Raw genomic sequence first — 288,358 nt, 5'->3', positions numbered from 1 at the left:
CTAGCATCACCATGATCACCTCCCAGTCAGTGTCCAACCCAGAATTGAAAATCGAGGGGGGACTTGTCCCCCCATCATGTACAAAATAGGGGGGATTTTGAAAAAGTAGGTGGGATAAATGCTTTCTTCAAAAATGTCTTATTTTGTATTATGTACTGGAACATCATCATATAAAAGTGTAACAGATCAGAATAAAGAACTGCATTTATTTTTAGTCACTAGGACGGGGATTGATTTCCCCTTCAGTTTGAGAAGTAATTACAGTGACTGTGGTTTCATCACTGTCTTTTTTAGAACATCTATTTTGATTAAAAAAGTCGGGATTTTTTTTTTTTTGTGCGACATTTTCCCTATTCAAAAGATCATCTGCAATGACAGTCGGCGATTCATATTGTGTGATTTCAGAAACGAAACTAAAACGAACTAAAATGCTAAAAAATATTTTCAGAACTATTCAAGATAGAATATTTATTGTCTTTTAACATCTTGTCAAAGGTTTTTGATTACTAAACAACAAAATACAACATAACTTTGATCAAAGTTTTGATACGCTTTCTACTAAAGTAAATTAAATTTCGTTTCCTATGCAAATCCTGTCGATAATTTATTCAGCAACCCAAGGGACGTAACCTGTGTTCAAACTTCCGGTTATTATCGATCGGTCTTCGACAGTTGTTTACAATGTTTGCTGTGCTCTGTCTTTCTTCGTTAATTGATTAAAAGATTGAGTGAGTATTGAATCTAAAGGTAGGGATAAACAGCTGATAAAGTAAGTGACTGTACAAGAAATTACTGTGCGCGACAGATCTCGCTTTGAGTTTTTTATGAGGGGCGATTAGATTTTTTTTTAGCGTGAATTGCGCAATCGCGCTGTCTGGGTTGGACACTGCTCCCAGTACTCTTCATACAGATGAATCTTTAAAACATTCAAGGAGGCAGTCATTGGACCTGTGAGTCGATGAATCAGGGACGAAGTATAGTTTCATCACAGTCTTCTCGACGAAGAAAGTGATGGATGTAGATGCATATACCGTAGTCAACGTAATAAGTGCCCTGCTCTAATAAGCGATATTTGTTAATATATTGGCTAGTGAACAATCCCAATTAGCACCCCTTCCGATTGATCAATTTACACTTATATATTCGTGTATAATACGTACTGGTGTGTTATATGCACCCTTAATTATGGGGAAAATATATCTGTCATGTATAATACACAGAGACTTTTCTTTTGTATCATTTCAGGCTGTCAGCATAAACCCCGAAATTTACAATCTTTCAACTCTGTTTTTTTCTCACCAAAATTATATTCTATTAAGAGCCCCTATTTCTAATTTTGAGAGCGCCCTGGGTGCTTATTATGTTGAATACGCTAGATAGCTTTTTATGTCAAATGTTATCCATTATCAAAACAGTCTACAATTAAAAAAATATGGATCTGCATTGATCAGTGACTGCTATTTTTACCAAACAGTGATATGCAGTGAGTGAGTGAGTGAGTGAGTATGGTTTTACGCCGCTTTTAGCACTATTCCAGCAATATCACGGCGGGGGATACCAGAAATGGGCTTCACACATTGATATGCAGGAAAACGCAATACTGATAGGTTCTGTCCGTTGCCATGGCTGCCCATTAATCTCCACATGTCGGCTTCAAAAACAAGTGTCCACAGGATACAAATTCACATTTCACCAAAGTTTGTTTTAAATGAATTATTTAAACTGAATCGAAGGCAAACATTTAAATTTAACATTAACTGAAAAACAAACAACTACATCATGCCATAGAAGACAGGGTCTGTACAAAACTAAAATCTGAATTGATCGCTTTTACAAAATATGTAATTATTGGTGATGTATCTTAGGACATTGATACATTAGCAAATTAGTTTCTTTGCAAATAATCAGCCATAAATGAACCAGCTTGTTTGCAGTTGGCCGATGGCGTTGTTGAGTTGTGGTTCCATCAGTCATAATTTCGCTGTTCACTTGGTGTAAGATTGTGACGACATGCAAAAGAAATCCCAACGTTTCTACAGCCCAACAAGTGAGGTTGCACATGTATAACCATCTTCCTGAGGCAAGAGAGTTAATTCACTTTAAAAGTGCAGTTTCCACCCTTGCCGAACTAGGCTGGAATTCCTGGGCTCGATCGTAGCGCCACCAGTGGCTAGTACGAGTTATGTCCTTTGTATGCCTCTCCTATTGACCAATCAGATTCAACCTCTCGTATCACTTGCATTTGCTTCAAACAAAACAGTGGCGCCCAGTCAAGACGATCTGATTGATAATCAAGAGCTATATTGTCTTACATCGCGAAGTGCATCAAATCACGTAAGCACCTTGATTAAAAGCATGAAAAGATTTAGAAAATATCTGTTGACAACGAGTTAGCGGTGCACATGCTTTGCAGATCCTGCAGTCGACCGAAATCTGCATGACACTTTACGACACTAGAGCATTCCGTGGTAAACTTGCTTCGGTGTCATGTTTTTATTAGAGGTAAATTGAAGAGGAGGCCTGTGTATTTATCTTACCGATGAGTTACAAAATTCTATTTGCCAGCTTGATTGGATTACAAGCCAGTGTTTATCAAAGCCTAAGTTACATGCCATGGTTGTATGAAACCAATCACGTTGTGGAAACAAGACAGAGGTATATATTCCCCAGAAAGAATCACTTCCTGACCTGCTAATGAGCCTCCTCCCACAGTGTGGTCACTGAAGCAGAAACTTCTCTTGTGTAATAAGCTAATAATTGTTTGCAAACAATGCTTCAGAAAAATCTACATAATGGCCCAATTAGACAGTATAAGTTAAAGATCCATGCTGAACATTATTTGATTATCTGTCAGATATTGACACTCCACAAAACTTTTCAATTTTGAAAGATCTCTAAAAATGGCTCCTCTGCGTCAATAATATATTTATTACATCTGTGTTTAAATGTGTGTTCACCATGCAAAGTTTGAACATGATAAAGGCTCCTGCTGATGAGACCCATCAATTCAGACGAATGTTTCGGCAACTGCTTATTTGTCAAGTAAGATGAAAGGATCACACAAAGATGTCACTATTAACGTGGTAGTTTGGTTGCATGTAGTCGTGGGTACAGACATGTAATCGAATGTATCTGTTCCTGCCATAGAACACGATGTGTTCCAGTGGCCCTGTCTGTGATGGATGGAGAGATGTAACTATGGTGTGGAGTCTGGTACAACCGGATGTTTGTTATAATGAGCAAAAGTAGTTGTGGAGAAAATAGACTAGGAGTCGGTGGTTGGGGTTATTTGGGTTGAGTAAATCTGTTTGGGATTTAGATGATTTGTTTTATGTCATTGGTTCATGTGTGGTTTCCTTGTACAGTGTGTGGGGACCATTCATTTCTACCCTTCACACCACATGCAACCACCGCACATAACACGACACACATCACCACTCCACTCCCGCCCCGCCCAGTCCCACCCTGCCCCGCCCTGTCCCGCCCAGCCCCACACCACCCTGTTAATCCTTGGAAACCTCATCATGGAATTGTTTATATTCAAGTGGTTATTAGTGCTATTTCCACTGTATGTGCTTACAAGAGTGAGTGAGTGAGTGAGTGAGTGAGTGAGTGAGTGAGTGAGTATGGTTTTACGCCGCTTTTAGCAATATTCCAGCAATATCACGGTGGGGGACACCAGAAATGGGCTTCACATATTGTACCCATGTTGGGAATCGAACCCGGGTCTTCGGCGTGACGAGCGAACGCTTTAACCACTAGGCTACCTGACCGCCCCTGTGCTTACAAGAAAATATAAACAAGAAGTATATCACATGTTTCACTTTCGGTTTCTAAATCTGGCAATTTCCACTCCTCTCCACTCCCACTTCAACACCAAAGTCCCTGGTCCTGTTCCTGTTCCTGCCCCGTCCCGTCCCGTCCCGCCTCGCCCCACCCCGCCCCGCCCCGCCCCATCCCATCCCGGACCATCCCTTCCCTTCCCTTCCCATCCCGTCCGTCCCCGTCCCATCCCATCCCATCTCATCCCGTCCCGCCCGTCCCGTCCCGCCCGTCCCATCCCATCCCACCCTGTCCCAGCCCGTCCCGTCCCATCCCATCCCATCCCATCCCATCCCATCCCGTCCCATCCCGCCCATCCCGTTCTGATGCGAGTGTGGAACAAACTCTAATAATTTTATCCCCTTCCTTGAACCTAGTACAGGACATTCCACTGTCCGGCAGACTCGCATGACAAACGCCAACCACTCTTTGTATTTGTGCCTCTAATCATGACCTGACAAGATTAATTTGTTTCCAAATATATGAATAGAAAATCAGGAGTATTTCTGTAAAATCATTTGCAATCAGCAATGTGTTTTCATTGTATTTGTCTCCATAAATCCCCATTATCGGGCTTCATCTATGACAAGATAACATTTATTAACCACAAAGCAATGGTTGATATTAATCTCCAGCAGTCAGGCCCCATTCACAATATAGTTCATACGATCAAAAGAGAATCTCACCCGAGTGTCTTTTGAGAAAAAATATATCAACACAAATCAATAAATGTTTACTTTTATTGACTAGTGTTGATATATTTCATGTCAAAAGACACAAGGCTGAGATTACATTTATAAATACACAACATTTAAATTCACTTTACACAAAGTTTCAACTCTAAGGCTAATATGCCTTCTAAGGAAATTAAGGGCCTTTGGGTAGCATAGTGGTTAAAGCGTTCGCTCGTCACGCGGAAGACCCCGGTTCAATTCCCAACATTGGAACAATGTATGAAGACCATTTCTGGTGTCCCCTGCCATGCTATTGCTGGAATATTGCTAAAAGCAGCATAAAACAACAGTCACTCACTCACTCTAAAGAAAATAATTTGTCAAATTGTTTCACAAAAGACTGAAATCTGTTCACAGAGCCTAAAATGCTCTTGGGGATAATTTAAGAGCATTATTGTGTGTATTGAGTTGTGGTCATAAATACCATCACAATTACCATCTTGCTCAATATTCAGATCTGAGCTACCAAGAGGGTTAATACAATCAAAAATATCAGGGAGGCATTAATGTTATAATAGCTGTGCCCTACTGATTGGCCCGCTGTGAGTAGTTTTCAGACAGGAAATGACCTTATATTGACCAATTACCATTTTATAGCCTGGCTGTCTCTTTCTTATCTCAGTCGACCGTATCTCTGGTCTAGTGGTAGAGCATCCGCTCGGAGAACAGAAGGTCCGAGTTCGATCCCTGCCATGTCATACCAAAAGAGGCTAAAAGATGGTACTTGTTGTTACCCTGTCTGGCACCCAGCATTAAGGGACTAAAACAAGGACTGGTCGGCTCGGAGTCAGTATACTGTGTCTGAGTGGGGTATTCATGTTAAACTGCGGCATGGTATTTCAGTGAGCTAGCACTATAAATCGGCACCAGTCCGGACTAGTACAAGCGCGCACGCACGCACGCATGCACGGGGTTTAACGTCGTGTCCAAGATTATTGCACTTATATAGCAACGTGCATGCACGCACACACACACACGTGCATGCACATTGCTATATAAGTGCAATAATCTTGGACACGACATTAAACCCCATTGTACTTCACCTATTTTCTCAGTCAGGTCAGGTAGTACTTGTGTACAACTACTTTCATAGAGCAAGTAGCACAGATCAATCACCTGGAGTTAAAAAGTACCAACAACAAAAATTAAACAGATTTAAATTAAATTCAGTTTTGTCCATTTGTCAACTCAGTCTTACTAAAATCTGATCTCAGTGCTTGATCCTGCAACACAAGGGTGGAAACTGGACTTTTATAGTCAGTTAACTCACTTGCCTCGAGAAGATGATGCATGACATGTTGCTGTGTCTCAGCACCAGGCTCTCATATGGTTGTGTTTTTGCATTACACACTTTAGATTGGACAATGCATAGACTTGTTAGTCCAGCCAAAAGATATCTCCATAATTCCAGCCTTGATCGGCAAACTGGACATTCATAGTCAGATAAGACCCTTGTATCAGGAAGATGCTCCACTGCCAACTATACCAAATTTCATGAGATTTTTAACAAAGATAGCTGAGTAATTGCAATATAATATTTCCATTTTCAGTATGGTTGAAGTGCTTAGGTCACATCAAGGTCAATATTTGAAATATCTAAAAAACTAACATGAAAGTTGAGCCCCATTGTTATCTACACATATACCAAATTTCATCACATCTTGAGCATAAATTACTGAGTCATGGCCACAAGTAGCTTTTTCAATATGGCTGTCAAGTCGGCCATATTGAAAATGAGATGCGAACCTCTTGAACAAATTCAGAAGTCATGAGTGAGTGAATGAACATGGTTTCACGCCGCCTTTAGCAATATTCCAGCAATATAGGCTTCACACATTGTACCCATGTGGAATTCGAACCCGGATCATTGGTGTGACAAGCGAACACTTCGACCACTAGGCTACCCCACTGCCCCCAGCATCTCATGACATAAGCTCCAGTAATTTTAAGACAGGTGGACTAAAACAAAATTCCTCTCATCTTCCATTTTTTGGTGAAAATCCTATGAATAGTTTTATTTATTGTGGCTTAATTTAATTTTTACAATTTTTACTGGAAGCAGATCCATCCATAAACGAAATAAATAAATCCATAAATAAAATGGTTCTGACAAAATAATCATTTTTAAACATTGGAAATTTGATCATTCCCCTTGAAAATCTGCCATAAAGATTGATGTCAACTTTCATCTGCCTGTATTTGTACTTAACCTACAGACTTATATTCCTTTCAAGTCCGCAGCATACATATTGATGGTGGGAAGCACATCATCTTCTGACACAAAGCAGTCAGGCAGTCTCAGCCTCCATCTAACCACGAACATTTCCATGGTAAACCCATCCTGTCACTCTACCAAAACAGAAGCCATCTCTCGAATGTTACCGTCACAATTACCGTGTTGCTCTATATTCAGATCTGAGCTACCAAGAGGGTTAATACAATCGAAAATATCAGGAAGGCATTAATGTTATTATAGCTGTGCCCTACTGATTGGCCCACTGTGAGTTGTTTGCAGACAGAAAATTACCTTATATTGACCAATTACCATTTTAAAGCCTAGCTTAGTCTGTTTCTTGTCTCAATCTAGTCAGGTAGTACTTGTGTACAACTACTTTCATACAGCTATTACCACAGATCAATTTCCTGGAATAGAAAAGTACCAACAACAAAAAACGACAAAATTAAAACTCATTCTCACTAAAATCTGATCTTGTGGATATTTGTTGCTATTGTCGCCACAAATATCATCACTGTATCATCATCCCGAGGCAATGGAAGATAAAAAAATGAAAAAACAAAAACTTGCATGTTGAACACCACTACCGTCCTCCTGAGGCAAGGGAGTTAACAGACTGTAAAAGTCCATATTCCACCCTTGCCGAACTAGGATGAAATTTCTGGGCATAATCATAGCGCCACCAGTGGCTATAACAAGCTATGTCCCTTCTATGTCCATCCTACTGACCAATCAGATTCCACCTCTGATATCACGTGCATTTGCTTCAAACAAAATTGCGGGCACGCTGTGCAGAGTTGCGTACCTTGGACATGCCAGAAACATATGATTGTTGGGTTCGAATCCTGGATCGCCCCAATTATGTTTCTAGGTTTGTCAGCACCATACCCCTGCTCGTGGGTTTCACCGAAGTGGTAAACGTCTGAGACCTGCATCACTTCGAGCTTCCCGCCCACATTAAGCTGACATGCCGTGATATAACTTGAATAACGTAAAAAGCAGCGTTAAACCCAAATCACTCACACACTCAAATAAAATGGCGCTGCACAGTTAAGACAATCAGATCGATAATCAAAATCTATTTAGCGATAAAACAGGTCTTACTTCATGAAGTGCATCAAATCACATGAAAACCTTTATTATAAACATCAAAAGATTTGGGAAATATCTGTTGATGCCGAATTGGCGTTACAAATCCTGCAATCAACCGATATCTACAAGGCAGGTGACAAACCGGATGCCGATAGATTTCGTTATGAGATTTTGATTTGACTATGCATAGACTTGTTAGTGCAGCCAAAAAATAACTCTGGAATTCCAGCCTAGTTTGGCAAGGGTGGAAACTGGACTTTTATTGTGAGATAACTCCCTTGCTTCAAGAAGATGCCACTGTATGTGTTTACATGAAGTAAATTATGTGTTTCAGTTTCTGTTTCTAAATCTGCAAATCCCATGGAACAGAAACATGTCGGTGCATATTTGTTAAATATAAACCGTCAACGTCAAAGCCAGAGAACAACCATGTCGATTTTTCGGTGGGGCATAAAAGGCAAAATATTGGAAAAAGTTATATGAATGGATCACTGAAATTCAGTTAGGCGCCAGAGGTTCACCAAAACGGTCAGCATGTCCTGCCCTACCGGAAACACACCATATCCATGAAGAAGTATGTGTGTATTGTCAGGCTTACTGATCTTAGTTGATGCATGTCATCGTATCCCGATTGCATGGATTGATGCTCATGATGTCAATCACTGGTTTGTCTGGTCGAGACTCGATAATTTACAGACAGATGTAATATAGCTGGAATATTGCTGAGTGCAGCATTAAACAACAAACAAACAAACAAACAAACAACCATTCTGACATAGAGGTATGGTAATACTTTTTTGCTCCTTGAAACCTATTTTAGCAGATATTTGAGAATTGGTTTCAGAAGGCCTCTAGGACCAGGGCTGCTCTGTGGTAAAAACACAGGCGCCTTGTAAATAGAACTGATTACATGCGAGCAAATGCCTATTCCCCCATGACCAGGAACTGTCTAATTGTCTTCTCTGGATGTGGGGCCAGGTGCGGGTCATTAACCAAACTCACATGTCACATGGCTTCCTTGATTGGAGCCTGCACTGCGAACCCTGGACAGTCAGCGCCATACCCACTGCCATCAATGTCACCCAGATGGGAAACTTCTACTGCCAGAGGCAGTTACCGTAGAAACATATGGTATCGGGTTTCACTGTACACATCAGTCATCAGTGTCAATGGGTTTCATACTACACATCAGTAATCAATGGTACACTGGTTCCATTGTATGTGTCAGTAATCAATGGTTCAGGGTTTCAGAGTATGAACCAGTAATTAATGGTACATGGTTCTATTGTATGTGTCAGTAATCAATGGTAAATGGTTCTGTTGTATGTACCAGTAATCAATGGTTCAGGGTTTCACAGTATGTACCAGTAATCAATGGTACATGGTTCCATTGTATGTGTCAGTAATCAATGGTACATGGTTCTGTTGTATGTGTCAGTAATCAATGGTTCAGGGTTTCACAGTATGTACCAGTAATCAATGGTACATGGTTCCATTGTATGTACCAGTAATCAATGGTTCAGGGTTTTACAGTATGTACCAGTAATCAGTGGTACATGGTTCCATTGTATGTATCAGTAATCAATGGTACATGGTTCCATTGTATGTACCAGTAATCAGTGGTACATGGTTCCATTGTATGTACCAGTAATCAATGGTACATGGTTCCATTGTATGTACCAGTAATCAATGGTACATGGTTCCATTGTATGTATCAGTAATCAATGGTACATGGTTCCATTGTATGTATCAGTAATCAATGGTACATGGTTCCATTGTATGTACCAGTAATCAATGGTACATGGTTCCATTGTATGTATCAGTAATCAATGGTACATGGTTCCATTGTATGTATCAGTAATCAATGGTACATGGTTCCATTGTATGTACCAGTAATCAGTGGTTCAGGGTTCCACTGTACAGATTCCTAGCGGGCTATGACAATATCAACAGTTAATCATTATTCCAAGCAATGGTAATCTTGGGATCTCAGAATAGTGGCAACAAAATGTTTTAGCTGAAATCAAATGAAGAATTCCCACCGACTTCATCCCATCCTACTTACCAAGGGACAATGGAGGCAAAAGCCAATCTACCAGGCTTGATGAACAATTTACGAAGGATTTAGGCGATCTCTGAGGTAATGTTTGCTGATAAATAATTACTGCACCTGCTATCAAATTTGACCACAATAAAATGCTCCCCTTTGAAACATTTATTTATTGATTTATTTAATTGGTGGTTCAAAACAGAGGTCTTGTATTTTTGGCAGCAGTCTGAACTGGGAATCATTGCTAATGTTTCCTTAATGCAGCAAGCTGGTACAGTGAAGTTCGCTGGATATTTTACAAAATATAAATACCAGAGAATAAACAGTCGTGATTATCCACTGAAACAGCCCAAATATTATATGAATGGATCACTGAAAATGGTTGGTTTGTTTGTTGTTTAACGCCGCACTCAGCAATATTCCAGCTATATGACAGCAGTCTGTAAATAATCGAGTCTGGACCAGACAATCCAGACAATATCATGAGCATCAATCCTCGCAATTGGGATCGATGACATGTATCAACCAAGTCAGCGAGCCTGACCACCCGATCCCTTTAGTCGTCTCTTACGACAAGCATAGTCACCTTTTATGGCAAGCATGGGTTGCTGAAGACCTATTCTAACCCGGAATCTTCACAGCTCCACTGAAAATGATGACACCAGGTGTTCGCAGAAAGGGTAGGCATGTCCTGCCCTATAGGCAGCACCTGCCATTCACACAATTTGCATTAAGAAGGCAACTTCCCCATGCCTGGAGAAAATTAATTTAAAACATGTACGGGAATTATTCTGGCGAGTTTCTTACCCTTGAAGGTTTGCCTATACATTCCCAGGGCAAGTGGTGGAGAAAAAGGGGAAATTTACTCTACAGGGGGGCGGTCGGGTAGCCTAGTGGTTAAAGCTTTTGCTTGTCACGCGGAAGACCCGGTTTGATTCCCGACTTGGGTACAATGTGTGAAGCCAATTTCTGGTGTCCCCCGCCGTGATATTGCTGGAATATTGCTAAAAGCGGCGTAAAACCATACTCACTCACTCACTCTACAGAGGCCTAGAGCATCAGGAGAAACTTAACCACTCTGTGAATGTAGATGACGGTTGAACACTGTTTCTGCCTCTATTGAAATTTAACACTTATTCTTTAAGAATTAACCATTTAGAGTTGGCAGACTGTACATCAATGTGATTTGTAATTATAACTTAATACCATGCAAACGTTGAAGAGTTTTGCCCAAACTTTTATGCATTATCTTCTAAAAATAGATCTTACCATTTTTTCTTTAGACAGATTGAGAGTGTACTTATAACAAATACATATATATTACCCATGAGGGTAGAAAAAGCAAGTGTTATAACTTTATGATATTTGATCTGTGTAGATCACTAAGAACTAGCCCTGTGTAGATTACACTAGACCTGTGTAGATCACTGAGAACTAGACCTGTGTAGATCACTGAGAACTAGATCTGTGTAGATCACTGAGAACTAGATCTGTGTAGATCACTGAGAACTAGGCCTGTGAAGATCACACTAAACCTGTGTAGATCACACAATACCTGTGTAGATCACTGAGAACTAAACCTGTGTAGATCACACTAGACCTGTGTAGATCATTGAGAACTAGCCCTGTGTAGATCACTGAGAACTAGGCCTGTGTAGATCACACTAAACCTGTGTAGATCACACTAGACCTGTGTAGATCACTGAGAACTAAGCCTGTGTAGATCACTGAGAACTAAACCTGTGTAGATCACTGAGAACTAGACCTGTGTAGATCACTGAGAACTAGGCCTGTGTAGATCACACTAAACCTGTGTAGATCACACTAGACCTGTGTAGATCACTGAGAACTAAACCTGTGTAGATCACACTAAACCTGTGTAGATCACACTAGACCTGTGTAGATCACTGAGAACTAGGCCTGTGTAGATCACTGAGAACTAAACCTGTGTAGATCACTGAGAACTAAACCTGTGTAGATCACTGAGAACTAGGCCTGTGTAGATCACACTAGACCTGTGTAGATCACTGAGAACTAAACCTGTGTAGATCACACTAGACCTGTGTAGATCACTGAGAACTAAACCTGTGTAGATCACTGAGAACTAAACCTGTGTAGATCACACTAGACCTGTGTAGATCACTGAGAACTAGGCCTGTGTAGATCACACTAGACCTGTGTAGATCACAGAGGACTAGACCTGTGTAGATCACACTAGACCTGTGCAGATCACTCAGAACTAGAATCACAGAGACTAATCACCAGTAAACTACTTGCAAGGCATACGTCACCAAACATGCACATGCCAAGACATTTGTCTCAGAGGCACTTAGCCACAGTTTCATGGTTGACAGTTCAATAACCCTTTTCTCACACTTTAATCTCTAAACATTTCAATGTTCAGACAATAGACCAATTACTGCCAATCCCTGTCAATGCCAACATCTCTCTAAAATGTACAATATTAAAGATTAAAGATCATCTAGAACATCTCACCTTCCACAGTCTGAAAATCACATCCCACTGACCAAATCCATAAATCAGACAGCCAGAGAGTATTAGTGTATCTCTTCATGTAAATAGTGAATATTGGTCGGATTGCTTCCTGATAAGTCTTGCACTGAGAGCGTCACAAGCTCTCGATACACATCACCGTGTGATTCATTTAGCGTGAACCACATAGGACTGCATGAACATCCTGGCTCACAAATCACCGTCATAGGTCCCTTGGGAAGCAGATAAGCGACCCCTCTGGCTTCAGATAATTATCGGTAAGGTCTGCAATTAGGCTATGTGGGTATGTGAAAGTCATACAGAATATGGTCTTTTTGTTTCTCATTGCAGACTAATCATTGTACATGAGGGCAGGAACCTAATCAGTCAATATCAAACATTCATTTTTTCACACCTTGGGGAACAGGTTGAGAGGGGTTCAGCAGGAGCAGGGGACTTGGGCAGGACCTTAGGAAAAGGGTCAACAATTAGAATGAGTTCTATTGATGGTCAACAGGACTGGTCAACAATTAGAATGTGTTCTACTGAGGGTCAATTGGAGTGGTCGACAATTAGAATGTGTTCTGTTGAGGGTCTAAGGAGTGGTCAACAATTAGAATGTGTTCTATTGAGGGTCAATTGGAGTGGTCGACAATTACAATGTGTTCTATTGAGGGTCTAAGGAGTAGTCGACAATTACAATGTGTTCTATTGAGGGTCTAAGGAGTAGTCAACAATTAGAATGTGTTCTATTGAGGGTCAATTGGAGTGGTCGACAATTAGAATGTGTTCTATTGAGGGTCTAAGGAGAGGTTGATAATTAGGAGAATGTGTTCTATTGAGGGTCTACAGGAGTGGTTGATAATTACAAGAATGTGATCTGTTGAGGGTCTACAGGAGTGCAGGTAGAAAATGAGGAGAATGTGTTCTATGAAGGGTACAGAATAGCATTCTGGAGAAAGAGGTCAGTGTGGAATGAGGGAGGAGGGATTATTATTCCTAACATCCATATTCAAAATGGGCTTTCAGTCCCTTTTTGTTGCTAATGCTACGTGATGTCACACATTTCCTTATTGGGTAGAGACTCATGACTCAATTATTTACAGACCGCTGTCAGGTAGATGGATTATTACTAGGGTGGCAATAAACAAACAACAACAAAACGTGTGTAGTTGAGACATTGTTTCTTTGTAATTAGGGAGGGGAGTCTGTCCACCCAAAAGTTAAATCAAACAAAACACTTTTTTATCAATCTTTAGGCCCTCTTGACCATGAAGCTTCATAATCGTGGAAAAAGAATTAAACAATTCTTGTTTTCTAAAAAGAATTCTGCCCATCCAAGAAACAAAACCATTCCCAATGCAAGGAGTGATATATTCATGTAATACAACTGACCAGTAATTTGAGAAGTGGACACTGGACTTACTCATTCTTGATTGGATTGCCTAACATATGCTAATGAGAGAAGGTTGGATGTTAGTGTGAATCTTCTGGAACCTTCAGTCAATTTCATGTTTCATGTCATTTGTCATCTGGACATGTGCACATTAAAGGTGCAGTGTCAGAATTTGAGGGAAAATAATCCCATTATTTGTTTTTAAACCTGATCAAGGAGAGGTAGTTCCACTGGAGATGTTTCAGTGTAACCTTCACTAAGGGGAGCTAACTCAAGTTGGACTAGCCCATCTATTGTGTGCATGCTATAAGGGACATTGTCATTTTTTTTATATTTGTTTTAGGTGGCACTGTATTGATAACTGCCATGTTTGCAGTTGTGAAGGTTACAGAATGCGCTTGAACTAGTTTTATATATATATATATTTGTGTTATTTTACATTGGAAATAAAAAATTCCCAATATGAGTATAAACTAAAATAGGCCAGAATACATCTACACATGATAATGGTGATGCAGAGCACATACAACCATGAACCAGTCTATATGAGAGGGTATTGCTGCAGCAACTGACAACCATTACACTCTCTGTAAGGTACATGAAAACCGTAGTGTTGGTGGCACGTTGTGATGAACTGGAGTTAAATCAGGAATTAAACTGAACACACTTTGTGATGAATAAAATCTAGATAAAATCCACTGCTGAGAAAACATATTCAGAGTTTCACACCAGCAGAAACGTGTGTCCAGTATGCACAGATGTATTTAATGGAAACAGAGCAAAAAAGATATTTTATCCCGTGGGACGCACAAAGAGAGGTTATCACGCGAGTGTGTTTGGGGATGGTAAATATATCCTATATTAGGAATAAACATTGTATCTAGCAAGCCTTGGGGAGCTAAATACATAATGTTTATTCATAATACAGGATATTTACCATCCCCAAACACACAAGCATGATAACAGCTTTATCATATATTGTCATTCTTCAATTTTTTTGAAAAATCTCTTCCCATCTCTCACAAACATTTCCAAAACAGTTTTCCCGGAATGTGCACATTAATATATATTAAAGCAGAGGGTAAGTGACGTGTCAGTCAGACAGTGACAACAGTCAATATGGTTGCAACTGGAACCTGTTTCTTATACAGTGGTCGTAACTACAGAGAGGCCATCCAACAGTTGCCTCCACATATTGTTTCTACTTTCCTTTCGGTGTAATCCATCACTCAGCCTGCTAGAGTTACTGCCCTTTATCAAAGGGATGCTACTCTAACCCTAGACTATGAGACGTCACGTTTGTTTAGAGTCTGCCTGTCATGTCAACATTACGAGTGAGTGAGTATTGTTTTACGCCGTTTTAGCAATATTCCAGCTATATCACGGCGGGGGGACACCAGAAATGGGCTTCACACATTGTACCCATGTCGGGAATCGAACCCGGGTCTTCGGCGTGACGAGCGAACGCTTTAACCACTAGGCTACCCGACCACCCCATCAACATTACGAAGTGCAGTAAGATGTTCACACAGCGACAAAACGAAACAAGGTAACAATTCGGACATATTTCGTCCAAAATACAACTGTTTTATTTTCGGGAAAAGTTTCAAAGCCCCAGAGTGAGTGAGTGAGTGAGTGAGTGAGTGAGTTTGGTTTTACACCGCTTTTAGCAATATTCCAGCTATATCACGGCGGGGGACACCAGAAATGGGCTTCACACATTGTACCCATGTCGGGAATCGAACCCGGGTCTTCGGCGTGACGAGCGAACGCTTTAACCACTAGGCTACCCGACCACCCCATCAACATTACGAAGTGCAGTAAGATGTTCACACAGCGACAAAACGAAACAAGGTAACAATTCGGACATATTTCGTCCAAAATACAACTGTTTTATTTTCGGGAAAAGTTTCAAAGCCCCAGAGTGAGTGAGTGAGTGAGTGAGTTTGGTTTTACACCACTTTTAGCAATATTCCAGCTATATCACGGCGGGGGACACCAGAAATGGGCTTCACACATTGTACCAATGTTGGGAATCGAACCCGGATCTTCGGCGTGATGAGCGAACGCTTTAACCACTAGGCTACTAGACCTGTGGTTAGTCATGTGATATATTGTTTAATAACAAAAATTATCTAGAACTCTATGGTTATAGTAACTAACGTTTGTTTTTCTTTCTGGTTATGCGCCCATTCCTTTTGACTTTTCATATAGTTGAATAAAGATATAACATGAGTCAACTTCAGTGTATGCATGAGCAGATTGTTTAATACATGTATCTAAATATGTTTTGCCAGGGCTATGCTAAAAATGTTCCCAATCAGACATTTTGAGACATCTCCTGAGACCTAGGCACCGGGGAAATAAATTTGGACTCTCCCTGCCCTAGAGGCTTAAAACTTATCTATCACCCCTCATGGCTTCTTTTTTCAGACCTTAATTTGTTTGTTTGTTTGTTTGTTTGTTTGTTTGTTTGTTTGTTGTTTGATGCCACACTCAGAAATATTCCAGCTATATGACGGCAGTCTGTAAATAATCGAGTCTGGAGCAGACAATCCAGTAACTGACATCATGAGCATTGATCCACACAATTGGAATACGATGACATGCATCAACCAAGTCAGCGAGCCTGACTACCCGATCCTGTTCGTCACCTCTTACGACAAGCATAGTCGCCTTTAACAACAAGCATGGGTTGCTGAAGATCTATTCTACCCGGATCTTCACGGGGCTGATGTCATTGAGGTATATCCACAGAAACTTTGGTCAATTGAGCAAATTGTTTTGCTGTGGAAAGTTATTAAAATAATCAAGGGCCCCCTTTGTAAAATGGGCAAGGAATGTACGGGACCATGCAGTTATCAAGTATGATGTATTTTGCCATAAAAATCAATACATAACCTGTCAAAAAGGTGGAATTATTTCACTTTGTATTTGATGTGCTATTGCATATCTCTGACAATATGACATTTGAGATGTTTGTTGGTTTGAAGAAAATATCTTGTTAAGAAATTCTCAGACACAACAGTTTGACATACAAACATTCATGCCAAGGTCTTCAATACTGACCCACAATGAGCATCCAGACCTGGCCTTTCGTGCTGCACTCACTGGTCAGACGGTCAGTACTGCCTGGCCCCATGGGTCAAACTGGGATTGTAATGGCAGGATACAACTTGTCCCAATCTAGCACAACTAATTGTATCCTGAATATTGCTCTTTGGGGATTGCAGATTGGGACAATTAAATTGAAACAAGATAGACTCTGGCAGAGTTTGTAAGTTTAAATCAGGTCATTCAACACATCTGCAGACTGTGATCCAGACATTCCTGTCCATTACATATTAGGTCATCCATATTGTATTTGTGTTTTTCATTTCTATCCTCAAGAAAGTTTTAAAGGGACTGGGGTTGGTCCGGGGTATGGTGGGGGGAGAACATAGTAAACTAGATCTATCTATATGCCAGAAATATTGTACGGTTTTCAAGATCTGCTTCGGAATGAGACTACTGCCATTTTCAGTCAAAGTCAAAGTCATTGCCATGGAAACTTGAAAAATAATGTTTTCAAAAGGCACCACTTCACGACTAGACCGATCTATGTGCCAAGTTTGGTTAAGATATCGCTCACGGAAAGGAGCACTACTGCCATTTTTAGTCCATGTCAAAGTCAATGCCATGGAAATTCAAAAAATAATTTTTTCAAAAGGCACCACTTCACGACTAGACCGATCTATGTGCCAAGTTTGGTTAAGATATCGCTCACAGAAAGGAGCACGACTGCCATTTTCAGTCCATGTCAAAGTCAATGCCATGGAAATTCAAAAATTATTTTTTTCAAAAGGCATCACTTCATGACTAGACCGATCTATGTGCCAAGTTTGGTTAAGATATATATATATATATCTCATGGTTTTGGAGTTCTCCCTCGGAAACGAAATGTGATGGAGAGACAGACAGACAGCATCTTTTATGAACCCTGAATACAGGGCTGTGTGTCATCACTGTATACATTATTAAGTTATATCATTGGCCACTTCTTAGCTGAATTACCCACAGATAGGGAGAAAATGTGGCACAGCTGATTGCTATTTCCGGCTTAGTTTACGAGAAAATACACACTGTAATCTTAATCCCTGTATATAGAACAATGCCTTGTAGAGTAGGAAATTTAATTTAAATGTTAAATCATTATGTCTAGTGATGTTTTTTTCAAATTTTTAATAATTGTATTGACCAAGTTTGTTAAACAAGTTCATTCACCTGAATTCGCTGAATGGATACGATGGGCTTTTAAAAACGCATAACACTCGATAAATCTTTTTTCACACTATGAATCATAAACAACTACAACTGTATTATTCTAATCTTTTTTTCTCAAACGTGCATCACAGACCCTGTTAGGAAGGCAGAGCAAGCATGTACTGCTGTGTTGGTCATCTACCCCCTACTGCTCCACCTCAGTTAAACTGCTGATTGTCTATAACGCTCATCAATTATTTGGACCCCCAAAGGTAGCGTTATAGCAAGGTATCTCTGTAGTTGCCATTGGCCAGGAGGGCATTTTAACCAAAAATGATGCACGCCCTCATCACATTTTACCAGCCCATGTTTATGGCTTTAGTAGACTCATTTTGTGATAACCTAAATGTTTCTAACATGTTTTGAGAACTTACCAACGAGGCAGCATGGCTGTTTGGTACTACATATATGTATATGGTACTGTGTAAGTTTGTCAGATGTTTATGGACATTCTTAGACTTTCACACTTATAGTTTGTAACGTGTGTGTGTACTTGTCGTAAGAGGCGACTAACGGGATCTGGTGGTCAGGCATGCTGACTTGGTTGATGCATGTCACCAGTTGCGTGGATCGATGCTCATGATGTGAATCACTGGATTGTCTGGTCCAGACTTGATTATTTACAGGTTGCCATCATATAGCTGGAATATTGCATAAAACAACAAACAAACAGTCATAATCAGTGTACAGCAAAAACCCAGTTTACTACTTCGCGTTGGTTTCCTGATAAATACAAAATCAAAACAAAATTACAACAGACATGGACATTAAATGACACATTAGCTGAGAGGGCGATTCGTAGAAATAAATATGTATTGACTAGAATTTCCAACTAGACAATTGGGCCAGCTTTACCGAAATGTTACTTGCCCTATTTTAAAGTCACTGGCATTTGGCTTGATGACAAGCAGCTATTTCCAACACTGTGTCACACATCAATGTTGCTCTGCTGTGACCACAAAACATGATGACTTACATAACAACACCCCCAACAGACCTGACATTTACCCTATTTTCTTGAGTATAGTGCGCACTTTTTTTCGAAAAAACACAGTTGTGTAGAAGGGGGTGCGCATTATACACGAATTAAGAGTTTGGATGATTTTTTCCCCCATGGAAAGACATTACCGTGAGCACGAAACACCGGATATACCATGTCAACAAATCCATACTGAAGTATGCAAAATAATCATGTAATTACACTGTCGGGCTATAAAAAGTGTTCTCTGTATATCTGGACTTATGTTTGTAACTTATTTCATTAATTTTATTCAAAATTCCTTTTAATATTGTTTTTATTAATTTCGGCGAAATCGTGTGTGAAGCGATCAGAAGATCGCACAACTCACCGTTATTAACAGCAACCACGGTCAGAATACCGCTATTGACACCTTGAAATGAACTTTAGTTGACAGAGAATGGATACATATATCATAAATGACACACTTTGACTTGCGCACTATACTCAAGAAAATACGGTACTTATACCCACGAGATACCTTTAACATAAGATAAACTAAATTCAGTGGTTACTTTCATTCAATGGTTTCTATCAGGATTTCTGCAACTAAATGTCAGTCTTGGGTAATTGGCAGTCTCAAATAGGATTAAAGTCATTCAAAATCACCTTTTTTTGTCATTAAGCTCAAATTATATACATATATATCTCGCAGCTGATAATTACCCTCAAAACACAGAGACACTACTTTACATGAGAGACACAAAGCCTCTTAACAATGTCTAGACATAGACCGAAAATAGACACCAAAACATGGCACACGGTGCCATTCGATGACTGTTGTTGTGATTTTGTGATCACAGCATAACTCAAACTGTCACGTATGGAGTGTTATACTGTTTAATATAAGTCAATCTGACGCCGGTGAAGGACTTTTATTTGTATTTTACGACATGCTGGGTATTGCTTATGACGAAGGCTATATGAAAGTAGTGTTGTAACATTCATTTAACAACGTCCATTAAACAAGTCATCCCTCATCTTAACGAGGCAAGTACATTAACTGACAGTAAATGTCCAGTTTCAAAGCTTGCTGAACTAGATTAGAATTTACAGGCTCAATCGTATTGCCACCAGAGGCTATTATGAGTTATGTCCCTTCTATGTTCCTTCTGTTGACCAATCAGATTCCACTTTTCATATCACTTGCATTTGCTTCAAACAAAATGGCCAGTCAAGACAATCTGATTGATAATCAAAATCTATGTTGAAATAAAACTTTTTTACTTAACTTGGCGAAGCACCTTGATTAAAAACATGAAAAGATTTGGAAAATATCTGTAAATTCGAGGTGGCGGAACACTTGGCTTGCAAATCCTGCAATCAACCAAAATTATGAAACGGATGTTGATTGGACTATGCATAGACTCGTTAGTCTGCAGATATAATGGCTGCCAGCAGCCATATTTGATTCCTGTCAAGATGCCTCAAACTTTAAAAGGAACTACATATGATTGACATCTAACCAAGCAAGTTTCAGGCCTGTGGCTCTTTAACTGACCTGGTGACCTGATGACCTGGTAGCATATGGTGATCTGTTTGTGGTATGATGGTATAGTTCTCACAATGTTAAAACTATGCTTACCCAGTAGTCTCAAAAACTGTTTGTTAGTGGTATTATTGTTAGTGTAAAATATTCAAGAATGAAAATGTTCTTTTAGGAAAATAGAACAAATAACATTTCCATCACCTAACAAGTCCTAAGTTGCAACATGAATTCTGTCAAAAATCGCCCTTTGATATTTTTTTCAACCTTCTCTCCCAAAAAATAAATTGATTTGACCTTACATCAGAAACATTCACTTTTTATATCTTTTGTTCCATCAAAGGGCATCTTCTGCTGTCAGTGGTGGATGGTCATAGCATGGTATACTAAATGGGAGATATGGAGAGGCTGAACATTTCTTACTGCTGGGATAAAACAAATAAGCTGCTTTTCTAACTTCCACGGCCTTGATCTGCTAAACCAATCCTCCTCACCAGCTAAATTTGCCCCAGTGTAAAATGTAAGGCCTTTCATAACAGCCAAGGGGGCACAGGTAGCCCAGTCGTCTAAGGCGCTGCGATTCGCTGTGCAGAGTTGCATCCCTTGGGCATGCCAGAAACCTATGATTGTGGGTTCGAATCCCGGTTCACCCCGATTATGTTTCTAGGTTTGTCAGCACTATACCCATGCTCGTGGGTTTCACCGAAGTGGTAAACGTCTGAGACCTGCATGACTTCGGGCTTTCCTCCCACATTAAGCTGACACGCCCAATATAACTGGAATACTGTTAAAAGCGGCGTTAAACCAAACTCACTCACTCATAGCATCCCTTTTATTGGTTATGGTTTAAATCTAACATAGTATATCACATGAGTTTATTGCAACCAAGTCTTTGGAAGGTATTTGGAACTGATACACATAAGTAAGAGTAGTGATGGATGTCAACTTCTTTATTATAAGGAACACAACATTTCGGAGTATATGCTTACTCCTTGATCAGGTGATTGTAATGTTTTAAGCAGCTGACGGGGTGTGTCACACTTGATGATAAATGATGGAGGACAAAGCTGTGTGGACAATACTTGTTTTTATATTCCTCCCCCCATGATCTAAGGGGCATAACTCATGCCTCATTAGACAAAGCATACCACTAAAATACATATCATGGCCTTTGTTACAATATATTATATAAGAGGGTCTATATTTATAGCAGGAGACATAATAAAAATACATACTTTTATGTTTAATTTATTTCTTTTCCAGCTGCTTTTCAGCAGGAGCAGTGGGCTCGTGAAACGAAACATAAAAAATGTGTGGCCTAAGGAACAGTGATGCTTTCTGTCAACACAATCATATTATTTGACAAAAAAATGTCTCAATTAAAACTCAAGGTAAATATATCAACACTGAAGACATAGTCAGGCATTTCCTTCTTTCCATGGAACCATTACAGTCAAAATGCCAGGGGACAATCAAAGTGAGTGAGGTGTATTAAACTATTCTACTGCAGAAATATGCAGTAAAATAAAATCCACGCATATCAAATATGCAACGAACATTACAGATACGCTACAAAAATATAACTTGTGCATATCATCAAAATATTGTGAAGTAACCCTACGTATTCGATTAGCAAATCAGCAACTTATTTTGAAATTATAAACGTGCATTCCGTCAACAACCTTGCCAAACTCCATGCTGACAGTTACATCATGATCATTTGCCATCACACTTTCTTGTGGAATTATCGTGGTATTTTTTAGTCCTATGAAGCTCTCGGACCCACACGACACCAGTTTGCAGGGACTAGATGAATAGTGTTTTTAAATATTTAACTTAAATACCCACATGGGTAAAAACTAGTGGGTAAGAGAAATTTAAATACCCAGATAGAATTACAGATACCCAATGATTTTAAAATGCATGGGTAAAATACCAACAACACCAAAAGCTTATCTGGAGCTCTGATAAACATTTCCTATTTTGCCAAAATACATAAGACTGTCAAGTCTTTGACAGACTGAGGCTTATTATAAATTAATAAATAACAACACACAAACATATGTGCAACAATACAATATTTAAGGCACTGAAATTATCCAGAATATGTCCTTAAAAAGTGCCAACTTTGAGCTACAGAACTCTGATCATGTTTTCAGTATGGATGGGAATATAGATCACGGACATTCTTCCCTATTCTGGGGCGGTGGAGTAGCCTTGTGGTAAAAGTGTTCACACATCACGCCAAAGACCTGGGTTCGATTCCCCACACGGGTGCAATGTGTAAAGTAGGGCTGGGATGGGTAACTCGGGTCGGGTGGGTCCTGATTAGAACCCAGCCACCCACATGACTACCGAGACCTATGGCTGGTCACGTGATATATTGTTAAATGACAAAAAATGGTTAAGCTACAAGATGTTGGCATTTCTTTCTGACTTCGAAGCATTCCTTCTGATTTCTATTTGTTTAAATAAAGATAAAACATGATCAGTCACCTTCAGTGCATACATGACCAGATCATTTTATACATGTATCTAAATACTAATAGCCAGGGCTCCGTTTAAACCATTCTCAATCGGACACTTTCTCACCATCTCTTGAGACATACATGGGGTACCAAGGTAGGGTTGGGTAATAGTGGGTTGGGTACCCAGGTAGAAAATTGGACTCGTCCTAGTGTGAAGTCTATTTCTGATGTCCCCACTATGATATTGCTGGAATATTGCTGGAATATTGCTGGAATATTGCTAGAATATTGCTAGAATATTGCTGGAATATTGCTGAAATATTGCTGGGATATTGCTGGGATGTTGCTGAAATATTGCTGGAATATTGCTGGAAAATTGCTGGGCTATGCTGAAATATAGCTTGAAAATTGCTGGAATATTGCTGAAATATTGCTGAAATATTGCTGGAATATTGCTAGAATATTGCTGGAATATTGCTGAAATATTGCTGGAATATTGCTGGAATATTGCTGGGATATTGCCAGAATATTGCTGGGATATTGCTAGAATATTGCTGGGATATTGCTAAAATATTGCTGGAATATTGCTGGGATATTGCTAGAATATTGCTGGGATAATGCTGAAATATTGCTGGAATATTGCTGGGATATTGCTGGAATATTGCTGGGATAATGCTGAAATATTGCTGGAATATTGCTGGGATATTGCTGGAATATTGCTGGGATATTGCTGAAATATTGCTTGAATATTGCAGGGATATTGCTGGAATATTGCTGGAATATTGCTGGAATATTGCTAAAAGCAGTGCAAAACCATACTCACTGTCTCCTTCCACCCAATTTATTATGTTAGAAGTTGTATCTTAAACTATTTCTATCCTCAAAAAGGATGATGAAATAAACTGTTTATACCTTTTTCAGCAATATTTGACCAAGATGAAAATTCATAAATCAAAATATACAAAAGTGTGTCCTAAACATCAAGGCAGCTCATCTACAAATGTCCAACCTGAAACAGACTGTAACCTTGTCATCCCTGAACAAAAGCCACAGTGCTATTAACAAGGCTGGCAGGAAATGGAGTTTCCAGCATCAGCAGCAGCTTTGTCTTCATCGACACGGCCATGACAGTGCCGGTGCTCATTTACAGCCATCAGGAGGTCTAATGAGATGGTTTCAGTGCAGGCATCGACTGCTTTCCAAACAATGTCTTGGTTAAGGAAGAAAAGAGGTTCTACAAGTGATTGTATTTTATTGTGTGAAAACACATTTTAAAAACATTCTATTTTAATCCTGCTTAATGTGAAATATTGGTAATTTAACAATTGACATGATATATGGTAAAAATAAGTGAATCAAATAGATATGTAACAATATGTTTCTCTATACCATAAAGATGATGCTGTGCAAAACCAGCCGGGAACCAGTCTGTAGAAGAGAGGCTTCATTGCAGTGCATGGATTCTGTTACTTGATCAGCGTAAGGAAACATGTCACTGTGTGGGGATTGTGGTAATCTGTATTTACCCTAAATAGTGTATTTAACAGTGAACATCAGTGAGTGAGCGAGTTTGGTTTAATGTCGCTTTTAACATTATTCCAGTTATATCACAGCGTGTCAGCTTAATGTGGGAGGAAAGCCCAAAGTGATGCAGGTCCCAGACGTTTACCACTTCGGTGAAACCCACAAGCACGGGTATGGTGCTGACAAACCTAGAAACATGATCGGGGGAACCGGGATTCGAACCCACAATCATAGGTTTCTGGCATGCCCAAGGGACGCTACTCTGCACAGCGAATCGCGGCGCCTTAGACGACTGGGCCACCCATGCCTCCAACAGTTAACATGACCAAATGAAGGCAGGTGTCTTGAGAATTAAGTTGCTTATAACAAATACATCTTAGAAATGTGTATACAATTGTTCATTAAGTATACAAGAAACAGAAACAGATATGTGCCAGATATAGTCATTTACAAATCATCTTCCTGAGGGAAGGGAGTTAACTGACTGTAAAAGTCCAGTTTCGACCCTTGCTGAACTAGGCTGGAATAATGGCTGGACTATTGAGTCTATGCATAGTCAAATCAAATTCGCGAAACGAAATCAACATCCAGTTTCTAAACTGCCGTGTGATTTCGGTCAAATGCAGGATTTGCAAGGATGTACCGTCAGCTTATCAAAAGATATTTTCAAAATCTTTTCATGTTTTTTATCAAGGTGCTCACATGATTTGATGCACTTCAAGAAGTAAGACTCGTTTTATCACAATATAGATCTTGATTATAGATCAGATCGTCTTGACTGGGTGACGCCATTTTGTTTGAAGTAAATGCAAGTGATATGAGAGGTAGAATCTGATTTGTCAATAGGAGATAGAAGGGACTTTACACGTAATAGCCACTGGTGACGCTAAAATCGAACCCAGAAATTCCAATCTAGTTCGGCAAGGGTGGAAACTGGACCTTAACAGTCAGTGAACTCATTTGCCTTGGGAAGATGTTTGCAAATGTGATCACCATCTTTTCTCTGGTGGTCATTCTGGAACACTGTTCTATAAATTGATTAAGGGTGGTGGGGTGGTTGACACACTAAAGACCCAGGTTCAATTCCCCAAACAGGTACATTGTGTGAAGCTCATTTAACCATCATGATATTGATCTAAAAGTGGCATAAAAAAAACCCAGAAAACTCAGTATTTCCGATTTAATCCGATGATCTTCTTTTGAAAGACCTGGAGACAAGTCAATGGTGTACACACAAGAAGAGTGTCGTTTGAAGGAGTAGAATAGAAAAAACAGGGCATGTTAGAATCGTTGATTGTAAGACCAAACAGAAAACAAAACATGCAAGCACCATTGATTCCAAGCTCAAAACAGAAAACAACGCATGCAAGCACCATTGATTCCAAGATGAAAACAGAAAACAACGCATGCAAGCACCATTGATTCCAAGATCAAAACAAAAAACAATGCATGCAAGCACCATTGATTCCAAGATCAAAACAGAAAACAATGCATGCAAGCACCATTGATTCCAAGATCAAAACAAAAAACAATGCATGCAAGCACCATTGATTCCAAGATCAAAACAAAAAACAACGCATGCAAGCACCATTGATTCCAAGATCAAAACAAAAAACAATGCATGCAAGCACCATTGATTCCAAGATCAAAACAGAAAACAATGCATGCAAGCACCATTGATTCCAAGATCAAAACAGAAAACAAAACATGCAAGCACCATTGATTCCAAGATCAAAACAGAAAACAACGCATGCAAGCACCATTGATTCCAAGCTCAAAACAGAAAACAACGCATGCAAGCACCATTGATTCCAAGATGAAAACAGAAAACAACGCATGCAAGCACCATTGATTCCAAGATCAAAACAAAAAACAATGCATGCAAGCACCATTGATTCCAAGATCAAAACAGAAAACAATGCATGCAAGCACCATTGATTCCAAGATCAAAACAGAAAACAGAACATGCAAACACCATTGATTCTGAGGCCTAAACAGAAAACAGAGAATGTTGGCATCATTTATTCCAAAGTTGTAGTTACAAAAATAAATGAAAGTCAGACAGAATATTACCCAGACAACAGCTGGATGCCCATCAGCTTCAGGCCGACCAATGAAAACCGACAGACAGCAACAGAAAACTGGCATATGTCGACAATACACAGGGAATCGGCAACAAGAAAACATTTCGCATATTGTTTTCTCAGTGAACGTCAGATGTCATTATCTTTAATTTTTGACAAATTAAACCTGAATCAAATTGACTTAAACTAAGTTCTTTTCTTAAAATCTACAAAAATGCTACAAAACCATATATATTTTTATTCAAAACTATGAGACTGAAGTTTTTTAAAGAAAAACATCTTACAACAATGTAATTTTTGTGGTAGGCAATTTCTGGGGTTTTTTTCAAGAATTTTAAGAACAAATTAACATGTATGTGTAATTATTTCTCTCAGGGAGGGTCTTTATAAACTAGGTATTTGCTATAACCACAGTGAGAGACAATGCAATTGAGCATTTATTTTATTGACATGTTATCATGTTAATGTTATGTTTCATAATTACAGTTCGGTCTTTTTCATTTTTCTAATCTATCAAAGTTTCAGCCATTGGATGACAAAGAGAAAATTCAAATATCTTTATTTTAGTCTTAGAGTGAGTGAGTGAGTGAGTGATTTGGGTTTAACGCTGCTTTTAACACTATTCCAGTCATATCACGACGCGTCAGCTTAATGTGGGAGGAAAGCCCAAAGTGATGCAGGTCTCAGACGTTTACCACTTCGGTGAAACCCACGAGCAGGGGTATGGTGCTGACAAACCTAGAAATATGATCGGGGCGAACCGGGATTCAAACCCACAATCATATGTTTCTGGCGTGCCCAAGGGACGCAACACTGCAAAGGGAATCGTGGCGCCTTAGATTACTTGGCCACCAGCGCCCCCTATTTTAGTCTCAGATTATCACTTGTTTGAAAATGCATCTGTAAAGAAAACATAAGAAACGTGTCCCCTAATGCTAGTATTTGTGCTTATGGCCTTGACTATGGGTTCACTCTGCTAAAATCTCTCATCATACAGGCAATATTGTTACGACGGGAAAGCAATTTGTAGCAAAGCGAGTCACATAACAGATGTTACACACTTTACATTGGTGCTGTTATTGCCTATTTCACATTGATTTCGGGGAAGTCACATATTAAGGCTCCTGAAATGTTCCTGACAGCTATTTTACGATAACTGTTATTAACAGCCTGAAAATTTGTGAGAGGGAAGGAGGTTGTTTACAGTAAGTGACACAATGATTCCTTTGCCAAATGTTCCATGATATGGAGCAACTTGGTCCAGATGCAGGATGATGAGGAAATTGGAATATTCAGGATTATCCAAAACAAGATTACAAACAATAGGATTACAAACAAAAGCATTACTAACAACAGGATTATTACAACAGGATTACAAAATACAGGATTACTAACAACAGGATTACTACAACAGGATTACAAAACAGGATTACTACAACAGGATTACTAACAACAGGATTACAAACAACAGGATTACAAACAACAGGATTACAAACAACAGGATTACTACAACAGGATTACTAACAACAGGATTACAAACAACAGGATTACAAACAACAGGATTACAAACAACAGGATTACTACAACAGGATTACTAACAACAGGATTACAAACAACAGGATAACAAACAACAGGATTACAAACAACAGGATTTCAAACAACAGGGTTACTAACAACAGGATTACTACAACAGGATTACAAACAACAGGATTACTAACAACAGGATTCCTAACAACAGGATTACAAACAACAGGATAACAAACAACAGGATTACAAACAACAGGATTACAAACAACAGGATTACAAACAACAGGATAACAAACAACAGGATTACTAACAACAGGATTTCAAACAACAGGATTACAAACAACAGGATAACAAACAACAGGATTACAAACAACAGGATTAATAACAACCGGATTACAAACAACAGGATTACAAACAACAGGATTACAAACAACAGGATTACAAACAACAGGGTTACTAACAACCAGATTACAAACAACAGGATTACAAACAACAGGATTACAAACAACAGGATTACAAACAACAGGGTTACTAACAACAGGATTACTACAACAGGATTACAAACAACAGGATTCCAAACAACAGGATTACAAACAAAAGCATTACTAACAACAGGATTACAAACAACAGGATTACAAACAACAGGATTACTACAACAGGATTACAAACAAAAGCATTACTAACAACAGGATTACTACAACAGGATTACTAACAACAGGATTACAAACAACAGGATTACAAACAACAGGATTACAAACAACAGGATTACTACAACAGGATTACAAACAAAAGCATTACTAACAACAGGATTATTACAACAGGATTACTAACAACAGGATTACAAACAACAGGATTACAAACAACAGGATTACAAACAACAGGATTACTAACAACAGGATTACTAACAACAGGATTTCAAACAACAGGACTACTAACAACAGTATTACTAACAACAGGATTACTACAATAGGATTACAAACAACAGGACTACTAACAACAGTATTACTAACAACAGGATTACAAACAACAGGATTTCAAACAACAGGGTTACTAACAACAGGATTACTACAACAGGATTACAAACAACAGGATTACTAACAACAGGATTCCTAACAACAGGATTACAAACAACAGGATAACAAACAACAGGATTACAAACAACAGGATTACAAACAACAGGATAACAAACAACAGGATAACAAACAACAGGATTACTAACAACAGGATTTCAAACAACAGGATTACAAACAACAGGATAACAAACAACAGGATTACAAACAACAGGATTAATAACAACAGGATTACTAACAACAGTATTACTAACAACAGGATTACTACAACAGGATTTCAAACAACAGGACTACTAACAACAGTATTACTAACAACAGGATTACAAACAACAGTATTACTAACAACAGTATTACTAACAACAGGATTTCAAACAACAGGATTACAAACAACAGGATTACTAACAACAGGATTACAAACAACAGGATAACAAACAACAGGATTACAAACAACAGGATTACTAACAACCGGATTACAAACAACAGGATTACAAACAACAGGATTACAAACAACAGGATTACAAACAACAGGGTTACTAACAACCGGATTACAAACAACAGGATTACAAACAACAGGATTACAAACAACAGGATTACAAACAACAGGGTTACTAACAACAGGATTACTACAACAGGATTACAAACAACAGGATTACAAACAACAGGATTACAAACAAAAGCATTACTAACAACAGGATTACAAACAACAGGATTACAAACAACAGGATTACTACAACAGGATTACAAACAAAAGCATTACTAACAACAGGATTACTACAACAGGATTACTAACAACAGGATTACAAACAACAGGATTACAAACAACAGGATTACAAACAACAGGATTACTACAACAGGATTACAAACAAAAGCATTACTAACAACAGGATTACTAACAACAGGATTACAAACAACAGGATTACAAACAACAGGATTACTAACAACAGGATTACTAACAACAGGATTTCAAACAACAGGACTACTAACAACAGTATTACTAACAACAGGATTACTACAATAGGATTACAAACAACAGGACTACTAACAACAGTATTACTAACAACAGGATTACAAACAACAGGATTACTAACAACAGTATTACTAACAACAGGATTACTACAACAGGATTTCAAACAACAGGACTACTAACAACAGTATTACTAACAACAGGATTACAAACAACAGTATTACTAACAACAGTATTACTAACAACAGGACTACTAACAACAGTATTACTAACAACAGGATTACAAACAACAGTATTACTAACAACAGGATTACAAACAACAGGATTACTGTTGGTGCCACAGACAACTTCTGGCACTTTGAAAAATAACAAAATGTTGATAAACACATCTCCTTGTGTCAACACCAGCGTGAGTTTTCAAGAAAGAGGTCAACACTATTCAACTCAAATGAGTAGTCTTACATGTCCAATCAGCATGTACCATCACCATTAACACATGCTTACATGACCAAACATCAGTGCAGGCCAAGATTCCAGGACTAATCAACAGGGAAAACATCGGCATAAAAAACAGAAACTTCTACCATGAAATGGTTCCTGGGAAATGAATATGGAGTCAAGAGATACGTTATTCCAGCAAATGAACAGATTCTCTGTGTCCTGGTGATGGAGAATCTAAAAGAAGCTGTCTGTGACACAGTCGGTGACACATCCCAACATGCCGTGCACAGATATGCTGGCTTCCTGTACAAACTGTCAGCACTGATTGCATCAACTGGAGACGTATAAACATCAAGATTGTTTTCATTTTAGTTTGAAGCAGCAAGATAAAACATGAATAAATCTAAGACTTCAAAGTCATAACACTTCAAGCGATGCAATGGAAAACATGCACATTTATCTCATGCAAACCTTTCATTTAGGAATCACTAATTTGAAACTCAGGATCTTCTTGTTTATGATTGACTTGGAGACAATTTATCAAATTAAACAGAAAACACATTTTGAAAGTAAGGTATTAGGTCTGTAGCATAAAATCTAAGACGATGAAAAAGGTGATAAAAATGTTTCTGCTTTTCTTTCAATGAGACGTCCCAGCAATAACTTCTCTTTCCCAATTGATACTTTTCAGACTTCGGTTTTATTTCTGAAACTTGATAATAGACACAGTAAGAAAAAAATAAATGTTCAACTTTCAATTTTGTTAAATGTTTGTCATACTCAGGGTTGGCAGAATTGTAACAATCAATAAACAAAATACGCCTCATTGATTGATTTTTTCTAGCCTCATAAGTGGTAAAAGTGTTCACTCGTCCTCGTCCACCCACATCCACATTCACCTGGGTTTGATTCCCAACATGGGTACAATACGTGAAGCCCATTTCTGGTGTCCCCTGCTGTGATATTGATGGAATATTGCTGAAAATTGAAGCCAACCATACTCACTTACTCTGTGTTTGGTGTCTGAATGAGTGAGTGAATATTGTTGCTAGGCTGCACTATCAGCTGGAGAAGGTTGACAACAAGTACCATCTACAAAGAACCGCCTCCGTGGTCTAGTGGTAGAGCGTCCTCACGGAAAGCGGAAGGTCGGGGGTTCGATCCCAGGGACGGCTGCGCCATACCAAAAGACGTTAAAAGATGGTACTTGTTGTTACCCTGTCTGGCGCTCGGCATTAGGGGGCTAAAACAAGGACTGGTCAGCTCGGAGTCAGTATATGGTGTCTCAGTGGGGTGTTCATGTTAAACTGTGGCATGGTATCTCAGTGTGCTAGCACTATAAATCAGCATCAGTCCGGACTAGTTCAAGCAGCCAAACACACTCGTGTATGCACGTCGCTATATAAGTGCAATAATCTTGGACGCGATGTTAAACCCCATTTCACCTCCTCTCAGCTAACAGTCACATCTGTAGGCCTTACACCAGAAAACACAGACCAATGAGGCCCTGTAGCTCACCGGTAGATTCCAAGAAAATGTGTGTACAGCTGATTGCTGTGTCCGGCTTAGTTTACGAGAAAATGCACAAGGTAATCTTAATCCCTGGATATAAAACGATGCCTAGCTGAACAAAAAATACAATTTAAACGGTAAATCAACATGTCTGGTGATTTTTTAATCTCAAATTTCGAATCTGTATACTGACGAAGTTTCTCATCACCCGTTCGTTTGCCGGACTTCGCTGAAGGGGTACGGTGTGCATAATATTCAAAGTCACAAATATCTAAAATAAACAGAATACAGTCATGCCCTGCTTATACGGACTTCAAATATCCGGAAACTACGGTTCCCGCACGATTTTCATTTAAAACGAAATAATTACTATATAAATTTTCGGAAACTGGGAAGGGGTGGGGGGGCTTATTGGGGGAGGGGCGCTTAATGGGTCGAATACAGTACGCGTTTGATAAACATGCATCATGAAATGTTTATCTTTCGTTGAGAAAATATCCCAAAACGTGACAAACTATTTCCATTTTCGTATCTATCCTCCACATCCAGTTATCGAAGCCCTCGGAGAGCTAGTGTTGCAGTCACATTAAGGGGCTAAAAACAAGGACTGGTTGGCTTGGAGTCAGTATACTGTGTATACAGAGAGTCGGTACAACCCTCTGGGCTGTGGGAGAGAGGTCTGCTTGGTATGGGAGTCAAACCCCTTCTCTCCCACAGCCCAGAGGGTTGTACCGACTCTCTATGGCACCCTCAGCTATTTTCTAAGATATTGAAAATTGTTAATTATTCTTGTAAATAAAATTGTGATTAGTCTCCTGTGACTCCGGCTCTTTGCTGACTAATTCCCCCAAGAAAACCAGCACGCCATTTGGAAGATATTTTTCACCCATAACAGTCCATGATAATTTGATAACTGTGCCACTTAACTGAGATGTTTGAAACTTTGCCAAATATTACATCTGCCTGTCTACAACAGAAGTAGCACATACCGTGTGAAGTGAGTCCCACTTGTCTGAAGAAATTACACTGCACCAGTCAACGCTAATTATCCCAAATGAAAACCGTTTAGTCACACATGTACTGTTTAACATGATCAAGGGTTAAGATAATTAAAATATGTCTGAGTTCAAACACAGTTAATTGTGAGAGCTCACCTGGTACATATTTCCACTTAACATGTTTGCAGTGAGTTTAAACTGTATGCCGCGTTGGTTTAATGTTGATGTTGATGTTGTTCAATGTCGCACTCTGCACTATTCCAGCTATATGATGGCAGTCTGTAAATAATCGAATCTGGACATGACAATCCAGGGATTGATATCATGAGCATCAATCCACTTAACTGGCTTACGATGACATGCATTAACCAAGTCAGTGAGCCTGACCACCCGATCCTGTTAGTCGCCTCTTACGACAAGCATAGTCACCTTTTACGGCAAGCATGGGTTGCTGAAGATCTATTCTACCCCGGATCATCATTAAGCCAAGTGCATGTTCTTTAAAGTCAGCAGATATTCCAGCCATTTCATGGCAGCCTGTAAGTAATTGTGTCTGGAGCAAGCAAGCCAGTGACTGACAGAATCTGCCAGAAGGATACAATGACATACAATCAACCATGTCAGCGAGCCTGACCACCCGATCAATATGATTTACTTTTACAACTGGCACTGGTTCCTGGGGACCAATTCTAACCTGGAATTCCAACAGTGTGTGTGTGTGGGGGGGGGGGGGGGGGGGGGGAATGGGAACAAGGAGGTACTGATGACTAATCTGACCCACAATCTGCATATGGCAGGCCAATAGCCAAAGGAATTTAAACACCTTCTTCAATGCGGACCAATAGGAAAGGGGGTTAACCCTTGGACTTTTCATTAATTAAAACACATTTCCTTCAACTTCACGTTTTTCTTTCTTTAACCACATTAACACTACTTTTAAGAGTCCCTTTTCAAGAATACTTGTTTAAAAACTGTTTTGGAAAACAGATAACAATTACTGACTAAAAACGTCCTGGTGACCAATATGGCACCAATTGATTGAAGAGCTTTTCGAGTTCCAGGTGCCAAGGCTCTTCTGCACAAACAGAGTCGGATCTTTTTATGGATAAACTATTGATCCTACATATTTATATATGGAACCAACAAGGAAAAAATATTCTGTTTACGGAGGTGTCTGTGATCTTTCCTACAGCATACCTAAACCAGAAGCCTCACATCTACACCAAGTCCAGCTCTGTTTCCTCAAATCTATGGTCAGTCTAGCTGTTTCCTCAAACCTAGAGTCACTCAAGCTCTGTTTCCTCAAACCTAGAGTCACTCAAGCTCTGTTTCCTCAAATCTATAGTCAGTCTAGCTGTTTCCTCAAACCTAGATTCAGTCAAGCTCTGGTTCCTCCAATCTAGAATTGGTCCAACTGTTCCATCAAACCTACAGTCGGTCTAGCTGTTTCCTCACATCTACAGTTAGTACAACTCTACAAATTTCTTCAAATATAGACTCTGTCCAGCTGTTTCTTCAAATACAGACTCTGTCCAGCTGTTTCTTCAAATATAGACTCAATCCAGCTGTTTCTTCAAATATAGACTCAATCCAGCTGTTTCTTCAAATATAGACTCAGTCCAGCTGTTTCTTCAAATATAGACTATGTCCAGCTGTTTCTTCAAATATAGACTCAATCCAGCTGTTTCTTCAAATATAGACTCAGTCCAGCTGTTTCTTCAAATATAGACTCAGTCCAGCTGTTTCTTCAAATATATAGACTCTGTCCAGCTCTGTGTTTCCTCAAATCTACACTCAGTCTAGCTCTGTTTCCTCAAACCTAGAAACAGTCCAACTCTGTTTCTTCAGATATAGGCTCAGTCCAGCTCTGTTTCCAAACATCTGTTGCAGGAATAACTTTGTCCTCGTTGCTTAAAGATCAACTCCACAGATTTCCATTGTGTTTCTCACAATTCATTAAGAGACCAGTCAATGCATAGCCGAAATACTGCCTATATTACTTTAAATCATAACTCAATCCCTCATTACGACACTAGGTCTACACAGACTAATTATATCATGGGGAAGATGGATGAGACAGTTTATCTCTTCTATCTGCCCACAGCCTTGTCAGAAGATGAGGACAAATTAGAGGCGGACCTCACAGCATCTGCGTGTCTCACACCAGCCGATCTGATTGGTGCACATGTGTGTCAGGATAACGCAACACAAGGCATATTTCTAAATAATTAGACTTTTACAAATTAAGGGCATATTTAAACTGTAAAAAGTTAGCAATGTGAATGATTTATGCAAACTTCTGTCAGGATAACGCAACACAAGGCATATTTCTAAATAATTAGACTTTTACAAATTAAGGGCGTATTTAAACTGTAAAATGTTAGCAATGTGAATGATTTATGCAAACTTAAATCAAGACAAGATAAAATGCCCAACTCTGCATATACCATTTGGAGGGCATCAGACTCGAGCTGTAGGAAAACATTTCCTTCCACTTTACTAACACTCCTTAAACCAAACACCTTTCACTTGAGACCACCTTAGTGGTCTAGTTGATAATGAATCTGCCAGGAGAGTGAAAGGTCGGGTTTCGATCCACGTCATAGAAAAAGATGTTAAAAGACAGTACTTGTTGTTAACCTGCCTGGTACGCAGCATGAAGGGGACAAAACAAGGACTGGTCAGCTTATCGTGTCTGAGTGGGGTATTCATGTTAAACCGAGGCATGGTATCTCAGTGGGCTAGAACTAGGAAAGGTGAGAATTAATGGAGATATAGATACTTTAAAGAACTTTCATGTAGTCCGCAATAGATTCAGAGAAATATGCCGGCAAAAAAAGGATGTATTTGAAGAATCTGCTATTGTAAATATTTTCAACTCCTGTAATGATAAGAGAAATTCAAAAAAATTTTGGTCCGAACTGAAATTTCAACTACGGAAGCCATCCGTAACAGTACCCAGTATTGGTGTTTCTCAGTGGATTGATTACTTTAAAACTGTTTTGAATATTACTGATAATGTAACTGATGTGGATTTTGTTGCGTTCTGCAAAGCTGTTATTACAGAGCATCCAGTAAATAGCATGAATTGTCATGTGTGTAACGATGAGGGTGTTGACAGTTTGTTAAATCAAGATATAACGGCTAAAGAGGTTTCAGAAGCCATAGATTCCCTCAAATATGGTAGAGCAGATGGTCCTGATGGTATTTTACCAGAGATGATAAAGTATGGCAGTGATGTTTTAATTCCACATCTTCTAGTTCTTTTTAACAACATTCTATGCAGAGGTAGTTTTCCAGATCAATGTTCTAAAAGTATTATCTTCCCTCTCCATAAGAAAGGTAATGTTCATGTTGTTAACAATTATAGAGGCATTTCCTTGATGGATATTTGTGGTAAGCTTTTTACCCAGGTTTTGAAAAATAGATTAAAGCATTTTGTTAAGTTATATGATAAGCTACTGGAATGTCAGGCTGGCTTCCGAAAAGGATATTCCACAGTGGATAACATGTTTATTCTTCAATCATTAGTGCAGAAATATTTGTCTAAGTCAAAAGGAAGATTTTACTGTATGTTCATAGACTTTCAAAAAGCTTTCGACTCTATTAACAGAGATATTCTTTGGTTTGTTCTGCATTCAAAAGGAATTCATGGGACACTATTTACTATCATAGAGGACATTTACTCTAAAACTCTCGCTTGTGTTAAAATTTCAAAGAGTAGCATCTCAGATTATTTTAACAGTCTCAGTGGTGTACGACAAGGGTGCATTTTAAGTCCTCTTTTGTTTTCGTTATTCATAAACCAGTTGGAAGAGGACATCCAGCAGTGTGGTGGTAGGGGGATATTTGTACACAAGGATTTACTGGAATTGGTTTTTCTTTTATATGCGGATGACTTGTGTATTTTTGCAGATTCAGTTCTTGAACTACAGAAGAAGATTGATGTTTTACACAAATTTTGTAACAAATGGGGTCTAAAAGTTGACATGGATAAAACTGATATCTTAGTTTTTCGTAATGGTGGTAAGTTAAGGAACTACGAGAAATGGAAACTGGGGCGTATGCCTGTCAAGGTTTCTAAATATTACAGTTATTTGGGTATTATATTTTCAAACAGGCTGTGTTGGTCGAAAACAGTTCAGACATTAGTTTTGAAAGCAAGTAAAGCTTTAATTCCTATAAAACAGCTCAGTTATAAACTTCGAAATATCGCTCCCAAAGTGTGGTTTAAAATGTTCGACTCTCAGATTAAACCTATTATTTTATATGGTTCATAGATTTGGGGGGTTCATAAATGGTTGTTTCTCAAACATTTCCAAGCAAAGTTTAGTAAATTTGTTTTGGATATCGGTTCCAAATCTACAAATGTTGCAGTGCTCGGAAAAAGTGGTCGATATGGTATTTATATTGATTCTAACACAAGATGTTTAAGATACTGGTTTAAGCTTCTTAATATGTCTCAAGAGAGATTTCCAGAACGGGTTTACGATATGTTAGTTAGGTTTGATGCCGTTGGTAGGAATACATGGGTTTCGGCTATTAAGAATATGTTATATTTTCATGGCTTCGGACATGTGTGGGAATTTCAAGGTGCTGGTGATCCTGAATATTTTATAAGTGAGTTTATACTAAGGATTAAGGACTGTCATGCACAAACATGGTATTCTGAATTGTCTGGATGCTCGAAATTAGAACTGTATTCATTATTTAAGACATCATTATCACTTGAACCGTATCTGTTAAATGTATTATCAAAAGAAAAGTGACGTATGCATACCCTTTTACGTATTGGAGAACTGGGAATTATGCATAACACAGGAAGGAGGGATGGCATCGATAAGACACTCCGGTTTTGTCCATTGTGCAAGTTAAGAGCAGTTGAAAAAGAAATTCATTTCATTCTTGTTTGCCCTATTTATGAAGATATTCGCTCAAAATATTTCCCATATTTAGACTTCATTACTGGTAATATTCGTAAAGACACACTGGTTACAATGTTAAACTATTCTGATGTAAACCGCCTTTAGAACTTAGCCAATTATGTTAAAAATGCTATCTGTCTTCGTTCTTCTTACCTGTAAATATTATTTCATGCAGCACTTGATGTGAAACTAATCTGTATATATATGTACGTGGGCCTGAGGCCTTATTACCGAATAAACTGATTGATTGATTGACTATGAAAGTTGTATAAGTTAGGACTAGTGCACACGCAGGCACGCAGACACACACAAGCGCGCACACACACAGGCATGCACACCACTAAATAAGGGATCAAGTGATATCTACATTGTAGAAATTGCTGCAATGGAATTGCATCACAATGCTTTGCAGACTATTGTGACATCATTGGTTACCATGACGTCACAATCAAATGCAATCACTAATGGCAGCTACTAAAGCTGTTTGCAGTACTGCTTATTACTGTGTATAAACTGAAAAAGTTGGAAAAATGATTTTGGAAGATAAATAAAATCTCACCCTCGTGTCTTTTGACATCAAATATTTCAACAGTTGTTGATAAAATTGGAAAAATTCCTCAGCAAGACTTGGAGGTTTCTGGCACGCCCAAGGGCCTCAACTCTGCACAGAGAATTGCGCCTTAGACGACTGAGCCACCCATGCCCCCTCTTTGAAGAGAGGATTATGTCAATACCCACTTGGATTTTCACTGCCAAAATGTGCCAAGCATTTTTTCATATGGAAATGGCACAAGTGGTTCTCAGACCCGAATGTTATATGTGTTTCTGTTTACAAACAATGCTCTGATAATTAGTTTGATTGCACAGAAATAGACTGCCTCCGTGGTCTAAAACAAGGGCTGGTCGGCTCGGAGTCAGTATACTTTGTCTGAGTGGGGTATTCATGTTAAACTGTGGCATGGTATCTCAGTGTGCTAGCACTATGAATCGGCATCAGTCCGGACTAGTACAAGCAGCCACACACACGTGCATGGACGTCGCTATATAAGTGCAATAATCTTGGATGCGACGTTAAACCCCATTTCACCTCACCTCACCTCACCTCACCTCACCTCACCTCTCCTCTCCTCTCCTCTCCTCACCTCACCGCACAGAAATAACATTGGAGCCAATGGAATAATGGTAATTCTTTACAAAAGAAGTGATAAATTTAGTAATTTAGTAATGGAGGTATCATGAATGAGATGTATCTGACTTGAACCATATTATGGTTGATATATAATTTCTCTATAATTTTTCACAAAGACCTATAGTTGCGTCAGTTTTACTTGTTAAAATGATTGTTCAGAATGGCCACGGAATCCTGGCTCAGAATCCTCAGTAACAACAATAGCATGGTATCATCATAATGGTTTAAGGTGAATCTCTTGGGTTGTCAGTTCATGAAGTTATAAACTTTTTTAAAGTACCGTATTCAACGTAATAAGCGGCAGGGCTGTCTCAAAATTAGAAATAGGGGGCTCTCATTAGATAATAATTTTGGTGGAAAAAAACAGAGTTGAAAGATCGTTAATTTCATGATTTATGCTGACAGCCTGAAATGTTTATATACGACAGATATATTTTTCCAGTATTTAATTGTGCATAATTAAGGGTGCATATAACACACGAGTGCGTATTATACACGAATAAATAAGTCTTGTGTTCATTGATCAATTGGAAGGGGTGCTAATTGGGATTGTTCACTAGCAAATATATCAGTAAATATTGCTGTTGGCGGTTATTAGAGCAGGGCTCATATTACGTCGAATACGGTATTTGTATTATCTTGTTTTCACCAGTTTCAAACAGTTTCTATTTTAAATAACATTTCAGCTTAATTAATGGGGGAGAGTGATGTAAATTTTAGACAAGAACCCCCACCAGCATAATGGATACTGATGGACAAAGGATATAAATAGGATGAATCTGAGATTTCAACCAATCAACAGTGGATCCTGGTTCTACAAAGGGATGCAACTTCACAAGAACATTAATCCCTTAAAACACTAGTCAACAAATTTCCCTCTTCCGTCATTATTAAAAAAATTATTTGTATTACTAATCATACACACTTCTAGACACACTACAGTATAAATATATTAGCCAAATGTCAATAAAATTGCAAACTCAGCACCTAAGAATTAGATTATTAAAATCACAAAATCTTAAGCATATTTCCTACATTGATAGATCATAGTTGAAATACAGAAAGGCAAGCTGTGGCCTTTGTTTATCAGCTAACACCTTTTTATCAATAAATGCTTATTCTGTGACCAGAGGCCATGACCTTTGCAAACGAAAAGAATGTGTTGAAAATCTGTTATCAAAATCACCAACGGTTATGTCTCTGTCTTTCTCCATTACGCACACACAGTCATTTTATCTGATAATTGATTTCAATTAAGATGAGATTGTATACACGGCAGTATGTATGTAAGTAAGTAAAAGCAATTTTAAAATAATCAATAACTGGATTGTTTTGACCTGTACACAAGATTGTGTATGTGTTTAATAAGTGCTTGTAATTCCATAAAACTTATCATAGATGCATGAAAAAAGGCTTCTTACCTTAAACTTGCTGTCTTCAATGGACTCGGTTCTGATTCTGCCCATTGAAACAGTATCCGTCAATGTGTTTCCTCATGATACAGCTATTTTCTTTTGAGTGATTCATTTGTTTGCAATCAAGCTGGCTCACATGGCCAACATCAGTGTGTCTTGGTAGTAGTCAGTTTCTTTTGAGTGTTTGAATGAGTTGGGTTTCACTTCTTTGTATAGATTGTCAGTTATGTCTTGTTGTGTCGGCTTCACGTGGGATTAAGGCACCAGTGTGGCAGGGTGTAGAGACCATGAGATGGTCTGGTGCTGTGATCATAATTGGGTTGAATCTGAGATTCATAAACATGATTAGCAGATCCTGGTGCAGCTGTCTCCTACACCACTGGATGTTTCTGTCAGGAATCAAACCTAGGACTTTGGTGTGGTGGATGAACATGGAACACCCCCAACAATGTTTATCTTGTAAGTATACATTAATGTCCATTAGTCAATCACTGGATTGTCTGGTCCAGACTTGATTACTTACAAACTGTCATCATATAGCTGATAAATTGCTGAGTGTGGCGTTAAACAACAAACAAACAACTTGTCCATTTATAGCATCTCCAATAAAATCATTTTCCCACAACCACATTTGTCATGCTTCAGCATCAGTTAAAATCTGTCAGGATTCAAGAATAGAGGGACAATGATGTATCTGATTTCATACAGTGAGTGAGTGAGTTGGGTTTTATGCCGCGGGGGACACCAGAAATTGACTACATACCCTTGTACCTATGTTGGGATTCAAACCAGCCTTGGGCTTGACAAGCAAACGCTTTAACCACTAGGCTACCCCTCCACCCCTTAATTTCAAACAACCTAAAACTGGACACTATTTGTCAATTTCTCCTGAAATATATGTATATTAGGTCTGGCCTATACGGTTTCAACTTTTCTTTTAAATTCCATCTTAAAATACATTTGGATAATACAGCCATTTCAAAATGACCAGAAAATATTTGAGTTCCACATAATACAAACACTTACCACAACTCGTAAGGTGACAAGTTTTTTATATTACTTTTTGTAGTCAAAACTCACCACAAAGCCATAAAAACATATTCTTTTATATGATGCAACTTTTTACAGATGACCAATTCTCTCTCATCTTCCTGAGGCAAGGGAGTTTACTGACGGTGAAAGTCCATTTTCCACCCTTGCTGAACTAGGCTGGAATTTCATGGCTCGATCCTGCAATCAGCTGAAATCTGCATGGCAGTTTACGTTCGGATGTTGATTCCATTATGAAAATTTGATTGGAATATGCATAGACTCGTTAGTCCAGCCAAAATACAACTCCTAAATTCCAGCCTAGTTCAGCAAGGGTGGAGACTGGACTTTTATAGTCAGTTAACTCCCTTACCTCAGAAAGATGATTCTCTCTATTTTAAGTTAAAAATCATCAAAAAGAGGAAATTGCTAATTAAAAAAATATCCACACTGCATAGTACTGCAAAAAGGAAACAACCTTTCCATGACAAAAGTAAAGTCTTAATGCAAAATGGACACATGGGTAAACATTGATAGACAGAATATCTTGCAGACACCACCAAGAATATAAAATGGTCGGTGCATATGGACTGTAAGTTAAAAAAACATCTTACATATTACAGTGTCAACATGTGCCTCACTTATACTGCTGAATTAACAAAAAAACTTTCCTTTCAATGATTATTTTAACTCATGCATTTTGTTCTTCTTGAAACATAATTACCAAAACTTGCAAATTACAAGCAGAAGCTGTTCAAATAATTTCATTCACCAGAGCTAAATGAAAAATAAAATAAAAGAAAGTTTTCTATACCATCATCCTAAAATTAACACATTCCACTGTAAGAATTAGCCTGTAGAAGTACCTTTATGATTATTGATTCAATAACACATCAATTCCTGTAACTTTCCATTACTTGCAACCGCTATCAATAGCCATGCATCCAAAAAAATGGTTAAATGCCATTATTCACAGAATTCAGTCTGATTGGCATCAGAGCTGTCCAAACCTCAATGGCGCTACCAGCATTCCATTACAGCAGTGGAGGTCGATCAATGAACCTAAAACGAGATTGATGTTTTTCAAGATTTTTATTAAATACTCTTTTGTCAGGGATCCAACTTGAAAGGTTAGAATGTGTTTGAGAAATAAGTGCTTTTTATGAATAAATTGTATTGAATATACTGATCAAGACAGATGAAGGCCAATCAACCAACTTCTGTTTTAAAACTTTTATTTCGCAAAATGCCTTGTTAATTCTGTCGTTACAAGCTGGTCTCACACTATGCCAAGAACACTTGTTTGTTTGTTTGTTCTGTTTGTTGTTTAATGCTGCACTCAGCAAAATTCCAGCTGCATAACGGGGGGTTGTAAATTATCGAGTCTGGACCAGACAATCCAGTGATTGACATCATGAGCATCTATCCATGCAGTTGGGATACAACGACATACATCAACCAAGTCAGTGAGTCTGACCACCCAATCCTGTTAGTCACCTCTTACGACAAGCATGGGTTGCTGAAGACCTATTCCACCCGTATGTTAACGGGTCCAGTTTTGTCAAATTTATCATTTTCATATGTGAGTGAGTGAGTGAGTGAGTGAGTATGGTTTTATGCCGCTTTTAGCAATATTCCAGCAATATCACAGCAGGGGACACAAGAAATGGGCTTCACACCTTGTACCCCATTTTCATATGTAAACTAACTACTAACTAACTAAAAATACCTTTCTCATAGATTTAAAAAAAGTGCTATATTAGAACTGCCAGAATATTGGTGCATGCATTAATGTGTGATAATACTTATAACAAACAGATAAAGTTGTTTGTAAATTTGTTTTTTGTTGTTAAACGTTACACTCAGCAATATTCCAGCTGTATGAAGGCAGTCTGTAAATAATCGAGTCTGGACCAGACAATCCAGTGATTGACATCATGAGGGATACAAAGCCATGCATTAACCAAGTCAGCCAGAGTGACCCTCCATCCTGTTAGTAGCCTCCTATGACAAGCATGGGTTGCTGAAGATCAAATCCAACATGGATTTTCACAAGGTCTATTTGATGCAAGTAGCAATCTTGTACTATTTTATCAATACACAGTTCTTTCATACTTTGTTCAATACTGGTCATTCATCATTCACCATTAACCATTCAAACAAACACACCACCATGTTGGATATGCTTAAATAATCTTAGCACACCTTGAAATTACTTCCTCATCTTGTAAATCTCTTTGGCGTCCCAGAATGAAATAGAATTACCCTTCCTGTCTCACTCCTGATAAATTCTTTTTTTCAAAATACCAATCCCCAAGAGAAGCTAGAATGGTCAATCCTAGTTGATCGACCAAATGACCAACGTGAATCTCCAGTTCAGTCAGTGCCATCTCAAACACTCATCGACCACGGGCTGTTAAGGGCAACGCACACAGAAGCATGGCCAATCTCTGATTCTCAAAGCAGCATCTTTCTTCTTCATAACTTGACAGATGGTTCCCAAGAACTAATTTCCTGTCACTATGAATCAGCGTCCAAGACACAGATATGCTTCTACCAATACGACAAAGACGACAGTCTCTGCCCCGTCGAGATTGTAAACATGTACTCCGCGTGTAGAGATAGTCAGGGCAGCTTGAATCTTATCACTCCCTGCGCCAGATTCGTCCGCCAGAAATAACCCGGATTTGAGGACATGTAACTGTTATATATATATTCATCACTTGTCTATCTGTGCATCTAACTTGATCCACAATCTCTCGCACCCTAGAAAGTAACATCTAGCATTTCGACTCGTGCGGTATTTAAAATATGTCGTAAATAATTATGAACGTATACATATTCCTACTACCAAACACGACATACCACGCTTATCCCATACTACAGCACTTAATACACTTGCAGCGAAAGATAAGCATTTTCTGCGTGTTAAGCGTGTATCGGCAGTTTCCCACACATGCAGTACTTTGTGACTTGGTGGGAACAGCTGCGTTATTATCAGTGCACGGTAACGATGTAATACCTCGAAACTGAGGGCTTAGCGTGCTGGCTTCGCTGTAACTCGTGGTGACGGACATGCGAAGTGTAAAAGGTATCTGCGTTTAGTTGGATGCATAAATATTGTTATCTTATTATTTGTGTGACAGAAGTTCCAATTACGAATATGTTCTTTATCAAAATTGCTTAAAATAATAATGTGTGATTTTCCTGATAACATATAATTAGGCCTGGAATTTATGTCTCCGAAAATTCTTGAAAAAAATAATTATGTTTGAAAGTGTTCAGAGAAAACAATTGCCTGTCTACGAGGTGTTTTTCATAAAAATAAATTCAGGATCATAGTTTTTAGTAAAAAATATCTGGTTTTGTAGCTGTAACTGAAAAAAAATCCAATCTCGATACAAAATTCCAGGCTCCCACACCAGAAAAATCAAATGGTCGGCCCCTCAAGCCGACTATTTTAGAGATTAAATTGAATCAGTTAATGTGTAAAACATAGTACGTTTAATAACACTTTCTCAGATTGCGTCCCTTGGGCACGCCAGAAACCTATGATTGTGGGTTCGAATCCCGGTTTGCCCCGATTATGTTTCTAGGTTTGTCAGCATCATACCCGTGCTCGTGGGTTTCACCGAAGTGGTAAACGTCTGAGACTGCATCACTTCGGGCTTTCCTCCCACATTAAGCTGACACGCCGATATAACTGGAATACTGTTAAAGCGGCGTTAAATCCAACTCACTCACTCACGCAAAGGCAAGAGAGAAGAAAATTAGTCACTAACATGTTTGGTGGTTTGTAAGTTTTTAAAGCATTTGTAAATCAAATATAGATATAAGATTAAAAATGTACATGTACGATGTTGGCGCCATGTTGGCTCCATGTTGGCCCAATATAGGCATGCCAACATTCAATCAACATTATCCCAATATCTGGATCTTGGATTCTGTTTTATTCGCAGAAACAACCACCATCGCCGGTGCACGAGCATAAATTACAACACAGTTCATATATAACATTCAAGGCAGTTCAAGCCGTTCTGACATGAGGTCGTATTGGCCTGCTCCCGGGGGACGGTTGTTATTTCTTTGTTTGCTAGTTGTGTAACGTCGCACTCGGCAATATTTCAGCTATATGGTGGTCTGTAAATAATCGAGTCTGGACCAGACATAGCTGTGATTGACATCTTGAGGATCGATCTGCGCAATTGGGATGTGATGGCATTAACCAAGACCATACGATCCCGTTAGTTGCCTCTTGCGAGAAGCATAGGCGCCTTTCACGGCAAGAATGGCTCGGTGAAGACCTATTCTCTACCCGGAACTTCACGGTACTTAAACTTTACAGATTGTATAAAGAACTGAGCGAGAAGCATAGGCGCCTTTCACGGCAAGAATGGCTCGGTGAAGACCTATTCTCTACCCGGAACTTCACGGTACTTAAACTTTACAGATTGTATAAAGAACTGAGAGAGTGAGTGAGTGAGTTTAATTTTACGCCGCTTTTAGCAATATTCCAGCAATATCACGGCATGGACACCAGAAATGGGCTTCACACATTGTACCCATGTCGGGCATCGAACACGGGTCTTCGGCGTGACGAGCGAACGCTTTAACCACTAGGCTACCCGACCGCCCCGTATAAAGAACTGAGGTGAGAGACTAGGTATATGAGTGAGTAAGTTGGGTTTAACGCCGCTTTTAACAGTATTCCAGTTATATCACGGCGTGTCAGCTTAATGTGGGAGGAAAGCAGGTCTTGGACGTTTACCACTTCGGTGAAACCCACGAGCACGGGTATGGTGCTGACAAACCTAGAAACATAATCAGGGCGACCCGGGATTCGAACCCACAATCACAGGTTTCTGGCGTGCCCAAGGGGCGTAACTCTGCACAGCGAATCGCTACGCCTTAGACGACTGGGATACCCGCTATCATGATATATCTTCTCACCTATATGGACCCGTGAAGATCCGGTGTAGAATTGGTCTTCAGCAACCCATGCTTGTCGTAAGAAGCGATTAACGGATCAGGGGCTCAGGCTCACTGACTTGGTTGATGCATGTCAGACAATCCAGTGATTGACATCATGAGCATCGATCCACGCAATAGGGATACGATGACATGCATCAACCAAGTCAGCCAGTCTGCCCAACCGATCCCATTAGCCACCTCTTACGACATAGCATAGTTGCCTTTCATAGCAAGCATGGGTTGCTGAAGACCTATTCTACCCCAGATCTTCACGGGTCGTGCAGAGTTGCATCCCCTGGGCACTCCAGAAACCTATGATTGTGGGTTTTCGAATCCTTTTAAGAATCCTTTAAAGACAAGCACGTATAACCCGGAGGGTATACTACTACATGAAGTACTTACAGTTGTGAGGTAAATTCAGACCGTATCAAGAAAAACTATAGCACAGGTTTCTTTCAATATTCCAGGATAGCGTTGCCGCTATGTATCTACGGTTATAAACGCAAGGAGAAAAAGAAACCAAGATTAACTTTAAGGTTAAATGAAGCTGGAAAGGGAAGTAACAACGGCGCGTGGCTTAAAATGTTGCGCGTCAGTCATTTGTAATGCCAATTTGTTTTAACAAACTTTCCGCGTCATATGAGCTGGGGTGAGGTGAAATGGGGTTTAACGTCGCGTTCGAGATAGTTGCACTTATAGTTGCAGGTGTGTGTGTGTGTGTGTGTGTGTGTGTGTGTGTGTGTGTGTGTGTGTGTGTGTGTGTGTGTGTGTGTGTGTTTGTACTAGTCCGGACTGATGCCGATTTTATAATGCAGGCCCACTGAGATACCATGCCGCAGTTTAACATGAATACCCCACTAACGCACAGTATACTGACTCCGAGCCGACCAGTCCGTGTTTTCTCACCTTAGTGCCGAGCGCCACGCAGGGTAACAACAAGTACCATCTTTTAACGTCTTTTAATATGACGCGGCTGGGAATCGAACCCCGGACCTTCAGCTCTCCGGCAGACGCTCTACCAGTAGACCACGGTCCCGCACCATACGAAGCAGACATTGTTATCCATGCTAAAAACTGACATTGTATTAAAACAGTCGAATTAAATGTGGTTGTTGTTCTTCGCGGTGAGAAAAAATAAAAAAATGTTCCTAAAAAAGTTTTTATCAATACAAAATATTTAAAATTCCTGCCCCCGCCCTCACTTTTGAGAAAAATATGACCGAGAAATATTTCAGTACTTTTCGTATGCAGCCCAAGCCAAGGCATATGCATTCATACCCTTTCACAGCCCTTGAATCGTAGCCTACATCAGACACATCAAATAGCACGTCATGCGCACTGGGAACATCCGTTCCATGGGCTCGATTCCTTTGCCGACGGCGGCAGGCGGCGACAACGTCGACAACGTCCGGCGCCGAGCACGACAGCCACACGTTTATGGCATTAACAAGCAATTGACGTACGTTGAGACACATACATTCTACAGAGCTGTAAGTAAATAGCAACTGTCCTTCGCGATGCTTGTGGTTTTGACACAGTGGTCCACCCATGGTGCGACCCAGAATATGTAGAGGGCGTCATGGAAAATGATCAATACATTTGTTTACAATAGGCCTGTATACAGCCTCAAACCTATCCAGGCCAACAAACCTGACCTTGTCCATTTTGAAAAAATCATTGTAATCATTTATATCATTGAATTTTCTTGACACTAATGTGATTGACAAGAATCAGGAAAAACATGACAAATATGCAAACCTCGCTTTGGAAATGTCACGCTTGCATCCCAAGTACCCATTGTTCTACTCCCCATTGTTCTCGGTGCTGTAGGTTTGGTACCTCCCAATCTTTTGACTGACATTGGGAGTGTACCCGGGTTTGCCACCAGGAATAGGAATACAGCCCTTCTGACAATCTGGGTAATGCAGAAGGCTGCCGTGTTGGAGAGTCTTCACATTCTCCGAAAAGTTCTGGGAGATTGCGACTAGGCAGCGCTTCCTGGGAGAAGTCCCATTCGCTGTCTGGGCTGCGTGTAGAGGGGGCAAGGGCCCTGAGCTGATGGTGAGCCTAACCAGCCTGACTGTGCTCGGATCACCCAAACCCTCTTTGATGGATTTTTTTTATTTTAATCTGTAAATAATACATTACTTTTCACTGTGGTTACGAAATGAGTTACCGAAATCGTCAATTGACAATAGATATAAAAGAAACCTGTCCACAAAGATGGGAAACGAACTCACAAGGATAATATTCCAAGACAAACAATACTTACTTCTTAACAGGACTGCGGTTACCTACTGGACGATGGATGCTTTTACCCCGGCTTCCATTTTGTTTTCTACGTATTTCCGTTGTGATAGCCACACTGGTTTTATCGGGGACACAGGCTGCCCAGCCATTGCACAAGGGGCCGCAACTTGTGCACAGTTTGTTCTATCTTGATCTCTTGGTCGTGGATGAGATTGATTGATTGATTGATTGATTGATTGATTGATTGATTGACTGATTTTTCGTCCAACATTTTAGGTCCGGAGGTGATTTTTTTATTTTTAAATTTGTAACATGTTTGGGGTTTTGCTCAAGATGGTTATGAGGTCGTATAAAAATAGATAAAGTTGGCGATTGCGTCTGTAAGATAAATGTTCAACGAGGTTATTAAAATTAATTTAAATAATTTACTCATATATAGTGACAGCGAAAAAAAAGGTTTTTTTTAACATTTATATTGATAGCGTATATAAGTGTTTTTTAACATTTTACTTATTTCCTGTTGGCGGAATACCCTGCGTTTGAATTTGTTTCCACCTTTTAAATTTGGGGAGCTTTGAATCAAAAAGTCTGGCCTAAAGCTTGCTCTACATTGCCGTACCTCCTAATTACGCTAACGTACCGTGATATGTCTGAAATACTGTTTAAACATAAGTCACTCACTCACTCTGGGGGACAGGGCGCATGTTGTCCACCACTCAGTCACTGTTGAATGTGACCAAGATTAGACTATTTACAAACCGTCTTCAAACAGACAGGACGTTGCTCACTTTGACGTAAAACAATATTCACTTATCACCACATGGGTCTTCTTCACCGAACAGAGGTGTTCAGTGTCATGCCACCTTCCCGAGGCAAGGGAGTTAACAGCTTATAAAAGTTGAAACTGGACTTTTACAGTCAGTTAAGTCCCTTGTCTCTGGAAGATGGTGTCGTGGAGACTGAGAGAGCTGTTGGTGGCCATTTCGACAATTGTCACTGAGGAGAAATTGTTAAGAACACTTGAGAAAATTAGTCAAAGATAGAGTTGGGGGAAGATCTGACTATGTACTAATGCAAGGTTGACACACACAAAACACACCAAACCACATAGAAGGCACAACATGATTCGTGATAATCTAGCTCTGTTTGAAGCTGACCCAGAAAGGTTCTTGCAACGATTTGTGACAATGGATGAAACCTGGGGCCGCCCAACAACAATCAAAACAGTGGAAGCATTTGACAGCATTTTATGCCACACCTTTGAAACAGTTACGGGATAAAATTAAGACAACGAGACGCGGGAATCTGAGAAAAGCGTGCTCTCCCATTAGGACAAGACCCGTGAAGATCCGGGGTAGAAAAGGTCTTCAGCAACCCGTGCTTGCCTTAAAAGGCGACTATGCTTGTCGTAAGAGGCGACTAACGGGATCGGGTGGTCAGGTTCGCAGACTTGGTTGATGCATGTCATCGTATCCCAATTACGTGGATCGATGCTCATGATGTCAATCACTGGATTGTCTGGTCCAGACTCGATTATTTACAGACCGCCGTCACATAGCTGGAATACTGCTGAGTGCGGCGTTAAACAACAAACCAACCAACATAAACTTAGTGAAATTGACTGAGAATCGTAGAAAGTGTGGAGTGTAATGTTTGTACTTTGTTGCCTGGGCACTGCGACACTGTATGAAATCAAACATAGGATTCAGAAGTGAAGGGGGGAGGGTACAAATGAATCATTTTGTAGGCCGTAAAATTACCCGAGAGAGGATTTTGATATTTTAGTCCCCTCCCTTTTAAAAATGCTGGTTCCGCCCTTGTCAAAACCAAATGTTGAATGTTGTAGGCAGTAAAATTATCTGAGAAAAGCTTTGATATTTTTGACCCCTCCCTTTTATCGTGAATCCGCCCTTGTCAAACATGCAGAGGTTTGTCCAGACATAGTACTTGCGTGTGGACCAGCTGTTTCTCACACCGACTCATCCGTCTTCTAATTTCCCTTTTCGTTAGTTGGATTTGCAAATTGTATGTTTTCCACTTTGACGATAAGGGCTTTAACATCGCGTGTATCGATAAGTACTTTACAACCTGTCCTGTCCTGTCCTGCTCAGTATGTATGGAGACGAGCTCGTCCGTCTCTCCGACCCTAGAGAAATATATTAAAAAATGAATCCATCTCAAGTCTAGAATGATTTGTAAAGTCTAGATTGCATCAGCTCTAGCAATTAAGACCCTTAATAAATCTATACATCCTGAAATTAAGAATTGTTCATGGCTCCATCTGGATTTTTTTATTGTGTAGATATATACTTCAATTGGGATAGCTTTATTTCTGAGACGAAATGTTAGTCCAGGCTCATTAAAATCCGAACTTAGTGCTTGCTGCTTAGTCCTGCACCATGACCGTGGAATATATATATTTTATGAAAAAATAATAATCTAGAAATGCATACAAAAGAAAGTCTAGCCAGCTCAAGCTAGCTCTATTCCACAGTCACATAGGGAATTTTTATTATTTTTAGAGTCAAGAAGGATCTTGTGTAATATAAGATTTCGGAGACTAAATGTTAGTCTACTTGCTACTGTGAGACCTAAGATCTGATTTTAATGAGATTGAAAGTTAGTCTCGGAGAAAAATTACACATGTAGAGGTATCCTACCAATGTTTGGTGAACCCCATCATGGCGCTGACGAATGTTACGATAATCCTTGAAAAAAGGGCCGTAATCCATAAAATGGCTGGCCCTTGGGCGGGTAGAGAATGCAATGGTAATGAACCATAGTATCTTGTTCATGATCTGACAAATATCATGATGCATTTTTAAAACTAATTAAATTCATTTTTAATTTTGATATAACAGAATCGAACAAGCCTTATTTTGTCATACGCATATGGTGCTGACAAACCAAGAATCATGGGGCGAATCTGGGATTTGAACCCAGGACACAGGAAACCTGCGGCAATAGGAGGCCCTCCATCCACTGAACCACCCGTGTCCTTGTTTCAGTAATACTCCAAACTTGGTCACAGCGAGTTCTGGAAACCCTGGAACTATTCACATGAATACATTGAGTCTGTCTCTCGAGGAAACCAGAAATATCAAGTCTAGAACGAAATTATCATCATATGATAGCCACCTCAAGAGCCTCGTTTTGATTCTGTTCGCCTGCTCAATACATGATCTTGTAACTTATTGGCTGTTAACAGCGTCTGTCGATTCACCGGGGAATATAGACACATTTCGATGTCTGTCTTATAGTTATTATCACAATGTATTCCGACGTTTGAGAAAAAAAGGAAATGAATTGATTGTCACCAAATTCCCGACTTGCAGGGACAGGCACGTTACGACCAATGCATTGACCAATGCATCTCATTGGCCCTGGGTGGACGATCTATCAACATGTGTTCAGGGGACAGAGGGATAAATAGTCAATAAAAACCGCAGATAGATAGGCAGATGTTAAGCCGTTAGGCCGCAGACACACATTCAGGATTTCTACTGCCGTCCTTGATTGATTCCCGATTAAAATTCGTCAAAAATTTTATCAAGATCCTGTGATTCGTGGCGGGAAATTCACAAATTTGTAAGAACGTTTATTTAATCACGACAACAATCAGATATTGTTCAGGAAGGTCCCGAGTCAGCCGTTTCCAGCCGAATTCGTCCCGATTCTCCCTTTCTCAATCCGAATCTGATCCGATTTGTATCTTCCGCATGGTAAAAAACGACCCAATCTGTCCCGACAGCATCCCGAATGCGATCCGACAGAGATCCGGACAGTGAACCGACAAAGACGGTTCGCATTCGGCAAGATCTTGACGCAATGTGGACTCAATAGACCAAGAAATGAACAATTTCTCCAATCCATGCCCGTTCAACGGTCCCGATCCACAGGACACCGTCCAGATGCATTAATGGCCGCCGCCATATTACTCCTACTGTAAAGATTGAAAATTACTGAGTGCGGCGTTACACAACACACACATAAATTACTGGCTGCCATTACTGGGTTCGAATCCTAGATTCCTTCCTTTGGTTTGACAGCACCATACCCTCGCTTGGCTTTCACCAAAGTAGTGGCGTCCACGGTTAAACTAAAGGCTTTCCATACACGTAAGCTGACACGATATTTACTCTGATATTTAATGTTCAAAACTACGAAAGCCTAATGGTGCCATATTGGAAGTATACTTATATTTTTTTAATGGTTTTTCTCTTTATTTCAATTATTTGATTATTTTTTCTCGTTACTTCGATTATATTTTCGTAGTTTTGATTATTTTCTCGTTCTTTTAATCATTTCTTCAAAATTTCGATTTTTTTTCTCTTTTTACTTTCGATTATTTTCTCGTCATTTCAATCATTTTCTCGTTATTTCAAGTTTATTTAAAAACTCGAAATTTAGAATGTTTTCTCATAACTTCGAGTGTTTTTCTCGTTACTTCGATTATTTTTTCGTTGTTTCAATCTATTCAGAAAAAAATCGAAATTTCGATTTTTTTTAGATTAAATTGAAATAGCGAGAAAATAATCGAAATTACGTGAAAATAATTGAAATTACAAAACATAGTCGAAGTAACGAGAAAAAATCGAAAGTTCGACAAAATTCACAAATAATTGAAAGAACGGGATATTTCGATTTAAAATGAATAAAATTATGCTACAAAAGTGGCACCATTAGGCTTTCGTACAAACCGCTCTAAACTCACCGTACTGGTTCTTTTTCGTTCTTGATTCCGATCCGAACATGTTCCCTGCGTCAGCTTTTTTTTTTCTTAACGGTGAAAGTATCTTGACATTTGAAGTAATCAAATAAATATTTGTGCTGTCAAAATTATGGGCGTATGCCTTGGCAATTTTATCCGAATCCGACGGTAATAGCAAGAACATGTAAACGTCGTGATTAGACAGGAGAGGAGATTAGACGCAGGGTTTAATTTCCTTGAATGTTTTTTTTCTCTCAGCAATTATATTGCAGGAGTCAATTACACTTGATTAACAATGTATCTTGCTTGTATTCGGAAACTATATAGCATCCAAGTACCTTCTTCATCAAAATCCGCCAAAATCTTATGCATGAAGATTAGAAAAATTCATAAAATACATTCATAAAATGTTTAAAATATATAAAGAATCTTATCCGAGTGTCTTTTGATGTCAAATATATCCCTACGTGTGGATAAAGGTATTTTGAGTTTAAATAGTACGGCTAAGCAGCTTCAGTGGCAAAGAAATAAGTGATGCCATTTGACCGTAGCGATATCACCCAAGCGATATTTCCAGTGGATGCCAGTTTGGAATGATAAATAAATTATTTTCAATAATTTATGATAAGGGCCTCTTTTATATCATATTTATCTACATTATTAAAGAAAGGTCAAACACTATTTTTTAAATCGTGATAAGTTATTATATGTGTTCATATGAATTTCATTTTGGACTTAAAAAACACACAAAATGTAGAGATAACGTACGTGTCAGAAGGGCCCTCTTTAGAGGTTTTCTTGAACGTCTGACTGATATTTGGACATGAGCTAGTCTTTAACCCATGCGAGGCGGTCGGGTAGCCGCATGGTTAAAGCGTTCGCTCGTCAGGCCGAAGACCCGGGTTCGAATCCCGACATGGATACAATGTGTGAAGCCCATTTCCGGTGTCGTATTTTCCAGACCATCGTATAATTCTCAGTATTGAGATATCATACACTGGATAATCGGGGATGTTTGATGGCTTGTTAAATAACGTTTTTGTAAAGTCGCACTAAAAAACAATGATGGGTTTGTAATGGGTTTTACATACATTTTACGTAACTTTCGTGAAAACGTATATTTAGTATTAATACAATTCATCGATTACTTTTTGCTTTGACTGTGGTCCGTCTCTTACCCGTAAAGGGGCGGTTGGGTAGCCAGGTGGTCAAAGCGTTCGCTCGTCACGCCGAAGACCCGGTTCGATTGCCACATGGGTACAATGGGTGAAGCCCGCTAAAAGTGGCGTAAAACCGTAACTTAACCGTAATTTAACCGTAGAATGTCCCGTTGCTGTATCTGCTCAATAGAGATGCTGAATGTTAATCCATTCCTGTATGCCAGTCGCCTGTTTTAGGACCCACCCCGAAACGTGTTCCACATTGACAACAAGAACGGTAAAATATAGTTATCAAGGTTGTTGACGGATTTTTTTCCACGTGACTTCTGACACCAGGACAGCGGGAGATTTAACAGACGCTTCAAGTACCTGCCTCGACTATTTGTCTTTTCTAAAAATAGTAACAAACGGGCAGCTCCTCAACTCAACTCGGGTTTTCCTTAGGATCATAACTTTTAAAAATGCACTAATAGTCCAAATAATGGGTGTTCTTAAAATAAAAGAAGGTTTGTGAAAATATTAAAGATATTCATTACTGTGCTTTTTTACGTAGTTTGTGAAGTCTAGTGCATAGTCCGCTGTTGGAGGGATTGTTAGATATATGTATCAGCGGTAGTTGTTTGTTTATTGTTTAACGCCACACTAAGCAATATTCCAGCTATATGACGGCGGTCTGTAAATGATCGAATCTGGACCAGTCAATCCAGTGATTGACATCATGAGCATCGATCCACGCAATTGGGATACAATGGCAGACATCAACCAAGTCAGCGAGCCAGACCACCTGATACCGTAAGTCGTATCTTACGACAAGCGTAGTCGCCTCTTGCGACAAGCATGGGTTGCTGAAGACCCAGATCTTCACGGATGAATTATAAAATGAAATACAAGTAAAGAATTGCCTGTAGGGTCTATGAACTTACATGATCTGTTTGATCATGTCAGCTCTGCTACCTAAACTTCTAAATTTGCTGATGACGGAGCAGTATGTGTACATATGAGATGTTTCACAAAACGAAAAACTCCAGTCAGTCCGGGGCCTTCTTGCACAAAACGATTTTAGCACTACAACTATTGTAAGCCTATGTTAGTATGGGAGTTCTATTCAAACGCAACGCAGGGGGGGGGGGGGGGGGGGGGGAGGGGTGCTAAGATACCCCATCTCTCCATAAAAGGCAAACCAGAAAATATCTGCAAAAATTCTAGGCGTGATCTTCACTAGAAGAACCTCGTGTAGAAACAGGAGAACTCCCATTGAGACTTAGCAGGGAGCAGGCAATGTTATCGTTCTGGGGACGAACATCAAACCCTTTTGTGTAAAAGGTATGGCAAGACAAAAACACCCGAGATAAAGTCCTAGCTCGGAAAAATCCCTCATTAAAGCCATCTCGGATATTAGGACGTGTACTCATCCGAAGTCACAATTGGGATGACATTCAGAAACCAGAAAGTCACTACAAAGGGTTACACCCTCCCTGGACTTTAAAAACACCGAAAGTTGACACTGTTTTTACATCAGAAGTCAATTAAAAAGAAAAGTCGACCTTAAAACGATCAGTAGCTATCACTAAAATTCAAACTATCCCTCGGACAACTGGACCAATTTATACACTGATTGATCCAGGCATCCTTGCAACAACACTACTGGTACATTCATTGGTCAAAACCCCAAGCACATTCGGACCACTTGCCTGACGGTCAGTCAGTATTCACTGATGAATCACGTCGCTATATAAGTGCTATAATCTTGGACGCGACGTTAAAGCCAATTTCACCTCACCATCAACACTGCTGAATCGGAAGCCATTCAATATGCACTCAAACTCGTACCGGAACTACCGGAAGCAAAGGCAGTCATCCTATCAATCTCGCTAAGTGCACTACATGCCATCAGTGGCAGAAACAGAAACTCTTGACCAAACACAGTCAATAATATTCTGTACGAATATACAAAATTGTCGGACCAAGGGCAACAGGCGGAGCTTTGTTGACTGAACCAAATTCAACCCAAGATCCACCAAAAGCCAAACTCATACTCAAATGAAAGGAAAACTGATGTAGCTATCTCACGCCTCAGACTCCAGTCACGAAAAGCCCTATGACAAGGTTTGCTCATCTTGCAAACAACCTGAATCCATTGCTCACTTGCTGTTGACTATATCAATTCAACCCAAGATCCACCAAAAGCCATACTCATACTAAAATGAAAGGAAAGTTGGGGCAGCCATCTCAGGCCTCAGACACGGTAACAAAAAGCACAATGACAAGGTATGCCCATCTTGCAAAAAACCTGAATCCATTGCTCACGTGTTACTAGAATGTCAAGACCTCGCCCCTGCCCGGGCTCGGTTAAAACAAGAATTGCAGTTAGACCCGCTACTGTCGTATAGCTCTTAAAGCCAAGAGATGCAATAGCGAGGGCCAAACTAACTCTACTTCTCAGAGATGGTCAGATACACGTATTTAAACAGAGCAGCCAAAGAAATTCTATCAATATCTAAAAATCCAAAATGAAATCATATCAAAACGAAAAAATAATAGTACAACTCACAATAGAATTGTGTACCCTACACTCACACACTTGACTTCCAAAGAGGGGCGGTGCGGTAGCATAGTGGTTAAAGCGTTCGCTCGTCACGCCGAAAACCCGGGTTCGAATCCCCACATGGATACATTGTGTGAAGCCCATTTCTGGTGTCCCCCGCCGTGATATTGCTGGAATTTTGCTTAAAGCGGCGTACGTAAAACTGGTGTCATCCCACTTGATCTAAGTTATAAACCCAAGGCACCAAAAATCAATTCGGTCATACGGGATTGCACGCATGTGATCAGGTTCAAAATCAATTCAAAGAGTAAACTTACATGTTTGAAGACAATAGCAAACTTTGATAGTTTATCACATCATACATACATGTACAACAATAACAATATCAATGCAAAGACATGCATATGTACATATCAATGACATATATCAATTTGACCGCAAACATGACTGACCCGTGAAGATCCGGGGTAGAGTAGGTCTTCAGCAACCCATGCTTGCCTTAAAAGCCCAACGGGATTGGGTGGTCAGGCTCGCTGACTTGGTTGATGCATGTCATCGATCTCAATTACTGGATTGTCTCGTCCAGACTCGATTATTTACAGACCGCCGTCATATAGCTGGAATATTGCTGAGTGCGGCTGTTCACTTAAAAAATCACATTGGTACTTTTCAAATGAAAACAATTCCATCTTTGGATTTGTGTCTATTTTATTCTGCTTCTTGAGTATTTCATGTCAATTCATGACATTTCATCTCATTTCATGTAATGTTATTTCATGTCATTTCATTGCACTTCATGATTGACTGCAAATAAAGCAAAACTACCATTACTCTAGTTTGTAAATAGAAATAAATTATGCTCAAAAACATTTCTTTGCAAAAGAACATTGATTTTAGGACACATTAGGAAATTTATGGTAATTACAAAATGTTATTTACCAGAAGCAATGTAATTAATTCAAATATATAATATCACAATTATACATAAAAAAAAGAAGATATTAGTAAAAATGCTGTTGTATTTACCTAGTTGTTGACCACTGTTATCACATCATGTGGCTACCTAGCCAGCTGCCATGTGGCTCTGTGCATGCCTTACATGCCTTGATTACATGCATCTATAAATAAACTAGTGCACAGCGCACCCTATTGGGGTAAGACAATGAAAATAGTCTACCTTGATACCCAACTGAAGCATCATAAAATGAAGACATCTTTAAGTGTATGACCATTACAGCGGCCTTAAAAAACAAACCAACCAACAACAAACATGACTTACGACCAAAAGTTTATCCTACATGTAGATCATCATCTTCCCGAGGCAAGGGAGTTAACTGACTATAAAAGTCCATCTTCCCGAAGCAAGGGAGTTAACTGTTTATAAAAGTCCAGTTTTTCACCCTTGCCAAACTAGGCTGGAATTCCTGGGCTCGATCGTAGCGCCACCAGTGGTTATTACGAGTTATGTCCTTTTATGCCTCTCCTATTGACCAATCAGATTCAACCTCTCATACCACTTGCATTTGCTTCAAACAAAACGGTGGCGCCCATCAAAACGATCTGATCGATAATCAAGATCTATATTGTGATAAAACGAGTCTTACATCGCAAAGTGCATCAAATCACGTGAGCACCTTGATTAAAAACATGAAAAGATTTAGAAAATATCTGTTGACAACGAGTTAGCAGAGCACATGCTTTGCAAATCCTGCAGTCGACCAAAATCTGCATGACACTTTACGAACCGGATTTCGATTTCGGTACGCGATTTTGATTGGACTATGCATAGACTCGTTAGCCCAGCCAAAATGTAACTCCATAATATCAGCCTAGTTCGGCAAGGGTGGAAACTGAACTTTTATAGTCAGTTAACTCCCTTGCCTCGGGAAGATGGTAGATCATAGTCTCCCAGTCTCTCACATTCAAGGGTTAATCTCCTTCCTAAGCACCTGACAGCCGAGCCGAGCCGTCAGTACACTCCATAATCAAACGTGACAAATCCAATTGGCGCAACGACGTGGTCACAGACGGGAGTCTGCCAGGAGGCGACGACCGCCTCCGTGGTCTAATGGTAGAGCGTCCGCCCGAAGACCGGAAGGTCCAGGGTTCGATCCCCAGCCGCGTCATAACAAAAGACGTTAAAAGATGGTACTTGTTGTTACCCTGTCTGGCGCTCGACATTAAGGGGCTAAAACAAGGACTTGTCGGCTCGGAGTCAGTATACTGTGTCTGAGTGGGGTATTCATGTTAAACTGTGGCATGGTATCTCAGTGTGCTAGCACTATTAATCGGCATCAGTCGTTGTTGTCTTTTCGTTGTTGTCACCATCAGCAGCATTCCGAAAGTCATCACTGGCATCAGTTGTTGTCCACTCGCCCTCCAGTTGTATAGACTGTCCTGTCTTGGGTAGCTCTGCACGAGTCTTCTGCCTCTCTCTGTGTGTACATCAGGGGCACGGGTGGCCCAGTCGTCTAAGGCGCGGCGATTCGCTGTGCAGAGTTGCGTCCCTTGCGCACGCCAGAAACCTATGTTTGTGGGTTCGAATCCTGGTTCGCCCCGATTATGTCTAAAACGTAAAACAAAGAAGGGCAGGTCAACCGAAATTGCCAAGGAAGAAGGCGACTAAATCGCGACTAAATGTCATCACCATATCGGTGCTCATGGGTTTCACCGAAGTGGTAAACGTCTGAGACCTGCATCATTTCGGGCTTTTTAGCTGACATGCCGCGATATAACTGGAATACTGTTAAAAGCAGCGTTAAACCCGACTCACTCACTCACTAACTCTCTGTACATCTGTGATTTCATAGAGATGTAAGTTGGAAAGCGCTGAAGGGCTTGCGTTGGTATCAGGTCAATATTAGTCCTCAGGTCAATATTAGTCCTCAGGTCAACATTAGTCCTCAGGTCAATATTAGTCCTTATGACAACATTAGTTCTCAGGATGGACAGCTCATCATCATGGATAGTAGGGATGGGCGTAGTCTCTGTTCTTGACCACGTCTACATCGTGGATGTGGGGTAGGATTTCATGATTGTGCGCGGTTGGTCCAACTTTTAGCAGCAGATCCTCGGAGGTCTGGATTGTTCCTGTGAAGTACTGAATACTCCAATATATTGTATCATCTCTCTGCCTGTTGACTGACCTTGAACTTATTGCCAGCAAGGTAACCAAATCTGCCTCCATGTATATTCGGTAAATGTCTGACAGCAACAAGTGCATTCGCCCAATCTCATTAAAATCAGATCTTAGTTCTGTTTGTTTAGCTGTAGCGAGAACTAAGATCAGGGCCCCGTTCCACAAAGCGATCTTAGCACTAAGGTGATCGTAAGTCCCATACTTTAACATAGGCTTACGATCATCGTAGCGCTAAGATCGCTTTGAGGAACGGGGCCCTGATTTTAATGAGATTGGCATTCGCCATTCTGACATTGATATGACCATGACTTTTAGAGTCTCACGTGGCCCTTTCCACTGTCTCGATACACCTTAGTGAACTCATGCTTTAGATCATGCCGAAGACATGGCTTTCTAATAACAATAAAATGAGTACCGATATTTATTTACACTTACAGTTCATATAGCCAATGATTAACTAACTTTTTATTCACTTTTTCAAGGGTGCACGGGAGGCCTAGTCGTCTAAGGCGCCACGATTCGCTGTGCAGAGTTGCGTCCTTTGGGCACGCCAGAAAATCTATCATTGTGGGTTCGAATCACGGTTCGCCGGGCCCCGATTATGTTTCTAGGTTTGTCAGCACCATACCCGTGCTCGTGGGTTTCACCGAAGCGGTAAACGTCTGGGACCTGCATCACTTCCGGCTTTCGTCCCACATTAAGATGACGCGCCGTGATAAAACTGTTCACAGCGGCGTTAAACCCAACTCACTCACTCACTCATAATATGTGAAGCGTATATTTAAATAGAATGACATTTTCAAATTAGCCCTTTCAAAAGATGAGTGGTATGTCACCACTGTTTTGCATTCATCGATTGCTTTTCATTGAGTAGTATTTGATTGTGTGTGCGACAATTGCAAACTGTAAATCCTCAGTTCTACCACAGGAACATATGCTTCAAAGTCAACAAAGCATTTGGTCCATTTATTCGAATTATTATGAAACAAATGTATTTTCTCGTGTCTGTAAATGAGAAATAATATCACCTTGTGGCCTTAGCGAGAGAAGTCTCACTTTTTGTACAACGTGCAGATTACAATTTAGTTGGTAGTAAAACAGTTTTGTGGTATGAAATCTAATAGAAATGTGACTTGGGGCTAAAACAGTTATTTTACGAACCTTTCAAATGTTCAGCTATTATCTCCCCTTGTCGTTCGCAGGATTACCTCCCTTTGGTGTTTACATTTCTGCACGGTCAAGGAACGTTCTTGAAGCGATAGCCCTGTCCAACGCATATAACCTGCTAATTTGGAATGCATGTTTCTGTTTAACTACTGAAGGTACCAGAGAGATGTTTGGGATCATAATTGCAGGGCGTCTTGTAAGTATTTAGTGTAAAGAGTTCGCGAAATGAGCTGGTGGATTGAAGGCAATATGTTTGGGACAGAAGGAAGTCGCTTGTTTACACTTACAGTCAAGGCTTTCGAGGCTTTCTTGGCCTAGAATGCTGTAAACGAGGCTTACTTATTGCTACATTGTTTACGTGGCATGGCTTGGCTGACTTGGTGCGCGATCAACAACTCCTTGCCATCATCGAACTGCCATGAACGTAGTACCTGGATAAGCCTAAACCGATTAGAGGTAGTCATCGAGTCAAGCCCAAAGTCTGGAAGACCTTCAGAAACATGTGGGCTATACATACCCGAGGCACAATGGTATTTTCTTTCTGCTTACTACTGGGGAACAACAACTTGATTACATTTGGCCCCTATAACACGCAATTATTTTAGTAAACATTTCATATCAGTCCATGGTGTATTCCAAAATATTTTGCAGAAATACCCTCCTGTGCAGAACGTGTGCAGATTTTGCATTTATCTACTGCAGGATTTGTCAAATAGGCTAAATTTTCACTTTGTATGACAAATTCTTTGGTAGGGCTGTGATGAGTCCAAATTTACTACCCGGGCACCCGTACCCCTATTAACCGGGTACCTGTACACCTATTACCTGGCCCTACCCGGGTACCTGCTGTAGGTCTCAAGTTGGATACAAAATGTTCAGTTGGCAATTGTTTACCAGAACCCTGGTAAAAAGTAATAAGATATAGTATAAAACAATCTGATTGTGCAAACACTGAAGTCTTCTGCAGCTTTGTCTCTACTCAAACAATATAAATTCAGAAGGAAAGAAAGAAATGCAAACATTGGCAACTTGTACTTATGTAACCATGGAATTTTATTATTATAGTCATAAAACAACCCGAGATACCTGTCCTAGCCCATTTTAGCCCATACCTGTTCCATTTTAATCTGATTGGCTAACCAAACCATTCTTATGGCATTTACTAGAATGGGCAGGGGTTGTGTTGTATAACCATGCTGAACAATATCACTGATTGTGTGTTGTTGTCTACAGATTTGTATTAATGATCAGATCTCCAGATAAGCTGCTTATCTGCGTGAAATGCGCATCAGAAATGCAGAAATATGCAGTAAAATAAAATCCAAGCATATCACGTACGCAACGAACATTACAGATACGCTACAAAAATAAAACTTGTGCGTATCATCAAAATATTGTGAAGTAACCCTGCATATTTGATAAGCAAATCAGCAACTTATTTTGCAATTATAAACGGGCATTCTGTCAACCTTGCCAAACTCCACGATGACACTTACATCATGATCATTTGCCATCACACTTTCTTGTGGAAGTATCGTGGTATTCTAGAGTCCTATAAAGCTCTCGAACCCACACGACACCAGTTTGCAGGGACTAGATGAATAGTGTTTTTAAGTATTTAACTTAAATACCCACATGTGTAAAAACTAGTGGGTAACAGAAATTTGAATACCCAGATAGAATTACTGATACCCAATGATTTTAAAATGCATGGGGAAAATTCCCACAACACCAAAAGCTTATCTGGAGCTCTGAATGATTAAATAATCAGTGTGTGAAGTTATTATTGTTGACATGTGTTTGCGTTTATAGAGTTATAAACGTAAAAACTGGACTGCACGCTTTGCGCGACGCTATGTGGATTTACACTGTATGCACACCCTTTTTCACATTTATTCCTTCATAAACACAAACACATAGTGAAGTCAGTTCTTAATTAATAGTCCCCTGTGTCTACAGGTACAAACAGACCTACAGCAGGTGTCAGAGACCCAGTTCCTCTTCAACATCTCAGATGCTGACAACATCAACCACGTCGTCCTCTTCATGACTGGACAGACTCCCTTCCCTGATGGCTTCGGAGGCGCTGGTAGGAAGATACGCATTTAAGACACAAATGTACATCATGTTCTTTGGATACGCCTATTTAACACAGTTGACAACTTTTAAGTAAATTTTTATCATTTCTTATTTGGACTGTATCTTTGCAAAAAAGATAATGCAATATATTGAGGTAGAGGTATCTGTATTACGATACATATTGAGATACATGTATATTGGGAGATAAAGTGTTTGACAGTCTTTGACACTGATTGTACATGCAGATGCTATTTTCTGCATAGTTACCGTATTCGACGTAATAAGCGCCTCGCTCCAATAAGCGCCCACGGTGATATTGGCTAATATATTGGCTAGTGAACAATCCAAAATGAGCGACCCTTCCGAATGATCAATGTACACAAGACTTATTTATTCGTCTATAATATGTGTGTTAAATGCATCCTTAATTATGGGAAATTCAATTCTGGAAAAATGTTTCTCTCGTATGTAACCATTTCAGGCTGTCAGCATAAACCACAAAATTTATCTTTCAACTCTGTTTTTTTTTTCACCAAAATAATTTTCAAATAAGAGCCCCCTGTTTCTAAATTTGAGAGAGCCCTGGGCGCTTATTACGTCGGACACGGTATGTAAAACTCAGCATGTCAGTCAACCCTTGAGAGAATATCACTTCCGCGTTTCCGCCTTTTTGTCAATCAATTTTGAACATGTTGCAGGGAAAAATCATTTGTAAATTCAGTGTAGATTTTAGGTTGAACTGTACAAATAAATATGAAACATGTTATGTATACAGAAAAAGTATTGAAATATTTAATTTTGAAAAGCGTATTGCAGTATACCAGTATACAATGCAGACCTATTTCTTATTAACCAGGATGGGTTAACATGTATTCATGTCTGCTTCAGTGTATTTCTCGTGGCCAAGCACAGATGGTCCTTCATGGCAGCTGTTGGGACATCTGACAAATGCAAAACCAAGCACTATATTCAAAATATCCTCACTAAAAACAGGTGGGTCTCTATTTCAGGACTAGTACTATTCATGATCATGGGGATGCTCATGATATCAATCACGAGTTTGTGTGATCCAGACACATTTATTTTCAGATAAACATGATCAAAGGGATTTGTATAAATGGCTAATACGAGTAAGTGATTGCTAAATATACTATAAATAAAGACTTTGGTGCTTTGAATTTTTTAACTCAATTAATTTTTTATATATGCCCTTGTGCTAAAGTCTGTGAACATGGTGAATGGATATCTTTCTGTGTTCAAAATTACAATTGAAAATAATGGGTTCTATCCATAGCGTTAAAATATAAATAATTTGGGGGTTCCTCCATCTAAATGCTATTTTCCCAAAGACCAGTTAATGGGATCGGGTGTTCAGGCTCGCTGACTGGGTTAATGCATGTCATCGTATCCCAGTTATGTAGTTAGATGCTCATGATGTCTGGTCCAGACTCGATTATTTACAGACCGCTGTCATTTAGCTGGAATATTGCTGAGTGTGGCGTTAAACAACAAACAAACAAACAAAGTAGGATGCCCATATGGCCTCACTGAACATTGTAATATAATTTTCATTTCCACAAGTCTTGCCAGAAATCACTTGAAAATGAAAATATTTTAACTCTTATAACAATGCTTCATCATTTGATTCTGATGAGGAATAGGGATGTTATGATTCACCGATATCTACAATGTCATTCATTATTTAGTTACAGACAATACTTCAATCATCAGTTTGTGATATCGCGATGTGCTTTAAATAGAACAGGAAGCGATGACATAAGGACAGAAGTAGAGTAGCTCCATCTGTAACCATGGCAGAACATGGCGTGGTGGTTATAGTGGACGTGCCGCAGAAAAAAAGTTTAAGGCAGATTTTTCAGAGTATATCAGTGATTTCTTTGTTTCTTACTATTTGTTGTGGAATACAATGATGATAATAATAAAAAAAATAATAATAATGATGATGATGATGATGATGATGATAATAGGCTATGTATTTTGCGCATATATCCACACCACACAGGGGCATGCTCAAGGCGATAGGCGATATTATTATTATTACCCGGTCACTGGATCAGTGCGCACTCAAGAATCATTCTCGGCTCCCTGTGGAGTATACAACCCAAGCTGCCTGTTAGGTGCTAGAATGTTAACAGCCATTGCCCTCGCATCATACCGGGTACCCATTCGCTCCTGGGTGAACAGAGGCACATTTCGAACAAAGTCACTTGCCCAAGGAGACACCACATGTGTTACATGTGCGTCAGTGTGGGGCAGAACCGAAGCCCTAGAAACTCTCAGGAGCCAAGCTGCCGAAATGCGGTCACCCATGCCAGGACTCTCCGCGACCAACGTAGTTAAATTTTACAGACAAGCCGACCCCTTTCTACAGCATCTCTTTCCAGAGCTACAGATAAGCTGCATATTTGCAAAAAATACCCCCCAAAACTGTTCAAAACCCAATTACTTGCATACAGAAACACATGCATTAAATGAAAAATTCAAATTGTTTGAAAACAACATGCGTAAATACCCAATGAAGCTTCTTTGGCATGCGTCCAGCGGAGCCACTTTCCAAAACACAATTACGAGATAGTTTACTTTCCGAGTCAAGCCTACATTTAGAACCGTTATATTACATCTAAAACATAACATTTTTTTTTTTAATCTCAAAATGTTTACTCATTTTGGATAAACCCAATAGAGTGATATATACATGATATAGATGAGTGAAAAAAAATATTGGTTACCCAATGAAAAATGTAATAACCCAATTAAAATAGAAATCTGTGAGTAAAAATTCAATTGCTAAAAAAGTTATCTGGAGCTCCGGATCCTCAAAATTCGGCTTACCCGGTATGAAATTTATCTCATGCATTTATCTCTTCCAGGGGGAGGTAACTCATTTCAACAGAACATGTTTGGTCAACAGGCGTCCCACAACGCCCAGATTGGAATATCTGTTGAGCCCCTGGCTCAGCTTGCACAGCAAACACCAGTCACCCAAGCCACTGTGTCGAGTGTGGAATCATTTGTTGAATATTCAAGGAAAATGCTTGAGAACTTTTTCAATTTTGCCTCCTCGTTTGCCGTGACCCAGTCCCAGATGACGCCAAACCCTTCCGAGACATTCGTGCCCATCAGCACGTTGCAAAAATGGTTTGAAAATTTTCAGAGACGCTTAGAACAAAACCCTAATTTCTGGAGGACATGAGACAGTGTTGGCTTGGAGATTGTCATCATTCTGTGGGAGACTTGTGTCAAATGCATCTTGTATTATGCGTGAAGATTACAGGTTTTTGTGGGCTTATTTTCAGTGTATGTCATCTGTCCCCCTTTATTGTCTTTTGTTTTTCTTTGTGGCCCAGTCGTCTAAGATGCTGCAATTCGCTGTGCAGAGTTGCGTCCCCTGGAAACGCCAGGCACCTATGATTGTGGGTTTGACTCCCGGTTTACCCCGATTATGTTTCTAGGTTTGTCAGCACCATACCCGTGCTTGTGGGTTTCACCGAAGTGGTAAACGTCCGAGACCTGCATCACATGGGGCTTTCCTCCCACATTAAGCTGACATGCCATGATATAACTGGAATACTGTTAAAAGCGGCGTTAAACCCAACTCACTCACTGTTGTAGGAAATAGTTGATATCAAGTTCAGACATGCTTGCTCGTTTCACTACCTGAATAAGTTCATCAGGAGAGTGAAATCTCTAGTTTTCCGAAACTATATTTGGATTTTTGTGATGCAACTATAAAGGATAATTTTTTAATATTATTAACATGATTAATGTTATGGACGAATATGATCAAGAAGCCCCATGTTTTATACCTTTGCTTCACCATGTTTTGTTTTTGAGACTTTTTAGGGAAATGTCAATTATATCTCTGTTTATTTACACGTTTACAGGGATTTTGTTGCACGAATCACTGTCATACATGGGTCATTCTGAATTTATATCTTTCTATGAAAGGTTTGCTTACACAATAAGAATTTACTGTAGTGGATATCTTACAATACAGTAATTGGTCACTGTTGATCTAGTTTCAATAACTCAATCAATGGCATATATGCAGTCTGTGACTTTAACCACTAGTCTGAAGCCCAAGTCTAGTAAAGTTCTGTTTGGTCTAGTAAGCTCAGCTAATAATAGTCTATATAACACTACTGGAACACTCTACTGGAATTGATTCTTAGAGGCATGTTTGGTTGCATAGTCTCTAAAGGTTTTGTCACAGATTTTACATTTATTCTCAACAAAATGTATATGGTACATGACGTCAGGCACAGTCCATGGTGTGCCAGTAGCCATGCATCTTCCCCAGGCAAGGGAGTTAACTGACTGTAAAAGTCCAATTTCCACCCTTGCCGAACTTGGCTGCAATTTCTGGGTTCGATCGTAGCGCCACCGGTGGCTATTATGTCCCTTCTATGTTCCTCCTGTGACCACCTCTCATATCAAACAAAATGGCTGCACCTTGTGAAAACTATCTGATCGCTGAACAAAATCTATATCGTGAAGTGCATCAAATCACGTGAGCACCTTCCTTAGTGACTAGGTTAGTGGCAAAGAAGTGTGTTAGAAGTTTCTTCCAGGGTCAGGGGCACAGGTAGCCCAGTCGTCTAAGGCGCCATGATTCGCTGTGCAGAGTTGCGTCCCTTGGGCAAGCCAGAAACCTATGATTGTGGGTTTGTCTCCCGGATCGCCCCGATTATGTTTCTAGGTCAGTCAGCGCCATACCCGTGCTCATGGGTTTCACCAAAGTGGTAAACATTTGAGACCTGCATGACTTCGGGCTTTCCTCCCACATTAAGCTGACACGCAGTGATATAACTGGAATACTGTTAAATGCAGCATTAAACACAACTCATTCACTCTTCCAGTGATGGCTCAGTCAAGGTGCAGCTCCTGTGTTTGTATGTAATGCATACCCTGTTCCACTTGTCCTTAATTGATATCGGCCCAAGAGGTCCAGAGTAGAATAGGTCTTCAGCAACCCATGCGTGCCATAAAAGATGACTATGCTTGCCATAAAAGACGACTATGCTTGTCATAAGAGGCGACTAACGGGATCAGGTGGTCAGGCTCGCTGACCTGGTTGATGCATGTCATCAATCCCAATTGCGTGGATCACTGTCATATAGCTGGACAAACAAATGATTAATGTCACAATGCTTGTCCTTCAAACTCCATCACACTCCTACCCCTGCTTGTGCATGTTGCATTTTTGCATTTTAGCCTCAATTCTCAACTGAAACAACTGATCGATGTATGCTGCTTTTGCTTGAGTTGGCTGGGTAACCATGGTTACTCACATGTTTCTGGTGTTTTGTCACCAGAAGAGTATTTTTATGTGCTTTTTGGCTTGGTTAGAATGAAGCAAAGGTTCTTGGAAGCACTGATGTCATATTTAGCACCACGGAATGATCACCATTTATGGATTTATTATTTTTAAAAGTTTTACATTAATAAAAACAAATATATTTTCAAATCTTTGTATTTGAGACCAGCACTAACCAACTTGACACTCCATTGGAAATGAATAGTTTACATCATATGACAAAATATCTTGAATCTTGACATGCAAATGTGTTCGAACCAAAGAAGTAGAAGAATTTAGGACATGTTCTTTAGGGTGTTGTTTTTCCCCCACTGTTTTGTTAACTGTAACTGTAACATGTACAGGTTATTGTTGGTGTTAATAAGAACACAAATTTGAATGTCACACTTCAGTAGGTATATTCATGCATAAAACATGAAATCAATGTGAATGTGTACCATATTTTGTGCATCTGTATTTTAATATAAATAAAATGTTTTCATACAGTGTTGAAGTCCTGTTTTATCTTTTGATATCTTATAGTGATGTGATGTTATGTCTCTCTCTCTCTCTCATCGAAATATTTTGTCTCTTGAAATACATGGTTCATACAAAATATTTTGTCTCTTGAAATACTTGGTTCATACAAAATATTTTATCTCTTGAAATACATGGTTCATGCAAAATATATTGTCTCATGAAATATATGGTTCATACAAAATATTTTGTCTCTTGAAATACATGGTTCATGCAAAATTGTTTGTGTCTTGAAATACATGGTTCATACAAAATATATCGTCTCTTGAAATACATGGTTCATACAAAATGTATTGTCTCTTGAAATACATTGTTCATACAAAATATTTTGTCATTTGAAATACATTGTTCATGTAAAATATATTGTCTCTAGATATACATGGTTAATATAAAATAAATTGCCTCTTGAAATACATGGTTCATACAAAATATATTGTCTTTTGAAATACATGGTTCATACAAAATGTATTGCCTCTTGAAAAACATGTTTCATACAAAATATATTGCCTCTTGAAATACACGGTTCAAACAAAATATATTGCCTCTTGAAATACACGGTTCATACAAAATATATTGCCTCTTGAAATACACGGTTCATGCAAAATATATTGCCTTTTGAAATACATGGTTCATACAAAATATATTGCCTCTTGAAATACATGGTTCAAACAAAATATATTGTCTCTTGAAATACATGGTTCATACAAAATATATTGCCTCTTGAAATACATGGTTCATACAAAATATATTGTCTCTTGAAATACATGGTTCAAACAAAATATATTGCCTCTTGAAATACACGGTTCATACAAAATATATTGCCTCTTGAAATACATGGTTCATACAAAATATATTGCACCGTGAAGATCCGGTGCTTGTTTTCCTTGTTTCTTTTTTAATACTTCATCTTGGTATTCATATTGTTTTTGCATGCTTGCTTGACAAATCAGAAATAATCGCATATAGTCACCTTTAATTGGATGTCCTCATCGGTAGCGAGAACTTAATGAGGTTGGGGTAATCTGGAGATGTGATTAATCCGGTTTTGTTTATTTAAAGGATTAATTGTTTATGTTTATTGTTAAGCAAGTTTATCTCTGCAGCCGTTGTAATATGCAGCTACCAGCCGACTCGTCTCGCATCAAAACACGGGCTGTGTACTCACGGGCAGATGACCACGGAGAGCACTTAACACTTACCGCTGACCAATGATTAACGAGACTGATCAAAGAGTGATTACAGCAATTCGTTGCAAATTAGGTGTGTCGGAGTCGGAGTGCAAGACTGTCGGATTCACAGGTCTAAATCGCCCTGATTTAATCGGTTCTCATCATTCGCGTCGGATAAATCCGATTATCGGATTAACGAGTTTCGAGATTTGACTGTACGCCAGATTCAGCTTTAACATTTGATACCTGTTGCTCAAGTCCGGAAATACAAAACATGCTTTACAAATCATAGAGTGAGTATGGTTTTACGCCGCTTTTAGCAATATTCCAGCAATATCACGGCGGGGGACACCGGAAATGGGCTTCACACATTGTACCCATGTCGGGAATCGAACCCGGGTTTTCGGCATGACGAGCGAACGCTTTAACCACATTGAACGTTCAACCCAAAACGTTGACATCGTTCAGGACGTCCCAGATCAACGCCAAGAGTTCATAATCGATTCATCCGAAACCAGGCTGTGTGAAATCGAGCCCAAACGGCGAATGAGATTGCTGCAAGCGTTCATCAGGCTATTGAAGTATGAGTTACGTGTCAGCGGTTTAGAATTTGTCTACATACAGCTCATCTCCATGCTCGTGCCACGTGCTGTGCATGACGCCCCATTCGAATCGTCATATTGCCAACAGACGGAAATGACGTACACAAAGTTAGTGAGTGAGTGAGTATGGTTTCACGCCGCTTTTAGCAATATTCCAGCAATATCACGGCGGGGGACAGAAATGGGCTTCACACATTGTACCCGTGTCGGGAATCGAACCCGGGTCTTCGGCGTGACGAGCAAACGCTTTAACCACTAGGCTACCCGCCCGCCCCTTACACAAAGTCTAAACTGGGGTCGTCTGAGACCTGCATCACTTCGGGCTTTCCTCCCACATTAAGCTGACACGCCGTGATATAACTGAAATACTGTTAAAAGTGGCGTTAAACCCAACTCGCTCACTCACGAAACTGGGGTAATCGTCGTTGGTTACGTGTCACGTTTTCAGATGAGCCCCGATTCACTTTGCACTACTTTGAAAGGCGTGGTCGCGCTTGCGACGTCGACATGAACGTCAAGCCAATGTCAACCTGAGACCTCATGACAGATGTGGTGGTGGATCGGTTATGGTGTGGAGTGTCGTCACAATGCCTGAGCGAACCCCACTCCATATTGTACAAGGAAAGGTCGGTACATGGCCAGTACCATCGGGACAACATACAGACACCCTTTCATGTCCCGTTTCAAAGGCGCGTGGGCTGACGTTTTGTATTCCAGGACGATAACGCCCGTGCTCATCGTGCACGAATTGTCAATGCACACCTCCAGCAGCACAACATCCATAGAATGCCATGGCCAGCCATGAGCCCTGAACTTTAGCCCATTGAACAAATTCGGGACATGATATGGAGATGTGTACGTTAACGCCAAAGGCCGTCAACCACAGGCGCTGCAAGAGAAGTGAAACAGACTCCCTCACATCGCCTTTGAGGGACTCACATGCACGCAGTATGCCACGTCGAGTGCATGAATGTTTGACAAATCGTCAACATTGAAATTTCCCATTTTAGACCTATCGTCCTTCAAGATCATTGGTGTGTGTGTGTGTGGGGGGGGGGGGGGGGGGGGGGGGGGGTGCACCAGTCGTCTAAAGCGCCGCGATTCGCTGTGCAGAGTTGCGTCCCTTGGACACGCCAGAAACCTAAGATTATATTTTTAGATTTGTCCGCACCATGCCCGTGCTCGTGGGTTTCACCGAAGTGGCAACCGTATGATACCTGCGTCACTTCGGGATTTCTTCCCACATAAAGCTAACACGCCATGATATAACTGGAATATTGTTAATAGGGGGCGTTAAACCCAACTCACTCACACTCAAGATCGTTGGCTGTCACAACATCTACTGTCATGCTTCACTGGCGGTTGTACCATTCGTCCATTATCATCATACAATTATTACTTGAAACTGATATCTCTTACAATTATGGAAACCTTAAATTATTAAGAGTAGAGATAAATCAATCAGTCAGTCGTAACGCCCCTTTGAAAAGTTTTTTTCCCAGTTATATCGCGGCGTGTCAGCTTAATGTGGGATGAAAGCCCGAAGTGATGCAGGTCTCAGACGTTTACCACTTCGGTGAAACCCACGGGCAGGGGCATGGTGCTGACACCCCTAGAAACATATTCGGGAAGACCCGGGATTCGAACACACGATCATGGGTTTCTGGCGCGCCCAAGGGATGCAACTCTGCAAAGCCAATTGCGGCGCCTTAGACGACTGGGCCAACCGTTTCCCCCGATGAATACTTGAATTAGTAAACACGATTTTAAGGCAATACAATTTCGGATGTCAATTAGAATGAAAATGTTTTGTTTAAAGGCCACGTATTCGTTTTCCTAACAAAACAAAGTCAACTATATAAGCTGGCGATCAAGGAACAACGAACCTTTTCACAAGTCCCAATTCTAAGACCCGAATTCGAAACTGTTAATGGATAACAACTTATTTATTGTTTGTAACGACGTTTAATGGTTTCTCCTTAATCCTTCATAAGGTAATTAAGCGTATAGTGAGTTAATATACTGGCTTCATCGTTATTTTATTATCTTTGCACCTAAATCTACGGAAGCCTTTTAGGGCCATTTGTTTTTTTTAATTTTTTTCGATACTAAGTTGACATTTCAAGATACAGAAGTTGAAACTTCAAGATACTAAGTTGAAATTTCAAGATAGTATCGAAAAAAATAATTATAAACCAAATGGCCCTAAAAGGCTTCCGTGGAATCCCACTTTGTAATTGAATCCTAGATGGGGCATATTGTAGCCCTTAAAAAAAAAAAGAAAAAAAAGTGTAAAACTTAACCTAACCAAAAGGTCAAAATGTGTCGCGTTGCCGCCCCATCTAAAATGTGTGAAAAGGAGTTAACAGGACAATGCGACATATATGGTCTTTTGTTTAGCTCCAGTGAACTAAAACAAACTAGAAATGGCAATTAGGGTTGCTTTTCTTTATATGGAAACACTTAAAAAGAAGTTTAAAAACGCAATTAATGTTGTAATTACGCACTGTTCTTACGTTCTTACACTACAGCCTCTTAATGCATATCATACACTTCACAACTCTCTATAATTATGGGGGCGGTCGGGTAGCCTAGTGGTTAAAGCGTTCGCTCGTCACGCCGAAGACCCGGTTCGATTTCCGACATGGGTACAATGTGTGAAGCCCATTTCTGGTGTCCCCCGCCGTGATATTGCTGTAATATTGCTAAAAGCGGCGTAAAACCAAACTCACTCACTCACTCTATAATTATGGATTTTTAAATCGATGGAGTAGATTCATCATAATAAAATATAGGCGGATCCTGAGGGAGTCTAGGAGCAGCCCCCCCCCCCCCCCCCCCCCCACCAACACACACACACACACCCTTTGAAATCGAGATGAAGTGTGTTGTAGACCCCCACACCCCACCCCAACCCGACCCCTACTCACACCCTCCCACTGAGAGGATTTTTATATTTTCGACCCCTCCCTTAAAATCAAACGTAGTATGTTGTAGAGAATTCACAGTCTGGCAGTGCCGTAATGCTCAGTCATCACTGCGCCGGATTGTGTATTAACCTACCACCTCAAAACATTTCCACGTGGTTTGTGTGCCTGATTTTCCCGCTATCTTGTCGATTACGCATTTTGATTGGATACAAAAGTAACATATTCATCATGACCCACACCTACTTCCGCGACACATGTTCTTTGGAACGACAACACCTGAAGCTCGCGTTTACACTGAGCAAAGTATAATTTCTAAACTTGATGTAATTTTCGTTTTTAGTTTCTAATTTAAATGTAGTATAGAAATCACAGCGCCCGTAGCCTCCAAGATGGAGAGACTTCCTGGGCTTGTTGGCAGGGTCATCAAATGTGATCACGTGGAGAAGGTTATAAATAATGATTGGCCAATCACAGACCTCGTTTCATGAAATTGCGGTAAAGTGTGGTGACGTAGTTCACATCATTGTGTCCACGTTGTAGCAAGTGGACGCTAGTAATCAGGTTTAACAAGCAAAGAACGCTTTAAGAAACCGCGAAACATTTGTGTTTTTAACATTTCTATATGCATATATCACCGACAAATCAGTAGAGGAGCGCAACAACCGATATACCCCGAGAATGATCGCCGACACGGCCGTAACGATGGGCAGGTATGTTTGCCATGTGGAATCCATGATGGTTCCGCGAGACACTTACGATCACTAATCCAGACTTACTCATATTGATGATTCACATTAAGATTTATTAGTTGATGTAATGAAATAGCCGACACCTTGTCACTGTTAAAACGTATGTTGACGAGGAAAGGTCTATATGTGTTCAATGAACACAATTCTAGAACACGTGCTTCCTGAAGCTGCAGGCATAGTCACGCTGTTGAAGGGGCTGGTCTGGGCAGGTTGCCAACTCTCCTAGTCGCTCCGTCTGGCAAACACACGTGCACTTTGTGCATTTTTAAAAATATAATCTTCTGCCCCGTCAAGCGTAACCACGTGCTGATTGAACATCGCGCGTGGGATACACGTGTTATAGTACAATCTGAGCGTAATTTCCCGTCTGCAGCAGTGCAGAGCAGCTGATCACTTGTTGCGCTGATCACGTGCATATCTTTCATTTTAGGGATGTTTAGTCGATCAAACCTGGTGTTGCTGCAGGGAGTAATCCCTTTCATGGAGGGAGGAGATTGTTCTTAAAATCGAAATGTATTTGTGTAAGCAGAAGTGATACATTTTTTCCATGACCCTCCCCCTAAATTCTTCCATTCTTTTGGATTATCCTCCACAATTATCTGCTCCGCCCCCCTCCAAAAAAACAAAAAAACCCACCAAAACAATACTCACACACACACACTCATGCCTCCTGACCATGTGCTCTGTCCAAGTGTGTAAATGTGCCATGGTGAAGCTCTCTCTATTTGTCATTTATTCATGAATATTGATCAAATGGTCACACTGTATTGTGGATGCAGAATATGAATACAGGTAATAATATAAACTATGCTACTGATCCATTCTCAAATGCTCCTAATTACAAACAATGCAGACAATCCAACTTTTGCAGTAATTATTTATTAGTAATAGTATTAGCCATTGTTGACTGTGATGGGTTAAGTATTTCCAGAGTAAAGCCAGAGTTTTTTCTCTCCTATGTTGCAAATTTTCATATAGATTTGAAAATCTCCAGTCAGGTGACCATTCCCTGTGAAAAAGACGGGCCAAGTTCCAGATACATATATATGCCAACGGGACCCGCATTGCTCAGAAGTTGTAGATAAAGTTGTTTTTTAAGTATCAATGGCCGATTGCCTCTTACAATAGACTAGTGTTACAAATAGCATGTTAGTAAGAAGACAGCCTCCATGCTGTAGTGGTAGAGCATATGCTTGGTGAGCAGAAGGTTGAGGATGCGATCCTCGGCCGAGGCATACCAAAAGATGTTTAAAGATGGTACTTGCTGTTACCCTGTCTGGCACTCGGCATTAAGGGGCTAAAACAAGGACTGGTCGGCTCGGAGTCAGTATACTGTGTCTGAGTTGGGTATTCATGTTAAACTGTGCCATGGTTTCTCAGTGAGCTAGCAATATATACATCTGGACTAGTACAAGCAGCCACACACACATGCTATATAAATGTAAAAATCTTGAACGCGACATTTGACCCCATTTCACCGAACCTGTTAGTGATAACCACCTAGAAAAGTTAAGCAAAATCCAATTACGGGAAAGTGAATAAAATCCTTTATTGTGATTATATTCTTATACTACAAATATTCTTCTCATGTTAAACAAATGAGGGAATTCCTGAATGAAATAGATCCCCAGTGGTTATGCTTGAAAGAAGTGGTGGAAGGAGCTCCTAATATCAGTCAAAGGGGTCAGTTATCTACAGTCCGCCATGATAACACTGACGGTTGATTTAAGCAGCGTACGTCTAGCATCTACTCTAGCAGGAAGACAATTGATTTCAATATATGGTCTAGTTTTCCTTAGGTTGGATTGTACAACAGTGTGATAGGAAATATTTTCCAGTTCATGAGCATTGGGGCATGGTGACTAATTGGGTGGATTTCCTATTGTCATGAAGATCCGGGTAGATTAGGTCTTCAGCAGCCCATGCTTGCCATAAAAGGCGACTTTGCTTGTCGTAAGAGGCGACTAACAGGATCGGGTGGTCAGGCACGTTGACTTGGTTGATGTATGTCATCGATCCCAATTGCGTGGATTGATGCTCATGATGTCAATCACTGGATTGTCTGGTCTAGACTTGATTATTTACCGACCGACATCATATAGCTGGAATATTTCCTGATTGCGGCGTTAAACAACAAACCAACCAACAAATTGGACCTGACACATGTTAATCTTCAGTTCATAATATCCCTGTGAGATGTTGAGAAGTATATTTCAGTGTAGGGACACCCTGAATATATTACTGTTAGTGTTAAGTCAGGACCCATGAAGATTCCAGGGTAGAATAGATCTTCAGCAACCCATGCTTGCAGTAAAAGGCGACTTTGCTTGTCGTAAGAGGCGACTAAGAGGATCGGGTGGTCAGGCTCGCTGACTTGGTTGATACAGGTCATCGATCCCAATTGTGTGGATCGATGCTCATGATTTCAATCACTGGATTGTCTGGTTCAGACTCGATTATTTTACAGACCGCTGTCATATAGCTGGAATATTGCTGAGGGCGGCGTTAAACAGCAAACAAACAAACAAACAAACAAGATGCAAAATTTCAACAATGAAGACATTTTGAATCTCTATGAATGATATTCATGTCAGTGGTGACAGTTATTGATATAAACAGACATGAGTGCCTAATTTTCTGTTGAAATCATTATTGCATTATTGAATACAGAAGTGTTTGAAATTTAATTTTTTTCAAGATTATCATGTAGATTTTAATGTGAATTGATTCTATAAACTTTGCCCAAATGTGGAATGTATACTAGAGACTACAACATGATGATTTTAGTGTGTCATCGGTAAGAGCGGTTGGGTAGCCAAGCGGTTTAAGCAGTAACTTGTCACACCAATAGTCTGGGTTCAATTCCACACTTGAATATGATATGTAAGACACATTACTGGTGTTTTTTATTAAGAAGTTCAAGCATTCGACTACACTCTCGTATCTCATCCCAGAATGTAAACCCTTGTTCACTCACCCATTGATTAAATATGATTAAACCAAACTCACTCACCCACTCACTCACCGATTAAAGGGACAGGCCATTTGATATTCTAAGGTGAGGTGATAGAGTGAGTGAGGTAAAATTTAACGTCGCATCGGCATTATTCCAGCCATTTATCGCCGAGAACCAGGTGATATATACACAATTTAGTCATGAATACAAAGTTATATTTACTAGCAAAATTGTCTGATGTCACTCACGCTTTGAGATCATCTTGATGAAAATGTCTACTACACGTTTCAGCCCATGGTTCTCCGACAGCCCTGACATTGGTGAAGTACCAATTGATAACTTTGACCTTGACCTGGATATCAATGCGTTCGAGGCAGAAATTTCCAGGTGAGTAGTTTGGTTGAAAAGGTTTGTTTCAGTGCTTCAAGGTTTTGTATCACCTGATTAGAGGCTCTTCTGTTTAATATTTAGCAATGTGTTTTGTAAACTCAGTGCCAACTGAAGAATTCAATTTAAGTTTAAGAAAATATTTTCCAAAATCGTAGACATGAACTTGAAGTCAAATTAGAATAGGTCTTCAGCTACCCATGCTTGTTGTAAGGGGCGACTAACAGGCCAGGTGATCCAGGCTTTGCTGACTTGGTTGATGCATCAAGTTGCGAGTGTATATTCGAATCTCCAGAAATGATGTCATGATAAAACAATGTTTTATCTTGAAAAAAAACATGCTTCTCTTTTCATTCTTCTTTGCGATTTATCGCGTAGCTATCTTATGAATTATATATGAGAATAATTGAAAAAAGCCTTGAAAATAAGTTTACAAAATTACGAAGGAATTTTCAACAACACATTTTTTTTTGACAGTGTTCAACCTCTGCAAAAATGAGATAATTATAGGATGTTTGAGAAAGATGTCATGGATCACTGTTTGATTTCAACAGAATTCACAGACAACCGAAGCCCGAGCTGCAGCAAGACATGTATTCCTTCCTGAACAGCGTGTCGTGTGATGCCAGTGTTGCCAGCTCCGAGTGTAGTGACGATTTGTACGTCGATATCGATGGGGACGAAGCCTTGTTCTGTGATCTGCAGGCTTCCATACTTAACATCTTAGATGATGGCACAAATTCAAGTAAGAACCATACTTCAGACTTGTAGTTCAGTTATGATATCATTCATTGAGTTCAGGTTTGGCGATCATAACAGTATGACTGTTTCAAGTCTGTGTTACAATCATCTTAGCCCTGTGATTTCTTTGTGGAAAGGGGTCCAGGTCTTATCATGTTAAAACCGGGCGGTCGGGTAGCCCAGTGGTTAACATGGTTAAAGCGTTCGCTCGTCACGCCGAAGACCTGGGTTTGATTCCCGACATGGGTACAATGTGTGAAGCCCATTTCTGGTGTCCCATGCCGTAATATTGCTGGAATATTGCTAAAAGCGGCGTAAAACCATACTCACTCATGTTAAAACCCCTCTTGTTTAATGTTAAGTGAATTTCATGACGTTATTTTTGAGAATATTATTAGCATCATCTCAATACATTTTCATCTTCTGAGATAGTTATTCACTGACAAATGAATATTCTCATGGTAAAGAAGGCACAGGGTTGTTTTTTGCTCTTTTTTGGATGTGCTGTGTTGTCTCCCCTAGATCCCCAGGATCCACTAATCATTATCGGAATGTTTCCATTCATGCCACAGTTCTGGCCCATATTGTACGGGATCGGGTGGTCAGACTCGCTGAGTTGGTTGATGCATATTATCGTGTCCCAATTGCGTACATCGATGCTCATGATGGATTGTCTGGTCAAGACTCTATTATTTACAGACCGTCGTCATATAGCTGGAATATTGCTGAGTGTGACATTAACAACAAACAAACAATTGTGAATGTTTGACATGCATCATGTGGACGTTCTTCTCCCAATTGGGGGCACGGGTGGCCCAGTCGTCTAAGATGCTGCAATTTGCTGTGCAGAGTCGCGTCCCTTAGGCATGCCTGAAACCTATGATTATGGGTTCGAATCCCGGTTCACCCTGATTATGTTTCTAGGTTTGTCAGCACCATACCCGTGCTCGTGGGTTTCACCGAAGTGGTAAACGTCTGAGACCTGCATCACTTCGGCCTTCCTCCCACATTAAGCTGATTAAGCGCCGAATTTATGTCTGGAATACTGTTAAAAGCGGCGTTAAACCAGACTCATTCACTCACTCTTCTCCAAATTGGAATATGACTTACAAATAGTTTATCGTTTAGAACAAATGTCATGTCATCGTACCAGTTTCTACCATTGTCTATCATCATGAACATGATTTGAAGATTTATTAATTTAAATTCCTCATAAAAATGCTTTAGTTGGTGTCAAATCAATGAGTTTATTTATGTGATCGTGTTACTTAAAGGTTTAACAGCTGTTTAGTGTTTTTTGTCGAATGTTTGAATAATCAATAACACTTCGTTGTGGTCAATAATTTGGACAATTATGGATTTTGATTACGATCAGAACACAACTGTCCTCATACAGATGGTTCAGACTGCCTCGTCTTTGTTTCAGATGTCCTGTCAATAGATAACATAGACTTAGCCGACACCGACTGGGGCGTGTTGAGTAGATCCCACGACATAGACAATCAGTCGACGACGTCAGGCTACAGCAGCATAAGCAGTAGCAGCCAAACCAGCTCGAGTAGTCAACAGAGCTGTAGTGACAGTCAGGCCAGCTCGAGTAGTAGACCGAGCTGCAGTAGCAAGAACAACTCATGTAAAACCACTAAAAGTAAAAGCAGTAAAGGCTGCAACAAGAACAGCCAATGTGACGTAGATAATGCACCGTCGTCTCCTCAGATGGGCAAGAAGCGGCAAAAACCACAGAGCACAGATGGTAAAAGGTGGTAAGTACCTGTCCACTCAGAGCTTGTTGGGGCACGGGTGGCCCAGTCGTCTAAGATGCTGCAATTTGCTGTGCAGAGTTGCATCCCCTGGGCGTGCCAGAAACCCATGATTGTTGATTCAAATCCCCGTTCGCCCCGATTATGTTTCTAGATTTGTCAGCACCATACCCGTGCTTGTGGGTTTCACTGAAGCAGTAAACTTCTAAGACCTACATCACTTCGGGCTTTCCTCCCACATTAAGCTGTTAAAAGTGACGTTCCTTTATTAAAACAAATAACGTGCCAACCTACAAATAAAATAGTTGGCAAGAGACTTGTGAAGATCCGGGATAGAATAGGTCAGAATAGGTCTTCAGCAACCCATACTTGCTTTACACCATCTGATAAGAACCTGTCTTGTTTATCGATTCGTATGAAGTTTACTTGTAATGCTGCATCTGTCCTATCCAGACACTTGTATAAACAAAAGTTGCTGTAGTCAATAAAACTAAGGTATAAAATTATCAAGTTTCAGAATCATATGGCTGTGTTGTATTGTAGACAATTCAAATCATCCGGCTTTGGTGTCGTGGCAGAAGATTGAAAAAAACCCGATAATTACTATTGACAGCATGTCAAATGGAACACCTGAAAATGTTCATGTATATATTTGTGTGTGTACAAATGTCTGTACATGGATGATGATTTCCTTTGTTGTGGTTGCAAATATAAACGGGGGTGACAATATTTCCCGGATCCGCGAAGTTCCACATATTTTAGTGGCAGCAAATTTGTTAAAATTGACCCCTGCTCCCCTATAAACACCCACAAATTATCATGGATGAAAATGGATATTTTTTTTCAGATGAAATTATTTGCAATGTAGTGTGGTCCCTAAATTTGGGGGGGAGGGGGTTGTGTTTAGGGGGGAAGCCATCAGATTTTGACAAATTTGTGGTCACTTAAATTTTCGGATCCACGGAAGACTCCTGTATGACTAAAAACGGATCCAGATGAAATTTTCCGTATTTGTTTGCTGTACAAGCACTGAAGTAGCCTAGCCGGTGTTCCATCCTGTTCGGTTGTATCAGTGCTGAGAGAAAGTGCACAGACGTAACAGACTCACCGTATACCAGGTGCATCTGTGGTTTCTGTGCAGACAATTTGTTTTAGGGTTTTTTGTTCACTAGACGTATGTTGTGATAGTGTTGGATGTACAAGTACATACGGTCCAACTTTCTACACGGTGCAATAGTACATGAATAAGTTACCTCCCCTTAGTGAGTTTTTCTGAAACCAACCAAACCCCCGAGTCCTCAAGTCTTCATTTAGTCCTAATTGAAAATCAGTTAAAGGTCAATATTGCTTGCCCGAGAAATCCAACTGATGATAGACTACAGGCAGTAGGGTCTAGCAGTGATGTTGTTACAGTGTCCAGACCCTTGTTTCCAGGAGTCTGCTGTCCTGCTCAGAGCAGATGTCGGTGGTTGAGGAGCTGAGTCAGGTGATCAGCAGCGAGCTCGGGATGAGGGAACAGCTCGACATCATCCGCATCATCAACCCCAACGCCTACGTCTCCCCCACAGACCGAGAGTTTGTCATAGGTGAGTGACAACAGTCAGTTTGTTATAGGTCAGTGCGTCACTGGTCACTTCCTACAGCACCTCCACCCCACCCCACGCCCCACCCCCTACGCCCCTCAGACAGTGAGTTTGTGATCGGTGTATTTGTGATATCCGGAAACTTATTGGCTGCTGCATTTTTGAAAGTTCCAACCAGGTCAAGGTCACTGTCAAGGTCACTGTATGGATAGTCACTGAAACTTCAATATTGGTCTTGAAGATCCAGGTTAGAATAGGCGTCCAGCAACCCATGCTTGTCGTAAAAGGCGACTTTGCTCGTCATAAGAGGCGACTAACCGGATCGGGTGGTCAGGCTCGCTGACTTGATTCATGCATGTCATCGTATCCAAATTGCGTGGATCAATGCTCATGATGTCAATCCCTGGTTTGGTTCAGACTCGATTATTTACAGATCGCTGGAATATAGCTGGAATATTGCTGAGTGTGGCCTTAAACAACAAACAAACAATGTTGGTCTATCGCATGTGATTTGGATACATGATGGCTCACTTGTCATGGTAACATCTTTTTATACAGAGGCAAAGATATGCATGGGACTTCCTGTTGAATGCAGTGATAAGGATGATTGTCATACATTCACTTCCCTGGCTGATCGACACCTGTATTTTGAAGATAGATCATGTTGTGTTGGATTTCTTGATTGTTAATGGGACAGTTGTCCGAAAGAGATTATTTAAAAATAGCATCAAGCAATACATGCAAGACAAGGCATTCTAAGTTTGCTTCATCATCGCTTATTGGGACATGGGCGCTTATTGGGTCGAATACGGTAGCTTGTTTTCTGCAGTTGTAGTCATCCAGTAAACCTGGCTGGAACCGGAACATCTTGTTGCTTTCTCATCTTAAATAGGTTGAGTATTTAACCAAGTCTTGTATACAACTCTTCAAGCAACATGCCGCATTCTAAGTTTGCTTCATTGGTGTCACAATGACCTTTGGAGTGAATACAGAATGCCAGAGTATAGCCCAGCATGGATAACTCCCACTGATGTGAACTGGTCATTGGATCTAAACCATGCTGACAGAATCACTCTGTATGACTCCGTGATGTCTAATTGTAACTGGAAACTAGTAGAGGTGGTTTTGTAATATGTCCCACAGTGACAGTTCTTATGCAATCAGTTGGCAAATGTCCAACTGTAGAGGTTAGGAATGAAATGATTTAGCATGATATGATAGATACCTCAATACCGATGGAAATTAATAAGGGAACATTTAGTTTTAGAGACAGTAAATTGATATGCCATCATGGGCTCCAAGCCTTGTCTAACAAATACACATTGGAAACAGTGCACACAAACACATCTCAACATTTGATTCTGACGTGTTGAATTTGTATGCACACTATTTCAAATGTTAAGGATCACCTGATTCTTTCATATTACAATAGTTAATCTCTCATGCCATGACAGATTAACATTACCAATATGAAAGAATCGGGTGATGTCTAACTTCTTTTGAGTAGTATATTTCAGAGCCGGTACAAAAGGGAAAATTTAGCTGTAAACACATGTTCGTAGTGGCTATGTATAGTTGTGACACTAATTACAACACATTAAATATATAGACACTATATAGAAACTAGTAGTGAGTAATTTATTTTAGCAAGTGTATTGTCTTGTATTGATACAGAAAAAACATTGTGTATCATATCGTAGATGAAAACTCACGATGCACTGGTGCACTGATGTATTGTTTCACCCTTAGTAGGGGGGGCACGGGTGGCCCAGTCGTCTAAGGCGCTGCGAATCGCTGTGCAGAGTTGCGTCCCTTGGGCACGCCAGAAACCTATGATTGTGGTTTTGAATCCCGGTTCGCCCCGATTATGTTTCTAGGTTTGTCAGCAACATACCCGTGCTCGTGGGTTTCACCGAAGTGATAAACGTCTGAGACCTGCATCACTTGGGGCTTTCCTCCCACATTAAGCTGACACGCCGTGATATTACTGGAATACTGTTCAAAGCGGCGCTAAACCCAACTCACTCACTCACTCACTCACCCTCAGTAGAGGTTATGTTGTGCAAGGAATGTGAGACAATGTCATTTTAATTGACTGTCAGCAGAAATGTGTGTTGTTAACTTCTGAGTTTCTTGGTGTTTCCTTACTAAGCCCTTCTGCATGTTTGAAAAAATGTCTGTCCTTGTCATTCTCTGTGGAAAGAATAAAATATTTACCATACATAATCAGGTATTGTCGGCACCGGGTATAAGCAAAAGGATACTGATCTCGCATGTCATGGGTACAATACATGTCGACCCGTTAAAATTCCGGGATAGAGTAGGTCTTCAGCAACCCATGCTTGCCGTAAAAGGCGACAATGCTTGTCGTAAGAGGCGACTAACAGGATCAAGTGGTCAGGCTTGCTGACTTGGTTGGTGCATGTCATGGTATCCCAATTGCTTAGATTGATGCTCATGATGTCAGTCACTGGATTGTCTAGTCCAGACTTGATTATTTACAGACCGTTGTCACATAGCTGGAATATTGCTGAGTGCAGCGTTAAACAAACAAACAAACAAACAAAATAAGTACATGTCAGGTTGTTTACTGCTATTGTAGTCATCCAGTAAACCTGGCTTGAACTGGAACATCTAGTTGCTTTCTCATCTTAAATAGGTTGAGTATTTAACCACGTCTTGTATACAACTCTTCAAGCAACACGCCGCATTCTAAGTTTGCTTCATCGGTGTCACAATGACCTTTGGAGTGAATACAGAATGCCAGAGTATAGCCCAGCATGGATAACTCCCACTGATGTGAACTGGTCATTGGATCTAAACCATGCTGACAGAATCACTCCGTAGATATGTGAAGATCCGGGTTAGAATAGGTCTTCAGCAACCCATGCTTGCCTCAAGAGGCGACTAACGGGATCGGGTGGTCAGGCTTGCTGACTTTGTTGAAGCATGTCATTGTATCCTAACTGCGTGGATCGATGGTCATGATCTCAATCACTGGATTGCCTGGCCTAGACTCGATTATTTATATGTCACCGTCATATTGCTGGAATTTTGCGGAGTGCAGTGTTAAGCAACAAACCAGCAAAATACATAGTGCATTCGACCCAATAAGCGCCCAGGGCGCTTAAAATAAAGACAGAAGGGGTGGGCGCTTATTGGGACCAATTCAGATTCGAAATTGGCGAAAATTCATCAGTAAGCCTGACCGTATTTTCCTGAGTATAGTGCGCACTTTTTTTCCAAAAAACACAGCTGTGTAGAAGGGGATGGGTGGCTTATTTGGACATGGGCGCTTATTGGGTCGAATACGGGAGCTTCTGCAGTTGTAGTCATCCAGTAAACCTGGCTTGAACCGGAACATCTTGTTGCTTTCTCATGTTAAATAGGTTGAGTATTTAACCACGTCTTGTATACAACTCTTCAAGCAACATGCCGCATTCTAAGTTTGCTTCATCGGTGTCACAATGACCTTTGGAGTGAATACAGAATGCCAGAGTATAGCCCAGCATGGATAACTCCCACTGATGTGAACTGGTCATTGGATCTAAACCATGCTGACAGAATCACTCTGTATGACTCGGTGATGTCTAAGTGTAACTGGAAACTAGTAGAGGTGGTTTTGTAGTGTGTCCCCCAGTGACACTTCTTATGCAATCAGTTGGCCGATGTCCTGTGGAATTATAGGCACTGTAGAGGTTTTACTTATTAGAATCTTCCTAATTATTTGTTTTGTAACCATGGTAACATAATTAGTATCATACATGACATGCTACTTCCGTGGGCCCTGTTCCCCAAAGTGATCCTAGCGCTACAACGATGGTAATTTCCTGGGGGTGAAGGTTACTTCATAGAATGGGGCCCTGATTGCGACTGGGCGGTCGGGTAGCCTACTGGTTTAAGCATTCTCTCGTCACGACGAAGACCTGGGTTCAATTTCCAACATGGGTACAATGTGTAAAGACCATTTCTGGTGTCCACCACCGTGATATTGCTGGAAAATTGCTAAAAGCAGTGTAAAAACATACTCACTCACTCACTCACCTGATTGCTCCTGTGTCCAACACAGAATCTCAGCTCATGAAAGTAGTCTGATATTTTGCATCAGGCTATCAATCTACTGTAGTGAGTGAGTATGGTTTTACGCCGCTTTTAGCAATATTCAAGAAATATCACATTGGGGGACACCAGAAATGGGCTTCACACATTGTACCCGGGTCTTTGGCGTGACGAGCGAACGCTTTAACCACTAGGCTACCCGACCGACCCACTACTGTAGGAAATGGGTCCACAGTATTTATCAAGATAGAGGGATATTTTGCGCTAGCTAATCCGGGATGGAACACTTTATGGATTTGGACTATTACTTATTGAGATTTGCCTTTTTTTTCAGATTTGGAAACGATAGACGACACAAAACTACAGAAAATCCAGGACTACATTAAGCGCAATGTCCCAGTCAGCTGTCCATCACAAGATTTGGGTTCCGAGTGTCCAAACTCTGCACAGAAGAAAACAACAAAGGTAGGAACACCTGCATTCAACCTTTCCTTGGGAAGTCTGTCATCTCCTGGGGGCATGGGTGGCCCAGTTGTCTAAGGCGCCGCGATTCGCTGTGCAGAGTTGCGTCCCTTGGGCACGCCAGAAACCTATGATTGTGGGTTTCGAATCCTGATTCGCCCCGACTATGTTTCTATGTTTCTATGTTTATCAGCACCTGATGGGTTTCACCGAAGTGGTAAACGTCTGAGACCTGCATTACTTCGGGCTTTCCTCCCACATTAAGCTGACGCGCCATGATATAACTGGAATACTGTTAAAAGTGGCGTTAAACCCAACTCACTCACTCACTCACTCACTCACTGTCATCTCCTTGTGTTTAATGTGTATACCCAGGTCAAAACCGAGGGCATTAATCAAGTGGTCAGCTAACACCAGGGACACCAGTGTATAGCAAGTACCGATAGAAATCTGCCACTGCTGGTATATGCAATGTTATACATAAAGTGGAAGAAATATTATTACAGACATTTAATAAAACTCATAATCCACAGTTTTCTAATTGAAATATATATATACCATATTCGACGAAATAAGCGCCCAGGGTGCTCTCAAAATTAGAAATAGGGGGCTCTTATTAGAATATAATTTTGGCGAGATTAAAAACGAGGTTGAAAGATTGTAAATTTTGTTGTTTATGCTGACTGCCTGAAATGATATAAAAGAAGAATCTGTGTGTATTATACACGATAGATATATTTTCAATATTTAATTGCCCATAATTACGGGTCTATATAACAAACAAGTGTGTATTATACACGAATATATTGATCAATCGGAATGGGTGCTAACTGGTATTGTTCACTAGCAAATATATTAGCAAATAACGCCGTGGGCGCTTATTAGAGCGGGATGCTTATTACGTTGAATACGGTACGTATGAACTTAAGTGTCAAAATGTAAACATGATCATTGAGTGTGCATGATCGATAAAAAACTATCAACACTTTATACAGTTACATTTGATAAGGATAGAAAGTTAATACAACTGTCAAGATGAATTTTGTTTATCTATCTGAAAATTGATTGTGAGAAATGTTCAAGTGTGGACACTATATTGGGACAATTTGGTCAGCACATTGAAGTAATGTCTCGTCTGTTTCAATTGGCGTCAGACATTTTATACCTGTGCTACAGAATTGAACAAGTCACTGCCATTCTGGTTCATGTACCTACAATGGTAAACCTTGGTCGACATTTGTCTTGCTCAGGAAGTAATCAGTTTCACATTGGCCCTGAAGGATCCTTAGTCCTGTGTAGGAAGAAATTGGTCGTTGAAACTTTGTTGATAGCAGTGTTCCGTTATTTTATATTTTGTTAGTTAACATCCAATTTCCAAGGGGGGCACGGGTGGCCCTTTCGTCTAAGGCACTGCGATTCGCTGTGCAGAGTTGCCTCCCCTGGACACGCCAGAAACCTATGATTGTGGGTTCGAATCCTGGTTCACCCGATTATATTTCTAGGTTTGTCAGCACCATACCCGTGCTCGTGGGTTTCACCGAAGTGGTAAACATCTGAGACCTGCATCACTTCGGGGTTTCCTCCCACATTAAGCTGACACGCCGCGATATTACTGGAATAATGTTAAAAGCGGCGTGAAACCCAACTCACTCACTCACTCCAATTTCCAAGATTTCTAATCGCTCAGGATTTCCAAAGATTGGTTTTTTAAAACTTCACAGTTTGTACAAAACAGTTTTTTACATTGTTTGTTGAGAATATTGTTTACATCTAGAAGATAACAGCTGGAATACGTAATGTATATTTTATTACTTGATTATTGGTTGTTAGCAGGGCTAGTCTAGTGGTTAACACATTTGCTTGTCACACTGAAGACCCGGGTTTAATTTCCCACATGGGTACAAATAGCAAAAGAGTGAGTATTGTTTTACGCTGCTTTTAGCAATATTCTCGCAATATCACGGCAGGGGACACCAGAAATAGGCTTCACATATTGTAGTACAATGTGTAAAGCCCATTTCTGGTGTCCCCTCCTGTGATATTGCTAGAATATTGCTAAAAGCATCGTAAAACAATACTCACTATTGATTGTTGGCTTGCTTGTATGAGATGTCTGAAGTGAGGTTTGGGAGTTCACAATGTTGACCTGGCTGATGGTTTAACCCAAAGGCCAAGGTCATTGTATGGCAAATAGGAAAAACGTGTTGCCAATGGTTTTGTAAATTTTCTCTGATCGAATTCTTTTGATAGCTAGTTTCTTTCGCTCAGTGGTATCTATGTAATGTTTACTTGAAACTTCAATGCTTTCCTTTGCACAGTGAAGTAATGTCTCGTCTGTTACCATTAACGTTTGACATTTTTAACCTGTGCTAGAGAAATGAACAAGTCACTGCCATGCTGGTTCATGTACCTACAATGGTAAACCTTGGTCAACAGGAGTTTGCTGATATACGTAGAAGAAATGATGTTAGGTGCTTTGTCCCCAAGGAATAAGAATGAGTGGTGGTTGAGTGCAGGAAGGAGTGTTGCTGTCTGTAAGGTGTGGCAGTATCATACTTGTGGCTGCCAAATGTGTGTTGCAAGTGTGCTCTACCTTCAACATGTTCAAGGGGCGGTCGGGTAGCTTAGTGGTTAAAGCGTTTGCTCGTCACCGCCGAAGATACAGGTTCGATTCCCCACATGGGTACAATGCGTGAAGCCCATTTCTGGTGACCCCCGCCGTGATATTGCTTGAATATTGCTAAAAGCGGCGTAAAAGCATACTCACTCACTCACTCAACATGTTCAAAGACTTTTCACAAGTATCTGCGCATGATTTGTCCCAAACATCTGTGACATGTCAGATCTTTGATCCAGATTTCATTCTGGTCTTGCTACCTACATTAAGTTAACATGCAGTTTTATTACTGAAACGCTATTCAACCCCCTGACCGCCTCCTTGGTACAGTTGTTGAGCATCCGCCTGGAGAGCGGAAGGTCCGGGGTTCAATTCCCGGCCACGTCATACCAAAAGACATAAAGATGGTACTTGTTGTTACCCTGTCTGGCGCTAGACATTAAGGAGCCAAGACAAGGACTGGTCGGCTCGGAGTCAGTATACTGTGTCTGAGTGGGGTATTCATGTTAAACTGTGCCATGGTATCTCAGTGAGCTAGCAATATATACATGTGGACTAGTACAAGCAGCCACACACACATGCTATATAAGTGCAATAATCTTGATCGCGACATTTGACCCCATTTCACCGAACCTGTCAGTGATAACAACCTAGAAAAGTTAAGCAAAATCCAATTATGGGAAATTGAATAAAATCTATGAGCTAGCGCTACAAATCGGCATCAGTCAGGACTAGTACAAGCAGCCACACAAACACACATGTACATGCACGTCGCTATATAAGTGCAATAATCTTGGACGCGATTTCCCATTTCACCTCACCTCAATCACCTCACCTCACCTCACCTCACTTCACCCTACCTCACCCTATTCACCCCCCCGTAAACCGAGCTCACTCACCCACTCATTCAACAGGTGATGGTACTGTTGCCACTGATGCAACACTGCCTTGTATAATAATCAATCTTGCACTTCATGTCAGGACACCTAATGAAGATGCCCGTCTTCACAATAAGCTTTTGTCATCAACATTTTCCTGATTTGCCCACAGAGACAAAAATGCCAAGATCGGAGGAACCAGCAGAAAGTGATCCGTCAAAGACGGCAGAAGGAATACCGCCAAATGATGAAGGAGAAGCGGAGTGGGCTGTTTGTAAAGGAAGAAGTTTTAGCGTTGTCCACACACACCGAGCCCTCAGAAGAAGACGTGGACATACTAATGTGATACAGGGCTTGTTTAGATAAATACAGTTTATTTATCATCAAATTTACATGAATTATCTACTGGCTGCTGTCTTGAGAAAGCTGTTGTCATTCTACTGTTTTGTCTCTGAAATTTATCCAGTTCTCTGTGGGGATGGTTTAGCAGGTCCACTGTGTCTGATGCTTGTGAGAACTGAGTTGAATGGGAATCTGACGGCTACAGCGTCGTCTGAGTAGAATACTTGATATGTGGCCACCAGGTGTCACTGTTAGGTGTGAAACGATACATGAGTTTTCATGAGATGATATGATACACAATGTTGTTCTGTTTCGATACAGGACGATACACTTGCGTAAAATAAATAACAATTCATTAAATGACTGCCAAGTGTTTTTGTCAGTCAAATATCACACAATGTTAGCTCTTCAAGTTCACTTCCCAAAATAGCTGATACGAACAATTATATAATATTTAATATAATATTTATAGTCATTTCCATGTGATTTGACGTAAATCATGTATCGCAATGCGTATCGTATCGTGACCTTCCTGTATCGTATCAACCCTAGTAGTATGTCAACTGTTACCATGTTGTTTGTAATGACTGTGTATACCCTGCTCCAGGCCCAGTTTTCTACCCTTTTGTAATGTTATATAGAACACTAGTCTGAAATGAACTGTAGACTATTTGGGTAATGGAATGTGCTGTCTCCCTTGGACTGTTCACCATGGGTTGGCCCACGGCTGGAATACTTCTGTGATACAGAAGATGGAACCTGAAACTAGCTCACGCAATCTAATTCTTAATGCATGACTTAAATATTGTGGTAGGTGAAAAAAATATCACCTACAAATATTTTTTATATCTTACAATATGGAGGAATTCTGCTACAGCACATTTGTCCTGAGTGATAGATTTGTCTAGCAATAGCACCTTGACTCTGACCAAAGCTTCCTACTATTTAGTCGTGAAGATCCAGTGTAGACTTGGTCTTCAGCAACCTATGCTTGTCGTAAGAGTTAGTTTGGTTTTACGCCGCTTTTAGCAATATTCCAGCAATATCACGCGGGTGACACCACAAATAGGCTTCACACATTATAACCATGTCTGGAATCGAACCCTGGTGTTGGGCATGACGAGCAAGGGGTTTAACCACTGGGCTACCTGACCGCCCCGCTTGTCGTAAGAGGCGACTAACAGGATTGGGTGGTCTGTCTAGCTGACTTGGTTGATGTATGTTTCCCAATTGTGTGGATCGATTTTCATGATCTCATTTTTTGGATTTTCTGGTCCTGACTCAATTGTTTACAGACCGTCGTATAGCTGGAATACTAGATGTAGTGCGGTGATAAACAACAAACATACTACTTAGTCGTACAGTGAATGTGGACTGTATGTGTGACCAGATTGATTGTTAAATGGGTATATCTTTAAGGATCTAGTTTGTGTGTATGTTGCTACCACGAGAATGGTACTGATTACCGTACAGTGCTACTAGTCGTGGACGTACTATTAGCTACCCAAGGTGCTACAAACGTCCTGAACAGAGTTGCTTCCCTTGGCCCACCATCTGCTTTTCAGGTTTGAATCCAAGATTTGCCAAAATTGGTATCCTTGGTTCTCTCTAAAACCAGGGGGGCAGTCGGGTAGCCTAGTGGTTAAAGCGTTCGCTCGTCACGCCGAAGACCCGGGTTCAATTCCTGACATGGGTACAATGTGTGAAGCCCATTTCTGGTGTCCCCCGCCGTGATATTGCTGGAATATTGCTAAAAGAGGCGTTAAACCAAACTCATTCATTCATTCTAAAACCAGGGTATGGTTTCGTGAAAGGAAATAAACCCTGCTTTCTCACTTACCCCACAAACACCTCTATTTTCTTAGCCCGTGGCCTTGCTCCAGAAGGAACACGCCATCAAAACCTAATCTCAGGCATGTGTGTCCAGTCATAATAAGTATTTGTATTGTTAAAGACAGGTCCTGAAGACTAAAGAACTGTCAAATGCTTTGAAAATGCCTTGCTGGCTTCGTTTAATAAGAATTATAGGGTAATGAAAATAGCATATATAAAAATAACTCGAATCTACCTAATCTGGCCTGTCCTAACTGACACTGGTTACCCTGAAAAGGTACTTTATAGGTAAAATGATGATACGCTTGGAACATACTCGTGTGTTGTCATGCATCTGATGAAATGGTCACCTAACAATGGTTACCTAACACTTCGTCTCGAGGTCATGACCTCACACTGGCCTACATTATTATAACTATTATTGTTATTAACTTATTTTGTGGATAGGACGCCTTGTGACTGAAATACTTCAAAGCACATGTAGGTAGATCGGAAGTTACTCGATATTTCAGTAGCGACAGTGTGTGAAACATTCTTTCTTGTTTTGACAGGCAAAAGCATTTTTCTAGCATTTCCGACAGTACGTTAGTGTGAACCTTATTTTACTGGTTCTTAGTGTTTGTAGCTTAAGTTTTGCTAGCCATTCATGACAATCCAGTGATCAGTATCATATACCGTATTCGACGTAGTATGCACCAAGGGCGCTCTCAAAATTAGAAATAGGGGGCTCTTATTAGAATATTATTTTGGTGGAAAAAAAACAGTTGAAAGTTAAATTTCATGGTTATGCTGACAGCCTGAAATGTTTATGTACGACAGATATATTTTTTCCAGAATTTAATTGCCCATAATTAAGGGTGCATATAACATGAGTTCGTGTTATACGCATTTCTGGTGTCCCCCGCCGTGATATTGCTGGAATATTGCTAAAAGTGGCGTTAAACCATACTCACTCACTCACTCACTCGTATTATACGCGAATAAATAAGTCTTGTGTACAGTGAGCAATCGGAAGGGGTGCTAATTAGGATTGTTCACCAGCCAGTATATCAGCAAATGTCACCGTGGGCGCTTATAAGAGCGGGGTGTTTATTACGTCGAAAACGGTAATTGATAAAATTTAAGACCTCCATGGAAGTATTGTCAGGGCCGGGGCCTGGTCCAGGGATTGGGTGAGGCCGAACCCCAATCGTCTCTACAACTGACGTCACTCCTGAAACCAAGCTGAGTTGGGGAATTGACCCACAGATCATAATAGAATGGAGATATAATACCCTGGATAAACAAGGATGCACCAACTCGCGTAGTGCCTCAACAGTCATTGACATCTTCGTCACGGTGGCTGGCATTGACTTTATTATGGTGGAGGCGGATGATTGTATGAATGAATGTTTTTAGTGTAATCGCTCCCTCAAAGCGGTGATACACATCCACTAGTCCGTAAGTCTGAGACCTGTGAAAATCTAGGGGGGCTAGTTTCATCCTAAAATCTTGTTATCAATGTAACTGACTAGACTGAAATAAGCTGTGGACTAGTGGATGTGAACTGTAGTGTCTACTCCTGGAATGTGTACCATGTCATGCTTCTATAAGGCAAGAAATATTATCTGGTTCTTGTGCACAGTTCTCCAATTTGCAGTGGGGGGCACGGGTGGCCCAGTTGTCTAAGGCGCCGCTATTCGCTGTGCAGAGTTGCATCCCTTGGGCACGCCAGAAACCTATGATTGTGGGTTTGAATCCCGGTTCGCCCCAATTATGTTTCTAGGTTGGTCAGCACCATACCCGTGCTCGTGGGTTTCACCGAAGTGGTAAACGTCTGAGACCTGCATCACTTAGGGCTTTCCTCCCACATTAAGCCAACACCGCAATATAACTGGAATACTGTTAAAAGCGGCGTTGAACCCAACTCACTCACTCCAATTTGAAGTGTTGCATCAGAGGTTGTTTTTCTGCAACATGATACAATTGTCTTTTCGTACAAATATGTTTTTTAGAAATAAACTTGGTAATGTATAGATAAATGGATGTTTGAAGGAAAGCTGTTACTGTACCTTGAAACATGATCTGGTGGCATTCTACCTCTTACTGAAGCTCAGGGAGACAACGGCAATTGATACCGGACATAATACATGTAAATGTAAAAAAAAATCAGATAATGTTCTGAAATAAAATTTAGGTTATTGGTAGCCATTGTTGCAAGTAGGCTATCGATAGATCAATGTATTTGCATGCATGGTTATTGTGTGAAAATACTTATCTTAAAGGTATCAACTGAAATTTGGTACCTGATTCTAATCCTTTTTTGACCTATCAGATTTAAGCAGGCTTTTATGTCATGGTGGAATGTTTTATGATATTCAGATGCAATACTGAATTTGGTTACGTGTAACAGCTATTTTTAATCTACCATAAGCTTAACCCTATGCTGTGATAAGATTGGTGTAAACTAGGGCTTCGAAGGGTAAACTAGGGCTGGGAAGGGTAACTCGGGTACTTAGGTCGGTAGGGTACCCAGTAGGAGCCGGGTACCCACAGGACTACCCGGACCCGTGGTTAGTCACGTGATATATTGTTTATTGACAAAAACCTACTATAGCTCAGTGGTTACGCTACAAGTCGCTAATGGTCGCTTTTCAATCTGATGATGCACACGTTCCCTTTGACTTGTAAATGTTTGAGTAAAGATAAAGCTTCAGTCAACTTCAGTCAACGCATGATCCGATTGTTTGATACATGTACATGATGTATCTAAATAGTTTTAGCCAGGGCTGCGGTAAAACAATTACCACTCAGACATTTTGTTCCCTACTCTTAAGACCTACAGTGGGTACCCGGGTAGGGTTGGGTAATAGGGGGTCAGGTACCCGGGTAGTAAATTTGTACTCATCCCAGCCCTAGTGTATACCAATCCTCTCTCTCAAATGTTGACGCAATGAAACTTTGTTGCCACACTTTGTATTTTACAGCTTTATGAAAAGTAGGATTTGCACTTAGCCACTGAACCAGATTGTTTCCCATGCCTTCAGATACCATCAAAATAGTCCCTTAACATGTTGCTTTAAAACAGTGTTCTTGACTAGAATTGAGGTCACAACTAATATGGCGCTGAGACAGATGTTATTATTTTTTATACATGTATTTGAGTTTGAAGGGATTAACCTATTGTATGAAAAGATGCATATATATGTGTATGTATGCAAACACAAAGTGATTTGTTTCTGTATACTTAGTACTATTTCAAATTTTGTTTAAGACTATAAGGCTAAAAATATTAGTCTTGGTGCTCATCCACTGCCGGCATCATCATAATGTCCACCGCTCATTTTGTTCTTAGTTTCCATTCGTTACCCCCCCCCCCCCCCCCCACGTCTCGAACACACGCTCCTGGTATTGAAGTGCAACAATACTTCGCCGAAATTATTGTAAACAGAATTTGGTTACAAGCTAGCTTGAACAACCAAAAACAACCAAAACCACAGCCGCCCACACAATATTTTTAAAAGCCTTTGCCTGAGAACCCATTCGTTTATTTTTGTAAGCCTTACAATGAAAAAACAAATTGGTCTGAGATCTCAGACATGTTTAAATACTTCTTGTTTCTAATGTTACTTCAAGAAAACCTTCCCAGAATATATTTTCTACCTTATTGAGGTTACTGTGACAAATTTATGAAATTCTTTCCATGACTGTAATTTGGCGGTACAATGTAATTTTCAATAAGCATCATAGACCAGAAGGTCAAGTGGACTTAAATGACGTGAATCCTATTTGCTTGGACTGCCTGTTGACCCAAGCCAAGTCCCTCTTTAGCCTGAAGTGTTTCTGTGTGGGTATTCTGTGAAACTGAAGACTGTTGGCGTGTGCCTTGTATGTCATTTGTCTTGTGTGCTTCGTTGTCAGACATGTCTGACTTTGTTGAAATCAATGAAGTTTGTTGTTTGTTAGAAGTACCAGCTTTCCAAGATGGCTGCCAACCTGTTGATGTAGCGAGTCTGCGTCCCTGGCTATGACATTCAGCCAATAAACCAGTGATATGAAGTTTGTGTTTGTTGTTGTTAATACGATGCTTTAACTGGAGGTCTAGTGGTAGCATCCGCCCAGAGAGCGGAAGGTTTCGGGGTTCGATCCCCGGGTGTGTCATATCAAGACGATAAGATGGTACTTGTTGTTACCCTGTCTAGCGCTCGGCATTAAGGGGCTTAGACTGGTAGGCTTGGAGTTGGTATACTGTGTCTGAGTGGGGTATGTTAAACTGCGGCATGACATCTCAGTGGGCTAGCACTATAAGTCGGCATCTGTCCGGACTAGTAGAAGCAGCCACCCCCCAGCACGCACACACACGCACACACACGTGCATGCACATCACTATATAAGTGCAATAATCTTGGACGCGACGTTAAACCCCCTTAACTGGATGGAGCCTGTCTGTCTGCGCACCTTGATTGTGTGGATGCTCATGCTCTCCTCCACTGGTTTGCGTCGTCCAGACTCATTTCTAACAGGCAACTGTGTAATAGATGGCATATATCGATAAGAACAATATTCTCTCACTCAACACAACAGATGGTTCAGATAGTCAGATGGTTCAGTCGCTGAGACCTGAGTTCGTGAGTATGGTTTTACGCAGCTTTTAGCAATATTCCAGCAATATCACTGCAGGGGACAACAGAAATGGGCTTCACACATGGTGGCCCAGTCGTCTAAGGCGCCGCGATTTTCTGTGCAGAGTTGCGTCCCTTGGGCACGCCAGGAACCTATGATTGTGGGTTCGAATCCCGTTTCGCCCTGGTTATGTTTCTAGGTTTGTCAGCACCATACCCGTGCTTGTGGGTTTCACGGGAGTGGTAAACGTCTGAGACCTGCATCACTTCGGGCTTTTCTCCCACATTATGCTGACACGCCATGATATAACTGGAATATTGTTAAAAGCGGCATTAAACCCAACTCACTCACTCACACATGGTACCCACAACAGGAATCGAACGAGGGGGAAATCTAAGATTCCTCAACTTTCTGTGCAGAGTTGTGTCCCTTCAGCATGCCAGACTCCAGTGATCAATATTCCAAATCCCAGATTGCCATGAAAAGATTTAAATTGCTGGGATGGCATAAAGCAAGACTCCAGATTGGCCCTAATTAGGATTGTTTGTAAGCAAACATGCTTTTGAGATCCACTAAAGACGTAAACTTGTTAGAGATCTGCATCACTTAGGCATTTCCCTACACATTTAACTGACGCTGCAGTGATGTTCTAAGCACTGTGAGTGAGTGAGTGAGTATGGTTTTACGCCGCTTTTAGCAATATTCCAGCAATATCACGGTGGGGGACACCAGAAATGGGCTTCACACATTGTACCCATGTCGGGAATCGAATCCGGGTCTTCGGCGTGATGAGCGAACGCTTTAGCCACTAGGCTACCCGACTGCCCCTCAAAGCACTGTAAAGCAATTCGCTCTCAACTCTGCTTTAAAAAGAGCTGATGTTGCTAAGAGCATATGCCCATCATTTTGGGGGGTCCAGTTCTATAGTTTGACAGTCGGATAAAATTCTTAATTCTTTTATTTTCAGGGTGGGGGAGGTTAATGGCCCTGCAAGTTATCCATCTGACAAAATCAGCTTACATAATTTATCCATTTTTTATATAGTATGCTGTTTCAATGATCCTGCTTTTGTTCATGTGCTGTTACATCAATTTTTACCACAAGGTAAGGTTTTGTTGTCATGTACTGTAGCAAGTCCTCCTGATGCAGTGTATATTGTAGTAAATAAACATCAGTTGATAAGAAGCAGGGCAAAACACAAGAATGTGTGAGTAAAGAGACCACTAAAACTCAGGAATCCAATATTTTCAGAATTAAGGTTTCAGAGGGGGGGGGGGGGGGGGGGGGTGTCTCAAATTAAATTAAGTTTTTTATCCGACATTGAACTTTTGAACTGGTCCCTTACAGAAATAACCACTGCTCAAGCCTTGCATCCTTCAGCTCATCTTGTAAAGTGAAGATCCGGGGTAGAACAGGTCAGCAATCCATGCTTGCCGTAAGAACTGACTATGCTTGTCGTAAGAGGTGACTAACGTTATCGGGTGGTCAGGCCCGCTGACTTAGTTGATGCATGTCATTGTATCCCAATTGCATAGATCGATATTCATGATGTTAATCACTGGATTGTCTGGTCCAGATTTCATTATTCACAGACTGACATCATATAGCATGAATATTGCTGGAATACAGCTTAAAACAACAAACAAAACAAATCATCTTGTATAGAGCTGATATTTGAAGCACATTCCAACCCCCTGACTCACAAAAGAGACGTAACACTGGCATTGTTTTCCATGTTTTATTGAACTCTGGGTTGTACAGGCGGGAAGGGAGGAGCAGCACCATTGTCCAACTTGAACAAAACTCAGTCCAACATAGCAGCTTGTAGAGGGCTGTGTCTCTCTCACGACGTGTGCACGGCACACTCACACACACCGTCGCGGGGAGACAGGCCACACACAGAACAACTGTACCAGGCCATGACAAGATGTCTGCAGACACTCATTTGAAGCTGTCTCAAATTCTATATTTGTCACCTTTATTTCACATCTGATTTCACACTAACAATCCAGGTTGAAACCTATGTTTCACAATTCAAAAGGTTTGACTCATTAATATGAATGTTTGAGATTATGTTCACAATGAAATGGCAGTTAGAGTTATCTCCCTTGACCGTTTTCATCTCAAGTTCGTGTTGATTCAGTATGATCCATGGCAGTTTCTTAGATCATCCCAACAACTACTTCAAACCGAAGATGAAAACTTAAGATATCTTTATGAACACAAAAAACAGTCCATATCCAGTGAGTTGAGACCAATTATAATAAAAATCATTAATCACACTTCGTAATAAGGGCGCCTATAATAGAAGGATGAGAAGTGTATACTTGTACACCTTGAAGACAAACTGTTGTTAGGAAAGTATTCTACCTTCCAACCACGCAATTACTCTCAATTCAATCCTTTAAAATACAGGACTTTAAAGTTGTCTGATATTTCGTCAGCTTCAAATGAGGACGTGGGGACATCCTGCTCAGAGGTTTGTGAAGCAGCATCTACTCACATAGTACGCAGTGAAAATACATGCACACTCTCCGAGGGGGCAGAAGGGGGGTATCAGCAGTCAAAAGTTGACTATTTCATTTTTTCCACACTAAAATGATATATTCTTGCTTTACATAATTTACATTTACAATTATAATTTACACAAAAATATTTCCAAAAATAAATTTTCTATAGATATTTTTTGGTACAACTCATTAACAAACAACAAATGGAATTAAAATTTACATATGAAAGACTCAGGCATAAATACAATGCAACATTTGCTTAAAGCTATCTTTATATTTTCACCATATCAATTCCATCCTGATCTTTATAATTTACCTAGAAACCAACTTTTGACTTCTGGTCTACCCCATCAGGACCCTCAAACACTCAAGTCATTCATTCATTCAATACTCAAAAACAAAATTTACAATATTTAACAAAAATGTGTGGTTAATAATTAGTGAAAATATGACGTTAACAATCTCTTAAAAAAGTAGCTTGGGTTCATTCATATATAGGAACAAAGATCAATTATGACCATTCTTCTTTAAAACATAAGTCATGTTCTCCTATAATCTAGCATTTCTGCTAATAACTTAAAATTTGTATTTAAATATCTTCACAATATTAACAGTCCATAGAAAAGGAAGTCAAATTCTGCAATTGACCAGTACAACACACTATACAAATCTTCAAAATCGGGTCACTGCATAAATTTACATTATATTCCAAATGTGTGACAAGGTTTTGGAGGAAAGAGTTGAGAAGTCCGCCAAACCAGGTCATATTTTTATTGAGTTTTTGTCTTGGGTGGAGTCCGGATGGTGATACTTATTTATAAATGATGGATGCGCGTCACAGTTTGACGACAGTGAAATCAGTCTGTCCAGTCGATCGGTCATGCGCTAAGCCTCGGGTCGAGAGAGGTGGCATGAGGCGGCGGGCAGGTACTGCATTACTGAAATACAAAGGAGATACATAAGCGGCAGAATTAGATACTATTTTCCTTAAAACTTTATACCGAAATGTCTTGCTAAACAGATCATTTGGGCCAGTTAACAAGAAAAAAGTAAGAGAGTGTTATCAGGATTCAATTTCAGTATTAAGTAATTGTTATAAAATTTGTGATAACTTTAAAGGTATGACAAAGTCATTGAGTTGATTCTACAGATTTCAATCACAATATGCCACAACAGTTGTCAACCTGGACTGATGTTTTCCTCCCAGAGTGAGTAAGTATAGTTTTACGCCTTCATCAATATTCCAGCAATTCCAGGGTGGGGGACACCAGAAATGGGCTTCACACATTGTACCCATGAGGGGAATTGAACCTGGGTCTTCTGTGTGACAAACGAATGCTTTAACCACTAGGCTACCCCACTGCCCCTCCTCCCAGGGGCGGGGCGGTCAGGTAGCCTAGTGGTTAAAGCGTTCGCTCGTCACGCCGAAGACCCGGGTTCGAATCCCGACATGGATACAATGTGTGAAGCCCATTTCTGGTGTCCCCCGCCGTGATATTGCTGGAATATTGCTAAAAGTGGCGTAACACCATACTCACTCACTCCTCCCAGGGGCAGTGTCCAGTTTATGAGTCTATAAATATCCATCCCTGATGACCTCTCCAGATAAGTGTAAATTGACAGGTCCCTTGGGTCTCTCTACTGCTAAGATTGCTTTTTGGAAACGGGCCCAGGATACATATTTCAAGCATATCAGGGTTCGTTTCAGTATTAAGTATTAAGTATTTGATTATTTTCTTAATAACTCGTAACACCATAGTCAGCATTTATTCCACCTCTATCACAGAGACCTGTTAACAGTCAGGACTGATACATCTTCCCGAGGCAAGGGAGTTAACTGACTTTAAAAGTCCAGTTTCCTCCCTTGCCGAACTAGGCTGGAATTCCAGGGCTCCATCGTAGCACCACCAGTGGCTGTTACGAGTTATGTCCTTTCTATGTCTCTCCTATTGACCAATCAGATTCAACCTCTCGTATCACTTGCATTTGCTTCAAACAAAACGGTGGCGCCCAGTCAAGACGATCTGATTGATAATCAAGATCTATATTGGGATGAAACGAGTCTTACATGGCGAAGTGCATCTAATCACGTGAGCACCTTGATTAAAAGCATGAAAAAATTTAGAAAATATCTGTTGACAACGAGTTAGCGGTGCACATGTTTTGCAAATCCTGCAGTCGACCGAAATCTGCATGACAGTTTACAAACTGGATTTCGATTTCGGTGCGCGATTTTGATTGGACTATGCATAGACTCGTTAGTCCAGCCAAAATGTAACTCCATATTACCAGCCTAGTTCGGCAAGGGTGGAAACTGGACTTTTATAGTCAGTTGACTCACTTGCCTCGGGAAGATGGGACTGATATTGCTGAATGTTGCTGATTGCAGCTTAAAACAACAACCCAGACAAACAGAAAGACGTCCATGCATTTATGTATCGGCTCACCAGGATATACTAGTGAGTGTGAGTGAGTCAGTGGATTTTAAAACCGCTTTGAACCATATTCCAGTTGTATCATGGCCTGTCAGCTTACTGTGGAAGGAAACCCTGATATGATGCAGGTCTCAGATGTTTACAACTTTAGAAAAACCCACAGCAAGTGTATGGTGCCAACAGACCTAAGAACATAATCGGGACGAACCAGGATTAAAACCCATGATCATAGGTTCCTGGTATGCCCAAGGGAGCCAACTCTGTACAGCAGACGACGGGGCCACCCGACACCTTGACCACTGACTGAGACGGACTACTTACTGCGACTGACTTGAGAAATTGCTGAACGTCCACATCACCCCCTGCGGACTCGCCGATGGCAACGTGTAAAGAAAACGCCCATGTTGCACATCCGGAGTCATCCTTGACCTTCACAGTGTATGCTCCGGAATCAGTGGACAGCACGGCGGGAATCTCGAAAGTGAAGTTGTTGCCATCTTGGGTGAATTTGAACCGTCCAGTATCCTCAATTTCTCGGCCGGCGCGGCTCCAGGAAACTAAAAAACAAAGGCAGTCCATGTTGGTATTCATTCATAGTCTAAATCTTGCGCCAACACATTTAACCTCTTGCAAAGTTAATAATAATCCCTTTTCAAGGCTAAACGTAAGACCTAAATGTTCTTTCAACAAATGAGACATTCTTACTTTCTTCACTTCCAGTCATCTGAAAAAAACCTATTCTCTGAAACCATGCAAGTGTAGCGGCCATAAAATTTCCGAGTCCCATGATGGGATTCGAACCACGGACCTTCTGATCTGTGGTCGGACGCCTTGTCCACATGACCAAGGAGGTTAACCCCGTCAGCAAGCTGACAATGTAAGGATGTCATCTGTGGGATGACTCCACGCCCTGCTACATACTCCCCTGACAACAGAAGGCACGTCCCGGGCCGCATAGTAGGGTACTGAGGCTTATTTTGCTCAAATTTAATATGAACGTGCTCAGCCCCACGTTGGGGGCCAAAGTAGCGGCCATAAAATTTCCGAGTCCAGTGATGGGATTCGAACCACGAACCTTCTGATCTGAGGTCTGATGCCTTGTCCACATGACCAAGGAGGTTAACCCCGTCAGCAGGCTGACAAGGTAAGGATGTCATCTGTAGGATGACTCCACGCCCTGCTACACAAGCTTTGTCACATTAAGTCTTTGGGGACCACAAGATATATGTACTGATCTAAACAACACCTGATTCTTTCATATTACTATAGGGGGCATGGGTGGCCCAGTCGTCTAAGGTGCCGCGATTCGCTATGCAGAGTTGCGTCCCTTGGGCACGCCAGAAACCTATGATTGTAGGTTCGATTCCCGGTTCGCCCTGATTATGTTTCTAGGTTTGTCAGCACCATACCTGTGCTCGTGGGTTTCACCGAAGTGGTAAACGTTTTAGACCTGCATCACTTTGGGCTTTCCTCCCACATTAAGCTGACATGCTGTGATATAACTGGAATACTGTTAAAAGCGGCGTTAAACCAAACTCACTCACTCATATTACTATAGTAATCTAGTGTCTTCCAACTTCTTTTGAGTAATTGGAGTAATTACCTTGTTTACAGTTCTGCCAATCCAATAATTCACAAATGAATGACCTGATTATTAACAGGTGTAAAACAATATAGAGAGCAACCATTTGCATTTTTCATTTATTCAGTTTCACCACGAATAACAAATCATTTTTTGGATCACTTAATTTTTTTTTTTAAAATATAAATTTATTTTTTGTCAACTAATACTAAGATTTTGGGAAAGGAGACTTAATGTAAGTGCTAAGATATGCAGCCTTAGTAGTACCTGTAGGTGAAGACTGGCTTTCTACACTGCAAGACAACTTGACAGAACTCCCCTCCTCCGCGTTTTGGGACTTGGGGAATGTGACGAAAACAGGACCGACGGGCTTCTCATCGGGAACTTGTACGAGTAGTGATCCTGCACTTGAGATTGATCCACTGGCGTTGGTTGCGACACACTCGTACACACCACTGTCCTCGGGAAACACCTCAGCCATGACCAGTTTGTAGCTATCGCCAGATTTCCCGTATTGGAAATCTTCACAGTCCTTGATTGTCTTGCCGTCCCGTAACCACTGGACCTCAGGGTTACCTGGTCAAACAAGGTTTGTGTTAATACAGTCTTTTGTCTGACGACAATACTGGACAATACAAGGATAATACTACGCCAGAGCTATGACAGTACTAGGGCAATGCTTGTAGATTACATACAATACTAGGCCAGTACTAAGTGCTAGGACAATACTAGGCCAGTATTAGGACAGTGCTAGGACAACACTGGACAAAACTAGGCCAGTACAATACTGGACAGTACTAAGACAATGCTAGGGCAATACTGGACAATACTAAACCAGTACTAAGACAATGCTAGAGCAGTCATAAGGCAATGCTAGGATAATACTAGACCAGTACTAAGACAATGCTAGAGCAGTACTAAGGCAATTCTAGGACAGTACTAAGACAATGCTAGGGCGGTACTAAGGCAATTCTAGGACAGTACTAGGCCAGTACTAAGACAATCCTAGAGCAGTACTAAGGCAATTCTAGGACAGTACTAAGACAATGCTAGGGCGGTACTAAGGCAATTCTAGGCCAGTACTAAGACAATGCTAGGACAATACCATGTAAATATACTTTAACATTAAACTGTCAATAAGGGCAGACCAATGTATTTTCTAGATGAGTGTACCACCCATGTGAAAAATAAATAATGTGTTTGACCCTAACATGACTTGTAATGAAATTCTGTCAAAGTATGTGAAAGGAAATGATCCTAAAATCCACCCTGGCGTTTTTTTTCTTTTCTTAATCAGCCTTATTGCGTGAAAATTCGTAAAACAAGAAAATGAGCAGTTCTGACCAGGGCTGTGGAGAATCACAATGTTTCTGTGCTTACAAGACTCATAGCAGATTCTCAGATTCCCCAATCAGATCTTAGTTCTCACTACTGCCAAACAAAGATATGAGGACATCCCATTACGGGTCATGTCAGAACGACAATTCATCCGACCAATCAGAGCGGCGCTTACCAGATCGGGAATGAATGCGTTTTCATATGCAAACTTGAAATGGTTAGCACAGGGGGATTCCGAATGACAGTTATGGGCTGTACGGCTGAAGTCATCATCTATCACTCACTTCAGTTGGATAAACATTTGAACGAGAGAGACTTTACACATCCCATGGAAAGTACTGCAATACAACCTCGGCCATCTATTAGACATTCCAGCGTGTTCCTTTCTTCAGTTTTCAAATTTTGAATTGCAAACTGTTGAATTCGTCATACTTCTAACCTTTTGTCTTATAGAGGCTTCAACTACTCTCATTGGATAAAAGATTTATTCACAGAGCCCTACACATGTCTGACATCGACGATGCATGAATGTCAACAGACACATATATTCAAACATCAGGGGCAGTTAATTCTGATCATCATTTCCGGTTAACATACATCTCTAAAGCATATAATAGTGCAAATAAAACGTCCATAAAATATCAATAAACAGTAACTTAAGTTTACATTCTAACAAAAACTTTGTCAAAATATTTTTCAAAGCGTAGTCTGGATTGGAAGTCAGCAGTTTGAAACTAGTGCCGTGTTGCTTGAGAAAGCTGCTTCTTGATTGGCCCTTGTCAACTTCTTGTTTGTCATTTCATTGGTCGGTCAAAGTTTGCAAAAGGTCGTTCTGATGTGACTTGTAATGGGATGTTCTCAGAGGAGTTTAGGGGTAGCGAGAACTGAGATCTGATTTCGGTTATATTGCAGATTCTCATATCTGTCAATGTATATAACCTCGTATAAACTGTATATCTGTCAATGTATATAACATGGTATAAACTGTATATCTACCTGATATCCTGCACTGGAAGGTCACCTGGTCTCCATCTAGCACAATCTGACCTTGAACTTGGTCTAGGAAACTTGGGACTTCAACGTCAGATTTCTTCTCTGGAGCAGGGGCAATGGGTTCTTCTAAAATATGGATTGGAATAACTCTGAACATGTTTTCTAATTAAGGTTTTCTTTTTATCTATTAACATAAACAGCATTGGCCTCCAGTCATCACAATTTGATCCCCAAATTCATATTTTAGCAATCACATAATAAAATATTATGTGTTGAATACTGGTTCAAAACCAACCCAGGAGATTCTTCATGTGAATAGTATTAGAATAGTATTAGAATAGTATTAGGATAGTATTACAACTACAATCATTGGCTTATTGGAGCCTATACGCCTATATACCAAAACACAATTTTAATAATATTTGACATTCAATTTTCACCCCAAACCTATTTGAATTACACTGAATATACGTGCCTATACCAAATTCAAACAAATACTATTCGACAAACAACTATCATCACTGACTTCATAGTGACAGTTATATTGTTTTCTGTGTACAATCAATATAGTCAAAATATACACAGAGATGCAATACTTTTCAAATAAATTTTAAAATATCTTTTACTCAATTAACTAAATTCAATTGTAGCTGAAAGAAATTGTTGGATTATATCTCATACATTGATACATTGTGTGATATCAGTGTACACAAATCAACTGTGCCGTATTGTGCTCATGCTCTAAGCTACTACACCATATACACTATATCAACATGCATTATAATACACGAGTACAGTACTATTAACTGTTAAGTCAGCTGACAAAATATTGCTGAAAATATGAAAAAAAATCCTTCAAAACTACATACTGATTGATATACTTCATATACAAATTATTATTCCAAAAAATATTTTCTTCCTATCATAGTTGTGACACAGGATGAAAATATTGTATTTTATAATTCAGAAGTAAATAAAATTTGATCCATTTGTACCTGTATGGAAAGTCTTGAGGCAGTGAGACTCCCAAAGCACTCTCAACTTATTGAATAATTTGCCTTGATTTACTGCTTGGTCTTGTGTTGCATTCAGAGAATTCCCTGGGCAATGCAGTCAGTCCCAAGGGGGATAACTCAACAACTTGTGTGTCAGCCAATCAGGACACTTTCTCATGGTGAGAAACAAAATGGCCTCCAGGTGATTGCACCCCTGGTGTGAGTTAATGGGTTGAGAGTGCAGGAAGTTTTTTTATACCAGGGTAAGGTAGACTAGAAAAGATGGGTTGGGGGTTAGGGATAAGGGTGGTTTGTCAGGTGGGTGGGAACTCTATGGGTTTGATTTTCAGTGTAAATATTTTGACTTGAACAAACTGACTTCAGAAAAAACATACAAATGAAATGACAACTGAAGACCCCAAATATAAAAATGTCATTAATAACATCCAGATGAACAATGTTACCATAAATTTTGAAACAATTTCACTCTTCCTCTCATTTCTTTTTTTGAATATATTTGAATGTGTTTACAATTTTTGAACCATTTTATTCGTTTGGATCTGTTACGCTTTTTAAAACATTTTATACTTACATATTTCAAAATATGTATGTTAAAGATTCTATAAATATAAATACAAATATAAATATATATTCTATTCATGCTTAGGCATGCAACTAATATTTACACTACAACTATTCATATATATTACAAAAATATTTTTCTAACAATATATTAGCGTCATGACTATTTCATTTCTGTGTGGAGTATGTTGCGTGACCTCATCTAGTAAAAGCCTTCAAATTTTATGGTAAACCTGACAATCTCATGAATGACAAAATTATATTGAAGTCTCATGGGAACTCAAAATGGACTAACAAAAACAAATAAAAAAATAATATGTATTCATTAAGAGGGGGTTTTAAGGTAGAGAAGGACAATTGGCTGACTTAAGATTCGACTGCCTGCTCAGCTGAAAACAAAGAAAGTTTATTTTGAATAATCAAAGTTACATCAATCTTATTGTTTGGCGATACTTTTTGTTTTCTCTCCAAAAAGGTTTTCTGAAAATATTGCCAAGTCTCCAGTTTTGGTTTAGCTGGTCTCACTAGTTTTGCATTATGACATATATGTACTGATTTGTGAGAGTGACCTCCCTTGGCTTGATAAATGACAAAGGTCAAAATCAAAATTTGGGTCATCACTGACCATTTTGAATTTTTCTATTGACATTTTTGGCACTTTTAACGGGGAGTCAACATGTAAGTTTTGATTTGGCAAATTACATTTTTTACATTTTAGGGTCAACGGATCCAAAACAATGTATTCTGTAAAAAGTATCGCCATAGTTATTTTTTATACTTTTTCATACAAGTTCAGTTTTACTGCTGAACAGACAAAATAGTACATACATTATATCTCTATAGTACCAAAACACATGGCATTGAGAAATGTACGTGACTATGCTGTGCATTTTAGTCAAGCAAACTACAATTCTCACACACCCTTGCAACTATTGTGGGCTTGTTAAAAAATAAGAATCCAATCTTATTTCTAGCTAAAAAAACACAATGTTGCATTCATGTAATGATTGGTCAGCATGATCAGCAAAATTCACACATGTCAAACTCTGAAAAAAGATGAAATTCACACAGGATAAAACCAGATAAAACCAGATAAAACCAACTAGAAATAAGACTTGAAGAAGAAGGAAAAGATGAAACAGAATGGAAAAAGATGTCATCCTCATAATCCAGGGTATTTTTTTTTTTTATCTTAACGCAAGAATTTAAATCCTTGATCACCGGAGGCCTTCATTTGTTTTATTGTCACATACAGTCAGATGATGCTGAGTTAGTGTGAGTGAGTGAGTCCTGGTTTAATGCTGCAGCTTGTCCTGTTATGGCAGACAGTCATAATCGATGCAAGACGATTAAGGCCACAGAGACACAGGTTGTATAAGCTTGTGACTTCAGTATATACTATTTTACTATACCACCTGCGTTTGCTTCACACAAAATGGTGGCGCCCGGTCAAATCTGATTGATAATCAAGATCTATATTGTGATAAAACTGGTCTTACATCATGAAATGCATCAAATCATGTGAGCACCTTCATTAAAAACATGAAAAGATTTGGAAAATATCTGCTGACAATGAGTTGGCGGTACACATGCTTTGCAATTCCTGCAATCGACCGAAATCTGCACAACAGTTTACGAACCGGATTTCAATTTCAGTGCACGATTTTGATTGGACTATGCATAGACTCGTTAGTCCAGCCCAAATGTAACTCCATAATACCAGCCTAGTTCGGCAAGAGTGGAAACTGGACTTTTATAGACAGTTAACTCCCTTGCCTCGGGAAGATGTTTCTGGCCCTGATTCGGAGTACACTAAGTTGATACCATGCTAAGCCATAATTAACTCAGGAGTAGAAAGTACTCCGGATGTGTCACGCAAACCAGTTACATTGAACAGAAAGAAACAATTGTTCTTGGTTTGGTTTGGCATAGCTCGTCCAAATACACTCGATTAATATGGAAGTGCTAGCCAAAACACACCCGTTGCAAATGTTCTTTTTTTGGTAAATCTTGTGTGTGTCATGCTGATGTGACAGACCACTACGTTGAACGGAGTAACATTTTTTAGTTGACATTTATTTGTTGTGGGATGAAGATGTCCTCAGAGCTCCAGTCAAGAGATTGCTTTAGCTAATATTAGAATGAACTTCCATTATCCACTTTATAACAGAAAGTGGTCAATTATTCACTTTCGTTGAAAATATAGAAACATTTCATTTTGGGGGGATTTGGTCAGTGTGGCAAGGAAGGTTTGCGTTTCTGTCTTTAGTCTGATTAAAATGTCCGACATGATATTTTTGACTCGTTGTTTACTTAACGGGGAATAAAAAGTGCCTCATTCCCATACATTGTTACATAAACACTGAGCAGTAAACAGTGCATGATCTATGCATGTTGTTCGCACGATGACCAACGAGAGTCAACGTTTCCTAGTGGCTTCCATCTGAGGACTATCACTCTCAGAATCATATTGTGACCATTGGATCCCAATTATTGTGATCTCAAACCACTAACAAAATATTACAGATGTGACTGGGTGAGTATGGTTTTATGCTGCTTTTAGAAATATTCTAGCAATATCACGGCAGGGGATACCAGAAATGGGCTTCACATTGTACCCATGCCGGGAATCGAAACCCAGGTCTTCGGTGTGACAAGCGAACGTTTTAACCACAAGGCTACCTGACCGCCCCTTATTACAGTTGTAAGGGAGATAACATCTTTAAGAGCTTAGCTATCAAGGGTATCTGAGCATGTTGTTCACCAGTAGATGACAGAAACTGAAACATGAAGCCACCATGACAGGATGAAGATGAAGCACAGGTGTATTTCACTTGATTTGATTTGACATCCATCTTGGTATCCTAGGTGATCATAATCTTTTTTAATTATAATCTTTGGGTGATCAAAATATTCAAAGTGAAATATGCCTGGAGAGAGATGGAGAGAAGTAAAGAAACAAAAGTTTCTAAGCAGAACAAAAGAGACAGTGTAAACCAAACACTAGAATTAACACTGCCCATTACTTTCTTCTCCCCCTGTAGGTTGTGTGGCCGGAGCCTCTGGGGTAGGGGCGGGAGCCTCGGCCTCCGGGGCAGGGGCAGGTGCAGGTGCACTCTCTTCAGCTGGGAGGAAAAGGAGGAATAAGCCAGGAATACCAACACATAGACACAGGGGAGACAACTGCTTGGCACAGGGGAGACAACTGCTTGACACATGGGAGACAACTGCTTGACACACAGAAAATTCCAGGAAATGAGGATTTGATATTCATTGAGAACATCATTTACACTTCTAGGATCTGTGGTGCCAATAAACAGCTTTGGCAGAAATATATAATATCTTTCACAAATCTTTATTAATTTGTTATTAAGTTACATCTCTGAAAATAATCACACCATATTTGACATTTTTAGAGTCAAGCTTTAATGCCTATGGTATGGTATCTTGAGTCCATTCAGAACAACATGGTAGGACATTCTTCATGACATATAGTCAAAGAATAAATCAGTTACAAATCCTGGCATCCGGGTCTAATAATGTCAAATATGATCAGACATGATTTGGAAAGACTTAAATGTCTTCATATCAATATTAACTTTTGTTAATGTGAAAGTATTACATGAGAGTTTAGTAAGCATAAGAATTAAGTATAAGTATAACAATACAAGTTATCCATGGATTAATAAACAGGGAAGAAGTGTTAGTATATTTACTTTGTACAGGAGACAGAGGTTCCTGCACAGAGCCAGGAGCTTCCACAATGGGTGGATCTAGCAGAAGTACGTAGAGTGGTGTTAGCACATGGATACATAGTGTCACCATTGTTCGTAGGACTTACTACCGTTTTCGACGTAATAAGCGCCCATGGCACTCTCAAAATTTGAAATAGGGGGCTCTTATTAGAATATTACTTTGGTGAAAAAAAAACAGAGTTGAAAGATAAATTTAATGGTTTATGCTCACAGCCTGAAATGTTTATGTATGACAGATATATTTTTCCAGAATTTAATTGCCCATAATTAAGGGTGCAAATAACACACGAGTGCATATTACACGCGAAAAAATAAGCTTTGTGTTCATTGATCAATCGGGAGGGGGGCCAATTGGGATTGTTCACTAGCCAATATATTAGCAAATATCACCTTGGGCGCTTATTAGAGTGGTGCGCTTATTACGTCGAATTAAATACTCCTACAATTTGAACTTTGTGAGAACCTGCTTGATAGGCATATTTGAGTATAGTGCTCATATGGGATTTGGGGGAGGGCACTTATTACTGTTCTGTGATGGTCTAATTTCAATTTCAAAAGTATTTAGAAGGTATTTCAAATTTTGGAAATTGCTCATGTAACAAAAAGATTAAAAGATTCAAGCCAAAGTGATTGAAAAGAATTGGAATCTCATTTTAATAGTGCTTGATTGTTCTATACGAATAGACGCATAGACTAGGTGCATTTTGTACTTTCTGTTTCAGTGGGCTGGCTTGGTTCAGACTCTGGTTCATCTGCAGTGGGTGGGTCAGTCATGGCTGGAGAGAAGCATGGCACGTTGTTAGCAAACAGACAGACAGACAGACATTAGAACCCAAACAGACACAGATATGACACATACAGCTTGTACAACACACAATTTACTGAATGTATCAAGAGCTGTTTTCCAGTAACCTGAATCATGTTTTTTTTCTTTTAATATAATTCAATATTGTTATGAAGGAATTTTACTTTCTTTCTACTCCAATTTAACAAAATGGATCTAAACTAAATCCTGTTGGTCCATATGCATTTGAGGCACATCCTTAGCCCTTGAGGTTATCATAGAATAATTTACATCTTCATAACAAAGAGCTATTGGGTCGGGTCACTTGTTTAAGTTCATTTCAAGAACATTATTTCAGAATAAAATTAATATAGACCAATTCTTTCGGAAGTGTGATTTCAGTCTCCTTTCTTAGAGCAAACCAGAGCTAAGGAAAAGAAGAAAATGACAAAAGTTGAAAAAAGAAACTTTTGATTGACAACTGAGCTAATTACTTTGTGGCTGAGATTCTGGTGCTGTCTCGGGCACTGCTGGCTCCGAAGCAGGTGCTGGGAAGGTAAACACGGATTGGTCACGACAAGCCACATGGTTAGACAGATAATTAATACTAATATCAAGTACATCTTGTAATAAGCTTGGAGTACAAAGCTAAGCAGTTGTGTTGACCTGGGTTTTGTCTAAACAATTATCACCACAGACTTAATGTTTTATGACAGTATCAAAGCCTGGAACAGGAAAGTTCGAGAAAATTGTTTGAATTTGTTTAAAAAAAATTCAAAAATTTGTGTTTATTACTTTCTGGTTCAGGAGCGGGCGTGTCCGCTGAGGGGGTGGACTCTACAGGCGCTGGCTGGCCTGGGGGGAGAGAACATGTGATAAGCAACACTTTCCTCTGGACTAACGGTCCAAGTTGCTGAATTTTATATCTTGGTTTATGGATCAGACGTGTAAATCTTTTACAAAAGTTGATTCAAATTGAGATTAATTTTGATTCTACTTTTCCTCTTGCCATCTTTCATTACCCAAAAAAATCCCATGGCGATTGATATGGAAGGGAGATAACTCTTTGAATTGTCATTCAAACAAAGAATTTGAGCGACTTTTCTGGATAGCCTTTGTTTATTACATTAGCTTATAAGACATCACTTAAGTCTTTATTTGACCAAATGATCATCAAAGGGACTTCATGTGTCATATTACACCAAAGTGATATTTTTGTTTGGGCACCAGTTTGGTTTTTAACATAAATACACATGTTAATGATGGTTATTACTTTCAGGAGCAGGTGCGGGCGTGTCTGCCGGGGTGGTTGCCTCTACAGGCGCTGGTTGGCCTGAGGGAGAGAAGACGTTATTAGCAACACTATCTACTGGACCAGCACGAGTAGACACAGAGAAGCCTTGTTAGCTTGGACTCTTTGGGGTGACCATTATTAGGGGCAATGGCTACTCAGGTTCACCATCACCATGGTACTGACACTACATGGCTATTGAGCAGATCAAATTACCGTATTCGATGTAATACAATAGCGGCCAGCCCGGTCTCTAAATTCGAAATAGGGGTGCTGATTATGTTGAATATGGTACTTTGTATTTTATACTAGAGACAACTAAAAATATTGTCTCACTCAATATGCCTGCTCGATTGACTTTTTCTTCGGCAGGGACCATAAAAGACAACAAATGAAGGCAAGATCATGAGGTTTGATTGTTTGTTTGTTTAATGTCGCACTCAGCAATATTCCAGCGATATGACGACAGCATATAAACATTGACCAGACAATGGTATGAGCAGCGATCTACTTCATTGGAGTACGATGACATGCAATCAACCAAGTCACAGAGTCCCATCACCCGATCCATTTAGCTCTTACGACAAGCATGGGTTGCTGAGGACCATTTCTAATCCAGAGATCCAGAGATCCAGAGATCATTAGGTAGCACAGTCTTACAAAATATGGAGTTGACGAAGTTCAAAGTAACAAGGCTTCCTGCTATCAGAGATCAGTGGGACTTCACAGACTAGGAATTCTGATTGGATAATATCAAATCTTATGTTACATCCCTACAGACCTGGAGAGACACAAGCCAATGGTTAGCTGGTAGCCTTGTAATATGACCATATTGGTATTGAAGTGAAAGGAATCATTCTTTGTACATTTTAGAAGATATCCATTTGGACTTCAAAATGTCATAACAGCCATCTTTTCAAACTGCTTGACAGCTATTATGTATGACAATGATCTATGTTTGTCAGTATAGCCATCTTGTTCTATATGAGAACAAAACTTTAGGGTTAATTAGTTTGATGTCTTTCTTTCATTTAGGGAATGAGGATGAGTCTTTTGAAATTCGAGACTGTTTGTTGTCATGGGTAACACTTTTCCTTGTACCAGGGTCACTCAGTGCAAGAGAACGATCAAATGGAAAATGTTTGAAGTGCCTCAAGTCAGAGCTAGGCTCACATACCACAATTACAAAAGAAATAAGTTTTCAACTTTATTCAAAAACCTTTCAATTTCTCAAAAGAAATTTTAAGTGTTTCAGTCACAATCATCACAATCATCATATTTATATTTTATTCAATCACAATATAAAGTCAATTTTGTTCACAGCATTCACAACAAACGACCGAGACGAAAACCACCAGTTTGCATTTTGTTCACAAGAATGAAGACTTGAAAGGTTGCACTCAAGTTAATGACATTGAATTTCTCTTCAATTCCGAGTTTGCCATTCACACAACTCCCATAAGAAAGCATGATACACAAGAATTCAAATAATCACAGACATCAACTGGTTCAGCATTACAAAGAGCCATGTTGAGAAAACAACATCAATCAAAAACGGTTGATGAATCAATCATGTGAAAAGGCTGTGTTTTTTTATTTCATTCACTATCACTGTCATACACAACGTTCAGAATGGATTTATGTAAGTGACACAAAGTAAAAAGTAAATCAAAAAGGAAATTTACTTTGTGGTTCTGTTGCCAGGGCAACAACATTAGGGAGGCTTGATTCTACAGCAGGTCCTGATGGGATGCATTGGCATTTGGGGTGTAGAAAGCAGCATATGATTGGTCAGTTAGTACGACACAGGATTATCTACTGTTGTCATGGTTACAAAGGAATGTTAAAACTGACATACATTATCACAGACACATCTATATATTACTAAGAAATAAGTTAGAAAAAATATGTACAATTCAACATAAAGACTGTAATGAAATATGTTCATGAATGAATCTGAAATAGAGAAATATGTAAATTTCTAAACCCTACTAATAAGAAAAAGCATATCACACAAATACACTTAAAGGTTTATTCAAAAAGCAAAATCAACTCAAGCAAGTTCATTACTTTCTGGTTCAGCAGGTGCCGCCACTGGCTTTGGAGCGCTGGGAGTGGCCTTGCCTGGAACACAACGGGGTCAAGGCCAGGTCAGCAAAAGGTCAATGTCAAATGAATCCATTTTTGCAGGGTGCATAAATGAATAGCTCCTAAAATCGTTGTTACATAATATGCATTGGATTATAAATCTACCCTATATTAGAATTAATATCTACTGACAACATAAAAGATAAGCATAATCTACCATTGATGGAATAAAGTGCCTATATTTTTGAAGGAATTCATCAAATGTTACATGAGAAGTCATCAGTTAGAAGCGCACTTTTTTCCCATGAATTAGCAACTTACAATTAGTTATACAACATGCATGCTGACTGATTAGTTCTGTGAAACAGACTATACTTTATATATGGTTGATATATAATAAGGTTAATACAAGAACAACATCTACCATATATACATGATGAAACGACAGGCAATATAAGGGTCAGGACAAGAATTTATAATGTACATCATATCTTAATGCAAGGCCAGGCCAAACCATACTGAACCAAAAAAGTCAGGGATCATGACTGTTTTTGGGGATCCTTTTTTATAGTGCCGACTGAGCACGTAATTTCCTTGAAAAATCCCCCTAAATATTTATGATCCCTAACTTCTTTTGTTCAGTATAGTTTCTTGTGTTGGAGATCTGCTTGACCCAGCCTTTGCAAAAGTAACCAGCAGAAAAGGAAAGTGTTATTTGAGTTGCAAATATGCTTTACAAAATATCTTTTTGTTTGTATTTTAATTGAAATATTATTTCAAAATTGTTTACCCCAAATCAAAGCTAAATGTTTGTATTTTTTATTTCCGTCACTTGGAACACTGGCCAAGAAAGTTGAATAAATACAACTATAAATTGGACTGGTAAATCTTCAAATATTATAGTGTTCATAGGGACAACGATGACAATGACAGGAATTTGCAATCTCATTAAAATCATATCTTAGATTGAGGAATATGGAACATCCATTTGTCAATTAAAATTACTTTTAAATATTCACACACATAGGATAATCCTGACCCTAATATGCCCGTCTTTCCATGCTATATAAACGTAAGACACTTATACATGACAAGAGTGCTCTCCCCTACCTTTTATGGTAACGTTGGTTCTGGTGGAAGCAACGCCAGCTGGGTTGGAAGCTTTACATACGTAGGTACCTTCGTCGTCTATAACTGTGTCCGAAATAACTAATTTACACACACCATTGCTATAACTTAGAGATACTACATCATCCGATTTCAGCATCTGTAACAAGAAATAGAACTCATGTCGTATTGGCTTCATGTACTTTGACAACAGCTGGCAGGATATATAGGCAGGATATATAGCCAGACTTGGAGCAGAGAAACCAGGGCTTGATAGATGGCTCTCTACAAAGATGTGTTGACAACCTCGTTATATGTCAAAAAGATCTGGCATCACGCTCTTTAGAATGAGTTCTGACTTTAGACTCTATGGAATGGATTCTGGATTTAGACTCTGTGGAATATATTCTGGATTTAGACTCTATGGAATGGGTTCTGGCTTTAGGTTTGGTTTGTTTTGTTTTGTTTGTTGTTTAATGCCACATTCAGCAATATTTCAGCTTTATGACGGCGGTCTGTAAATAATCGAGTCTGGACCAGACAATCCAGTGATTTACATCATGAGCATCGATCCACGTAATTGGGACCGATGACATGCATCAACCAAGTAAGCGAGCCTGACCACCCGATCCCGTTAGTCGCCTTTTACAACAAGCATAGTCGCCTTTTACGGCAAGCATGGGTTGCTGAAGATCTATTCTATCCCGGATCTTCACGGGTCTCTGGCTTTAGACTCTATGGAATGGGTTCTGGCTTTAGACTCTATGGAACGGGTTCTAGCTTTAGACTCTATGGAACGGGTTCTAGCTTTAGACTCCATGGAATGGATTCTAGCTTTAGACTCTATGGAATGGGTTCTAGCTTTAGACTCCATGGAATGGGCTCTAGCTTTAGACTCTATGGAATGGGTCACTCACCTGTCCGTTAAAGTACCATTCGACATTGGGTTCAGGTTTGGCGGTTACTGTGCACTGTAGAGCTAGTCGTTCTCCCTCAGTCAAGGACACAGGGGAGAGCTTTTCAGAAAACTCTGGCGCCACTTCTACAGCTGAAACAACATTCACCGATATTGTTTCTGGTTGTCATCTAGTATATCTTTACAAGTGCCTAACTTTAAGATTCATCCTCCAACAAATAAAAACACTGACTGAGCAATATTCCATAAATGTTATGGCAGGAACACGATAAATGGCTTTAAGCATTCAAAGTCAGAACTTTGAATTGATGAAGAAAGGCTTTAACCATGAAACTACTCCATCACCCAAACATGAAGAAATGGCTTCAGTGCTGTCTGAATATCTCTTTGGAATCAGCTATACGTTGTAATATTACAATTCTTTTATGAAAATACAAATGAGTAACATACGTTTTTCCTCTTTTCTCCTTGAGGAGGAAGAGGAGGAAGAAGAGGACTCTGTGACTTCCTCTCGCTGGAAGCGGCGCGTCTTGGAGGACTTGGAGGATGTTGAGGACGATGACTCTTCATAACTGGAGGAGAACTCCTCAATGTTGACGCCCGACTTGGTCCTGCGAGCCATGCGGGACACAGTTCTCTTGGAGCTGCTGTCACTGTCCTTCACCCCAGCGTGGACACGGTCTGTACGAGAGTTCAAAACATTGATTGTACAATTTTATAAATAATTATTCCTAATTTAGAAATTTATTTTCTTAAATTCTTTTACAGGCTGACTGTTAACAAGCCGCTGTCATATGGCTGGAGTACTGCTGCGTGGGATCAGGCAAGAAAGAAACACTCACTTGTTTATACAAATGAGTGGTGGGTTCTACTGGTAGGACCATCTTCCCGAGGCAAGTGAGTTAACTGACTACAAAAGTCCAGTTTCCACCCTTGCCGAACTAGGCTGGTATTATGGAGTTACAATTTGGCTGGACCGACGAGTCTATGCATAGTCCAATTAAAACTGCGCAATGAAATCGAGGTCTGGTTCATAAACTGTCATACACATTTTGGTCGATTGCAGGATTTGCAAAGCATGTGTACCGCTAACTCGTTGTCAACAGATATTTTCTATATCTTTTCATGTTTTTAATCAAGGTGCTCATGTGATTTGATGCATTTCGCGATGTAAGACTCGTTTTATCACAATACAGATCTTGATTATCGATCAGATCGTCTTGGCTCGGCGCTGCCATTTTGTTTGAAGCAAAGGTAAGTGATACAGAGGTGGAATCTGATTGGTTCAAAGGAGAATCATTGAAGGGACATAACTCGTAATAGCCACTGGTGGCGCAACGATCGAGTCCAGGAATTCAAGCCTAGTTTGGCAAGGGTGGAAACTGGACTTTTAAAGTCAGTTAACTCTTTTGATCCGGGAGGATGTGGTAGGACAGACATGTTTACCCTTTTCAGTCATCACTGATTTTCTAGGGGGCACAGGTGGCCCAGTCGTCTAAGGCGCAGGGTTGCGCAGGGTTGCGTCCCTTGGGCACGCCAGAAACCTATGATTGTGGATTCGAATCCCGATTATGTTTCTAGGTTTGTCAGCACCATACCTGTGCTCGTGGGTTTCACTGAAGTGGTAAACGTCTGAGACCTGCATCACTTCGGGCTTTCCTCCCACATTAAGCTGACACGCCATGATATAACTGGAATACTGTTAAAAGCGGCGTTAAACCCAACTCACTCATACTCACTCACTGATTTTCTGTGGTCCAGTCATGTAATATTTATCACTGTTTTGCCATTTATGACCTCTGGAATCTGTTTCGGTGGCTTTGATATTCTCTAGCATTGACGTTGTATATTTTCATGCATATGCTATGCTAACACGATTTGATACTTGTATCGAGATCATCCTACAGTGAGTCAATATAGCTCTACCATACAATGTAGATGAGTTTTTGAATTTTGGGTTCAAACTGTGGAAAGTCAGGGCTGTACCCAGAGTATGGGTTCGTAGCTCACCTTCCACTGTGACGCGGGTGTTGGTCTCGTGGTCGCCCAGGGGGTTGGTGGCCACGCACGAGTATCTGCCTGTATCCTCCACACGGGCGTTCTGGATCTCCAGTGTACACACACCATGAGAGTAGGTAATGTTGTAGTGGTCGCCATCGGTCAGGTCACGGCCATCCTTCGACCATTGTACCTGGAGACATTCACAAACATACTTAGACACTGACATTCAATGTCATTTACAACTTGTCTACTTTTTTTATAGAAAATAACAGATGTTTTGGGAAGCACATGTAACATATTTGGTGTCTCCTTAGGAAAGTAGCTTTGTGCCTCCGTTCACCAAGCATGGAATGCAATGGTAATGCAACTGTTAACCTTCTAGTGGATTGTATACTCCCAAGGGAGATGAGAATGAAAATCTCATGCATTTACTGAGCAATAATGTAGTGCTTGAGCATGCTCCAGACTGTGGATTTGGCACATTATAAATAAGCACAATATTATTAATATTAATATCATAACCAACTTCCTATAGAAATTGACCTTGAGACTTTCAAACTATCTTTTAAAACCTTGTTGGCTAAGAATCTGGAGATTGTATTATTCAAAGCTTCTAGTGTTTGAGTTGTTCGAGCACAAGCACACTTCTATCACTGTCAGGGTGATCTGATTCTGATGAAACTTGGTATGCACCTTCGGTGGGGGATGAGCCTTGACGCAGCAGATGAGTTTGAACTCTGTGCCAGCCTGGATAGTACGAGGTCGGAGGTCAAAGTTGAAGTTTGGTTGTTCATCTTCCTTTGGTTTTTCAAACTGGACTTCTTCAAATTCACGCCTCCTGGGAGAAGAGACAGATTGAAACATGCAGATAAGAAACATCAAGACTTAGGAGTGAGTGAGTGAGTATGGTTTTACGCCGCTTTTAGCAATATTCCAGCAATATCACGGACACCAGAAATGGGCTTCACACATTGTACCCATGTCGGGAATCGAACCTGGGTCTTCGGCGTGACGAGCGAACGCTTTAACCACTAGGCTACCCGAAATCCCCTCAAGACTTAGGAAGTCATCAAAGTAATTAGAAGGTGATGTCTTCAGCATGTTTTAGTTGTATTCAAGCAAGTAGTGGGTGTCACACATTGCACCCAGGTAGGGAATCAAACCCATGTTTTAGCTAAATGAGAGAACACTTGAACCACAAGGCCCCATATCCAAATAATAAAGTCAAAATGATTTGGAAATACAACCATAGGAGTGAGTATACGTTTTAATAAATTTCACCAAATTTGAAGAAGGATTATGGTGGATTACACATATTTTACCTGTGTTGGAATCAAACCTGTGTCTGCAGCTTAGGAAGGGAACACATGAACCTTATTGTTTATTGGAATTAAGGTAAATAAAATAATGTCCTACTTTCTCATGGGAGTCGTCTCTCTGCTAGGAGGCCTGAAGGCGTCCAGTCCGGCTGAAGGATAGAAATCATTCATACATCAAAACGTGTCATTTGTAATGTTGATAAGAAGGACATCTTCAGAATGGATTCAAAGATGGACAAAAACAGCTGTACATGCTGTAAAGGCTTGGAAGGAAGGAAGAGTGATGGAGTCTCATTCCAAGTCACTTTCAGCATTTAGTCAAGCAATGTAATGGCTGAGTCACCAAAATTGGGCTTTTAAGCATTAAACTGTGTTGGAAATTGAACTTAGACTTTGGGATAATGTACAAAACCTTAAATTACAAGGCTACTGAAGTTAACACAATCTCATTAAAATCAGACCTTAGTTCTCGCTACCGCTAAACAAAGATCTGAAGACATCCCATTAGGGGTCACGTCAGAACGACCTTTCATCCGACCAATTAGAGCGTCGCTTACCAGATCATGAAAGTCAGAATGTGATTTCTAATCATACAACCTTGAAAGATTTAACACGGGGTATTCCGAACAATAGTTACAGGTTTAACAACTGAATCCATACAATCTAGACTATCTATTAGCCATTCCAGAATGTTCAAATTTGTAATCGAGAATTTGTCAAAATATGTTTCGAAGCTTAGTGGCCAATTTGAAATTAGTGCCGTAAAGCACGAGAAAGCTGCTTTCTGATTGGTCATTCTCTTGGTAGGTCAAAGTTCATGCAAGGTCGGTCTGACGTGACCTGTAATGGGATGTCCTCAGATCTTTGTTTAGCGGTAGCGAGAATTAAGGTTTGATTCTAATGAGATGGATACAGATACCTTAATAAGTTTGTTTGTTTGTTTGTTTGTTTGTTTGTTGTTTTACGCCACACTCAACAATATTCCAGCTATATGACGGCGGTCTGACCATCTGATCCCGTTAGTTGCCTCTTACAACAAGCATTGTCACCTCTTACGACAAGCTTGGGTTGCGGAAGACCTAATCTACCCTGGATCTTCACAGGTATACCCTCCATATCGACTAAGTCAGGGAGCCTGACCACCCAATCCCAAACTGATCTGTTCATCTGAACCTGGACGATTCTGTTGGTAGAATAGAAACAACACTTACGCTCAATGTTGAGTTTGCATTTTTCTTCCTTCCTGCCAAAAGAGTTCTCAGCCCGCACAAGGATCTCTCCCTTGTCTTCCATCTTGACACGGGAGATTTTCAGCTCGAACTCATTGCCCATGTACTTCTGCATGTATTTGATGCTCTGTGTCAGCAGACTGTCGTTCTTGTACCTGGGGAGGAGGGGAAATCAAGGTGTCAGCATGCATCTGGCACAACCAAGGGGTACGCTAGAGATAGGGACTTACACTAAGCAAGACTTGAACTCCATGACAGCAGGGTTGCTTAGCATGGAACCTGGGAATCAAACCCAGGAATTGGGTGTAGGATGTGTGATCCCTATGTTGAAGCAATGATACAAAAATGATACAGGCACCTAACATTAGGATTAAGTGAAAAGACATGAAGGGAGATTACTACTTGTCACTTCTCTTAAGGACATCAATCAACCTCTAACACATCAGGGGGAGATAACTCATTGTCACTTCTTTTAAAACAGACATCATTCAACCTCAAACACATCAGGGGGAGATAACTCATTGTCACTTCTTTTAACACAGACATCATTCTACCTCAAACACATCAAGGGAGATAACTCTATGTCAGTTCTCTTAAGGCAGACATCATTGTACCTCAAACACATCAAGGGAGATAACTCTTTGTCACTTCTCTTAAGACTGACTTCTAACCTCAAACACATCGTCCTTTTATTCATTTCATGAAAAAGTTAATAAAATCAACAATAACCTTCAAACATTATCCATTACTTCTGTAGATGAAGTAATGTTACGACTGTAGATTGATGGGCAAAAAGCAAACATGCAATTCATCATTCATCTTAGCCATGGAGAAAGAAGATCTAAAATATGACACCAATTCATGTCTCACCAGGTAACAATTGGTGGAGAAGCAGCAATGATCTTGCAGTCAAACTTGCATGTCTGTCCTTCAGGAACTGTAGCATTACGTGGGCGGCGCACAAATCTTGGAACAGCCTCCTTGCGATCTGAGATGATAAACAATAATGAAAATTGATTAATTTAAAAAAAATCTTAAACTGAAAGTTCAACATGCTTTATAATTATTGAAAGATACATGTCAACCATGTATGTTTGAATGGACTATCAACAGACACATTTTACGAGGAGAACTGGACTGTCCAAATTTACATGAATATATTTTTTTAAGGAATATGGATCAGAAACATGTATCTGTTCTTAGTTATACAACTCCGCAGTCCCTCACCAAAGTAGCTGTCATAGATCTGGTACTCCTTCGGCCTGTGTTTCCTGAGAGAGGAGAAGTTGGCGATACGACCGATGGCAGGCATAGGCTGGGGCCAGTCAGCCTACACACAAGAAGAACTTAGTTAAATCTAAATTCCAGCAACATTTCATAGTCATCTTTATTACATCAAAGCAATCTTACCAACACGGGTATGGTATTAAAAGTCATTCTGATAATATTTTTTTGAATTTTCAATTTATATGTCATGGATGCGTAAACCAACCCAGAAATCCTGTCAGTGATAGATATTGCTTGTATAGAAAAAATACCCATACCACTGAAATTTAATCTTAAAGGTAAAAGATTTTAATTTAATTCTTTAATAATTCTTAAAGATGCAAATATTAGGCGATTAGACATTGGAATAAGTAGAAAATCTAGTTCAATTTCTCCTGTCCTAAATTTACTTTCTGATGTACTCTAGAAGAAACTCATGGTGACACAGGTAGATGTATTTACCTGTGACTGTAGCCGACATCTCCATGCTACAAACCATGCTAGAACAATCAGGACAAGGTAACAGACTGTTAGTCGTGACGGGGAACAATATTCACACATCAACCCAAACTTCATTCCTGTGTAGCAAACAATACCATGCTATTACTTCAAACATCCATGGCCAAAGAAAAAAAACATACTGGTTCTCAAGCGTTTTTGTTTAAAAATCAGTGTTTTTTTCATTGAGACAATTTTCTACTGAGTATCAGAATTTATAGATTTTCATCTAACAAAAATACAAATTTGAAAGTCGTATTGAGTCATTTTAGCTGAAAGGGCTCGAGAACCAGGTCTATTTTCATGTAGCTTAGTATGTATATAGACATATTTCTAGGTATGACACTAGGTCTTCTTGCGAAGGTGAACACAGTGTTTGGAGAAGCATCAATTGATGAAAGGTCGACAATGTAAGCATACATCTGTGTTGTACATTGACATCGTAAAAGACCATCACACAGACGCAGGTTAGAGGATGAAAATACTAGACTGTAAACTTCTGGAGAGTGAGTGAGTATGGTTTTATGCGGCTTTTAGCAATATTCCAGCAATATCACAGCTGCGATAACCAGAAATGGGCTTCACTCATTGTACCCATATGGGGAATTGAACCCAAGTCTTCGGTACGGCGAGCGAATGCTTCCACCACTTGGCTACCCCTCCACCCAACATCTTGGGAAATTCACATGGAAGAGAAGGACACCCAACTCAACCATTGTTATTCAGATCCATCAGATCTGGTGAAGACACACCATGCAATATAATCACATAGTCCTGGCATTGACAGCTGCAACCCCAATGGCAGCTGACCCTCAATACTCAATGTCATTACAGGTTTAGTATTAAACACAACAATCACAAATCATCCCAACACGTCAATATTTATATAAATAGTTTGTACAGCTTTATTGCCATTTATTCATGCTTGGCCTTCATGCTTTCAATAACCTGTAGCAGGGCGTGGAGTCATCCCACAGATGACATCCTCACCTTGTCAGCTTTCTGACGGGGTTAACCTCTTTGGTCATGTGTACAAGGCGTCTGACCTCTGATCAGAAGGCCCTTGGTTCGAATCCCATCACGGGACCTTCTGATCAGAGGTCAGATGCCTTGTCCACATGACCAAAGACGTTAACCCCGTCAGCAAGCTGACAAGGTGAGGATGTCATCTGTGGGATGACTCCACGCCCTGCTACATACCATTATTCAAATTTACATGAATCATCATCTTCCAGAAGCAAGGGAGGTAACTTACATTAAAATTCCATTTTCCATCCTTGCCAAACTAGGCTGGAATAATGGAGTTAGCGTTAAACAAAGTGCACCTTATGAGCACCTGATAGCTAAATGATCATTGTGTGCTGTTCACCTTCAAAAAACATCTGCGTGACAAGTCAAGCAAAAACATAACTCCATAATTCCAGCCTCGTTTGGCAAGGGTGGAAACTGAACTTATATTTTGGCTGGACTAAAGAGTCTATGTCTACTCAAATCAAAATCGCGTAATGAAATCAAAATCTGGTTCTTAACTGCCGTGCAGATTTCAGTTGATTGCAGGATTTAGCGTCAACAGATATTTTCCAAATCTTTTCATGATTTTAATCAAGGTGCTCACATGACTTGATGCACTTCGCGAATTAAGACTTGTTTTGTTACAATGTAGATCTTGATTATCGATCAGGTTGTCTTGACTGAGTGCAACCATTTTATTTGAAGCAAATGCAAGTGCTATGAGAGACGGAATCTGATTGGTCAATAGGAGGGACATAGATGGGCAAAATCTTGTAATAGCAACTGGTGGCACCACGATGGAGCCCAGATATTTCAGCAAGGGTGGAACCTTGGCCCCATTCCTCAAAGCGATCTTAGCGCTTCAATGATCGTAAGCCTATGTTAAAGTATGGGACTTACGATCACCTTAGCGCTAAGATCGCTTTGAGGAACGGGGTCCTGGCGTTTCACAGTCAGTTAATGCCCTTGCCTCTGGAAGATGATGAATCATTGATGAACATTCATGCTTCTGTAGGAACATACACTCTTCAATGTTATTTGGATGGTTTAGATCAGACACTTTGTTCTAGTTCATGTATTACTGATGAGATTCTCCCTGCTTGCCCTCACACATCTGAAGTCCTAAGATCAATCTCCCTCCCCATCATAAACAACCAGCCCTCATAACCAACAGTTATTCCAAAAGTTATTGGGTTTTGATGCTGTTAACATAACACTGACTACTTTTCCTATTGACCTTGTCGATCTTTAAGACAAGAACTAAACTGGTCTGATCTAACTGTCATGAACATAAACCAGTGCAGACAATTGTGTCGGGTGCATTGTGTTGACATTGTGTCGTCAGACTTACATATCTCTCCTTGATCCTCTGTCTGATCTTGTTGTAGCGACTGGAGGGGATCCTTGTTGTCAGGTTGCTATGGTCACCCTGCACACAAGAGGATGTATTGTTAGCTGTATCAATGTTTGTTTGTTTGTTTGTTTGTTTGTTTGTTTGTTTGTTTGTTTGTTAATGCCACTTTGCAGTGTTCAAGCTACATGATGGCAGCCTGTAAATAATTGAGTCTGACATCAGTACCATTAGGGCTGGGATGATCCACCAACTGAGCAATCACGTATACGTATCACGATACTTGCATGTCCTTTTATCTGTGGTGCGTAAACCATCTTTTTCATAGACAGGATGGCCAAATACCTGGCACACTAACAATTTACAGTTGGCAGTGTCCAGAAAGTGCAAAGGATGAAATTAGTTACATTTTCACTACTCATTTATTAGTAATTAGTGTTGTGTAACATTTAGTAAAGGATATGTTTAAGGTAAAAATCAATACTTTTTACTAAGGGTGTGATTGTGATCGATACTTGTATCGATAAGTAAAAATTGCATCAGTGTATCTTCCCTCTACTAATGAGCATCGATCTACACAATTAGGATATGAGATGAACCAAATCAGCGAGTCTGACCACCCGATCCCTTTAGTCGCCTCTTACAGTAAGTATGGGTTGCTGAAGACTAATTCTAACCTGGATCACCACAGGACCAATGTGTTGTGATTTGAGTTTAGCAGCTTTTAACCATTCCAGCTAATCACTGTCGTGGACATAGAATAAGTAATATTCAATTCCACTCGTAACTGCACTAAAGGTGAGGTGAAATGGGGTTTAATGTCGCATCCAAGATTATTGCACTTATATAGCATCGTGCATGTATGTGTGTGTGTGGCTGTTTGTACCAGTCTGGAATGACGCTGATTTTATAGTGTTAGCCCGCTGAGATACCATGCCATAGTTTTACATGAATATCCCATTCAGATAAGATATACTGACTCCGAGATGACCAGCCCTTGATTTAGCCCCTTAATGCTGAGCGCCAGACAGGGTAACAACAAATACCATCTTTTAATGTCTTTTGGTATGACGCGGCCGGGAATAGAACCCAGACCTTCCGCTATCTGGGCAGATGCTCTACCACTAGGCCAAGGAGGCTGTCAGGTGTGGAGGACAGGTGTAGGTGTATGTGTACTTACAGTGAGCCATGGGTGTTCCAGAGCATCATGGACGTTCATCCTCTTTCTGTAATGACAAAACAGAACATACAGGACGGTTGCAGCTTACATTCAAGGAACAGAAAATCATTGAATGCTTTATCCAGTCTAACACTCAACAATGACTTAATCACTTCAGAGTGCTGTCTCACATTATATTTTCCACAGTCACATTTCAAAACTGTACCACTCCAAAATTTACCTGCCATAGTTTAACATGTATCTAGTCATAGCGGTAGATTGCCTTGAGATTTGAGGCCCTGTTTACAGACATATCCTGCAGTCTATCAGCTTCTTTGTCTTGGTAAATAATGCTGTACAAAACACATGTGATCTTAGCCAAAATACTTACGGTGCCTGTTTGACAAGGAGGGCCTTGATGAAGGCTTTGGCCTCCTGGGAAACATTGCTGAACGCTTCCTCGTCAAAGTCCCAGTCACAACGCTTCACATTCTGCAGAGTCTCAAGGTCATCTTCGCCGGCGAAGGGAGACAATCCACTCAACCTGGGTAAGGAGGAATAAAAATAATATTAAAGTCCTTTTTAATTTGATTTAGGTGGCATGAAACAAAATCTTTCTTAGCTAAATGGCATATATAAGAAAAGGTAGTAGAACGCCCTGATACTCACAGAACATAAGCGAGCACACCAATAGCCCACATGTCAGTATAGAAACCAACAGGCTCGCGATCCACGATCTCAGGGGCTGCGAACTCAGCTGTTGCCGTGGTAACCTTGACAATCTCATCCGGATTGAGCTTGGTGGCAAGACCGAAGTCGATGATCTTGACATTGGTGCTTTTCTTGGTTTCCACCATAATATTCTCAGGCTGTGATGAAGAAACCGCATAGCATTATGATATAATACATTGATTGTAATATTTCTAACTGAACCTTATTAAAATGAGAGAACTACCAAGTCTAGTTTCATGTTGATTTCTAGTAAGATAGCAGGCGATGCTAATAACGATCTTCAAATGTTAAAGGCATATGGAGAATCAAGTCTCGGTCACAACTTCCAAATGCTTTACCCCCATCGCCTCTAATATTAATAGTATGGGTACGAGTATGAAACGTACACTGAGAGGAGCAACATTGACAAATTATCAACCATATCTACTCATTGCCAAAAGAAACACGAATACCATACATGTTGGTTAATACATGAAAACTTACTCATATTCAAGAGATATTAGATTGGTTCATGCACAAACCAATATACTGGTATGTTGTGTGAACCGATGTTCATGAACACATCACATGTGACATCATGGATCCATGACTCGAGATGCACCATTTGTCTCGTGCAGGATTAGTGTGTAAAGTAAGGAAACACTTGACTGTTAGTTTTGTCATTATGGGGTACACATTGGTAACATCATTTCTTAACGTTCATACTTCTCTATATGTTTCTGGGGCGTTCGAGTAGCCAAGTGGTTAACGCCGAAGACCTGGGTTTGATTCCCGACATGGGTACAATGTGTGAAGTACATTTCTGGTGTCCCCTGCCGTGATATTGCTGGAATATTGCTAAAAGCGGCGTAAAACCAAACTCATTCACTCTCTATATGTTTCTGTGGTTGCGTTTCTTTTGGCAGTGAGTATATATAAAATAACAATCAGCTCCTTATTCTACGAAAATAATTATTGAACATGTGATCAAAATTATCATGACTGATTAGTCATTTCATCTGAAGACAATAACTGATGGCGTCCGTTATCCCAGGCCCTCTATCCACTCCCACTGGACCCCTCAACGTGTCAGACATCACCAAACACACATGTCGCCTAGCCTGGAAGCTGCCCAAAGAGGACGGTGGTGCCAAGGTGACATCATACGTCGTGGAGAGACAGGAAGTGGGCAAGCCCTACTGGGTGACAGTCTCCTCACGGAGCAGGGTGAGTGGTCAGTATATATCAAATTTTCCAAATATATTAATTTGACGTACCTTGATATCGAGATGGACAATGCTGTGTTCGTGCATGTGTTTGAGGCCCTCACAGGCTTGTCTCATGTAGTTGATCACTTCCGCCTCAGACATTTTGTAATCCTCAGCAGCGATACGATCAAACAACTCCCCACCAGCCAAGCTGCGAACACAAATAGTCTTTATAATAACGTGCATTTCAATCATTAATTTAAGACCAGTAATACACTTTAACAGACATACTGTGTCAAACACATGTAGCATATAAGCTTGATAGGAATAAATCTACCCAAGGCAATACAAAGTGGCTTGGCACAAACTGACCATGACATCTGGTTGATATCAACATTCAATGTACAATGATTAAATTTTCGTTGAGTTCACTGTAATTCCTGCTTTCTGATTCGCTGAATTGGTCACATGTTATTGGATTCATTTCCCAATGAATGTAAAAAGTTGAGCCACGCCAACCAAAGTGGACTACTTTTATTACTACGGAATGTCAGGAATCTCAATATTACAGTCGAGGGAATTCCCTTTCTGCTCATGTGTATCGTCATGCACAGGATATATCGCGAAATTCATGCATATTCACTGTCCAAACTACCCTTCGCAACCGAAGGCCCGAGAAGGAATGAAACAGCAAATGTGCAGGATCGCTCGCTGGGCTCCACAATTTCAGGTCTTTAGGTTTAATTTCTAACCCTCATTTTTCCAACTATGTATTCCTGTTCTAATATTTGAATCTGGAGGTAACTGACCATGTCATTTGAAACAGACGCCTTGTCCCTGATATATTTTTATACCTCAGTGAACCGAAGACAATCCATAGTCAATCCTGAAGTAAACACATTCTGTGCAATCGGCAGGCATTGCTACTTACAACTCCAGGATGAGAACCATCTCGTATTTATCCTCGAAGGCGTCGTGCATGTTGATGAGTTTTGGATGATGGAGCTGGTTCATGATGTTGATCTCGTTCTTCACTGTGGCTTTGTCCAGTGGGTAGGGGCTGTTGATGAACTTGGCCACAAACACTCGGCCTGTTGCCTTCTCCACACAGCGATGGACAACACCAAAAGCACCACTGGAACGACAGAGTTGAATTGTAGAAATTGTGTGTGTTCTTGGTGTGAGTTGTATGTGTTCCTGCTGTGAGTTGTGTGTGTTCCTGCTGTGAGTTGTGTGTGTTCTTGCTGTATGTTGTGTGTGTTCTTGGTGTGAGTTGTGTGATTTTGCTGTACATTGTGTGTGTGTTCTTGCTGTGAGTTGTGTGTGTTCGTGCTGTATGTTGTGTGTGTTCTTGCTGTGAGTTGTGTGTGTTCTTGCTGTGAGTTGTGTGTGTTCTTGCTGTGATTTGTGTGTTCTTGCTGTGAGTTGTGCATTCTTGCTGTGAGTTGTGTGTTCTTGCTGTGAGTTGTGCATTCTTGCTGTGAGTTGCGTGTTCTTGCTGTGAGTTGTATGTGTTCTTGCTGTGAGTTGTATGTGTTCTTGCTGTGAGTTGTGCATTCTTGCCGTGAGTTGTGCATTCCTGCTGTGAGTTGTGTGTGTTCTTGCTGTGAGTTGTGTGTGTTCTTCTGTACATTGTGTGCGTTCTTGCTAAAAGTAGCATGTTCCTACCTTCCAAGTTCCTCCAGGATGTCGTAGTAGTCGTACACGCTGGCCTGCTTCACCGTCACAGGCTGCGGCACAAACTTCTTCCAGATGTCATCATCTGTAGCAGACACAACAGACATTGAACACATGGAACATGTATTGTACTTCACAGTTATCAATCAATCTTTCTAGAGCGTCCGCCCAGAGAGCGGAAGGTATGGGGTTCTAACCCCGACTGCGCCATACCAAAAGACGTTAAAAGATGGTACTTGGTACCCTGTCTGGCGCTCGGCATTAAGGGGCTAAAACAAGGACTGGTCGGCTCAGAGTAAGTATACTGTGTCTGAGTGGGATATTCATGTTAAACTGCGGCATGGTATCTCAGTGAGCTAGCACTATAAATCGGCATCAGTCCGGACTAGTACAAGCAGCCACACACACACACACACGTACATGCACGTCGCTATATAAGTGCAATAATCTTGGACGCGACATTAAACCCCATTTCACCTCACCTCACCTCACCCATCAATCTTTCAAAGCAAAGGATGTTTTCAAAGGATTGTGAGCACCTCCAGGTCAGTGTTCATCATCCTCTCTAACACTTGACCATAAAGTTATTCTGATGATTGGAAAGCTGTGCAGAAAGCAAACTCTACTTACAGAACTTGTCATAGTCGTTGATCTTAGGGCCGTCATATTTGCCTCTGACCTTTCTGCCAAACTCATCTGTAGCAAAGATAAACAGTTCATGATTATAGGATCAATGACTTGCACTTATTTCTGGAGATGATAATCTATCTGTACTTCTTAAAACATCATCTTAAAGCTTCCAGAGTGACAGCATGTCCCCTTAATGTGAGAGGAAAGCCCGAAGTGATGCAGGTGTTAGACGTTTATCACTTTGGTGAAACCCACAAGCACGGGTCTGGTGCTGACAAACATAGAAACATGATCAGGATGAACTGTGAATCAAATTCATGATCATAGCTTAATGGCGCAACCAAGGGACACAACTCTGCATAGCAAAATGCAGTGCCTCACATGACTGGCTGACCCAGAGATATATTCCTCAAGAACATGCAAGTCAGAATTTGTTCATGTGTAGTGATTGCCTCCGTTCACCCAGCAGTATATGGGTACCTGGTAGGATGAGACGGCAATATGGTCATTAACCTTCTAGCACCTACAAAGCAGTTTGGGTTGTATACTCCTCAGGGAGCTGAGAATGATTCACTGATCCAGTGAGCAGGGTAATAAAAGTGGTTTGAGCATGCCCTGAGTGGTGTGGAAATTATGTGCACTATAAATGGCCTATTATTATTATTATTATTATTAAATAGAGGCTCCAGCCTGCTGTATGCCTGAGAACTCACCTTCCATCTGCTTCTTCTTGCGGACAGACTCTGGCTCGTCGGTCTTGATAGTGGTCGTTGGCTCACAGGGCTCACTACGCCCGTAGAAGTTCTCAGCAACGACACGGAACTCGTATTCCTTGTTGGCGGAAAGACCTGTGACGTTGTGGAACTCAAACCTGGCAGACAAAAATAAGTTTAAAACCTCCCCAAATCTTCACTTTAATGGTCAACAGTGATCTGTTCAGTTCAACAGTTTGATTGTTTCACATGACTATTGAATTGTACCTTGAATCTTGAACCTTTAGCTCTTGAATCATTTATTCCAGTGGTTATTGGGAACAGTGCAAGGGGAGGTTACTCTCACTGACAACCAATATAAGTGATTTGCTCAAATAATGCTGTGGGTGTACCTTGTGGAAGCAGATCTGATCCAGTTGTTGGACGGGAGCTCTCTCTTCTCTACGACGTACGCTGTGATGAAGCTGCCTCCATCGTTCAGTGGGGGTTTCCATGACAATACAACAGAGTCATCACGGATGTTCTCAACTTTGGGGAATCGTGGAGAGTCAGGATGATCTGCAAAAGGGGAGAAATATTGGAATGAACAGCATACATGAAAACCATGTGAACTAAAAGCATCATCATCATCATCAATATCATTCACATCCTCCTCCTCCTCTTCCTCCTCCTCCTCCTCCTCATCATCATTCACATCATCATCCTCATCATTCACATCATCATCATCATCATCATCATCATCATCATGGCCCAGTCGTCTAAGTTGCCGCGATTCGCTGTGCAGAGTTGCGTCCCTTCGGCACGCCAGAAACCTATGATTGTGGGTTCGAATCCCGGTTCGCCCCGATTATGTTTCTAGGTTTGTCAGCACCATACCCGTGCTCGTGGGTTTCACCGAAGTGGTAAACGTCTGAGACCTGCATCACTTCGGGCTTTCCTCCCACATTAAGCTGACACGCCGCGATATGACTGGAATACTGTTAAAAGCGGCGTTAAACCCAACTCACTCACTCACATAATCATCATATGACGCCTCATTCACCTGCAGCTTCAGTACTGACACTAATCATCATCATCATCATCATTCTATGAAGAACCATTAACCTGGAGCCTCTGTCCACATCCACATCCACATCCACACAAACATGACTCACCGTTAACCTGGAGCTTCAGTACTACAGAGTCCTGTCCAAGGCTGTTCTCCAGCTGCAGCCTGTAGGGGCCGTCATCATTCTTGGTCGCGTCCTTGATGGTGAGGATGGCGTGACGGTCGGTGACCTCGATGTTGTAGTGACTTCCACGCAGCTCCTCTCCGTCACGGATCCACTTCACATCAGGCTTGGGGTTGCCCATGAACGGAATCTTCAGGACACACGTCTCCCCCTTCTCAAATGTGCAGATGTCACGGAATCGTGGAGGTACGTTGATCTTGGGGGGTGCTAATTAGAAAAATTAGAAAAATAGAAAAGACTCAATGTCACATTTCTTGAAATAAATACTTTGAAAATCCCTCCAAAATTGTTGTTGCAAATTATTTCTTAACCCAGTCTTCAATGAACCAATATATTTTGGCACACAATTACGCAGCCACAGATTACTTTTTACAAACTACTGCAGGAATCAGTAATGTTTAAATAAACATAATCAATTTAACAACAGTTCAATTTTCAATTACTAAAAAGCAAACTCAGTATACTTTCTTTTGCCCCTCAGTTTATGTGACATAGCCAAGTCTTGGGAAACAAACTCATGGTATTTCATATTCTCAATGAGGTGAAACAGACTTGTTTGTTTGTTGTTTAACTCCACACTCAATATTCCATCTATATGATGGTGGTCTGTCAATAAATGAGTCTGGACTAGACAATCCTGTGATTGACATCATGAGCATCAATCTATGCAATTGGGATATGATGCATGAAGCAAGTCTTTGAGCATGACCATCCGATCCCGACTATCAAAGTCGACTGTTAGGTGAAACAGAATCTGAACATGAACTTTTACTCACATCGGATCTCGAGCTCGGCACGCGATGCACGTGATCCTCCCCTGTTGGTGGCGCGGACGGTGTACTCATCTGCATCCTCACCGAACACATCATGGACAACAAGCACCTGCTTGTCTCCTTCAGTGAAGACCTCAAACTTGTCACTATCATAGACCTCACGGACACCCTTGAACCTGGAAGGGAAGACAAGGCATTAGGAGACATTGCATGGTACAGAACGGGATGAAAAGGACATAGTAGAACACTTTAGAGAACACTGTGTGATGAGTGAGTGAGTGAGTGAGTGAGTGAGTGAGTGAGATTTTACACTGCTTTTAGCAATATTCCAGCAATATCACAGCAATGTACACCAGAAATGGGCTTCACACATTGTACCGATAAGGGTAATCGAACTGAGGACTTTGGTGGGATGAGCAAGCGCTTTAACCACTAGGCTACCCCACTGCCCCTATCTGGGATGGAGGGCAGTAGCGGAGACATATTTTAAAAAAATAATGGGATAAAACAAGAAAAAGCAATTGTTTACAAGTGAAACATATTGTTTTTTCTTATTTTTTTATTTGCTGATAAAAAGCCACGACACACATGTAGCCCCTACATCCAGGGGCAGGGGGGACATTTTCAATCATTTGAAAAGAAGTAGGCGATAATATACAGTATAAAAAAGATAAGATAGGTGTGGTAGATGAGAAAGTGGAAAGGGGAAGGAGATAGATATGAAAGTGGAGGTATTTTGATGTTTCTAAATATGCAGCAATACCAGACCGGTTGTTTTGAAAGGATGCGTTATTGCACCCATGTATCTTTCAACGCTATAATTTTGTCTTACCATTTTCTGCTGCAGAATGATATTTAAGTTAGTTTCCTTATATTTGAATATATGTGTAATGGTTTATAATAATGAAGGAGTGATTACCGTATTCAACGTAATAAGCGTCCCACTCTAACAAGCGCCCACGGCGATATTTGCTAATATATTGGCTAGTGAACAATCCCAATTAGCACCCCTTCCAATTGATCAATGTACACAACACTTATTTATTTACGTATAATAGGCACTCATTTGTTATATGCACCCTTAATCATGGGCAATTAAATTCTAGAAAAATGTATCTCTCATATATATACATTTCAGGCTGTCAGCATAAAGCACAAAATTTATCTTTCAACACTGTATTTTTTTTCACCAAAATAATATTCTAATAAGAGCCCCCTATTTCTAATTTTGAGAGCGCCCTGGGCGCTTATTACATTGAATACAGGTTATACTGACCATTGGATATCTGGCTTGGGAGTTCCTGAGACTTCACACTCGAAGCGGGCCGACTTGCCCTGGACTGCTTGTACCTTGCGGAGTCCACTGGTGAACTCGGGAATAACAGCAGCTGCAACACCATCAATACAACATCACTACAACTGACTCTAGAAGCTTATTGAAGACATCTTCCCGAGACAAGAGAGTTAGCTGACTATAAAAGTCCAGGCTGGAATTATGGAGTTATATTTTGGCTGGACTAATGAGTCTATGGATAGTCCAATCAAAATCGCATAATAACATCACCATGCAGTTTCGTAAGCTGCCATGCAGATTTTGGTTAATTGCAGGATTTGCAAAGCATGTGTATTGTCAACATAGCGTCAACAGATATTTTCCGAATCTTTTCATGTGTTTAATCAAGGTGCTCACATGGTTTTATGCACTTCACCATGAAAGACCCGTTTTATTACAATATAGATCTTGATAATCGATCAGATCGTCTTGCCTGGGTGCCGCCATTTTCTTTGAAGCAAATGCAAGTGATATCAGAGGTGGAATCTTATTGGTCAATAGGAGGGACATAGAAGGGACATAACTCTTGATAGCCACTGGTGGCTCTACGATTGAGCCCAGAAATTTCGGCCTAGGTGGAAAGGGTGGAAACTGGACTTTTACAGACAGTTAACTCCCTTGCCTCAAGAAGATGTTTGAGAATCACTGAGCCAACATTAACAATTCAACTGATTTGCTGATTTGCACAAAGCAGTCTTAGTTGATTGTCACTCCATACTACAACAAAGGCTTATGATAGTAGAGCAATAAGATCAGTTTGTGGAACAGGGCACGGGATGTTATTCCTCACCTTTAGGATCCTTGATCTTGACACTGCTGGAGGCCATGGATGGTTTGCTCAAACCAGCCTCATTTTCGGCAAACACACGGAATTCGTACTTGCGGTCCTCAATGAGGTTGGGGATGTTGATCATGTTGGTGAGGCACGGCGACATGTTGATGCGGGACCAGTTATCAGTGCCATGCTCACGCTTGTCAATCCAGTAACCATGGATACGGCCGCCGCCATCAGACTTGGGTTTATCCCAGGTAAGACTGACAAAGTCACCACCGACTTCCGTGACCTCTGGAGTACCAGGGGCCTGGGGAGCATCTGTCAATTGAAACACATGTTACAACTCGATTCCCATTTTATAGCCAGCTAGTATTTGACAATTAGATTCCTATTCCATCATATCCCTATGGGCTTATAATTCATTGCAAGATGGTTGCAATTATAAGCAAATCTATTATTGTGCATGTAAAGTCAAAATTCATCTAAAAAACTCTTTTTGTCTCATGCTTACCGAATGGCATCTTGGCTACAATGGCGCTTTCAGCAGTGAGTGGTTCTCCCTGTCCGAACTCGTTGACAGCACTGACACGGAAGAGGTACTGGCTGTTCTCATAGAGACCCTGCACGTCCAGGGAGGTATCCTAAAACACACAACACAACATGAGGAGTCCACCTAACAAGATGTCCACCCTACTGCCATGGCCTTAACAAGATGTTCACCCTACTACCTTGGCCTTAACAAGATGTCCATCCTACTACCTTGGCCTTAACAAGATGTCCACCCTACTACCCCTTGGCCTTAACAAGATGTCCACCCTACTACCTTGGCCTTAACAAGATGTCCACCCTACTACCCCTTGGCCTTAACAAGTTGTCCACCCTACTACCTTGGCCTTAACAAGATGTTCACCCTACTACCTTGGCCTTAACAAGATGTCCACCCTACTACCTTGGCCTTAACAAGTTGTCCACCCTACTACCTTGGCCTTAACAAGATGTCCACCCTACTACCTTGGCCTTAACAAGATGTCCACCCTACTACCCCTTGGCCTTAACAAGTTGTCAACCCTACTACCTTGGCCTTAACAAGATGTCCACCCTACTAGCTTGGCCTTAACAAGATGTCCACCCTACTACCCCTTGGCCTTAACAAGATGTCCACCCTACTACCTTGGCCTTAACAAGATGTCCACCCTACTACCCCTTGGCCCTAACAAGATGTCCACCCTACTACCTTGGCCTTAACAAGATGCAGCCAGAGCCTAGTTATGATGACAATACTTCGGGGTACTTTCTCATCAAATATGGTCCAGGTAAGATTAAGTTTCCGGATAAAATTTTAACTTGCTGCACAATTTTAAGGAGTCCTGAAAAGCAACAATGGCCTCTGTTCTGGGCAGTATTGGTCATTTACCCTGTGTTAATACAGGTACCTGGCTCACTATATTCAAAGTTAATGGGTCACCTGACACATAAACTTGAAGCTTTTAATTATTTGAATATATCAATTCAAATTTGAATCCATAACAAAGGGAAATTCAAGATTAAACAGTTCAATTTTGGTAACATGGTTTGTTTTTTCCTATATTAGTGGGGCGGTCGGGTAGCCTAGTGGTTTAAGCTTTTGCTCTTCATCACCAGGGTTCGATTCCCGACATTGGTACAATGTGTGAAGCCCATTTATGGTGTCCCCCGCTGTGATATTGCTGGAATCTTGCTAAAAGCTGCGTAAAACCATACTCACTCACTCCTATATTAGTGGTTAAAACATGATAGTGTTTGTTTTCAACTGTATATAAAAGTTTGGTCTAAAATCCTTCCACATAAATGAGGGCCAGATTAACAGGTTTATGCCAAGTTTGCTTTCATACCCCAAGTTTCAGCAACAAAGATGGTTGTTAAGACACAGAAAATTGACAGCAGTAGCGACAATGGTTAAAAAACATAAATATCAAGTGATAGCAGTTGTCATGAAGATAGCAGCATCTAGCTCACCCTGCACTGTGAGGAGACTGTCACCCAGTAGGGCTTGCCCACTTCCTGTCTCTCCACGACGTATGAAGTCACCTTGGCGCCACCGTCCTCCTTGGGCGGTTTCCAGGCCAGGCGACATGTGTGTTTGGTGATGTCCGACACGTTGAGGGGTCCAGTGGGAGTGTATGGAGGGCCTAGGATAACAGACGCCATCAGTTATTGTCTTCAGATCATATAACGACAGAGATCCCTCGCTACAATGCTACCTTTGGGGTCAGGGTAATTGATGAGTGTTATAGACGATCAGCGGTTTAACCGAGGTGGAATCATAGGGGGTAGATGACAAACACAACAGAACATGTATTACAATCTCGGTCAATAAAAATTGGAAATTTTATATAAAACATCACTAGACATAATGATTTATCATTTAAATTGTATTTCTTGCTCTCCACGGCATTGTTTTATATGCAGAGTTTAAGATTATTGTGTGTATTTTCTCTTAACTAAGCCACAAATAACAATCAGCTGTGCACACATTTTCTCCCTATCTACCGGTGTAGTTGGTGGACACAACAGAAGCTGATTGTTATTTAAAATATTTTCTATTTTCTATTTATTCATCATAGAATAAAATCACAATTTCTCCCAGATAATGTATGCATCACATGTTACTGATGTGTATTTAATAACACAGTACCTGTGAACTATTTTAGTTGGAGCTTGGTAAGACAACTTTTATCAAGGTATTCTTAGAAAATAATTCTCAAAGCACTTACTGACGACCTTGAGCTTGAAAGGAGCAGTACAGGTTCCACTGTCATTGCTGATCTCCACCTTGTAGGCGCCGGTGTCGTCGATGTCCGAGTCTGGAGCAAACAAATACATCGGGTCAAACACTTGCAAAACTGTGTGTTTTTACACCTGGACCCACTAGTACAAAGCGATCTTAGCACTAAGATTACCGTAAGCCTATGTTAAAGAATGGGAGTTACGATCATCTTAGCGCTAAGATCGCTTTGAGCAAGTGGGCCCTGGTTTGAGCAACCGCAATGACATATGACTTTGAGAAATATGTAGTGTTAGACATATTGACTTCCTAACCCCATAAAACCAGGGTTTGTCTTTGATAAATGAATATATCTGACCCACCAGGAGACAAGGGACCTTATAGGTGAAAAATCACATTTTGACTTCTCATTATATTTTAAAACTCGGTATGTTGGGGTCACAAATATACAATTGATAAGCTGCAATTCCTGTTTATTACAGAGACATATGGCATCAACCATTTGGACTCATTTTCTCTCATTGGTCCCATTTATGACATGACTTTTTATGAAATAGTTGCAGTTTTTAGATATGATGTCTGATTAATTAAAAGTAGATTGAAATGTTTTAAAATAATGTTTTGTATTACATTACGAACTAACGAAAGAAAAATAAAATATTTTTTACACTACGCACACATGGCGATTTTTACGGAAGTAACTTGATGTTTGCGTTTGTTTGTTGTTTAACGCTGCACTCAGCAATATTCAGGCTATATGACGGCGGTCTGTAAAATAATTGAGTCTGGACCAGACAATCCAGTGATTGACATCATGAACATCGATCCACGCACTTGGGATCAATGACATGTATCAACCAAGTCAGCGAGCCTGACCACCCGATCCCGTTTTACGACAAGCATAGTCGCCTTTTACGGCAAGTATGGGTTGCTGAAGACCTATTCTACCCCAAAATCTTCATGGGTCTGATACTTGATGTGAAACGTCCTTCTACATGACGTCACAGCATAAATGTATCCCACCACCCATACGTTCGCTTTCCTTTTGGTAGGTCACATATAAGGAGCTTGCAATGTAATGTCATGTCATGTCATGTCATGTCATGTCATGTCATGTGATGTAATGTAATGTAATGTCATGTCATGTAATATAATGTCATGTCATGTCATGTCATGTCATGTCATGTCATGTCATAAAAGGCAGGTCTTTCATTTTGTTATTTGTGAATATTAACCTTTGATGATGAGAGTCATGTACTCATCAAACACAGAGATCTTGATCCGGTCACTCTCAGGAACGTCCTTGTTGTCTCTCTTGATCTTCACGTCGAAGGGTCCTGTTCCGCTGAAGGGGATCTTGATCTTGAACTGTTCTCCCTTCTCAACCTTCTGGTCGCGGATGTCCTTCTCCAGACGAGGAGGCGCTGAGGAGATGATGAGCAGACAGAGTGAGTGAGTGAGGGAGTTGATTTTCATGCAGCTTTTAGTATACCCCAGTCAAGATATGATAGGGGACACCAAGAATCGGTATCACATTAACAACATAGTTTGTCTTGGATGAAACTCTGAATTATGACACATTAACCACACGTCTAGCCTACTGCCAAGAATATTAAACATATGTAGAACACTATATAAGATAGCAACGCGATAAATCACAAAAAGCAATGAATAACTAAGGGTGGTTTATTTTACGATAAAACATTGTTATATCATGATGTCATTTCTGGAGCTTCGAATATGCACTTGCAACTTGATAACAACATATATTGGACAACGTTATTGTACAACCTCTTTTAGGATGTTGATAAAAAGTTGCTGCGCACCTCATGGTTTATTCACCCTGCAGTGTTTTATTGTACGATAAACAACTCTCACTCGTCGTTTATTTCTTAATTAAACTAAATATCCTAGAGTCATTTTTTTTAGAATATGACATAGATTTGATAAATAAGTTGCATTCATGATCAAAATAACTTTATAAAATAAGAAAAAAGTCACAAATTTGGTTATTTGTAACTGTTTTGGACTAGAAATAGAACCTTCCAGCGCCTAACAGCGCCTAACAGGCAGCATGGGTTGTATACTCCCAAGGGAGCTGAGAATGATTCTTAAGTGCAACAACGATCCAGTGACCGGGGTAATAATAGTGCTTTGAGCATGCCGCATGAGTGGTGTGGAAATATGCGCAATGAAAATAGCTTATTATATTTATTATTACTGCTGCTTTTGTAACACAATATTCCCTGATAACATAACAAGTAAATATGTTGTATATACTCACACAGCACAGCGAGGTTGCAGGAGCATGACACGCGTCCCAGGCTGTTGACTAACTCACACGTAATGTCACCTGCGTCCTTGTCGTACACCTCACCGATGGTGAACGTGCACGTGCTGCCATCTACGCGCATACGGTTACGTCCTGACGAGCCCATTTCAATTCCATTCTTGAACCTATTGAAGACATTTTAACTGAATTCATGGACAGTCTGTTTTCCAACAAAAATGTTTGGGTTTTAAATAAACAATGTTTTGATTTGAGATGGACTCTAAAAAAATGGAATAAAAAAAAATCAAAAACATTTCTCAGAACTACTTTGAAGCTGAAATGCATTCACATGTGATTTTTGAAGGTTGTTTAGGTCTTTGGCAGCCCATGCTTGTTGTAAGAGGCGCCTAACGGGAACGGGTGGTCAGACTTGCTGACTTGATTGATTATGTCATCATATCCCAATGTGTGGGTTCATGATGTCAAGCACTGGATTGTATGGTCAAGACTTAATTATTTACAGACCACTGTCATATAGCTGGAATATTGCTGAGTGTGGCATTAAACAAACAAGCAAACATGTGATCGTTACACATGTTACAAAAATGTCCTGACTAAATGATTTGCATCCCATGTGAAGTTTATGAACACAGGTCAAAATTATTATATTCAAACTAGAAATGAAAACTAACTACATACCAGTAGATCTCCGGTTTGGGTTCACTCTTGAACTCCACGTTGAAACTGGCCTCACCGCCAAGAGCGGCCTTGACATTCTGCAGCTTCTTGATAAAGTCTGGCTCAGATCCGACTGTAAAGGAGGGAAAACAGTCGATACAAGAACGTGGCAAATAATAGTATTCAAAAAACGAAATAAGAGATAATCGCTAAGGCAAGTAATGCACATGACAACTGGTTACAACTAAACTTCTTTTTGTGACCTTGACACAGGACTTGCACTACAGTAATTTTTATAAATATTTTTATTACATTTGTCATGTTCTAAAATTAGGAGACATGGGGCCCATTCCAAGAAGTGATCGTATCGCTATGACAGACGTAAGTCTATGTTAAAGTATGTGAGTTACAATTGTCTTATCGCTTCCACAATGGTCAGTCTCTGTTAAAAGTATAGGAGTAACAATTGTCTTAGCGCTCTAATCGCTTTGTGGAACGGGACTCTGTTTTTCTTTGTTTTGATAAAAAATATCATCAAACTGATCTCAGATTCAAAATCAAACTTGATAAACAAAATATTGACGAAAACTAAATAAAATGTCACTATTGAAATAGTAACCAGTCAGTCAGTTTCTAAATCAGACATGTTTATGATATGCACAAACTGTATGTTGACAAACTGTATGTTGACAAACTGTACGGTGTTGGTGACATACCGACTTTCTCCTTGATTTTGATTGGAGCACACTCCAAACTGGGTTCGCTCTTTCCGGCCGCGTTGACAGCAATAACTCGGAACTCAAACTCGGCATTCTCTGGCAGGTTGGCAACAGTGTATGCGTTGTCGATGCATGGGTAGTCTGTTGCCTTTGTCCAGTAGGTGGAGCCCTTCTCACGCTTTTCAACAATGTAACCTGCAAAATACAAAATACATGAAATGCATGGTCACATATCGAGCTTCATAGTGTACGACTAATTGCCTCTAAAAACCATCGTACAGTCGAGTCCTGTTAATCCGACATGGTTGGTTGCATATGATTATGTCGGATTAATGAGTAATTCGGATAAACAAAATAAAGTAGTATCAACGTTCATGATCGAAAATTGGACAACTACATGATAGATAACGATACAAACCCGTAAAAAAAATATGAAAAATGAAATATTCATATTGTTATGTTACATTACACTGATCACTGTGTCGGATTAACGAGACTAATAAATGAGTGATTTCGGTAATTCGTTGCAAATTAGGAGTGTCGGACTCAGAGTCGGAGTGCGAGGCTGTCGGATTAACAGGTCTAAATAGCACTGATTTAATCGGTTCCCATCATTTGTGTCAGATAAATCCGATTGTCGGATTAATGAGTGTCAGATTAATGAGACTTGACTATATGATAGGTAGCAGGTAGCTAACTTCATTAACCACAGGGTTAGCAATAACAGTGATTAAAAATTGTATGTGCACCAGTGCAAATATCACCTCACGCACACCAGTGTATGGTTTATGTCATCCGGATGACATTGATGACGACATCTGAATCTTATAATGACGTAAGGTTGGCATAACATCCCACTAGAAACGACGTCACAGCTGAACATTGTTGACGTCTTTTGACAATTGTGGTTTTCTAAGACAGAGGTCTTGATCAGTGCATTATTCGGAAGGGGAGCTCAAAATATTAAGAAAAAATGGGTAATAATGTTATTGCTACACTAATGTGTGTCATACTGGTTTTACAAATCTGGCGTAAGAATTCATGTATCACCTTCACTCCCTCCCGAAATACACCAATTCTCTGACACTCGTTTCGTAAAATCAGTACGACTCAAAGGCTCGTATAATAATCTGTATTTACGTCATAAGTGCCTCTCAGATATACAAGCCATATTGTGATGAGCCAGTTTTGGATGTTTTTCATATTTCTCAATTTTGTAAAAATGAAAAACCTTTTGCATTTTGGCTGATGGAAAACATTATTTTGTTTGTTTTGTGAAGAGAAAGTTCAAAACAACCCTGTCAATATTTAGAATGTTTTTAACTTGCCATCTTACACTTTGCATATTGACATAAAAAATTAAGCCGGTCTGACCTTGATTTGCTCTAGAGAATTAACCTTCAAATTACGTACACATTTCACACCTTACACTTCATGTTAATTTAATAAGCCTGAAGAATCTTATGATTACCGGTAATTAATTATCGAAGGATGATAAAAGTATTTATTATTTTGCTCTGATTTAGCATGGAGCACATTGGTAAGTGTAAAGGTTTAGCCCATACCTGTGATCTTGCTGCCGCCATCCAGTCTGGGTTTGTCCCATTTCAGCTCCACGAAGCTTCGGCCGATGTGGGCGGGGGATGGCACGCCTGGCACCGATGGTTTTGCTGGAGGGAGAGTAGGAGGAGTTTGATATAAATGAATGTGGGTAGAGGAGATGTCTTGACTTATGAAATGTCTAGCATTCAATGTCAAGGATGTGTTTGTTTATTTGTTTGTTGTTTTATTTGTCTGGACCCTACAAATAAGTGGATAATGTAATGAGCAATCTTAAGCCATTGAGGCATGATTACATGCATTCCACTAAGTCTTGGGGCATGACCACCCAATCCATTAGGCGCATCAGTTCTAACATGGCAACTCTATGGGTGTTATAAGACATGTGTAGCCTAGTGGTTAAAGCGTTGGCTCGTCACGCCGAAGACCCAGGTTCGATTCCCGACATGGGTACAATGTGTAAAGCCCATTTCTGGTGTCCCCCGCCGTTATATTGCTGGAATATTGCTAAAAGCGGTGTAAAATCAAACTCACTCACTCACATTTGAACAAAGAGAGAAAGAGAGATGTGCTGAGGAGTTGGTATATACTATCTGAAACATCATTGGACATGAATGGAAGGGAGGTGGATTACTGTATGTGTCTCCAGTGAAGAGCAGGTATACACTCTCTGAAACATCCCAGGGCGTATGTGGCTATGTAGGCTACTGTGTGTGTCTACTGCGTGTGTCTACTGCGTGTGTCTACTGCGTGTGTCTTCTGCATGTGACTCCACGTCTACTCACTGTATTTGGGTTTGACCAAGACGGGTCCAGTCGAACTGCTGGGTTCGCCGAGGCCGGCGCTGTTCTTGGCCCTGACACGGAACTCCAGCTCCCCATCCTTCTTCAAGCCCTCCACTGGGGACACAACCATTGACATCAACATCAACATCAACATACACATCAACATCATCTACAGCAACATCAACATCATCTGCAACATCAACATCAACGTCAACAGCAATTTGAACATCTAGTTCCAGCCTTGTTGTCACTCACTAGGAAATATGACAATCAACAATAAGTCATCGATGGAAAATTGATCATTCAGACAAGAAAAGATTATTCAATTGTACAACCCTGCCCTGCCCTGCCCTGCCCTGCCCTGCCCTGCCCTGCCCTGCCCTGCCCTGCCATCATCAGTACAATCCTGTGTCATCAGTACAATCCTGCCCTGCCCTTCCTCATCAGTACAATCCTGTGTCATCAGTACAATCCTGACCTGCACTTCCTCATCAGTACAATCCTGTGTCATCAGTACAATCCTGACCTGCACTTCCTCATCAGTACAATCCTGTGTCATCAGTACAATCCTGCCCTGCCCTTCCTCATCAGTACAATCCTGTGTCATCAGTACAATCCTGCCCTGCCCTTCCTCATCAGTACAATCCTGCCCTGCCCTTCCTCATCAGTACAATCCTGTGTCATCAGTACAATCCTGCCCTGCCCTTCCTCATCAGTACAATCTTGTGTCATCAGTACAATCCTGCCCTGCCCTTCCTCATCAGTACAATCCTGTGTCATCAGTACAATCCTGCCCTGCCCTTCCTCATCAGTACAATCCTGTGTCATCAGTACAATCCTGCCCTGCCCTTCCTCATCAGTACAACCCTGCCCTGCCCTGCCCTGCCCTGCCCTGTGAACTCACGTGTTGTGGTTGTTTCCTTGATGGGAGCTTCATTGTAGGTCTTCCATCGGCCACTGCTAGGCTCCTTGTATTCAATAACGAAGCCCTGGATCTTCTTGCCGCCGTCGTTCTTGGGACGAGCCCAGGACAGTGTCACGCTGCCGTCATCAACATCCAGCACCTCTGGGGTAGACGGGGCGTCGGGCGCGGCTGGAGATGATACACATAACAATGAAACTACTTTCCTACCTGATGGAAGGTGATGTTGTTTGAACTTTACAGTATTATTGACCAATTTTTTAATACTGCTACATACATGTATAATTGACTTATATATAGTGCCTGATTACCATTTCAAAACTGTTAAGGCTTCTTAAAACTCAAAATTTCAATATTTTACTTCAACATGATGGTCTTAACCAGATAAATTGTTAGATAGTCCTTAGGTGTTAAACCACTGCCTAGGTACTGGATACAGCTAGACAATCTTTATACGAGGCTAAAAAAAATAATTGCTTGGTTCTCAGGCACCGCCCACATCATCATACAGTTGGCCGCATGTTCGTCCAACTGTTGTCAAATACATGTGCAGTATTCCAGTATTTTTCTCATCAAGGAATACATTTAGGTAGAGAGGCCCTTTCTCAGGTTGATTGTACACAATTGTTTGTTTGATTTCACAACTGTTTATTTGGTTACATACTAGTTTGAACTACCCCCCCCCCCCCCAAAAAAAAAAGACACTGCCCGCCCGCACTATATTTTCAAAAAACATTTCCTGAGAACCAATTATTTTATTTTAAGCAAAAGAGTTGAATAATCCACCCAACTCACTGTACAGCTGGGCGGTCGGGTAGCCTAGTGGTTAAAGCGTTCGCTCGTCACGCCGAAGACCCGGGTTCGATTCCCGACATGGGTGCAATGTGTGAAGCCCATTCCTGGTGACCCCCGCCATGATATTGCTGGAATATTGCTAAAAGCGGCGTAAAACCATACTCACTCACTCACTCACTGTACAGCTATTGGACACAGACAGACAACTTCTACACAATAATTTAGTGATTGCTCACTACTTACTGTAGGGGTACTGAGCACAGACAGACATTGTGGTCTCCAGCGGTTCACTGATGCCATGTTCGTTCTCGGCTGACACACGGAAATTGTACTCATGGCCCTCAGTGAGACCCATCACCTCGTACGTGGTTCCGCGGACGAACTTGGTGACTGGCTCCCACTTGCCCGTCTTCTTGTCCTGCTTCTCCACGATGTAGTTGCTGATGGGGCTGCCGCCATCCTCCTGTTTCAGGGTAGACAGGTCACATGGAATTAGTCTTCTCTCTTTATTTAGTATTATTGTTAACTTATTCGACGTAGTAAGCGCCCCGCTCTAATAAGCTCCCACGGCATCATTTGCTAATATATTGGCTAGTGAACAATCCCAATTAGCACACCTTTCGATTGATAATGACACAAGACTTATTTGTTCATGTATAATACGCATTCAAGGGTTATATGCACCCTTAATTATGGGCAATTAAATTCTGTAAAAATACATCTGTCATTTATGAACATTTTAGGCTGTCAGCATAAACCACGAAATTGATCTTTCAACTCTGTTCTTTTCACGAAAATAATATTCTGATTAGAGCCCCCTTTTTCTAATTTTGAGAGCGCCCTGGATGCTTATTAAGTCGAATAGAGTACAATCTATTACTTTCTTATCTTTAGCTTAAATTTAGGGTGTTTAAGATAGCATCCTTAACAATAAGCATAAATAAGAAAAGTAAATTTTCAATTTGCCACACAAAGCAGACAGCCTTTTTTGTTTATTTATTTTAATTTTAAGCTTATTAACAAACACATCATCTACTTGTTATGTTACTTCTTATAGTGATCACTTACCATCTGTGTGAACTAAATTGAGAAACAAATGACCTGAGAACTAAATTGAGAAACAAATGACCTGAGAACTACATTGAGAAAAAAAATGACCTGTGAACTAACTTCACATGGTTGATTCAACTGACCATCTATGTAAATATTGGTAAAAGATCATAATTAATTTCTGACCTAAAAATGAAACGATACAGGTATAATGAAATTTTATATGAAATGAAAACTCAAATTTGTCAGTCATCACTCACCTTTGGTGGGGACCATTTCAGAATACAGGAGTCAGGTGTGACTTCCGACACATCGAGGGGTCCCTCTGGCTTGCATGGGGCATCTGAGGAAAAAGGGCAGTTTTAGAACATAGCATCTTCACTCAAGACATCCAGTCAGTTTTGTGTGTGGTTCATCAATGTCAGCAATGTGGCAACCATGTCAAAGCAGTACGGCTGGGACGGGTAACTCGGGTACTTGGGCGGAGTTGGTACCGAGTAGGACCCGGTTACCCACAGGACTACCCAGACCTGTGGTTAGTCACGTGATATATTGTTTAATGACAAAAATTATCTAGAGCTCTATGGTTACAGTACAAGTCACTAATGTTCGCATTTCTTTCTGACTAAGCACCCATTCCTTCTGATTTTTCATATGTTTGAATAAAGATAAAACTTTAGTCAGCTTCACTGTATGCAAGACCAGATCATTTTATATGTGTATCTAAATACATTTTGTCAAACTATTCACAATCGGACATTTTGTACCCATCTCTTGAGACCTACAGCGGGTACCCGGGTAGGGTCGGGTACTAGGTGAGTGGGTACCCAGGTAGTTATTTTGGACTAGTCCCAGCCTACAAAGCAGGAAACAAAGCAGGATAAATTTTGCCAGTTCCAGAATCAAACCTAGGCCTTAGGCTGAATGAGCAAACACACTATCTACTGGGCCAGCCTACCAACCGTACGCATTAAAAGAACACCCAATTCTGGTATCATCTTTGTACTTGTCATGTTGATGTTACTCTGAATACAGAAACATACCAGTTTCTGATTTGAATAAACTTTCGGGACAAGAAAAATTTATACAAATATATGCCAATGTTTAGGGTCCTAGGGTCTCTGGGTTTTTCTGCTATAATATTTGAATTAGGGAACCTCATTAAGTTAACTTTTACATCAGGCCATGACAAGAATCTCCTTACTTTTTAATCGAGAACTGTGTCAACATATTTTTCAAGCGTAGTCTGGAATGGAAGTCGCCAGGTTGAAACGCTTGTCGTAAAGCTCGAGAAAGCTGCTTTCTAATTGGCTGATGTATACTTCTTGTTATTCATTTCAGTGGTCAGTCAAAGTTTGTGAAAGTTCGTTCAGACGTGACCCGTAATGGGATATCCTCAGAACTTTGTTTCGTGGCAGTGAGAACTTAGATCTGATTTGAATGAGATTGTTTTTTTTCTGCTATAATATTTGAATCAAGAAATCTCATTAAATTGTAACTTTTAACATCAGGTCATGACAAGAATCTCCTTATTTTTAAGGCTAATTTTCGGGACTGTTTGTGATGAAAGGAACCCCAAGCTTACCGAACACTGTCACGTTGAGTGAGATGGAGTCGCTGCCCTTCTCATTGGTCAACAGCACCGTGTATTTGCCCGTGTCTCCCTTCTCAGCCTTCTTGTTCAGCAACAAGATCTCTGTAGGATCATTCCTGAACTTAATGCGATCTGTCTCATGGACTGTGAGACCTCCCTGCAACATACATCATCATCATCATCATCATCATCATCATCATCATCATCATCATTTAAGCCTAGGTATACTGTTTATTACTTTATTTCAAACATGACAGTGGTCATCATTCCACTGTTTGAAAGTATAAAAAAGATAAAGAAATAAAGAAAACAAATGGTGTATTTTATTTCCCTTTCATTTATAGACTGTATTCAGTGTTAGGACAGGCAATTTTTTCTTGTTTTACATATGAGACTGCCATGATATTTGTTAAAGTGAAAATGTAATAAAATGCTGTCTTTTAATTAAAAGCAGTCAAATGAAATAAAACACATTCTTCTTTCGAGTTTTTAATCAAGTATCTTTTTCATGCATCAATCATCAACATGAATTCAGAAAAAGTTATTAAGTTGCTTGTATAATTGATGAATTTTTTCAATTTTGATATTTATACCATATCTTCAGTCAATCTCAGTCAATTTTTTAAACATTCTTTCCCCCTGAATCTTTACAAAAATATATAATCAGGAATATATTTGGCGCAATGATCAGGCGACCTAGATGATGTGTCCAGTGTGGGAACTGACCTGAGTCCAGGCTGCTGTAGGAATAGGTCTGCCATTGAACGGAATGGATATCTTGAATGGTTCTCCAACCTTGGCCACAATATCACGGATTCCGAAGTCTCGGTTAATCTTTGGCGCCACTGGAAACAGAATCACAATATATAATTTGACACATTTTCATCACAGGCAGAGGGAACACACCACATAAAGGCTTGGAAGGAAGGAAGAGTGATGGAGTCTTTTAGCATTTAGTCAAGCAATGTAATGGCTGAGTCACCAAAATTGGGCTTTTAAGCATTAAACTGTGTTGGAAATTGAACTTAGACTTTGGGATAATGTACAAAACCTTAAATTGCAAGGCTACTGAAGTTAACACAATCTCATTAAAATCAGACCTTAGTTCTTGCTACCACTAAATAAAGACGTGAGGACATCCCAGTAGGGGTCACGTCAGAACGACCTTTCATCCGACCAATCAGAGCGTCGCTTACCAGATTATGAAAGTGACAGTCCGAATGTGATTTCTAATCATGCATCCTCGAAAACCTTAACACGGGTATTCCGAATGATCTATTACCCATTCCAGAATGTTCTTTTGTTCAGGTTTCATATTTGTAATCGAGAATTTGTCAAAATATGTTTCGAAACATAGTCGTCAATTTGAAATTAAAGCCGTAAAGCACGAGAAAGTTGCCTTCTGATTGGTCATTCCATTGGTCGGTCAAAGTTCGAGTGAGGTCGGCCTGACGTGACACATAATGGGATGTCCTCAGATCTTTGTTTAGAGGTAGCCAGGACTAAGATCTGATTTGAATGAGATTGAAGTTAACACTACCATGAGTTCAACTAAACTGCCGGGCAAAAGAAAGTATACACCCATTTTTTATGCTGGTTAAAAAAAAATTAAATAAGAAATGGTTATTCGATGGTGATATATTTGATACGGGTATCATAGCTGCGTTTTGGATCAGACTTATTTTGGACCAGTGTTTATTGCACTTATTGCAAGATTATTGCACTTATATAGCGACGTGCATGCACGTGTGTGTGTGTGTGTGTGTGTGGATGCTTGTACTAGTCCGGACTGATTTATAGTGCTAGCTCACTGAGATACCATGCCGCAGTTTAACATGAATACCCCACTCAGACACAGTATGCTGACTCCGAGCCGACCAGTCCTTGTTTTAGTCCCTTAATGCCGAGCGCCAGACTGGGTAACAACAAGTACCATCTTTAAACATCTTTTGGCAAGACGCGGCCGGGGATCAAACCCCACACCTTCCGTTCTCTGGGCGGACGCTCTACCACTTGACCAAGTAATGTTTTGACAATGTTTGACATTTTTTGGTCAAATCCAATTTCTTTTGGGCCGGCAGTTTATGAACTTTGTGGCGATCAACTGAGCATATCATGAACACTGTGTGGACTTTTATTCTACAGAAGCCTCATCTCTACAGCAAGTGATGATGCTGACGCACCTGGGGGTGGCTGAGCCTTGATGGAGTCGGAACACTCGCTGTGTTCACCGGGTCCGGCGGCGTTGACGGCACACACACGGAACTCGTAGTCCTTGCCTTCCTGAAGACCCTTCACGGTGTACTCTGTGTCACCGATGTCTGACACATTGGCCCTGCGCAACACAACACCAACAGTTAGTGTCAATCTTCTCACTCTCTCAGAATCATCAGTTACAAAATACAGGCTAAGTCACAGCATTATTTAACACGACGGTTATAGGACATATCTAATCATACTGACTTCTTTTTTCAAAGTAAAAAATTGGCATGATAAACAATAAACCCTATGGACAATGTTGGACCATAAGTTCATTCCACAAAAGATTTATTAAAGGATTTTTTTTAGATAAAACAAATCCTATTGACAATGTTGAATTTTTATTGTTGTAAATAAGTGATCTTAGCGCTAAATCTGTCATAGGTCCCATGCCTTAACATAGACTTAGGACCCTAAGATCAGACTGTGTAGTGAGTCTCTGGTATATCAAGTAGGCCATTAAGTGCTTACTCCATGTGCTGCATAACCCCGAAACAAACCTACATGATATGATTTGTAGCATCACTGGGTTTTTCTACACTGTCCAGGGTGTCGTTGCATAAAACAACCTTAGCGCTACGACTGTCGTAAGTCTATGTTAAGGAATGGGAGTAACAATCACCTTAGCGCTAAGATCGTACAACGGCACCCTGGTAGTTATCACACTGTGTACAGAAAGGGATTCAGTTGTAACACAGTTATATCATGTGCTACTTTAGGTCTGCCAGCCTTTGGGTATATCTCAATGACTTCCTTTTATTTTTCTCTTGATTGTACCAAAGAAAATATTTGTGGTATATATGCTGCAATGTGATTATTTGTCCTGGGTGAATTAATTTATAAGTTCTAAGCCATATATCCATACCCTAAGGGTAATATATAACTACAACAGTTTTGTCTGTATAGCAACTGAGTCATGTGACTGTCCATCGGCGCCACTTACTTGGTCCACTTGTTGTCTCCCTTCTCTCTCTTCTCCACCTGGTATCCCAGGATCTCGGCACCACCATCTCTCTTGGGTGGGTTCCAGGACAGAGTGATGGAGTCCTCGGTGGTTCCAATACTCTTGGGGGAGCTGGGGGCACTGGGGGGATCTGTGAATATATTGACAACAATGAGGTACAAATCTAGATAAACTTGTTCCTTTGATGAAATCAAAGATCAATACAAACATTGTTTCCGTATAGATCCTAATACCATTGTGAAGTCAAGATCCTTATACCATTGCTTGACAACGGTATAAGGATCTATACCGAAATGTCTCTTTACAGATATTAAAGAAGTTATCCATAAATTATGATTACTTTGCTATAAATTCTCTTTTAAGAAAAACATTTGATCATTAAAAAAAACCTTCTTACCATATGGCAGCTTGGATAGAATAGCTTCCTCTGTCTCGAGTGGTTCGCTGACGCCCTGGGTGTTCTCTGCCATGATGCGGAACTCGTACTTCTCCCCGGGCTCCAGGTTCCGGACGGTGCACTTAGGGCTGGACACAAAGCTGCTGACCTTCTGCCATCGGTTGCTGCCGGCCTTGCGCTTCTCCACGATGTAGTTGGCGATTGGCTCACCACCAGTGTCAACAGGTGCTTGCCAGTTCAAGGTCATTGATTCACCATCCACGTCTGATGCAGTGATCGGTCCCTTTGGAGGCTTGGGTTTGTCTGAAGCAAATATAGAACATGAAGGCTAAATCTGTTGTCCTAAATTCAAATTGGACTTAAAAAAATATATGAATTGGTTCTCAGGCAATGACCTTTGAAAATATAGTGTGGGCGACAGTGTTTCTTTTTTGGTGGGGGCGGCTTGTTCAAACTTGTACGTAACCAAATAAACAGTTGTGTACCATCAACCTGGTAAATGGCCTCCCTACATAATCATGCATACAAACTCCCATTGCTGCCATGACCATAACAAGAGATGCGCATAAAGCAGTGTGCATGTAAAGGGAAGTAACTGCGTGCTATATTGGATCACATTTTTTTTAACTATTAAGGATTTTTACATTTTAAAAAAAATGGAAATAAAAATGAAAAGTGAGGCAGACTTTATGATGATCCGGGCCGTGCCTTAGGACCAAAACTATTATTTATTTTTAGCCTTAGCAACATGACGTGGAAATTCTGATGCAAAGAAAGGGTTCCATCATTGAGAAATGATCTTTCATCTCTGTCAGCTTGTATTATCTACTTACCGAGGACGTTGACATTGAGATGCACAGTCTCTGATCCAGATGGGTTCTTCAAGGTCAGAGAGTATTGGCCAGCATCTTCACGCTTTGACTTAGCAACAGCCAAAACAGCAACATCTTCTCCAAGCTAAAAGGTCGGAACAAACATGTTAAACGTTGTGACCATATGTATGAAAATCTAGCCATTTGTGACCATAAAGTGTATCAATTTTGTCTACAAGTATGGCTAGCATATTAGTTCGAGAGTGCTTCTTGACTAAGTGCCTCTTAACTAAATGCTTCTTGTCTAAGTGCTTCGTAACTAAGTGCTTCTTAACTAAGTGCTTCGTAATTACGTGCTTCGTAACTAAGTGCTTCTATTGGGTGATGTTAGATGCAGACAATTACATCATAAACTGTTACACTTCTGTCTATATCATCGCTTCACTAAAGCTTGTCAGTTTTATCACACATTATGTCTATTCATAAGAACTAACTAGTGTCAGCTCTTACATTGTTAAATAAAGGTCTACCATCATCACACACTATATATCCGAGATTTCACACCTACAAATAGGTCTATTGTGATTCTATGATTATATTTCAATATTGCACACACATCTACAATTAAATATCGCCACAAAATAACATTCATAGTCCTGCATTCCGAGTTTGACTACCGTAGTCACTGTATTAAGCACCTGTTCCAATAAGCGTTTTACTTGTGTTCCCCTTTTTGTCAATCTAAGTGCCCAGGTCGCTTAATTGGTGAATACAGTAGTCTAACTGATATACCTACATAAATACAGAAAAAGGAGAGACAGAGAGAGAGAGAGAGAGAGAGAGAGAGAGAGAGAGAGAGAGAGAGAGAGAGAGAGAATGTTGTTTCATGTCAATCAGCAATATTTCAGCTCAATTACATCACCATGGAAACAGTCTGAAGCTGACAAACGAGTGGATGACAGCGTGAGCACCAATCAATATTGTAGAGGTCTGATGACACGCCTGGTGCCAATGTCGTATGTTATTACAGAATGGGTAACTTCTACAGACACAGGATACTGTATCGCTGTGTTAGTAATGTGACACACTGATACCACACTACATAACATGAAACAGAGGATAAACTAGGCTCCCACTTGTCTACACAACATCAGTATAGAACAATGTTAGTGTTAGATGATGGAGAGAATGTCATCATCAACTGTGATACACATCATTATTACAATATCTGGTATGTAACCAAGACAACAAGGCCAGATCATTTAATTTCTTGTGCAGTTTTATCAGACAATTTGCCAACAGGCAGGAAGTGAAACAGGCAAAATCAATCAAAAAAATCCTGGAGGGAAATTACCTAAATTACTCTTGAGGTAAAAATTCTCGAAATGCTCACTGAACAATGTATCAATTAAAGTCTTATCTTGTCAATTGGAGTTTGTGAGTGAGTGAGTTTAACGCCGCCTTGAACAATATTCCAGTTAATTCACAGCATGTCCGCTAAATGTAGGAGGAAAGCCCGAAGTGATGCAGGTCTCAGACATTTACCACTTCGGTGAAAATCACTGGCATGGTGCTAACAAACCTAGAAACATAATCGAGGAGAACCGTGATTGTCAGCACAGCACCATACCCGTGCTCGTGGATTTCACCAAAGTGGTAAACGTCTGAGACCTGCATCACTTAGGACTTTCCTCCCACATTAAGCTGACGTGCCGTGTTATAACTGGAATACTGTTAAAAGCGTCGTTAAACTCAACTCACTCACTCACTCACTCACTACAAACTAAATAGGTCTGGCCTTATTAACAACAATCATAAAAGTTTTTCTAAATATTTTTTGTTAGTCAAAAGAGAACAATATATTCTAAAGTGTGAATCATATAGATCAAAATTAATTTGAACTGCCGGACAACAGAAAATATACAGTTGAAAATTGGATTCGCCCAAAAAAATACTTCTGCTACCAAAGCGTTACTAGGCTGAAACACTGCAAAGGTGAAAACTTAACCCGTTGTGAGGTACACATTGATATGACGCATGTAACATCGCCTAGGATACCCATATCAAATACATCACCATCAAACATGGGGGTATACTTTCTTTAGCCCGACAGTTTATTTGAAAAAAATACAAAAGGCATAACAGTAACATTTTTTGTCTTAGTTACAAACATTCTCAGTAGCATACACTGTAAGAGTAACATGTCTAATACCTAGTTCACAATGACAGTGAAAACTGTACAAAAAGGGTTAGTCACAAAGTGATTCGGACAATGGAAAAAAAAGAGACTTGAACACATGGCCTGAGTTTACTGAGCTTGTGAGGACTTATCCAGATTTTCCCAGGGACCAAATTTTGGCCACAGATTTTGCAAAAAATCATCAATAATTTTCAGTTCCAAATTCACTATTTTCAAATACACCATCATTAAACTTTAAATTATGAATTTTAATACACAGAATGAAAAATGAAATTTTAAATTTTTTATCAACAAACCAAGAGCATAACCAATGTCATATTTGAGATAACAGTTTCTTAGTAAAGTACAGATTCTCGTACTTCTCGTACAAACAAAGTATGTTTTCCAAATAAGACACAAAAATAAATTCTTGGATAGAGCCTTCCTTGTCCACTCAGTTGAAAGTATGAGATGTTAATGAGACAGATGATGTTCATTAAACACCAGGTGTTGGATCTAGCTACTCATCGAACGTATACGGAGGAAACTCATCCGAGGCTGTACAACTGACCTTGTGCCCTTTACCATCTAGAATCTAGACACATGCAAAACAAAGTGCTCTCAGTACTGCAGGAAGGGTGATTGTTTGTTTGTTTGTTTGTTTGTTGTTTAACGCCACACTCAGCAACATTCCAGCTATATGATGGCGGTCTGTAAATAATCGAGTCTGGACCAGACAATCCCGTGATTGACATCATGAGCATCGATTCACGCAATTGGGAAACGATGACATGCATCAACTAAGTCAGTGAGCCTGACCATTCGATCCCGTCAGTCGCATCTTACGACAAGCATAGTTGCTTTTTACAGCTTAGTAAATTTTCAAAGATGGTGACTGTCTGACTAAAAACAATATTAGAAAAAAGGACCTTATGGGTTCTAGGATACAATTGTGCTATGATGTCATAAAGAAAGATGTTTGATGTAAACTTCCTTCTGTAAAAATCTCCACGCGTGGGGATTGTACAAAACTATCTCTTTTTTCAATCGTTAGTTTGTAATGTAAGAAAAACCTTTTTTTAAAAACATTTCAGTATACATTCAGCTACTTTCAATTATTCAGACATTATATCTAAAAACTGCAATCAGTATATAAATAGTTATAACTCTGAAAATGGGACTTTGCAGAAAGTGTTTGATGCCATGTATCTAAGAAATAAATATGAATTGACTCTTAAGAATTCTCATTTTGTGATCCTAAGATACTGTATCTGCCAATTAGGTCCCTTTTCTCCTAGTTGGTCATATTTGGTGACTGTATGACTAAAAACAATATTTGGAGATTCCAAGTGCTGGGGACAGTACTATTGGCCTACACTAAGACTTTCTAGACTGCTACAGATGTTCTACAAACAAAACCACGTATACACACCAACTATATCCTACATATAACTCGTACAGCACATTTACACCAGTAAAACATTCATTGAACACAGAATGAATCTACCGGTATGCATTTCATATATTTACTAGTGGTCTTCAAGTTCTGCAATAAAGTTATCTCCCTTGGATTTAACAAATGACCCTCACCTTGAATGTAGTTCTAGCAGATTCCTCCACCTCATCATCCCCCAGCTTCCATGTAGATTTGGGTTTGGGTGTGGCTACGAAGGGGATCTTGATCTGGAATTCTTGTCCCGCCTTGACCGTGATGTCCCTCACGCCAGTCATATCCATCTTGGGCTTCTCTGCAGACCAAGATTGTTTGATCATGAGCAGCAAGCACAATTTATTGAAGCATACATTCAACATATGATCCTGAAGAAGCCCAAATCATACTCCACTATATTTTATTTACTATATAATTTCTGATGGTAAGAAAGTACATGTATAACAAAATTGAAATATTCTATTTTACAAACTGAATCATAACTGCCCTCTATTAAACCATTATGATGTCTTGCTGTTTTTCTTGCAGTTGATTCTGAGCTAGGAATACACTGGCCATTCTGAACATGGATTTTAAACAAGTAAAACTGATGCAACTATAAGTCATAATGTAAACTTATTTTACAAACTGAATCATAACTGCCCTCTATTAAACCATTATGATGTCTTGCTGTTTTTCTTGCAGTTGATTCTGAGCTAGGAATACACTGGCCATTCTGAACATGGATTTTAAACAAGTAAAACTGATGCAACTATAAGTCATAATGTAAACTTATAGAGAAATAATATCTCAACCATCAGGGCTCATTCTGGAATCAACATTTTCCCTAGATTCTCCACTGCTAAATCTAAGTAAAATAACAAGGCTGTACCTGGTTGATCTTCAACCTTGAGCACATTTGTCGGCCTGCTGGGTTCTCCAGGTCCGGCTGCATTCTCGGCCCGGATACGGAATGAGTATTCATCACCCTCCTTCAGATTACCCACAGTTCCCTGTGTGACGCTAGCGGGAAGAGTCAGACACTCCGTCCAATCATCTTCTCCCTTCTTCTTCCTCTCAACAATGTACCCTGTGATCTTGCTGCCGCCATCACTGGTTGGCTTGTTCCAGGACAGTCCCACGGAGTTCTTGGTGATCTTGTCCACGTTGGGCTGAGTTGGAGAACCGGCAGGGACTGGGGGAGGACATTTGCAGACAGTGAGTGAGGGTTTGTCATGCTGTTAAAAATATCTTATAATCTGGTGATTATGGACAAGAAAATAGTGTCAATACACTGTGCCCAGTTGAGAACTGAACATTTGGTTTCAATGGGATGTGTGAACACCAGTGAGCTACCTCATCAATTGGACATTTAAAGATAACAAAATTGTGTATATATCTTTGTTGTTTTATACAGCAATTTGTGTGAGGGATAATCCGTAATGAATTATTAGGGACTGGTATTTTATTATGGGTATGGGGATGGGGTGGTGAGATTGGTCTTAAGACTGTATCACATTTTGCTTGCCCCCAAACCAACCCCCATCATCGTTGTAAAGTTTCATGTCTCCACTACATGCATGTAACATGTTTCTGTGACCCCGCCCCGACTCTATATTAAATGACCAGTCATAATATAAGTTCAAATTTATCATTTTTGTATTTGAAAAAATAGAACAGTATATATTTTGATCAAAATGTAAGTGACAGGCGGACATGAGATTTGGAATCTACTGATAAGGGTGAGGGGACTATGATGGCTGGAATGACCTCTTTGTGTTTATACACAGTGGGAGCTTGCTTCTGCTGCCTGTCTCCCAACCCCAAGCATCTCCCCACTGTCTGCTGTTAGTCTTGCTCCTTGTATTGAATGATAAGTCCATGGGTGTAAAGTTGTTCAATCTAGATAATCGGTCAGTCTGAGGATGCAAGTCTTTTATAGGACAACTTATTATTTAAAAGATTGATTGCTGCCTTAGAGACTTGTGAAAATCTATTTCTCCACAAGGCTATCTCCAAGTGAGTAAGTGTCTTGGATTTAACACCCCTCCTACGAGTTTTTATCTCACCACCCTTGTTTCTCTTCAAGACCAGTGTCTGTTCACTTACAGATAGGATCCCGGACGGTATGAGGAGGTGTAGACTTGCTGGGTTTGCCTGGGCCGGCCTCATTGACAGCCATCACCCTGAACTCCACATCATTGCCCTCCTTCAGATTGAGCACAGTGAAGGAAGGGTCGGGGATGGGGAAGGAGCTCGCCTTGACCCAGTCGCGGCCACGCTCCTTCTTCTCAACAACGTAACCTACAAACAGAATTAGGTCAATAACCACACTGCAAATATATCATGCCAATTGAATATGTGTTGACTGGAGGCCTCCTTCCCAGATAGCCAATGTCGAGCCAAAGCCATCACTTATGTCGGGCCAATGTTGGCCATCATTGTTGGGCCAACGTTATTTTGACCGTCGGCCCAAGATTGAACAAATAATGTTGGGACAAAATAATGTTTGACCAAACATTGGGCCAACAATATTTAGCCAAGGTTGCCCAAATGTTGGGCTGCTGGTCAAAATAACGTTGGCCCAACGTTAGATTAACGTCTGTTTTATTCCTTGATTATCAGGTACAGATATATCTAGAATCTGCTATATTCAATGTGTAACCTTATTCTTAACCATCCGTAGACATTGAAAATTTACAAGAATTCCCACAATTCAACTACATATGTAGAGTTGGGTTAAACACCGCCTTAAACAGTATTCCAATTTTGTCATGGCTTGTCGATTAAATGTGGGAGTAAGCTTGAAGTGATGCAGGTCTCAGACATTTACCACTTTGCTGAAATAAGCACAAGTATCATGCTGACAAACCTAGAAACATAATCAGGGCGAACAGGAATTTTAACCCATGATCATAGGTTCCTGGCATGCCCAAGGGACACAACTCTAATTGCAGCACCTGAGACAACTAGGCCACCTGTGACCCTACATATTCCGTATGAAAGTTCTCATATATTGATATCAATATTGATATTGATTTTTGGTTTGATGCTTGTCCCGGAATAAAACACAGGTCCCAGGTCATCGGTTTCCTGACCTGTGATTGGGTTGCCACCATCAGCCAGTGGAGGCTTCCATTCCAGTGTGCAGGAGAACTTGTCGTACTTGGCGATAGCAAGGTCTCTGGGAGCATCAGGAGCGTCTGCAGAAGCAATTAAAAAATTATTTGTGGAAAAAAATCCAATTAGTTCAACAAAAATTGTTTGATAGGCATTTCTTAGAAGTTGACGGATTACAAAGTAGACAGAATTTATGGATAACGTCTTTATTATACTATTTTAGCAATGTCTCAATATAGAACCCTTATAACAGTGTCAAAAAAATCTAAGAACTTTATCAGATTGTGTCTACTTTGTTAAATGTCTCTAATGTAAAGCAAGAATCACTGACTTTACTGTTCTATAGTCATTGAGTCGCTAACTTGCATATTTATAGAAGCTAAGGGCAGGTCAAGGTTTTATTATGTATCAAGTGATGCTAGTTTGTATTTATCTGAAAATATGAAGTAATATTTATACAAAATGTCAAGGCCAGAGAATAATCAGTTTGGTTGTTTGCCTATACAGATTACCTATTCCATATCCTTGCAACCAGATTAAGCTTCTTATTGCTTTTTCTTTCTCAAAATATTAATGGACATGCAGAATTTGTTTGAGGTTAGAAATATTTCTTACCAAATGGATTCTTGGCAAGAACCTTGTTTCCGATGAGAGGTTCTCCAGTGCCATAGATGTTCTCGGCCTTGACACGGAACTGGTATGTCTTTCCCTCCTTCAATCCCTTGACCAGGTGTGATGTTCCAGTGGGCAGTCCGGGGACCTTCTCCCACAGAGTGCTGCCCTCTTCACACTTCTCGATGATGTACCCTGGGGATGGAAGGGGGAGTGAATAAAAAAGTGAACTAAAAAAGTGGCAAATACGGTTACAAGATGAGGAATCAAGAGAGGGACAGATTTAAGAACCTACATTCAGTGTTTGTTTGTTTGTTTGTTTATTTGTTTGTTGTTTAATGCTGCACTCAGCATTATTCCACCTATATGATGGCGCTCTGTAAATAATCATGTCTGGACCAGACAATCCAGTGATTGATATTGTGAGCAATCATCCAGTATCATCACAAAGAGTATATGCATCTATAGATTATACTGGTCTTCCATAAATGTAAGCAATGTTCAACATGGAAACGCATCTCAAACAGTTACTATTTCTGTCTTATATTACTTGACATATCATCTAGAACATTTTGTGTGAGTTAGTCAATATAGTTTTTCCTGAAAAGATATATTCTGATCCCAGGTCCTCCACCCACCTGTGACCTCGGCGCCTCCGTTGTCAGTGGGCGGCTTCCACTTGAGTCTGCAGGTCTCGGCAGTGACCTCAGCAACGTCCAGTGGTCCATCGGGAGCTGCTGGCTTGTCCAGCACAACAACGTTGACGTCCGCGCAGTCCTCGCCATGGGCGTTCTTCACCTTGATGGTGTACTTGCCTGTGTCACCACGCACGGAACGAGGAATGTTCAGCTTGGCCTCAGTCTCAGTGTTGGTCTTTCTTGCCTGCAAGGGGAATCATAAGGTGATTGTGTGAGTAGAAAGGTATTGATTCAGAGGTATGGATTCAGAGGTACTGATTCAGAGGTATTGATTCAGAGGTATGGATTCAGAGGTACTGATTCAGAGGTATTGATTCAGAGGTATTGATTTAAAGGTACTGATTCAGAGGTATTGATTCAGAGGTATTGATTCAGAGGTATTGATTCAGAGGTATGGATTCAGAGGTACTGATTCAGAGGTATTGTTTCAGAGGTATCGATTCAGAGGTACTGATTCAGAGGTACTGATAGAGGGATATTGATTCATAGGTACTGATTCAGAGGTACTGATTGAGGGATATTGATTCATAGGTACTGATTCAGAGGTATTGATTCAGGGATATTGATTCAGAGGTATTTATTCAGAGGTATTGATTCAGGGATATTGATTCAAAGGTACTGATTCAGAGGTATTAATTCAGAGGTACTGATTCAGAATGATTGATATTGGGTAGCGAACCATTGAGTTTATCATTGATGTGCTGTGAAACTAAGTTCAAGGACACTATCCAAAATTTTCCTAAATTCTTTAAATAATCAACTGATATGAACATTTTAGTTTGAAAGCATAAAGTTCATTATTAACTCTGCAACAAAGTATCATGACATCACTGCCTCACTGCAGCCTCAGCACATATTGTCACATGAGCAACTTAAAGTTTGCAACCCTTCACCAAACAGTAAAATAACCAGACAATCAAATTAGTCAAGACAAACTATGCCTTGAAACAGGTCCTGCATGGATACTTACTCTATCTCCAACAGGCTTTCCATTCTGGAGCCATTCCACAGTTGGGGCGGGAGCTCCCAAGATTCCCAGCGCTATGTCCAGAGGTTCTCCGGCACGGACACGGATCTCCTTGGCTCCGAACAGATTGTCCAGGCTCACCTTGGGTGCCTCTGTAAGGATGAGGTATATTTCAAATAATATATCATTGTGTAGTGGCACCAACATGTTGAGGAATTAACAGCATGAATTTCAAGTATCATCATTTAGACCTACATTCAAGAATGGCTACAACTTTGAAGCTGAAAATGTTGGCCAAGAACATTAAACCTTGAAAAACCCATAATCTACACAGAATACTACTTCATCTAGGACCCGTGAAGATCCGGTGTAGAATAGGTCTTCAGCAACCGTAAAAGGCGACTAAGTTTGTCATATGAGGCGACTAACTGGAACTGGTGGTCAGGCTTGCTGACTTGGTTCAAGCATGTCATCGATCCCAATTGCGTGGATCTATTCTCATGATATCAATCACTGGATTGTCTGGTCCAGACTTGATTATTTACAGACCACCGTCATATAGCTGGAATATTGCTGAGTGCAGCGTTAAACAACAAACCAACCAACCAACTTCATCTAGGGATGTTGCAAAGATTATCAGATTATTACTGAATATTCTTGAAGTTTGACTACACTTGATGGTTAGAGTGAGAAAGGTTATGTTTTGGCGTTATTCTCATCGTACACCAGCATCTGACACCAAGGTTCACTTCTTAGACCCATTTGGGAATAAAACCGAGATATTTAGCTTGATGAGCAAATACCTTACCCACAAGGCTTCTCCATCACACTTAGGTTACTGGGATAAACATTGGGACTAAACATATGGCAGAATTAAGCACATGTCATTGATATCTCCTGCTCTGAACCTGATTGTTATGGTACTAACCCTTGGTAGGCTTGGCAATGGCTGGCTTAGAGGCGTGGCTTGGTTCAGATGATCCAGCCTCGTTGTTGGCGATGACGCGGTACTCATACTCCTTGCCCTCAGACACCTTGTCGTCTTTGTAGGTGTTGCCCTGGAACCAAACAAATATATCCATTGATGTTCTAGTTCCTTGAGGGCATAGTAAGGTCAAGTTTATTTAACGACATGCACTTGACAACGTGACAAAAAGGTAATCCCTTGGGAACTGGAAGGCGGGTATAAAACTAATTCACTACTTCACAACCGCAAACATGGCGGTTATCAACATGATGCCAACTACAACAAATATAAAAATGACTGTGCCCCTTGTAGTATGCCCAAAATAGAAGGGCAAGTCCAACTGGAGTTATCTTCCTTTAATGTAGGTAACACCAAAACATTTACAGAGGAATTACCTCCCCTTGACCAGGTTAAAAAACAAAAAATGGGATTATTTTCCCCTCAGATATATGCATTGGTGTATTAGTTCCAGGACAAAACCACCTTCACATCACATGGGCCAGTAAATCACATATATATTATGTAGATCTTCATAGTTATGAATGTCTGTGTTGCTTCATTTTTTAGGGAAAAGCTCAAGGTCGTGGCATCTTTAAAATAACTGTCAGCAAGTGATTTCATCAAGACTGAACCTTGTCAGCAATGTTTCAGTTATTCCATTGCAATGTAGGATCATTTGCGGTAATAGTATCATGATAAAGAGTAGATGGACGATACAGGTCTTCTATAAATGTAAAAACTGTTCACCTTGGAAACATATCTGAAGCAGGATAAATAGTGATAGTACCTAAGTGATAGTTCCTACTTTATGAAGCTAACTATCTTCCTGCGTCAAGTGTGTTAACTGTCTATAAAAGTCCAGTTTCCACCCTTGCCGAACTGGGCTGGAATTCATGAGTTACATTTTGGCTGAACTAACAAGTCTATGCATAGTCCAATCAAAATTGCAAGGATGACTGTGGGATGACTCCATGCCTTGCTACGTATAATATTCAACCACACTATTCCGATTTCCAGATGAGATATGCGGTAGAGTTACAGCCTTGTTCTGCTGAACGTGGAGCCCAGGTCACACATACCTCCACTGGAGCCTTGTTGATTTTGACCCAGCGGCCAGACTTGGGGTCTTTCCTCTCGATGTCGTAGCTGGTGACAGGGGCGCCACCATCGTCCTCTGGGGGGTCCCACTTCATTTCGATGCGGTTGCGGTCAGTGTCGGTGATCTGGGGCTGACCAGGAGGTAGAGGTTCATCTGGAAGTGAGGTGAGGTTAGGGGAGTTTAAATGGGGTTTAACATTATTATTATTATTAAAGATTATTTCACCAATATACAAGTGCAAGCATGGGTGTGTGGCTGCTTATAATATACTTAGATACGATGCCAAAGTGGACACCCCACTCAAACATATTACACTGAGTTTGAGCTGACCAATCAGTTTTATCTCCTAAATGATGAGCACCAGGCAAGGTAACAACATGTACCAAAGGCAAGGTAACAACATGTACCATCTCCTAATGTTGTTTGTACATGACACAGCGTGGAGATTGAACAACAACCTTCATCTTGGAAGATGCTTCATCCATCACTTCTGGACAAATTTGGGCTAATGGACACAAAATTTCATGACAATAATTATTTTTCAGATAAAGACCCAAACATCTAATTACATACCAAATGGATTCTTGGCTGTGACTGGATCCTCTGTTTCTAGGGGTTCAGACTCTCCATTGCGGTTCTCGGCAATGACACGGAACTTGTATTCATGGCCCTCTTGAAGTTTTGGCACCACACATTTCTTGCCAACTGCATCTGCAACCTTCTCCCATTTGCCCTTCTTCATGTCAAACTTCTCCACACGGTAATTGCTGCACAGAAAAAACAATTAATAGATACATTTATAGTTTTTTTGCTGTTTAACGCTACACTCAACAATAATTCAGATATATTACAGCGGTCTGTAAATAATAAGTCTGGACCAGACAATCCAGTGATTGACATCATGAGCATTAATCTTTTCAGCTGGGATATGATGACATACATCAACCAAGTCAGCGATGGGTTGATAGAAATGTCATATAGTTCTTTTTTTAATTCTTGACAAAAGTTCTTTTGACTCACGTGATGTCATTGCCCCCGTCATCTGGAGGAGGTTTCCAGGTCAAGGTCGCACTGTCCTTGGTTACGTCCTTGACAGCCAGTGGACCAGAAGGTCGAGAGGGTGGACCTGTGTAGCAGAACAGTACATGCATATATCCTGGACTCATTTATTATGAAAGTGGGTTTTATTGAAAAAAAATTAATTGTGCCTGACAATTCTTGAAAAAAATAAGAATGTTTCAGACCATTGAAAAACAAAAAACATTTGCCTGTCACAAAAATTACATTGTTGCACGGTGTTTTTCTAAAAACAAAATGCAGGCCATAGTTTTATATAAAAAAGCAGCAAAAATAGCTAATCTCGATACAAAATCCCAGAATATCAAATGGTCAGTCCCTAAGTTGCCATGCTTGATATCAATCAGTAGTCGGGTTGACTTAAGAGTTGTCACCCCTAGGTGAAGGTCACCACTCACCTAGGACAACAACTTCCACTGTTTCTGTATCCTGGCCATGCTTGTTGGCAACAGTGATGGTATAGAGACCAGTGTGCTTCCTGATGCTCTTGTTGTTGTCGACAGTTGACTTCTTGGGCTCGTTTTTTATAGCAACCACATCCGATGGCTCTAGCGGAATCTCGGTTCCAGCCTACAAGTATCACACAACATGGTATAAACACCGCCCACACTCATGTATGATATAGTAGTGAGTAAGTATGGTTTTACGCCGCTTTTAGCAATATTCAAGCAATATCACGGCGGGGGACACCAGAAATTGGCTTCACACATTGTACCCATGTCGGGAATCGAACCCAGGTCTTCGGCGTGACGAGCGAAATCTTTAACCACTTGGCTACCCGACCGCCCCTATGATGTAGTACCATTGATTGCAAAGATACATATCAACTAATTGATATGACATTATATATTGGTCCAATGATTGAGCAATACATTTTAATCTCATAAAAAATTAGGACATTAAATAGAAACCTCTTAAGCTTGAAATGTGACAAAGACTTTTGTCAACAAAAAACACAATAAACTTATGTTTTACTGATCATGTCTATTTTATTTCTAGCCCTAAATGAAACATATTTCACTTCTTATACGATTTGATGAAAGAACAATGAAATGAATATTTAATATGTGTACATTCTCATGTATGGACGCTGAAAAAGATAAATTGTCTAGTATGTTATAGCTTAAATGTTACAGTAAACAAAAATAGTGCTGTGTGTTAATATCTGAAAAGTGTCTTGATACACGTTTCGAACATCTGATGTTAAGGAATAGCTCCCATTATAATGTTCATCCACAAAGCAGCCATAAAATCCATTAGATATTGTGAGCCATTGGTACTGATTAAGATGGAAAGATGTTTATTACAAATAAAAAATAAGTTAATTGTTTAACAAAAATAAATGATCACACAGAAACAGCAGAATCATAATCCATTGGACCTTATATGATAATGTCATTTGACAAACCATGCAATGACATAACGTTTTCGACGTAATAAGTGCCCCGCTCTAATAATTGTATTTCATGGTCTATATGTTTAACATGTTTAACTTCATGACAAGAGTCTAATCATATACCCATATCACTGTCTATAAAGCGACCCCACGTATAAGACGACCCCCCTGGATATGTTGATATTTGTGTACTTCAATTGAATATGTTGATATTTGTGTACTTCAAATGGATATGTTGATATTTGTGTACTTCAAATGGATATGTTGATATTTGTGTACTTCAAATGGATATGTTGATATCTGTGTACTTCAAATGGATATGTTGACATCTGTGTACTTCAAATGGATATGTTGATATTTGTGTACTTCAAATGGATATGTTGATATCTGTGTACTTCAAATGGATATGTTGATATCTGTGCACTTCAAATGGATATGTTGATATCTGTGTACTTCAAATGGATATGTTGACATCTGTGTACTTCAAATGGATATGTTGATATTTGTGTACTTCAAATGGATATGTTGATATCTATGTACTTCAAATGGATATGTTGATATTTGTGTACTTCAAATGGATATGTTGATATGGTTTTTCAGGTTCTACCTGCTCACAGTAATGTCTTTGTGTTGGGAAAAAAACCATCAAAACTCTGTGTATAAGATGACCCCCCGTGAAAGCCCCCTAATTCTAGGTATGAAGAACTCGCCCTATACACAGTGATATATGGTATATCTAATACATATACTTCATTGCTGACGATGCAGGGCACCTGTGGGAGGATGGTATGGACAGAGCTTGGTTAGGAAGGATATATACACTGTATTTATATCATTTTGCTAACAGGCAACTGAAGAAGGTTGAACTGAAGTTGGTCAAAGGTTCTTGTGGAAATATGAGATTTGTCAAGAAGAAAGATTCTTGAACTGAACTAAGAATATGAATCAAGAATTGGGCACGGGGAAGGTTTGCCCCAGGATGCAATGATCACAGGTTTGCCCCAGGATGCAATGATCACAGGTTTGCCCCAGGATACAATGATCACAGGTTTGCCCCAGGTTGCAATGATCACAGGTTTGCCCCAGGATGCAACGATCACAGGTTTGCCCCAGGATGCAATGATCACAGGTTTGCCCCATGATACAATGATCACAGGGTTACCCCATGATGCAATGATCACAGTTTTGGGTTTGGGTAGGTACATGTTGAAGGGGAGGGATGTTCTCATGTGGTTGTAGGTACCAGGCCAGGTTTCCTTTGCAAACTGTATCTTCTTGAGAGTTCAAGAGAGCGTAATGCTTAATGGATTTATTCTTGTGAAGGAAACAGTGGGTGATAGATGCAGTGGTTTTCATTAAGGATCAAGACAGAGCAAGAAAATTCTTGAAAAAAGGAAAAGAAAAGTCTTGAACTGAAAGAAAAGCAGTCTTGACCAAAACAGAAGAAAATGAAGAAGCATCAGTCGAGGAATTTAAAGAACAAGAAATTGGAAATGGTTGAATTTGGATGAGAAATGGATGGTCAGACAGCTGGCATCATTCTACGGTGTGCTCCTTCTGTTCAGCAGCCATATTACTGACAGAACTGCATCAGAAGAGGATGTGGAATATCCTGGATTGCTGATGCTGTTCCCAATGACAGATTCTAGAGTTTCAAAAGGGGGAGTGTGTCAATGTACTTCATAACGGTACCTCCCAGTATTGCATTGGATGATAGTAACCTAATTGTCTACAGGAACATGGAATGGACATTTCACCAGGGACCTGTTCCTCAAAGTGATCTTAGTGCTGTGTTAGTCTGTTAAAGTATAGTCGTTATTTCATCTTAGTGGAATCACTTAAAGAATAGGGCTCTGCCTACACTGGCCTCCACAAGCTGTCCATTTGAGTACATTAACCTCTGTGCAGGTTTCTGGCAAAAAAGCCATACATAGGAATAGTCTTGTCCAGAACACATACCTGGTACTACGTGTATCATAGGTCATGCAAGGTCAAGGTAATAACAAGCAATGGTATGCCCAGCAACCCCTTACACTTTGTCAGATGCTTCAGAGCAGATACTAGATTTTTTAAGCTTTAATTTAGTTTCTTAATTTCATAAATCCACTCATTTAGTGAGTGAGTGAGTGAGTATGGTTTTACGCTGCTTTTAGCAGTATTCCAGCAATATCATGGCGGGGGACACCAGAAATGGGCTTCACATATTGTACCCATGTCAGGAATCGAACCCGGGTCTTCAGCGTTATGAGCGAACGCTTTAACCACTAGGCTACCCGACTGCCTCCACTCATTGACAATTGTGCAATTATATATCATATTTTTTTCATTCTTATGTGTCCAAACCAAAATCTGTAAAAATTATTTTTCAAGTAGATTAGTATGTGTTAGAAGCTTCTTAACCACAAGCCTGTGTTTTTCGAAAGAATTTATACATTGATTTAATTAGTTGTTACCTCATTAGTATCTGCACCAAAATGTCATAAAAGTGGAAATAAGAAGTTGCTATCCATACCATAGATTGTTATTACCGGAACCTACATGAACTTCTAAAATTCAAAGACTTTATAGTCTGGGGCTATACAATTCATTTTGCCAAGGTCCCAATCTTCATGTAGCTGTTTCAAGGCTTAAAACAAGAAGATTCTGTTTAAAATAAATATTTCAAAATTAAGACTTCATGCTACAGTTGTGGAGGTTATTGACATCCAACCTCTCCAGCTTGTGGCAAGAGGTGATATGCAAGGTGGGATGATGGGGGGGGTGGGGTGATGAGGGTGGGGTGATGAGCAGGGTGGTGATGTAGGGTGAGTGAGGGGGAGTCGTGGAGGCAAGTTACTCACAGAACCAGGAGGTCCCATCTGAAAGTTTACAGATTGCTCAAGACAGTAAGACCGAGCCAGAGACTGGCTGGAGATGAGGTTAGAAAGACAAGAACCGATTGTAGACAGGTAAAGTGTGTAGACCTACACTGTCACATACATGACAAGTTGATGTATTTGAAAAGCATACAAAAATAATTTGGATAATCAAAATTTGTATGGATATGAAAATCATATTTCCCTGAAAAGCCTTAAAGGACAATTCAAGGTCACTCTCTGATCCATGACATTTGTCATCACATGACATCTGCCGCTTCTATGAAATCAGTTGGGCTCATGTTCAGATAAAACTAAAACACTTTGTAGAGATCCTCCAGAAATAATTTTGGGCCCATTTTTACTTTCCTCAACATTGTTGTCATAAGTACAAACAGTTTTTTTCAGCAAAAAATATCATTCTTATCCACACGAACACTTCTTATAACAGATCATCCGATTTCTAAATATTTTCCTCATTTTTTTTAAATTATGCAATGGATCAAAACAACACATCATGAGAATGTCAAAATTACAAGAAGTAGGATGAAGATTTGTCCTGACAGTTTATCAGGTACGTCTACACACTTTGAAGAAGTTCCTGGAAGAAAGTGAGTGGTAAGAACATGGACACGGTAACACAACAATGTTACCTTTGAACACAACACAGTAACACAACAATGTTACCTCTGAACACAACACAGTAACACAACAATGTTACCTCTGAACACAACACAGTAACACAATGTTACCTCTAAACAGAACACAGTAACACAATGTTACCTCTGCACACAACACAGTAACACAATGTTACCTCTGAACACAACACAGTAACACAATGTTACCTCTAAACAGAACACAGTAACACAATGTTACCTCTGAACAGAACACAGTAACACAATGTCCCCTTTGAACAGAACACAGTAACACAATGTTACCTCTAAACAGAACATGGTAACACAATGTTACCTCTGAACAGAACACAGTAACAAAATGTTACCTCTAAACAGAACACAGTAACACAATGTTACCTCTGAACAGAACACAGTAACAAAATGTCATCTCTGAACAGAACACAGTAACACAATGTCACCTTTGAACAGAACACAGTAACACAATGTTACCTCTGAACAGAACACAGTAACACAATGTTACCTCTGAACAGAACATGGTAACACAATGTTACCTCTGAACAGAACAAATTTGGACAACATAGCCATATACAGGCAGGTTTTAGACGGATTACAGACACATAGACAGGTTTTAGACAACATAGACACATACAGACAAGTTTTAGATATATTCTAGACATACAGAGACAGGTTTAGACAGATTATAGACATGTTTCTAAGCTAGGCTATATCATGTTTATATACCACATGATACAGCAGCACTTACCGGTTCATCCTGTAGGGCAAAAAACACAGGTAGATGAAATATTCAGCATGAATTCATGAAATATTCAACACAAACTGATGGAATGAAATGATGGGATTTAAAGCAAGGATTTAAAGACACTGGAAGTGATTTCCGTGGTCAGTGGTCACCAATACACCTGGTGTACACGAATACACTCATTGCCACCAGTACGCCTGGTGTACACGAATACACAGGAAACATGTAAAGGTTTGACATTGAACATAGCCACATAGAACAATGGGAATAAACAGATGCTTAAGGTTCTGATAACTGTTTTTCCAAAATTAAAAACTAATTACTGTTCATGAATAGCTACAGTTTTCCAAAGTGCAAAACGAAAATACTTTTGAATGATCCTAAAAGTGAAAAAGCCCAAACACAAAATAGCAAGGGTTAAAATAGTTGATATTTCTTAAATCATATCTTTTCTTAGTGCTGACTGATATTGCCAAAATTGTAAGCATCTATGCATAAATCACATGACTTCTGAACCGTTATCTGATCAGCTGTAATCTACAGCCATATTGTTCAAAACAGCATTAATTTTTTAACAGTATTCATCAAACAAGAGGGTATAGACACATATAGCACATGTATGCCACAGCAGAAACACAAGTTTCCAATACACAAAACACAAGATATATATAGAGGCATATATCATGGAACATATTGACAGAACAAAACATTTACAAGATAGGAAAACCGTAGGATTCAGAGCTGGCGACTTCAAGATGTCTACCGATAGCAACACACATAGATGTGCACTTGATGAAGAAAGACATCACACGTGTCGTCAGGAGCACTCGACCATCACAACAAGATATGCTTTCTGGATCAAAACATTGACATTTTTGGCAAACTGATAAAAAAAAGTTTAATACAAATATTCAGATATATTTTTGGTGCAGATTTGTTTTTGAATTCGTTTTCATGGAAACAATATTGATTATGCCCTCCTAATTGAACAAATTAGATAAAACTATCAAAGCATCTTCATCGTATGAGATGAGAAATTAATTTATATTCATAAATATTGGCGGGTAATAAATTTTGGTAGAGGGTAATAATTACTGTTGATGCAAGTTGTGTGATAACAGTGTGTTGGTATCATCCAGAAGGTTATATCTTGTTGTCATGGTTCTGAAGAAAGATTCTATTGTTAGAAGAAACGTACCAGTCCCTTCACAGTCCATGTTGCCTTGGGTGCAGGCTCTCCAATGAAGGTGATGGGGATGGAGAAGGGTTGGCCCGCCTTGATCTGGATCTTCTTTGTGACGTCTTGGTGGTTGATACGTGGCTTAACTGGGAACACAAGCAATATAGGGGACATTAACAGCTATTGATTGTGTTTACTGATCTGTATGTTTATATTGAGCATTTAAAAGAAATAATTTTACTGAAGTCTTCAATGGGCATTTAGAAGTTGGGAGATCATGAATATATGACACTTTTTTATGTATAGCAACTTTTTTTAAGCAACTCTGAAACGTTGTACAAAGAATACAAAAAGTTGCTTTCAATAAAAAAGTGTCCTGTATTTAATAATTTTCCTGTTCAAGCCTTTAAAATGTGTCATAGTCTTTTTCCCTTCTTGCATATTATGTAATTGTGTATATCAGTTTTGATAAGATAATCAGTTGATTAATCACCATCAATACATCAATTCAACCTATAAAATCTGTATCAGTAAATCAACAGTATTTTGAAATCACATCCCCGATATTTTAGTGTTCCATCATGATTGTGTGATCTGTATAGTATATATGAGACGGACACTTCAATAGATTACCTCTCCTGGACTTCAGGATCACAGGTCCGGAACACTCGCTGCCTTCAGATAATCCGGCCTTGTTCTTAGCCTTGACACGGAACTCGTATTCTTTGCCTTCCTTGAGGCCCTCAACAGTTGCTGTGTCAGCAGTTCCCGGAACATCGGTACCCTGGTGGTAGTAGGACAACATGAGAACTGTGTGTATTCCTAGGCGGATCCAGAGGAGGGGTCCAGGGGTCTGGATCCCCACTTTTTTGAAAAGCCAATGTGGTATGTTGTAGGCAGTAAAATTATCTAGAGAGAGAATTTTTATATTTTGGACCCAGCCCTTCTAAAAATGCTGAATCCGCCCTTGATATCTGATATGACAGCTTCATTTTGGTGTCTATATATTAGACAAGCAACAAACACTTTTGGTTCTTGCATTTTGTGATCAGAACTGAAGTAATTTGGCTGTAACACTGTTGTGATAGTCTTTCAGGCACGGATAAAAGCAAGAGGACAGCCCAAAGGGAAACCAGACAGGTAAGGTGTTAACAAACCAAGGATCATAATGGAGCAGAATTTAAGATCTGAACCAACAACCAGTGCATCCTGGCATGGATAACTCGGGAACACCACAGGACCATCAGTGCCTCCAGTATGAGGAGGTGAAATTCGGTTCAATGTCGCGTCAAAGATTATTGCATTTATTTTGAGATGTGCATGCATGTGTGTTTATGTCTGGACATATGCTGGTAATACAATGCTAGTATAGTCCACAGAGATTCCATACTGACTCCAACCCAACCATTCCTTGTTTTATCCCCTTATCAGGAAGGTAAAAACAAGTACCATCTTCAAAGTCTTTTGGTATGACGCGGCTGGCAATTTTTTTATATGGCAGCCTCGATCAGGGACATTGGGGGAGAGTCAAAAATACATTCCATACACATGTAGTGAAGTTTCTCCTGACTTCCTGATATTTATAGTCTGGAAGTTAATTTAAGGTACCGACGTTTACTACAATATCTGAAAAACTATCGGACCTACTCCAGTCAAAGTTGGTATGAGATGATTATTAAACAGTCATACATAACTGGATATTACATTTAAAGACAATTGATGCATGAATAAAAAATCTGTCTATTTAGCTATCACTCTATTTCATCAACAACCAGACCTGTTCGACACGGGTGGAATGAGCATTCACTGAAACAGCCATCTGCTTAATGCTACCCCTGCGTCACAGGGCCATATGACACAGTTGAACCAATCAACTCAACTCGAAAGGGTGCACGGGAATCACGCACATTGAGACACCCAACGCTCAAACAAAATTTGTGTGTTTTTCAGATATTGTAGTAAACGTCGGTACCTTAAATTACCTTCCAGACTATAAACGTAGCCGTCTTCCCAGGAGAATTCCTAACAGAAGTCTTCTTCAGACTTCCTGAACCAGCTTCGCTTTCTTCCAGGAAGAACCTACCTTCTTCCATTCATCCGTTCCCTTCTCCCTGTACTCTACAGCGTAACTCTGGATGGGGGCGCCACCATCTTTCTTGGGTGGGTCGAACTTGATTTCGGCATAGTCCTTGTCATAATCAATGATCTCTGGAGTTCCTGGTGGATCGGAAGGATCTGAAATAGATGGGTAGATCAATTTATACAGTGTGAGCAAGTATGTCTACAGCCATCTTCCCGAGGCAAGAGAGTTAACTGACTTTTAAAGTCCTGTTTCCACCCTTGTCGAACTAGGCTGGTATTATGGAGTTACATTTTGGCTGGACTAACGAGTCTATGCATGTCAACAGATATTTTCTAAATCTTTACATGTTTTTAATCAAGGTGCTCACGTGATTTGATGCATTTCACGATGTGAGACCCGTTTTATCACAATATAGATCTTGATTATCGATCAGATCTTCCTGACAGGGTGCCGCCATTATGTTTGAAGCAAATGCAAGTGATACGAGAGGTGGAATCTGATTGGTCCATAGGAAAGGCTTAGAAGGGACATAACTGGTAATAGCCACTGGTGGCGCTAAGATCGAGCCCAGGAATTCCAGCCTACTTCGGCAAGGGTGGGAACTGAACTTTTAAAGTCAGTTAACTCCCTTGCCTAGGGAAGATGGTTTGACGTTGGAATCTAACTGAAGTCTTGTGGTGGTGAGATCATGACTGCGTCTTACAAAGACAGACATCATATATTTTTTATCATTCCGACAGTTCATAGGCACGATAATGACATTGAAAATAACAAGAACGTACCCCATGGATCCTTGGCTAGGATTTCTCCATCTGAATCCAAATATTCACTGGTGCCTTCCGAGTTGACAGCAGCCACACGGAACTGATACTTGTGACCTGGTGTCAGGTCACTGACATCAACCTCCATGTCATCGGTCTCACACACTGGCTCCCATTTGCCTGAAGTCAAATAAGAAATATGACAACTGGCGCTAAGCGTAATTCCGAAATATTTCTCAATGAATCCATGACTCTAAACAACTTTTGCTTTTTTGTGCTGCACAAAGTGCAATGAGTGTACAGAAAAATGTCTGTGATTTAAGAATGCTCTCTTGCCATTTGTTTTTTTTTCGGTTTCACTTTAGGGACATGTTTTTATTCATGAAAACAAGCAGTGTTTAAGAAGAAGATGTGATAAGTTTCGTTCTGACTGAAAATTAATTTCTTAAAAACTGTATGTGTGACGTTTTTTCTTAAATGCAAAGAAGCTGGGCAACAGTAAACTTAGAATCATTTTAGAATCCTTCAAGTTTAAAATATTTTGTGAAATTTTACCTGTAGCAGAGTCCATCTTCTCGACCAGGTAATGGGTGATGGGAGCACCACCATCGTCCTTTGGTTTGTCCCACAACAAGGCACAGCGATCAGCGTAGATGTCTGTCACGTCGAGGGGTCCTTTAGGTTTGCCAGGCTTGTCTGAAGAATGAAAAAAAATATTATCAGAACATTTCCTGAATCATTGAGGGAGATGGTTTTATTTTACTTTCAACAGCTTTTTAGGAATGAGTGAGTGAGTGAGTGGGTGGGTATGGTTTATATGCTGCTTCTAGCAATATTCGAGCAATATCATAGCAGGGGACACCAGAAAGGGGCTTCACACATTAAAACTGTACCCATGTTGGGATTCGAATCTAGGTCTTCGGCGCTACCTGACCACCCCTCATAGGAATGTGTCCCATATTATAAAGGGGACAGGGATGAGGATGGGGATGAGGATGAGGATGAGAATGAGGGTGAGGGTGAGGACAAGGACGAGGGTGAGGATGAGGACGAGGACGAGGACGAGGATGAGGATGAGGATGAGGATGGACATCATCAGAATAATAAACATACCCATAACAGTTATCTTGACTGGGATCTTGTCGGAACCAGCCTCATTGGTCAATACCAGCTCATATGTTCCTGTGTCAGTACGCTGAGCATCAGGGATGATGAGTTTGGTGTGACCCTTGGAGGTCTCAATGTCAAGGTCAGCTTCACTTAGAGGCTGGCCATCCTTAGACCACTGTGCTCGAGGAAGAGGTGCACCTGCAAAATGGTTGAATGTTATGTACATGGTTATATTTGTAAAATCTCTACTAAAAAGACATCATGGTAGTAAAAAGCTCAGAATCTTTTACAGGCTATCTGGAGTATTCATCCATCAATAGTAATGTATCAGCCCATGAAGATCTGGGTTAGGATTGGTCTTCAGCAACCCTTGCTTGTTCGAAGAGGCGACTAACGGAATCGGTTGTACAGGATTCCGACTTGGTTGATGCATGTCATCATATCTTAAACATAGATCAATGCTTGGGATGTAAATCACTGCATTTGTCTGATCCAGACTCAATTATTTAAAGACTGCCACCATATAGCTGGAATATTGCTGAGTGTGGCATAAACAAACAAACAAATGTGTATTGTGGACTAATCTGACAATAACACATATTACATAGAGAACCCTCATCGCTACTCACCCACAAAAGGAATGTCAAGTTCAATCCTCTCTCCTCTCTTCACAAAGATCTCCTTGGGAATTGCATTGGGGTCAATCTTGGGAGGTTTAGGCTCTACAAGAAACACGCACATCGATTATGGCACCACTAAAATCTTAAATTCACACCACAACCATGACCAGAGTAGCTGTCAACATGAACAATCATGAGTGGTCTTTAAAATTAGTTTTGACAGTGTGATCATGTGATGCCATATGGACCAAGTCCCGACCTGATGGAGATGTGTGTCTCGCGTATAACGGATTGTAAACCTATAGAAAGTGCGTCCTGTGTTGTGATTGGCTAATTTGGGTCACATGACCAGATGTCAAAGGGTGAAAATATGATTTGCATTCCCTGAAGCAAGCGACCGAATCACTGTGTAGGAATACATAATTACTCAGCATTTTTTGCATACTAATTAACAATGGACGCAAATTGAAATACAAAATTAACATTCATAACAAATATTTTGATTTTTTCTCTATTCATGGGAATTATTGGGATTTTAAATTTTGAATTAAAAAAAAATTATAATAAAATAATTACCAAAATCACAATCACCATAGCGACTAACGCGCTCCTGGCGAATCCTCAGATATAACGCTTTTGGGTCTCGAGATGAATTTCCAAGATGCAAATACTCGATAAAATCCCAGAAATAGACACACACATAGTATTTATCTTCTAATTCTTTACATCTTATTTTCATTTTCCTCCAGGACACTGCTACTCACGTTCTTGAACTGTGACCACAGACTTGGTTGGTCGTTCACCAATCTGAAGCTTGTATTCAGCTTCGTCTGTTGGCTTGGCTCCCTTGATGGTTAGCTTGAAGGATTCTCCCTTCTGAGTGATGTCAATCCTGATAGGTGAGAAAAAGGCAACTTTAACCAGTTTTCTAAACTAAGGGGACATCACTTATCTTTATTTTCATTTCAAAAATATTTTTCAAAGCTTCACAGTTAGGTTAATTGGTAATTCACTTTCATTTCTTGATGATATTTTGGCACATGGCAGGCAAGGACGTGTTAACACCTTATAATGATTCATATTCAACTTATTACACCTCTCAGAATCAAACCATGACTACCACAAACTTAAGGGAGTTAACTCTAAGAGGGGAGACAACTCTGATACTCACCTAACATCATCCCCAATAGGTTGTCCATTCTTGAACCACTTGACAGGGTGTTTGTGAGGGTTGGCTGCCTTGCACTCTAGGACCAGGTTTTCACCCTCCTTCACAGTCTTGTTCTCCAACTTCTTCATGAAGCGGACATCAGCTGAGAATACAAACTTGAAGTTAATGTTGTATTAAACACAAAAATCTTTCACAGGTGGATCCAGCGGAAGGGTCAAGGGGGTCCCCCCTTCCCTTTGAAAACCAATTTAGTAAAGTTTTCTGAGAGAGGATTTTGATATTTGGACCCCTCCCTTCTAAAAATGATGGATCACCTTGTCTTTTATGTCATGGCTTGTTAGATCCAAAGGGCAGAAAGCCAAAGTGACAGAAATTTTATTTTATTTTATTTCAAACAGATGTATGGCGCTGACAAACAAATGGTTAGAAACAAATTTGAAGAAAAAGGGACACTACTCTGCCGATTGAATTGGACTACTTTTGACAACCAAACAAGACCAGAAAGTATTGTCCAGAAATTACTTGTCATGTCTGGACCTGCGAAGTACTGTCAGCAGCCCTTGGCCAGCCAAACCAGTGGTCAATGGTATGAGCCCTAACAAGCATCTCAGTGCAATTTACCATCAGATGGGTTAGCTGTCCCTGTGGTGATCTGAACAATACCCTTCATACTCAGAAGCCATTTTATCCACACAATCCCCATTCTAACTGCATCTCCAAACTAGCAAATAGTGAATGTCTCTATCTCCTGTGAAAATCAGTTTTGGATGATAGAGAGTATGGTTTTTACACTGCTTTCAGCAATATTTCAGCAATATTTCAGCAATATTTCAGCAATTAGCTTCGAACATTGTACCCATGTGGGGAATCAAACCCAGATCTTCAGCATGATGAGTGAATGCTTTAACCACTAGGCTACCCAACTGCCCCTTCTTTCCTAGTCACTGATATTTGATGATGCATGATGACACACATTCTTGCAGGCTTTCAAACCTGGTGAACTTAGACTATATTTGCAAGTCCAATTTTATTTAATTTAAAGGTAAAACAACATGTGAGACTGTGAACCAGTACTTATAATGATGACTTACGGGACACAAACAGATCGGCTGCTGTGATCTGGTTCAACATGTGACAACTGTACTTGGCGTCATCCTTGATACTGCAGTTCTTCACCACCAGACGGCGCTTCAAGCCATCCTTCTCAAACAGGAATTTACCACCGGCTTTAAGTTCCTGAAGGTCAAATTCAAAGAGGTCAATGGCCAACCTAAGTTACAGTTACATAAAAATCCTACCTCACATTTTAGCATCATCAGTTGGTAGATGTAGGAAACATGCAATGTATTGTTAGACTGGTTAAAACATTATTAATGATTGTGTTAACGTCATTAGAACTGAAGTTACATTCTTAATTTCAAAGTTAAGGAATGGACAAAAATGACATGCAGTAAGAATTACATTGCTCTTGGCAAATTATGACTACACAATATATGCAGGCATTGTTAGACTAGTTAAAACATTATTAATAATTGTGTCAAAGTCTTTAGAACTGAACATAATATAATTTTTAATTTCAAAGTTAGCGATTAAACAAAATTGACATGCGGCAAGAATTACACTGTTCAAATAAGACTGACACACTCAGGATTACAAGTGCCCCTTTATGAACATTTAAGGCAACATTTAGGGGCTCATATAGCATTACATTTGTCTTTCTCAATTTGCATAGATATTATTTATAAGAATAGGAATTTTAAAGAAAAAGGGACTCCTTTTTAAGGATTTACATACTTTTGTCAAACTATTTTTTTTTCTTAATCAGGGTAAAATTTAGCATATGAACACACGTTTATTGAACTGCCATGAATGAGACAAGGAAAGGGAGGTAATCCTCACGGATTGAGGTAGAGTTACATGATGTGCATACCACTTGGTATTTTTGTATAATCTAGGGCATTGCACTTGTGAGCCTGTAATCAACACGACCTAGGGAACGGAAGGGTTGATGAACTGGTAGTACAGTCACAGGGAAATCTCACTAAACTGACACTTCAGATTAGATAACTGTAACTGAAACAAAATGTCGATGTTACCCATGAGGACTTAGTATACCTTGGTTTAGTTTCTGAGATTTCACCATGATTGTGACATCAACAAAACTAGCAAGAGGAGGAGGGTTCTGGCCCCTAATTCTGCCTTTTTCAAATGTAAAAGACCTTCCCCCCCCCCCCCCCCCTCCCAAAAAAAAAAAAAAAAAAAATAATAAATAAACATAAAAAAAAAAAAAAAAAAAAAATGGTTTTTATATTTGGGAGGTAGGTTTTTGTGTGGACTCCAACACCACCCTGCAAGCACCCCCACCCCACCCAAACATCCTGGATCCGCCCTTGCTGTGTTCAAGTTGTAACTGCGTGGATGGGGCTATATTGTGGTACCGGGTATATACTATAGGGTGCTAAGTACAAATTGTAACAATGTTGGTGACGATATCTTCTATGGGGTGCTACAGGGTAGAAGCTGTAACAATGTAACTAATTGACTACAGTTATACCTCTTCTGTGTTAAGCTTGATGGTAACAATTTCGCCAGTCTCTGTCTGTTAGGTGTTAATTCAACAATACAACATTAAGTAAAACAATCAATACAACAATATAAAAATCAATACAACAACATAAAAATCAGTACAACATTATAACCCTCTGTTTGTAAGTGAAAACTGAATATTACATAAATAGATATAATACAGATGATATAATGATATGCTAATATATTCGTTAATATTTTAATACAAGTGAATGGTGATTCAGTGCTTGTTATACATATGACTACAGGTGTGTTAATTGTTAAATGTTAGTCGAGTGTTCAGTACCAGGTGTTATAATTCATGACATTCTAATGTCATGAAAATATCTGAGTTTTATATACCAACCAAAGATCTTATTTGCATGTAGAAAACTATTAAAGGTGCAAGGTTAATTTTAATTTTAGAATTTTTTAAAATCTTTGTTATATTTAAAAATTTGAAAACAATCATATCATGACGAACATTCGTTTTTACACGTCAAGCTTGTCTTTCTCCAGAACTATCCAATAACGAGAGTGCCACCCCCTTTTGGTGTGTGGGATTCAGGGGTCAAAATAAAGGTACTCGGATTCAGCAGTTTGGGATGTGGGATGCATGCAAAAAAGTCCTATTTTGTACACAGACTCATGATGATGATGGTGTAAGTAAATATTTCCCTTATAGATTACCGGTATATTTTTTTCATTTTTTCATTATTTTCTGCAAATTGTACCCTTTTATAATCTAGAAACATGTGCTGTAGGTTGTTGTCTGTGATAGACATATGGTCTTTGAAGAGTGAACTTGGAAGTATTTGGGATTCAAGGGTGATGAAATGAGACTGAATACAAAAATTAAACGGTATTCAGGGGAGGGGAAGGTTGGCACCCTCAATAATCAGCCTTCTGAAAATGGCTTCTTTCTAGCGGAAACGTGGTGCACATTGATTCCTGTTTGAGAATGAGATGTAGCTGTGCAGAGGTATAGGCACTAACATCTGGTGCACATCAGACAATGAAGTTGAATGTGTTCAGAAAGAATCTCAGTAAAAATATTACAATTAACCTTGCACCTTCAACAAGAATTTTGAAAATAGTGTAAATATGACCCGTATATACCAGAAAAAGGGAGATAACTCCTACCTTTTCATCCTTGAACCAGCTGACCTCTGCCTCAGGGTCACTGACATCACAGGTGAAGGTCGCCTTTTCACGCTCAACAGCCTCCACATCTTCCAGCTTCTTCATGAACTCCCACTCCGGCTCTGATATGACATTCATATAGATATTTACATGAACTGATATGCAGATATTGAGACTATATAGACCAGACTTAATAATGATACAAGGGAAATAAGTGAAATGTCATTATCAATCCAAATAAAATATTTAAAATTAGAATTAAATTTTTAATCAAAAGCCGTTGAAAATTTATCTTAAACCTTCAAAACAAATAATGATGAATCCCTATTTCTCCTGCTAGCTTCCAACTACTTGAAGTTTTGAGGGCATAAAAAATATATTTGAAATTGGAATTTTTTTCAATTTTTTTCTTGAACAAATAACTTGAATTTTAGGGCCAATATGAGGCATTATGTTACTAGTTATCTTGTATAAATGATGGTATACATATTTTCCGTGACAATCCGCAATCCGCAATCCACTATTCACAATTACTGACATACATTTCAAATCCAAAATCTCAAAATTTGGTCCAAGATTGGCGCGACAAGTTAGCGGCACAGTGATGCTTACCTTCTACATAGAGGTCGCAACTGGTGATGGCGTCTCCACAACGGCAGGTGTACTCTCCCTCGAGATCAGACTGAGCATCAGGGAACTTGAGAATACATCTGTTCTCTCGCCTCTGAATCTCATATATACCCGGGGTGTACTGAAACACAAAGACCACGTTGAATACTTCATCCATGATTACATATGATAATGGGCTCTCTTAGCTTTTTTGAATGCATCATTTTAAAAGTATTTAGACATGCTATGAAAGTTACCACAATTAGTTTTTGAAACTGTATTTTTGTGAATTACAAAACATAATACATGTACATAGCTTCTAGAACAATGGTCTAAATCATATCAAGAATTCTGATAACTTTCATGATATATTCAAAGGTATTCCTAAACATTTCTGTGGCAGTTTCTTTGACACTGCTTTTTTCTATAATTGAAAAAAACAACAAACAAATATGGAAGTTCAATATCTCTAGTCAGTACTGTGAATGATAATGGATTATAAACACAATCGCCTCACTAAAAGTCCCAACCTTTCCTACCTGAAATGCTACAGCATGCTGTCACAATCATATTTACAGGAACTGACTTATTTATCAGTGGATTAAGATGATGGGTTAATCAATAGATGATTGATGACTGATCCACAAAATCAATACTATCAATCAATTCATAAACCATCATTTACCAAAACTTGTAATACCGTATTCGATGTAATAAGCACCCTACTCTGATAAGTGCCCACGGTGATATTTGCTAATATATTTGCTAGTGAACAATCCCAAGAAGCGTCCCTTCCAATTGAAAAATGTACACAAGACTATTTATTCGTGCAGAAATACGTTATTTATATGTGCCCTTAATTATGAGCAATTAAATTCTGGAAAATATATCTGTGGTATATAAACCCTTCAGGCTGTCAGCATAAACCACGAAATTTACAATCTTTCATCTCTGTTTTTTTCACCAAAATAATATTTCTATTAAGAGCCCCCTTTTTCTAATTTTGAGAGCGCCCTGGGCGCTATTATGTCGAATACGGTAATCAACTTCAGAACATATCATGTCAAAATCTTAAAAATAATTATCAATATTATTTGTAACAATTATGAATATGAAATAATTATTACTGATATAAATGCAGTGATTAATATAAGTATTTGGTAATGCAGCCCTCAATGCACTTTAACCCATATTGTTACATACTACTTTCTCTATTCATGGTCAGTGTATCTTGCAACCTTCACAAACTATACACTACAGGCCTATGCAAGATAATATCTATATAGCTCTCACACTGATAAGCCAACTGAGAAATATTCATGTGTACATTAATATACAAGATCATATGACCTCTTCATTGTGTGGCTAACAAAGCAAATACTAGTGCGCCTACGTCAGTGTCAATTCTCCTGGAGTCAATGGGCCATTGAAACGTGTGCTTGCTTTCCGTTATTTGTATTGAAATCAAGATAAAGTGATTGGTGCAGTGAGGCGTGACACTGGAGAAATGACAGCCAGGCGACGGTCTCCGTGAGGAGGTGGGTATATGTTTGCATATACCCAGTATAAGTGCGTCCTGACTCTAGCTGACTGTTTGCATTAGCAACACATTCAAACATGGCCGACGTCCAGTCACTGTCTTGTCACACACTGTGATTTCTCAAATCATTTCTATGATTGAGAAAGTGAGAGTTGGATTGTTTTGAGGATATGGAATGATCTCAAAGGGGTTTATGTGTTTAAAAAGAACATGTATATTGAGCTGATATGAGCTGAGATGAGCTGAAACTGAGAAACAATGTATGGAATATATCATGACCACCCACTGGAGCTCCGGGACCCCAGGGGAAGGAGGGTCAAAGAAAGGGTAAGCCATAGAAATAAAAATAAACCTTAAATAAATTTAAAAATTTAAAAACACATAAGAAATTCATTTTTTCTCTCATAGGACATTATTTCTATTGAGTTTATTGAAGATCTTCTAAAGAAATGGTCAACATATGTAATGTAGCACTTATTTGGTTTAATAAATAAATTTTCAAATTTTTCCTCAAAAACAGTAAATTCTTTGGGTTGTATCTTTACAAAAAAATTAATATTTGGGTCTGTACACAAAAAAGTGACTACTTTGGTCTTTATATAAAAATTGTTCACACTTGGGTCTGTGTACAAAATAGTGAATACTTGGGCGTCTTTACAAAATTGTTAATGCTTTGGTCTGTATACAAAATAGTGAATACTTTGGTCTTGATATAAACTGAAAACTGAAACTGAAATTCAAATAATTGATTTTCAAAAGAAACCCTTCTTAACTTATGTTTCATCATGTAGTCAAATATTTGAAGCTCAAGATACCATTATTTAGACACCAAGTGTTGACACTAAATTTATTTGTTTCAGAAAAGGAGAGAGAGACAGAGAAAACTGGAAGCAATGCACAGAGACGATGACAGTGACGACTCGCTATACAACAGTGCATTGCTGGACGGCCTTGACCTTGATGGTGTTTTGGGTCAGCAATTGGTCATGTGGTCATACAAAGACCCAGATACCCTCAACCTCTACACACCGGTCATCAGTGATGACATATCCACGATTCTACGGCTGACCAAGGAGACGCTTCAGTACGACCAACGAATACACAAGCTGATGATGCTGAAACCAGGAACCAACCATCCCATGGACATATCCCAGTTCTACAAGGTGGAGCCTGGAGCCGCCATCCTGATAATGCCCAAGGAGTTGGTGACAGTCAACATTGAAATAAAACAGCTGAACATGAAATTTGCAATGGAGGTGGAATTATTTATGACAGTTCTGCAGTTGAAGTTTCGACTCCAACAGGAGCGCGGCTTGTCCATGGAGCGGCTTGATTTATTGTTCAAGGATCAGCCATTAGATAATAGACAATACCTGTTCAACTATCGTATAGGGAAGAGTTCAACTATCTTTGTCATGGTGCATATACTGTATGATATTTTAGTCCATGTTGAGACGTTCTGGGGCAGCACGTACCATTTGTATCTGGATCCATGCATGACAGGCATGAATGTTATTTGGACAGTGTTACGACGAACTGTGACCAAGAACACCCCAGACATCATGGCCCTGTTTGACCTGTATCTCCCTAAACACACTTTAGTATTATACCACAAGAGGAAGGTGGTCAACTGGAGTACCTGCCTTGGATACTACCGAATAGATGACAATGATACACTTAAACTATCAACCATCGGACTCTACCACAAACTGAGCCTTCAGAAAATGCCAATTACTGATGATGCAGGCAAAGTTCACACTGTCAAAGTGTCCCAGTTTGACCGATGGTCGACAGTAGCTCTAAAAATGCATGGAATCATCGGAGTATCCGTGAATCTGATCCGCATCTTCAGAGGGGGCAAAGAGGTGGACTTCTCTGAATCCCTTAAGAAGCAAACATACAGGACACCACCTATCACTATGGATTTAAGTTTATCAAATGCAGATCCAGATATTTTGTACGGAGTCTCGTTGAAGTTCAAACTGGGTGATGATGTGACTGAGATCCTTAAAGTTTCATCCAAGAGATCTGTGCGAACAGTGAAAGCCATCCTGGAACAACTAGGTGTCCCGAACGCTTCAGTGTATGAAATGTACTTGGGTGACTATAAACTTTCAAATAGTGAAAAGATTGTGACAGCTGTGGAAGACCTCAGGACTCATATAGACCTGAAGCTGACACAGTACCCAGTGTTCATCCATACAAACCAGAACGTCATCTACAAACTGCATGTGTATGCTCAGGAAACAGTAGCAGCCTTTAAGAAAAGGGTAGAGATGAAGTCAGGGTTGTCCCTTACAAACTACAAACTAACATTAGCTGGTGAGGAGTTTGATGATGGGGATGAGCTTGCTGTGTTTGATACCAGAATAGGAATCAAATCATCTCTGTTCCTTAGGCCAAGGCTCCACTGTGATGTCTTCTTTATCTTATATGATAACTACCTTCTTAAGGTGAAGGTACCTCCCAAACCAAAAGGTAAAGACATTAAACAGCTTCTATGGAAGGAGATGGCTCTCCCTTCAGGGGCTCTTGCTTCTGTAGGAACGTTTCTCCAATGGTACTACACTGGTCGAAGCAGTCCCACATTGGCTCATGGTGGAAGAAGAGCTAGAGAAGCTCCTAGAGGGTACCATTTTGTCGACCCCTCTGCAGCCTTGCGTCCACAACAGGTTGAGGACTACGAAGATCTGCAGGATGACATGAGACGAATGCACAGGAGGAAAGAAGATTATGAACAAACTTACCCCTACAAACCATTGAAGGCTGAGGCTGATCCTGTCATGAAGATGTTCTATGAGAAGGAGAGGTTGTTTGAAAGACATAAGGGAAGATCGTTCTCCTATCCTGCCAAGGTCTTCCCATCTTACGAATCAGTCAAACAGAAGAATAAACATGCTAGGAAACTCAAAGGTCATGGATCAGCGGATGACTATGAGAGGAAGAGGCTGAAGAGGAGAGCTCATGGCCAGCCTAGGTGGTACCACAGCTTGGAGAAGAGGAGGGACAGAAAGCTGGTAGCTCCTCGTGACAAGGAGGAAGCCTATTACCTAAAGAAACTAAGGATGTGAATAAAGCAGGTTCAATGCTTAAATTAGTCTTGGAGAGAGACACCATCACATCTATCAAATGTTTCTGAAGAGCTTCCCTCAACATGGTACTTGATTCAGTTTGACTCAAAATCAGGGTAGGATTGGTGGAGAGTGATGGGTGGGTGGTCAGAGGTCAGTGGTCAGTGGTCAGTGTTGACTTGCTATACAGATCACTTATGTTTGGTGTCCATTATTGTCACAATGTGAGAAGCCTGTCCATATAAGTGCAAATGTGAAACTACAAACAAGCTAAAGTATTTGATGGATGGAATCTTAGATATGACAAATCAAAGATCATTAACATCAACTGTTGAAAGGTGATGACAATATCAAGTGTGTGAAAACATTTCCCGTTTTGGTGCACGGTCGGGAATCGTTTCACCAAGGTCAAGGTCAAAAGAGAAACTGATGCCCACATGGTGGAGGGTAGTGGAGGCTTAACTTGTGCATGTGAGACATCAGTTGGTGGGATTTAGTGCTTAAAACATTCACAATCCATAGGACATTTGTTCGATGGATACAATGCGTTGTTAAAGTCATTCTTGTGTTTTGTGTCATGGCATTGCAGGGATATTGCAAAAAGTGGTGCAAATTTTTTTGTTTCTCTCACTCATACAACTATTAGCCAATCCAATAGTATTAAATTGTGCAGGGTTCACGTGAAATGTCGAAAACACAACATTATTTTTTACATGTGCAAGAAGGGAACTGTTGCACACGTGATTGCACCTACTTGCTTCAGTAAGTGTTCTGGATTACAGACAACATATTGTGGTCTTCATTGGAATGTTTATTGTTAATCAAAATATACTAAGGTGAAAATGATCCAAATAAACCGTCCTAACTTGTATAAAAAATATATGAGATAAATGAAAAAAATAGCATCTTTTTTCACTGGTTTCACATTTCATGAAAACTTTGTCATTTCATCTGAATTCACATTAAGTATCAAATCCAATGTTGCATTTCAAGAAATGTGATTGCAAAATAATGTTTGTTAGTTTGATTCCAATAACCTTTCCAAACAGAAGACCAGTGATAGATTCTATGTTGTATTTAGAACCTTAAGTCTCTAGCAGGAAAATGAGTATGAATGTGTATAAAACACATGTTCATAAATATAAGAAATGTGAACAGTGTGAGGTTAGACATCTACATATTCACATTGTACTTACCTTGATCTGAATAGTAAATATGTAAACAGCATGTTAATAAATGTAAATAAATATGAAAAATAGTCATGGTTTTATTTGAACAAAAATAATAAATTAATGTATTAGACTGTGATATATGATGAGGTGTGAATCAAAGTGGCTATTTATAAATATTTTTATACACCATCCATTATTAAATAAACTTATATGTTCTTTGTCTTAAACAGTTTTAAAATCTCAGTTTTGTAGCTCAGTAGTTGAAGTGTTGGCTTGTCATGACAAAGACACAGGTTTGAGTTCCAAAATGGATGCAATGTGTGAAGCCCATTCTTGGTATCCCAATTGCATGGATCGATGCTCATGATGTCAACCTCTGGATTGTCTGTTCTACATTTGATTATTTACAGACCACCATCATATAGCTGGACTATTGGTGAGTGCAGTGCTAAACAACAAACAAACAAAAACTTGGTGTCCTACACCAAGATGTTGCTGGAATATTCCTAAAAACGCATAAAATCCTACTCACTCGCTTAATAAAGGATTCAGTGGTGTCATTTTATAATTAAAATATCTGAATTATTATAATTTTCATTTAACTGTCACACCACTGATCACTGAAGAGGAAAAATAATTCCAGTCAAGTGTTCTGTTTTCAGTACATTTTCATTGGTTGTATTTTCATATTCCCTCATATTTAACAAACTGCCCCAGCTCATCATCATCATCATCATCATCATCATCATCATCATCATCATCAATGACGTGAATGCCCTTAATTGCCCTTAAAAGTGATCCTTTTAACCATTCATTGTTCATTACACTGATTGTAGAGTAGAACATTGTTTGTTTGTTGTTTAATTAAAGCACATAGAAATTATGAAACGGATCTCAACTAGTATTCTTATACATCAGAAAGTTCCTTGTCCTTAAATTTTTTTAGTGGTATTCAAGAATGTTACCTCCAATGCCTCGTCTCCCTTGTACCACTTGACCCTGGCCCTCGGGTCAGAGATGAAACACTCCAGCATGCCCATCTTCTTCCTGGTGATCTCATGGTGCTGAGGCAACTTCTGGGTGAAGTAGTACTCAGGCTCCTTGGCTGCAAGGTCAAGGACACATCACAATTAGCCAATCAGAGAGCAGCTTTCTGTACATTTTGTAAAACACTTGGATTTATTGAAAGCAAAAGTAAGTTTATTATCATCACCAATCTGCACTGTGTGTAACTAGGTGCAAGGGTGGATTCAGCATTTTTAAAATCGAGGGGTCCAAAATATCAATATCCTCCGATAATTTAACTTTCAGTAACATACTACTTTCGGTTTTCAAATGGGAGGGGGGTGGGGCGTGTCTGGCTCCGTTGGACCCCTGGAACACCTCCCTGAATCGATCCGCCTATGGTTTGGTAAAATAAAACAGTAACACGAGAGCATAACCAGTCTCGATATGTAACGAAACTGTTTCCATGGGGTGTAAAAGGATAATATATAGTGGTGAAAATGATATGAATGGATCACTGAAAATCAGTGATAAAACCAGGTGTTTCACAAAATAACCAGTCATTGAAACTGTGCGAATAACATTGACTGGGGTGTATAAATGTTGTTAATCTGAACAATAACATTTTTTTCTCCAGTTTTTGCCCAGCAATAGGTGTAGACTCACAAGCATTCAAAATTCACACTGGTCTGGTAGCCCGAGACTACTAAATTGCACTGAGGACAAGCCAAAACCCACTGACGAGTAGCTTTTGATGGATATGATCCTGAACCAGTTCTCAATTTGCTAAAAATTGGACACCCGTGAAGATCATGGTTAGAATTGGTCTTCAGCAACCCATGCTTGTCTTAAGAGGTGACTAATGGGATGGGGTGGTCAGGCTCGCTGACTTGGTTGATGCATGTCATCATATCCCAAGTGTGTAGATCGATGTTCATGATGTCAATCACTGGATTGTCTGGTCCAGATTCGATTTTTTACAGCTGTCAAATAGCTAGAATATTGCTGAGTGCTGCTTTAAGAACAAAACAAATGACAGGAGAAAATAGTTTTGTTTCATCCAAGCAGGATGATGCAGACTCTGAGGACTGTTGAAATAAGGTTTCAACCAGTCTTCTCAAAAATTCGTAAAAGAAACAAATTTCTAAGGCTTCTCACCCTCCACATACAGCCATCCTGACGTGGTGGCATTGTTGCACTGACAGGTGTACTTGCCACCGTCCTCTGGTTTCACATTGTACAGCTCCAGTTTGTACTCATGATCGTCATTGGTCAAATGATATTTATGACCATGGAAAACATCCATCTTGTTTTTGAACCATCGCACCTTGGCATTTGGTTTGCAGAATTCACACGAAAAGGTGACACGGTCCTTTCCTTCCATACACTTGACATCATCCAGCTCTTTCAAGAACTTGTCTGGCTCCTGTTGTCAGAAAAAGTCTTTCTTCATCATTTTAAAACAAGAAATTAACTAAGGATATAGAGATGAGGATGTATCTAACATGTATGTTATTTTCTCATTGTATAGTATTGTATTCTGGTAAAGTTATGAATTGTTTAAAATATTAAAAAAATACAAAAGTTATTGCAATTGAGTTGAATTAACACATGATATTCTTAACCATACACAGCTATACATTGTATGTGATCTCAGAAAGGAAAAGAATAAGGCTTTAATATTTTAATTAGAGTGATTTCAAAATAAAAATTATTAAAAATCTGAAATCTAAACTGTGCCAATGAAGTATCACCTTGATCTTGTACTATTGTTCTTTAGATATGACAAAACATGATACAGTCGACCCTCGTTAAGTTCCACACCAAGGGATGGAGCCGAAAGAATACATGTATAAGAATTCAGATTGACACATGGGTGTTTACAATTTTTTGTAATTAAAATTCACAAAGAGACTCTGTAAATGATGATGACTAAAAACAGCAATTGTGTACATGTCTCTTAATTTGTTTGATAAGATGATCAGTTGCTAGGTGACATCAACCACCAGGAGCATTTGCATAAAATGTTTGCATCTGGTTTAGCGATTAATTTGCCAACATAAATTATCAATGAAATGATTCCCTACTTTCATGATACTACTAAGAAGGACAACGTCTAGACCAAAATAAAACTTTTCGGTTTTTTTCTAGTCATCTGGTTTCAACTTAACAAGATTCGACTGTTTTAGATTTACAATATTTCATGTGTCTTGTGATGGAGGACAAACATTCTGTGCATCAGGGATGCGATATGTGAATCTCAATCTACATCCAGAAGGAATAGAAGCTGAAAGTAAGTACTTACAATAAAAAGCTTTGATCTAGCTAACTATATACCAACATGCATTCTAAAACTGAAAATCTTTTTCCTAAAACGATTTCAAGTATCTAAAATATTCCATAAAGAAACAGTAGTGTAAGAGTTACCAACCCTGCTTCAAGGACACACATCAGACTGTGGCAATAAAACAACAAACAGAACATGCAACCTACCGTATTTAAGTTAAGTGTTCGACATAATAGCGCCCAGGGGGCTCTCAAAAATAGAAATAGGGGGCTCTTATTAGAATATATATTTTTGAGTTCAAAGAGCGTTAATTTCGTGGTTTATGCTGAAATGTTTATTAACAACAGATATATTTTTCCAGAATTTAATTGTCCATAATTAAGGGTGCATATAACAAATGTGTTATGCACAAATAAATAGCCTTGTGTACATTTATCAATCAGAAGGGGTGCTAATTGGGATTGTTCTCTAGCCAGAATATTAGCAAATATCGCTGTGGGCGCTTATTAGAGCGGGGCGCTTATTACATCGAATATGGTAGTTGCATTGTTAAAGTGAGCTGATGTCATGGGTCTTCATAAAAATGACATGGTGTCATTTTTTAACATTACATAAAAATAATCATCAGCTTGTTCGTATTCGCATCCTCTCAGATCAAATATCCAATGTATCAAATGATATCACAAAGTGTTTAGAGCAATTAAACTATCAATGAAAACTTTTTTGTAATTTATCCAAGTTGTCCTAGATGAATAAGCTGGTTCAGCACATTGTCAATATTCTATACCACTCATTGAAGGTGAGCTGTTGTACCTTTAGTACTTTGACCATTAATATCATGTAGTATTTAGGAGTATTTGGTGAAACTGAAGTAGATACATAGACTTGAAGCTAGTCCTCTCTGCAAGGTTAGTATCTCCTATCCTGCTTACCTGATACACACAACAACTTCCTGTTCCAAGGGAAATAACTCTTCATGCACATATATTTTGGATATACACAATATCTACTATGCTATGAAAATAGATTTAACCATGCACATTTCCATCTGTATCGTGCAACAACCTTTTCATTTGTGCATAATTAAAATCTGCCATATTACAAAAACCTTGGAGGTTTCATTCTGACAATAAGCGGTTGAAATGTCATGCTGCTCAGATACTTACTAATCCAATGAAACATTAAACATAATGAGTCGTCCTTTGGTAAAGAAACAATTGCAGAACATATGTGACTCTTTGATAAGAAAAAACAACAGTAGGCAGAGTGTAAAGTGCACAATGTTCACCAAGAGCTCTGATTCTTAAGTACTTCATTGGCTTCCTGTCCAAAAGCGCATCAGTTTTAAACTCTGTTTTCCTATCAGTGCCACTCATATCTCTATGACCTTCAATCCTACACTTCATCCAGATCCATCCGTTCAGAAACACGATGACTGCAAATTGCGCCTGAAGTTAAACTTAGCAGTTATGGACAGCCATCTTTGTCTAAATTAAATTAAATTAAGAATTTATATAGCGTATTAACAACTGCTCAAATATGCTTAGGGCATATTTGATTGATCTAGTCAAAGGCTCTCTTGAAGAGACAGGTTTTGAGTGTCTTGTTAAAGTTTGTCAGATTTTTGTTTCTCGGATTTCTTGTGGCAGATTGTTCCAGAGCAATGGGCCAGCATGTTGACATGAACTATCACCATATGTTTTGGTGTGTGCCACAAGGAGATGTTGATCTTTGATAGGAGAGAATGTGCAGGCTTGTATGGTACTATCAGTTCCTGTAAGTATGCAGGAGCCAAACTATGTATGCTTGTAAACCAGAATGAGGAGTTTATATTGCACTCTTTGTTGGATTGACAGCCAGTCAATATTGGAGTGATGTGTTCTCAAGGTGTTCTTGTCAGAATTCTCCAGCTGTATTCTGAACACGCTGTAGGTTTTCTGCATCCTTCTGTGGTAGACCATAGAGGGGAGATTACAATAATCCTGGAGACCACAAAAGCACAGTCCATGCAGAGCCTATCAATGGAACAATCTCCCCCAAGAACTTCGCAACTCTGAACCCTGGACTCCCTTCAGAACTTCAGCAAGACCCATCTCTTCTGCCAAACCTTTGAACTTTTCTCTGGCACTTTGAGCATGACATCCAGCATGGAAGCGCCATACAAACGGGGACTATAAGTATTGTTATTATCATTATTATTATATAAGCATTTCTTCATCTCATATCCATCTTGATTGATGCAGCTGATGTCCTTGGAGGAAGGAAATATAGCAAATATGTTAGTAGGGTCTCTATGTGCAGTCTGGAAGAAGCTGGTGGACACTGACAGCATGATGGTAAGAAATAAAGTAACAGCCGACAACATCAAAATAAGTTAGTTTTTGGCTTGTGAAGTTGTGTATAGGTGCAAAAGGGTTGTTAGGTTAGATTTCTCGACATATATTGTGACGATTTTTCCAGGTGAAAATACACTGTTAGTTTTTGAGTATCTAATGTTATATTGTCAATTAGGGTGTGACACTGTCGATATTTATACCTCTTTAATGACGTGTCGCTTTGACAGCGTAGGCCAATCAGGAATACATTCTGCTAAGGATGCCCTACGCGTTTGCATTGATGCCCTACGCGTCTGCTGTTCGAGAGCCTCCAGCTTTTCAGCAGAAACTTTCTTTACGGGCGCCTCCAGTTCAACTGACTGTCTGCGAGCTGAATCCTTCTGCTATTGATATTAACAAGACAATCTGGTTACGGTTCATGATCATGCATATTTGTGCTCATTTGAGCTGGGTTAGTAAAATGATATAGAATCAACTTCCGCCATTTAACCTGAAATGCAAAAAGCGCTGGGGATCACCTTAGCAGCAGCAATGTTTGTTTTAAATTTAAAGAATATTTTCAAATTATTCAAATGAAAATATATAAATGCAATTTAGAATTAAGAATTGTACAATTTACTTGAAGTTTATTACAACAAATAAAATATTTTATTATTATAAAAAAACAGTTTTCAAAAACTTTTGCCATAATCCTGAAAAAGAATTGAGGATAAAATTCTCTACAGGATGTTTCTAGTTGCTTCTAAAAGCTTACATTTTAGACAAACAGACAAACCATCTAAAAGACAAATATTTCTGTTCTAATGCATCTAAAACACAACACTACTGCCATATGTCCCCCATAGATGCCTCTGTCATCAATGATGAGGGAATAGCTATCGCTGCATCCTCACAACTGAGGGATGGGGATGTCCTTTCAGGCATCGGGATTGAGCATCATTACATCCTAAGGATGAAGATCAGAAGGTTCTTCAGCTCACACAGAAGGTGGAAGAAACTGATTCTAAGGAAAGGATTTTTTACCTAGCTGTCATGCTGCAGTGTTGATGCAATGATAACTTAGAACAAAAAAGTATATTTCAAAACTTAGAACTGAAGCAGAATCACATCCCCAAAGAATGAGCTCAAGAACCTTGTAAACCCTCATAAATGAGGGTTTCCTGAAAGAAAAATGTCTGGCCAAACTGGTAGTGCACATATTTTACCAATGCAACACACCAAAGAGAGGTATGCCTTTCAACTAGGCCAAGCACTCTAGGAAAGAGAACACTAACACACATATCATATGGTCACACACCAAAATTGGGCTAAAACATGAAAAGCCAACGTTTCTAGATGCCTAGGTAACATGGAGCCCTAGTCTAGATTTAACCTTGTTTAGCTCAGCAAATTCAGTCGACACTTCTATCCGCTCCACTTTTTCACGTCGAGTGTATGTGAACCTTTCTCTTTCATAGCGCTCCTTTCAGAGTTGGAAGAAAACAAAAATATGTTGGGAGCTTTGTGTTATTGGTGTGTGAAGAAATCACAGAGGGAAGCTGCATCAAAATTGAGGATGCTAGTATCAAAGATGATGCTGATGCTGAAATATCTGTGACAGTGTTGTTGAAACACAAACCTTCCAAAAGATTTTTTTCAATTTGTTTTCCAATAATTTTTTTTTTTTTGATGCAGCTTGCCAGGGCAAGTGAGATGTTAGATGACGTGGAATAAGAAAAGAACTCTGTGAATTACGAAAAGATTATTATGATATCAATATATAACAATGGATATTTTGTAGATTTTTAGCCAAAAATATGATTGATTTTCTGATTTTGACGACAGAATCACAATTTATTAAAAAAAAGGATTCAAATGAAAAATTTTAAGTAAATATATGAATGTAAACACAAAAGATTTGATTTTTTTCTTTCTGATTTTCAATGAAGGTGAAGGTTTTGTTAATGAGGAAGCTGTTACTGAAATAAAGTGCTGTGCATATGAAAAATACATTGTGATAAAAGGACATGAAACCAAGTGCAGGATTAAAACTTGTCCGTATGGGTCTAACTATTGTAAAAACAGGTAAAACTGTACATAATATGAAATGAAAAGATTAAGAGAAGCCAGATGTTATGGTATAACAGTGTAAGGGAACAAGTGACTGGTATTCAAGGGGGTGCAAGTATGACAAAAGTATCAGTCATGGGTAAACCAAAAGCTTAAAAAATAATCAAGTATGACCAATATTGAGAACAGGACATGTTAATGGTACTGCAGAGAGAGAAATGGAATGTGATCCTGACAATGTTAATTCTGTGGAATGGAATCAGTATGCATCATCTGTCGACCTTGAATATCATTCAGACCAAGACTAAATTGTTTTATCAGTCACAAGTGCAATCACAATCTGTCTAAACTTGTGGTATTAGGTCAATATGAAGAAACTGATTTCTAAGATTTAAATTTCAACATTCTAACATAATAATTTTACTGTCTTACAGGGCCCCATTCCACAAAGTGACTCTACCGCTAAGGTGATCATACTCCCATACGGTAACACTGACCTATGATCATCATAGCTCTAAGATCGCTTTGTGGAACAGAACCCAGGGCCACAATAGTTTAATGTGAGCTTGTCATTCCTTTCTAAAATCACGACGTTCCACACCATAAATTTGATAACTGGTTCTGTCAAAATGTTTCTTTTTCTGTTTTTCTGATTCCATTGCACATATTGGTCTTTGCAAGCTAGACAACACCAGCTCCAGCAGAGAGAGCTATAAAGTATTAGATGTAGGCAAAGCTCCCACCATTTCCACCAACCCGGGACCAGTTGGAGGAACAGTTTGTCTGTTGTCCTTGCTGTTCAATCAGTAAATTCTATATCATTTGTAATTTTTCAAATCATTGCCACACCAATGAAGCTCACCTCATTGAACAATATTTAATTCAATTCAACAACTAAACATATTAAAGTCAGCTTCTTAAAACAGTAACAGTGAGCATCAGATCAAAATGCCATAAATACATTAGGGGAACATTTTGGAAATGGCAAAGGGTGCTGATTTAATCTGGTCAAAATTTTAAAATACTGAGAGAAAAACTGGCTGAAGCATTGTGTTTCAGTAAATTGATGACCAATGAAAATATCAACCAGGGGTGCTAAACTTGTCAGCATTTATTATCATCATTATCATTATTATCATTATTATCATTATGTCAACATCTGAAAGTCACATCCATGTTTCAGGTAAATTAATAGTTACAATGAAATCTAAACATGATATATAAACAAGTACTCTTTAATTAAAAAAATATCCATATTACTCTGATAATGAATATTGATTTCTTCCATTTTATACTAATCAAAGAATATTTAACAATCAAAAATGACTTACTGTAAGACCAACACACATATATATCTGTACCAGATTTGCCTTTTTTCAGTAATTATCATTTTTTCAACCTATCTGTATTTAGTAGACTAACATCCAATCTCTGAAATGAACATATTTTACAGATTTTTTAAATAAATTTTATAGTTATAAAATATAATAAAAAGGAGCCCAGATACTTTCTTCATTTTCAGAATGAATACTACAGTAATCTAGACTTGCCAAACATTGCATGGGCTGTATTAGATATATTTGTTTCAGGGTCTGTATGACAGACTAGTATGGAAGTTAAATGTATGGATATGAGATTAGAAATGATCTTCACTCAAGGTTCACACCATCTGGGACATGGTTGTGTTTATTTGTGAACACAAACGAGTAACACAAGATGTTAAAGGGGCATTGTGAGCATCTTCGCTCTGAAGTCACTGTTGGATCCACAGCAAAATTGAATCCCAAACTCCCAACAATCGGTAATACTTGCCTTCTCTTCTTCGCTATCACTTCCCTCGGCCTTCTCCACCTTCTTCAGCCCCTTCCTCATCATCTCGATCTGAGACAGGCGGCGGCCCTTTTTATCCACTAGCCAAGAATATTTACATCAGTTAGTCACAATCCAACAACAATATCAACTAAATCTCAACTGCTTTTTGACATACAATTGACATTACAGTGGACAGAGAGAGACGATTATGAGTACTGATTAAATGCCTTTCAAAAACATCCAAAAAGGAAATAGAATTTTATATTGTCTGCATATAAGTGAAATATTGAACATGGCTGTTGGCACAAGTGATATGGATTCAGTTGTAAAATATTGGTACCGAAACTATTTTGAATATGTTTTAACTAGGAACTAGATTAACTGATTATTTTCCTCCAGTCTAATTTCATCACAAACTATATGTGTGCAAGTGTGCATGTTAAGACAATAGCTGTGCAGTGTAAATATTTTAGAATCAGTTCTTATAGTTCTCTATGTAAAATGGCACTTTACACTGGTCAAAATAAGAAGGGCATAATGGAAAAATAGTCAAGCACTTCATTGCAAATGAACCAGCATAAAAATAACCAAAAAGGGATAAAACTAAATAATACTATTCTAATTAATTTGAATTTACAATGACATGGGATGAAATGTCAGAAGCTTGATTCATGGGATGATAAATGCATGCTACAAATTGATTTGAAACCCGTATGTGAGAGTTAGGATTGTTTAAGATTACAGATGGATGGGTACCAACTGAATCAGGGAACTACTGGTATATGTTCCAATCTTGTAAAGCTTTCCTCAATTAGAAACCTTTCTTTTCAAAATATTAACACAGCTGCATTGTCTTTCTTAAATACCAAATTGATAGTAAACATAAAATATTGCAAGAGAATAGCCATTTGGATTATCTGCTGAAACTGTTTCTATTTGGTGTAAAAGACAAAATAGCTGTGAAAATGATATGAAAGGACTACTGAAGATCAGTGATGAAGATCTATTCCCATTATTTCCAATAACATATTTATCAAAGTTCAGTTAGGAGATTTTTCATAGACCAGTTGCAAGAAAGTTTGATTTTTAAACTCCATTCAAAATACCAGTATGTCCATCAAGACAGATCAGTACTTCAATAATAAGACAATTTTTATCATTCAATGCCATGTCAATAGCAAATTAACATTTGTTAGTCAGGGTGACCTTGAGTTAAAACTTTTAAAAGGATATGCGAACAGCTATCAGATATCCTGACGTGGCAATGATTTAGTACTGCCCAACACAGTTAACAATGCTATACCTCGATCAGTGTCCTATGTTATTGTTTAATATAAGTAAAACCTCTAAAGATGGGAATGATGAACGTAATACACCTACAAGATGGCGAGACAACACAACAATGATGTGATGAGATTATAAAACAAAACAAAAATATACATAATATGGTTACAACCTATGTTGCCAACATCATCGCCAATAAGGCTACCACCCAGTTACTAAAAGAATTCGAAAACTGGTATTAAATAAAAGCGACAAATTTCCATAATCATAAGAAATATGTGCTAAGAGTAGAGTCCATTGTATGATTCTGACTATATCTTAAACATGTGTTTAAGAATCACTATCAAATAGTGATGACACTAGGCGTTCGTGAAAAGGTGACATCCTGCACCAATGGCGCCACCTGTCACATGCTAGTACTTGAATGTTGTACAGAACAACGATATTGACAAACATGAACTATGAAAATTGCTGACGTGGATGGTTGCAAGGTCATCTTGTTAAAATTGATTCTGAAACTCAAAGTGAATGGTTCCCAATTAAGTAATGTTGGCAACAAGGCAATAGCGGAACTGAAAGATTGACCATCTAGTACCATCAATGTTGGAAACATGGCAACAATGTAACATAAAGATTGACCATCAACTATGGTCCATGTTGGCAGCAATGTAACAAAGATTGATCATCAATTACGATCAATGTTGGCAACATGGCAACAATGAATCAAAGATTGACCATAAAGTACCACAATGTTGGCAATATGGCAACAATGCAACATTGATTGACCATCCATTACCACCAATGTTGGCAATATGGCAACAATGTAACAAAGATTGACATGAAGTACCACAATGTTGGCAACATAGTTACTGTAACCGTTACAGATATGTTACATTAAGACACACACTGACAACAGTCAGTTTAGTGCATACTGTCATTAGCACCAACAAGAAGGACATCACATACAACATGTATTATATACAGAACCAGTCAGCTGCAGCAGATATAAATCATAAACCTATCTTGGCAGGAAGGGTGGGTTTTGTTGGAGGTATAAAAAAGAGTTATTCAATATTATTTTCAAAAGGATGAGAAATATTATGGTTAGAATTAGCTGTTGGTTGACATTTTGAAATTTGCATTAATGTGTAAAACTGAATGTTTTTGTAATTTTATTATTTAAAATTTTAAGAAATGAAGTCAAACATTATAAATTGTTCAAATATAAGGAAGAAATGTTATTTCTTTGTTCCTAATCAAGAATATTATTGGGTCAATTTTTGTAAAGAGAAAAGATTTATAACACCAGAGATTTATTAGTAATATTGTTAAGTAGAGATTTCAAGAAAATTTAGCAGATTAAACATTTGAGAATAAAATGAGATCGAAGACACATTATATTACCAGATAGTGCACACAAAAATGCCAATGTTTAGATTGTTAGAGACAGAGCTATAAAGAGAAGTTATCATATTATGTATAGAAAAGAAAATATTGGCTAATGTTCCTGCTAACTGAAGACATACACATACATGAAGCCTACAAACATACAGACAGACAGACATACAGACAGACAGATAAATACCTTCCTCTGGAAGAAAGGAAAAAGACAAATGGAACATTATGTAGTTTTGTGCATTGGTGAAACAATAAATGTGCCAAGTTATTTAATTGATATAAAAAGCATTTGTGGACAAGTAGTGTGTTGTATGATACAGTGTTGATATATTCATACAAAAAACATCATATGATACAAACTGCAATACATTGTGCAGTGAACATGAGCACATTGTGTCGAACATCCACACTGTGTTACGTGAGCACATTGTGTCGAACATCCACACTGTGTTACGTGAGCACATTGTGTTGAACATGAACACATTGTGTTATACATTAATCTGATTGTGTTACGTGGGCACATTGTGTTGAACATCCATATTGTGTTGAACATGAACACATTGTGTTATACATTAATCTGATTGTGTTATGTGAGCACATTGTGTTGAACATCCAGATTGTGTTGAACTTGAACACATTGTGTTATACATTAACCACATGTGTTGGACATGAATAACACATGTTGAACACACAGAAACATTAAGGACAAGGGCACAAGGACATTTATGGACATTTATGGACAAAGAAGACAACAACAAAAACTTACATGAAAATGTAATACCCGCATAATCCATGTACATTAAGATGTTTGCAATGGTGAAATTCGGACACACATAAAAAAAGTGTATCAACTTAAACTTAAGCAAGGGAGAATGATATCATAATAAGCATATCCAGTGATCACAATATTAGGAATGTTAACGACATATTCTCACAATGGTTAAACATACTTTTCCAAAAATCAAATATGGATTTGTAAACAAGCAAACATTGCTTATAAATGCTGCCTCAGGTTCTTTCAATGGAAAGGGAAAAAAAATCAAAGGAAATAATAATTTAAAAAAAGTTTCTTGTTGTGGTCTGAAAGTTTTGATATTATCTTGTCATCAAATTAAGAAGCTCAATTTGATAGTCACCTCGAGCCATACAACCTGATAATATATTGAAAACATCTGAGAATGATCAGTCTCAATTATCTGCTGAAACATTTCAGTGCGCGTAAAAAGGCAAAATAGTTGTAAAAGTTATATGAACGGAGGACAGAAAATCAGTGATGACACTAGGTGTTCTCAAAAAGGGTGATCATGTCATAAGTTTGTTTGTTGTTAAATGCTGCACTCAGCAATATTCCAGCCATAAGATGGCAGTCTGTAAATAATCGAGTCTGAGCCAGACAATCCAGTGACTGATATCATGAGCATCGATCAACGCAATTGGGATTGATGACATGCATCAACCATGCATCAAGCTTGACCACCCGATATTGTTAGTTGCCCTTTTACGGCAAGCATGGGTTGCTGAAGACCTATCCTACCCCGGAATCTCCACCGGTCATGTCATAAGTATGATAGTTTCTTCCTAATACTGCTAATGCACAAATTTGTCAAAAAACTATAAAAAAAACCCAACTTTTTGGTTGGGAAACAACAGTGCGTCGGTGTGCATGAGAGTACAAGTGCGATGCATCTTGATCACTGTGTAATCTGAGTTGCAATACATAAAGGTCCTGAAGCTCACCTGGTTTGAGGTTTCCCCAGTCAAGGCTGTCATCCTCCTCCTCTTTCTTGCCTGTGTCCCTGAAAGGATGCAAACACATTCAAGGTATCAAGTTTTGGAAAATCGGTATCAGTGAGCGAGTAATTGAGCTGCGTTAGCTCCACTTTGACCAGTATTCCAGTTATACCATGACGTCAGCTTCATATGGGAGGAAAGCTCAAAGTGATGCAGGTCCTCGGTGAAACCCACAGCTATGGTGCTGACAAACCCAGAAACATAATCAGGCAGAACGTTCGGGCTCGTAAAACTGAGGGTACATTAACCCATGTGCCCCTCGGACAAGCTATAACGTTACTGCCGTGAGACAAATACCTGTGTTTCAGGAGAGACCGGAAGTCCAGAGCGGAGTCCTTGGGATCTGAAATAAAACATAATATCATGTTTAACATTGTGAAGAGAGAACTGTTTAAACCTGCATCAGGTCTTTTAACATTTGGTAAATATTGTCTCTTTAGGATTTGGCATTATTTCTCCACACGAGTTGTACAGGCACTTCAGAGTCCTGATCTACTCCTGTAACTTTAAATATAAATCATCACAGCCAGAGAATAACCAGATTCCACTGGACATAATTCATATAACAAATCAGAAAAAAATGTATAAATTCTGTATGCTCAAGTCTTATAATGTTCCTGAAGCCACATTAATGAATAGCATACCATAAATGACCATATATGGCTGGCTTACCCTTAATGAAGACACTGAGATTATCAGAGAGCTGGCTTACCCTTAATGAAGACACTGACATTATCAGAGAGCTGGCTTACCCTTAATGAACACACTGACATTATCAGAGAGCTGGCTTACCCTTAACGAACACATTACTGACATTATCAGAGAGCTGGCTTACCCTTAATGAACACACTGACATTATCAGAGAGCTGGCTTACCCTTAACGAACACACTGACATTATCAGAGAGCTGGCTTACCCTTAACGAACACATTACTGACATTATCAGAGAGCTGGCTTACCCTTAATGAACACACTGAATGTTGCCTCGTCAGTTTTCATGCCATTTTGTTCCAGGACAACAGAGTATTTAGCCTCATCCTGGATGCGAGTCTTCTTGATCTCAAGATAGCAGTTGTTCTTATCTGACACGATGCTGGTGCGTGTGTCCTCACGCACCTCTCTTCCTGCCCGGAATATCCGCACACTTGGAAGTGGCTTCCCTTGAAGGTCCAGTTTGAACTTGACCATAAGATCCTTGCCTGTGAGAGAAGGGGAGATACAGTGAATGATCTTGTATTGGGTGTCACAAATTGAAATATCTTTGTTTCTGAATTGGTGGTTGTATCATGTACTAACATGTCAAAATACACGAGTCAATAATACCCATCTGTCAAAGTCACTATACTGATCTGTCAAATTCACTATTCAATATACCCATCTGTCCAACTCACTTTTCTTTATACCCATCTTCCAAATTCACTATTCACTATACCCATCTGTCAAATTCACTATTCAATATACCCATCTGTCAAATTCACTATTCAATATACCCATCTGTCCAACTCACTTTTCTTTATACCCATCTTCCAAATTCACTATTCACTATACCCATCTGTCAAATTCACTATTCAATATACCCATCTGTCAAATTCACTATTCACTAAACCCATCTGTCAAATTCACTATTCTTTATACCCATTTGTCAAATTCACTATTCTTTATACCCATTTGTCAAATTCACTATTCAGTATACTTATCTGTCAAATTCACTATTCAGTATACCCATTTGTCAAACTCACTATTCAAAATACCCATTTGTCAAACTCACTATTCAAAATACCCATTTGTCAAATTCACTATTCAATATACCCTTCTGTCAAATTCACTATTCAGTATACCCATCCATCAAATTCACTATTCTTTATACCCATTTGTCAAACTCACTGTTCAATATACCCATCAGTCAAATTCACTATTCACTATACCTATCTGTCAAACTCACTATTCAGTATACTTATCTGTCAAACTTACTATTCAATAAACCCATCTGTCAAATTCAATATTCACTACACTGATCTGTCAAATTCACTATTCAGTATACTTATCTGTCAAACTTACTATTCAATACACCCATCTGTCAAACTCACTATTCAATATACCCTTCTGTCAAATTCACTATTCTTTATACCCATTTGTCAAACTCACTATTCAATATACCCTTCTGTCAAATTCAATATTCACTATACCCATCTGTCAAATTCACTATTCAATATACCCATCTGTCAAATTCACTATTCAGTATACTTATCTGTCAAACCTACTATTCAATAAACCCATCTGTCAAATTCAATATTCACTACACTGATCTGTCAAATTCACTATTCAATATACCCATTTGTCAAACTCACTATTCAGTATACTTATCTGTCAAACTTACTATTCAATAAACCCATCTGTAAAATTCACTATTCTTTATACCCATTTGTCAAACTCACTATTCACTATACCCATGCTACTTACCTTCTTGTACCACAACATTTCCCGGTTTCTCTGCCAGAAAAGGTCCATCGCTTTTCCCCTTCGCTGACTTGGACATCCTTCGGCCATCATCCTCCTGCACAGGACATTGTAGCACATTGCAGCACATTGCAGCACATTGCAGCACATTGTAGCACATTGTAACACTACCACATACTCATTTCCTGAGTATCATCATTTGTTTGTGTGTTTGCTTATTGGTTTTTACACTGCACTCAGCAATATTTCAGCCTTTTGCAGCGATCTGTAAACAATCAAGTCTGGGCCAGACAATCAAGTGATTGACTTCATAAGCATCATTATGCACAATTGGGATACGATGACATGCATCAACCAAGTCTGACCACCTGATCCAGTAGGTCACTATGCATGGTCCAGGACAGATGACCATGTCATACTGGACAGGCACACTTTGGACAACTTACATTAAGAAAGAATATTGATCCCTCTTAAACCTGTTCCTCTTCACCAATTTGTTTGTGAATTTATAACAAATAATAATGAGTTCAATTGCGACAAGTATGGTATTGGCAAATTTCTAAGAGAAGCACATGACGAAAAGCTGAAAATATGATTATGAAGCTATTTCTTACCACATTTCATGTCATTCTGGAATGAACAACAAACAATGGAAAATATTATCATAGTTATGCAATGGACACTATTGTGAAAACTTGTGATCAATGGTTCTTATTTCCTATTCATAATAAAGAAAAATATCCAGAAAAGAACATACATTTTTTTCATATTTTCTAAATACAGACATTGTACAAGAGGGGTATTACTAAATAATCCATATAAAGCATGTTTCAATGTACAAGTATTTACTTTCTACAGCAATAAAAATATTCATTATTCTACATATATTGTCCAGTTAGTTATTCAATGTTTAATTTATAGATTTTCAAGTTCAGCTCCTAAGGTAAGAGATTAAACATCACTAAGAGAACATACTGATATTTATGTCTTAACTTCAACCAAAACTATGACATGCAAATAATTTCATTATTGAATGACTGCAGCTGTTTTTAATATCTGACTCCATAACTTACATTTTTGACATTTGTAATATGATGTGCCTCCCACCATTATGCCTAAACTTATTTGGACACTTTTCCCAAAATAAGATTTGTTATTTTAGCTCTAACCTTATGACTAGCCCTATCCTTACCTGAGGAATTCGTCAGAAACATTTTTCTTTTATCAACGTATATTCAATGTGGAACACAATATTGAAAGCCCCATATATTGAAACAGAAAATTTATAGCATTTAAGAGGTTAGTTTGTTTGACAAAACAGTAGAACTGACTGGGGCTTGCAATGTCCAATGAGCAGTACACAAGCAAAAACCGAATCTTGTTTCAACTTTCACATTTATTGCAAACTATTTCAATATAATAACTTTTGACCTTTCATGCCTAAAAAACTATAGTGTGGAACAGAAGCTTTTGACAAACAGTCTTGGTATTTGTGAAGGGAGTTGTGAGGAAAATAAGAGATATTTCTGGTACCTGCTTGTAACTGATACTCCTATAAGAAGTTGGCAGGAAGGCGGCATTTGGTTTGTTGATTCTATACCCAGCGTGGAGAACATTGCTGAGAAAATCGACTACTTTGCCATGCAGAGAGATTACAGCATCTACATGATTGGTGAAGTTTTTGTCAGACACAGACATTTTGGTCTCATACAAACCATCGTAACATATTCTTAAAAACTGATTATATCTGTAAAATGAATTATGTGGACCCCAGCTGGGCACATGTCCAAATCCTATCATTGTTTGTTTATCTGTTGCTTACAGCAGTGTTTCTGGAATAGGATGTCAAAAAGGCAATGAAGTATACAAGTGCGGAAATAATCAAAAACAAATTTTCGGTAAATGTTTCAGGCCACCAGAGGGAAATGTGTTGACTAATGAAGTAGTCTGGGATTTGTTACTTGTTAAGCCGGCAAGTATCACATAAACAACATTCTTAACATCGCGGACTACAAGAGCTTCAAAATACCTTTTCTTGGCCATATTTTTTTTAAAACGTTGTTACAAAAGCTTTCAGTAAGTCCTATTCTTAGAGCAATCAAGGACGAGAATGCAACTCTTTAAACATGATTTGTTTACACGGCGCATTAATTGGATCTTTTTTCTGATAGTGCAGCTGAATAGTGTTAAGTAGCCATTTTGGTAAATCTGGAATTACAAGCAAACCATTGAGTTCTAAGTTCACAAATTTTGAACAAACTTTACATTAATATTTATTAGTATAATCAATGGTTTATGCTTTACTACCTACATAATTGTGTAATTGCGTTTAATCTATATGGCATTCAGCATAACCATTATTAAATGTCCAAGTTTTCAAGTACATTTCAAGTCTATAATGTCAAGAATAATTTGGTTCCAGGAAGGTAGCACATGTTTCCCTTGTTAAGAAATTGTACTGGTGATGTGAAGGCAAGACAGATATAGTCTGATCGAGACCACAAGCGCTCACATTCTTGATGCCAAGCCAGGAAAGCTACAGACTACGTACACTTGCATGTATGGCCTGTGTGTAGCACCATCTTAATTATGTCAGTAATAATTAGTGCTGCCATTCATACTTATTCACTGCAATGGTAACATATGTCATAAGCAACATTTAGTATTAATGAAAAGTAATAAATAGATGATTATCCTAAACCTTTTTTTGCTCTATAAAAGCCAGGGCTTCTATTTCAACAGACATGCATTGGTTATTTAAAGGGTTGACTGTTGAATACCATACTTTCACAAGCTTACTAATATCTTAATGTTTTTTTGTACATACTGAACAACTTAATCATATTAAATAATCGATAATGGAAAGGCTTGCCCATTCTATTTACTTTGATTTCTTTTTATTTATTATTCTGGCTTTTATTTGAATTATTGTTTTTCATAATAGCAAGCTATGTTATGCTGATCAAATAATTAATCAATACAAAGAACAAATAGTAGCATTGTAAATATATTAGTATGTTCATAAATAATCATCAATTCCTTGATCTGCTTTTAGACACTCACCAATATACTGATCCAATATGTATCCATAGTCAAAAAGAAATCCAGTTAGTTGGGTTTCAAAGTTTAACTCTTAATAGAGTCCTATTTGTTTGATTTAGTTGTGCACTTCAAAATCATCAACTATCAATTTGCATAACTATCAATTTTCCATAATCATAAGAAATTTCTATTAAAAGCAGAGTCGATTGTACAACTCTGATTATATCAAAAGTATGTGTTTATGAATCACTTAACATAGTGATGATGCCAGGTGTTCTCGATAGGGCCATACCTGTCATCATTCACCTCCTGAACATTTGTAGATTTGGTCCAGATTTTGGAAATATTCTTGAACTAAATATTTTCTTATCCAATCAGGAAAATGCTACTAACACTGAAAGTAATTAGACACTTAAATAGGAAATTTTGTCAAGAAGACCCCCCATAACCTAATTTATTATCTGTAAATTATAAATTTGGAAAAGTGTGGCAGGCATCAAGAATCCACATGGCAAAAGAGCGACATATTTACTGAAATACTTTTAACTGTATACTTGAATACAAGGATCTGGATTAGAAAATATTCATCACAAGCCATTCATAATTTTCTAATTCATAATGTAGGCAAAGTAATAGCTATGCACTTTTCACTTGGGTCACCATGACCTTAGCAAATACCTGACTCTGCAATATATTATTACTTAAGAAACTCATTATCAATTAAATATGTCATCATTCAGAATGTGACATGGTATGCTTAATCTTATATAATGTATTAGTAAATACAATGAAGAATGCCTTTCACTCATTGAACATTATTCCTAAGGTGCATATCGCTTGGAATGAACACATTATAATGACAGCAATGGAAATATAGACGATTATATGTCCAACTTGTTGCCAAATACTTCAAATAATCATGATTAACATCTACAACTTAATTCACAGTGACGCAAGTACTCATCTTTAAGATATGTTTCTCTCATTTCTGTCAAACTTAATTGCAACTGAGGTCAACGCATGCATTATCCATAGATAGAACATGTTAAGATTCAGTGTTCTGAGGCAATTTCGACTGCATTCCCTGAGTAGTGTTCTGCGTCACTTGCACTGAGAAAGACAGAGGTACAGACTATTTTGGAACAACCATCTTCCAAACTGTTCCAGAACACAAGAATATGTCTTCCTCATCAGATGATGGGTTTAGTCAGGGACCATATACGCCCTTCTAGCCACAATGAACCTTCTCATGTTCCGCGCCTACAGTGGAGCGTATATGGCTAGTCTTATCTTACTCTATGCTGTTTCAAGAAATTACTTTTATGATCCATTAAGAGAAAATGCTATCAAATGACTGCTTAAATAAGTGGCAGTGTTTCTCATGCTTCCTAGGTTCACAGAAGAGCCACTTCAGCGGTATTAACCCTTTCTCTGCTCAGTGGCAGATCCACAGGTGCTTAAATTCCTGGTAATGTCATGTACAGAACACTTAATCTTCCTAACATTTCCCAACGGAAAACTGGTGAATAAGAAATAATTTTTTTACCACAGATTTACCTTTTCATTGGGTAATGTTTGCACAAAAATATTTATATCTGCAAAACAAGGACCAAGTCTACCTGTTTATAAACAATGTCATTATGCACTGTAGCTCACCTAAACCAATATAAACTTTCAAAATGAAGTTTGACATGAAACTTTCCCATTTTGAACATAGCAATTTCATGATATTGCATGTTTTCTTCAACACTAAATGAACTATAAGAGGGTTCCTTGGCTCAGGGAATGTAGGAGGTCCTCATGGAATCAAATATCAAAATACAAGGATACAAAAGCAGCATTAACAGTTACACATCTACTCATTCATAAGCAGTATGTAATAAGTTACTAGTAGACCAAAACATGGTAATCCTAACTATTGAGAGAAGAGGGAATACATGTACTTGACAGCCCTTAACCTTTGGACACGATTCACACATGGGATGAAATCCTTATGGCCCTAGTCTTAGGAGGACATACACAAAAGGAAAGGGATCCTGATGGCCCAACAGCTCCTAGTCTTAGGACAACATACAAAAAGGATTGGGGTCCTGACGGCACAACAGCTCCTAGTCTTAGGATGACATACACAAAAGGAAAGGGATCCTGATGGCCCAACAGCTCCTAGTCTTAGGATGACATACACAAAGGATTGGGATCCTGATGGCCCAACAGCTCCTAGTCTTAGGATGACATACACAAAGGATTGGGATCCTGATGGCCCAACAGCTCCTAGTCTTAGGATGACATACACAAAGGGATGGAGTCTGATGGCCCAACAGCCTTAGTCTTAGGACAACATGCACAAAAGGAATGGGATCTTAATGGTACAACAGCTCCTAGTCTTAGGATGACATACACAAAGGGATGGAGTCTGATGGGCCAACAGCCTTAGTCTTAGGACAACATGCACAAAAGGAATGGGATCTTAATGGTACAACAGCTCCTAGTCTTAGGACAACATACACAAAGGAATGGGATCCTGATGGCAGAACAGCTCCTAGTCTTACAACACCTTACAAAAGTGGAATAGATTCCTGATGGACCAACAGCCCTTTTCTTAGGACAACATACACAGAAGTGATGGGATCCTGATGGCACAACAGCTCCTAGTCTTAAGACAACATAAAGAAAAGGAATGGGATCCTGATGGCACAACAGCTCCTAGTCTTAGGACAACATACTCAAAAGGATGGAGTCTGATGGCCCAACAGCCTTAGTCTTAGGACAACATGCACAAAAGGAATGGGATCCTGATGGCAGAACAGCTCCTAGTCTTACAACACCTTACAAAAGTGGAATAGATTCCTGATGGACCAACAGCCCTTTTCTTAGGACAACATACACAGAAGTGATGGGATCCTGATGGCACAACAGCTCCTAGTCTTAAGACAACATAAAGAAAAGGAATGGGATCCTGATGGCACAACAGCTCCTAGTCTTAGGACAACATACTCAAAAGGATGGAGTCTGATGGCCCAACAACCTTAGTCTTAGGACAACATACACAAAAGGATGGAGTCTGATGGCCCAACAACCTTAGTCTTAGGACAACATACACAAAAGGATGGAGTCTGATGGCCCAACAACCTTAGTCTTAGGACAACATACACAAAAGGATGGATCCTGACGGCCCAACAACCTTAGTCTTAGAACACCTTACAAAAATGTAATAGATTCCTGATGGCCCAACAGCCCTAGTCCTAGGACAACATACACAAAAGGGAGGGGTTCCTGGGAAAATATTACAGGCAGCTACTGTCCCTATAGGCCATATACATGAACAAGCTGATTGATACCAACAAAAATAATTCTGTAAGCAATCATAAATATGTTCAACTGATAAAAAACCCAGTAATTAAAAAAAAATAGTTAAATATATGACAATGAAATTGTTAATAAGCTGCCATGGCAACATATGATGGTTGATCACAATGACATATCTTCCTTTAACAGCTCTCATAACAAACAATTTCTACATGCTAAATGAAACAACACTGTCAGCTGCGATTGTATCCAAGTTTTCCACATCCTCAGTATGGTGCTGCATACATCCATGAAGAAACAACAAAATACTTCTCCGCTTCGTCAAAGTATTAAAATACTTCAAACATTAAATACTAACCCCTGAAAATAGGTCAGGTTTATAAATGAAAGATGACATTACCTCAGCCTGATGAATTTTGATTTGTGGGTACATCTTCTGACAGTGTAGCTGTGATGTCGACTGAATGAAATATTCCGTTTGTTTAACACTCTCAATCTCCAGCAGAAATGGTCTTGCTGACTTATACAACTATGGTAAGGTATACATCCAGTTAAGATCCGTTTGTACAACACTTGGCAATCACAATACTCCAATTATTTTTACATCTCACACTTTACGCATTTGATATGATTGTGGGCTACAGGTAGGTTTCATCACAAAGCCCATTAAGCATCACAGGTAGCTTCAGTTTGGCAACAAATCCAAGATGGTTGTGCAAGAGCAGACGACATCCACAGTCAAAGGTATCCAAATGTACGAAAATGGCAGGTAGACATTTTGGAACTGGATGAAAAACAGAAAGGATGAAGTATGAAGGATGCTTCTTCCAAGACACTATTCTGTTACTGGAACTTAAGGCCTGTGTCTGAAATCTTGGCGAGACGTCTGCCTCGGAGTTTGTCAAAGATCCGAGTGTGGATGCTGGATGAAGAGACGGTTTTCTGACGTCACAAGTTCATCTTTTATGAGACAGGCAAAGAATACACAGATCTCACAAGGTGATCCTTCCCTTCATATTTCAGTCCCTTGTCTTGGCACTTGGTATTTCACTGATTGAGTTGTTTTCCTTTGCTTCAAACAAACATTCAGTCTGTGTTACCATGGCAACAAATTTATGTTAAAAGAAACAGCACCTTCGTGTAAATGTGCCATCTTTAGGGTATTATGCAAGCCATAAAAGCTGTGTGTCAGGTTAACGCTAAAGTCATACACATGTGTACACCTCGATAAATAATACACAAGTCAAACAGCTTGGTATTCGAGTGTGTTTTCAAGTTGTCCCCTGATACCATTTCATTCCGAGATTTTGGTAATCAGAATATTTTGTGCTGACACATCAACAAATACTTTTGATCTGGTTTATAATGACTTATGTGTACTGGGAACAAAATGGGAGTATGCAAAATAAATTAGCTGGAGCACAGATAGAATGGTGGCAGGTCTTGATGTAATTACACCACTGTGGTACAAAAAGAAGCATTGATGGATGGGTTTGAAAGGTTCCAGCCATTTTGTTTTATTTTCATGTGCCATAATTTTCTTTTCCTCGTTTAAAATGAAATTACCTCTCAGAAGAGACTTCCACCATAAGCAGTTGGCAGTGGAAAAAATTACAAATTTCAAATAAGTTTGTGTGTTTTTGAGAGCTATCATGTTTAACAACTTGTTGGCAGATGGATTCTAAACATTCAAGATAGTAATCCCACCCTTTTTGCCAGCTGTAGTCATGTGTGTTTGTCAGTAGTGTGTGTGTTTAAGATTAAGATGACTGATGGTGCATTACAACCCATATAACCACACCTCAACATATAAACTTTGCGCTAAGATGGTTATATTGCTAAGATGACCTTGTAAATATATTCACACAGTTGCACATATATGTATTGCTAATCTTGTATTATGGCTATGATCACCTTACGGGGGTAATCCTACAGTTGCACATAAACTTAGCACTAAGATTGTCACATTGCTAAGATGACTTCCTTTCACAAACAAGCTATACTTATTTGAAAATTGTTTTGTTCAATGGTAAGATTTTCAAAAGGAGGGGTGCTTGTTTTTGATAAAGGAAATTAACTAGTTCTAGGATATGATTAAAAATTTTGACATCATTCTCAGACCTTAAAGACTCAATTAGTGGAACTAAATTTAAAAGGCAATCAAAAGTTGACTGCAATCTCTGAACTACGGTAATAATAATTAAACTTGGAGTGAGTGAGTGAGTGAGTTGGGTTTAACGCCGCTTTTAACAGTATTCCAGTTATATCACGGCGTGTCAGCTTAATGTGGGAGGAAAGCCCGAAGTGATGCAGGTCTCAGACGTTTACCACTTCGGTGAAACCCACGAGCACGGGTATGGTGCTGACAAACCTAGAAACATAATCGGGGCGAACCGGGATTCGAACCCACAATCATAGGTTTCTGGCGTGCCCAAGGGACGCAACTCTGCACAGCGAATCGCGGCGCCTTAGACGACTGGGCCACCCGTGCCCCCAATTAAACTTGGAAACACCCCTGCCTGAGAAGTAACAATTTTTTCTGAGAAAATTCTGATTCACCACTTATTGAGAGTCTAATTATGAACATAATACTTGGTCTTTTAAACGTGATTTAGACTATAGTTGTTGGTATGGAAATGAAGTAACAGAATTTCATTATTTTAACTGGGCAAAATTCGCTACCAACTCTGAATCGAAGTGATTATTGTTCTGGTAAATCTACTTGTATCACAGGTATCTGGCTAAAAGAAAAAATAGATATTCCATTTTAAAAATTCCAGTAATTTGGCATTCAGGAGATCGGTATCATATCTTCAGCAGGTATTTGAAGTTGAGTCAACAGAAATATTCCATAACTTTCTCACACTGCAGGACAAAAAGTTCATATCATCATGTTATCTTGCAGTCGCAACACGTGAGGTACGAGATTCTCCATCAAGACTGTCAGTCAGCATCACCATGCACCATGCTGGCTCCTGGGATAAGTGCCAACCGCTCGTCTTGCAAACTTCCTGTGATGAGTTCCGCCGCCATCAAGACCAGGTATCTTACACACATGCTCCACTGTCCCTTCTGTAGGGAACTTGGGTCTTGCTAGGACACATTGAAAGATGAAGGTGTGTGACACATGAAGGATGCTCCTTGAAAGATGACTGATGAATCCATTATTATTTAATCCATGAAAACTGAATACTGATTCCATGAAAACTGGATATTGATTCCATGAAAACTGAATATTGATTCCATGAAAACTGAATGATGATCCATGAATGTATCACACAGGCTGAAGAAGGTCAAGGATGAGAAAGATGAAGAATGAGAAAGATGAGCTGATGACACAGTATTCCTGGATTATCAATGTTTGTTCTTATTGCTTTGCATGGAGGAATATTTTTTTCAAAAACTAACCAAATTAAGTAAAAGTCCCTGGATATAGCGGATACCTCATAATGTATGATATTGAAGAATCTGAATGTTTGTTTTACCTGGACTCACCTTGATCCTGTTCTGACTATTGTATTGAGTATTCCTCAAAACTAGTGTTAATGAGTGATAAGATATTAGATATTCCTAACAACTAGTGATAATGTGAGATACGGTATTGGATATTCCTTACAACTAGTGATAATGGGAGATAAGGTACTGGATATTCCTTATAACTGGTGAAAGTAATTGATAAGGCATTGGATATTCCTTACAACTAACCATAATGAGGGATAAGGTATACCTTGTAACTAGTGACAGTGAGTGATAAGGTATTGGATATTCCTTATAACTGGTGAACGTGATTGATAAGGCATTGGATATTCCTTACAACTAGCCAAAATGAGGGATAAGGTATTCCTTACAACTAGTGATAGTGAGTAATAAAGTCTGGGGTTTGAAATGGTATTGGATATTCCTTACAACTAATTATCATGAGTGATATGGTATTAAGCATACTTTATGATTAATGAAAGGTGAGGAGAAATGTGATTTAACATTTTATTCAAGAGTATTGATCTTCATATGGCAATGTGCCAAGCGCCAAGCTGTTCTTACAACTAGTTATCATTAAATATGGTTTTGGTTACCCCTTACAGCTACATCTTTTTACAACTAAGTGTGACAGGTTGTAATATTATATAAATCTTCATAACATATTTCAGCTTTTCTCAGTGTGCTCGCTATGAATTTCACAGCATATATTCAAATATATTGTTTCAATTCAACGTAAGTAGTTGTAAGGTACATGTGATCAGATTTCAATTATTATTGAGTAATGAGAAAGCACTTACCCCTGCTTTTCCTGTGAAAATAGACAAAAAAATATGTTTAGTTTCAGAAGTAGAAATGATGAGGACCAAGTTATTCATTTTTTTGGTGTTAAATTTACACTACACATAAAGCACCAATTATTGTCAAACAGGAATGGCTATTATTAACCTTTGGATGTCGTTATGTACATGCTCATAACTTCAATTAATGGTTTATAGCATTGCATAGCATGTGCATTAAAATATTGTTAATATGAAAACTTCATGAATATTGTTTAAATACTTCATATTCTCCAGATATGTTGTCTCCATCTACAGGCTACATCTAGTCCAGGCATAGCTAAGGCTCACTAAGCTTTATGGGTCTATCTACAATTACCATGCTATGGTGTTCAGTGCATGAGGAACAATTTGTGCTGAAATTGAAGTGAAATATTAGACACATGAACAATACTACATCACCTGAAGGCATTTTTGGTCAAATTATTTAAAAAATGTACCATTATAATTGTAGTCATAAATATCGAAAACTGATTTTGTTGTGAGTTTCAATTTTTAAACTGTACATGATCTCACATGACATTTTAACATTTAGGAATTTATATGCAATTTTGGCCCTAAAAATATTTTGACCCAGAAAGTATTCTTCTAAATTTTCTATCCTTCAGGTGAAGTTCACGACCTGTAAAAAAAGGTTTTGTGACGCAGCAGCAGCAGAAGCAGCAGCAGCAGATAACGACTTTGACATGGCGGCAATGACAGACAGTCGTAGCGCACGGTGCTGCAGACAGTACTGGGTGAATCACGTCACCACAGACACCCCACAACCGACATATACATATACATACCAGCCCTGACAGAGCTTTCTCGGGAATTCCAAAGTAGTCTCACATTGTTTACATAGTAGCAAAATACATCGTTTAGGTTCCTTTGAAAAGCCAAATCTGATATCTTGTGGAACACCAAATCTGATATCTTGTGGAACATCAACTCTCACTTCCTACGAAAATATTGAATGTGCTTTCTATTTGAACATCAATTCTGTTTTCCTATAAAATTAATTCTGTGGTTCCCTCAGAGGAATTTAACTTCATTGAACAAAATTATTTCCCATTACAAGTTTTGTTCGATAAATTCTGAATACCTTAATGCATAATGTATACAAATTATCAAAATACTTCATTTTCTACCCTTAGAAAGCTTTATCACGGCATAATAAACTTACCTTTAATGCAGTAATTCCATTCAGTGACTTGATCTCTCTCAATGAACTTTCTTACCTGCCTTACTTCATATCCGTATATCATAAATGTTTAGCTTGTATTAAATTATTTATTATATTTCCATAACTCATGAAGACTGTTATTTTAGTGTTGAATATTTGTTAATATAAAGTGCATTAACGTTCGTTTCAGTAGGTATGAAAAACCCGTCAATGCTAGTCCATGCAGCAAGTTAAATGTCATTTGGTTATGTTAATGTCATGTAATTAACAATTTATCTCACGAGTTAGTTCATACAAAGAGTACATAATAATATGGATCTTAAATCAGATTTAAAACTCAAATTAAAAATAATGTCAAACTCAAAAGTAAACTTTCCTCTAATAATTCGTTTTATTGGATATGAATAAAACGCAACCATTAATAATATTATATCATTTTTTTAATATGCTTAATAAATGATACTCTTTGAAATAACATTTCAGAATCAGTTCAAATTACAGTTAACACTTTTGCTGTAGAATGCTATTTTTTTAAGGAAGTATTTTTCGGTTGTCTGTGAAACGATTTCCCGTCGAATAACCTACCATCATCTTCATCATAGTCATTTATGCTGATATCCGGGGCAACGGGGCGATCAACATCAGCTTCATAACCGTCATCCTTGTGTTCTTCGTCATCTTACAATGGGACAGAGGACATGAGGACAAACAAAAACATGCACAACATGGACATGGCCAGCCCTAAAAGTGTGTCTTTATCTTGTGTGCAGGTTGAAAAGATATGAAAAGTGTAGACAGAAAATAAGAAGCAAAAACTAAGGCAGCTTTAAACTAAATTACTCCGAATATGTATTTATACAGTGAATGCATGAGTATGGAAAGTAAAGCAACAAAAACGATGTCCATAATTGTAGAAATCTCCATTGTATGATTCCGACTATATCATAAGCATGTGTTTATGAACTACTATTAAATCATCACTATCAAGCCTTCCTTATTTGTATGAATCATTCGTTAAAGCATCTGTGTGAAAAATGTACAAAAAGGTTATGTTAAAATTTATCATGTGAATGTAAAAAACTGTTACTACAACATTTGAACTAGTTAATACAAATATGCATTGTTTGAATGGGTAAATATATATGCAACAATGAGTTTTCAATACATTAGTGGTAATATGTTATATCATGTTATGCCTTGTTAGAGAACGACTATAGTGATATTTGTGTGGATGTAAGTTATTAAACAATAATTGTGCTTGTTGTGGCTTTGTGAGAAGGGATACTATGTAGGTGCTAAATACGCTTGACGAATGCCACAGCTTTGTTGTAGACATTGCTATGACAATGTAAGTAGTTATGTTGCTATGACAATAATAGTAAAAAATACAGGATTAAGTGACACTGATGGAGTTTTGGAAATCTAGGAATTACGCAGTTAGAGGCTCTAGGGTTGTCAGTTATCTGTATTCACAGTGTGTTGAACATGGGATATCTACAAGTGGTTGAGTGTGCTTGGGTCAGTTTGTTAGAAATGTTTGAATAATTCATTAATGATCTGAGTAATGTTCTTCATATCAGTTCAAATTATCGGCCTGAAGACAATAGACAACACATAAACATGTCTCAAAACATTTTTGATTAATAGTTCGAAATTTCTTCACAAAGTATAGGAATCAAATATGTGTAAAATACAACCATTTTTCACCAATATATCTTTCTCCAAAAAATAATTTTCAATTATACTTAAGCCAGTTCAGGTATATTTGTCAAAGAGAGAAGACATTTCCAAAATTCAGTCTTGATTATTTTTGATAATATGAATTTGAGACATGGTGGACAACATAGACAGACACGTGGTTAAGGCAAGATAACTCTCCTCCAGCAGACTGAGGTATAACATTGAAGTATGCAACAGACACATACAACTTGTGAGGGACTGTGTTAGGTGTGTACAGCTGGTTATAATGATGGATACCTCAGTGTACTTGGGAGACAACACAAAGGACAGTCAAAACATGGACATCTGAAGTACCAGGCATGTGGTTTCAAATATGAAGATTTAGGAAAGGAAAATAATCTTCCATGGTTTGACTGTCAAGTCTGCTCAAATCGGTGTTCCTAGTGTCTGTACTGAGAGGGTTTAATCAATTCTCTGAAGACAATGGCACATTGGCACCAATGGTCATTAATGGCCAGATCCTTGTTACCATGGTAGCCTTATTGACAAAGGGCACAATAGAAGGAGAGAATGAATGGTGCCAATAACTGTAATGGTACTAATGGTTAATACAAAATGATGCCATCAGTTGACGTGATATTTACAGCCTTGACAAAAACGGCCAACTGTGGAATTCAGTGATGCATTGATGTAGGATAATTTCAAGTAACTTCTCAAGGTAGTGTCTTGACACGCATTTTTCACAAGGACCTACAGGTTTAATTTCAGTCAGTACATACGGATATAGGACGAGCGGACCGAGCGTTACAACATGTAGGGGAGAGAACTCCTGCAATACCTCACCTTCCTCAAGAATGGTTGTTGGTTTCTTCTGGTACGCACGCTGCTTTCCTTTACCTGCCTTTCCACTCCTACTCGAACTATTATTACTATTTGTGTCATTCATGTCTTCCTTTTTACCTTTGCCCTCTTTCTTCTGAGTTTCTTCAACTGAAGGTTCAACAATAGTGGGAGGTTTGGGAGGCTCTTTTTTGGGAGAGGGCTCCTTTTTAGGAGAAGGTTCTTTTTTAGGAGCTGCTTTCTTTTCTTCGGGTTTAAGCTCGTCTTTCTTTGCAGGCTCTTTCTTTGCCTCTTGCTTAGGATCTTTTTTGGGCTCAGGTTTGGGTTCTTCTTTGGGTTCTTGTTTAGGTGCTTGTTTGGGTTCTGTGCAGGTCGGGAGAGAGAGGTCAACTACAGGTGCTAGGGCAAGGTCTACGGATATATCTAACAGAAGCCATTGTATAGGCCGAAGCAGTTCTATTCTAACGAGCACGGACAATGTGCTCCCTCAAAGACTGTGTGGTAGTATCCTGCCACAGTATTTGCTTGTCTGCAAAACTGAAATGCACTTGGCAAATTGTAGTTATCTTTTCATGAAATAAACAATTTCAAGAATAATATCTTCTTGAAACTAAGTTATTTCAATATCTGTGTAAGAATACAATTTGCCAATGCTTTTTACTTCTGTGTCATGTACGAGTATATGAATCATCAGAAATACCTTAGAGTCAGAAGACCAGTTAGGTTCAATTCTTTGTCGAAAGTGTACTATTTATCACAATAACTTTAAAGTTCTGATGATTCATTTCGAAACTAAAATATGCATATCTACAAAGGTAAGAGGTAATCTAATATATATTTTCTGGGAAAATGCAATCCTGGCAAAGAAACTTGTCTATTTTCAAAGCTAAAGCACTGATAATATCAAGACAGATGCATTTTGTATATATAGCCTAAATTTCAAAAGTAAAATACACCACAAACACACTATTAATCAGTCTCTCCAAAGAAAAAGATGCATGTTTTTTCAAGAAATCTATTTGAGTTCTCGACATGCAAGAAGCTAATCCCCTCACCAGAACCGGCACTGGGTGTGTGAAACATGATACCCCGCAGGTAATTAATTTCCTAATATTACAAGGTGAGTGCATCTATAGTACACCGTAATTACCAGAATATGCAAGTAATTTGTTCATTATATAGCAAGAGTTTACAGCTCAGAAAACTACTTGTGCTTTGAAATAATCACAAGCAGGCTCTTGCTGACCAAAGTCTCTTGCTAAATTTGTTGATATTATTTTTCTTAAATTGCAGCTACTAATAAATAATACGAAAACAATGGAGGTAGCTCTAATCGATCACCAGAGTGACCTCACAAAAAGTTAAGGATTACCCGATTCGTGTGATCGTTAACATTTTCACTAGTATATAAGGAGTATCATGTATCCCCAACTGGGTGATCTGTCTCAGGTTCAGGAGCTCAGGAATTCTCAGGCTATTGTGTGTGCACTATTTGTCTAATCTGTAAAAACATCACCCAACACACTTGAATATGAACGCCCAATACATACCTGCTTGTTTCTGAAACAGGACAGAAAAATATATTTTAACATTACAATGAAAATTGATGGAAAAAACATAGCAGTAACCATAAAACAATAAATGTTACCACTGCGTCCGACTTGCCCGATGCCCAGGTCAAGTACATTTTCATTTGGGCGAATAGATATATTCCTGGTATATGTCTTCTTTTTGTTCGCCAAAGTTCATAAATGGCGAGTTCCATCGATATAAATAGTGATGACACCAGGTGTTCGCAAAAAGGTGAATGTTCTGTCGCACTGGTGGCGCCCGTCACAAAACGTATAGCTGTTCAAGAGCTGTACTACAGAATCTTGGGACGACAGAGACACCAGAATGTCAGGATTTCAATGCCACAGACACCACCACCAAGACCTTAACACATCACTACATACAATCACACCCTTTAATCCCAGTTACAACAAAAGAAATGCAACAAACCCAATACCCACTATCTGTACCTCCAAGAGTACTCTCAACTACAAGGCAACTATTGACCCCCTACATATCGCCCCTCCAAGTTTTAATTGATGGCACTCCACGAACATATGCAAACGAACCCTCTCATAATGTAGCCATTATATAGCGCTGACATATCATTATATACCCCGTCTTTTACATTAGCAATCATTATGAATCCAGATTTCTGTTAGTAAGCTCCTAGTTATGTTAGCTCCTCTAATACACAATTTATATTTTCGGACAAACCTGCTACGTATACATCAATTACTCCATGAAAACTTTGTTTGAGACAAAAGAAGTGTCTTGGCAAACTCGAAACCCTGAACGAATAACCCTGATGTCGGCTAGAAATGCAACACCGGAGCCAACTTATGCATCCGAGTTTTGAAGCCTCCACGTGAAATTTCTATCTATAACTTAGCATAACTAAACTCAGCTCAAATGACCCTGTAAGTCTGGAAGTAGGGAGCGAGGGAATTCATGGCTCCTGAAATAGTTCCTCTTTGCATCAATGCCAGCCTCAAAGAACCGGTCTGAAGAATATTCAACGTTTATGGTTCCGATTCCATCAAAACAGTAGCAATCACTGTAATTATGATAATTGAGTGTTTGCAAGAGCTTGGTTTCATCGTTATTAGTTGATGGTTTTTCTTCTTTTTTTATTAATGTAATCAGAAAAGGTGTTGATGGTTTTTCTTCTTTTTTTTATTAATGTAATCAGAAAAGGTGCTGCTCATTTAGAGAAAAGTCTAAACTCAATTCTTTTAATCTTCAAAAATCACACTGTTTTAACCACAAAAAGATCTCCATTTAGGCTTATTTCAAATTAGTTCTCATTCAGACAATAAAATCTGTTCACGATTATCGATAGAGTCGTCATTCGAACGAACCAGCTCCATAAGAGACAAAAGGCTATTACAATCCCATATTAATGTAAGGTCAATAGGTCACTAAATTAAATGCACCTTATAAGTTACATCTATGTCCTCTTACACAATACTCTTCTCAAATGACCTTGAAATAGAATGTGAACAAGATCACCCTCATACCATAAGTTCAATCTATGTCCTCTGACACAGTACTCTTCTCAAATGACCTTGATATTGGATGGGAACAAGGTCACCCTCATACCATAAGTTCAATCTATGTCCTCTGACACAGTACTCTTCTCAAATGACCTTGATATTGAATGGGAACAAGGTCACCCTCATACCATAGCTGATACGGCTCAGCCTTCAGACAGGAAGAACATGTCGGCATCTGACACCGGAATCTCCATAACTCTCCCACCAAAGCCCTGGTTTGTGCTACAGTATCCATCCCTTGTACAGAGGTATCTTTTGGAAGCATTGATTCGCTACATTTGAGCCTAACATGCGATGATCCCATTTCTGTTGACACTGCATTCTTACTTTACTGCTACCAAACTCAAGTCAGATGATTCATCCCCCAGAAAGGATGAAAGTTTTAGAACGCTCCTTCCTTTGCATATTTTTGGAAAAGGATCATAATGTAAAGATAAATATATTTTGGGCAGTTGATTTATTGCAAGGAAGGTGGCGGGATCGGGACGGAAGTGATGTACACATTCCAAGGAAGGTTCGAGATTATGTTCTTTTAGGTGTGAAAATAGCAAATAATCTTACACATAGAGCATCATTGTTATCCTGAATTCAACAGGGTTGTTTTACATTTTCACACAATTTTTATTCTCTTTCCACACGCATTAAGGAAGTATAGGCCTGACTACTTTTCAGTGTGGGAAGTGGTAACATGTTTTCTTACAATTATTTAGGTAACTAAAGAAGCCTCCATTATTGCCGCTCCACACCTTACTAGCCTGAAAAGACTGTTAGGTTCACACTGAAATAGATAATCCATATGTTCTACAACCCTAAAACTGATGGGTTTACACAACCTAGGACAACCCATCCGCCTCACAACACCAACTCAATTATGTTCACACAACCCATCTGTCACACACCACTGACATTAATGTGTTCACACAACCCATCTGTCACATACCACTAGCATTAATGTGTTCACACAACCCACCTGTCACGTCACACACCACTAACATTAATGTGTTCACACAACCCATCTGGCTGACACCACTTACATTAATGTGTTCACACAACCCATCTGTCACACACCACTAACATTATTGTGTTCACACAACCCATCTGTCACACACCACTAACATTAATGTGTTCACACAACCCATCTGTCACACACCACTTACATTAATGTGTTCACACAACCCATCTGTCACACACCACTGACATTAATGTGTTCACACAACCCATCTGTCACACACCACTTACATTAATGTGTTCACACAACCCATCTGGCTGACACCACTTACATTAATGTGTTCACACAACCCATCTGTCACACACCACTTACATTATTGCGTTCACACAACCCATCTGTCACACACTACTAACATTATTGCGTTCACACAACCCATCTGTGTGACACCACTAACAGTAATGTGTTCACACAACCCATCTGTCACACACCACTAACAGTAATGTGTTCACATAACCCATCTGGCTGACACCACTAACATTAATGTGTTCACACAACCCATCTGTCTGACAATACTGACATTAATGTGTTCACACAACTTCAGACAACCCATCTGCCTCACAACCCTGACTCCAGAAGACTTCACGACAATACCGACACCCCATCTGCATCACAACCTCTACACTGGTGGGTTCGAACAACCCATCTGCCTCACAACCCTGACTCCAGAAGACTTCACGACAATACCGACACCCCATCTGCATCACAACCTCTACACTGGTGGGTTCGAACAACCCATCTGCCACACAACCCTGACTCCAGAAGACTTCAAGACAATACCGACACCCCATCTGCATCACAACCTCTACACTGGTGGATTCGAACAACCCATCTGCCACACAACCCTGACTCCAGAAGACTTCACGACAATACCGACACCCCATCTGCATCACAACCTCTACACTGGTGGGTTCGAACAACCCATCTGCCACACAACCCTGACTCCAGAAGACTTCACGACAATACAGACAACCCGTCTCACAACCCTGACTCCGGAAGACTTCACGACAATACAGACAACCCGTCTTACAACCCTGACTCCGGAAGACGTCACGACAATACAGACAACCCGTCTCACAACCCTGACTTTGGAAGACTTCACGAGCATACCGACAACCCATCTGCCTCACAACCCTGACTCCGGAAGACTTATACAGACAACCCGTCTCACAACCCTGCATCTGGTAGGTCCACACACCTAGTAGTCAGACAGTGACATTGGGAACCTACCTTTTGTTGTTCCAATTTCTCTTCAACTTTCTCTTCCGGTTTCTTTTTCTCGGCTTCTGGAATAATCGATCAAATCGATATCAGTACAAAATATAACACAAAATATTAGCATCATTTAAGTAGAAAGCATTTAACATCCCAAAGCTATTACAGGTAAAGATTCTTCAAAGTCTGAATGTAATGTCTGAAAACATAGTTCTATTGGAAATAATATCTAACAAATCTCTATCCTAGTTCATGGACATGAAGTTGAATAATTTTATTGATAATTAATTTGCTATGTCACAAACATACATATAACATCCTCCATCATATACCAGTTCGGTTAGGCCCTATTGCACTGCACTGCACCATCATTCAAACAAGTTAACATTCTCGTCACGCTGAAGACCCTGATTCGAATCCCCACACTCCTCTGTGTCTCACGCCGTGATATTGCTGTAATATTGCGAAAAGCGGCGCAAAACCATACTCACTAACTCACTCACTCACTCACTCACTGTTGTGTGATTGAAGAATTCATAGATCTTTCAAAATATAAATCTAACTTGGAAAAATATGTTTTTGTGTGTTGAATTTAAATCATTTTTTTAACACATTTACTGTTCACAATGTACAAATATGAGTTTAAAATGTTCCAGATAATCTGGCACCTGCTATGCTTGTACTAATACAACTCAACATTTGCTGAGGACCAAGATAGTGAGTGATCTTTAGTCAGAGGTGTGGTCCTTGGCAAATGTTGAGCAGTATAGGCTGGTCTTACGTCTCTGAAGTCTGTGTGGTATGTTTCTATTTTTTCGTTTTCTTACCTTTTACTTGCAGACTTGCCATTGAACTGGCACTGCCAAGTTTATTTTTTATTTCAAGGGAGTAGTTTCCGGAATCCTCGGGGAACACTTCAGGAATGTAAAGCCTACAGTTTCCTTTGTCGTAGGTGATGTTGTGGATTTCGGAATTCTTCAGCACCTTCTTGTCCTTCGACCACGTCGTGGTGACCGGCTCGGTACCAGTGATTTTCGCCACAAATTCCACAGCATCCCCATCAATAGCAGTCTACAAAAAAAGGAGAGTGGCATATACAGTTGGTGTTTCTTCACAGTTACATACATTTGGCAATAAGTCAGATCATTTATTATCTAAACATAGAACACAGATGAAAAACTGCCGTTCGTCAAAGTTGCATCACGGTTTTGTAATCATGTGCCGCTTCCAGCTTTCTCGTAAATGTTGGGTGTAACGACTTGGCAAGGCGGAGTCATTAGAGGTCATTGTTCATGGGTAGCTTTCGTGGAATAACCATAATATGTTGCCACATTTCCTGCTTTTCGCTCCTTCTTTGCCATATTACAAGCACAGCACTCCGTTGCTTTGCTGCATAGAAGGGGTGTCGTGGTAATGTCAACAGTGAAGAAGGGTCGTTAAGCACGGTAAACCCCTGGCACGAACTCACTGGTGCATCTATATACAACACTTTCAAGGCGGAAGAGAAGAGTATGACCCCTGTCGTGAATTATCATACTTCATGCCAGATGCTTAATGATTCTTTTTCATTTTAAATATGCATGTTCAACTTTAGATTCCCTTTCATAATCATACCGATATAGCAAAAAGATATTCATAAGAAATATATGCTCAAAAGCTGAGTCTATTGTAAGATTCGGACAATATCATGAACATGTTTATGAATCACTATCAAATAGTAATGATACTAGGTGTTGCCAAAGGTGGAACCCGTCACAAGTGTCAAGTGTCATGAATCTCTTAGCAAAACACTAAAGGACTTCTTGCCGGTAGTTCTCTGTGAAACAATGTGGCCCTCAACTGACCTTTGGAGCAAGCTTCTGTGTGAACTTCGGCGCTTCCCCTTTAACCTTTGGCCTCAGTGCTGAAAAACAGACATTCCATATAAACTTAAATCTTAATATTTTCAAGCACTTGTGAATTTCTGTGCACTGACGTATTTAAGCATGAAACTTTATCATTGGTTACGAAGGCAATAGAACAGTTTTCCAGTTTTCAATTCAGGTTAAGTGTTGTTATACTTTTTGACATCATTGAATGAAAAACAGGTCGCTATGTAAAATGGTGAAGACATATCTCAAGTCTTCGCAGTGCCCCAAATGTGCCAACCAAACAAATCCCATACTATAAAGCCAGTTTTACTATTTGTTACAGTTTCAAAAAGGGCTGGAAACTCACCTGCAACATTGAGAGCTAGAGGGATGCTTATCTCGCCCCCGGGGTTCTGGATGACCATCTTGTAGTTACCCGAGTCCTTATCGTTGAACTGAAACACAAATGGTGAAGTTAGCACTCTCCGCCTTTAATCAGAACTTGGATCCACAGTCGAACTTCGGCTGCCATTTATTTCGATATTGAAGCCACAGACAACAACTCTCAAAGAGCCAATCACAATCATTAATAAACATTTCCCTTTTTGAAAACTAACACTTTCGTTTTCTCATGTACATCCCACTCTACAAAAATTTACAACGATCATGTCAACAACTGATAAAGATACTCTAAAAAAATCTATCAATGTTCATTTATCATGCTATGTTAATTAGAATATGACCTGTTAAACGGATTTGTAACCACTCCCGAAAACAGAATTGTATTATGGGCCTGAGGCCTTTCAGTATGGAATAAAACTTATCCTATCCTATCCTAATAAACATTTAAGGACATCAACAACTGATTGAGTGAGTGAAGTGAATTCTAAGGTGTAGTATCCCCTGTATAGGCACAGCTTACCGAATCTTGGATAAAGTTACACAGGCTGACGCTACTTAAACGTATAAAACGTCTTGAAGGTTCTGACACGACAAATCTTGGGAAATATTTTGGCAACTTGGCAGCAGTCACGATGACAAGCAGATATACATTGCTCTTTGACACCTGGTGTCATCATTGAATTTAGTGCTCCATTCATATAATTCACAGACATGGAATCTGTTTCGGCTTATAATCGAGACTGGGTATTCTACAGCGTTGATCTTACATATTTTCTTACATGATAGTTTTTACTGATGTGCCCAGTTCCCAGAACTTACATCTTCAATCTCCAGCGTAGGGTAGTACAGTCCCTTCTCTTGAGGCATATCCATGACATAGCGACCGCCTGGCTTCAGCGGCTGGCCGTTGAAGTACCACATGACGGTGGGTTTGACCGCGGAGGAGATGGGCTGTTCCATGATGATGACGGCGTCCTTTTCCTCCAGACGGATGGAAGGTTTCCCCTCAATCTTCGGGGGCGCAGGCTTTGGCCTGAAACAGTTGGGACAAGGTGTGAGGGAGTTTTGGATCTTGTACCTGAGCCCTGAATATTAAAACCAGGGTTGAAACTTTGAGAATCAATGTACTGTGGTGGGTATGCTGGCACACTAGGTCTGCCCAATGAAGTTAGTTGTCAATTGACAAACCAGGTACCTGTTCTCTATTTATTTGGAATTATTATTACTTCTGATGACGTCTGCTTGAACAGAACTGAGAAAATTAAATTGTTCTGGAATATGAATCTAATAAGTTTAGTTGAATTTAATTTTGTTTCCAAAATGTGTCACGTACGGTTCTAGGTTCAAGGTGATGTTGGCGCTGCCCTCTCCAGCTTCGTTCTTGGCCGTGACCTTGTATTGGCCACCATCATCTTTGGTAAAGTTCTGTACAACAGAAACAAGAATCATAAACACCACTCATTTCGAGATTAAAAAAACCCGTCCCATACACACTCCTACCTTCGAAAATTGTACAAAGACGTGACCTAAGTACATACTGCATAAATACACCAAGCTGATTTTCGTGTAATCTTCCTCATTGTATCACTGAAAATATTATGATCGTCCTCAGATAAAACATATGATCCTCTTATGAAGTTGATATTGATTCTTTTCTAGTCTATACAACCTTGTTTTGGTAATGATTACTGAAGAGATCATTTCGTATATGTATGATGTACAATCAACCACACTCACTTCCATCTATGACGTGTTACCTCGCCAGCAGCACTTACTGAAATCTCCATTCTAAGGGTGTGTTCGTTTCCGCTCTCTGTCATTGTCTGCTTGTGACGTGGTCCTGCTGACAGTTGCTGCGTGCCCTTGAACCAGGTTATGGCGGGCTTGGGGCTAGCTGTGCATTTGCATTCCATGACGATTTTACCAGCTTCCTGGGCAACCTTTGGTTTCTCTTTGAATGTTGGCGCGATTCCTGCTGCTTTTTTCTCGCCCCCTACAAAACACGTACTTTTTTAGTACATGGCCACGATGAACATAGTGTTTAATGGAACGATTAAACTTGATTTAACTTAAATTACCGAAAGGTCATATTAAACATCACTGATTTATGATTCGTGTTATTTTGTGTATTTTTGTATAATGTCCTACAAAGAAGGACAAATAGGTATAACACACATATTAATTGTTCTGTATTCCTTAGGACCACTGTATTAGAATATTTAAAAAATGAAAAATATCTTAAGCCCACACAACCTCTGCAGCTGGTTCGCTCCAATAAAAACGAAAAAAAATCAAACAGTTTTTATTATCATAAATAATCTCAGCTAAATGCAGAGTCCATTGTACCAGTTCGAATATATCATAAGCATGTGTTAAAAATCACTATCAAATAGTAATGATATCAGTGAAGATGATAACGAAGGCATGAAACGGTTTGAGTATGTCATTCAAACATATTGTATGATTAAATCTGCCAAACCTGAGCCAGATTTGTTGATACAGAAAAATATAATTAACCTCAATACCTGGTATTTCTTTAGACTTGCCCAAAGCAACAAAGTATTCCTATCTTAGCGTAGCAAGGCTCTTTCCAAAACCATGGAGAGAAAATGAAATTCAAATTCTTCAATGTTAAGCGTCAATTCCAAATACCAGTTTGTTCAACTCTTTATTCTGTTAATTTAAAGAATTACTCATACCTAATATGATAGCATGACACCAAATTAATTTCAAACATGTTTTATCGAGTATCAACAAAAAAGGCCAGATGTTTAATGACTAAACATGTTGAACTTCTATCAAACATGAATGTTGAAATATATATCATTTTGTAAAAATAAGTTGCTAAAAAAGCACCAACAACTGAAAAGCAACTAATATTAGATAAAACTGAAATTATAAAGTTTGATAAATGAAACACACTTTCAAGCATAACATTTACAATATAATGACAGATCAAAACCTTTAGTTTGTAGAATTGCAGAACTATGATTTGAAAGCTGTTATTAGTTTTAATGTTATGATGTGAGTTATGTTTTGAGAACCATATAACAAGGAACAAAACAAATCCTTCATTAACATTTGAAAATATTTTAATAATAACGTGTTATGTCCAGTTGAATATGTCTACACCATACCTATGTTTTCAAATAAAAAACACAAATCGAAATACCAAAATTAGCGGGATTAAAACATAATGATAATTGTTTTCAAACTGAAACATATTTATGAAGGTATTTACACTTAAATGTAAAGTATTTAATATATACTTATTATAAAACGTTTATTTCTACTTCTTGTTAAATACAACAAATATCCTAACACTTAGAATAGAAACATAGAACATTTGTTACATTTGTTACACTTTACCTTTTCATTATTGTTAAATGCCTTTGACAATCCTACTTGAAAAAAATAAAGTAAACTGATTTACTACTGTGCAATACATCTCACCCAGAGGGATGAAGACAGTGATTGCTGCACGATGTGGCGCCATCACCTGCATCTCGTTAGTGTCTACTTAATGAAGCTCCTACATAAATGAACTAAAATAGTAGGCTGTTCACTGATGAACTCAGCTGCTGGTACAGACATGTATATCATGGTGTGCCTTAGATTCACTTGCAAACTATACTGTATCGTCATCTTCATCATCATCATGACAAAGTTTGGGTGTTTCTTATAATTCAAAAAACACCATATGATGCCTATTATGGTACGTGTGGTATCTTGATAGACAAAGATCAATGAAGGTAAATGTTAATGTAATTTATTTGCAATTTATGATGGCAAGACACATAGCGCACTGTTATGCTAGGTCCTGGAAATGTCAACCTTAATCTGTAAAACTAAAGCTTGAATTGTAACAAATGTTTAAATTGCATAAGATTAGTCAAAAAACAACTAGAATCATTAGCACCATTCTAACACTGTTGCCTTATTGGTCAATAGAAGGTGGCAACATTTTACTTACCAGGTTGCAAATCTGAAATATATCAAGTCAGTTGTGACAGTGTCTTTGGGAAGAGAAGCAGAAATGTTTGGACAAAACCACCAACTACAACCTTATTGTGCCAAATGTTGATTTTTCAGTTGATGAATATCACGATACCATTGAAAATGCATACAGACGTTTCGTGGGCGGAGAGTAAGATCTTAAACTGAATGCGATCTTCACAACTGAATTTAACAGATGAGGAAACAAACGGGATGTGGTGATACGTTTGCTTTTGCCAGATAGGGCAGTGGTTGACTGGCGTACATTTCCATTTCCAACTATTTCTGCTTCGTGGTATAGAACATTGTGATACTACACTGGGCCAATCACAAGGTAAAGCATGTGGAATTGAAATCTTACAATATCGGAGACATAATTACTTGCACCAAATGAGGAAAGCCAAATACATTAGAGTCGCAAGCAACACCCGAGGCACATTCACAGGAGCAAGTTTTGCTTACACAAAAGAGAACGTTGACACGAAATACATTCATATTCATATCAAATATCACAAAAAGATTCTAATACTTCTGAACCATTTATATTATGTATGACTTGCATGACATGCATTTACTTCTGTGTCTACTTGCTAAGCATGATAAATCAATGTAGGACATTTCAAATTATCAACAGCAGTTGTCGTAAAAGGTCCTAAAGAACTACACGGGAAGATAAGGTTCAGCCACCACTGGGCTTCATGCAGTATATATTTAAAGGGGATGGAGTTCATCAGGGTCATGACTCACGGTATCAATAGTGCAGTAATGTGCAATGGTACAATGGTGCAGTGCAGTGGGTGCAGCGTGACCAACAATGGATGTGCAGACAAATTCCGTATATATGTGAAGCACGTATATTATGAGACCGCCGCTGTTCTTTGGTTGGCTTACCTTGGAAGTTCAGTGTTATGTTAGCATTAGATTCTCCCAGGTCGTTGGCTGCAGTGCACTTGTACGTTCCGCCATCGCTAAGAGTTGGATCCTGCATCACAATTTTTAATTGTCAGAGGAAAATAACCCAAAAATGTAACATGTAACCATAACCAGAGCAATGAAAGGAAAAATATATTTAGTCCATTTACCAGTTTTCAACTTCATACTACAGGGGAAATATTTTCTCAGGTTTATTGAATATATTAAAAGAATTAATATAAATTAATGAAATAATTTATTAAACTGATAATCATGGTAACCAACGATGACATGAAAAGTTATGTTAATTATTGTGGTGTCTGACCTTGATCTGCAGGACGGCTAGGTAGGTATCGGGTGAGCTACCCTCCCTGTTCAGGGTAATGTTAAAGCGTCCACCCTCGCCAACCTCCTTCTGGTCTTGGAACCAGCGGATCTGGGGAGTTGGCTTCGCCTCCAGTAGGCACGACATCACCAACAACTTCTGTTGCTGCTTAATGCTGGGCTTCTGAAGAAAGTGGGGTGCCTTTCCTTCTGGCAGTCTGAAACCATTTGACATACCGTGGAGACTGAACATCAATAAACACACTGACGTGAGAAGTGTACGCATAGAGAGTGTACGATGCCCTTCTCTAAACCATTCAATATAGAGACAGAGTTAAGTGGGGAAAAAATCACCACTGATAAGGCTGATGATCTAACGAATAAAGTCATACAAAATATCTGATGTGGGAATATATGTGCAGTACATTGCATCTTAACTTCACAAGCTCCTATAAACATGGTAGGCGTAAATGGGCTTGACCCCTTGAATACATGTTTTTAAAATTAGCTAGGAGGATAAGAACAGTACTTACTTTGGTTTCTTTCCACCTAGAATATGAAAAGAAATATAGGGTATCATAATCATAATAAAAATCATAATAATACAGTTGTAACACAACCCGGGTTTGTTATTCGATTAAAAGAAATGTAGACAATAAATCGTTTTAAATCAAACATTCGTGCCCAAAATGTCATTTGTTACGTGACGTGTTACACTGAAGGTCAGAAAGTGCATTATAAAATATAAATATGAGACAATGGTCTCTTATTGTTTGCCAATCACCATATGGTTGACATACACATTATTTTCTAAACCTACCATATCCGGGAATTTCAAAACTCAAGACAAAGTACTGTCCTCACAAGGATACAACACTGTAGATACTGAAGCTCACCTTCAAAGTTGAGAGTAATCGTTGCTGTAGCATCTCCGTGCTTGTTCTTAGCAATGGCCTTGTATTCCCCGCCATCTTGTGCTCCGACCTGAGCGATTTCTAGGGACACAGCATGGTTGTTGGCGGTAGTATTATGTATCATATTGATTCTTCCTCCAGGGAATATCTCCTTCCCCCCTTGGAACCATTGAATGGTAGGCTTGGGATCGCCAGTGAGCTTGCAGTCTATCACTATTTTATCTCCAACTTGGCGAATTCCAGGTTTTTGTATAAACACTGGGCGACCACCTCCTTTTCCAGGTTCTTCAACTGAAAAAGTGAGAACTGTGTTACAGAACATGTCTCTTGAACACTGGAACCGGTGCCAAACATATGTTGTCACATAGCCTTAACATGTATCCAGCTATTATGACTTTTAGCGTTGCCTCCCACCAATAGCTGAAACACTTATGGCGTATCCTAACCCTACATTTGATAATACTCATGTGATAATAAGATGAACATATTTATTGAATATAATTGAACTTATTATCATACATAGACGTATCATTCAATCTTTACCTTATTGTTACAGTTTGGCATATATCCACATCACATCATCTGATGAAGACACCTTATTTACACCGTGTTTCTCCTTTCTTAGATAATATGCTCAAAGTCGTCCACGAGGTATGCATAAACTGAAGTATCTTTATACATAAATCCAAAAATGACAGCCCAGCACGCACGAAAGTTCATATCTTATTACATAATTAAACAACTGGATCATATTTCTTAAATATACTATTTTTCGTATACTACTTTCTACTCCACCTATGTCTCCGTAAGCACGTATACATTGTTTTAATGTTAGGCAAAATCAAGACGAGAAAAGTGAAAAGTTATCGTTTCTAAGACACATTACACATTATGTTTTTTCACAACACAGATTTCAGAAAACAAGGTAAGATTCTAAAGAAAATAATCGGAACTAAAATAAATACAGTGTATCTAACTATACATCGAGAAACACACACATTTGTATAAGAAATCAAGATATTATCATTGAAGAAAATAAAAGATGTATGGCTAACCATACAAAAGCTGCTCAAAGCTGTAAAATATTATAGCAAGATGTCAACGGCAGCTGAAAAATGTAAAAATAAGAAACAAGGGGAACTTGAATGAAGAAATTGCCACACAATTTAATTGCAGCTGTATATTATTATTTTGAGCAAAATAATTGTCAGCAAGAAATGAATATCGAAGCAATGAGATGGGTTATGGTATTCTACCAAATTATGATAATTTCAGTTGTGATAAAGACTACAAATGAATTCGGTTCAAATAGAAAAGTACCTTTTTTAAATATTTTAAAAGAAAATGAAATATATTTACAAAAATATCAAACTATTAAAATATTTTTCCTGCCCTTTAACCCTGAATTGTATTACATCATTTCAGCACAGTATACCAAATAAAAGTATTCAGGGTATATGATGATGAAATACAATTTTGTTTTTGAAATGTCCCTGATTGATAAATATTTAAATTAATTAAAAAATCTTCAACTTCTAAAACGTCAGAAAACTACACAGGGACAAATATAGTTAACTTGTATTTGCTGTCAGTCACAACATGGTGTTTTAGTGTTAAATGAACGGATGAAGATGGGTGTTAGTGAACTGTATGAAGCCTGGTAACAACAGCGTAAACTTGCTGTCTTGTGAGTTGTGTAGCGGTCACTCTGCTACTTACCTGGCTTAAGATCTGAAATACATCAACCATGTGTTATGCAAAATGGAGACTAAAAGGCAACTTTAGCCTTCTCTTGGTTGATTCATCTGTATCGGAAACCGTATGTGTTATTTCCATTCCCTCCAGCCACGCAGAGTTAATGTCCACAACCATTTTCAAGTAAATGAAGAAGTCAGTATCAAACAGATACTGATCCTGTAAATACCTGTCTGTTTTCCCAATAGCATAAGAAGCATATAATGAGAGAGTGAATGAGTATGGTTTTATGCCGCTTTTAGCAATATTCCAGAAATGGGCTTCACATATTATACCCATGTGGAGAACCGAACCCTGGTCTTTGGCGTGACGAGCGAACGCTTTGACCACTAGGCTACCCCATCGCCCCTGATAAGAATATAACACCTCTTGTCACAAGTGTTGGTGTCATTGTCGTATATGAATCTAGTATTAATAAGAACATTAATTTGACGTCTTAATTTCTCTGCAAGGAAACTGAAAATGTTTTTGAAAATACAAATAATAATAAAGGCGACAAAACCTTTCCAATTTTCAGAAGATATCTCTGCTAAAAGCAGAGAACATTAAACGATTCCGGCTACATCATGAGCATCCGTTTATGAATCATTATCAAATATTGATGATGTCAGATGTCGCGAAGAGGTTGTTGTATCCTGCCCCAACGGTGCAAAGTTGACAAGGAAGCTGAAGTTGTTTTTGAACATACAAATAACAAGGAAGACAACTTACTATCAAAGTTAAGTCTAATGGTGGCATTGCTCTCGCCCAATGCGTTTTTGGCTGTGACTTTGTAGTTTCCCGCATCTTGGGCCGACACTCCGTTGATCTCAAGTACAACAAAGTAGGTCTTCTTGTCTCTGGGCTGAGTCTTCAGATTGAAGCGGCCTGAAAAAACACACACAAAAAACAATATACGATTCAGCTCCTGAAACAATTATTTTAATAACTGAGCTGAGATTAACACTACTATGAACAGAATATCAGTCATGTCTGACAAACCAAATATACTCAGGTCGAATGTTGGATTCAAACCCAAGACCAGCGGATCCTGGCACAAATGAACGTGCGAATCATTCGTGCCACCACAATCACTGAACGAGACACAAATCTGATATTAATAATATGTCTTGCAGCATTTTATGCTTCAATAGAATGATCAGCAATACCTTCATAAAAATTGTTAAATTTGGATTGACGTCGTTAACTACGGTTTTAATGAACTCAAAGGGTCCACTAAATTGAGATCGTTATAACCGTAGTTCGTTATAGGCATATATACAGCATATATACAACAAATAGCCGGGAGTAAAAAAAATACGTTCGTTATATCGGTTAGTTCGTTATAAGCGTGTTCGTTATAACCGTAGTTTACATCAGTGTAAAACCCACCCCCTTGTTGGATGGGTGTGGCATCCCTAAACCAGCTGATGGCCGGGGCAGGGTCAGCCGTCAGAAGACACTCAAACAACAGCTTCTGTCCATTGTTCTCTTGTCTCGTCACTGGCTTCTGGGTGAAGTTGGGTGCAATTCCTTCTTGTCTACAACAAATTGTGTCAATATGTCAAAACATTGATACTTCAAGTCTAGAAGAGGTTCGAATTTGCATTTATGTGTGTAGTTGATCTAGAGCCTTATTTATATAGAACTTCTAAAAGACGCTGTTGTGTTGCCTTTTTTACCTCTTTAATAACCATTTACATTACATTCCAAAAGAAACGAATCTTTTTCTTTTCTTGTCAAACTGCCATGCTTTATAAAACTACCATCTTCTATGAAATATTCAAAATTTCAAAACTACATAAAAACTAAAATCTCATGTTCTTGCAAAAATTATATTTCACGACAAGAAAACTATTAATTTTCAAATAAATAAAGCGACAAAACCCTTTCCATATCCAAAAGAAATCTCTGCATAAAGCAGAGTCGATTATACGATTCCGACTATATAATAAGCATGTGTTTATGAATCATTATCAAATAGTAGTGATACTAGGTGTTCGCGAAAAGGTGAGCGTATCCTGACCCACCGGTTGCACCCGTTACAAACACATGCAAAGGCAAATCAATGATTATTTCTTAAACCGCGAAAATAAAAGAATTAAAATTGGAAAAAACGAACAAGGAAGGAAACCCATCTATTGATGTTATGATACGATAATAACCATTTCTGAGCAGACATTAGAATCATGTTTGGCCACACGGCCCTTATTCATAAGTCTTTTCTTCAAAGAAACATTTCCTAATTAGCTTTGCAACTGTTGGCTTCTTATTCTGAGAAGCTACTCTTCCTGTCTTATCATACCGCATGAAATTACAGCTAGAAACGTCTACCCTTCATTTCGCAATAGGAACCCAACACACAGTCACTCCAGGGGCTCAACATTGACGAATGTGTAAAGTAAAAACATAATTTGTGTAAAAAATGTTGTTTTACATCCTGAGGTCTCGATTGGATGTGTGTGGGATATCCTTACACCAAACACATGTAAACTTGTTTTTGTAGAATATTCTGAAAGGCCTACATGACTGACTGAACACCTGGCGCTTTGAAGTTGGAGGAGGGTGGGTGGTGAAACAGTGAATTGGTAGAGGCTGGGGATTAGTGGAGGGTAAGGATGAATGGTGCTGAAACTGTGGGTGGGGGGGGTGGGTGGGGGGGGGGGGGGGGGGGGGGGACCTATAAGCTATAAGTGGACGTAAGTTGGGAAGCATCTTCGGGGACAGAGGAGGTACCTAAGAGATAGTTGAGGTTGATGAGACATCAAAATCGTGAAGGTTGAAGTTTGAGGATGTGAATCGGTAAATGTAATTTGTATTCAAGGATGAACGACAAATATGTACTGCTGCAACGTGCACATAATTGCACGTCTTCGTTAATACAAGAAGTTATGTTATCTTTCTTCTGGCAATAAGACTTCAGCCCTTTCGGACGAATGTCTCGCTGGGTGAGGTTAAATTAGGCTAAAACTGTAAAGTCGCGTCCAAGATTATTGCACTTATATAGCGACGTGCGTAGTCCGGACTGATGAATACCCAACTCAGACACAGTATACTGACTCCCAGCCGACCAGTCCTTGTTTTAGCCCCTTAATGCCGAGCGCCACGCAGGGTAACAACAAGTACCATCTGTTAACGTCTTTCAATATGACGCGGTCGGTGATCGAATCCCGGACCTTCCGCTCTCCGGGCGGACGCTCTACCACTAGACCACGGAGGCGGTCTGTCTCGCTGGGATTGCAAAGACCATGTACATGGAACGCACCACACGTACAGTTCTACCCATATCATCTGTGTGAAGATCAAAGTCAATTTACATTAACCATAGAAAACGTTCTTCGGCGGTAATTGATCTTTCAGTCAGTTTGAAGACATTCTCAAAAGGTGTCTCGTTGGTGGTAGCCAGCAGTATCCTATACCAGGAAGTTAACTACATCACACAAATAGGACCTGGTCCATGACATAGGAATTTTCCGTCGAGTTGAAGGCAACCGTTACCCTGAGGGCTGGGCCTCGACTCCAGTCACTGTTTGGCCACGATGTACACGAGTACAAGTAACCCTGACCATGTGGCCAGAAGATCAAGGTTAGAATTATAGGTATGCAGCAGCCCATGCTTGTCGACGAACGGGATCGGGTGGTCAGGCTCGCTGACTTGGTTGATGCATGTCATCGATCCCTATTGCGTGGATCGATGCTCATGATGCCAATGACTGGAATGTCTGGTCCAGACTTGATTATTTACACACCGCCGTCATATAGCTGGAATATTTCCTGATTGCGGCGTTAAACAACAAACCAACCAACAAATTGGACCTGACACATATTAATCTTCAGTTCATAATATCCCTGTGAGATGTTGAGAAGTATATTTCAGTGTAGGGACACCCTGAATATATTACTGTTAGTGTTAAGTCAGGACCCGTGAAGATTCCGGGGTAGAATAGATCTTCAGCAACCCATGCTTGCAGTAAAAGGCGACTTTGCTTGTCGTAAGAGGCGACTAAGAGGATCGGGTGGTCAGGCTCGCTGACTTGGTTGATGCATGTCATCGATACAAACTGCGTGGATCGATGCTCATGATGTCAATCACTGGATTGTCTGGTCAAGACTTGAGTATAAACAGACCTCCGTCATATAGCAGGGATATATCTGAGTGCGGCGTTAAACAACAAAGAAAGAAACACGATCCCAGACATGCATTCTGTCAGTATGGACTTATTCCACCACAAGCAAATGCACCACTTACAAGTGTTCTACGTCATGTACTATTCCAAATCATTACTGTTGTTTATTATTATTATGGAACCCAATCACCAGCATCCCGTTCAATTCGGTTCCAGTTTTATTCTTAATATTGGTTCCATTAAATAATCTTCAAAAAATATACACGCCATGCAGTAAGTCCCTTTGCTGTGAACAAGTTTGACATATGACATATGAACACAATACATGTCTATTGGAACTAGCTAGAACTGGCTAGAGCTGGTTAGAGCTGGCTAGAGCTGGCTGGACTTGGCTTTGTATATTTATCTTGATTGGTTTTGTTTTTTTATAAAACATTCCACAGGCATGTGCAGGACTATGAATAAGTAACTTACTCATAACTTACTTATCTCAGCAGTCTAATAACTTATCTTACACTATATTGAAGAAGAATATATTTATTAAATATAGATTGTACTTTACAACCATTGATCCATAAAATATTTTGGATGATTGACTTGCAATAAGCACTAACATTAATGTGTGTAAGATGACACAATCATTTGAATGATTGACTTGTAACAAGCACTAACATCAATGTGTGTAAGATGACTCGAGCATTTGAATGATTGACCCGCAATAAGCACTAACATCAATGTGTGTAAGATGACACGATCATATGAATGATTGACCCGCAATAAGCACTAACATTAATGTGTGTAAGATGACACGATCATCTGAATGATTGACTTGTAACAAGCACTAACATTAATGTGTGTAAGATGACACGATCATCTGAATGATTGACCCACAATAAGCACTAACATAAATGTGTGTAAGATGACACGATCATCTGAATGATTGACTTGTAATAAGGCCTTACACTGCCACACCAGATATAATTAAATTTCCATTAGTTTATTTACCTCCAGGCAGGTGCAGGTGCTTGTTTGACATTACACTAACAACAACTGTTTTAATTAAGTTATCCTTGAAGCAAATGGCGATGCTGTCAACAGCACGAGGCGCTTTCATCAGTTTCAGTGACTACATAAATAAATTGGCTCCTGCTTTCTCAACAGGCACTCCTGCAAGACGTCACGATGGCATGTAAGCAAGGGGGTCTGGACGTTGTCTGCACAAGCACGCATGGCTGCCCGTTGTCAAATGAAGCAAAATTAAAACCTTTCTCGCATTAATACCACATCTATTTGTTCTTATTCATTGGACCCGTGAAGATCCGGGGTAGAATAGGTCTTCAGCAACCCATGCTTCCCGTAAAAGGTGACTATGCTTGTCGTAAGAGGCGACTAACGAGATCGGGTGGTCAGGTTCGCTGACTTGGTTGATGCATGTCATCGATCCCTATTGCGTGGATCGATACTCATGATATCAATTACTGGATTGTCTGATCCAGACTCGATTATTTACAGATCGCCGTCATATAGCTGGAATATGGCTGAGTGCGGCGTTAAACAACCAACCAGCCAACCAATCTTATTAATTGATATAGGGTTATGTGGTCATATTTGTGCTTTGAGGAGTGGATAGGCGCTTCAGTCGGTGAGCGTCTTTGTTAATCTTATCTGTTGTGATAGTGATGGATGATTGTTAAAGCTGACATCGTACTTTACAATCACTCTGCCTGTACTTTCTCCACAGTTATTGGAAGAAGATTACGATCATAGAAGATACATTCTTATTTGTTTCCAGTCCGAACACACCGTCTTGGTACAATTTCCATCGAAATAGTCAGCATTATTGACAATGAATATATTGTACCCTGATTGTATTTCCCCCCACTGTCACATTAAACGGATCTAGATCTGGTTCTATTTTGAAATACTACATGAAGATGAATACACATGTATCACTATCTTGACTGAGAACAATTTAGAGGCAAATTCTGTAAATATATAATAACATAGATACTATTCATAATTGATTTTCTGATACATGGATAGACAGTCCATAATTTAATCATACTGGCTGTGTTTATCACAAACAAGATCTTCCACACAAAACATAAGACGTTTGTTTGTGACGCTTGTGTAAAGCATTCCAACCCAAGGTATTTTAAACTTCTCATTACAATCACGTCAAGTAGATTAGACGATCTTGACATCATGCGAACTAGATTTAAACATTGAGATAACTAGTGGGTGTGTCTTCTAACTTCAGGTACCCTGCAGTGAGACAGACACGGTGCCTATTTAAACAAACCATATTTCTCTTTTGAGGTGTTAATGGTTTTCATTCGGCGATATCGCGCTTATTTACAAGATGACCATACAACGACGGAGATTAGATAAAGTAGAACATCCATGACACTGACAGAAGCTGTGTCTGAACCAGAAACACAGGCTGCCCTGTCTCTTCTGTGAGAGGGCGGGAGATTCCTAGACAGGTGCTCTTGGTGTGATAACACTGTTCACATTGATAACATTGATAACTGGAAATACGTGTAACTGTCAGATCTTTGAACTACTTGGGAATTGGCTCGTTCAATAGTGCTGATAACGTTGATGGATTTCAGTGATTTAACGAAATCATGATTGATATGATTAACAGTGCATTATACAAATAGATCTACGACATAACTAACTAAACCTCCTTTTCGGCATGTGGGGAAATATTGTAAATACTCTCCGTCTCTCTCTCTCTCTCTCGCTCTCTCTACCTCCCTCTCCCTCTATACCTCTCTCTCTCGCTCTCTCTCTCATTCTCTCTACCTCCCTCTCCCTCTATACCTCTCTCTCTACCTCTCTCTCTCTCTACCTTTCTCTCCCTCTCTCTCTACCTCTCTCTCCCTCTCTCTATACCTCTCTCTCTACCTCTCTCTCCCTATACCTCTCTCTCTACCTCTCCCTCTCTCTACCTCTCTCTCTCTCTACCTCTCTCTCCCTCTCTCTCTCTACCTCTCTCTCTCCCTCTCTCTATACCTCTTTCTCTCCCTCTCTCTCCCTCTCTCTCTCCCTCTCTCTATACCTCTCCCTCTCTCTACCTCTCTCTACCTCTCTCTCTCCCTCTCTCTCTCTACCTCTCTCTCTCTACCTCTCTCTCTCCCTCTCTCTATACCTCTCTCTCTCTCCCTCTCTCTCTCCCTCTCTCTCTCCCTCTCTCTATACCTCTCCCTCTCTCTACCTCTCTCTCTACCTATCTCCCCCCTTCTCAACCTGTCTATGTGTGACTGAGCTACATCACGGTGTATCGACTTTATGAGGGAGGAAAGTCAGAAGGGATGCGGGTCTAACACGTTGACAACTTCGGTGAAACCCAAGAGCACGGGTATGTTGCTGACAAACCAAGAAACATAATCATGTAAAAAGCGGATGGCGTCTTTGTGATGAGATCAAATGCTCGTATCTCACATCACAGAGAAATACACAGCAACACCAGTGCATTCACTCAGTTGTTTCTTTACATGCATTGTCTTAGTCGGAAACGTTCAAGATATGTTGAATCAGCGCTACACATATTATTTCCCTTTTCCCATCTGGAAAACACGTATAAAAACCATATGGCGATGTTTAACGAGAAGAACAACTAGGATATTGCATGCTTGTGCAGTAATAAAGAAGGGTTAACAGATCCTGGCGCGTGTCACATGACCTGGTTGTCCGCGATGGAATAACTCATTTCCTGTAATATTAGAACCTAGGACATGTTTTGAAACGTCTCTCTTGTCGATCGGAATATCAGAGCAATGCGCGATATCAGTACGCTTAAAGCCATATGATTATATTTATTATCTTAACCTTTTGTGTGATTTAATTAGCTTAACATATATTATTTCTTTTCTCTACATTCCTTGACCTAAAACTGCCCTACTTAAATATGTATTGTGCTAACCATAAATGTGTTGCTAATATTCGTTCCCTTTTATTTAGATATGGTATGCATTCCCGTCACATTATGCCAATAATCAGTCCCTTGGCCGTATGGTCATATTCATGTTTATGCCTTGAATTATGTGTTGGTATTTATTATGCTGTGCCATCCTCTCGATGATTTGCTAATATTCACCAACTTAATGATATATATATATATATATATCTCCATATTCACTGTTGATATTCAGCCACGCGTAATGTTATGTTTATATTTTTCCTCCCTAATGTTATATTGATATCCACTCTCTTAATGTTATGTTGATATTCATCCTCTTAATGTTATGTTCATATTCATCCTCTTTATGTTATGTTGATATTCATCCTCTTAATTGTATGTTGATATTCATCCTCTTTATGTTATGTTGATATTCATCATCTTAATGTTATGTTGATATTCACACTCTTAATATTATGTTTATATTCATCCACTTAATGTTATGTTTATATTCATCCTCTTAATGTTATGTTGATATTCATCCACTTAATGTTATGTTGATGTTCCTTTTCTTAATGTTATGTTGATGTTCATCCTCTTAATGTTATGTTGATATTCATCCTCTTAATGTTACGTTAATATTCACCCACTTAATGTTATGTTGATTTTCATCCTCATAATGTTAAGTTAATATTCCCCCACTTACTGTTATGTTGATGTTCCTTCTCTTAATGTTATGTTGATATTCATCCTCTTAATGTTATGTTGATATTCATCCTCTTAATTGTATGTTGATATTCATCCTCTTTATGTTATGTTCATATTCATCCTCTTAATGTTTGGTTGATATTCACACTCTTAATATTATGTTTATATTCACCCACTTAATGTTATGTTGATTTTCATCCTCATAATGTTAAGTTAATATTCACCCACTTAATGTTATGTTGATGTCCCTTCTCTTAATGTTAAGTTGATATTTATCCTCTTAATGTTATGTTGATGTTCATCCTCTTAATGATACGTTAATATTCACCCACTTAATGTTATGTTGATATTCACCCACTTAATGTTATGTTGATATTCCTCCTCTTAATGTTATGCTGATGTTCATCCTTTTAATGATACGTTCATATTCACCCACTTAATGTTATGTTTATTTCAATACCTCTGTTCTGCTGTGGCACTGAAGTCAAATGCACCACCCCCACCCCACCAAGTACATTAACCCCCATCGATCCCCATTTAAAGTTATAGCCATTTCGAACACCATCATAAAATATACACCTTATACCCAGTCGCCTAACGAATCGACACCTTCATTGCACACAGAGGTAACGCATGTGTTAAACCCCTCCCTGCTGTGGGGATGAGCGATCCTACAATCAACATATTCCAGCTTAAGCATGTGCTATATTCTACTCCTGCTGTGGTGTGAGCGACATCTACACAATAACTGCACCTGGTACGTGCACACAGAGCGACCTCAGCTGTAGAGTAATTACCCTCCCTCCCCACCCCTCCCCCTGTGAAAGCCTCGGTGTTGCAGCCAGACCGTCAGAGGCTGCTTACCGTAGAAGGGAAGGTGATACGCGATAGTACAACACATGGCTGTCTACTGCCCGCGCATGCCGGGGCCGGAACATAATCTGCACAGGATTACTGGAGTATAATCACCACTACAACTTAAGACTGGGGGCCTTTTTTGTGCAGAAAAAAATCTAAAATTGTAGATACTGAGGTCATGTTGGTGAAGGAAGCGGAAGACGATATACCCGGAGACGTAAACAGTGGTTTATGCTTCAAAGTTAAAAAAACATGTTGAACCGCTTGTTATCTTTCAACTATCCGACAACATTGAGAAAACACCGTTTTTGTGTTTTGGGTAATATTGGTTTATACAGGTAAAGATTACATGTCGGATAGTTTGTGATATATGTGCTTTTTTTTCAGCGATGACCTTCTGAGATGTCTTTGGGATGGCCCCTCGTAGATTAAACAAACATATTGTTTTTCTTGTATTACATCCAATCAAAACGGACAATAAGCAGATGTGCGGGGCGACCAGTAGGGGGTCAGTCCATAGCAGGTGCAGAACATATTGGACTAAGGACCCCCTGGGTTGTTCCTCAGTAAGGTAACTGCCGCGAGAGGTTCACCGCAACACAAAAATACATGCATGTGCATATAATTCTACATACTTCACCTATATGCAGGGAAATATGTGCAATAGTATTCTGTATCAGCTCACAATGCACTTATGTACCTTATGAGGTATATGAACGCCAACAGGACGTGTGCAGAAAGCAATATGCTTTAGGTTCGTGTGAGAACCCCACATAGTTATTGCAAGGCGGTCGAATGAGGTATTGATTGATGTAACAGTGACAACGGAAGTAAAAATGAATGAATGTTGCGTGATATATACGCAGGTATGAAAATGAAAAAACCCGAAAGTACGCATAAACTTTCTTGAGCTAAGACTTTACGGTCTTCTATGATGACAGCGTGCAACTATGTCAATAAAATAGTAAAGAGTAAAAAAGCGACTTACTGTTTTTGTTGTCCAGCTGAAAAATAAAGAAGATAACGTTTTAATAAAATCAACAAATTTGAATCTTTTAATCGAAATTTATAATGTAATTTCAAATAAACATTCACGAGTAAATAGCATAATGGATCATATTTACGATAAATTACCAATGATAATAAAATGCGTTCATGCAGGAAACAGATATCTTGAGAACTCACGTTCATACTTGGAAATGCTACACGTGCAACCTTCGCAAAAGAACATTGACATTCCAGCCAATGACAAACATTCTAAAATAATTCACAAGGATTGTTGAATGAATGCATTTCGGTTTACAAATTCACCATGGTATAGGAGAAATGAATTCGTTTATTGGATTCGTACACTCTGATGACAGGTGTAGTGTGACCTGATGTTACTCTCTAATGCTTTTATCTTCATGTAATTCAGTAATTTATCACCATGTAATGTTTTTATTCACCAGGCAAGCAGAGCGATAATTCATTGCTATATCGTCTGCATTTCCAGTGCTCAATCACAACTGTCAAAGAGAGGGATAGACTTAAAGTGTGTTATAAATGCTACTCAAAAATTATTTCAATGTATGTGATTGAGCCTCCCCACCTGTTTAAATCATCAGTTTTTACTTATTTTTTTGCAAAAACCATCAGGTTAACACCATCTAAAATACACATGTAATATAAGCCTTGTTATACCTATCCTTTAGAGCCAAGAGTATTTTAGCGTCAAGTGAAGGTTTTGATTTTTAGCAAGCTTTCAGAATTAATACACCCGCATACAGGTGTTTCGTTTCGCAATCTTAATGCTCTCTTAAATTCTACCGCAAAGAATAATTGTATACGGTTAATGTATATATTTGTGAGGAGTGTGTTTGACTTGTCCAGTGTTGGAAAACGCTCAAACCGTCACAATCGAACATTCAGATAGAGAAGATGCCAAGTACTACTTAAATTAAAGCGACAAACCCCTTTCCATATCCACAAGAAATCACTGCTAAAAGCAGTTGATTGTACGATTCTGTCTGTATCGTGATCATGTGTTTATGAATCACTAGCAACAGTGATGACACAAGGTATTCCTTAAAAAAGATTGTAAATGCTCAAAAACGAAACTTATGTTTTTTCCTAATCATTAACGATTTATATCAGATTGAGCAAATTATAAAATCATTTTAACCCATAATAATACAGTCTTGATTCGACCAGACTATCGAGATGTTTGACTCCAGACGAAGGGTTAACCTCATTGGTTGAGTGTAAATGCCTCTGGTGTCTGGTAAGCCTCTGGCAGTTAGTGTAAATACACTAAAAGTACCTTGGGTCTCTGTATCCTGTCAGAGGAACAGGTGCCCCTTTAAACAATGTGTACTTTTCACTAACAATTGAGTTTTCATGGATCCAGTTTGTTTATTCTTTCACCGGCTATGTTCTGGAAGATGAGACGGTAGTTTCTTCCGCGTACTTAGCATTGCGCAACAGGTGCCCCTAAGCCGAGCCTTTGTAATAACACATGCGGCCATCTTTTTATCACAAATTTACAAGCGCGTTGCATATCTTACATACAATTCATCTTTACTGAGCAAAAAATGTTGAGTAAAGAAATGTATTCTTAAATGATATACATCTGATAACAATTGCATGATGCTGATAAGCCACATGGAGGTTTAAATGGGTATCCGTAATCGAATATTCTTTTACGCCGTTTCGTAGGATTTAGAATTGAATATGTCAATAAGTAATAACAAATATTATGAAAATATATATAACTGGCAGTATGACTTATACCGTACACTGTAAAAATCATATGCATCCTAAAGATAATATACAATAACTTCAAAATAAATCTGACTAAAAAGGACAGTGCATCATTAGTTTGGAATAAATACATTCCCAACCAAAATCTATCCAAGGTGTAAGTGGTGTGTATTTTTTATTTTCATTTTAGAGTGAAAAGCTCTTTAATCCCAGTTTCCAAATTTCCGTTTTAACAAATTCTGGGTTTGGTAATGTCCTTATATGTACATGAATTTCCTGAACAGTTATCGTCTAGAGGTTGGGTGTTCGGATTGGCAGGGTCCGTACTAATGAGGTTTGGCTTTATATAATACGAAGCTGTCTGTCTACTGACATTGTCAGCATCAACCTACAGGTTATATCGCCTGTATAATGACATTGTAGCCATTTTAGGAATCGAACCCGGGCCTTCGGCGTGACGAGCGAACACGTCAACCACGAGGCTACCCCATCGCCGGAGATTTAGGCAGCTACTGTATGGATGTAATGACTTATACAAACAACATAGACATACTGACATCATTTATCAGCAGGGGTCAGTATATGGGAGGTGGGCGATGCTGCCATCTATCTTCCTGTCGGGAGCTCCGACACGGAGATAACGTCCAGCTCAAACTCCTCCACATGGTCGAGACATCATCATAAATAATAGCAGCACTGAATTGGACAATGCGCGGAGCTTGTCCAAAAATCCACTTGCCAATCCGTTTGAGAATTCAAGCTATGTACGAGCTTGTTTCAGGGCTATCGTTGTAAAGATATATCGAGACGTGGTGGGTCTGCAAGACTGCTTTCTCCGATACACGTTTATCAAACGCCTTCGCACTTTCCCTGAGTGGTTGAACGTGTAAAACGAACGTCTTGTCATCCCAAATTTACACGTGCGCCATATTGAAATATTTTACTTTCGCGAAATGAAAACGTCCTGTGCGGTATGTGTACAGTTTTCCGACACGGCATCACGATGTGGGACACTTGTAATCGCTTCACTTGCATTAAATACACTGACATATGATTGGTCTTGTTTGGCTGGAAGATATGCTTGCTTGTAATTAGGATGTCGAGGTATATCTGGCACTGATTAATATGTGACGTAGGGTATGTTGGAACATGATATGTTGAATGACTCGAGGGCGCTGAGCTAGCGTTACATAGCACTGCCATTATTAACATATGGTGCTTGTGAAACCAAGACTAAAATGCAGCTATTATGTTGAATTCGTGAAATGGAGTTGGAGTGACCCAAGGTGCTGTTCCTAACACTGGCTTTTTGTCATTGATAACATCACTGTCATGATCTGTATGCACTAGCGTAAACAATTAAGCTTTAACGTATGAGCTTAGACCAAACACGCTTACGTTTTTGTTTGTCGCGATTTAATATTGTTTACAATTGCAACTCGTGTAAACATGACCTTGTTTCTGAAGTCACCCAACCAAATGTTATATCAGAAACAAATCGACATATTTATAATTAATTCCATTCCTAGACACACAAATCAAAGGTCATGGAAACATCAGCAAAGTTTTATCATTCTAAACAACAGGTTACATTTCTTGCCTTTGCATGTGTTTGTGACGGGTGCCATCGGGTGCTCACCTTTTCGCAACACCTGGTATTATCATTATTTGATAGTGACTCATAAACAATCCTTATGATACAGTCGGAATCGTACAACGGACCGAGCTCAAGGCATATATTTCTTATGCTTATAGAAAGGGTTTTTGTTGCTTGAATTTATTTGAAGGACAGTCCTCACAAATACGGTCGTAAGATTCAGATCAGAGCCCAATTTTCCACCCAACACTGACAGCAGGCGCTTGGTACATCACTTAATTGGTTACGACCCGTTTTCATCAATATTACACGACAAGGGACGAAACAGTCCAACATATATTTCGGCAGTTTTTTTCAGTTCAAAGGTTTGAAAGAGAGTCTGAACTGATTGACCTCAGAGGGTCTAGAATCTACTCAAGTTCAAGGATACATTGTCTATTGAATGCTGGAATCGGTTGCCTGGGTGATCTGATGGCCTTGATAGTGCACGTAATGTTCTTGGCAAGAAATCCAGGTTGAATTAATTCATTTGGTACTTTCATCGCTCACATCTTTTGGAACATGTGCAATATGTGTTTGAATATTGAAAGATTATTCATGTTGACACAGCTTACACACGTTTGTAATGAAATTGAGTATATTAATATCCTTCATCGTGTAAAATATAGACTTTTGGTTGGGACAATGCGTGTCTTGCCAAAACGCAGTATGAAAACCTTTTTGGCCAATTTTCAAGGTCACTGATATGTTAATCTCTACGCTGAGCTCTGTCTGGGCACATGCCGTTGATAATGTGTAGATCCTACAATATACAACACACCTGCATCAACCATCCACAGTGTTGTGAGACTCTAGCTCATAATTCCATATTGGGCGTGGTATATGTTTATGTTTCCACGAGTAAACATAGTTTAGTTATTCAATAAACCTGCTCCGAGGGACTAAATTGCTGTTTATTATAAAATGGCAAGGTTGATGAAACAGAAAAATATGCTTCCTATTAAGTTAGGTTCGTATAAATCTGCGCCATAGTCAGAGCAGACGATATCCGGCTAAAAACACCGTACCAGAGCCGGCAGACGATACTAAAAACAGTTCGCCACAGGAATTTGTGCAGCGTCATAAAAAAATACAGCTGTTGTTGGCAAAAAGCCAAATTATCATGCATATAATTTTTTTACCCTTATGGAATAACGTCAGATAACGCAGTCTTGCAATTAACATGAAGCATATCTCTCTATCATATTTGGCGGTATTGCTTGGCGCGATAACATAGATGCGCAGTGAAGCGAATTTTATCTTCTGATTCATTTCCGGTGAACGTAAGACCTCCATTATCCGCTTAAGATGATTAAGTTAGTTTGCACGAGAAACACTCTAGTTTTTTTTCTGTATATGTAAACCGAGGCCCCGTTCCACAAAGCGACCTTAGGACAAAGACGTTCGCAACTCCTGCACTTTAACGCTGACTTATGACAGTCGTAACGCTAAGATCGCTTTGTGAAACGGGCCCAAGACGGTATGATAATCTGCACAAACACCAGGCGTCTATCACCCAACACCATCGTACTCCAAACAGGGATGGTGTTAGTGTGACAGATAGTGTGCACCTTTGGCGACGTTCCTGACAGCGTGCTATAGTTAATCGTGATTCCGTCTGGTTACACACGTCCATTAACTCCCTTTACAACAGCTCTGTAACGTGCACTGATTTCAATACTATATTTCTTTGCATACGTAGAGATCGTTGATAATCTTACCTGACCCTGCTGATCTAAGTTTTGCACTGCTATTCGGTAGACGATAATCAACGATAATCTACGATCATCAACGATCATCAACGATTATCGACGATAATCAACGATTATCAACGATCATCAACGACAATCAACGATTATCAACGATCATCAACGATAATCAACGCGACGATAACGACTTCTGTTCGAACGTCTTTGGCAGAAATATGTCATTCTGGATATTTTATGATAAATTAGGTCATCTGGGAGCAGCTTGACAGCGTTTTGGTCGAAAAAGGAAACAAATCGAGCCAAAGGAAATGATCCAAATTATTTCCATAAAAATAAGAAATCTAAATGTACAATTCCAACTATATCATCATATGCATGTTTTAATGAATCATTATCAATTGGTGATGACAGCAGGTGTTCGCGAAAAGATGAGCGTATTCTGCCCCACCCGTGACACCCATCTCAAACACATGCAAAGACAAGTTAAGTGTTCACCTATAAAACACGGGAACATGATACAAGTCAAAACAAGCAATTGCATCGGACTTCATTTTTGTCACTGATGCGTCAAACTTTGAAATATCCTCCACGATTTGAAAGCTTTACTTGAGCATTGAATGTTGAAACCCTGATAAAACATCTTTTGAGCAAGAATCGTATGACGCTTGTATGAACATAAGCTTAGGATTCTTGATAAAATAAATACATAAATATAAGGACCGCAATACAGCTCGAAATAACAGGACCTCCTTTCTATTGTCGCACTGCCTTTATAAAGGCGATCCTCAGAAGATGGTATGTTCTGTATTTTGTTTGTTTGTTGTTTAACGCCGCACTCAGCAATATTCCAGCTATATGACGGCGGTCTGCAAATAATCGAGTTTGGACCAGATAATCCAGTCATTGACATCATGAGCATCGATCCACGCAATTGGTATACGATGACATGCATGAGCCAAGTCAGCGAGCCTGACCTCCCGATCCCATTAGTCGCCTCGTACGACAAGCATAGTCGATGTTTTGTATTAATGTGATAGAAGCACATGCATATCATCCGCCGCACGACACTCGTAAACATTACAACCGTGGTTCCACGATTTCATGAGACTAGCCTGTCAAGAGTGATGTGAAAAAAACCCAAAATGCCTTACCGCTGAAATTCAGGTTTATGGAAGCCGAAACTTCTCCCAGTCTGTTCTTGGCTACAACCTTGTAGGTACCGGCATCTCCTTGTGTTACGTTCACTATTTCCATGATAACTTTGAATGCACTTCCACCGGCGGGGTCTACCCGCATTTTAATCCTGTCTGACCCGGTAATAGCCGTAGTTCCCCGAAACCAGGAGATGTCCGGTTTGGGAGAAGCTTCAAGGGCGCACTCGAATATAAGTCGTTGTCCATTGTCCGCCTGTCGCAGTGACGGTTTCTGAGTGAAGCGGGGGGCCACATCGTCTCCCACCCCCATGATGATATCGCCCGCTAGCTACCTGCAATCAAAAGGACATGGTCAATGCAAGAGAAGAACCAGTCTGGATTTTCTGCCGAAACGGATTCCACGTGGCTTTAGGGGCAATTAGCTGTAGAAATGATACGAATGGACCACGCAAATCAGTGATGACACCAGGTGTTCGTGAAAAGGGTAAGTATGTTCTGCCCTAGCACCGGTATGCACACAGTCTGCATAAAAAGGTAAGTACGTATTGCCTGATGCGGCACAGCAGTACTCCTGCCATGCGACGTCAGCCTGAAGAAAAGATTAGTTAAAATTGGGTATATCTCCCACTATATGGGATATGAAGAGGTTAATGTGTCTGTTTATTACCATATCAAACTATTCGTAAAGAGCGTGAACATCAAGGTTTCTTCCCACCTTATCTTGATGTTCTCAGAGGATTTCCACCTCACATATGTTTATAAAGAAAGTTTAAATTAAATTAAATTAAGAATTTGTCTAGCGCATTTTTCAACTGCACAACGCTCAAAGGCGCTAAGACCATGATTGGTCTTGGCAAAGGCTCTCTTGAAGAGACAGGTTTTTTTATAGTTTGTCAGACTTTCTGATTTCTACTTTGTACCATAGCAATGGGCCAGCATGTCGAAATGTTCTATCGCCCTGTGTTTTAGTACGTGACTTTGGCACCACTAGCGGGTGTCGATCTTTTGATCGGACCGAAGGTAGTATAGGTAAACCCCACTAGTCTTACATAAGACACACTCCTATGAGGTTAGGTGTGAGCGATAAGAATACATGAACGTTGACCACAGCGTTCCCGAACGCAGACACCATGATGGTGATTGTGAACATTGACTTATACCAAATTGATATATATTTCCATAAGGTGCGATTATGAGGATATATCTACCTAATGTCATTAAAGATTCAACACACTCTGAACAGCATGGTATAGAGCAACTTCTTTTCTAAATTTGTGAAAACTAAAAAAACAAGGACGTGTGATGAAGGTTGCACACAAATGAAACGTGATATCTTAGTCCTGTTTTTTGTCTTATATCTCTGAGACTTGTAGCAGGTCAACAGAGAGGTCAAGTGACAGATTGACATGCTTGGTTGGAGCAATGTCAAGGGCATCCACCACGGAATCAGCAGTACAAGGTGAGTTGAGGGGAAATAGGGTTTAACGTCGCGTCCAAGATTATTGCACTTATATAGGAACGTGCATGCACGTGTATGTGTGTGTGTGTGTGTGTGTGTGCGTGCGTGCGTGCGTGCGTGCGTGCGTGCGTGCGTGCGTGCGTGCGTGCGTGTTTGTGTGTGTGTGTGTGTGCGTGTGTCGACTTGTACTGGAGAAAAGAACGTGTATATTCACAGAATTATCTTCTTACCAACCTCTAAATTTAAAGAAGTCATCCTCGGACATCAAGAACAATAGTCACAGCTCTATACTACTACTACTACTACTACTACTACTGCTACTACTACTACTACTACTACTACTACTACTACTGCTACTACTACTACTTCTATCACCACCACCACTTCTACTACTACTACTACTACTTCTACTATTGCTACTACTACTACTACTGTTGCTACTATTATCACCACCACTACTACTACTACGACTACTATTACTACTACTACTACTGCTGCTGCTGCTGCTACTACTACTACTACTACTACTGCTACTACTACTACTACTACTACTGCTGCTACTACTACTACTTCTATCACCACCACCACTTCTACTACTACTACTGCTACTTCTACTATTGCTACTACTACTACTGTTGCTACTACTATCACCACCACTACAACTACTACTACTGCTACTACCACTACTACTATCACTACCACCACTACTACTACTACTCCTCCTACTGCTACTACCCCTACTACTACTACAAAACCATTTCCATTCATATAAGAAAGAGCGTCCATTGTACGATTGAGGCTGTACCATAAGCATGATACCATATAGTGACCAAGTGTTCGCGTAATAGACAATGTTTTAAGTAATAATACGATCGTCATCGCATCAAGACCATGTAGGGTTAGAGTGTTTTGATGATAAACCCAAGTGATTGAAATCCTCTGCCAATAAAACTCCCTATAATAATGCAAAATAGAAGGGCACTTATTTTAGCTTTATTCCGATCGGTTCTTAAGCATACATAAATGGGAATTATCCAGATCAGTTGATGCTTTCAAACGCATTCCTCATCAGGCAAATGCACATGAGCGCGTGAATGAGTATGGTTTTACGCCGCTTTTAGCAATATTCTAACAATATCACTGCGGAGGCTTCACACATTGTACCCCTGTAAGGAATAGAACCCGGGTCTTCGGCGTGACGAGCGAACGCTTTAACCACTAGGCTACCCGACCGCCCCCTTGCACATAATTGCATATTTAAGGTTGAACCAGTCTCCTGAATAAGGCTCAGAACGGTCTCTGCAATCATCCGAACTACCGCAGGTACACCCAAAACTAGCAAAGTGACTGGCATTTATACCAATTCTCCTCGAAACCCGCTTATTAAACTGGCGGCTGATCCGACACCAACGCCCTGCTGATTGTATTCACGGACAGATACGTCTTGTTTTATTTACCACCAATTGTTCTCATCTCGCCACACAGCCATTCCGGAAAACTCGGGTAATTGAAATATGGACAACGGTAGACGTCTTTCCAATAGAATCACCAATTTAGACGCTCCCATACAAACCATTAGACAAACTTCGAACCCAAAACGATTAAAACTGTTAGTTAAGAAGAGCCTGTCGGCCAATGTTTGGGTGTTGCCTCCAAGTTAAGATTTAAACGCACATATTTCAGCCTGCAGCTGTGGAAATGGCGTCATTCATTCATAACTTCCCAAGTTCAACAGATATAACATACTTGACGTCAAGTGCACGTGCACTCATTACGTTCATATATTACCGATAAACAATCAAGGGGAATGAAAGAGTTAAAAACATAGATAATAAATTGGTAATTGTAAGAATGAACAGAATTATATGTTTATTTCCCCCGATGAAACAAACATCCCTTCAGTGGAGACTATGGGAACAAGAGGCGTGCCATCATCCATTATCCAAACTGGCAGTGACCTTGGAAACTTTCCAAATAGCCCCAATTAAACTGTGGTTTGTGTATTTATGGGATTGCCCGTCACATAGATATATTTTATCGCTATTTAATGATGCTCCCTTGAAGTATATGCTTGAACACACGGATCTGTTTTACGTCTGATCGGGATCTTTCAGTATAGTAATACCTTCTGAAAGCTTTTCAGTGGCTTGCATTCTTCAAAGTGAAAAAATAATCATGTTTATTGAGAAGATATCACATGCATATGGTAAAATGTTCTAAAATACATCACTGATTTGAATTTCGCCCCATAAAATATAATTACAGACGTTTACATACATTTCTTAAAACAAAATGGCGCTCTCAAATCGCTGACTCAGCTAACGCCAAAACATGCAAGGTTTATTAGAAGGTAAGTCTTTAACTGTATTTTGATGCAACGGTTTGAAAAACGCTTGTCAGGACTATCTGTAAGTATCCACTTTTACTATATGTTATCAGCTTGATGCAATCATTTAACATGACCGACTTTCGCTGCAAAATTTTCAACGGCAGAGGAACCAGAGCAATGGAGGCAATGGATCGGATGAACGGAAGACGATATTTCAACTCAACGTTAACAATATCTTCCGATGATGAAACATGGCAGCCTGTTTGATACCGCTAGGATGGTTTATGCATCGACTAGAGACATGCCTCGAGCTAGATGTACAAGAACCGAAGACTTATCGTATAAGAACCACGAAATGCCAATCGAGGCTTTCCTACGATGACTTTATTTGTTCAGAGCGGTACCGGCTGAGGTAGAAAGCGCTAACTCGGCAAACAACGATGCAGCAGCCGACTAATTTGGCGGGGGATTGGGAAAGGGAGTCGTCTGCTTACAGTATCGTCTGCTGCATCACCAGCGAAGAGCTGAAGCGAGTGCTGACTCTCGTGTTCTGCCAAAAACCTCAGGAATGTTGCTGAAACCACCATAGCTGGAGCGCCGTGACATAGACTATTTGTATCACAGAGAAAACATACGATCTGTATCCAAGCGAACTCGAGGTACTATAGTTACGAATGGTAACCAGGTAATTAATTGTGGTACACAGCCACGGAGACTGAAGAGGAAGATCATTCTTTTTTGGGTCTAATTATGTGAACTCGTACCATCTGTTGTTATCTATTTTTGATATATTTCAGGATTATTGCTAGGGGCTCTCCGAAGGATATAGGTAATTTAGTACCATTTAAAACATATGCAAGACCCAGATAAATGAAGATTACTGCAAGGGCGTTAATATGGTTATACTTATCTTATCACAATTACTTAGAACTGAATAAAACATTTTCTTTCGGATATACAAATCAAAACACCACTGTGGAAAATATTGCACAGCCAGATGGCAATATGGTGAGTACATTAAGCTTGTATGTTACCCATTAAATCGCTCATTGAAGGAGATGGGTGTGTGTCAGATTACTACTGGTGGGGATCGAGATACTGTTTAGTGTTTTTCACGTTGTTTTATTGGCGTCACGGTCCTGTTGGAGTCTAGAGTCTACATCAAATATTGCCATCAGAACCGCCAGCTTCTGGGTCACTGAACGTAAACCCACACCGAGCCGTTCTAAAATATAAGCCTTTACCGTTTATAATATTACAGGTTAAAACAAACATGCAAATTAAAGTGATCAAAGACAACCCTCTCTTACATCATCAGACACGCCTGTCGTGCCTCTATCTCGACTAATCGGAGAGCACATGATCTCTCTCCGAGAAACTATGATATCTTCCTCGAGATGTTATGCAATTAAAACTCAATTTCTCCTTTCTATGTTCCTCACCGTGCCCATCATCATCAGCCTTTGATGCAGATGGAAGCTCCGCTAACAACTCTACTTAGGTCTACAGGAGCTCCTTCTGAAGGGCGTGTCGATTTGCTGTCTCCAGCAACCCCTTCACAACTGATGTTTCATGATGGCAAAATGTCAAGTTCATTAAAGGGATCAGAAGGTAAAGAGGGGAGAAATTACGTTGGCTGTGCAGGTCAGTAGCTAGACATGTCTCATGTCTTGTATAGGTACCGCAGTTGCTGTCGGACATTTGCTAGTTCAAGAGGTTCTCAGGGAAACGAGAGTTTGAGAGTCATGGAGTTGTCAGTTCATTCATGATGGTATGATCATTCTTAGCCTCCGTTATAGAACATGCTGCTAGAACCAAGTGCTTGGGTATCATGATCCTGTTTTCAGTTACTCGGCTTGTCTCGTCCATGTTGCTGAGATAGGAATAAGATGATTGATCTCTGAGATATTGTCTGCAAGATCAGTGGAGTTTCTGTTGGCAACCATGATCACTCGTCAAGTCAATCAACGCCGAACAATTCCTAACTACCATTCACTCACATACCCACCCATCCACCCTCCCACCTATTCACTCATTTACATACCTACCCGACCACTCTCATGACACCACCTTGCAATTGATAAATTCTTAAATTACACTGGTGGGTTAGTATGGGCCTTTTCTGCAGAGCGTCTTGAATACTGAGGCAATAACAACAGCTACCATGCACACGGTATGGTTCCATCATGCACAGATTATGGTGCCAATAAATCAGTGTCTAAGCTGTGTAGTTCCGTGTAACAGCGACGCCTGGTGACCCTTGTGTGGTAGTGTCTACAGCGCAGGTGTTAGATATCACTGATTTGGGGGGAAAGACAGACTCTACACAAGGAGTGTATCACTGCTTCTGGACAGTGCACTCTTGATAGCCTTGCACCAAGGCTGTACTGAATGATAAGTCCATAGGTGTTTAGTAATTCTATCCTCCAAATACGCAAGTCTAGATATGTGGACAGTGCAGAGACGCCAGTCTCTTATAGCAACAACTTGTTCTTATTATTTATATAATCACGAAATTATGATTTGAACTAATAATTATTGCCGACATGTGCAAGTCTACGTTCTTGACTATAGTATAGGATGCAAAGAAACGTTTAAACTGCTCTGATATTTTAACCCTGGGTTCCCTGAAAGAATGAATGACATCGGTTCATCCTTTTACCTTGCATTGCTTTTTCTCTGAATTGGTAATTTTAGAGCAATACCTATTTTCAGTATTTTGTTTTGTGTTTCAATAATATTCAAGCTGTATCATTGTGGCCTGTGTATAATCGAGTGTTGGCTAAAAAAACAGAAGTAGACATTTTACTTTTATTCTACACTACTAGATAACTCCTAGTCTGTCGTACAGACCCTTACACAAATATATCAAATACAACCCATGCATGTCTATAATATTTGGCAAGAAGAGAGTCTCTGGGCTACTTTTTTATGTTTTTATTAAGATAATTTAACAACTGTTGTTTTTTTCTGTAAGATATGTTCATTTTAGAGACTAAAAGTTAGTCTAGATAACCCCAAACTGGTCTCGATGCGACGCTGGATAAGTCATTGAACCATATGGGATCATTCAACATGTCCAATGTTCACCTAAAGGGGCGAGTGACGACGTCGAAGGAAAGCACCTGCCGTTTGGAATGTACCCGAAATAACGTAAGCCCATAATCCTCAACGCAACGCCCACGCATGCAATGTGACACCATCCATCAATGACGAACCGTCCTCATGTGGCCCACCAAGAACTGCTTTTCACATTCGAAATCATCAACCAATATGAGGGCAACAGAAAGCCACCTCCACTTTACCAATATTGGCACCAGTGGCGTTGCCAGTCCCTCCAGTTCTCCACTTAACCGTGCACAGTGTGCGCAATATGGTGATTATATGCACGCTGTGTGTACCTATATAATTAGAACCACACAACAGCTACAGTCAGAGCGGGCTGTGTTTAACATCGGCACCAATGGTGCGGGCCGAGTACCCCCTGTTTCCCGTACTGGAATGGGTGGAGTTTAAGGATTATACGCCCGCTGTGCTCATATTGAAACATCATCACTCTCGAAACCTTGCCAACACTATTCTCAGCACCAACATGTAGAAAATGTACATGGTTTACCATCAGCTGATGCATTGGAGCTAAGTGACTAATCGGAGCATCATGATAATTGGCAACAACCTTGTAAGGACTCCAAAAATATGAAACATAGATATTCGTGTATGGTCTGCTACTCATGCCAGGAATTGGGGGTAATTAGCGTCAGGTGATACCTACAAATGTACTGTTGTAACACGAGCGCACAAGAAGGTGCCTCTGAAGCGAGAAGATATAATGTACCCATTATGTAATGATAGGTCGCAATACATTAGAATAGGTACTACTACTGCTACGACTGTAGTGCTTCACCATGTGTGAAATATATGTATTTTATGAAACCAAAACCAGATTATATAAACACAAATCTGGCCATATCAGCTTCTGTTTTATTGTTCCCCCAATAAGGGCAACCATAAATTGACATATCGCTGAAAAAAATGAAAGTCTTTAATCTTTTGACAATAAACAACAACAAAACTTTAATAAAAACCCTCTTTCTTCAGAATATCAGTGAGTGAATGAGTGAGTTGGGTTTAACGCCACTTTTAACATTACTCCAGTTATATCACGATGTGTAAGCTTAAGGTGGGAGGAAATCCTGAAGTGATGCAGGTGTCAGACGTTTACCACTTCGGTGAAACCCATAAGCACGGGTATGGTGCTGACAACCTAAAAACATAGTCGGGGCGAACTACTGTTGTTACTACTGCTGCTTTGAAATTCGCCAGCTTTGAGGTGTACTTGAGATTTGCAAAAGTCTCTGAGGCAATAAGTATTAGTTTAAATCATAAGTTCTAGATTATGTAAATGATAAGAAGTTGTCCCTATTTGTAGGCGTGTCTATTAAGAGGAGAGAATTACCACACATCCATATACATTTCTTTCAGGGCAGCCTTGGGGCTAAGGGTGCCAACGCTCAACAAACTGTCCCAACCCCCACCAGCCCACTCCCCACCTCTAGAACCGTAGCAGCACCGTCCCCACGCCAACAACCCTCGCCTAAACCCCCTTCGCCAGCAACCCTCGCCTAAACCCCCTTCGCCAGCAACCCTCGCCTAAACCCCCTTCGCCAGCAACCCTCGCCTAAACCCCCTTCGCCTCGCCCTCGCCACCACCCAAGTTTCTCCTGTTTCAACTGACACGTCGTGATACAACTGCAAACGCGACGTTGAACCATCTACTACAACTGCAGCTGCTGCTGTTACCACCACCACCACCACCACTACTACTACTGCTGCTGCTGCTGCTGCTACTACTACTACTACTACTACTACTACTACTACTACTACTACTACTACTACTACTACTACTACACATGTAACATGTAACTACTACCATAAAGAATGCGAACACCCGTGGCACGTGCAGCACTACTTCAATTGCTAATGGGCATGACGTCTTTATCAGATGTGCCAGAAGGCTTCTAACGAAGAACCAGCATACGGCATCAGTACTGACATACTTTCAGCGAACTAGAGAAGGATCCCTGGCCATCTAGTGTATCTGGTTCACCGGGATTACATCTGCGTGGAGTCATCACCAAGATGCTTGTGCTTCGAGCATCAATAACGCGCCTCACTAGCCCAAGGTGGATACATCACACGACTACAATCTCGGTTAACGGTTAATCCCGGACTCATCTCTCCAGAAGTACCAGCTGACTGGGGGATTAGGCGAGGGGGTAGGGGGTAGGGGAGCGTTGTTGGCGTGGAGACAGTGCTGCTACGGTTCTAGGGGTGGGGATCGGGCTGGTGGGGGTTGGGACAGTTTGTTGAGCGTTGGAACCCTTACAGTGGTTGGAGTTGGGTCAGTGGCCCTGGGGTCGGGTTATGTTAAATTTCGGAGATGAATTTGTAAGAGGTCCCCAACCAAAGTAGACACAATTTATGGAAAACAACTTATTTAATTACTGTAAAGGCGACGTATCGGTATACATCCTTATGTTATTGTAAAGTAAGACTATTGATGAACATGGTACAGAATATATAAAGTAGGTGGACCCCCCTTCAAGAATATCCAATGGTCGGTCCTGTATGCTTTTATATAGAACTCCATGTTTTCATGGATAGCAGGGTATCCCCATGGGTATTTTATGGCTTCCGATGAGGAAAACGTGTCGGTCTCAAGTCAACTGTAACGAAACATCTGTAAAAAATGGCAAAAGAAGTTGCCCTGATTGATACGTGCTAGGGTTACATTGAATGAAAACCTAGGGGGATTATGAGCCAAGATAAAGGAGGCTGAAGAACCTTCAGAAATATTACTGGAATGTAGATGTCTAATCATTGAGATAAAAAGTGCAAAAAAACTAAATCTAAAATGTGGGGCATGAACTGAAGAAAAAAGAATAGGCAAAACACCAAGCGGTTAGGATCAATGATTAAATGTTATATATAACCTACAGCATTAGACAAACACACTAGAAACAGCATGGGTGGTTCATCAACTGGTATGTGGTTTCATATTTAGAATCAGGATCTTTACAACAACCTCTGCAATGCAGTGAGGTTAAACATAGTTATGAAATTGGACCTATTATATTGATAATCTGAATATGAATTACATGTAGATGTTACAGTATTTAAACTTAAAACCAAGGTGTAAGATTGAAATTGGATCTGATAACGATATGAAAACGCAAGAATGTTCACCAAGGTTTTCTGACACATCACGGCAAGACAACAGCAAGACAACGATAAGGATGGTAATTAAGAAGCATCCAATATCAGAGCAAAGACAAATATTGGACCATGTACACAAAACCTGTACTTTGGAAGAACAAAATAGATTTCAATCAAAACATTTGATATGTGCAATTACCTTCCTACAGTTTCAGCTGCGGATCGTAAGCATCCACGTGTACAGATCCTTCTATTCACCAAGTGTGTATGTCCATCCCGCTTCTCTGCATCACGTGATGAAGTATGACAGGGAAGAGTATGGCATAGGAAACAATATATTCCTCGGGTGTTAAACCCCCTCTCAAATTCCTTGGCTAATTCTCGTCTCAACACCTGAGTGCTTATCTTATCAGCTCGGCGTCAGCGACCACCTCTCCTCTACCATCTTCTCCTAACCTATCCCCCCATCCCACCCACATACTATCTACCTAAATACACAGTTAGCAAAATGGGCACATTTATCTTAGAACAATAATATTTAGAAGACTTTGGATCCTCGTGTGGTCGGAATTGGTACCAATCCCAGCACGACCATCCTGGAGGTGGCGCTATACTCTCCAAGAATGTTCTGATACCAATTGGGCATGTGGTCGTCTTTGTGAAGGTTCCCAGGAAGTAATTGATTTGTAAACAACCTGATGCATTTATCTAATTTGATTTCACGCTACGCTTATGTGAAATTGGTGTTTCTGTTTTCCCGATAAGGTACGTGCACATGTGTAGTAGGGTGAGTTTAACGCCTCTCTCCACAGTATTCCAGTTTATATGACAGCGTGTCAGCTTAATGTGGGTGGAAAGAACGAAATTATGCACGTTTCAGACATTTAGCATTTGAAACCCACGAGAACGGTATGGTGCTGACGAACCTAGAAAAACTATCGGGGCGATTCGAACCTACAGAGACCCAAGGGACGCAACTCTGCACAACACATAGGTTAGTATAGCTTTATAATTATGAGATATATGTATATACGGTTCCATAAAGTCCTTACAACGTAATACATACGTTACTTATCATGCATTAAGTAAACAAGTCTAGCCGTGAAATACATGTTTCATATCCGATTCCCGCAAAATAACATAATCAAATTGATACGTTTTGCAAATTTTGATCAAATATATACACAATGAGAATGAAATTAGCATTCTGTGAGACATAAATGATATAATTGTTAATAAGTTCCCACTAGGAAGCCTTTTTCCCATGTGATTAATGCGCACAGCAAGTGCAGCATGTTCGTTGCCAATTGGGATAAATTTAACATGCACCATGTAAGCGTTTGTGTTTGAAAATACAGATTTGGGCCCGGACAACGTAAATACAGAGCCCCTATCTTGGATAAGCATTGTTATAATGAATGTTTTCGTTCCTGTTTTCAACCTGCCCAAGATAAAAGGCATGTGTAAAACATCGGAATTTTATAAAACAAACATGCCAGTTTGAAGCAAAAATCACCAGAAACTTGATATCCAACATCTAATCCATCAAAACAAATCTGATATTTTGCACGTACAGTCTTTCTACTTTTTAAGCTGCTGAAATAATCCTGGCTTCAGTCCGACTTGAATTATTAAGAGTGGAAATATCGACAGTGTGTAACGAAGACATGCTGATTGCTGCCGTCTTTCGGGCGTTAACCATTTAAAATAGAAATTTCATTTTAACCAAATGGGTCTAAATATAAAAGCTAAAATTGGCAAACGTAATATATGAGCCATGCCATACACTTCAAAGAAAGTACCCAAGGGAGGCCTGAAGAGATGTTTGTGCTATGAATACATCGCCGGTATTCAGATGAAAATATTTTTTAACAAACCGAAAATGGATCGGAATTTAAAACCGAAATCTGACAAACGAAAAGAAGGATGGAATTATATATTCCTCTCAACAGATAGTCTCTGCCTCAAGGTCATATCTGTTGGGTAACATGACGGCTGTGCGGTGCAAAAGATATGACTAGGACATCTATTTGTATTGAGAACAAAAAAATAAAGTAAAAACAAATACGATAACGAAGTTAAAAAAATATGATAACGAGCTATTTCTTTTGGGGTCTCCAAGATCAAATATTCCCCAACGGGTTAAATACACGCTGAGTAATGTTTGTCTTCAGTGAGTAATGCAAAATAAGCATATTTTCAATGGGGTATACTTTCATCATCTGTCAAGTTATCTCGCCATGATGTCCGGGTTAATCAAAAACATGACTCCAGGGCGAAATATATATATGCTGAGTATTCGTTTGTTTGAAAAGATATCACATGTAAGCTGCAAAACAATTGTGCCGGAACGTGCTCAACATGATAGAAGGTGCGCTGGACCTATGAATGTCAGACAGACTAAAGGTAGATTCTATTTTCTGCAGATAGTGTACAGATGTACGGACTATTGTTATACGTGTCGATATGACTGACCTTGGCAAGGCTGAACTGGAAGGGTGGGGGGGATGGGTGTGAGGTAGACGCTATAGCTGTTGAATCTATCAATAGCTGACAGGAAGACTCTCGTGGAAGACTCTCGTGGAGGTCAAACCAATGACACACTGCCTGGCAACCTGCTACAGAATTCTACAGATAACCTGCTTCCGTTGTGCGTTGATATCTATCTGTCTGTGTCCGATATATACACACACACACATACAGACATTTATATTTATATCTATATCGAATCATCTACATATCTATATATTTACATCAATGAATTCTCTCTGTGTGACATGTTTCATTCGGATCACCAGGGAGAATCTTTTTGTCTATCAATCTTTCTGTCTATCAGTCTGTCAACATATTGAAAATGTATTGGCTGTACACTCGAAGTACTTATATATGATGTGTTGTATCCATATTCATATCTGTATAATACATTATGTATGCTTGACTACAGAGTTGTACTATTAAAAGAAGTGCTTCATAAAATAAAAAGATCGTAACTGGCGCTTAAATACGCTTAATTACAATTGAAAGTGTCTCATTTGGTTTCGTATTAGTCAATTAGTCAATCATCACCCATATCATAACATTACATTTCTCTTTACAAAATGCCGGGACTATTGCCAGGGAATTCCTCCGCCAACACACAAGCATATGCGCTGTGTCATGCCGCGGTAAAGCATAGTACAGTCATTCCCCACGCAATGTTCCCTCTATCGTTCGTGCGCGTGACCTTAACGTGGCGAAGGAGCACCGATGGACCGAACCACCGGTGCCAAAATGGAATTATGAAGAGAGTGGTTAGAAACCCTGTCAAAGACCTGGCACAAGCTGTAGACATAATCAGATATATGAGAAGCTGTACTCACAACTGCATCCGCAGATGCTGAAACCTCTTTTAAACACCATCAGCAATATCATGGTTTTACCAATGTCTTCATGCAACTAGTTACACAAAGACCCATACCTTAACCGCTGGGATTCGTCAAGAAGCCGAAGTAAAACCCCCAATAGATATATCTCAAGAATAATTTGGTATCATATTTCCATTCTAGATATGCCCCTTCGTGTGCTAAACTGTATGGAACTGACTATACCTCGAGTCACACAACAAGCAGTGGGAGGCCATGCCATTTCACCGATTGTGTTTGGCTAATACATACGTTTAAGAAAGACAAATATTTTATCATAAACCCCAATGTCAGATTTCTTTGTGAGCTTATCGAGATATCTCGCCATTCTGTCAGGCCAGCGTGCCAAATGTGCGTTTTATTTACGAGTGCTGAAAGGTGGCGCAGGGGAATCGCGTTATTCTGGGCGATACCAGGGTAATATGTCTTGTAGCTACAATGTTATGGAACATAATATAGGGTATGGGTGTCTTGGTGAGATTACCAAATTTATGAAACGGGGATTGGAATTTTCTAACGATCCTCTCAACATCAATCTCAGGACTGGGAAGGTAGCATTGGTTCTGCAATTTACATAGTTTTTACTGAAAAATAGCTACGCAGGCAATCCTTACTGTGTCTGCAGACCAACACGCAACTACTCGAGCGGGGCACCTGGTGTGTAGGCTGGAAATAAACTGCAAATATTGAAATAAGAACCTGACATGAAGTTCAAGCGACCGGAGCTCGTTCCTGTAACAGTTATGTGGAAATGTGTCTACAACGAAGTATACGGTGCAGTACCATACCGGAAGTGACGTTATCGAGCTTTAGTTTTGATTAAGGTTTAAGACCCTCGTTTTGGAAATGGATGTGTATGTTTTAAGTGAGAATAAGACGATGGACTAAGTACTGCAGTGTATGCCAAATATATAGTCGAACGGTGATGGGGACTCGTATATTCTAGAACACTGGCCAATGTCCATGACACGACATCCACACTCGAACACATAACCATGTGATGGTGGGTCATATATTCTCGAACACTGACTGAAGCCATTGACACGAGTAGCACACTCGAACACTTATCACTGTAATGTTGTTGCACTGAGATAGTCCTGTCTCCGAGACACCGTATTTACTTTACCATTCACTACGTCTGTGATATTGCTAAGTGCCAGGTTAAACAATAAACAAACAAATAAAAAATTAGTAGGGCATAAAGAACCTTCCCAAACTTTGTTTATGATATATATTTATACATCTCCAAAAAAGGATTACATTGTATATCATATCATGCTATCGGGGCGGTCGGGTAGCCTAGTGGTTAAAGCGTTCGCTCGTCACGCCGAAGACCCGGGATCGATTCCCGACATGGGTCCAATGTGTGAAGTCCATTTCTGGTGTCCCCCGCCTTGGTATTGCTGAAATATTGCTAAAAGCGGCGTAAAACCATACTCACTCACTCACTCATTCATATCATGATATCACTGTCGTGTACAAGAAAATCATGAAACACTTCATGTTATTGAACACAACTTTAACATTCTGCTCCACACAGAACCTCCCAGAAGCTTAAGTGTAGAGAATCAGTTTCATTTGACTCCTTGCATGCGTCAGCTGCTCGTCATGAACTCCATAAATTATGTCCTAACCACCAGAATGAACCCGAAATCCTAGACTAACATCTAGTGTTCTGAAATTAACATATCGTACAGAAAAACAGTTGTTCAGATATCTTAATACAAATATAATAAAAGGGAGCCCAGTTACTCTGTTCATTTTCAGATACTGCAGTAATCTAGACTTGCCAAACATTATAGACTTGCATGGGCTGTATTTGATATATATTTGTATCAGGGTCTGTGAGACAGACTACCGAAATCCCACCAAGGTGCACAGATCCAATCATATCTCTGTGGTGTGTTGTTATTGTGAGTCAATACCGCGTCCAGCATCCATCCACCAAAATAACCACTGACCTTTTCCTAGAAACCTGAAGCTTGGAACCCTGCGAGCAGACTTGGAATAAACTGAATAGCTCCGGGGTTACAGTAGGGATGATATTTGTAGTGTGGCACTAGCCGATACATCCGACACAGAGGCACACGTGGAACATGTTAGCACGTCGGCACAGGCCCAGGTATTGGGTAATCCCCGACACTGAGTCACTTTCTGAACGCGGTCCACGTGTAGACGTTTAGGAGATGGGACGCGGCTGATATGGAACTAAGGTATGGCTTCTGATCGACAAAGGCAGGTTCTGGAAGCTGCAATGCATGCAGCAAGCAGACGGTGATGGGATTGCTCTTCAATCCTATACAGTGACATGCGACATGCTGATGTCTTTGAGAGTAATGATACATGTTCAACACTAAAAGGCGTTTACGTGGCACTAATTGCACAAGCCAGTTTAACGTGTATACAAAACCCTTGTAGAGGAATTTCAGGGTTTTAATTTGATATATTGTTCTTGAAAGTCTAGATCTGGACATGAAATTTCGCAGCGGCCAAACGGTGCAAGCTATGACACCATGGATGCAGACCAAGCTCAAAGAAAAAGAGTATTTACTGTTTCAGGAGTTACATTGTATATCATCCTTCCCTCATGTGTTCACAACAATCAGGGTTGTTGGATGATTTGTTGTTTAACGCCGCACTCTGCAATATTCCAGCTATATGACGGCGGTCTGTAAATAATCGAGTCTGGAACAGACAATCCAGTGATTGATATCATGAGCATCAATCCACGCAATTTGTAATTGATGTGAGATCTGAATCTTAATCATGTGCTGACATGAGACTTGATCGCTGGTTGCTGATCTGCCTACACAACCTTACAGGATGAGGAATTTGCATGCACTGATGCTGATCTGTTGGCAGACAAGATCTGTTTCTTCTGATATGCTGCTGCAGTCGGTTCGAATCACAATTACTCCACCATACGGGACCATCACATAGAGAACAAACGCATTTTCCAAACAATATAGAGTCACAGTCACGGCACAGCAGAATACAGCCAACTCGAGTAAACAATTGATATTTTGTTGGTCAATATCTTAAAGGCCTATGACTCGAACTGAACGATAAGAATAAATATTAAAGATTCACCATCCATATACGTCGAGGCAAAACACTGATATGATCCCCACTGTAACATCTACGGTAAAGATTAGACTTAAAGCTTTCAAAGTGTTTCAAAAGGCTCCCAGATCTCTGAAAATACACTGTCATTGATAAAATGTAAATCTCGCTATGGCCTCCTAATTTTGGACATTGTCAAAACCTAGACAATCCTCAATCACCTGTACTGGTTAAATAGGTCTGGTGGGGTAGCCTTTTTGCTAAATGGTTTCCATGTCAAAACGAAGGTCTAGGATTCAAATACCTCATGGGTATATTGTGCCACATCCATTCTTGTTATCACCAAAGCTATATTTGGAGTAATGCATACTCACTCCACATTTATCAGAGAGGTGACGATAACTGTCAAATATCTTCAATACACATACTTAAGGCTCCATTAAAGAAAATATTTGCATTTAATGAGAATAAACTGACATGCCTGCACAACTAAGATGCTACCGCAGGTTCCATATGTATCTGGGTTCGTTTGCTCTGCATCTGGTAATCCTCTACAGTCAGATGGCACAGGGAGGAACGTAAAAACCCACAGCTACAAGATCAGAAGACAGGAGGAGATAAGGGCTGCAGAATGTTTACGTAATGGTGATGAAGGGGGCAAAGAAACAGCAGGGTATTGACACAACCTTGAAGGGCTTTCACAAAATGTTTAAAATTGGTTAGAAAACTGAAACCTTAAACAAATCATCTCGACTGTTTTATAATATATATTTACCTGATGTGATATACGAATGGTTTCAATGCCATTCCTGAATTTGATCATCTTTAAGATATCATGTTTATTAAACACCGGATCATTTGAGATCGAGTGTTATATTGGCAATAGTGGAAAAAAGTGTGTTGTATAATGTGTATTATACATGTATAACTACAACTTTCCCACAAGGAACCTTGACGTCATTTCTTACGTGAAAGTTAACGACGACATCAGCAATGAAACATCATCAACAACACAGCATAATAAGTATTCTAACATTTTACGTCTAAGTTGAAACGGGGTACAAATAACGTGTCAGTCATCCTTCAAAGAGGAACTCCGACACGAAGAAGCTAAATTATACTTTGGAGAGGTACGACCTGGAATCTCCTACCACTAACCCACAAGTAGTCTCGCGAGGCTGGAGGTCAACGAACACGTCCATCTACAGGTAATTCTAGCCCTCCCAGCAATTCATGCATTCCTCCGAATGAGATATACATCTGCACTGGCTGCAGCTATATCTTACAGCTTCTCTCTCCTTGTACCTGCTTATAATAATTTGTTGCTCTGTCTTGACGAATCCAATGGTAATGGGATTCTTGAGAAGATTTAAAACTTGAGCACTGCTGCCGGACGTATCGCTTGACTCCATGCTTGTAGGTTTGATGTGTAGAGCTTTAGATCTAAATAATAGGCTAATTGGTCCCACCCAACACGATCATATGTGTTGCACCAAAAATCGATCATTTTTAAAGAACGATAGATAGACAAGGGAGATTAATAACCTTTGTAGAATGAAAACCTTTTGGAATACTTGTTCAGATGGATAATTGAAATTCTGATGTTATTTTACGCTTTACAGTTGTAAGAAGTATATTGTAGAATGATAAATCGAGACGGGGAGATTAATAACCTTTGGTGAATTTAAACTTTTTAGAATAATTCTTCAATTAGATAATTGAAAATATGATGTCATGACAGACAGACAGACAGACAGACATACAGACAGACAGACAGTTAGACACCTTTCCAATATCAGTGTAGATGTGCCAAGAAACTTGCTGAATCAGCACATTTCCGCTCAGTCCTATATTGGTCCAGAACGAGTCAACGATCTCCCCATGGGTACAGATTGCTTACATATTACAACCACAATGCAATTGGGCAGAGACCAAGCAAAATGGCGGTTTGGGGCATTTCCTTGTTATACTTGGCAACGATTCAATACACCAATGAAAGAGAATGGTACTAATATGAAAATTCTTTGATGTGCATCAAAGAACGAGGCATGCTGCGTTCGAGCGATAACTCCAATCAATACGCGCCTTGTACATGGAACAGTAGATACGCAGTGACGATATGATCATATCCAACGATGTACCTTTCAGGCTAACGAGGAGAGATGACTGTAGATGGTTTGGATGTTATTGTTTTAACATTATAGAATAAATATTGCTTGAGATGTGCCAACAGTGGGAATCTATGTTGTATGGCAATTCCAAGAGCTACCTGTAGGACTGTAGTTTAGCAATGAGATAAGTGTTGTTGTCAGCGAGATGCCAAAATAAATATAACTGATAATCCATGCTTACCTTTGAAGGTCTTACTGGAAGATGGTTTGCCCTTTGAATTGATGGTATGCGAGAAGGCTTTATTTGGTGGTTCATGACCAATAAATCTACTAAAAAATAACTATGAATACTTTTCGCTGGTCTCATATAACATACTACCTAGTGTTAGAAACAAATTGCCACAAGGCGCTTTCGATGTAACGATTTTGGAACGCGATACGTGATTCTTTATAGCAATTCGTATGATTTAAGACATCCAGTTTGTATTTTTATGTCAGATAACTTATAAGACGCAACTGTTACAGTATATTTCAGCATCATTTCATTTCTCCTTAACATGTAAAGAAGAATACCCATAACAGCAGAGTTTTCATATGTACTGATCAAAAGAAGTTAAAGTATACACGATTCGTTCACATTACTATAGGTAATCTCACAATATTAATAGGTAAGTGAGTGAGTGAGTGAGTTCGGTTTAACGCCGCTTTTAACAGTATTCCAGTCATATCACGGCGTGTCAGCTTAATGTGGGAGGAAAGCCCCAAGTGATGCCGGTTTTAGACGTTTACCACTTCGGTGAAACCCACGAGCACGGGTATGGTGCTGACAAACCTAGAAACAAAATCGGGGCGAACCGGGATTCGAACCAACAATCATAGGTTTCTGGCGTGACCAAGGGACGCAACTCTGCACATCGAATCGCGGCGCCTTAGACGACTGGGCCACCCGTGCCCCCTAATAGGAAAGAATCGGGTGGCCTTTAACATATTTAACATAGTTCAATGTATAACATCGTGCATTCTGAATAACAAAATGGTAGAACTCATGATGTTCTCCAGGGGCATTATCCCATTTCGTTGGGCAAAGAGAGTTTATGGCAAATGGCAACAACGAGGATTTAACCACGCGTACAACCACACGTTCAGCTAATACCTGACTTACTGCCATCATTACCCAAAATCAGTATCAGGTATGCCATATTTACTATAATAATAAGAAAGAAACGGGTGTTCTTTAACTTCTTTTGAGTAGTATATATGAACGGACGTTGACAAACATTTGGTGTAGCAGGTAAATAAAAAAAAATTCATGTTTCAAAAGTATTTTCATGAAAATGCCCATACCATTAAGACAACAATTTGTTGTTACTTCCAGATATCTAAATACCACCAACTGTCCAGCGCGCATGTGTAAATGGATATGAATAGAAAATACAACACCAGTCACAAATCTAACAATCTACAAATGTGTGAAACGCGTTAACGTGTGCGACCTTCACGTGGCAAGGTCATCACGCCAAGAAGCAAGTAACCTTTGATGATACATTATACATGCACTCTAGGTATTGAACGTACGAAAATTTCTAAGGATATATTTGCTGAAGTTCGCTATTCCTATCTGTAGACAAGGACAGGAGCATTCCACATGTCAATGACTTCCAGGACGCATGCCTCTAGTCCTCGTTCAAGCGTATAATGGTTTTGTACGTTGTCTATAGGTGGACATAAGCCAGAAATGAGGAATTGTCACGTGGTGTATCGGGTTCCATGACCCTAGCATTGACGGTGGTGTACTCCTGCGCTTGGCGCTGCATTATCAGACAATAACTTTTTCTGTATCCGAGCTTGTACTGCAATATCTAGTACAACATATTCTGGTTCCTCTGCCAGCTATTCACTGTCTCAACGGTGGTGTACTCCTGCGCTTGGTGCTGCATTATCAGACAATAACTTTTTTCTGTTTCCGAGCTTGTACTGCAATATCTAGTACAAAATACTCTGGTTCCTCTGCCAGCTATTCCCTGTCTCAATATCTGAAAGGTTCTTCTGCCAATAATCATCAAATACAGATTCGTGAATGAAGTTTTTTTAATGTATTGAGTTTCTTGAAAAAAAATGAAACTAAATGAACCAACACATATATGTTCAGTAAACTACGGTTATAAGGAACTCAATGGACTACTAATTTTAGTTCGTTATTACCGTAGTTCGTTATAAGCATATATACAGCATGACTACAGCAAATAGTCGGGACCAAAAAGTAAGTTCGTTATATCTGTCAGTTCGTTATAAGCGCGTTCGTTTTAACCGTAGTCTACTGTATGTATATCAAACCAGTACAACGCGAAACCATGATAAACCTAATGGGTTTCTCCATCTACTATCTTCCTGATACAAGTCATATGCTTCGCCGAAAAGATGAGTTGTGATTTAAAAGATTAAAAAGTTTCAGAACGTCTGATTTGAACAGGAAGATTATTCCCTAGACGAGGCCCAGTTGTGCTGAAAGATCTGTATCCATGGCCTTTGAGTTTATATTATCCATGTGGAACCGACCTCTCTGGGCACCCCGAGCTGTTGCTGTGCCAGTGCTACTTAGCATGTCCCTCAATGGTCATCAGAGAGCATTGCGAATGGTAGATCGATCAGTACAGCAATTTGTTTCTCTTCCCTCTTGCACGAAATACCAGCAAGAAGATGATGAATTCCTCTAGACACATGTATGTGGAGTGTTTGACCATTCACTAAAAGCTCTGAGCAGCAGGGGGTCAAGTCTGGGTAGAGGACCAACGATGGTCAAGGCGGGATCGGGTTTCTCGCTGGCCATGCTTTGCTTGACCTGCTTGCATCTGCAGATGTTTACAGCGCCCCCTGCTGGGGATGCACGTGTAATGTACATAGACTCCTAATACCATTTACATTTCGAAACTCCAACCAATGGAAGGTATGTAAGACAGATGGCTGTTTCGTAAGCGTGCATTTGGATGCTTGAGTGGGAAGGAACCAACTGATGATGTCTTCACCAAAATATTGTATTCAGAAGATCGCCTGTTTCAATATGTGTTCTCCAATAATAATATCACCTCAGTCAATACAATTTGTTTTCATATTTTCATTTTTAACCAATAAATCATGATACATCAACATTATTATTAAAATATTTTAATCATGACTTACTTTATTTTGCTTTATCCTTGTATTTAACGTATTTCATGTGTTTGTGTAAATGTAAATTGAAGCTGTGTTTAACATTGTATCTGTTCTTTAATGGAATTGCAATAAATATTATCTTATCTTATCATGGAGCACCATGGCAGAGTACATTCAACTGCTTGTACAAAACACTCCATTGGTTCACCTTATCTCCTCAATGCCAGCCACTCTAAAAGCACATTTCGGCATGAATTGATAAAACATTTTAAACATATTCAAACTATATATTTACTTACTTACTTACACGCCTAAAACGGCCCCTTCTTACAGCTAATCACCTGACATTAATGGAAAAGTAATACCCTTCGCGTGGAGGCAAATTACATCACGGCATATACGTTTAAGACTTCCAGGGTTTGACCTAAATAACAAAACGTAGTATAATGATCTGCCTTTGGTGTAAAGCCATGATTTATTACAGACAAGAAAATACGAAAACAGCCTCCATATGTTCCTGTGTTTAACATTCTCGTGGGAGATAGATAGCCTTGTATAGTATTGTCTATAGCATTGTATTGTCTATATTTTCTCCTGAGCGAGAATAAGCCATTCGAATCCTGTATTGTCACTATGGTTAAAGCATTATGGTGATAAAGTTTCAAACAGTGGGATCGGAGACCAACGATTTATCAAAATATGATATTGTTGGATTTATTCCTAAGGAAACACATACAACATATTGTGAAAAACTAATATAATCACCATTGAAGTTTACTGAAATGGCGCGAAAATGTATAAATGACTGTGGTCATCCTATTTTCAGATATACTTTTGGGATGTAATAAAGAGTAGACAGATCTATTGAACAATTAACTGTTCACAGAATGCCATTCTCAGAATTCATAACCTCACCGACAACCCTGGCACTACTTGTATATCTGTACAATGTCATAAAAAACACTTTCGGAAAGAATCACAATCAAAATTGCGATACACATGTTTATGGTTTAATTTCAATTTAGACCTTGTCCAACATCACTATCTATGAACTATAGAAGAATATACTTCTCCTGCTGTACACATTTGGAAAATAAATGTATATGTTGTGTGAGAAGGGTTTCTTCAAACATTTCCCAACCAAACCCTCCTATTTGTGAAATGTTGCTTTAATTGTGTTGGTACTGCCAAAGAAACCTGGCATATGGTACATGGTCCACGACCTACAAAACTGGAATGGTGTACTCTGGGGGCAATTAGAGAATGAGTAGCAGTGGTGTTTACCATAAATAAGAAGCTGTTGTCAGAACCTCTAGCTGAATCCAGTTCTATGTCCAGATTGTACAGATAAAGCTACCGTTCGATGACCCTTCTTGCCTCTTCTTCAATACAGCTGTAGACTGTCGGCTATATAGGTCACATTGACATACTTCAAATACCTATTTCCCTGTGTGATCCGAGTTCTAGGGCAGCCTGTTCAAAGACCTAGTTCTTTTGGATTAATGGGCACTTCTGTTTGGTATCTCTTCTGGTCCTAGCCTGAAGGAAGCAGGCAGTGGTGCACATCAATTCTGTGACCTACTCTGGTCATGATAAACTATTTATCTGTTCCATCTCTACCTGCATCAGAAGGCAACATGAGGATGCTTATATTCCCTGTTTCTTCTAATTTGACTTCAAATCTTATCACACCTTGTTCGAGTAGCAAAATTCTGCCTAATCTGGCCCTGATTTGGACCTCAAGCTTCCACATGTCATCCAAGATATGCTGACGTAGATGACCGAGAACTTATTTCACAGGACCCCAACTCAACACATGCATAGGTGACACCACACAACTAGTTTGTGATCCTGAACACATGTTTAGATTGATCAACTATTGTTATAGGCTCTCTGCCTTATATCATTCACCTGATGAAGGAGTAAGCATCTACTCCGAAACGTCGTGTTCCTCATAATAAAGAAGTTGACATCCATAAAGTATCACTTCTAAATGCCTTTCAAAGACTGTTGTGGGTGATTAACATCATGAGCATAGATCCACCTTGCATACGATGATATGCATCAACAAAGTCACCGAGCCTGTCTACCCAATCCATTTTGTCACCTCTTACGACAAGCATAGCAAATATTCTGAACCGGATTCCTCACAGGTCATTGCTGTAGAATACTGGGACATCTGCCTGAACAAATACCCAGTGGTTATGCTTAAACATGTTCTTGTGTTACTTGAAGTTGGCATCTTGAACTGTCTCTATATTAGAACTCTCATAGCATATATAGACTGAACCCTATGAGCAGGTACACTTGGTCTTGGTAAAAAAAATGAGTTACAGTAAGCATTAAGTAAGACGTCGATCTTAACATTGCCTTAATACCATTAATCTCTTCTTCCTTAGGACATGAAAGATTTCCCTTGGTTGAAAGTGCCTTCCACCTCTTTCCATACGCTTCCTAATCTCTTTTCCAGAATGAACGCTTCAAGAGATCACACTTAATAGCATGAAAGCCTACGAAGTATTCATATTAATATTCACAGCTATCCCACCTACTGACTAAACCTGTGATTGCTAAATTACAAACTGTGTTTGATCTCCCCATGCCACCAGCATTAAACATTAAACAGAAGTATGATTGGAAATAAATCTTTATGATGAAGGCAAGAACTTATCGACACATGCTGTGCTAAAAATCACCAATATGTCTGCCCGTCCAATCTTCCGCTTGTTTTCATACACAAATAACATGTTTTTAGGTGGGGTCACGTTAACCTTTCGAAGAATCCTGGAGACTTGCAATGGTAAATTTTGAACATGATTCCATCTTATCTTTCCTAATGCAAAACGTTCTAGGTAGATAGGGAGGTAATCTTGAGACCACAAGCTGTGTTAATCGACAGTTTGCCAATAATGTTTGCCACAATCTTAAGATCATCAGCTTAATCTGGGTCTTACTTCTCTTTGGATTCACTATGAAACGTATAAGATAGCATTCCTCGTCGTTCAAACGTATACCTGACAGTAATGGTTGACATTCAAAGTTTTAAGTTTCTACACAAGGGCATTTGCCTCAGATACAGAGGGTGCACGCTCGAAAACAGTAAGATGTGATGATGTGGGAGTAATTTGAAACGTGTGAGCAAAAGAAACGATCATATTTCAATCAGCATCTATGGCAAGACAGAAACATCAAATACATAATACACGTTTGTGTAATGCAACACTAGCATCGCCATCCTGTATCAGGAAGAACATACAGCACATTTTGAACCAAACCGATGCAGAAGCGCCAGTAACCTCCACAGCAACAGCTTCCATAGTGAATGTATAAGGTGATATCTGCTATAAATAACGTACCTTTTCCTGAACAAGCGTGGCGCGAAAAGTAATCCAACTGGCAAGACGGTAGAGAGACTGTGTGGGTCCCGGTTGTGGAGTCTAGAGGATACTAGAGTCATTACATAACCCGCGTGCGCACGTGCTGTGACGTCATCGTGCCATGCTCATCAGTGATTGACTTCCGGGTGGGCAGGGGGTACATCATTAGAAATGAATTAATATTATTTATCTGTTGGTGGTCTTAGATTTACCGGTATGTGGCCTTGTGGGCAGAAATTGGGATAAAACGTTTCTTTCAGAAATTGTTATTAAAAGTTATAAATGTGAAAATAAAGAAATATTGTTTTCTACTGTTATTGGTTCTGTGGCTGACATCATTGTCATCCCTACAATTACTTTAAGACATTAGAGGGTTAAATTTCACAAATTTGAAAAAGTGTTCTTCTAAGCGCCCTGAAAGCAGGACTTTCGGAGAATTGCAATAACAATAACAATGGCTTTAAATGACAGCCATGATGGATATATGATTGTTTATTTAATTATATCCCAGATATGTATATCGTATATTTCTTATCATTAGATGCCTTACATTTTACTCATTCATCTGTTATCCTTGTGTCGAAAAAAAGTTACATTCTAATCAGAAATAGGGTATCAGGAAAACGCTAGGGGCACTCATAAACTGCAATGTCAGTGGTTTTTCCTAAGATGTCGGTTTCTGTTTGACCTTGAAGGAACAGATCCAACAGGTGCTCGTTATGACGTCACGAGATTCAGATGTCAGGGACGATTATTTTGAACACACTTCTGACTGAATGTATATTTCGATCAACTCTTACTAAATATATAAATATCCAATAACTTGCCGTTTAGGTTGTATCTGTACATAATTAATATCCACATCCAAAATGGAACAAACATTCATAATTTGATCGCTATAATGTTTGTACGTTCATTTTTTATGGCCAAGCTCCATCAAGATATGTATTAAATTGTTTCAGATAAAATATGTATAACATAACCAACATTGTAAGTGAATAATGACAACAAAATAGCGGGACTTTTGTAGATAAGGGCACACCTTAGTTGTTTATTTGAAGCGAAGGAACACCATGTTAACCAACAAGGGCATCCGTTCGGCACATTCACTACACATGAAAAGACAACAAATAATTTTGAGTGTTGATAAATAGAAATTTTCAAACACCTGTAATATTTTGACGAATCCAATTGGGCAAATATTTATTTCAATTTGTAATGTTATCGTCAACTCGAAGAAGAAAACGGCAGTATAAGAAAGGGGGGAAGGTTGGAAAAACATTCTTGAGTGGTTTACCAGTTGTGCAATATATTAATCATTTGAAACTGTCAGTCTTCTGTATTCATGCATTTTTACCTTTCTCTCTCATGCACGAGAAAAGTAAAACATACTTAAGAGCACAATGTTTCCATAACACAGAGATTAACGACCATATGTAGGTAATTAAGTCATTACCCCTGAACAAGCATCTCAATTAATGGCTGACGTTGTCTAAAGTTACCTGACATCATGTTCAGATTGCCTATGAGTGAAACATAATCTCAATTTAGCTAACATAACATATAAGAAATATGACACTGTAAGATTATACTTCTGTATCATTGACCTCTTGTTTTGTCTTTTGGAGTCACGGGGGGTGAGAGAATTTGGAAGACATCAGACGGTAAATAAATCTCGTCTGTTACCCAGTATGGGTTCCACGTGGGAGCGTGCCGTGAAGGTCGAGAGGTATATATGGGGCAACGGAGATTTTGTTAGCCATCTGGGCGAATTTTGTTCAGAGAAGACATTTGGTAAAGATTGATAAAGTGTCGCCTGGTTATACTTGTCTGATAGTCGCGTGCCGGCATCCATGCGCACAGCACGGCAACGGAAGGAGTCACACACAGGGCGCTTCCGGTATGGCTAATAGCAGACGACTTTGGTTAAACTCTAATTTTGCAAATAATTTTTAATGGAATATATTTTGTTGACCCCACTGGCATACATAATGTGGAAATGTCATGAATAGTCACCTACCTAAAACACGATAGCTGCAATTCCCATAGAACAGAACTTAACAAATCTCCACGTCTTTCGTCGATCAGTCGCGAGTGTCGGCCATAGCCTCCAAAGCAAGAGATATTACAAATATGCAAAAAATCCGTTCTGAGTTTGGGAAACCGAATCTCAGCCCCACGCTCGCCATATATGTAACAAGCACTCCCTGCAGCACTGATCAATAAAAAGACAGGGCATAGCACCCCGCTTCCATATAAAGAGAAGGCCTCGGCCAATAGCGAGAGATAACAGCGCGCAAGGAGGGGCAAGCTTAGACACACATGTGCAGCGCAGTGCTCATCTCTACCGACTAGGGACACGAGGTGTTCCATGAGAAACAACTACAGCGCATTGGAGTTTGGAAAGAACTGCTGACGGACGTAGCGAGACGAGATGGATCGAGCAGACGACACTCTTGCGCTTTGGAAGGATCTGTTTACACTTGCGCGTGTACCGAAACCTCTTCCGTTAAATATTCGCCAGACTCTGTTTGTAATAGCCCTCTCAGCATCGTACGGTTGTCTGTTTAAAAACTACTTGATTTGGGTCACTGGAAACGATATTCTTGGATAGCCCTGTACAGACCGGTGTTAAAGTTTGTAAGATGCCAGAGCAAGTTTTGGAGACCCAATATACCCCCGTGACAGACAAAACAAACATGTTAAGGGTTCAAATAAAATCACAGACCAGGATTCTCTAAGAAACGTCTTCATTGCCAATTCCCCTCCCCTCCCTTCCAAACCCCCACCCCCACCCCCACTACTGTCGTCTCTTCAACAGAAATAAAGAAACGAAGATAATATTTCACTGACAAAAACTCATTATCTGTGACGTTATGTAAAGCTCGGAAATGCGCTTGTCAGTCGTGATAAGTGTTCATAATACGTGTCTTCCCGTATTCTCACTGCAAATAATTAACCAGGCAGACTAGCTAATTGTTCATGTCTTATATCCCGACTGTATATAATCATATTTCCAAATCTTGTGCAAGTCTTTAATCTACCTGTATTTCAAATGATTTTTTTAAAAGTCACCCTTGATATATTTGTTGACTTTTGTCAATCTGGTGTTCAAATTAAAGAGAACCACTCTCTCGCAACGTTGATTAAATTACGTTTAATCACACCTATATTTCCTTACATGTAAAGCGTTTATGGTTGTGGTGATGAGTGATGTTGGCTGACGATCTAAGCAGCAGGATAGAATGATTTAAGGGCTACTATTAGTCTATTAGACTGTCTCACAGTCCCTGAACCATTATATTTCCCCTACCACCCACAGCCCTTACTTCAATGCTGAAGCAAGTCTACATTTTCCATAGATTCACTGGGGCTCCTTTTCAATTTAAATGTATTAATTTTGCTCTTTTCTATCAAAATCATATATTTCCAGCGACTAAGCTCATTCGTTAGCCTGACTAGTTACAAGCATATGAAACATTTCCAACGCAGACTTCGTCAAAATTCGGGTACATGGGTGAGCGTTCGCCTGTGTAAAAAGAATGAATATTAAACGAATAACTACATCACGCCTATTTAAAGTGGAAATGCAGGATAACGCCAACCATAAATTTTATGTGGAAAGCGGACTTGCTTGAACAGTTTTTTAAGTCAGTCGTTAGATGCTTCGACAAAATCGTTTGAGACGAGAGGGTATGTAATTCATTCATTTACAAGCTTACTTTGAGCTCACGCGTTTCGAGAGAAACGTATTCAAGTTTGCGTAAGTTTGAGTTGTGTTTAGCTCCGTTTTCAATAGTATTTAAGTTGTGCCCAGGTTTCCGAGAGACGTTGTATTTCAACGTCATAGACTGCGGTGTCCTCCATGGCGGGTAGACAATCGAACATGATTTGTTTGTTTGTTTGTTTAACGCCGCAATATTCCATTTTTATGGCGGCGATTGTACATAATCCAGGGCAATCCAGTGAGTGATATCATGAGCATCGATCCACGCAGTTGGGATCGATGACATGCATCAATCAAGTCAGCGAATCTGACCACCCGATCCCGTTAGTTTCCTCTCACGACATGCATAGTCACCTTTTACGGCAAGCATGGGTTGCTGAAGACCTATTCGACCCCGGATCTTCATGGGTTCCGATGATTAAAGATGTGAACACGTTGGCTATCCTTTCTAATAATAATAATAATTATAATAATAATAATAAAAAAGAAGAAGAATAATGGGAACTTGTATTCGCATCATGATCTCGATATATATGATTTGTTTGTTTGTTTGTTTGTTGTTTAACGCCGCACATAGCAGTATCCCAGCTATATGACGCCGGTCTGTAAATAATCGAGTCGAGACCAGACAATCCAGTGATTGACATCATGCACATTGTTCTACTCAATTGGATATACGATGACATGCACCATCCAAGTTAGCGAGCTTGACCACCCGATCGTGTTAGGCGCCTGTTGCGACATGCATGGATTACATTATATATGAAGAAACAAGAAACGGATCAACGCGTATTTGTTTAAAACAGAGAGTGCAAAAACTGTTGTCCACACGCCCGCCATGTTTATTCATCTCTGGAGTGGTCTCGTGTCTCATGAGAATCAACGAGATAACGTATGACATTATCTTTACCTTTTTCATGATAATTGTATGGTGCAAGACGTAGTCGTTCATTCTAAGTAAAACACGTATTTCCACCTCACCAATACATCACACTGAAACAAGAATCTCCATGTCTTCTGAATGATTACATCAACGGTCATCACATGTTTACTTTGAAATGTTATATCATCGTCTAAGTATATGGAGCGGGTAGTTGGTAATTGCGCCATGACCACATCAGACGGTGCAATTACATTAGTAGTAGTGATCAGCTTTGTAATATTACCTAATACACCGGAAAGACTGTGTAATTAGCGGCACAGTTCGGTCGCACCATGCCCTGTTCCGCACTGGCGGTAGTGCTGTTGAGCTGACCCGCCATGTTATGCATTAACGGTAGTGCTTTAGTCGAGCTGCCTCGCCATGTAATGCTTTAGTCGAGCTGCCTCGCCATGTAATGCATTTACGGTAGTGCTGTACTCGAGTTGCCTTGCCATGTGACGCATTAACGGTAGTGCTGTAGTCGAGCTGCCCCACCATTTGACGCATTAGCGGTAGGTCTGTAGTCGAGTTGCCTTGCCATGTGACGCATTAACGGTAGTGCTGTAGTCGAGCTGCCCCACCATTTGATGCATTAGCGGTAGGTCTGTAGTCGAGTTGCCTTGCCATGTGACGCATTAACGGTAGTGCTGTAGTCGAGCTGCCCCACCATTTGACGCATTAGCGGTAGTGCTGTAGTCGAGTTGCCCTGTCATGTGACGCATTAACGGTAGTGCTGTAGTCGAGTTGCCCTGTCATGTGACGCATTAACGGTAGTGCTGCAGTCGAGTTGCCCTGTCATGTGACGCATTAACGGTAGTGCTGTAGTCGAGTTGCCCCACCATGTGACGCATTAACGGTAGTTGTGTAGTCGAGCTGCCCCACCATTTGATGCATTAACGGTAGTGCTGCAGTCGAGTTGCCCTGTCATGTGACGCATTAACGGTAGTTGTGTAGTCGAGCTGCCCCACCATTTGATGCATTAACAATGACTATCAATTTTGCCAGACGAGGCATCAACCTTGACCTTTTGTCAATGTCTGTGCTTGACTTATGTCTAGATATGAAACTCACAGGAAATGTATATTTGATGGTGATGTGAGTGAATGAGTCAGCTTGGTTTTAAATGCATTTAGCAACATTCCAGCAATATCACGGCGGGGAACACCAGAAATGGGCTTCACACATTGTACCCATGTTGGGAATCGAACCCGGGTCTTCGGCGTGACGAGTGAACGCTTTAACCACTAGGCTACCTGACCGCCCCTGATAGTGATGTATCTGATACGGACATCATTGTTTGCATCATTTCGGCAACTGTTTCAGCTAAGTAACGTTTTGATAACGTTAGTAATATTTTGTTCAAACCCAATTATCAAGTTAATTCTTTCTTTTGCCCGACAGTTTATAACACAACGACATCCCTCGCAATCAAACGAAACCTGGAGCTAAGACAAAATACATAATTTCTTCATGATTATCTCGCAGCCACAGTGTTGTTTAATTCGCTAACCAAGCCATCTTTCCACCCTTGCCGAACTAGGATGCAATTTCGTGGTTCGATGACGGGTTATGTTCCTTCTATGCCCCTCCTATTGGCAATCAAACTCCACCCCTGTATATATCACTTGCACTTGATTTAAACAATATGGCGTCGCCTAGTCAAGACAATATATGATCGATAATCAAGATCTTTATTGTAATAAAATGGGCTTTACCTCGCGAAGTGCATCATATCACTTGAGCACCTTAATTAAAAACCTGACAAGATTTAGAAAACATCTGTCGACGCCCATTTGACGACACACGGGCTCTGCAAATCTTGCAATCGACACGGCAGTCGCCATGTTGTTTATGAACTGAATGTCAATTTCGTTCCGCGATTTTGATTGGACTATGTTTAGACTTGAAAATATTACTTCATCATTCCAGCCAAATTCGGCAAGGGTGGAAACTGGGCTTTTATAGACAGTTAAGTCACTAGCCTCTGGAATATGTAATCTAGCTTGTTCTCAACGTACTAGGATCATACCTCTGAATGCCCTGAAAACAGGTACCTGTCCGTTCTGTCCACTCTGTGGCCTATGAACAACAGGCCGCCTCCGTGGTCTAATGGTAGAGCGTCCGCCCGGAGAGCGGAAGGTCCGGGGTTCGCTCCGCGTCCTACCAAAAGACGTTAAAAGATGGTACTTGTTGTTACCCTGTCTGGCCCTCGGCATAAAGGGGCTAAAACAAGGACTGGTCGACTCGGAGTTAGTATACTGTGTCTGAGTGGGATATCCATGTTAAACTGCGGCATGGTATCTCAGTGACCTAGCACTATAAATCGGCATCAGTCCACACAAACATACATGCACGTCGCTATATAACTGCAATAATCTTGGACGCGACGTTAAACCCAATTTCACCTCACCTATGAACAACAACCCTGAAGGGACCAGACAAGCAAGGGATATATTCGACCGCACTGTTGTGATATAACTACACAACTGTTTATACAACTGCAGAGACTAAAGGTGGATTGTTTGTTCTTTAACGCCACATTCATCTGGACAAGACTATCAAGTGATTGACGTCATGAGCATCTATCTACGCAGTTGGGATACGATAACATCAACTAAGTCAGCGAGCCTGACCACCCTGTCCCGTTAGTCACCTCTTACGACAAGCATAGTCACCTCTTACGACAAGCATAGTCGCCTGTTACGACAAGCATAGTCGCCTGTTACTACAAGCATAGTCGCCTGTTACGACAAGCATAATCGCCTGTTGCGACAAGCATAGTCACCTCTTACGACAAGCATAGTCGCCTGTTACGACAAGCATAGTCGCCTGTTACGACAAGCATAGTCGCCTGTTACGACAAGCATAATCGCCTGTTACGACAAGCATAGTCGCCTCTTACGACAAGCATAGTCGCCTGTTAGGACAAGCATAATCGCCTGTTACGACAAGATTAGTCGCCTCTTACGACAAGCATAGTCGCCTCTTACGACAAGCATAGTCGCCTCTTACGACAAGCATAGTCGCCTCTTACGACAAGCATGGGTTTTTGATGACCTATTCTGCATGGGATTCATAGACTAAAGCCTAGACTTTGAAAGTATATAATGTTGATAGAACAAACAACATTTAAATTGAAAAGGAGCCTCATTGAGACGGGACATTCAGACCCTGTGGAAAATCTAGACTTGCTTCATTTGGAGTTACAGCATTTCCGTAAGGGCTGGCGGAAAGGGAAAATAATATGAGTTAAGGACTGTGAGACAGAATAACAACTGCTCAGTCTGACACGTTGTATCCATATGTAAAATGTGAACCCGGGCCTTCAGTGGGCAAACAAGCACCTTACCCACGGGGCTACCGACAGCCCCACAGACATGGGAAGGACTGAATATCACATTAGTGGCATATTTTGGTCGCTAGAAGAATTCTAGGAAAGTCTGGAGTATTCTCTCGCCATGTTCGACTTCATTAACTTGGAACTTTTTACAGCGCCTATATACCTGCCAACGGGACTAGACGAGAAAGCCGTAAGTCGAACATGCACGCACAAGACACGTCCTTCAGAACCATATACCTCAGCAGACATCGCGGAACATCGGAAACTCCCGTTCCGTATGTCAACAAACTATGCTCGCTCAGCACTCGGAGATTACGTGGGGTAATAGACCATTCGGAACGTCATAGTGTATTTTGTTTATCTCGGACATAACGTTGTACAAGTACACGTTTATAGAAGCAATGAAATACGTGCAGCTTTAGCGTGATAACGCGGCACTCCATGGCTTGTTACACTGGAATGCCCGCTTAATGTTTCCTGAACACGCTTATTCCAGTAAACGCGTACCTTAAGCAAGATGTGAAATTAGTGTGTAAGCTTTAACGCAGCTGTGAGCAGTATGTCAATGGTATTACAGTTAAGAACGCAACATAATCACATATTGTAACCATATTGAGATTCGAACCAGGGAAGTAAGTGTCAGTTGGAGTCCGGCATGTCAGATTCATTGTCGGCAGCTGCCAGGACAGCATGAGATGCGCACTCTTGTCGCGAACACCCGGTGGCCTCACTGACCCGTGAAGATCCGGGGTAGAATAGGTCTTCAGCCACCCATACTTGCCGTAAAAGGTGACCATGCTTGTCGTAGGAGGCGACTAACGAAATCGGGTGGTCAGGCTCGCTGACTTGGTTGATGCATGTCATCGATCCCAATTGCGTGGATCGATGCTCATGATATTAATCACTGGTTTGTCTGGTCCAGACTCGATTATTAAAAGACCGCCGTCATATAGCTGGAATATTGCTGAGTGCGGCATTAAACAACAAACCAACGATTTCCAATTCTCCATTCTTATAAATCTTTTCCGCCGTTATGCCTTTTACACCCAATGGAAACTGTTTCGGATGATATTCGAGACTGGTTATTTTCTGGCATTGACGTTTTGTATGTACTACATATACTTATATTATTTATAGTTTTAAGTGGGGTTGTAAGTATTTATGATGAGGTGGGGTGGTTCACATGTCAGACCAAGGTTTGATATTCTGCACGGTCATAATTGCAGATAACCTGTTCTAGTATTTCTGTAAAAAGTCTCAGTCTCTATAGATGTGCTGATTCTTTTGTCACTAAATATCTAAAATAATATTTTACCCAAGTTTCTTTAGCGTTTTATTGTGTCATCACTGATTCTCAGTGATCAAGCCATATATTTTCCATCACTCTCCAGAGATTGATATCATGAGCATCATTCCCCGCAATTGGGATGCGATGACATGCAACAACCTAGTCAGTGAGCATGACCACCCGATCCCGTTAGTCGCCTCTTACAGCACGCATAGACGTCCGATGGTGATGTTCTTCATAGGGTATCAAAGGCGATATGACAAGCATCATATCAATAAGTATTTCACAACAGGCGTCAGTTTCGCAGCCTAATAACGTTTGTATTTTTTTGGTCAAATCCAATTTTCAAGTGTATGCTTTCTTTTGTTTATGTCAACATGAATATTAAATCTCTTTAAGAGGCATGTGGGTCTGTGTCTAGGCTATCTAAACGTTGTAATTATTTCACTTTGAGTGAGTGAGTATGGTTTTACGGCGCTTTTAGCAATATTCCTGCACTATCGCGGCGGGATACACCAGAAATGGGCTTCATTGTACCCATGTCGGGAATCGAACCCGGGTCTTCGGCGTGACGAGCGAACGCTTTAACCACTAGGCTACCCCACTGTCTCTATTTCACTTTGAGCAACTGAGAACGTCAATGCGTCAATAGGATAATCATAATCATAAGATGTGAGTAATAAGACAAAAGAGGAGGTGGTGAAGGATTTAAATCAGTGAGTGAGTAGGAGTTGGGTTTAACGCCATTTCCCACAGTATCCCAGTTATATCACGGCGTGTCAGCTTAATGTGGGAAAAGCCCACAAAAGTGAGGAGGATCTTAGACATTTACCATTTTAAAACTCACGAGCACGGGTATGGTGCTGGCAAACCTAGAAACATAGTCGAGGCGAACCAGGATTCGAACCCCCAATCATAAGTTCTAACGTGCACAAGGGACGCAACTCTGTACAGCGAATTGCGACACCTTCCTTACACGACATGGACACTTGTGCGCCCGATTTAAATCAAACTTGCTATGATTGCTATTTGACCCAAGACTAGTTTACCTTTAGTGAGTGAGTGAGTTGGGTTTAACGCCACTTTTAACAGTATTCCAGTTATATCGCGGCGTGTCAGCTTAATGTGGGAGGAAAGCCCGAAGTGATGCAGGTCTCAGACGTTTACCACTTCGGTGAAACCCACGAGCACGGGTATGGTGCTGACAAACCTAGAAACATAATCGGAGCGAACCGGTATTCGAACCCACAATCATAGGTTTCTGGCGTGCCCAAGGGACGCAACTCTGCACAGCGAATCGCGGCGCCTTAGACGACTGGGACACCCGTGCCCCCAGTTTACCTTAAACACCACTTGAAGCAACACAGTATGTCGCAACGTAGGCAGAAATCCAGTCAACCACTCTCAAAGCATGTACATCTATTTGGAGACTGGAGTTGTTTGAGATCACACGGATGACGTATTGTGAGATCACGGGTCCTCCGTGCAGCGACAGATGTGCAGGTCTGAGCACGTCTTATGTTCCAAGATGCACATGCACTGATGCACTTTATACACAGGTTTGTTTACGGTAGATGCAACCGTTCACAGATTGCACGTGCTAAAAGACATGCCTAAGCCTCGCCTATGTTGAAGAAAGGAGATTATTGTGCAGTAATGTAGCCATAGCCGCTATATTCTGGAACATCATGGTTTTTAACGGTTACAGTTCCCACTCCCCAGTAATGATTTGTTAATGTGGACTTGTGTTATTGTTTCATTAATAATCAGTAATAATATTATGAATTTACAAATATTATGAACATGTTCAAACAGAAACTTTCCCCCTTTCTGTCTCTGTCTGCATGTCTGTCTGTATCTCTCTCTCTCTCTCTCTCTCTCTGCCTACGCCGGTACACCATCACGCAACACCATCTACAGCTTTCAAATACTTA

At 39.6% G+C, this 288,358-nt stretch overlaps 4 protein-coding genes across 14 annotated transcripts; 3 read left to right on the top strand and 1 right to left on the bottom strand.

The window, feature by feature from the left end:
* The first annotated feature begins 61,776 nt into the window (after positions 1-61,776).
* LOC139467118 (protein Hikeshi-like) lies at positions 61,777-68,671 on the top strand. Its single transcript, XM_071248837.1, has 4 exons — positions 61,777-61,914; positions 63,678-63,807; positions 64,686-64,790; positions 66,689-68,671. The coding sequence occupies exons 1-4, from the start codon at positions 61,885-61,887 to the stop codon at positions 67,009-67,011; spliced, it is 588 nt and encodes a 195-aa protein (XP_071104938.1). The 5' UTR covers positions 61,777-61,884; the 3' UTR covers positions 67,012-68,671.
* A 6,194-nt stretch (positions 68,672-74,865) lies between these two features.
* On the top strand, positions 74,866-94,849 carry LOC139466766 (protein FAM199X-B-like). Its single transcript, XM_071248442.1, has 7 exons — positions 74,866-75,062; positions 78,349-78,444; positions 78,999-79,189; positions 80,612-80,948; positions 82,380-82,531; positions 86,922-87,052; positions 90,717-94,849. Exons 1-7 carry the CDS (start codon positions 75,031-75,033, stop codon positions 90,888-90,890), a joined length of 1,113 nt encoding a protein of 370 aa, XP_071104543.1. The 5' UTR covers positions 74,866-75,030; the 3' UTR covers positions 90,891-94,849.
* Positions 94,850-99,045: 4,196 nt separating this feature from the next.
* Positions 99,046-279,318, bottom strand: LOC139466765 (twitchin-like). Of its 11 annotated transcripts, XM_071248441.1 has the most exons (108): positions 279,168-279,318; positions 252,039-252,373; positions 245,789-245,804; positions 236,593-236,741; positions 235,933-236,088; positions 233,449-233,757; positions 233,086-233,101; positions 232,554-232,770; positions 232,208-232,298; positions 231,294-231,305; positions 229,096-229,313; positions 228,654-228,745; positions 228,140-228,353; positions 227,286-227,373; positions 226,913-226,971; positions 225,896-226,139; positions 225,084-225,139; positions 221,291-221,300; positions 219,744-220,103; positions 217,806-217,898; positions 216,017-216,027; positions 205,395-205,488; positions 203,894-204,133; positions 203,233-203,278; positions 202,882-202,940; positions 198,463-198,560; positions 194,802-194,984; positions 191,137-191,404; positions 189,939-190,078; positions 183,194-183,332; positions 182,582-182,703; positions 181,428-181,472; positions 179,965-180,109; positions 178,874-179,015; positions 178,467-178,594; positions 177,712-177,804; positions 177,086-177,280; positions 176,528-176,668; positions 175,994-176,152; positions 175,212-175,363; positions 173,762-173,912; positions 173,147-173,274; positions 170,539-170,556; positions 166,701-166,872; positions 166,246-166,351; positions 165,799-165,992; positions 165,206-165,378; positions 164,088-164,217; positions 163,163-163,311; positions 162,133-162,376; positions 161,498-161,689; positions 160,861-160,965; positions 159,872-160,066; positions 158,655-158,957; positions 157,924-158,081; positions 156,905-156,928; positions 154,176-154,299; positions 153,343-153,645; positions 152,925-153,075; positions 151,906-152,057; positions 150,449-150,567; positions 149,714-149,879; positions 148,389-148,471; positions 147,322-147,541; positions 146,266-146,454; positions 145,362-145,475; positions 144,582-144,686; positions 143,014-143,211; positions 142,319-142,430; positions 141,632-141,804; positions 140,583-140,771; positions 139,337-139,426; positions 138,579-138,751; positions 137,095-137,224; positions 136,599-136,901; positions 135,752-135,863; positions 134,479-134,651; positions 133,625-133,909; positions 132,863-133,028; positions 132,471-132,628; positions 131,758-131,823; positions 131,119-131,212; positions 130,382-130,585; positions 129,520-129,661; positions 128,201-128,400; positions 127,923-128,075; positions 127,553-127,598; positions 126,373-126,450; positions 123,474-123,576; positions 123,117-123,234; positions 122,229-122,401; positions 121,115-121,166; positions 120,392-120,536; positions 119,708-119,888; positions 118,148-118,378; positions 117,699-117,829; positions 116,785-116,941; positions 115,657-115,710; positions 113,569-113,628; positions 113,091-113,150; positions 112,790-112,843; positions 112,222-112,287; positions 111,473-111,529; positions 110,783-110,881; positions 106,183-106,305; positions 104,116-104,424; positions 102,588-102,823; positions 99,046-100,769 (listed from the first exon to the last, which is right to left on the bottom strand). In XM_071248441.1, the coding sequence occupies exons 2-108, from the start codon at positions 252,349-252,351 to the stop codon at positions 100,767-100,769; spliced, it is 15,138 nt and encodes a 5,045-aa protein (XP_071104542.1). In that variant the 5' UTR covers positions 252,352-252,373; positions 279,168-279,318; the 3' UTR covers positions 99,046-100,766. The 11 variants fall into 11 exon arrangements, with proteins under 11 accessions (XP_071104542.1, XP_071104537.1, XP_071104534.1 ...); XM_071248436.1 differs by lacking the exons at positions 194,802-194,984; positions 221,291-221,300; positions 225,084-225,139; ... (14 more) ...; positions 252,039-252,373; positions 279,168-279,318 and adding an exon at positions 195,974-196,063 and having other exon boundaries at positions 219,744-219,926; XM_071248433.1 differs by lacking the exons at positions 113,091-113,150; positions 221,291-221,300; positions 225,084-225,139; ... (14 more) ...; positions 252,039-252,373; positions 279,168-279,318 and having other exon boundaries at positions 219,744-219,926.
* On the top strand, positions 184,801-189,131 carry LOC139467117 (uncharacterized). The gene is made up of 2 exons (XM_071248836.1): positions 184,801-185,057; positions 185,591-189,131. The coding sequence occupies exons 1-2, from the start codon at positions 184,989-184,991 to the stop codon at positions 187,799-187,801; spliced, it is 2,280 nt and encodes a 759-aa protein (XP_071104937.1). The 5' UTR covers positions 184,801-184,988; the 3' UTR covers positions 187,802-189,131.
* Positions 279,319-288,358: the final 9,040 nt, after the last annotated feature.

The sequence above is a fragment of the Haliotis cracherodii genome, unplaced genomic scaffold (assembly GCF_022045235.1).
Source record: "Haliotis cracherodii isolate W230 unplaced genomic scaffold, xgHalCrac1.p SCAF_19, whole genome shotgun sequence".
Classification (NCBI taxonomy): Eukaryota; Metazoa; Mollusca; class Gastropoda; order Lepetellida; family Haliotidae; genus Haliotis; species Haliotis cracherodii.
Note: the sequence above shows the minus strand (reverse complement) of the source record. Positions and strands in the feature narration are given on the sequence as shown.

Bases quoted from the DNA above. Each gene is read 5' to 3' on its own strand.
- LOC139467117 (XM_071248836.1), top strand. From the start codon at position 184,989: ATGTATGGAATATATCATGACCACCCACTGGAGCTCCGGGACCCCAGG. The intron at 185,058-185,590 runs GTAAGCCATAGA...TATTTGTTTCAG, and splicing joins GAAGGAGGGTCAAAGAAAGG to AAAAGGAGAGAGAGACAGAG.
- LOC139466766 (XM_071248442.1), top strand. From the start codon at position 75,031: ATGATCGCCGACACGGCCGTAACGATGGGCAG. The intron at 75,063-78,348 runs GTATGTTTGCCA...TACACGTTTCAG, and splicing joins ACGGCCGTAACGATGGGCAG to CCCATGGTTCTCCGACAGCC. The intron at 82,532-86,921 runs GTGAGTGACAAC...CTTTTTTTTCAG, and splicing joins AGACCGAGAGTTTGTCATAG to ATTTGGAAACGATAGACGAC.
- LOC139466765 (XM_071248441.1), bottom strand. From the start codon at position 252,351: ATGGGGGTGGGAGACGATGTGGCCCCCCGCTTCACTCAGAAACCGTCA. The intron at 217,899-219,743 runs GTGAGGTATTGC...TCCCATTGTAAG, and splicing joins AACAACCATTCTTGAGGAAG to ATGACGAAGAACACAAGGAT. The intron at 137,225-138,578 runs GTGAGCTAGATG...TGTGTGTTTTAG, and splicing joins CAGTCTCCTCACAGTGCAGG to GATACCTCCCTGGACGTGCA.
- LOC139467118 (XM_071248837.1), top strand. From the start codon at position 61,885: ATGTTTGGGATCATAATTGCAGGGCGTCTT. The intron at 61,915-63,677 runs GTAAGTATTTAG...CTGTGTCTACAG, and splicing joins TCATAATTGCAGGGCGTCTT to GTACAAACAGACCTACAGCA. The intron at 64,791-66,688 runs GTGGGTCTCTAT...TATCTCTTCCAG, and splicing joins AATATCCTCACTAAAAACAG to GGGGAGGTAACTCATTTCAA.